Raw genomic sequence first — 237,497 nt, forward strand, 5'->3', positions numbered from 1 at the left:
TAACACCAGAAAGACTAAGTAAGATATATCCCAATTATTCTAATGCTTGCTGGAAATGTAAAAAGGTGAAGGGATCTCTATATCACATTTGGTGGAACTGTGAAATAGCCAAAAAGTATTGGGCTTTAGTAAACATTTGGACACAGAAAATATTAAAAATCAATATTTGCCATACACCTGAGTTGTACCTACTAAATGTATGTAAAGGGAATCTAACTAAATATGACAAAAAACTTCTACTACATATAATAACTACCGCCAGAATTCTTTACGCTAAGTACTGGAAAAATTCTCAAATACCAACCAGAAATGAATTTGTACAGAAAATATTAGAGGCTGCAGAAATGGATAATCTTACTGTTAGATTAAGAGGAGGCAACTTGCAAGAATCAAGAAAGACCTGGAATAAGTTATATCAATGGATAAATAAATTAGATAGTTAAGAAATAAGAATTGTGTCAGATATTACCTAGATGCTCCTTGGGGGTGGGGGTGGGGGGGCAGGGGAAGTAGTGGCGGGATATGATTTTCGAATTGTGTGTAAATGGAATTATGAGATGTTCAATTCGAATGCTTTTCGAATTGTTTGTAAATGGAATTATGAAATGTTCAATAAAACCTACTTTTACTTTCAAAAAAAAAAAAATGTATGCCATAACCCTCCTTACATGGACCCTTCATCCCAACAGTGGCAGGGAAATGTGGGAAGAGGCTGAGGATGCCATGATCTGTCCCTTGGATTTCCAGTCTCGACAATGATCTATGAATAGGACACTTTAAGAATTTTATGCAGCAGTTAATGTTTCAAGGAAAGAAACGACAACCCCTTCTTTGGCTACCATAGGCAGCTTCTGTCGATGAGGATATCAGAGGAGATCTGTGTCTTACAGGAACAACATTGCTCACTGGTGTTTTCACAGCCATTCATTTTTATTTATAAGCTTAACTCTGTAAATATCTAACTAAATTCCTAGCATCTTTGAGTCTGTTTGTTCTTGGGTAGCAGGACTTGGTGCTGGGAGAGTTGCTGCCTGTCAGAGTAGACAGTCCAAGGATAGCTGGGCTGATGGCTTAATTCACTTACAAGGTAGCTGTGTTTGCCCTGGTAACTCACAAATTGTACAGGCCTGATTAGTCGATCCCGGGCAGTCAGCCAGAGCCTCTGGTCTTAATATAATATAAAGGTCTCAGCCAGGGCTTTGAATGTGAGTGGTCAGAAGATAAACGACAGTAAATGAAATTGGGAATGCCAGAACATGACATGTACTCAAGTCCCCAGAATGATGGGGTCGTTGTCTAGTGCTGACCTGCAAGATAATGAATTCCTAAGGATGGTGTTGGGCAGTTAGCCTTCCCAGGCTGCTGCAGAATTAAACCCCGAATAGAAAACCCTGAAGCATGGAGGCGTTTTGCTTGCCAATAAAATGCCTCTTTTTTGTCACAACTTTAAAAGTTTGCCAACATAAGCTGCTGATGTTGCTGAAGCCTCCCCTTGCCTGCTGACAGGGATGTGCAGGTGGATAAAAATAAATCCAAATCTGGTCCATTCTTCAATATAGTTAATCTAACGGCAATATTCTCTGACATTTGCCTTACAGTGAGGCAGCCTGCTTGGTCGATCTAGGCCATTGTTGTCTACTGTGATGTCTCTCCAGGGTCTCAAGCTGAGGTCTTTCACATCACTGACTACCTGATCCTTTTAATTGCAGATGCCAGCGCTTGAACTTGGGACCTTCAGTACAGCAAAGCAGATGCTCTGCCATAGAGCCGGGGCTCACTCACAGTCAGGGGATAAATGTCTAGCAGGGACATTGTCCAAAACCGGTTGGCACAGGCATTGTCCAGCTTGAACAGTTTGCCAGTGTTGCTTTCCATCAAGATTGTCCCAATCAGCATTTCTGTGCACAGCATTTCTAATTTCTATCAGTCACTGCACTAGCTCAATGGCTTGGGCTTCATGGGACAGGGTAAGGATATATAACAACTGGTCCTGTTTTGCATCACTATTTTGTCATCTGGGGTTGTACCAGATTGGAGCCGAATATATCTTCACTCAATTCTTTTATTAGTTCATTTGACCAAAGGACTGAAGCTAAAATTTCAACAATTAGCATAAACGTTTAGTAAATATACAGCACTAGTCATAGGATTGTAAAGCATCAAAATCAGAAACAACATTCCAAGGTAAAATATTCAAAACCTCAATCAATATAAAAGAAGGTTAAAAAAAAGCTTTGCTGTTATTCAGTCGCACAGTCGAGTCCAACTCTTTGCGACCCCATGGACCAAGTCATGCCAGGCCTACCTGTCTTCCACTATCTTCTGAAGTCTGCTCAAATCTGTGTTAGTCACATCAGTAACACTGTCCAGCCATCTTATCTTTTGCCGCCCCCTTCTTCTTTTGCCTTCTGTCTTCCCCAGCATCAGGATCTTCTCCAGTGAGTGCTCCCTTCTCATTTGGTGGCCAAAGTATTTGAGCTTCAGCTTCAGCATCTGACCTTCCAGGGAACAGTCAGGGTTGCTTTCCCTTAGGACTGACTGATTTGATCTTCTTGCAGTCCAAGGGACTCTCAAGATTCTTCTCCAGGACCACAGCTCGACAGCATCTGTTCTTCCGCACTCAGCCTTCCTTATGGTCCAACTCTCACAGCCATATATTACTACTGGGAAATATACCATCGCTTTGACTATACAGACTTTTGTTGGCAGGGTGGTGTCTCTACTTTTTATTATACTGCCTAGGTTCGCCACAGCTGTCCTCCCAAGGGGCAAACATCTTTTAATTTCATGGCTACAGTCACCATCTGCAGTGATCTTGGATCCCAGAAATGTGAAGTCTGTCACTACTTCCATTTCTTCACCTTCTATTTGCCAAGGAGTGATGGGGCCGGATGCCATGATCTTAGTTTTTTTGATGTTGAGTTTCAAGCCTGCTTTTGCACTAAAAGCTAGAAGATCCCTCATAAGCCAAATATATCTTGTGCCTGTTGGTAGGCAGGCAGAACTATTCAGACTGGGGTAGGGGGAGATGGAGTCAGAAGCCCAAGTTTCCCAGTGATAGGCAGGGTGTGTCCCAACCTTGCTAGGGACAAGAAAGCAGTGAACACCTTGTTTGGACTAGCTGGCCTGACAGGGTTGTGAAGAAAAAGCAGAGGGTCAGATGATGTCCTGCCTCTTCACAAAACCTGGTTCTACCTCCTGGTCTTTGAAACTAATTATGTCGTTGTTCCTTAGGAACATCCTATCTATAAACGCTCTATAAAGCTCCATGCAAAAATATATTCTCTTTGTTCTCAGCTTATATTTCATGTGGTGTTTACTTCTAGGTTTGTTCTCCAAGCAGGCGTCTTTGATTTATCACCTCGTCTGCCTAAGCTGATGCAGCCTAATTGTTCTTTTTTTCAATTTTGTCCTTTCCCCCGCCTCTGCAGGTTGCTATGCAAAGAATGTTTTCACCTTATTTACTCTTTGAGGACACTGCTGGTTGACTGTGAAAGGGAAAAAAATGAGAAAAGCTGAGTGACATTTTAAATACATAAATGCCCATCTTGGGATAGGTGATCCCTTTTGGATGCAGATTCAGATAGTGTTTGGATTCACTAGACTGTTTTCAGGTCACATTCTGAGTCTTCACCCTTTTCCTGTAACGTAATGAGTCTTTCACTGTGAACTGAGGGCAGATGGTTGGATGTGTTTAATGGCTTTTGATGGAGACATCTTTTCGTTTCACCTGCTTTCAGTCTGCAAAATGACAGCCAGAATTCAGTCCCCAACTCTCAGATGATCACTACCTCTTTATGCAAAAAAGTCAGAGACATGCTGAAGTCATTTGTAATTCCAGCCTAGTTCTCTGTCCTGGTTCTTTCTGACTGCATTTCATTTATCAAACACTTTGTCATTTGTGGCCTCCACATAATTCTTGGATCTTTCCCAAAAGGAGGCAGCTTGCTCATGGGATTGCTGTCTATTAGTTTAGTTTTTATATAATTAATTGCAAATGAAATCACAAATGAAAATTAGAAAAAGAACAGCTTCCTGAAAGACACAGGCATGAATTCTGCAAGGATGCCTGAGAACAAGGCAAACCCTGGGCATCTTAAAGACTAAAAAAATAATAATGTGTAAGGGTATGAGCTTTCATGAGTCACTGCTCACTGCTTCAGATACACTGCAATGGACTGGAGTATCATCCTATTCCTTTATGAAAGTATAATATAGTAGGTTCAATGTAAGGAAGAGACGAGGTTGCAGTGATCATAGCTCTCTTTATTAGTTATAGCATGGTAACTGCTGAACTAGAAGACCGCAGAACTGTGCCAATGGGGCCAACTATATACATATCAATGTTCCCACGCAGGGGTGCCATTGGCTCATTCAAACCAGCAGGGGGCCCATGATTGGAGCAGGGCAGCAGGGCTTTGGATCCTACTGCCCATTGTTCCCGATTCCCCAAGCTCAGTCCTAAAGGCTCCGATGAGCCAGGCAGGAACACCATTTATACTACATAGCTTTAGTTCATATACACAACAGAAAGCAACCTCCTGAATTATTCCAAGTGTAAGGCTGGCTTTTGAGTTTTTTCAAAAGGGAGAATTTTAGTCAGGTCCTCTATCGCGCTTCAGTCACCAGGGTTGTGAACTTTGCCAGCAACAACTTTGTACTCATTCTACATAAAGAATGAATTATTGGGTAGGGGGTGTGTTTGGAATGAAGACTTAAAAGGGAGGGGAATCGTGCAATACAGAGAAAACAAGCACAACTGACTATGGCAGGCTGTGTACAATGCAACATTTCCTTTTTATACAAATCATCTCAATCTTGGAAGTTTCTGATCCAGGAAAAGCATCCCCTGCCTGGTAAGATTTAAGCTGGAAGGAGTCCACAGCTCCTCAGTGCAGAACTCACCAAGTATTTTTGCAAGTCCCAACACCAGCCTGCCTTCCTTGAGTTCAGCCACTCATTTCCAGGGGCACATTCTTATTTCTTGGTTTGGAAGAAACATTCCTTTCCTATTTCCTTTTAACTCATCACCAAGTTACATTTGAGGGACATATACTAACATTGCCTGAAACATAAGGCTTACCTCCACTTTCTTGGCTGCTTTGCTCTGTTGCCTGTGGAAAGCAATCCTTTCCCCTGCCAATAGAAAGTTATCAAGAACTAACCAGAAAAGGAGCCTGTGAGGGGAACCATTCCTTCCCTTCACAGCTCCTTTAGTGCCAGGTCCAGTACTCAGATGGAAGGGAAGGAAACTAGATAAGCATGAAAGAACTCCTTGGCATTTGATTCTACTTTAATTAGAACAGGGGAGATAACAATAGGAATGCTGCCCAGAGTTAAGAGGATCCAGGCACTCCGACAAAGTCTCCTTGTTGCAAATTATCAGGAAATCAGCCAATCTGTGCACACATTAGATGAGAATTTTTTCATGTGTGTACAGTCCAAGAAAACAATTCTGAGGAATGCTTCCTTACTTCATGGAGACTGCTCCCCTCCAAGTACAATGACTCATTTCTGCCTCATTGCTGTATAGGCCATCTGCTGTATAGCTGAACTGCATAGCCTTTCCCACTGGAAGTCTCTCAATAAGGAAGTCCTGTCATCCAGATTCGGAGGTTGGAAAGGAATGTCTCTGCTTGGGGCTGAACACAAGAACTGAAGGCAAGATTAGATGTTTTAACAGTGCCGTCCTTTGCAGTTTCTTCAGTTGAAGCCCATTGAGGTAACTCTGGATAAGACCTGTTCCCAAAAGGGATCAGTATTTAGGGCCAGTAATCAGAGCATCCTCCTTGCATGTTGGGTCAGACACATTTCCAGGGCAATGGGACCTATCTGACTAGTGCTCGCTTTGGCAGCACATATACTAAAATCGGAATGATACAGAGAAGATTAGCATGGCTCTATCTGTCTAGTATACACCACAATCCTATTTTGGAGCAGCAGTCTGAAAGAACGAGAAAGCTGACAAGTCTTCAGATGAGAAAAATCTTCATTCCCCTAGCAAGACACAGAGGAAAAAATGTAATGACAGGAGTAGCAAAATGAGATGGTAAAACAGTTGCATGCAATGAATCAATAAATCTTTTATACAACCCTACTTGCCTATGAGCTATTGCCTACCTGGAGGTGGAGGTGCACACCAGGGGAAAATGATCTGCGAGCAGTAAGGTGAGCCAGGGGTGCTTTCAGGGAATAAAGGAGATAAAGAAGAAGAGATTGGATTTATACCCCATCCTTTACTCAGAGTCTCAGAGTGGCTTACAATCTCCTTCCCTTTCCCTCTCCTAAACAGACACCCTGTGAGATAGGTTGGGCTGAGAGAAGTCTTGAGAGAACAGCTCTGAGAGAACTGTGGCGGGCCCAAGGTCACCCAGCAGCTTCATGTGGTGGAGTGGGGAAATCAAACCTGGTTCTCCCAGATTAGAGTCAGTGCTTCTAACCACTACATCAAACAGGCTTTCTAAAGAAAACACACAAACCTGAACATGATGAGAAAAAATGGGTCAGACTCCAGTCTGGGGGCAGGTGATGAGAAACAAGTTCAGGGATGAAGTTCCAAGGTCTAAATGAGGGGAAAGTTCCATGATTTTAGCCAAAGAGTGGAGGTCCGGCAAGTCAATGAACCATAAGGATGGGGAAGCAGGCTTTGGTCCAAAACCAACTACAATAGTAGGATGTCTAGAAGGTATTTTTATACACCTTTTCCACATGTCATCTGAGAGAAGCTGCTCTCCAACTTTCTGGAAGAGCTCAAGAAACCTGATTGCTGGTTTTCCAGACTGCCATCCCTAGAACAATGAGATAGAACAAGCTAGCTTTTCATTCAGCTCCCCGTATGTTGTCCCATGTGTTCATTTGATCCCCTTGTCCTCAGAAAAATTGGGAGTAAGACATGACTCATATGACAGACCAATGGTAGCCGAAGACTGGTGTTGAAGTCATCCCACCCTTCCTTTTCTTTCCACTACTCTACCCCCCCCCTTCTCTAAACAGCATTTATGGGATTCTCCTTGGTGTTTTCTAGACATAACCTTTTAGCCTGGATCAGAATTGGATTTGGGAAATGTTCCCTTTTCTTGTTGAGGAAAATAGGGTTAAGCCCTGGCTGGGGAGGGGGGTGTTTACGACTTCTAAAGAATAGAGGCGTGTAGGCTAGGATTTTGTAGGAATGGAAGGTAGTTCAGCTCCTTTTTGTCTTTGCTGCTCTCCTCCTAGGAGGTTTGGACTTCACTGTCTGGACTTTCTCATGGGAGAGGAAGGGTAGGTTTCAGGGCAGTATACATGTTAGGGTTAATAGACAATTCCATTTAACAATGCCAATAACTTCCTTATTTCAGCTCTGAGACTCTTCGGAGTGGAGGGCGGGATATAAATCCAAAATCCAATATCTTCTAATGTCTAATTTCCAAATTGTGGTCGCTAGAAACTGAGAAGAGAATTTCCCTATGCACAAATACCCTGACAAGTATATTTTAATTTTAAGAAGGAACTGACAGGGCATTTGGAGAAGGGTTATCTCCACTGTGTCAAGGGGGGGGGGGGGATTGATTCCTTGTCTCATTCAAACTGTTTTGATAATGAAAACAGGGAGAGAGTATTGTATATTTTATTCTTTAAAGTCCATTCTATCCTTACATATTTCTACTATATAATGATGAAATATTTTTAAAAGAAAGAAAAACAGTGTGGGCTGTGGTAGCAGAGCAATTGCAAAGGCTATTATTAAGGGAGCGATTACATATTATATATATATATATATATATATATATATATATATATATATATATATATATATATATATATATATATATATATTAGACATTGCTGTATACATTAAAGATATGACTCATAGAAGTGAAGTAATTGCTTCTATTAAATATTTAATTTCTCCCTTATCTGATGAAGACTCTTAGTTGGATCCAGACAATTTTTTCCACTAATGGAAGGCACTTCCATCAATGGATCAGAAATTTTCTGCCTCCACCTCCCAGCGATCTCCCTAAAAAGCCCCTCTTGGAGGAAAAGGGACCCTTTGGGGAGAGCTTAGAGGGCTGCAGCAGGAGGAGGGAAGCAGAAAAGTTCTGTTTGGTTGATAGATCCAGTTCTCTGCCTGTGCTATGGAGTGTCTTAATTTTTATTCTTCTGCAATATCAGTTTCATGAAAAATCTGGAGGAGATACTAAGAGCTACTGACTTTTCCAAAATGAGGCCTGTTTCTGGCGCAGCAGAGGGCAACTCTTATTGAATTTCAGTGTAATTGCTTTTCTTTGAGGAATTTTCATTTCTTTAAAAGTCCTCAGGAACAGATATGTTTTCAAATGGTACCCGAAGGCGATTTGTGATAATGTAATAAAAGTGCCAATTGCATCTCTTGAGGGAGGAACTTCCATAGTTTGGGGGCGGTAGCCGTGGCTGGCTCGGGTTTCTCAAGAAGCAGCCACCACCAGTGAACCTCCCTAAACCTGTAAACAGCATTCCAGATCATCTCTATAACTTGTCTGTCTAAGGACAAGAAAGGTCCCTGTGGTGTAGTGGTTAGTGTTGGATTCGGATCTGGGAGGCCTTGATTCAAATCCCCTCTGCCATGCAGCTCACTTCATGATTTTAGGTCACTTTCTCTCTCTCTCTCTCTCACTTTAACCCACCTCTCAGGGTCATTGTGAGGAAAAAAGGGGGGAAGAGACGACCCAATACATTGCTTTGAGCTCAACAGAATTTGACAGAAAGATTTACGGGGTGATGGTTTTGTATACTGATGACATGTCACTTCAGATCTCTGGCTGATCTCTCCCAATAGTTTCACGTAAATGTTTAGAATATGGGAGGAGAAGCAGAAATGTATTACATCCTGGTACCCAAGGTGTGCAGCAGAATTTCCCCAGCTCCACCTTCTGCAACCTACCATCCAGGAAGGACTTCAGCCAACAGCAGACCATGTTACTGGCTTGCAGGCTCTGAGTGTCAGGTGCCAGATGTCAGGCACAGCAGAGTTGCTCAGACCAAGGTCAGGGGTCTGAAAGTTAGGTGAGGCAGGGTTGGTGGCTTAGTGTCTATCGTATACATTGCATCCACATCTAATAGCTTTTTTTGGCTGGTTTTATGGCCCCACACCTTAGAGTAATGCTTGCAACCAGTTACCTAGAAGCAATCCTGCAACTACTTGTCTTTGTTATCAGCAAGCAGCTGGTGTCAAGTCAGAAGGTGTGCACTTTGCCATTTTGTTTGTAGCTCTGTTATCAGCCTCTGTCTGTGGTGCTCTAAGGGTGTAGATGATACTGGTCAGCTGGGAATGGCCAACTGAGATTCACCAGCTGAAACAGGCTGGAGGGGGTTGGTGGCTCTGCATCAGCTGTTGGCTGTGAATCCTGAGAAGCCTGCAGCTCATTTTCATGCTGGTCAGCTTCTGTTAACTCAAGGCTGGCTACATGGGAATCCGCATCTCCTGAGGAGTCCTCACTATTGCTAAGCCCTGGCTGATTCATTAAACCATGCCTTCAAGAACCATCCCAGCCAGGTAGTCCAGAAGGATACTAGTATGGGCAGCAACCAAAGTGCCATACCCACTTCAAAACCCAAACCCAAACTGAAAAGAGTCTAGATAATCAATCTCATCCAGAAATACCTAGAATTGTGAAGCCACCAGTCTTTCAACAATTGTTGCCTTAAAATAAAACAACTTAGACACTGGCCAATAATAACTGCAGTCTACTGCATTTAGTTATGCTACTTCAACTTCTTTTAAAGCCATAGGCACTGAGCAATCTGTTGATCAGATGTTAATAATTTGTGCCATTCATCGAGTCAGTCATTTCTGGCAGATTTAACTAGGCAAGCCAGATGAGGGTCCAGATGACAGGTGCTTGGTTTCATGCCTCCAAGTATTCTATCCACATCCTCAGGCTGAATCGACTCAAAGCCATCCATATGAATATGATGAGTAGAAAGCCCCAGGAATATTCACTGACTCTAATTAATGAGGAGTCCAAGTTGGATCAAATGCAGTCAGTTTGTATCTGCAAAGTGCTTAACAAACTGTCCACTGGTTGCTGCTGAAATATCTGATATTTTCTCTTGGGGGACAAGGCCTCTTACCACTTAAGATAACATTGCTGGATGGCATTGTGTAAACACAATGGTGGTGGAAAAGTGTGTTTTTCTAGCCTCATCTCTGCCACAGAGAGCTGTAGCTTGTATTGGACCGGCTTCAACATCAATCTTTGACCACAATGGTCTAACCATCATCTGTGTCATGTCATAGCCCCAATTTTTCTGAGGACCAGGGAGCCAAGTGAACAAAGGAGGCGACAAACAGGGATATTCCCTAGCAGCTTAAGCCCCCTTCTAGGAGAAGCCTGGCTTTATTGTTTACTAGGGAGTTAGGAGACCTGAAAATTAATGGAGGACAGCTGGAGCATCATTAGTAGAAAATTCACTTAGAATCAAACAGTCCAAACTATACAGTCCATTTATAAACTTATTAAATGGCAGAGATGGTGGTGAAGATTTATTTCCCACTGGATAGCTGAATTGAACTCACTATGCTTATTTTAAGTTTCAGGTAGGTAGCCATGTTAGTCACACTTTAAAGGCTAACAAAATTTTCAAGAGTATAAGCTTTTATAAGGGAGAGAAAGGTGTATATGGTATAGCCTCATCTTATCAGATCTTGAAAGCTGAGCAGAATTGGTACTTGGAATGGAGATCTTTAAGGAAGACTGCAAAAAAAAAAGACAATAGAAAATTACGTCTGCTTTTCACTTGCTTTGAAACTCCCTTGCTGGGGCCACTGTAAGTCATCTGTGACTTGACAGAACGTTACACACCCAAGCCTTTATCAATCAAAGTTTACTTGTTAGTTACATCTGGCTTCAAGCCTGGGTTAACCTCTGCCTTGTATAGAATCAGAAACCCCTCCCAAAGCCATTCAGATAATACAATGACTGGTTGAAGGTGAGCACAAAATATGCAAATTGGGACAACAATTTCTGGTGGGAAGTCCTTTGGTAAGAGAGCATTCATATCTCATCCATATCTGATAATGCTATGCCACTCTCTCCCTTTGATGCTGCAGTTTCCTCATCAACTGGGAAACCGATACCAGACAACAAGGCACCAGAATAACTGTCATAGCAGAAGGCTTCCATGTGCTTCTAAATGTCTGGATTTTTGAGATATCTAAATGAGGCATTGTTTAGGTGAGATGACTAGTCAGATTCTGACTACAGTATATTGTGGCTGAAAGCTGCAGGAGAAAAGAGGTAATAGATTAAATGGGAAGCATCGACTATCTATTGGTCTCTTTTGCACTCATTTCTGTCACAGCTGGAGACAGATTACTGGACTTTGGCATGAGACAACAATGTAGTTGCACACATTCCCCTAGCCCAGGGATGACCAAACTTCCTTAACATAAGAGCCACATAGAATAAATGTCAGATGTTTGATAGCCACAGGATATGAACATCAGATGTTTGAAAGCCACAGGACAGGAAGGAAATAAGGCAAATAGATGGGGGGACAGAGATAGAGGTGGAAAGAAAACAACTATACGTTTAAATGCATTCTCCAAGCTGCCAGCTGGCTTGGCTTGGTGAAGTGATTTAAAGAGAGAAATGCCTTCTCCAAGGTGACTGATAGGGTGGGGGGGGGCTTCAAGAGCCACACGATATGTGTGAAAGAGCCACATGTGGCTCCCAAGCCACAGTTTGGCAACCCTTGCTCTAGCCCAATGAGAGTCACACATGCTGGAAAAGAACTTAAAATAGACTAAGAATTCTAGGTGGTAAAAGGTGACCACAGGTGCTGTCATGGTCTACAAGGGACTGAGTAGGAAAATCCCATTCAGATATGACTATAAATATCTCCAGAGTGGTAATTATAAATTGTTGCATCAATATCTTTCTCAGCATTTTCAGCTCACTACTAAAGCTTTGTGTGTGTGCTATGTTTTTATTATGAGCTCCCAGCAGAAACATATAGATATATTTTTGAAAAGATTCCTAATGAACCTGGCACATCTTAATCAAGTATTGAAAACCTTCAAAATGGATTCATTAGTTCTTTGTGATTTGTGTTCCTCTGGGGGAAAAGCCTGCTCGGTTTTTCAGATGAGGGGAGGAATAATGGTGGAGAGTCCTTGGCCCTTTCCTCTATGGAATGCCTCTCTGCTCCTTCCCCCCTCATATTCCAGCTTCTGATATCATTTGCCAGGTTGTAATTGGCTTGAGCAAGCATGAGGGCAAAAGGAATTGTGTTTTATCAAATCACTGTGCGGCAACTGGGTGTGACAAGGGGTCTAAGAAGGGCCTTTGTGAATCAAGCACCAATTCCTTGGTCTGTGTGCCACCAGGGCTGTGAGCTACAGGAGGGAACTGCAGATAGTTCAGGTACAAACCCTGAATTTCACACAATCCTTTTAGCCCATGGAATTAGGTGTGACCAATCCCATGCTCCTGGCTGAGATAAAGCTGACAGATCTGTAGTGCTTTCTCTCTTTGGGAAGCCAGCTGCAAAGCCTCCATTCTCTCTCTCTCTTTCTCTCTCCAGAATGCAGGCCTTTGTACCTGTCACCAACTTGACTGTCTGTAGCTTGCTGTTCTGCCCAAGGTTCTTGCCAGCTACTGGTTTTCATATGAGGTCAGAGGCTACTTGGCTTTGAACACTGCATCAGGCTATGAATAAGTTGCACTTGCACATAGTTCAGATAGTGAACATGAGTATTTGGTCATTCAATCAGTCATTTATTAATGCTTGAAGACCAACAGCTCGTAAGCATACAAAAGGATTATATTAATATACAGACAATATAGAGAACATAGATATACAATATGGAAAACACAGATACAAAATTTTACAATAGGAAATGATGCTGTTAAGTACCATGGACAAATATTTTGCAACTGCCAGAGTCACATTTGGATAAATATCTGCTAATAATCTAGCTACAACCTCTTGTTTTGTGGTAGAACTCCATTTTTGGATGTAGATTGTAATCCATTCATCACGAGCCGAATTATACTTATTACAATCTGTAAAGAAGTGCCAAATAGTGTCCAAGTCACCAGGTTTACTGAGCATTTGGTGAAGAGCAAACACTGAAGTAATTGTGAAACAGTGAAAATCAATTAAAGCATGATCCCTTAAACACACAAAGAAAGATAGCCAAAGTTACTATTCATGTGTGCACAGCAAATCATAGCAGCACATAAGATAGTGACACAAATTGATTCCCAGAGTGCAGAGTTCACAGAGGACTAGAACCAAAACTAAAGGAATAATGAGTTAGAGGGCAATTCACAGTCCCTGACTAGCTAATGGCAACACTGTCTCAGGCAATAAAAATGAACAAAAAGTGATAAATAGAATCAAACTTCCTTACACCATCACTATACAACTTGCAAAGCACCAGGAAGAACTTGAAATCGCTTATTTGAAGACAGCAAAACTGTCCCAAAGAGATACTGAGAAGAGGATGCTTATCAACAAAGCTCTCCCAAGCTGGTGATGACTGGTGGAAACCAGACCTATTTGGAAAAATCTCTCGAGTTCTCGTCAGCTGTATTCTCTCCTGAATCTCTGTCCCACCTGTTTGTCTGTTTCTCTGATGCTGAACATGTCTTGAACTCTCTAAACTACACAGCCAGGCATCAGAATATCATTAGTTAGTATTCATTTTTCTATTTGATTTTGGTACGTATAACAATCAGGAATCTGGCTTATTTCATTTTTTAAAAAAGCAAATAACAAATGCACATTCCTAAGGCAAAAGTACAAGGAGATGCTCTCCCAAGTGTTGCTCTAGAGTCCAGCCCTTTCTGTCCTCTTTTTCCAGCCTTCCTTGCTTTGGGTGTTTCCAGTCAGTGTCATTGCAAGTGGATGTGTTGGAAGGTTAATTCTGGATGAATGGAGAAAGCAACACAATGAAATGAACTTGAATATTAAGAAAGTCAAGGACACTCAGGATGCTAACATTATGCATCTTTTTCTAACATCTTGATATTTGAAGCTGGAGCCTGAGGGGTTTGAATGCTGTTGCCAAGAATAGCTGAACTGATAGTTTGGCATCCACAGCTCCTCCGTAGCCTTTGCTATAATATTACAGTTGCAACACCCTGCAGCAGAGGAAAAAGTCACATGCAGTAAAAAAGGGAACTCAGATATCATGCTATTTCCCCTGAATTCGGGTTTTAGAGCTGTTTCATTATATAGAGTTATATAGACAACTCCTTATTAGATACTGATCTTCAAGGGCAAAAAGCCCTTCTTTTGAATGAAAGCCAGGGCTGGATCTGGGGGGGGGGGCAGAGGGGGGTGCTTGCCCCGGGGTGCCTACGGGGGGGGGGGAGGGGGGTCGCCAAATTGGGTATGGAGCCCATTGTATTCTATGGGACCATAAAATAGAATGGCCCATGAGGGGGCGCCATTTTTTTGATTTTGCCCTGTAGATCTGGTCCTGATGAAAGCATACTGAGTCAAAGGATACGTGTGCATGTCATTACTGTCCTCTTCATGAAGGCCTTGTTATATAAAACAGATTAATAGAATTTGTAATTGGTTAATTCTATGGATAAAACAGAAGTGAAACACTATGAAGATAAGGCCTGATGCTCTCTCTGCATTTTATTTTCAGGTGTGCAAAACAGGAACAGCCCAATTCCCATCAGGTTTGAATTTTAAAAAGAAACCTGTTTGAGTTTTTGATCAAATTTACAATCATTCATGGATGCTTATCAAATGAATGAACAACTTGTGATGCAGACAGAGGTATGATACAGTAACCCCACATTCATCCATGGAATAAAAACATAGGAAGAGCCATGATGGATCAGAACACTGGACTACCTAGTCTAGAATCCTGTCTCATACAGTGACCAACCAGTTCCTCTGGAAGGCTAACAACAGGGCATAGAGGCCGAGGCCTTCCCCTGATGTTGCCTCCAGGTACTGGGACATAGAATGTGGCTCTGAATGTAGAGGTTCCCTTCAGTCACCGTGGCTAGTACCATTGGTAGACTTATCCTCCATTCATCTAGCTAATCCCGTTTTAAAACTCTATTCCTGTGGCCCATCACAACATCCTCTGGCAGCGAATTCCACATTTTAATCACTCTCTGTGTAAAACAGTATTTCCTTTTGCCCATCTTGAACCTCCTGCCTATCGGCTTAATTGAATGCCCTCAAGTTCTATTATTTTGGGAGAGGGAGCAAAAGTTCTCTTTGTCACCTCTCCACCTCATGCATAATTGTATTAATCTCTTTATGTTCCTCCTTGGTTGGCTCTTTTCTAAACTGAAAAGTCCCGGACTCCTCATAGGGAAGGTGTTTCAATACTACAATCATCTTGGGTGCCCTCCTCTGTACTTTTTTCTAGCTCTGCAATGTGCTTTTTGAGATACAGTGACCAGAACTGTACACAGTATTCCAAATGAGGCTGTACCATAGGCACATACAGGGGCATTACAATATTGGTCATTTTATTCTCAGTCCCTTTCTTAATAAGCCCTAGCATAGAGTTTGCCCCGTTAACCACTGCACCACACTGGGTTGACACTTCCATTGAGCTATCCACTACAGCCTCAAAATCTTTTTCCTTCTCAGTCTCAGCAAGTTCAGACCTCATTAGCCTATATCTGAAGTTGGGATTTTTGGTACAATGTTATCACCTTACACTTACCAAGACTGAACTGCATTTGCCACATCGTGCCCCATTCAGGCCCGGGGCTAGGGGTGTCCGCGCCCCTAGGCCGAACCTTGAATGTCTGCCCCCTCCATTGTTTGTCTTCATGTGCACTTTGCGTGCACCTGGATGACATCACAATGGCATCACTGCCATGTCCCCCAGACTCTTCTGAAGCCTCCTGAGCCTTAGGAGAGTCAGGGGGTAGGCACGTTCAGAGACAGTTGGCTCTGAACACTCTCGCTGCCACACCCACCCCGGATTCTTCTGAAGAGTCAGGGAGGGGGGCCAGGCATGTTCAGAGCCAGTTGGCTCTGAGCGTGCTTGCCACACCCACCTCAGACTCTTCTGAAGCCTCCTGAGGCTCGGGAGGGTTTGGAAGAGTCGGGAGGTGGGCATGCTCAGAGCCAGCCAGCTCTGAGCATGCTTGCTGCCGCACACATCCCCAAACTTTGCAGAGCCTGGAAGGCAGCAGGTGTGGGAAGAGGGGGCACCTCATGGTGCCCCTAGGCCAAGTTGCTCCCAAGGCAGCCACCTACTTGGCCTACTCCCACGTACCGGCCCTGACCCCATTGTGTGAGAGAGAGCGGGGAAGGAGGCAAGAGGCAGAAACAGGAAACAGGAAGCAAAGAGCCACTGAGGGAGCTGGGAAAATGCAAGCAATAGTGTGGCTGCAGTTCTGGAAAAAGAAGGTGAGGAAGTTGCTTGGGAGTGAGATTTGAGCACAGTGCAGGCCAGATACATCTTGTGGGCCACATGTTTGACACCTCTGGTCTACATTGTTGTTCACTTTCTAAAAAAAAAAAAATCCAAAGGGTTAGTGAGTCAGGACTTCTCTTTATAGAAGCCATTCTGATGTTCCCTCAGCAGGCTTTGTCCCTAAATGTGCTTAACACTTCTATCTTTGATTACAGCTTCTATTGATTTGCTTGAGACATTAGGCTGACTGATCTGTAATTTCCTGGTTTCCCTCTGGATCCCTTTTTAAAAATTGTTAGAATGCTACTCTTTAACCTTCTGGCACAGCAGTTGAATTTAGTGATAGGTTACATATATGTGTTAGTAGATTAGCTATCTCACATCTGAGTTCCTTAAGAATTCACCATGTATGCTAGCAGCACCTGCAGAATCACTGGTTTTTAATTTCTCTAATAGGTCTAGAAGTTCATCTCTCATCTCCTCAATTTGATTCAGTTCTTGAGACTCCCTTCCTAAAATTGGAGGATGTGGCATGAGTATATGCCCCACACTTTCCACAGTGAACATAGGAACAAAAAGAATCATTGAACTTCTCTGCCATCTCCCCATCTTCCTTTAGCAATCCCTTTATTCCTTTGTTAGTGTGGCTTTAAATAGCTTCAAAGCATCCTGTAGGGAGCTGACACTTTTGTGTTCCCCCTTCAGCTTCCCTTTTACTATTCCCCTCATTTTTGTAGTTTTCTCTTTTGAAATCAAATGTAACTGTTTCCATTGACCTGAATGCTGAACTTAATAGCACTGTAGTCATTGTGCCCAATTGGTGTAACAACCTTTACATCTCTCCCCTGGTCTTGAGACTCAATCAGAACCAAGTCCAAGATCACTTTCCCTCTGGTTGGCTCTCTGACCACCTGTTCCAGTGCAAGGTCATTTATGTGCATAAGAGGGATCTACCTCACAAAACAAATGAGAACAAAAATTCTTTTTGTAAGCAAACTTTTCCATTTATATTTTAATTCACTCTGTTTGGTTTAATCTGTTTTTTCTCTACTGCAATTTCCTAAACAATGTTATTGGTCAGGTCAGTGGAATAATCAATATAAGCTTGGCAAGAACTTTCTCTTTTATTTTTGTTGAACTTTTGTCTTCCACTTCATTTCAACCTTACATTTACCCTTTGAATATATAAGCAAATCAGAGGTTGAAATCCATCCATGTCCCTGGATAAATAATTGTATGAAGAAGCCTAGAGGAAGACATGCAATCAGCATCTCTTCTGCCCTTGAAATATTTTTGCAGCTTGACAGTATTGTAAATTATCTGCCACATATTTATTAATTCTTTAAATTATATTGTTCATTCATTTATTGAAATCTTTACATTATGTCTTTCCCTGTGGCTCAAGGTGCCTAACAATACATTATTAAAACATCAAGCACTAATAAAATTATTAGGTTTCCCACCTAATAAAACCTAATGAAATGTAATACATTGTTTTAAATCCTATTCAAATTGTCCCTTTTTGGCCAGAAAATGAGCATATATGGCAATAAACAAGGGGGAATCAATGCAAATCAGAGAATGACTACCAACAGATAGCATACAAGTTGCAGTTATCCGATAGCAGAGAACAAGTTTTCAACAATTCAAAGACAGGTTCTTCAGGACCTTGGAAAGCTCCCATAGATAGCAAAAGTTGTTCCAGCGCCAGTCCAAGATCTTGCTAGCTACAATAGTTGTAAAAGGATGGAGCTCTAGCTTGGAACCATAATATTGCACAATTATGCTGTATGCTGATCTTTCACCTAAAAGAACTGACATACCACTCCTGGGTTCAGAATACAGCAATGTGTGAAAAATCTAAGAATTCCTCCATCAGACTCTACATATAGAAAGTTCAAAGGTCATGGAACCTGTGCAGAAGATTTTCTTATTTGAGATCAGAGGGATCGCTATCAGATAGGTTTGGGGACTGAGTCACAACAGAAATTGCCACAGTTCACCTGTGTTGTGATCAGGGAGCAACAATCCATGTCCTCTGCTTCAGAAGGTACTAAAGGCATCCAGTGTGGGGATGGTTGGACTTTTCTTTCACAATGTCAGACTCCTATACTTTTTAATATAATATTTTATTGTTAATATAAAAAGGCAAAGGTGTTTCCAACTCTGGGGTGACGTTGCGTCATGACGTTTTCACTGCAGACTTTTTTATGGGGTGATTTACCATTGCCTTCCCCAATCATCTACACTTTACCTGCATAGATAAAACTATTTAACTCATTGTTACCAGCTCTCATAATCCCACATACCATTTCCTTAGTTTAGGAGTTTCTGTGCACTTCTGATATATTAATCTTGCTGCTGCCAGCCTCTCACAGCAATGAGAAGAGACACTTTATTTAGGACCATAGTCTGCAATGTATTTACTGACTTGTGGGTAGTACTCAATTGTCTCTAGCAAAGAATACTAAATTACCTCCAATATAACTATGATCAGCACTCAGCTTGCATACAGAAATTCCCACATGCTGTCCCTGCCCTCTCCAGTTACAGGATATCAAAGAGAAAGGAGAAATACCATCCTTTGCTTGAGAGACTCTAAAGAGCTGCTGGAAACAAGTAGAGGAAACAAGTCTGAGCTAGGTAGACCAGTGGTCTGACTTAGTATCAGGCAGTTCCACATGAAGTGAACTGGATTTATCTTGCAGCTCTCAGGGACAATGTACCCACCAGTTTTGAAAATAATTTTGCAAACCACTGATTGTGCAGTTTCCTTCTCTTGGCTTGCTAAAAGTGAACCAAGATGTGAAATTGTGAGAAGTGCAACTTGGGGGAAAGGAAGCTCTGCACAAACAACATGTGCTAGCTCCTGGTTGGGGTGGGGGAAGCCCACCAGGCACCTCAGCAGCAACAAATATATTAGCTGGAGTGTCAGAGGAAATTATCACAGTGTCATAGATCTTGGGATAATTTGGAACATCTGTTTCTGAGCCAAGATTAGAACAATGTTTAGTATACCGAAAGGAAGCAATTGAGATTCCAAATCACACAGCATTTAAATCTAATGAGAACCTTTTTGAGAAATCCAATATAATCATAGTCAGGTTTCTTGATTGCAAATGAACGAGCCACGTGGACTTAAGAAATGACCTGAGCAATATCCTAATAAACATTTTCAAATCAATGCATACACCATTAATAAAAACTTGTGTTTCTGTGAATTCAGCAACACAGTGCAGGGTGGGGAGTGAGGAGAGAATGCAGTTGCAGATATTCAACTGACAGGGATGTTTTCCAATCATCAGAGTTTTGTTAGCATTGAACACATGAAGCTGTCTTATACTAAATCAGACCATTGGTTCATCAAGGTCAGGATTTTCTACTCAGATAGGCAGCTGGTCTCCAGGTTCTTAAGCAGGGGTCTTTTGCAACACCTACTGGCAGATTCTTTAACTGGAGATGCCAGGGATTCAATGGGGACCTTCTGCACACAAAACAGATACTTACAACTGAGGGGGGTAGCTCAGTGGTAGAGCATCTCTTACCACTGAAGATCGCTCCAAATTGTCTTTCCAAAGTGGTGTTTAATCGCTGGCTTGAAAGAAGAATTTTCATTAAGTTCTATATTATAATTATAATACAGTTTGCTTGTTATTCTTTTCTTTCTCCTGAACTGGGTCTACTAATTAGAGGGACAAACATTTTGCTTGTACACACAGGCATATTGGCAGACAGCACTGCAGAGTAGAGAGAGACTAAAGCTGAACTACACAAGATACGAAAGAGCCATGATCAGGATGGATTGGCAATCTCTTGACATCTTCAAGTTTATTTAAAAAGCACTCTTGAAATTTCCCTTGAAAAAACTGCACACTTCAGCTGCTATTAGTCCTAGTGTTAAAAAGAAGAAGATGATATTGGATTTATATCCTGCCCTATACTATGGATCCCAGAGTCTCAGAGCAGTCACAATCTCCTTTACCTTCCCCCCACCACAACAGACACCTTGTGAGCAATGTTCCTTCTAAGCTGCAGAGTCTTGTGAGCAAAAATTCTACTTTGTGAGCTACTGGTAGTAAAGTTGTGAGCTATTGCATAAATCAATATGCTCTGGGGCCATTTTTCCTGAGCTAAGGCAAAAAAGTGTGAGCTAGAGGCTAAAAATCTGTGAGCTAGCTCACACTAACTCAGCTTAGAGGAAACACTGGTTGTGAGGTAGGTGGGGCTGAGAGAGATCTTACTGCAGTTGCCCTTTCAACAACAACTCTTATGAGATCTGTGGCTGACGCAAGGCCATTCCAGCAGTTGCTAGTGGAGGAATGGGGAATCAAACCTGGTTCTCCCAGATAAGAGCCCACGCACTTAACCACTTAACCACTGCACTAAACTGGAAACCATCCAGATATATCTAGCACTTTGCCAGTTAGCAACTGATTTACTTTGCAGGTGGGGGAGAGACAGAGTTCCCAGAAAGCAGAATTGCTCCAGGAAACAAGATAGACATAGTATCAGGAAAACTTCCTATGGCCAAAATGGGAAATGTTGGCCATAGAAATGGCACCTGGGATGATCCTGTTTGGCAGGGAAATGCATTAATGATTCTGCCTGGACAATGTGACTGTCAGACAGCAGTAATCTGGGGGAGTCTCTTTACTCCCCTTCCTGCCTCCCAAACTCAAGTAGACAAAACCAAACAATGAGGTGACAGAATAATTGTTAGATTAGAAGGTTTCCACCTTGTCTTAAATGGGAGAAACAGGCCTCGGATTCAGTGGGAGCTCACAGGAGCGCAGCTCCTGAACCTTTCCAACAGTTCCACCTCCTTCTTCCCACCTTGTCCATTGAACAGTAGGTGCAGCTGCATAACAATCCCTGGATGAGTTCCACCACCTTTTTTCCCTACAAAATGACCCCTGAGGAGAAATAAATCTAATTAGTCATCTTTGGATCAGAGAATTTACTTTACTTCTAAGTGAGCAATGGTTCAAATATGGTCTTAATTAGTACACTGCATAACTACCACCTATCCCTACTGAAGTCTCAGTTTCCCATCACCGCTCCTCATACTGCTCACAAACTGAAACCAGAAATAGGACAGCCAAGTACTGTCCAGTCATGTCAGATGAGTCTTGGATGTTGAAACTAATACTTTTTTTCTGTTCTGATCATTTGCAATATTTACAAGTGGATGCGGTTCAGGATGAATCTTGGTTAGTAAATTTGCTAACAGCACATCTATGGTGTCTATAAGCTCCCATCACACCAGCTCATTGACCAGCTAAGACTGTCCATTGCCCTAGAGATTCCCAGTTAAGGTGGCAACAGACACAATGGAAGGGCACTGAACAGTGCCACTTTGCAACTTGATCTCATTAGTCATTAGTACATGGTGGTTCATGGGACACCCAGCCTTTGTTATAGCAGTATTTCAGCTGCAGCCCTGTGTGATGTGGAATCCTTTTTCACCTTGTAATACCAATCTGGTTAGTCTTGAGCTGCACTTTCTTCACTCACTTGTCTGTTTCACCAGTCAAAGTGCTCTGCTTCATCTCTAGGGTACTGGCCTCCATGATTTGTATTTTGATAAAGTGGACTCCTTCCTAGTGCCGTTGTATACACAGCAGCAGCACTCTTAACTTAGTGTCTTCTTGTAGCGCTGGGCATTCTCTTGTACTGAGATGAGAGCCACTTCTCCTAGAATCTTTCAAAGACCTTTGAGCAGCAGCCCACAGCCACTTTAATGCTGTATGCCTGCCCTGCCATGTTCCTGTGAACTCTTCCCCACCTGCTTGCCCTGCTCCTTTGCAAGCCTTTCTTCCATTCCCAGCAACATCCCCTGCTGAGCCACACCAGGAAAGGTTGTGTATATGGCACATAAGACAACAAGCCAGTGGGGAGGGGAAGGTGGATGGGTGACACTGGGGCAGGGACATATGGGTGAGAGAGGTACTGGTGAAGGTTTAATATGAGACCCTATCTGCCCCAGCACCCTCCTCCTCCAAACCTGGAACTGGCCTCAAAGGCCAGGGCTGTCAATGGCATATAAGAGATGTTTACTTGCTCCTTTCTCTAGTTGAATTACCTTGCCCTGGTGTATTTTGCTGTAGTCTAAGTGAAAAATACACAGGGGAAGAGATCTATCTAGAGGTACAGCAATAAATACCTTTTCTATCATTACTTCGGAAAATAAATACACATGATGACAACAGTAGCTGTGATTGATACCTCTGATAAAAGCCATAATGAAAAAAGCCATAATGAAAACTTAATAAAGCAAAATGCATCTGAACCACAACAAAAAAGGAACCTTCCCTTTCGTAGCTCAAGATGAAAATAATTCTACCTCGAAAGATGTGCTCACCCCCAGAGACACTGATGAAAGTGAACTTACTTCTTGAAACTGTAATAAAAACAGAGGCTGTGAGAATCCACTCACTTGTTCGTTGTCTCTGTAATAATCTTGCAAAGAACCCCCTGATAAAAGATGTGATGCTGCATTTCCCTGACATATCAGAGTCCTCATCAAGCTTCCATCCCTTTGTTGTTCCTTTTACATAAGACAGAGTAAGCTAAATAAGACTAAAGAACAGAAGAGAGAGAGAGAATAGTGCCACATGTTTTGATCAAGTGATTCTACAGTTCTAAAAAGATGTTGTCTTTTGCAGAGCCAGCAGTAGCCCGCACAATGTGCTAGGAATTACTCAGGCATTTGAAGCTGCTTTATACCATCAAACCATTGATCCATCTCACAGAGTCACTCACAGAGCTCCTAAATCAGCAGCATGCTATTGCAAAGTAAACAAATGCAGATGAAGGACAAATGTCAGCAGGGTTTAAGATGGGAAGAGACTGAGTTCAGTGGCAGAGCATCTGTGTTGTATGCAGAGAATGTTGGTGCGGGTGTGTGCAGAGTGAGCGGTGTGATATATACAATAGTGAGCCCCAGTAAAAAAGTGAGCCAGACACCTGCAGCTAGTACTAAAACAGTGTATTTACAGAATATATACGTGTTCACTAGTGCAGTAATATACATCAACCTTAGGACCAAAGTGCTCCGCCAGCATGTGACTCCTTGAAGAGAGACCTGTGCACTGGTAGTGCAGTCCATATATAATTCCATCAGCCAATCCTGGCAGTCCACAGTCATGCTGACTCAGCAGGTACTTTCCACCTGTCCTTTACCGGCTAGAACCAGCTTGCTGATAAGGTCACTGTGACCTAGCCTGCCAGCTAGATCACTTGCTGTCATGTTGTAGCTGTCAAACTGTGTAAAGGCAGACTCAATACTAACAGAGAAGTCCCAGAATTAATCCCTGGCACCTGCAATTAAAAGGATCAGGTGGAAGGCAATGGAGAAGACTTCTTTTTGAGACCCTGAAGAGCCAGTGCCAATCAAAACAGACAATACTGATCTTGTTGACCAGCGGTCCCCAACCTTTTTGGCACCAGTTTTGTGGAAGACAATTTTTCCATGAACTGGAGGGGGGGGGGGATGGTTTGGGATGATACAATTGTGCATTTTATTTTGGTGTGGTAGTTAAATGTGCAGACTCTTATCTGGGAGAACCGGGTTTGATTTCCCACTCCTCCACTTGCAGTCGCTGGAGTGGCCTTGGGACAGCCATAGCTCTTGCAGAGTTGTCCTTGAAAAGATAGCTTCTGGGGAGAGCTATCTCAGCCCCACCCACTTCACAGGGTGTCTGTTGTGGGGAAGGAAGATAAAGGAGATTGTGAGCCGCTCTGAGATTCTGAGTGGAGCGCAGGATATAAATGCAATGTCTTCTTATTATTACTACATTGTAATATATAATGATACAATTATACAACTCATGGCCTGGTTGCTAACAGGCCATGGACCGGTACCAGTCCAAGGACCAGGGGTTAGGGACCCCTGTTGTCGCCAATCCTTTGACTCTGTATAAGGCAGCTTCATCCATATGTATTCATAAGAGTGACAGTCGGAGGCAGTGATTTTCAGAAAAAAGGGACTCATAGCAAGATTGTTCCTAATTTCATCTGTGAGTTTTTTGCACATTCAGTACATTGCCCTGTTAAGCAACTTACATCTGAGTGACATCCCTTGGAAGACCTTTTCTACGCTGGCATAAAATGATCAGTGTATTTTTGATCGCACACCAAAATAATATTTGCTGACTTTGATTTTATTAAACTGCAGATTAAGGCAGACTTTTATTGCCTTCAAAGCAAAATACATCACAACTGGAGGTTTTATTATAATTTCTCTCCCCTTGACATTAATTGCATTGAAGCTCATTAAACTACCATAGTGGTATGACAAGCAGGGTTACTTAATTGTGGCAAATCAAGACTCTGAGTGACCAACCATCTTTGTTAGGTGCATCAAAAGGTTGCACGCTTGCTTGTGTCAGCTGAAAAAAAGTTCACAAAAGGTAGAATATGAGAAAGTCTTTCTCTCAGACAAGTTCATCATCTTTGGGATCATGTATTCATTGCCCAAGCCAGTATGTTTGCTCCACTACTCCAAGGGCCTAGTAGAGCATCTGACCTTGAGAAGAACATTGCCAGTAGTACTTGACTTTTGAAGTTGTATCTAATTTCTTCTAGAATGGCAAACCCTCCTCCCTCCCACCTCTAAAACACCACAAAAGTACAAGGAAAATAATCACATGCTGCCAGCTGTGGAATATCAGTAAGATTCTGGTCTATCTTCTTGGTACAGAAATTCTAAATTCAGTTGCTTGTCAAAAGCTGATTAGCTTGGAGCTCTGTTTTCTATTCCTTTGAAAACAACCGTAGGCTCTGTCTTCTCACGTTTTAAAAATCTCTTCCATGGTTTATATTTATTTATTTTTTGTTTCATATCCTGTCCTTCCCACAAACGGGCTCAGGGTGGGATACAGCAATAAAATAACAATTAATATAATTAACAATAGATGAAGATTTCAAAACAACACAACACACAGCTGTCTCTGGCATCCACCAATGTCCCTAAAGGCATAACAACTAACAGCAGAACCCATTCAATGGATGCTAGGATGGTTCTAGAGGACAATTCACCCAAACAATGTGAGGAGGGAAGGCCAAGGTCTCCAAGTGTCTGCCACCTCACTAAAAGCCTGGCAGAACAGGCTTACACACCCTGTGGAATTGCATTATATTCCACAGGGCCCTGATCTTGAATGGGAGTGAGTTCCACCAGGCTGGGACCAGGACAGAAAGCTCTCTGGCCCTAGTTGAGGCTTAGCAGACATCTTTTGGGCTGGAGACTACTAGCAGATGTTGCTCAGCAGAGCACAAAGCTCTTTGGGGCATGTAGGGGAAGAGGTGGTTCCACAGATATGTGGGTCCCAGTCTCATAGGGCTTTAAAGATCAACACCATCAGCTTGAATGGGATTCAGTACTCAGTAGGCAGCCAGTGCAACTGGTGCAGCACTGGCTGAATGTGCACCCGCATAGGCATCACAGTCAGTAGGTGTGCCACTGCAAGGTCAAGGGGCAGGATTCAGCTCAAAGGCCCACACTTTGCTTTTGCTGAATCTGCCAGTGCAGGGAAGGGAAACATTGCCTGGGAGCCTTTGGTGGCCCTGATTGAGTCTAGCAAAGAGCAACCCAAGAAGGCCTTCTGAATAAGCATCACAGCCTGACCTTGAAGTTGCTGCAATCTGCCATGTAACACTCCTTTCTATCCAGTCGGTCTCCTTTAGAGAAGGGCTACAGTCTATTGAATCGAGTTGTTTGGGCAGAGGACAACAATTATCTTAAACTGCAAAGTATTTGTAGTTTAAATATCATAGAATCATAGAGTTGGAAGGGATCTCCAGGGTCATCTAGTCCAACCCCCTGCACAATGAAAGGAAATTCACAAATACCTCCCCCACACTGCCCTCCCTCTCAATATCTGCGTAATTCACAGAATCAGCATTGCTGACAGATGGCCATCTAGCCTCTGTTCAAAACCTCCAAGAAAGGATAAAGGTAAAGGTAGTCCCCTGTGGAAGCACCAGTCATTTCCGACTCTGGGGTGATGTGGCTTTCATATTTACAGGGTGGTTTGCCATTGCCTTCCCCAGTCATCTACACTCCCCCCCCCCCCCAGCAAGCTGGGTACTTATTTTACTGATCTTGGAAGGATGGAAGGCTGAGTCAACCTTGAGCTGGCTACCTGAACCCAGCTTCCACTGGGATTGAACTCAGGTCGTTAGCAGAGTTTAGGACTGCAGTACTGCAGCTTTACTACTCTGCACCACAAGGCTCTTCAACCAAGAAAGGATAAACATATCTTAATAAAATGTGCTAGTCTGCTTCTGGTAACCTACTATTACAGACCAGTTACCTTGGCGAAATGGCAGCTTAGGAGGATGGATAGTATGGTATACCATAGTGTCTTGGTGAAAGGGAAGCTCTAGAGTGACATCACATCCCCACACACCCCTCCCTGATATGAACACTGTCCTCCCCAGGCATTACCCCCTAATTACCAAAGATTTGCCCAGGTGGAGTTTGCAGTCCAAGTTGGTAAAGAACTGCAGTGGCATATTTCATACTTGGCTCTGAGGAATCTTCTGTATTTGAATACCACTGTGTTTAAGGACCAATTTCTGAATGAAGTGTTAGTCATATTTATTTGATACAGTTTTATTAGACCCTTCTTTCAAGAAGTCCAAGGTTCTCCCCTCCTCCATTTTATTTTCATAACAACCCTGTGAGGTAGGTTAACACTCTAACTGCTCTACTATACTATGCTATCTTGAATCCTTTATGAAGGGGAGGTTCAAGCAGCCATTGCAACTCCAGGACAAGTCCAAGTCACTACACACTTAGAGATTTATTCCTTTGACCTTCTGTGAGTAGGTGGCAAAACCCAATTGTTGCCATGTCACAAGAAACTCACTTTAAGGTGACCCTGAGAAAGGACCATGTCTAGCACTAGGTAGGCTGAAGTGGCTGGTCTCAGGTGGCACATTTTTAGAGTACTACTAACAGGTAGTAAGTTGTCATTTATTTGGGCTATTATTATAATATTGCTATGGTGAGATTCCTCTTATATTTTTCTGTGCGAGACAGAAAACTGATTTTGGCCTTCTGGAAGAAGTCCCTACTCATAGCATACTTTACACTGTAATTATCCAGAATTATCCATTTCAAAATTCTAAGTGGCAACCTACAAAGAACTTGCATTGTACTGCTTTCCTTCACAGCCTTCGATTTATTTAGCTGCAAGAGGAAATGGATGTTTTGATTTACTCTTTGGTAAATAGCAAGTGCTTCAATTAAAAGCTATTTTTCTCTCCCTCAAAAGGGCAAGACAAAATGACACATTTTGCCAAGACCAAGTAGGTGAACTGTTTGTTTGAAATCTCCTAGGACTGGGAAGCCCAATTCTACTATCTAAGCTCTTTTGCCAATACAGTCACGTCTGTACTCCTGTGTAGTCACCTTCTGTCCTGGCTTCACCTGAAAGCCTCAATTGTGATAAGTGGATACAAACCTAATATCACTGCTGGAAATTCTCCTTAATACCTCAATTTTGTAGCAACAAAACATTTATTTGAGTCTGAAATACCTGAGGACCTTTGTCAGTAATAAAAGAGGCAAATTTACTTCAGCAGGGAAAAAAATTTAGAGCATAGCTATTTTTTCATCTTGGTCCAAAGTCAAAGATGAAAGGAGGATTCCTTGATGGAGATAATGGAATGGTGTCCACTGCTTGCTCTAGACTTGAGTTTCAGGTGTCACCCTTCTGTTGGTGTTCAAGAGGCTTTTTGGTAGCTCTGTCCCCTTCTATTAACTTTTCCAGTCAACTTCTTTGCCTTTTTTCCCCTTTGTAGATGCAGGCTTCTGCTGAGACAGGTGTTTCAAACCTTTTGATCTTGCTGTTGAGTCAAAGGCATAGAATACCTGATTTATAGGTTCTTTTTTCCTGTTAAATATTTTGGCTTAAAGGGCGTGATTGCTCTGGGCTTCAGTGAACTGTCATTTCCCCCCTTACTCTAAGCTATATGTCTTCTTTAGTGAAGTAGCGTAAAGATGATTGCTTGTGAGGCAGGGAGCTTTTTGGTTGGATCTATGCACCTTGTCCATTTCTCCCATCTGTTTGCTCAGGAAGACCCACCAAGCACTAATTATAGAGTCTGCTTTGAGCCTCCAGATCAATAATCTCAATGTTTAGGTTCCCCCTTCCCCGGTATCTTTGGAGGGCAATGTTTGTGCTGTTGTTATGGTCTTCAACAGATTCTTTAGCATGTGAGCAGGAAGCCAGATAGGGCAAGAGCATCAGGGAGACAAACATGATGTCAGTCCCCTCCAGGAATCACTGAAAACTCTATAGCTTTACATAGAATTCTGGAGATTCCTAGAGAGGTATGATGTGCCAGCTGGCAAGGTGCTATGGGGCCAGACCTTTTTCTGCCTGCAGTGTGCACATGGCAACCCTAATCCTCACTTCAGAGCATTCCTTGAAGGTTTGAAGTTCCATCAGTTTCAAGTGCAGAGTCTTTTGCCCTTCATTAAGAATGTTTCCATCCAGAATGTCACTGGAGATCAGTGAGTTTCCTCTACTCTAGTCAGAAATTCCCCCTTCCCTCAAAGTTTCACTCCAGGAGTTTTCAACAGGAGGACCGATAGGTGGCACAAGGAAGCAGACTGCATTTTCCTATAAAGACTTGGCAAGTGGTACAGAAACAGAAGGACAAATGTGCCCACAAGCTCATTAATTTTCAACAAGGATCAGTATAATTAAACTGGAATTCTGTTCTGCTCTATGCAACAATTCCCTGGTACAATTAATTTGTTAAAAGGTAACTGTGAGGCTTATGTCCCAAGTTAAAGCAATAATGTTCATTTGTATCCCAAGTGATTGAAGTGATGTAATTAATGCCTTAGTATGAATGGAAGAGAGCTGGCTTATTGAACCGAGCTGGCTTGGACTCTGGGCTGCCTAGGAGCAAGTGAGCCTGCAGGGGCTGCTGGCATGGACCTTGGTATTTCAGTGGCAGATGGAACTCCTGCAAATCAACTGGCCACAGTTTCTGCAGTTGCGTGCAAAAGAGTTTGGTTTAAGATGCATAAGCTGCTTCAAATTCAGTAAGTAGTTAGCAATAGGGAGAAACATGAATGACCCCTTCTCCGTTGTTGTAAAACAACTGCAGGGCTCCCCCACCCCTCCCGTAGTTGATTTTTTTTGTTGTGGTGGTGAGCTCTTAGGGAGGTCTTTTTGTACATTCATTTACTATCTAGGATTCTTGTGTTTTCCCTTGCAGGTTTACATTGTGAGAAGATGTATTTGTGCTTTCAGTAGGAAAGTCATCTATCTGTTTTTAATGGGTTAGTGACCTTAGAAAGACTCTGACATGAGTCTGTTATCAGCATGATTTTGCAGTTTCATGGTAACCCTATACTGTTAAGGTATTTATTACTCTGGGTGAGGAGAGTCCTTTTCTGATAGCTCCTTTTCTGTTTTCCACTGCATGTGGAATGTTGCCATTGGTTTACAGATGGAATAAGGGTCATTGATTAATGGAATGGTTTCCCATGAGGATGCACCCAAGCATTTTTTTTAAAAAAAATTGTTAACTGGGTGTTAGGGTTGCCAATCCCCAGGTGGGGGCAGGGGATCCCCCGGTTTGGAGACCCTCCACCCGCTTCAGGGTCGTCAGAAAGCGGGGGGAGGGGAGGGAAATGTCTGCTGGGGACTCGTATTATTCCCTACAGAGATTTATTCCCATAGAAAATCATGGTGAATTGATCTGCAGGTATCCGGGGCTCTGGGGGGGCTGTTTTTTGCGGTAGAGACACCAAATTTTCAGTATAGCATCTAGTGCCTCTCCCCAAAATACCCCCCAAGTTTCAAAAAGATTGGACCAGGGGGTCCAATTCTATGAGCCCCAAAAGAAGGTGCCCCTATCCTTCATTATTTCCTATGGAAGGAAGGAATTGAAAAGGTGTGCCATCCCTTTAAATGTGATGGCCAGAACTCCCTTTGGAGTTCAATTATGCTTGTCACAGCCTTGATCTTGGCTCCACCCCAATGTCTCCTGACTCCACCCCCAAAGTCTCCTGGCTCCACCCCCAAAGTCCCCAGATATTTCTTGAATTGGACTTGGCAACCCTACTGGGTGTCGATTTCCAAGCTTTTGCATTTTGATAGATGCTGCCATGAGGTTTAAAACTTCTTCTGGACATACAGAGTGACTCCTCCATTACAGCTGTGGTGGGGGGGGGGGTGGCCCAGAGACAATATTCTGAGCAGTGATCTCTAGACAAGGTTCTGCTGGAAAACAGGAGCTAAATATAATTCATGCAATTGTATGCATCAGATCGATGGGATTGTGGCAAGATGTCCACATTACGTCTTTCTACTGGATATGAATAAGTGGCTTCCAGTCTGAATTTAAGAGTTCTCAATCCTTTGTTTGAATGGCATGTGTCCATCTTGTGTCCATTATGACCAAGAGGTATGACTAGGTGTATATTTGCACTCGTGTCCACTATTTAAAAATCTCCTGGGATTCATTGGTGCATTATATGGAGACTTCTTTTTGCCTTTGATGGACATTTGAACAATTTTACATCCTTGTTGGCTTGTAGATTTTAAATTTCTAATAATGCATTGCGTGGATCTTCTACCTCTATTGTTAATTATATTATGAATAGTTGCATGGATCCTCTACAATCCTGTATTGTTATTTATATTACAGATAGTTATCATTGTTATTTGTTTTACAAGCCATATTGTATCAATTTAACATTTGTGTTGTTGCTCCCACAGCTGTTACTATCATTTTTAATTTATAGTGTACATTTCATTTTGAGATTTCTTGTGCATTTTTCTTGCTGTTTCTAATCACCCCATTCTTCTATCCTTCCAATTTATTGATTTATTGGTTCTGAAAATCCCACAGACATGCCAACAATGAATCACCATTCCCTGTCACTTGTCTCCAGAATTTGGTATTTGGAAGTATATTGGATAGGAAGGCTCAACTGTGCTACCATAACTAAAATTACTGATAGATTTGCCCTCTATGACTTCAACCATGATGCCACCCCTCTTCAACAGCAAGTCAATTGTGTGAAAAAGTGCTTCCTTTTGTCTTATGTGAACCAGCTGCCAACCAGTTTAACTGGATGAGCAAAATTCTATTGCGAAAAAAGAAAATCCATCTCAGTCTACCATTCTGTCATATGAATACAAGAATGGTAGAATTGCCAGGCATCAAGGGGAGCTGGAGATCTTCTGTCTTTACAACTTATCTCCCATGGAGAAAATGGCTGCTTTGAAGGGTGGACTCTATGGCACTGTGCCATGCTGAGGCCTCTCCCCTCCCCAAATCCCACCCTCTCCTGGATCAACTCCCAAAGTCTCCAGGTATTTTCCAGCTACAGACTTGGCAACCCTATCTATGCTGCATCTGACCAAGACCACATTTAGTTTAGAAGTCAGCATGTTGTCTCTAAGAATGGCCAACCAGATGTCTCTTGAAAGCTCAGAACTGGCTTGGAGGCAACTCCCTCCTCTCAACTGGCAGGTAGGCTTTCTTCTTACTGAGCATCTCTGTATATGGAAAGAGGCTAGAGGCTTCTTGAAAATGGAAGATGACACTACAAGGAATTGATTCAGAGTCTTCCCCTTCCTTCCTTCAACCACCCACACTCTTGCAATGTCAATAGGCCTGAAGATGAGCTTGTTCTTGCCTTTGGAGCATATCTTTTCCCACTTACAGATCATGACATTTCTTGAAGTTTTGTGTGTGTGTGTGGGGGGGATCAATTCATCGAGACCAGTAGTAGTGGCCAAAAATGTGTTTCTTATCCCAGTCTAAGGGTGATGAAACAGAAATGCCTTTAGCCATCCAAAACTACAACTATCTGCAATATCAAGGCTGCTGGTTTGCTTCAGTGTTTAGGCTTGGCTGAAAGTGGTGCCTGTGAGGTAGAGATACAGATTTAAAGTCCCTGAGGCACTTCCATAAGGCATTTCAGCACTTCAGTAATTATAACTGGGAAACAGCAAGTTGAGGCACTTGGTGTATTTAGCCTTTTTCATCTGGCTTCTCTAACTGATTTTTTTTTTTAAAAAAAAAAGCCAGTGACATTTCATATAACTCTTGACAGGCCAGCTGAAGAGGGAAGCAAATCTCTCTGTCCCTTGCTGAAGATGCCTCAGTAAATTTAACATTCTTGGGATGATGGGTCCTTTTATGAATTAAAAACTGGTTAAACAACAGGAAGCAGAGACTAGGAATAAATAGACAGTTCTCACAATGGAAGGAAATGAGCAGGCAGCTCCCAGAAGGATTGGTACTGGGTCTGGTGCTATTTAATTTCTTCATAAATAATCCAGAATTGGGGGGGTGGGGTGAAACATGTAGTGGCCAGGTTTGCAGATGATAATTATTCAAGAAAGTAAAAACCAAGGCAGATTATAAAGAGCTACAGGTGCTTTATACTTTTGATGGGGTTCAGGTAACACTTGCTGACTCAGTTAAGAGCCTTGGGGTTACACTGCATCCAGCATTACTGCTGGAGAGGTGCGTTAATGTGACTGCAAAAAATGCTTTCAGTCTAGCTTGCAAGATGGCCTCCTACCCTGACTTTCCCACTCTGCTGACCTGGATCCATGCCATAGTAACACTGAGACTAGACTACTGCACTACACAAAGGTCTCTCCTTAAAGTCAATTTGGAGACTCCAGTTAGTTCAGAATGCTGCAGCTAGGTTATTATTGGGAGCTAGGCTGAGCATACATGTCATTACAATTCCACAGTTACTCCATTGACTGCCAATCAGTTACCACTCAGGCTCAGTTCAAGGTATTGATTATCACTTACAAGGCCCTCCATGGTCTTGCTTCCTCTTATCTGTGGGACTGCCTCCCTTCCTATGCTCCGCCACAACAACGTCACTCATTGCATCAGGGTCTTTATCAGGTACCATCTTGTAAATGGGCAAAATCAATAATTAGCCGTACTTAGGGTTGCCAAGTCCAAATCAACAAATATCTGGGGACTTTGGGGGTGGAGCCAGGAGATTTTGGGGGTGGAGCCAGGAGACATTGGGGTGGAGCCAGGAGCAAGGATGTGACAAGCATAATTGAACTCCAAAGGGAGTTCTGGCCATCACATTTCAAGGGACCGCACACCTTTTCAATGCCTTCCTTCCGTGGGAAATAATGAAGGATAGGGTCACCTTCTTTGGGAGCTCATAGAATTACACCCCCTGTTCCAAACTTTTTGAAACTTAGGGATTATTTTGGGGAGAGCCACTGGATGCTATGCTGAAAATTTGGTGCCTCTACCTCAAAAGACAGGGCCTACAGAGCCCCAGATACTTGCAGATCAATTCTCCATTATTTCCTATGGGAATAAGTCTCCATAGGGAATCATGAGTACCCAGCAGACATTTCCCTCCCCTCCCCCCACTTTCTGATGACCCTGAAGTGGGGGGGAGGGCCTCCAAACGGGGGGGGATCCCCTGCCCCCACCTGGGGATTGGCAACCATAGCCGTACTCATGCATTCTTTGTTGTGGCCCCCAATTTATGGAATAGCCCCTATAATGAGATTAAGAAGGCTCTCACTCTCCTGGCTTCCTGCAAACTATGCAAAACTGATTTAATCAAGATTACTTTGTACACAGGCAAATAGGGCTGTACTGTAATTAAGAAAATCACATTGATCAAGAGAAAGAAGCTATGACCCACACAGTTCACTGTATTGCTACCTAACACTGTCAGTATGCTTAGGGATGAGCACAACCTGTCTGATAAACTAAAGTTAAATATGAATTTTGGCCAGTTCATGGTTCATGAAGCAAGGATTGTGAACTGAAGAACCACCACAAACTTACATGAATTTTGATACAGTTCATGGTGGGGAGCTCACCATCGCTCAGCCTTTTGGTTTAAATAGTTTGGAGCCATTTAAACCACTGTTTTCTGCTTCCCGTGGCTTCTCATGGAGAGCAGAAAGCCAGGGGACTACTGCTCAACTGTTGGATTTAAATCACTCAAAATCACTTAAGCCCTGCTTTCTGCTCCCTGTGAAAAGCTGCACAGAGAGGAAAGCAGGGGTTTCCAAAAAGTTTCCAGAAAGCAAGGTTTAAATGGCTCACTGCCACTCAGCTGTTTGAAAACTCCTGCTTTCAGCTTCCCGTGAAAAGCTGTGGGGAGCAGAAATGTAAACTTTAAATGACTCACAGATACAAACTGGTTTAATTTGCAAAATGGCATTTTGGTTCATGGTTCAGTTCATGATTCAGCCACAAACTGAACCAAACCACAAAAACGCAGTTTGTGCCCATTGTTAAGTATGCTCCAGGCTAGGTGGTTTCTACACCATTTAATGAATCATGCTTTGTTTCAGTTCTGTTTGAGATTTCTGTTCATCTTCAGATTTCTGTAGTCCAAATCCTATTACAGTGTTAATTGGATGTCCCTACCTGTTGATTGTACTTTACTTAACATTATGCATTCTTCCTTGAATCTCAGTGAAAAAGCAGATCTATAAATAACCTCATCATCACCACCACCATCAGTTGGGCAAGCAGACAATGGCATGGCAGGTGTTCGGTGTCAGTAATGCACATTGGAGTGCCTTATGATGAACATTGGAGCAAAACTTCTAATTATAAATTTCTACTGGAATAGATGAACCACTGATTTGATCCCATTCCTTTCAGGTTTTTGTGTCTGTTCTGACAATGCCTTTCCAAAGATTCTGTACCTTCTAAATAAACTTGAAGTAGTCTGAAAGAACCTAATGTAATGCTTTGACTTCTGCAAAAACTGAGCAAGGAAAGAATACTTGTCATAGAAGCATAGCCCTAGCCTGCTGCTAGCTCACTGAGGTGCCCAAGTCAGAGGGGCTCAACTCGGTCAGGGTGACTATTGATAGACCAAAAGAGTACCCTCAGGGAAAGTTCTCTGACTGGAGCTCAGCTGATTCCTCCTCCAGGTCAGCATCCTTGTGTTTCCTTGCCCTCCTTCAATCTTGCTGGGGAATAGGATGCTGCTTATAAAACTATGCAGGGAAGCAGGAAGCATGAAACTTGGCATTCCACTGGGTGAAAATGTCTGTAATGTAAACAACTCACGGAGAGAGAGAAAAGATGTCTTTTCTTCTGAGTTTCTGAAGGAGAAAAGGTCAGAGGTGTTGAAATGGGTATTTTGTGTCAAGCCAGGACAGTCCAAGTTTGACATTTCAATTAATGTGCTGAGTTAAAAGCATTCAGTGGTTCTAGTTGTCATGAGGAAGTATTTATAAGTGGTAAATTACAGATTACTTCTTTTAAGAACTGTGCCCTATAGAGACTTCACATCTCCCACTAACAGTCAGAGATTTGCTTGCTAGTGAAACAAGCCCCTTATACCCAAGCCTGCTTTATTATTTTTGCCTGCCCTGCTCCGGTGTTTTTATCAGGCACCCAACCCTGACACACAATCATTTAGAAAGCACCTCATAAGCTCCAAAGTTGGTATATCCTCACCTCAAAACCCCATGGGCTGGGAGGGGGTATAGAGGAAAACCCACATGGGCAGTCTGAATTGCAAGTGGATGCAGCACTGGGCAGATATTCACATGCTGCTTGACTGCTCCAGACAAGGTTGTTCACTGTACTGAAGTCACAACTGGAGTGGCTCTGCCCACTGCCCTCCCTGAGCAGTCTTCTGTTTGCTCCCATGCACCTGTTGCTTGTGGGCTGCATAAAAGCCCTGGGCAGGCTGGTTCTGGTCCCTGGGTCTTATGTTTGACACCCCTGCTGTAGACTGTAAACAACATGGATTGCAAGTAAATGTGGAGGCCTAAGGAGAATGCTATTTGTGAATGGCACCAGTAACACAACCAATTTGTTTAGTATAATACTATGTCTCTGGGCAAAATTCCCTGGCAAACCTATTTCTCTGCTTCCATAAAGAGGAAAAAGCTCCCTAAGGAGAGAGAAAGCCCCCCATACTAGAGAACAATCCAGTCCATGCACTGGGAATAGTCAAGTGAGAAAAACAGAACACCAGTTCCTTAGAAATATCAGGAGAGCATTCTGGCAATGGGCGATTCCTTCCGGCAGGATATGAAGGCAAGAAGAGTCCCCAGCTTTCTCTCTTTCTGGGAGTGAGTCACCCTGCCTCAAATCATGTCAAGAGTTCCATAGCTAAGATACATATATGACCCTCACAACTCTGAACTAAACACAAAATCAACTTAAATAAGAAAATAGATAAGAACATGTTTGGTTATTTTATGATTTGCTGTAGTTCAAGGAGTCCCACTGTTGCCACTTAAAAAAAAAACAACCAAATTCAGCTGTTCTGTTTGTGTTTTTTTTACTACCCTTTTTATTGTTTAGTGTAAATTGCATTAACTGTTGATTCAATCCTTGAAGGGGGGAGTGCCTTGGGTTTGCTGTTCTAAGAGGAGGATGTGTTATTTAGGAAGTGTCTGCAGCAGTAAACACAGACTATCCCCCTTTTATCTTCTTGAAGCCTCAGGAGATTATTGCCTAACAATTAATACCCAGTAAAGAGACACTGGCCAACCATTCTGAGTCATCAGTATAACAAAGGAACAGTCAACCACTGTAGATAGGTTACAAAGACTGTAACTCCACAGGGGTAGCCATGTTAGTCTGATGAGACAAAACAAAACAGAAACCCAGTGGCATCACAATATACAAATATTTTCATGCTGACTTTGAACAATGTTTCCTCAAACACCTAGCCAACTTCTCAACCATACTTGAGATTTACTGATGACATTTTATCATCTAGACATACTGAGAGGAAGCTCTTGAGAGATTCCACCAGGACTTCAACAATTTTAGCCCCACCATCAACCTGAGCATGGACCAGTCCACCCAACAGGTATGCTTCTGGAAGCTACTGTGCATACTATGGAATGGATCCAGTCTAAACTTTCTGCCAACAGAAGGGAAGATATAATTTCTGCCAGTCCCTCTTCTTGCTGAGGGTTGCTAACTCTGGGTTGGGAAATTCCTAGCGATTTAGGGGCAAAGCTTGGGGTGGATGGAGCTTGTGGAGGGAGGGAACTCAGAGGGGATGGGATGCCAGAGTCCACCCTCTTAAGCTGTCATTTTCTCCAGGGGAACACATCTCTGGTGTCTGGAAATCAATTGTAATTTTGGGAGAACTCCTGGCTGCACCGGGAGACTGGCAACCCTATCAGATGAATCCTGCTGCAGGCCCCCAATTTTCCTTTCACCAGGGTCCTCTGTCCCACAAGAGCAGTGTTTCAGGGAGAGCGATGGGCAGCAGTGAGAGGGGGTGGGGTGGAATCAAGAAAGTTGTGCTGACAGAGGTGCCTTCCATCTGCAGAAAATTTAGTCTAGATCCAACCCTATGTGCTGGCTGCATAAGCACTAGGCTATATCCCAAATCCACTGGCTGTTGTAACAAAAAGTGGCAACTCAGCAAAGGAACAGCTGGCTTGATACTGTTGCTGCATTTGTGATGAGCAGCAGATTTGTATCTCTATGAGATATAGAGTTGCCAGCCTCCAGGTGGGGCAGGTATACAGCATACAGCATCCACGAAAAACCAGCCTCAAGTATGAAAAGTATTCCAAAATTTATCACAAATAAATATAAAGTATTTAGACAAAAGTGCATGAATCACACCCGACCCAAAGTCCTTTCATTTAAGTCCAAGATCCTTATGCTTTAAAGTGATGGTCCAGGGTAATAGACAAGCCGTGAAGTAAGTCCAACGCTCCCAAACTACTTTCAACAGTAGCCGGTGTAGAGACGACTAGCAGCAAAGCGCAAATCCGCAACAGGGATGCACATATTGCCCTGTTTCACATGAGGCTTCTACAAACTGCATGAATATAATATCAAAAGTCACCAACAAATAAATTTAAAAAGTATAGAAATCTATGTCAAACAAATAACATACCTTCCAAATTATTCAAATCCTTCATACATGGCATAAAGCTCAAAATTTCTGCAGAGTATCAATGGCATCACATGATATTTATGTTCAAGGATGCGTGTTCTAACAGCACGTCTCATATTGCCACAGTAAATTTTCAAACAAGAACATAAAGTAATGTAGCCCTTGGTGGAACAGGTCATGGTGTCATTTAAATGAACCTTAAGACCCGTGCTAGGATGTACAAATTCTTTAAGTTCCAGTGACAATGGGCAAGCTGCACAAACTCCGCATTTATGATGTCCTCCTGAAATTTTTACAAAGGGTTTTCTACTAAAATCAGATCGAACCAAAAAATGGGATAAGTTCCGAGTCCTTCTGTATCCTATTTTGGGAAATTCTCTAGAGCCCGGAAGATCTCTAACTATGAACCAAAATTTTTGGAGGGCATTTTGAATGGAATAGGACAGAGGAGAAAATTGAAACGCACAAGTAAGTCTATTTTCCCTTTCCCTCTCATTACCCCTACTACGTTCTGGCTTGGAGAACATGGTAATTCTAGACATGTTATAGACTCGTTTACATGCTAAAGTAACAACATGCTCAGGGTATCCCCATGATTTAAATTGTGTACAAATACGAGTTCTCTCAGTCTCAAAATCTTTCCAGTTTGTGGAATTCCATTTAGCCCTAATCAACTGAGAAAGAGGAAGACTCCTTTTTAAATGAGTCGAATGACAGCTGTCAAATCTTAAAGGTGAAGAATTGTCAATAGGTTTCCGATATGGTCTGACTGCTAAAGTGTTGTCCCTCATCTTAAAGACAACCGTGTCCAAAAAGGATATAGATTGAATGTTTGCCTCATAACTAAATTGAATAGATGGATGGATGCCATTCATCCATTCCATCCATGGGTATATTATACTGGCATCAGAGACAACGGCCATCACATCATCAATGTGATGATCAATCATCAACAAAACCACATTACAGAAGAAAAAATGGGTTAACTGCTGAATTACAGTAAAATTCTTTCTCTAAATAATCCATAAATAAACAGGCAATACTAGGAGAAAAAGGGCTACCCATAGAAACACCTTTGACTTGTACATAAAACTGATTTTGAAACAAAAAAAAATGTGTTCAAAAATAATATCAATTAGTTCCAAAAGAAAATGTGTGGGGGGAGTTTGTTCTTCCTTCGAATCTAGCACTTTCTCCAACATCAATCTCGCCTCATCATGAGGAATATTAGTGTGTAGAGCATTTACATCAAGAGACACCAAAACAGCCTTTTCTGATGCTTGGAAACCCTCAATTTTGGCTATAAAATCAGTAGTGTCCTTGATGTATGTACAAGACTGAGCCACAAAGGGTTTCAAAAAGAAACCAAAATATTGGCTGATAGGTTCTAAAAGAGAAGCAGACGCAGAAACAATAGGTCTACTTTTTAAATTTATTTGCTGGTGACTTTTGATATTGTATTCATGCAGCTTGTAGAAGCCTCGTGTGAAACAGGGCAATATGTGCATCCCTGTTGCGGATTTGCGCTTTGTTGCTAGTCGTCTCTACACCGGCTACCGTTGAAAGAAGTTTGGGAGTGTTGAACTCTTACTTCACGGCTTGTCTATTACCCTGGACCATCACTTTAAAGCATAAATGAAAGGACTTTGGGTCGGGTGTGATTCATGCACTTTTGTCTAAATACTTTATATTTATTTGTGATAAATTTTGGAATACTTTTCATACTTGAGGCTGGTTTTTTGTGGATGCTGTGTGCTATATACCCGCTTTGCTTTTCCACGTTTCTCTTTGGGTTGCTATAACCTCCAGGTGGGGCCTGCAGGTCTCCTGGAATGACAACTGATTTCCAGATTACAGTTCCCATGGAGAAAATGGCAGCTTTGGTGGGTGTACTCTATGGCACTATAGCATGCTAAGGTCCCTGCATACAAGAAGGAGAAGCAGGGAAAGGCTGAGATAAGAGGCAGAAGCAGGGAAAGAACTGTAGAGGCGGGGAAGATTTCCTTTAAAAAACAGAAACAAAACACCATTGGCTCAAAAAAGGCTTTGCTAACTTTTTCCTTCTCATAAAAACTGGTCCTTCCAACAGTAGCTTTTATTACACTGAAATGGAGCTCATGGGAAGAAAAATGTTTTCAAATTAACTTTTAAAAACATTATCTGATTTATTGGAGCATTTTCATTATCCCTGCATGAAATATGGCTCTGGGAGTTTGAAGTCAGCATATGGGATTAAACTACTCATTTTACTAAGAGGGTTTCCCGCCCCCCTCCAAAAAGCAACTTGCTGTTGTAGTCACATTTCACCTGCAAAGACTTACTGCTCAGGCACTCCACAGTGCTGAGTCAGGCTGTTCTGGTAAATGGAACAGCTGGACAACTTAGTGGCCGTTTGGCACATTAACATTTCTTCCGCTGTACTATTTGTCTCTTTTAACAAGTGCTGGAAGCTGATTTGTGTCCACATTCAAGAAGCACCTAAAACCAGCCAAGGGCCCAAACTGCTCAGGGACACATTCAGGGCCTTGAAACTAGCCCCTACATACACCTTTCCAGTCCAGGATCAGTTGGATCCAAGGGTTTGAAACATGCCCAGTGGTATATTTGACATTTGACAAAATTTGAACAACAACCTGCAGTGTGTAAGTACCTCAAACTGCTTTGGAAAAACTCATCAGACTAGGACAGTGGATAACAAACAGGGGGTTGTTGGCTAAAATGGCACACCCATATCATGTTCCCCTTCTGGTCTACTAGTGTAATTAATAGGGTTGCCAGCTCTGGGTTGGGAAATACCTGGAGATTGGGGGGGGGGGGAGCCTGAGGAGGGTGAGGTTTGGCAGTGGGGCTTCAATGGGATATGATGTCATAGAGGTCACCTTCCAAAGTGGCCATTTTCTCCGTGAACTGGTTTCTGTCTCATGGAGATCAGTTGTACTCCCAGGAGATCTCCAGCCACCACCTAGAGGTTGATAACCCAAAAGGAAGTATATGCCATAGGATGTGATATCATTGCATTATAGAGTAGCTAGACTGCGAGCATTCCAAAGCAGAACAGAAAAGGACCTGATGATCTAATAGAGCTGCTTTGAATTACCATCTGGTAGTTTGGTGTAGTGGTTAATTGTGCAGACTCTTATCTGGGAGAACCAGGTTTGATTCCCCACTCCTCCACTTGTAGATGTTGGAATGGCCTTGGGTCAGCCATAGCTCGTGCAGAGGGCAGCTTCTCTGAGAAATCTCTCAGCCCCACCTACCTCACAGCATGTATGTTGTGGGGGAGGAAAGGAAAAGAGATCTTAAGTGGGAGCATGTTCCACCAGGCTGGGGCACTTTGGGCTGGGAACTACCAGAAGCCACTGGTTAGAAGAGCATAAAACCCACCATAAAGCCCAGGGCTTATATGAGCATAGACAGTTAAATAGTCATAAACAGACCTATCCACCCTGTTTTTGTTAAATCCCCTTTGAAAGCCTGTGGCCATCTCCACATCTTATAGCAATGAACTCCAAACATTAATTACTCATGGGATGAAATCATATTTCTTTGGGATCTGTCTGGAATCTATTCCCAATCAACTGCATTTGGTGATCCCAAGTTGTAGCATTTTAAGCAAAGGAGAAAAAGCCCAAAACCTAGACTGCCAGTCCGATAAGAAGTACTGTCGAAAGGTGCATGCATGCATTCCAAAAAGGGACAGCAGTACAGCTGCAGAGGGGAGGAGAAAGCAGTTTTCCCAGGGTAACTAATGGGCAGAACAGGAAAGAGGAATGGTGACCTGCACTGGCCTCCTGAGGGGAAAGTATCTACTCCATCTCAGGAGTAAGCTGAGAGACTCAGGAATATGGTGGAGCTGGGAGGAGGGGGATAAAATGCTGAAGTGAAGGGAAGAGGGTAGTTTGGTGCTATTGGATGGAAATTGATCAGGTTGTAAACTCTGAGGTTGCCACTCCCTGAGATGACCATACTATCTCTAGGGCAACTGTCTGTTGTTAGTTACTTTGTTGGTCTTAGATTCAAACTTTGTTCTGCTGCTTCAGGCCAACATGGCTATTAGGGTTGCCATTCCCTATGGAGACCAATTCCCATAGAGTATAATGGAGAATTAATCTTCAGATATCTGGGGCTCTAGGGGAGCTGTTTTTTGAAGTAAAGGGGAGAACCGTATCATGTAGATTGTGAATGGAGTGTAAAAGCCAATGAGAGCACTTGCCTAAGCACAGGTTCCTAGTATAAATATGCAGCCTGCTGAAGTTTAAATGAAACACGGGAATAGCTGGAATCGTGTTGCTGCACCTGGCGGATAAGCGGACTGCTGCCTGAAGGAATTTGAATACACGGTACTTCCTGTGAGTAAAAGTCACATCGGACAGACAGCAGGCGTTGGTACCTTTCATCAAATTTGACATCCAAGAATGGGTTTTTTTATTTGGTGGTATGAAATGGACTGTGAAAGACTGAAAAAACTTATAAGGACAGAAGTGTCTTTGGAAGAGGTTATATAAATAAATGGTGTAATGAATATCTAACTAAAGTATATTGTGCACAGCTTTGGTTCTGTGTGTTTAATTATCTGCAAGCTGTGGTTTCCTGTTATGTTTGCTTAATCCCCAGGTGGGGGCAGGGGATCCCCCAGTTTGGAGGCCCTTCCCCTGCTTCAGGGCCATCAGAAAGCGGAGGGAAATGTCTGCTGGGAATTATTATTCCCTATGGAGACCAATTCCCATAAGGTATAATGGAGAATTAATCTTCAGATATCTGGGGCTCTAGGGGAGCTGTTTTTTGAAGTAAAGGCACCCAATTTTCAGCATAGCATCTGATGCCTCTCCTCAAAATACCCGCCAAGTTTCAAAAGGATTGGACAAAGAAGGTGCCCCTATCCTTCATTAGTTCCAATGAAGGAAAGGAAAGGTCCCCTGTGCAAGCACCAGTCATTTCCAACTCTGAGGTGACGTTGCTTTCACAACGTTTTCACAGCAGACTTTTTTACGGGATGGTTTGCCATTGCCTACAGGGATGTGATGGCCAGAACTCTCTTTGAAGTTCAATTATGCTTGTCACAACCTTGCTCCTGGCTCCACCCCCAAAGTCCTCAGATATTTCTTGAATTGGACTTGGCAACCCTAATGGCTACCCACCTGAATCTATATTCAGAGGCATATTTTGTTCAGCTTGGTCCCCTGTCTCCTTACAAATCATGATCACCCTGAGACATGCTGATGCTTCTGTGACATCTACTTCTTTGATCAAGGCTGGGATATCTGCCCAAATCATATAAAATAACAAGTTTCATTTATACAGTGTATTTCAAGTGTTGGGAGCATATTGCCAGCATATTGCCAGGCTAGGTGATAATCCCCAAGAGGCACAGGTTGCAGCTTGCCCAAAGACACCTAGAACATTTTTTTTGCTAAGGTGAGATCTGAAGCTGGACTTCCTGGCTGAGTTCTCTACACCAGTTCTCAGAATAACATTTAATGCTGGTTCTCTGGCCAAGCCACCTATGGGACTGCTTGGAGTAGCACAAGGAACAGGATATTGATACACTGCAGATGATCAGCAGCATAGGAAGCAAACGGCATCATCTTCTGCATCCAAAATGCCACTGGCCAGATTCCAGCTAAGCCCAGCCAGCAACAGCACTAGTCCAGGAGGTGATGTGTGCACTTTTCTTGTGGCAGCAAAATATCTTGAATTAGTCCCTCCAACATTAGTTCTGCTTACATCTCATTAGCAACTTCTAAGTTAGTATCTGAGGATTGTATCCAGGTTGCCAAATTTGCAGAAAGTATCATTTCATCCGCTTTTGAAAGCTCTACTTTCTCTACCATTACTGAGGGGTGGAAATAAAAGCCAGTTTCCTAGCTGGCTCATAGGTCCTGGTTTTACTCCTCTGCCAGGTGGATCTGTATTTGCTGACTTGACACATTCATCTTTTGGGCTAGAAACATCTCAGTTTCTGCAGTTTCCTTATCAGAGGTAAAAATGGAAGCCACATATTTTATCCCCAATGTGTAGGAAAGCAGTGAGGGTATGGACTTGGGGTGGGGAGGAAATTTCTATAAGGAGAAAAACAAGCACTCCAATCAGATTGACAGCCCCTGCATTTGTATTTCACAAAAAAAGAACAATCCACAGAGTGATCAGAGACATCCTGTTTTTTTGTCTAGATTGGCTCTGAGTTACTTGCATCCTCAATGGTGCCAAGGGAGGTAAACATCGCAAGAAACAAGGCAGCCCAGATTGGTGCCCCTTTTGCCTTTTACATTTCATTTAATGAAATGCGACACATCATTTCCTTCATGAAAGGAACCATTCCTCAAAGAAGACAGGAAGCTGTAGGTGATACCATCATTTTGTGCCTTTTGAGTGACTGTCAGAAGGCCCAGGTGTGCTTTCAAGAGGCATTTCTATCCATTACAATATCATTTGATTGAAGAATGGCTGCTAAATTGCCAGAAATCAAGAACTGCCAAAGAATACGACAGGATTTTAAGATAACGGAAGCTTCCAAGCAAGTGCAGTGATTGCGTGCAAAGATACATCAATATACTGTGGGAAATTATCTGCGGTTTAAATGGTCTCCTGAGCCTATGAAAGTCACGACAATGAGCTCAGCCCTGAATGCTCTTCTGCTAGACTGTGAAAAATCAGGTCCAGTCAGACTTGGCTCCTTGAAGCTGAGGACAGAATGAGGCATAAGCAGGACATGAGCAAGACAAAAGCCAGCAGGAGTACATTTTGCATGTTTTTGGTCCAGGGAGAAAATTGGACTTGAAAGCCTTATGAGGGACAGGGAATGCCACTTGATTCATCCTGGCTTTGTAGTGTAAGGAGGCTGCCTTGGCTGGTTACCCACTGGCTCCTTCATTTGGACAGAGCCAGGTGATGCTTCAGGTTGAATCTCTGCAAGATATCCCTCAGATCACTAGTTCTAGACCTGCTGTGGGCATTAACTCCTGACAGATCCCTACCTAAGACTGGAACATAGAAGCAAAGGATGCAAGTAATCTATTCCAATCCCCAGCCCAGAGGCAGGCAATCAGGGAACAGAGGGTCTACAGAAAACTTTCACATTACTCAACTCAGGAAATATTACCAAGCTTCACTCAGGTGGAGAAGACAAATAGGAAGCTTGTTTGCACTTTTGCTGTAAACAGATATTGTTGCAGTATCCTCGAGCTCTGGTTATTATTTTATTGATTTCAATGAACAATAGCAAGTCTAAATATCATTAATTCAAGCTCTCTGGAAAGCATACCCAACCACAAAGAATGAGGTAACATAAATAAATCCAGTTTTGCAGTATTTCAATTGCAAGATGCAGGGGATTCATCTAAGCCTTGGCCAGGTCAGAGCAGCTTCCCTGCCTATTGCTAGGAGGTATTTGCCCTACCAGTTGGTGATAGATACCCACCATCAGGACTGTGTATGTGCCATAAAGAAGTTAAAATCCTGCACCAAAGCAATCCAGATTCTGAGCCAAGAAAATCTGAATTCTAGAGATGCCCCCATAATTAGCATTATCAACCTCATAATGCTTGTCTTCGTCATTTGAAAACAGGAATGCTCAAAACATGCTTGGCTTCCTTCAACTCAGGAACTCAGAACAAAAAACAACTCAGGACTCAGAACAAAAAACAAAAACCCATGACAAAGCCCAGCTGCCTGGTTCCCATCTTTCCCCATGGCAGGGCCAGGACCTGGAACAACAAAAAAGATCAAGCCAAAAAATTACCTCAAAGCATCTTTTTTGTGAATATTTTCCTCCAGGCTCTTCTGGATGGAGTGGAGTGCAACTCAACAAGGGAAGTCATGCAGCTTCATTCCAAGTTGATGCCTTCCTTAGCACACAAACCCAATTACCAATTATAGTACAAGAACATATATGCAGCAAGTATTTGTGACCCAATTTAGAATTGATTTTAAAAGTGAATGTTTTGGGGTGCCTGAAAATGTAATCTGTGATTTGAGCATCTCTAGATGTAATATCAGAAGTGTGAAGATTATGCTGTCAGAGTACCTCACTCAAGCATACTATCATATTGTGTGTCCTTCTTGCCCTGCCAGTCACTTTTCTCACCTTCTCTTTCATCTGGATAACAATGCAGACCAATTACTGTGGGTCACCTGGTCACAGAACGCCCTCTTTCCCAGCAAAAGGGAAAAATTGGAGAGCTGGCAGGGCACTTACAGTGCTGTGAGCTGCTTGTCATTGGCTGCATTTAGCTACCCCTCTGGCTAGTGAGAATTCACCTATTCCACACTGATATCACAATTAGAATGTAGGATCAAGACTGGAGAGACTCAGGTTCAAAACAACATTGCTGCGAATCTCACTGGGTGATCTTGGACTAGTCACTCTCTATTAGGATAGTGTGTGTGTAAAAAAATGCACGTGATGTGGTACATTCCTTTGGCCTTGCTTTGTTTTAAAAGGCAAGTAGACATTTCAGGAAGCCAGATGCTAACATACTCAGAATCTGCTTGGCTCAGCGTTGTGACTTGTTCAGCTCACAACTGAGCCTGTGCAAAGTAATCCTGCCACATAGGAAGGACAGAGAGGTGGGAGAGAAAAAAATGATGTGCATTGCTTGAGTTCCTTGAAGGAGAGTGGGCTGAAAGTGTGGTAGATATGAAGAAAGAAAAACACTTATTGTGCCCTTGCTTAGTTGATTCCTGTTCATTCAGCTCCAGTTATGAGAATGTGGTGCCCCTGCAGGCTCAGTCTGAGTGGCCCTTGACTCAGGAAATTGCTCCTTTAATTGCTTGCACTTTTAATCCCTGCTCACACCTTCCGGCCCCCCTACTAATTGCAGGCCGTTTGTTGCCATTTCCCTTTCCCACCTACAGTTGCACACCCTTCCCAGCCACTGTGTTCACAAGCTGGCTGTTACCAGCTGTGCCCTCTCTTGCAGCATTGCAGTTTGCCATTTGGAACTTTAATCAATGCTTGCCTCTAAAACTCCAGGCAGCCATCTCATAACACCAGGGTAATTGCCTCTCTGAAGACTCTTTCATTCTGCTGTGTACTTAGTGCTATAATTCATTCATTAATCCTGCATACAGATGATTGTCAGGTTTGGGAAACAGCAAGGTGGCATATGTGTTTATGTAAGAGGCCAGTGATAGAAGGCAGGGAACTGATTGCTCAGTGATTGCTTCCAGCCCAGAATTAAGCAATATCAACTGAATCCTCTCTCTATGTATGCTCCATTGAGGTTGTTCTGTTCAACCAATCAATCATTCTGTAAAATTTCAGCTAGAAAAATAGGGCCTTTTTTGTGTTGGCCCTAACCTGGTAGTCCAGCCTACCCAATGCTGCCAGGAAGGCTTTTGTTTTGATGGTTTTTTAGAGACAATATCTCAGCATATATTTTGCAGGTGGGCTATGTAAGAAGCTGGGCCCAAAGGGTTTACAAGAATTCCTATGCTGGCTGTTGGCATTTTTATTGCATTTTTATTGAATTTTTGTGTAGCACCATAACCCACCTCGAGTATTTTTTATGGGAAAAGGTCAACATTCCACAAATACACACACACACACAAAACCTTGGGCCTTGGATGAAAAAGATTGTGGTTGGTAAGGAAATTAGGTGCCAATGGGAAATTGGAAAGCCGATTGTTCAGGCAACCAGCTGCAAAGGAAGACTTGTCCCTTGAACTATTATAGTTGTGTATGGCAGGGAATTTTAATAGTACTGATTGTGTTCCAATTCAAAACATGCCTCTTCTAAAACACTTTGAATCCAGTGTTTCCAAGCAGAATTATTTCTGACATTTGGGAGTGTGTGGAAGCTAGTTTGAAGGTTGTTCTAGCACCGCTATTTTCCTGGGACCGGTAGTGAAGGGAGAGAGTGACTAAGTAATTATGTACTGGCAGGGTGGCTGTCCAGCCAAAACAGGTAGCCAGTCTTTCCACTAAACAGGATAATCTCAATGCTATTTCTTTTTCTGCTTTCTGCCAGTCATTGTACCATATGATTGCTTTTGGAATGCTTTTCTGATTATCCATAAACATAGTACTTTTTCCTGTCACTCTGTTATCTGGGCCAGTGTACATGCTAGGTAGGAAGATTAAATGCTTTGTTATTTGTAACTCTCTGAAAAACACATGTTGTCAAGAACTGGTGCTAAAGTCATTAGTACCTGCAAAGTTTAGTTTTGCAAGGCACTGGAAATCATGAATTTCTCCCTGATAAATGTTTGATAAAAGTATGAGCTGATTAGATTAGTCAAACTGACAGTATTTCAGACATCTAAATATATGAGAAAATTGGAAATCACTTCGTTCATTATGCTGTGTTATATAGATAATGGATCCGATAACTTATTGCAGTTGAAATAAAATGTAGATTAAAAATGATCTCATGGGTTGTATGTGGATTTGTAATTCTGTGGTTTTATTTTGATAATTTTTTTAAAAAAAGGTTTTGCTTGTATCTTGCTGGAAGAAAAGCAGAGCAAGCTGGGCAGGGCTGTGGAGAGCCACCATGGGCCCTGACAAAGATTTAATCTGCCTGCCTTATATGACCCTGATCTAAACCAAATAGCATAACAAAACAAACAAATCACTTACTGGTTTGTAATTACCATGAATTTGTAGTAATAAAAAAATTGGTTGGCCTGTCCATGTTTGTTTGTTTACTTTTTCCCATTTTTCTCCCCAATGGGACACAAATACTGTGCCCTTGCTTCTGTAAAGAAACAAACAAACAAAACTGCTGGGATTCTCTGGTGTGACATTGGTTAGTTCTGTGAGTTGGGTTTATAGCTTTTATGCCACATTGGCATACAGTAGTGCAGCTGGGCATTATTGCAGTGGTCCTGTTAACCTTGCAACCCACCTTCCTCTTGCTTGGTGATTATGTGCTTGACATCAGTCCTGTTGAGCTGGCTTTTGCCACAATGGCACTGGTTTCAGCTGCTGAGCCCTAGAAGGTTGGCACTGGGTTGTGCTACTGGGCATTAGACTGGGTTCTGCTGCTGGGCACCAGTAAATTGCATTAGTTCTGCTGTGCTTGCAGAAATCTCCCACCGCCCTAAGTTGAGATTCTCAGATTTGACCTTAGTTTTATTGGTTGGCACTGCCACAGTGGTACTGGTTCTGCTGGGCACAATGTACTGGCTCTGCTGCTGACCATGAAAACATGCCCCCTCCCCAGTCTCCACATTTCACTGCAGGTATTCTCTGGGACAATCCACTGGGCTTGTTGTAGCCTGCTGTGCTATTTCCCCACTCTTTGGATGCCCATAGAATTGGAACCCCTGGTATAATCTTTTCAAAATTTGGGGGTTCTTCAGGGCAGAGGCTCCACCATCTACACTATGAATTCAGTGCTTTTACCTCAAACCCCCTTCCTCCAGCCCACTGCCATGGGCTATAATGGCCCCATGGGGTATAATTGAGCTGAATATATTTGGGATTCCTGAATATTTCCTGAATCCAAATACAATACCATTATTGGTATTCAGGAATATTCAGAAAGACCAATATTATTCAGGTCCAATAAATCTGAATTTGAATAATACTGAATAATACCCTGCTTACAACAATTCTGTGAGGTAGGTTAAGTTGGGAGTGTGTGACTGTCCCAATATCACCTAGCAAACTTCCAATGGAGCACTGAACCTGAGTTTCTCAGATCCTAATCCAACACTTTTAACACTATACCACAATGGCAGCCATAACTCATCAGAAAATAAAGCCATGAGACTCAAAATTTCCCACTAGCTTCAGGATGATTGTGGGAGTTCCATAGCCAGAACTGAAAAACATGAGAAAATCCTGGGCAAGGTGAGACAAACCTCAACTCAAGTTAAGGGACTCTGTGGCACTGGCAGGCATAATGCAGAAAATAATGCAACATGCTTGATAACTGGCCACTAACCCCAGAATGATGATGGAAGTTACAGTGCCAAAAATGAAGGGAACTGGAACACCCTGAACCAGATTATTTTCATGACAGACAACATGTAATAATAGAGCTTTTGTCATGTGTTTCTAATACTCAGATCCCCCAACCTGCCATGGAATGTTGTTGGGTGACACAACCTCAGACAGACTTATCTCACAAGGCTGTTGTGTGGATAAAATGGAGGACAGAAGAACAATGCAGCTTTGGGTGCACACTGGGAGAAAGACTGGGTATGGTACTTGTTATAAATCTAATTTTAATATGTTTTTTTTAATTGCATCACTTGGCATACAGCAAAGTAGCGTTTACAAAGAGCTATTAGATCTTCCACCAGTGCAATAATGATTAACAATCCAGTGCCTGAACTGAGAGTTGTAGCTTCTGTTCCACATGTATAACCAACAAGATTAATATTTCATTACCATGCATGTATAAGGTGTTAGATTATGGGGAAATATTAACTCTACCTCCCATTTTTGTTCATAATATTAAAAAAAGGTTTGCTACTATACTATTCTTAAGTACATTCTGTCACCAAGCAGAACAGGGATGAGATTAGGGTTACCAGGTGTCCTTTTTGTGTGTGTGTGTGTGTGTCCCTCCTCTTTGGGCTTTACTTAAGGAGCTCTATTTGCAGCTGAAGCCAGAACTGCATTAAAAATAAATGAAAAGACATTAGGGTGGATGCAGCATGATGCTGTCTTCAAGGGCCGTCCAACTGACTTGGGCCCCCAAATTCCCCCCCCCCCCCAGTCTCCTCCTGTTGGAAGTCCTGAAACTGGGTTGGATATTGGCAGAGGCTACAGCCTTTTGTTGTTGTTTTATGTTTTCACACAGCTGTTTTAAAAATGTACAGATGTTACAGATTACTTGTACTGGAAATTTCAATCCCTTATGTATATATTGTAACTCTTTATGTTTTTCTGCAAACCTGGGGATTATCCCAGATCTGCGGAAAATCTACCATAGCCATGAGTGCCCCCCTGATGGATTTTCTGATCTATGCACAATGGGCTGCTCATCATAATAAGATATATAATGATCAAAATGTTTACTGCTTATGTGATGTATCATCTAAGCCATGGTTTAACATACAATTCCCATGCTTTCAGAACACTGTGATGTAGTGGTTAGAACACTGGAGTAGGATTTGGAAGACCTAGGTTTGAGTCCTTACTCTGCCCTGGAAGTAAGTTTGGCAACCACAGCTGTCAGCTGCAGGAAGAAATTCAGGGGTGAAGGCAATCTTGTTGGCATCATAGAAACTCTATCTTTGGCTGAATCCTAGGTTGAATTTGTTGCCCCAGAATGATGATATCACTTTCAGGTTTGCCCTGGAAGTGACACATACTGGTGCAATGCTAATGAGCCCCCCTGTGAAGCAGTGGCAGCTCTGGCCTGTGAAGCAGTGACCGCAAATGGGGGATTGATTCTGGGAAGTCTCCTGCTATTGCAGGAGACCTAGTCCCCTACTTGGAAGCTTGCTGAATGGCATTGAGCCTTTCACACACTCTCAGCCTAACCCACCTCACAGGATTGTTTGGAGGATAAAATGGAGGAGATGGAGCAATGTAAGCTACTTTGGGTTCCTATTGAGGAGAAAAGCAGGGTATAAAAGAAGTCCATAAATAAATAACTTGAATGTAAAAACAGCCTGATTGAACATTGGGAGCCAGGCCTCTTGAAGCCATCTAGTAGCTGTTTTGCCCAACTGCCCACCCGGATGCAAAGAAAGCTGAGCCACAAGACACATCATAGCCAAGGCATCCCAGTACAGAACAGCCATTCCCCCCAGAACTTTGCAGACTACTAAGATCTTTAACAGAGGCCTAGTTCTGTGTGCATCTCTCACTTTCTGAGGTCAGCAGCATCTCTTTGCCTAGTGCCTCTTCTTTCGACTTTCAGTGCAGGTGAAGGAATTCATGGTTTCCTGGGCATGTGGTGGAGGTAAACATATGTGGAAGTGTTTCTTTTCCATGTGAGAAACAATTTTTCTGTTATTATTGCAATTGTATTGCTGTTAATATTTTTCATATTTTACCAGTGGTTACATCATTACATGGTTGAACTGTAACTTGTTAGTCATATGCTGCCTTGGGAACGTTTTGTCAAGAGGCAGTGGAGAAATAATTTAAAAAATTAAGTACATAAATTCAGCAAGCAGCTCATTTCAGCTTCTGAAATATACAGTGCAAAGGGGGAGGGGATTTGCATATCCAAGAGGATGTTTTCAGTGGCAATAACTGGCTGAGTACAGCCAGAAGCTTGCCTGGAATTACACTCTTCTCAATTCTTGACAGTTTATATTCCACGAGAGACCTTATGAAAGCTCAATATCCCTTCATGAGACAATATCAGTCAGTGTGACGATAGTAACTCCATCTCACAGTTTAATACCATAAATTGAATTTCAATGGATTCGGAGTATTATCTTCAGATTTTTATAGCAAAGCTCCCTATTATGCCAACCACAATGCGCTAGCTAATAAAGCAAACACTTCAACAATATTTAAATAGTATGTTGGCTATTTCTTTTATATAGTCTATATAAAGACTATCAGTCTGAGAACCATTTAGTAAACATCGTCACCAACAGTTATGGCCCTGTTCTTTACCATTTGAGGTTTAATGTTGCAAATATGAGACAACTGAAAGTCATTTTAAAAGAAATGTGATGCTATAACTTTGGAACAGCTCATTCTGCAATGGCAACTGGGATGAAAAGAATATTTTTAAACATCATGGTGGGCTGGAACTATGTAATTTTTGAATGTCAGTATGTTATCTTCCATTCAGAAAGAAACGAGGGTCCCCAGAATGATAGTATCAAAAGCTTTCAACCTCGTAGACATGAATAATGACAGAGAAATTCTTCACACAGAGCTGAATGCTGGCAATAGAGTGAGATGCTGTTTAGAGCTGGCTGGTGGAATAGAGATAGGCAGAGTATTAAAAATAAACACTGGATTAAGAAATGTATGGAAACAGGGTGCCAGAGGCCACAAGCAGAGTTGTTTTGTTGTCAGACATGAGTGGTGCTATCGATTGTCCTGTATTTTGTTCAGGTGTTACCTGACAAATACAAAAACATTCAAATTAAAAAACAAACCCTCAGCTGGAACCAGAGATGGTGGATGTTTACTCATGGGGATTATAACTTGATAAGAAGAACCAACTGACATCTCTAAAGATATGCCAGAATAAACTTTGCTAGTCATAAAGGTGCCAATGGATTTCTATCTTACTTTGCTACAACTAATACAGCTTCCCTTTGGAACTGATTACCTCACAGGGTTTTTGCAAGGGTAAGATAGGGAAGTTCTTTGAAGAAGAAGCTTGATAAAAATGTGCAAGACAGAGAAATAGTAAACTATCAGTTTACAGTTCCTGCTCAAAGTATCAAGACTGGTTATGTTTTTATCTGCTCCTTAGCTTGATTAAAATGTCTGAAATTTTGCCAAGTGACAGTTTGCCTTAATGTTTAATGTCATAGTTAAATCTTGATTAAAGGTAACATTGCTTGGCTCCCTTTTTTTCTTTTTCATCAAAATACCATTTAAGTCAAATTAACTAACCCTAAATTAGCTTCATGTTCTTGCAGGGCCAACAAGATAAAAAGCAAACTTATTATTCTCATGTAGGTCTCATTGGAGCAATTGATTTATTTTACACGTGGCTCTGACCTCAAATAAGGTTTGATGAAAATTGGCTTGGTGATTTTGGGAACTTTGTGTATAGGTGAACTCTTCTAATGAGCTCATCTTGCAACATGTTAACTAAGCTATGGATCTGTTTCCTGAGCTGCTTACAGGAAGGGGCTTCTATTAATGCCGGAAACTGGAGGTGAGCAAAGCAATCCCCCACCCTCCAGCCAAGTTTGAACATCTTGCCTGTACCTTTGGTTCAACCAGTTTATTCATTTGTGAGCCAGGAAGAGCAATTGTTAGGGAAGAGTGAGTGTCAGGGTCAAACAAGATACGAGGGACAACTAAATCTCTGTGTTTGCATGGCTGCCCTATTCAAGTAAAAAGCAAGGGTGGTGTCAATTCTTAACATGAAGAGAGTAGAGAATTTTGTAAACCTCACATTTGGTGCTTTTTCAAGTGTCTAGCCCTCATTGTTTTAGAGCTATTTTATATAGATTAAGCACAGAACATGAACATTGTCTGGTATTTACTGTTCCACTAATATCACACAGGCTATGTCTGAAACTCTCTTTTTAGGAGAATCTCATTGATGGAGACAAGATAATGACTCCATGACTTGCCTGCTGTCCTGCCCTTTTGTCTTCCTGTTTCTGACTCTGATTCCTCAAATTGTTCTCTGAAGTCCTGGAGTCATGCCGACCAAGTGACTAGAAGCCTCTCATTAAGCTCTACATGTGGCTAGCACAGACTTGCTCAGACAGTTTGCATGTGGTAATTTTCAGCAACAGTTCTGAGTTCTGGCAAGCACAGACCAGCAGGTGTCAAGCTGACTGCTTATTTATCTGGTATCACTTCTTTGAGCAATGCATGCAGAGTGTTACAGTTAACATCTTTGCCATAAACACTGCCAAGCATCTTGGTGAATACAAGACCCTGAGACCAGACTGTCCTCAAATAAAGATGAAGGGTCACTAGAACAGGCATGGAACTCTACTAACCCAAGCCAGCCATTGAATTCTTCTCACTCTACTTCTGTAATTTCTAACAAAATCCCAATAAAATTGATTTAAACAAAATTACCATCACAAAATCACCTAATGAAAGTGTGAGGGTTATTTACAGTTTAATCATAAGCAGAGTTATTTATTTATTTGATTCATAGCCCACCCTTCCCGCAAAGCAGGCTCAGGATGGGTTCCATCAAAAAGTCATACAGTCGAGCAATTAAAAACAAGTTAAAATTATCATATATACAGCTAAAATTGCAGACTAGTCTTAAAACCAATTACAATCCCTGCCTCAACAGGTGCATCAGATTCTGATTTGCTGGAATAAAGTGTGTGTGGGGAAGGCATAATAGCAAGTGATGCCCAATGGAAGAGCTCTGTTTTATAGGCCCTGTGACCATGGAGCAGGTTCTGCAGGGCCCAGATCTCCAAGGGGAGCTCACTCCAACAGGCAGGAGCCTCTGGCTATATGGTTGTTTTCTTTTAAACCTATGCTAGATAATTCCAAAGTTTCCTGAACCAGGCAAACTATTTAAGTCCTTCCAGTCTGGGTTTAGGCCTGATTATGTGATTGAACAGCCTTGATTACCCTGGTGGATGACTTGCACTGGGAGGTGAACGGAGAGAGTGTGACTGTTGATTCTCCTCTCAGTGGCTTTTGATGCCATTTTCATGGTATCCTGGACCATCTGTCTGGACTGAGATTGGGAGGCACTATTTTGAGGTCAGTTTCAAAAGGTGGTATTTTGGGGACTGCTGCTCAGCCCCTTGATTTTTGATCTGTAGGATCTCACAAGATTCCATCTTGCCCCCTATGTTCTTTAACATCTGCATGAAACTGCTGGTTGAAACCATTTGGAGATTTGGGATGAGTTGTCACTAATATATAGATGACAATCAGCCCTATCTTGCACTTCCAGATGATACCAGGAATGCTGTAGTAACCTTGAAGTGGTACCCAGAGGCAGTTTTGGAATGGATGTGGTGGAATAATAAATTGAAGCTTAATCCTGCCACAACAGAAGTGTGACTTGTGGGTGGAAGGTCTAGCTGGGATTTAAGGTGTTACCCATTCTGGAGACCTGAAGGAACAGGTCTGTAGTTTGGAGGTGTTCCTGGACTCAGGCCTAGTGCTGGATAAGGTGCTGGCAGCCCTGGCCAGGAATGCCTTTTACCAGCTTCAGCTGGTTAGCCAGCTGTGGCCTTTCCTGGGCAGAAAAGATCTGGGCCACTTTCATTAGGACATTTTGTGATGGTTATGTCCAGATTAGATTAATGCACTGCATGTGGCACTGCCCTTGAGTTGTCTGGAAACTTCAATTGGTGCAGAATGCTGCAGCTAGAATGTTGACTGGAGTGGGTCGTAAGGACCAGAGCATTCCAGTCTTGGCCCAGTTTGTTTCTGGGTACAATTCAAGGGGCTTGTTTTCACTTTCAAAGTCCTGTACAATTTGGGGCTAAAATATACCCGAAGGACTGCCTACTCCTTTATGAACTCATGCATCTATTATAGTTATCTTCAGATGCTGTTTCAGATGCCCCTGTCTTCTGAGATTAGGTGGGTGGCAACCCTGGAGAGGACCTTCTTGGTCATAGCCAGGTCTTTTTTTTGTAGCAGGAATTCCTTTGCATATTAGGCCACACACCCCTGATGTAGCCAATCCTCCAAGAGCTTACAGGGCTCTTAGTACAGGGCCTACTGTAAGCTCCGGGAGGATTGGCTACATCAGGGGTATGTGGCCTAATATGCTAAGGAGTTCATGCTACAAAATAATAATAATAATTTTTTATTTCTATCCCGCCCTCCCCGCCGGAGCAGGCTCAGGGCGGCTCACAACATAAAATACACATTACATCCATTATATTATAAAAACATGGTTAAAACAGTTATAAGTTATTAAAATTAACATGACAATATGGCGTTATAACATTAGATTTTTAGTAGAATTCAGAAAATAAAAGCATTTCCAGCAGCATACCTAGCTTTATCACTAATTTTGTCACTAATTGAAGGCCATCTTGAAAAGGTGGGTCTTACAGGCCCTACGGAATCGATCTAAACATCTTAGGGCCCTCACCTCCTCAGGGAGTTGATTCCACAGTAATGGAGCAGTGACAGAGAAGGCCCGATCCCGGGTGGCCTTCAGTCTGGCCTCCCTTGGCCCAGGGATATTCAACTGGTTTCTCCCAGATGACCTCAGTGCCCTCTGGGGCTCATATGGGGAGAGACGGTCCCTCAGGTAGGTAGGTCCTCAGCCATATAGGGCTTTAAAGGTGATAACCAGCACTTTGTAGCGAACTCGGTATGCCACTGGCAGCCAGTGCAGCCCACGCAGCCCCGGCTGTATGTGCTCCCACCTTGGGAGCCCCAGCAACAGCCTAGCCGCCGCATTCTGCACCAGCTGCAGCCGCCGAGTTCGGCACAAGGGCAGCCCCATGTAGAGGGCGTTGCAGTAGTCCAGTCTTGAGGTGACCGTAGCATGGATCACCATTGCTAGGTCACGGCGCTCCAGGAAGGGGGCCAACTGCTTCGCCCGTCGAAGATGAAAGAACGCGGACTTGGCAGCGGCCGCTATCTGTGCCTCCATTGATAATGAAGGCTCCAGAAGAACCCCCAGGCTCTTGACCTTATGTGCCGCTTTAAGCTGCACACCGTCAAGGACCGGCAAGGGGATTTCCCTTCCCAGGGCACCGCGACCCAAGCAAAGGACCTCTGTCTTCGTTGGATTCAACTTCAGCCCGCTCAGTCTGTGCCAACCTGCCACGGCTTGCAAAGCTAAGTCCAGGCTTTCTGGGACGGAGCTAGGCCGGCCATCCATTAGTAGATAGAGCTGGGTGTCATCAGCGTATTGATGGCACCCAAGCCCAAACCTCCGGGCAATCTGGGCAAGGGGGCGCATATAGATGTTAAACAGCATCGGGGAGAGAACTGCCCCTGGTGATAGCACCAAAGTTCTGGGACTCTTCCCTGAGGAAGATTTGTTTGTCCCTTCTATTGCTATCTTCCATCAGTGGGTGAAGACTATTTTTGTTTAATTTGGCATTCCCTCAGTGATCCCTCTATCCTAAGCAGTGTTTAAAATGCTGTTTTTATGTCATGTATGGATATTTAGAAGAAGAAGAAGAAGAAGATATTGGATTTATATCCCGCCCTCCACTCCGAAGAGTCTCAGAGCGGCTCACAATCTCCTTTACCTTCCTCCCCCACAACAGACACCCTGTGAGGTGGGTGGGGCTGGAGAGGGCTCTCACAGCAGCTGCCCTTTCAAGGACAACCTCTGCCAGAGCTATGGCTGACCCAAGGCCATTCCAGCAGGTGCAAGTGGAGGAGCGGGGAATCAAACCCGGTTCTCCCAGATAAGAGTCCGCACACTTAACCACTACACCAAACTGGCTCTCCTTGTTTTTACCTTGTTTTTAATTGTTTTAATGATGTGTTTAATTGTTTTAATGGTGATTTTGATATTTTTAAAATATGATTTTTATCATGTATGTTTAAAATTGTTAGTTGCCTCGGTGGCCCTTGTGAGGGCAGAAAGGTGGGATACAGACTTTGTAGAAAAAGAGTTGGTTGTTATATCCAGCTTATCTCTAACCTAAGGAGTTTCAAAGCAGCTTATAATCACCTTCCCTTTCTCTCCCCCACAACAAGCACCTTGTGAGGTAGGTGGGGCTGAGAGAGTTCTGAGAGAGCTGTGAATGACCCAAGGTCACTCAGCTGGCTTCATGCGAAGGAGTGGGGAATCAAACCCAGTTCTCCAGAATTAGAGTTCACTACTCTTAACTGCTACACCACACTGACTCTCTCTTGTAAATAAATAACTATGGAAAGATGTAATTCTGCCTAGCATTGAACTCTTGGTATACTGTCAAATGACGCAGATCTGGAAATCTACAAGACTGCATGAACTCACAAGCAGAGCAGGCCCTAGACTGTCTGGCACCCTAGGCAAGGCTAACTTCTGGCACCCCCCACCCCTGCACTGAAAACGTCACTGAGTCACATAGGGTGCCCAATTTGGCACCCCCAGAAGCCTAGTGCCCTAGGCAATCACCTAGTTTGCCTAGTGACAGGGCCGGCCCTGCCCACAGGTGGCTTTCCTCAGAATCTTCATCAGGAGTCACATCCAGGTGACTTTAGGTAAACTCTCCACACATATCAGTATATGATTAGAGCATATCAGACCCTACTGTCTCTCAGTACTAGTCACAGGATCAAGTTCCTCAGATTGTCGGTATTCAAAATCTGTAATACAATATGAAACAAGGAAGGTTAATCGGAGGATGAAAGCTAAATTAAAATTGCAAGCATATTACTTGTAATTTTATGAATTCTTTCAGATAAAGAGCCGGGCTATGTGACTTGCCCTTCAATTTAAATTTAAAAATATCCATCATGTTCTGCAATGTAAAAACCAATTCAAAGACTATTTGGCACAACAAGTCTTGACATTTCAGAAGAACTGGAAAATAGAAGTACAAATATTAATACTTCTCCTTTATGAGAAAAGCTTTTTCACTCTTTGCAATGTCCTTTGGGAACCAAGAATTACCCTGGCCTGAAGGAATAGAGCTGATGCTGTTCCCTTCAATTTTTCAACCCTAGCAATGAGGCTATTTAAAAAATTATTTGAAGAAACTGTGCAGTTATGCCTTCCATGTTTGCAAACAATGTTTCTATTAAGAAACCAGTATCTATATGTTTGCATCTATTTTTTAGTTCTCTTTATTTTATTTATTTTTAATTTATTTGGTAGGTTTATATTTCACCCTTTCCCATGTGGGCTCAGGGTGGATTACAGTCTCAATAAATCAGGTAAAATACAACAATAACTTAATAATATGCAATTAAAAACATAACTCATAAAAACAACTTGTTGTGGGAAGAGAAAGGGGGAGGTATTTGTGAGTTTCCTGCATTGTGCGGGGGGGGGTGGACTAGATGACTCTGGAGGTCCCTTCCAACTCTATGATTCTATGACTCAATAATATATACACAGGCAGGCGGGCACAATTTACAGATCATCCATCTAATGTATTACTGCCACTTCCAGCTAATAATGACAGAATATGTGTCTTGTGTCTCCCCCAAGCAACAGGGTTGCAGTCCTACATTTTTTAGTCTTTATATACCTGTGGTCCCTAGAAGCTGCAGAAGAAAAGTAGAGGAGGAAGATGTCACAGGCTGGGCCTTGTCATGATATTCCTTAGTGTCCTGGTAGTTGGGGGCTTGCAGAGAGACATGGAATCTAGTGTTATTGTACCTGTCACATTTTTTGCATGGGATGCGGTGTGGGATGACAGCACTGAACAATGACGTCTCCACTGTGCAGAGATTGGCATTGTCCATGATCAGAGGACTTAAAGGGGTTGGTTGGTTTTGCAGTGACAACATCAGTTTCCTGTGGCAGGTGCTGCACCCTCTTACCAATGTTCCTGTGCATCATCCGCTCCCACCCAAGCTGCACTGCAAATCCTGGTGCAGGTTCCTCAGAGCTTGCTGGGATAGGATCCATCTACACATCAGAAAGTCCTCATGTTTGTTGGGTAACAACACAAGGACTTTTGTGGAGTAGAGTTTTGTTCCCCCCAGAAGCACATCAGCTCTTTCCTGATTGCAGCTAGAGCACAGGGGAAGACAGGGTTATAGCCTCCTGCTTGTTGCTTTTGTGACCTCACATCACACCATGAAGCCACAGATGATGCTTTCATAGGGTGCATTTACACTACACTAAAGAATGCATTTTGCAACTGGATTTTTACTATGTAAAAATTCCACTTGCAAAACGCATTGTTAGGTGTGTAGATGCACCCATAGTTTTTGCTATTTCTTATCTTAGCATCTCCCTTCCCTCTGCCCTTGCAAGAAGCTGCTTCTTACAGTGGAATTACTCCTATGGCAAGATGAGATACCTACAGAGGCCACCTCTCCAGTATATCAGGAATGTTGTGAATGGAATGGCACACCAAAGATAATGCTTTGTAGGCTGTCTTTGTCCAACCTTGGAATTGAAGCTCTGGTTGTAGGGAGTATTGGAATGTGTGGCTATAAATATCAATTGTGGGTAGGGATGCCAGCCTCCAGGTGGAACTTGGGGATCACCCTGGAACTACAGCTCAGCTCTAGACTGCAGAAATCAGTTCCCTCTGGAGAAAATGGATGCTTTGGGGGATGGACACTGCGTGGCATTGTGCCCCACTGAAGTCTCTGTCATCCACCCCCAGGCTCCCTCTCCAAATCTCCAGGAGTTTCACAACCTACACCTGGCAACCCTACCCCCCATCCGCCTCCAGTAACTGGAGGGGGGAGGGAGCTGGTAACCCTAATTGTGGGCCTTCTGCTCACTGTGGTCAAAACTGGGAAGGGAGTGCTGTGGTGTCTTGGGTTTCTTGTATGTCCTATCTATGTAGGATGATGAAATTAAAAATAAGGCCACGGCTGATGGTGCAAAATAAAGTAAAAATATATTTTATTACTTGGTTAAAAGTCCCCCAAATTCCTGACATTTCATGGCGATTAAAATTCATAGGGTTGTGCTGCACTGTGGATAAACTAGACCACTGACTCTAGACAGCATCTGTACCAGAGTGTGAGAACAGAATGAGTCAAGGGATCATCCACAACTTGATGGGAAAGTTTAGTGGGCTGGGCCTGGAGTTCTTGCAGAATTGCAGCTGCTTCCATAACTATGGGGATTAGATCCCCAGGAGGAAATGGCAGTTTTGGAGGGCAGACTATGTGGTATCACAATCCTGCTGAGCTCCTTCCCTTCCTCAGACATTGCACCCAGGAGTTTCCCAGGCCGGAGATGGTAAATCCTAATGAGTAGGCTGGGAATATGTTGGAGGAGGCAGAGAGGGCTCTTGCTCCTTCCTTCTCACCCATCATATTGGATATCGGGGTTCAAAGGTGGCCAATTGACCAGCCTCTGGCTTTTAATAGTGGCCTCCTCGGCAGGTGAGGCTCTTCACAGCAGGGAGAGAAACATGGTTGCTCTCACAACAACCACAGCAACCCCAGGGCCCGGCTGTCGATTTGCAACGGCTGCCTGTGACAAGCCCTCGAAGGGTTAACCTTATCTTTTGTGATTGCGCGGCTCCTGCCCCTTTAATTGCTTTCACTTTCGCCGGAGCGGAAGTTGGAAGAAAGAGCCCCTGTAAAGCAAGGTAGCCAGTGTGGGAGCCTCAATGTCGCGGACCGCCGAGGCGCCTTCTCGCTGAGCCCCTCCGAAGAAAGGCGGGCTGGAGCCGCCGCCGCCGCCGCCGCGATGAGCAAAGAAGCGGAGTGGAAAGACTCGCTGCTCTACTACTACTGCATCAAATTCGCGCTCTCTGCCTATTCCACCCTCTTCTCGGTAGGTGACTCAGGCGCCGCTTCTTCCCCCTTCCGCCCCCCGCCGGCTCTGGGAAGCCTGCGAAGCGCCCTCCTCCCTTTTGGCCGCTTCTCCAAGCATCAGGATTCTCGGGCTGGAAACCGCTCTGCTGCGAGTCAGCGAGAGCTCTGCTTCCAGCCGGCTCGCACAAATGATTGTTATTGTCTCCATTTTGGGAGCGTCACCTCTCTCTCCCATGCTTTTCCCGCCTGAATCGAACGCAGTGAGCCCCGCGCACTGCCAATGACATCGAGCGATGGAACCGAGAGAAACTGTAACCACCCCGCCCGCCCCCCCTCATATTTAGACTCTGCTTGGGAGTGGTGTAGGCTTGTTTAACACCAATTCTGTTTTTTCATTGTCTTGGGTTCGCCTGTTTGTGTTTTCCGTGATTCAGCGATGCGCGCACGCACACGCACGCCCCTTTTGGTTGTGAATGAGCATCTTTGTAGGAACTGATCTTGAGGGGGACTGCTCTCTCTCTCTCTCTCTCTCTCTCGCATCCTTCCAGTTACCGTTTCAGGGAGGCTGATTCTTCTGTAGCTGCCTGAATCAAGGCAGGGAAAAAAGGGAAATAGAAAGTTCTCAAAGGAGGGATGCTCCTCTCGGAGCTCGTGTAACCCAGGGGCCAAGCTGTGAACTGGCTTCTTCCCAACTGGCTCCAGGGCTTCATCATTGCCAGATCTCACCAGGGCTCGGCCTCTGTTTCCGTGGTTGAGGTTGAAGCCTGCAATATAGGAACTGGAAGCAGAAAGAAGCCACCTCTGAGTTGATGCAGAATGTGTTTTCTCACCCATATGGGCTAGTACTGAGTGCTGGTTTAAAAAAAAGCGGCTGAGGAGGTGCCTCCCACCTTCTTCTCTTCCCAGCAGTAGTTGTTGGAAATTTAAGTGAATTCTGTCCCTGCCTTCAGGCAACTGTGGCTGGCTGCTTGACTTCACAGTGGCCTTTTCTCCCTCATCCCCCACTTTAAGATAATGCTACTGGAAAGGATTGCTATTTGTGATAATTCCGGAGGGGTGACTGTGTTAGTCAACTGTTCCAAAATAAAACAACCAAAAATGATTGCCTCTTTGTTGCATCTGAAGATGTAAGCTGTGACTCACAAAAGTGCACACTGGAATAAATGACTTCTTTGTTTATTCTGATATTACTGAGACAATAGTGAAGTACTCAGCTTTTACAAATATATACTATTACTGCAATTGAATTAAGTGCACAGGTGACTTCTTTGAGCAGTTATGACTTGCCCATTTGAATTGAAAGACTAACAGATAGCTCTGCTTATCACATCATAAAACAATGCCATAGTTTGCTTATCTCAGCTATTGTCGGGGGACGTCTTAAGTGTTTGTGTGACCCATTTTCTCCAATGCACATGTTGGTTTGACTAGTATTGTCCTGGACTGAATTGTACTTAAAAGCAGCAATACATCAATTACATTCTTGTGAAAATAAAATCCAGCTATGACTTTCTGACCAACTCTGGGGGAAAATGGGCCCAAAGTTACCTAGATTATTATAAAAGCACAAATATATCTGAAAATAGCCAAATTTGTACCATGCATGGGAAAAGAGTGAAGAACAAGTTGTACAGATGGCCGTGAGAGCAATTAGGCTATCTGCTGTGGGATATGCATGAAGCTGATGGGATGGTGGGAAATGTGGTCAAGTTGCAGCTGATTTACGGTGACCTCATGAGGTTTTCAAGGCAGGATATGTATAGATGTGGTTTGCTACTGCCTGCCTCTGTGTAGCAACTCTGGACTTCCTTGGTGGTCTCCCATCCACCAGGGGTGACCCTGCTTAGTTTCATGAGATCTGATGGTACTGGGCCAGCCAGGGCATGCATGAAGTTAACAGGGTGTATTAAAGGGGTGGCAGTGGGAAGGGAGGCCTTATTTTGAGGAGGCTGAAGGGAGAGAGAGAGTGATGCTATAGAGCCTGCAGCAGGAGAAGAGAAGAGATGGTGAAGGAAATTTGGCCTTTCTACATTTGTTAATTAGGTGTGTTAATAAGGATAATGAAGAGAAAAGTTTTTATACATGCTGGTAACAATGTGGAGAGCCCTGTGATATGCTAACAGTAAATGAAGCTTGCATTTTGCAGTCAAATTTGCACACCCCTGGGTGTTATGGAATGACTCCCCCCAATTCAAGTCTAATTCATTCATGTAAAGAAACAACAGAACTTTAGCTACTGTCATGGTATGGTGGGGTATAGTCTGGCTAATTAAGGAAGGATCAACCCAACATACACAGTCAGACAGAGTTCTGGCTACTACCATAGCTGTCAGTCACCTGTGATTGGCCTTTTTCCAGGCTTCTGCTGATTGGCCTTTTCCCAGGCTTCTCCTGCGAGAGGGCTTCATTCCCTTGGCATGGTACTCTGACTTTCTGGTGGGGTTCTGCCACATGTATGGTAGAGTTGGGAGGTCATGGTGTGATCTCTGTCTGCTGAAGGCATGGTTGAACTTGTTGCATTTCCCTCACAAGGGATGTGGACCAATTAGGGTGGGTCTGCCTTTGGAGAGTGATAGTCAAAAAAATCTTTGCTTCCTGAATAATATGAGTGACTTAACTATTTAGGAGTACACAGAATCCCCTGTTTTCAGGGCAAAACACAGAAGTGCCTATTTTCAGACTTTTCTAAGAATCATGGTGCCTATGCCACAAACTTCAGTGCTCTGGTTTATCAGGTAATGCACCAACAGATTTTATTCCCTATTTAGATACCCAGGTATCTTACATGCATGCATACACGTACATCCAGAGACTTTGAGGCTGGGCACATTCAAAAATGTAAGTAAACACTTTGTATAAGTAGACAATTGGCTGTCTGTTGGAATGGGGTGGCGTCTTTCCTAGACTGTTTCATTGTCAGCTTGGTCACTTGGTACATGTTTGCACTGGTTGTGTGGTAGACTGATAATCTAGTGATAGTTGGATTACTCTTAACTATAGGAATTGTTTTACTGCTCAGTGAATCAAAGTTTGCTTGGAAAAGAGGTATAATTCACAGATTGCACAGGTTTCCAAAAAAGGGAGTGGCAAAAATAAGAAAAGTGATAATGTTCTGAGTTGAGCATGTGTTGCTTTTTGTATTTGGGTATGACAAGTTCTATCTTGTTTCATGGAGCCCTCCTTGGAGCTTCACCCCCTTCCCTTCCTGTCTGTTTATCTGACGGTGATCAGCACTCTAATCAGGTTGTCATATTTTCTTCTCCTGGGTATGCATGAATCAGATAGGTGTCAGCTAAAGCAGTGACTCAGTAAGGGTACCCAATCTACTTGAAGGAAGCAAGCCCCAGGAGAAAGCTAGACTGGGGCATGCTGCTATCATAGTAAGGGAAACCATTCAAACAAGCTAATTCCTTACCCTGCAGAGGCTTCCTAGAACTCTGCTGATTATTTGTTTCAGTTTGACGTTGTGGAGTTGCTGGCTTAGATTGTAAACACCATATTGATCAGCTGAATAATCAATGTCATTGGCCTGTCTGTCAGAGGGTAGCCTCCATAAACTACAGGAGCGATGTTTCCTGCAACAACAAGGCAGTCTTCAGAAGCACACCATTCACTAGAGACAGGGAAATGACTCAGTGGTGGAATGTTGTCCCTGGTTCAGTCCCCAGCATCTCCAGTAAAAAGAAACAGGCAGGAGGTTGTGTGAAAGACTTCTGCTGGAGAAGTAGACAATAGTGACCTCAGCAGACTGATGGGTTGAATTGAGATGTGGAAGCTTCATGTGTTCAGTAAAGCGGCCCTGTGTAATAATTCACATGATAGCTTTAGATGGTCCACTGGACAAGAAGACTTTTGTACTTCCATAAAAGAAAACCAAAAGTTCTTGAGTGAATGCCACAAGTTTTTTCCTTGTTGCTCATAATCATTCTGATTGTGCTTTTGGGCATCATCAAACATTGGAATGTATTTCTTGAGGTATATACTGCATGTAGGAAAGGTTCTGTTCAGATCAGGTTGAATCTTGTTGAGCCTTTGAAGCTGGTTGAAATGGGCTGTACAGGTGATATGTGTGGCCATCATTTCTCTGTGTGGTTGGCTACTTGGGCTAGGGTTCTTTAGCAAGAGTAGGAAATTGTAGGAATATGGTTGCCCGCTGTTTTAAGGTCTAAGAGCATTTGTTTCTTGCTACAGGTATTTAAAGCCTGGGAGTGGTCAAAGGCACAAGCCAGAAGGCAATAGCCAAAGGCTCTTGGCTCACAACCAGTGACCTTGATGGATTGCCCTCAGTAGATCCCAGGTCAACCCTGGAAATTGTGTACATCTTGTTTTTGTTGGTATTTGTTAAGCTGCTCTGGGTCCCCGTTGTTTTATTTATTTATTTATTTTATTTAAGATTTATATCCCGCCCTTCCCACTAGTGGCTTCCCGCAAGTGGCTCCCACAAGTTGTTGAGAATAATGGGACAAGAAGCGTCCTATATAAATACTAATTCAAATCTCTGATATAAACCAATGGTGGTAGGGGTTGTGCATTGCTCTCATTTGGCAGTATAATGCTTTTTTGTTTCCAGTAAGCGCTACTGCAGTTGTCTCAACATTGTTTTGATATCTGTTTATTTATAGATTAAACTTTTAGATTACCCTCCCCTGTGTACACAAGGCTCAGGGCAGTGAACAACAGTAGAACACATCCATAAATTAATAAAACAGATTTGAAACAATGAAATAATACACAATTAAAGCATGACCAGATGGTGATAAAAACATCAGATTGTGCCACTGCCTTGTGGGGGAGGCAGAAAAATGGGGGTGGGGGGTGGGGAAAGTGTCAGATAAGGTGGGACCTGTCTCTGTCCTCAACCAATATACATGATGATACACAGCTGGCCTTGTCCTTCTACTGCTGCCTAAGTGGGCTGGCCTAAAAGCTTCCCTTGCTAGACTGCTCATTTCAGCAGATACACATCAGTCTGTTGCAAAAATTACTGAAGAGCTGGTATGCAGGAAAGTACTGTGCACTCTCTGTATCATTAGATATTTGTATGTATAGGCAATGTTTGGAGAAGCTGCCTGTGTAGAAGTTCTGCCTGTATATCCCCTCAATTTTAGTGTCTTGCTTAAAGGCCATGGCAAATTGTGGGTCAATGAATAATTTTCACCATCCTGAATAATTTTTGACCACCTGCAGACTTGGTCACTACACTATTCACGCCTAGTTCCAGGTCATTTATGAATACATCAAAGAGTACTGGCCCCAATACTGATCCTTGTGGGACCCCACTGCTTACTCCCCTCCATTGTGAGAAGTGTCTATTGATTCCTATACAACTGCCTGTTGATTTCTACTCAGTGCTTCCTGTTATTTAACCACTTTTTAATCCATAAAAGAGCCCATCCTCTTGTCCCATGACCTCTAAGTTTACTCAGGAGCCTTTGGTGGGGTACCATGCCCAAAGCCTTTTGAAAGTCCAAATATATAATTTCTACCCAGTCACAGTTGTCTACATGCTTGTTCAGCTTTCTCAAAGAACTCCAACATGTTGGTGAGGCAGGATTCCCTTTGCAGAAGCCATGCTGATGTTCCCTCAGCAGGCTTGGTCCCTCTAGGTGCCTAACAATTCTGTCTTTGATTACAGTTTCTACTACTTTGCCTGGGACAATAGGCTGACTGATCTGTAATTTTCTGGTTGCCCTCTGGATCCCTTTTTAAAAATTGTTATAACATTTGCTACTCTAGCCTTCTGCACAGCAGCTGAATTTACTGATAGGTTACATATATGTGTTAGTAGATTAGCTATCTCACATCTAAATTCCTTAAGAATAGTTGGGTGTATAGCCATCAATACGTATGGCTTCAGCAGGATGTTGATCGGGAACTGCCAGAAGTTCAAGCTGGGGTTCGGAGAGGTAGAGGGACTAGAGATCAGATTACCAACATTCGCTGGATTATGGAGAAAGCACAGGAGTATCAGAAAAACGTCTATTTCTGTTTCATTGACTACGCTAAAGCCTTTGATAGTGTGGATCACAACAAACTGTGGCAAGTCCTTAAAGAGATGGGAGTACCAGACCACCTCACATGTCTTCTGAGAAACCTGTATAAGGGTCAAGAAGCAACTGTCAGAACGGGATATGGAACAACTGATTGGTTTAGAATAGGAAAAAGAGTTCGACAAGGATGTATGTTGTCACCCTGCTTATTTAATTTATATACATCATGCGGAATGCTGGCCTGGATGAAGCAGAAGCCGGAATTAAGATTGCCGGGAAAAACATCAACAACCTCAGATATGCAGATGACACCACTCTAATGGCAGAAAGTGAGGAGGACCTAAAGAACTTCTTGTTGAGGATGAAAGAGGAGAGCACAAAAGTAGGCTTGAAACTCAACATCAAAAAAACAAAGATCATGGCATCCGCCCCATCACTCCTTGACAAATAGAAGGGGAAGACATGGAAGTAGTGACAGACTTCACATTTCTGGGATCCAAGATCACTACAGATGGTGACCGTAGCCATGAAATTAAAAGACGTTTGCTCCTTCGGAGGACAGCTATGATGAACCTGGGCAGTATAATAAAAAGTAGAGACATCAGTCTGCCAACAAAAGTCCGTATTATCAAAGCAATGGTATTCCCAGTAGTAATGTATGGCTGTAAGAGCTGGACTATAAGGAAGGCCGAGCGCAGAAGAATAGATGCTTTTGAGCTGTGGTGCTGGAGAAGTCCTCATGTAGGGTTGCCAGGTCCCCTTTTTATCACAATGGGGGGATTTGGGGGGCATTCTGGGGGGGGGGGGGAAGTGAACCAGAAGTGACATCATCACATTGATGATGCTGGAGGTGATGTTCTGGTTTTTGGGTAGAATTCCGTTGGTTTTTTGGCTTCAAAACCATAGTGTTTGCCCAAAACCCAGACCATCAGAATGCAATGCCCCCCACTTGATGACATTACCCAGAAGATATCACTCTTTGGGGTAGGGTTTTTCCTGGTGGCCAGCTAGCTGGCAGCGGGCCAAATCTCCCAAAGCAAGGGAACCTCCCCCCATCGGGGGCTGGCAACCCTAAGTGCTGATACCCATGGGCCGCAGAGCTCTGCACTGTGGGGTCACCACTTCGTTTGTCTTGCCCAGGGCTTTTTTTTGTAGAAGGAACTCCTTTGCATATTAGGTCACACACCACTGATATAGCCACTCCTCGAAGAGTTTACAGGGCTGTTAGTACCGGGCCTTCTGTAAGCTCCAGGAGGATTGGCTACATCAGGGGTGTGTGGCCTAATATGCAAAGGAGTTCCTGCTACAAAAAAAGCCCTGGTCTTGCCTTTAATACTCAAATAGCTTTGATAAGAAATTCTCATCTGCCTGGAGTCACTGATGGGGTTTCAATCTGTTGTATTACAGTTAATGGTAATACAATAAAAACAGTGACAATCTTTCTTTCTTCTCCCCGTCTCCCTTGCTTGTTTAGGATGCACTTATATTTTAATTCCTGCTTCTTGAGTGATTTTGAAGTTCATTTCTGTAGTCAGGGGAAGTGTAAAAGTTGAGTTGTTAACTTTTTGGCAGGTTGTTTTAACAATTTTTTTAAAAACTCCATGTCCCTGGAGTTATCTTTCCTGGGCTGTTAGGATTGTCTGACATTTCTGAGACATCCCTTCTGTCACAGAACTGATTTGATGGCTTTCCAAACCTTCTGCAAGATGATTGATTGCATAGAAAATGGCCATATTGTAATTAGGAAAATTGTTACCTTGCGGCAGGCCTGCACAGGCTCACAGAAGTAGCCCATTTGGCTGTTAAGGCTGCTGTGGCTTCTGTTTGCTCTATATAAAAGGAGATCTTTAGACAGTTGCTGTGCAATTATGGAAGGTTTACTGGCAAATTCTATTATGCTGGGTATTGTATAATGGAGTGTGTATAGAGAGACCAGTGTCTTCCAAATTATACATCTGACAGTTGAATGCTAATTGAATTCACATTGTAAAGTTCTACCAATGGAAATCTGAGAGAGGTGGAAAGTTTGTGGGAGATGAGGCATGCAGTCCCTAGCGGCCTAGTCTGAAAGCTGGTACATAACAGCTGTGGCCATTGTTTTCTACCTGGTTTCATTGTGACTGCTAGGATTGCCAGGTCCAACTCAAGAAATATCTGGAGACTTTGGGGGTGGAGCCAGGAGCTAGGGTGTGACAAGCATGATTGAACTCTGAAGGGAGTTCTGGCCATCACATTTAAAGGGACCGCATACCTTTTAAATGCTTTTTTGCCATTGGAAATAAGGAAGGATAGGGGCACCTTCTTTGGGGGGCTCATAGAATTGGACCCCCTGGTCCAATCTTTTGAAACTTGGGGAATGTTTTGAGGAGATGTATCAAATACTATGCTGAAAATTTGATGTCTCTACTTCAAAAAACAGGCCCCCTAGAGCCCCAGGTACCCACAGATCAATTCTCCCCTATGGAAATGGGTCTCCATGGGATATAATGGAGTGCCCAGCTGACATCCTCCTCCCCCCCCCCTGATTTTTGATAACCCTGAAGCGGGGTGTGGGGGAGAGCCTCTGGACTGGGGAATCCCATGCCCCCAGCTGGGGATTGGCAACCCTAATGGTAGTCAAAGTTGACTGATAAAGGGAAATAAAAACCATGGAGGGAGCATGGAAGTGTAGGGGGGGAGTTTATGGATAGAGAGATTTTTGACATGGTGAACTGTTCAAGTGTAATCCATGTAAGCAGTCTGAAAGGGTATAGTTGTTGGAACTCTGTGTCACATGATGTTTTTCTATGTGTAGTTCAGCTGTTAGCATCCATCTTCATGTGGGATGGGGGAGAGGGGTTAATGAACAAAAAAATTGTGGGGAGATAAGTTCTTGCCTGACCTTCTCCTTGTAGTGCTCATTTTCCACTTGTTGGGCATTCTTTTACATAAGGGAGTATTTTAAAATGTGATTTTTTGTACCCCCACACCAGTCTGGTGTGGTCTATTCTACCATCTCCAGATCTTTTCTGACTCATGCATTGTCCCAGTCTAAGAGCTGAACGGAGAGTGTGGTTAAAGTAGTGCTGCCAGCCTCCAAGTGGTGGCTAGAGGACTCTTGGGATTACAGCTGATCTCCAGGTGACAGAGATCAGTCCCTCTGGATAATACAGCAGCTTTGGAAGGTGGACTGTATGGCATTATATCTAACTGAAGTCCCTTCCCAACTTGGAGCAGGCAACCCTAGGTTAAGTCAAGAATGGTACTGTGAATGGCCATCTTTCTGCCGAGAAGGTGGATCAGAAGGCATTCTTCCCCTTCAGTCAGTTTAATTGGTAGAACATGAGATGCTTAATCTTGGAGCCATGAGTTCCTGTAGAGCAAGAAATGACTGCAATACAAGATGTCTGATGCAGTTCATCTTTGGTCAAAACGAATCCCAGAGAGGGGAAGGGAAGAGAGGCTCTTCAATAAGGCAGGGTTGGTTGCTGCTGCTTGGCTGACCTTTTAAGTAATGGAATTAAATTGGTGTCTGGTGAGCAAAGACGTATTTCATGCTTTCAATAATTGCTAACTACAGATACTTTGCTGAGTTGTCTGTCTTGAACTATAAGGTGGCAGATATTTTCTGTGTGATTGAGAAATGTGCATCTTTGTGTGAGCATCTCATAGAGTCCTGCTCCCTGGTATCACCAATTTAGCATAAGCATGCCATGTTTGTGTATCATTGCCAGTTCTATATCCATGATATCTGTGAGTTTCTTTATAAGAATCCCATTTTCCTTTTTGAATAAAAAAGAAGGGGCCTGTTTTTCACCTCCACAGTCAGAGAGGATGAAGTAGTCTGCATAGTTGGTTGATGGGAAAGCTTTGAATGGCCATTGGAGATGTTTTGTCCCCATTGCTCTTTCCCCAAAAGTCTCAGACTCAGCTCTCCTTCCCTTATTCTGCCTTATGAGCTGTATTGATCTTCTTCCCCTTCCCCTAATTATTCTTGAATAAAAATACTTCACCTAGCATTGCTGGCAGAGCTTTCTCCTGGGGGTGTTAGATATTTAGTAATTAAACCATGACCCATTCAGAAATATGGGAAGGTTTCCTGATCAGATCAAAATAACTGCCATTTGGAAGTAGATGGAATTCTAGTGGTCTTAGGTGCCTCCCTGCCTGGTTTTTATTTTGTGGAAGGCAAAAGGAGATGGAGCAGTGAGGGCTTTAGAAGTGATTCATCAGTTATGGCCCATCCAGAACTATTGAAAAAGCTTCCAAATCATAGCAAAACTATTGCTAACATTCAGGAATGGGGAGAAGCCTTCTGAGCAGTCTCTTCTTCTGGGCTTCGCCGTCTGGTTTCAGTTTGTTAGGAGGCAGGAAGGGCTGGTGAGAGAGTGTCAGGAGAGTGCCAGCAGGTATGTCTGTTGTCTTGTTTTTATTGGGCAGAAGGAAGAATTGGGGCAGTGACTTGGCACCAGCTGTGGAAGATAGGTGTGCCATCTAGGGTTGCCAGCTGCAGGCTGGGAAATTCCTGGAGATTTTTTTTGGGGGGTGGAATAGAGTGGGGTTTGGGGAGGGGCTTCAGTGGGCTAAAATGCCATAGATTCCACCTTCCAAGGCAGCCATTTTCTCCAGGGAAACTGATATGTTGCCTGGAGATAAGTTGTAATGTTTGGAGGTCTCCAGCTACCACCTGGAGGCTGGCAACCCTAGTGCCATCCAATCAGCAGAGTTCCCACCAAACAAGATTGTCCCATTAGGTTTTTTTATATGCAGTTTCCCCACCATCTGTAGTTGTTGCATCATTTCACTGGCTTGGGAAAGCTCTCTTGTCTGCCTAACTGTAATGATGATATGCCTTTACCTACTGCACCACACTGTGGATTGGGCCAGAGCAGACAGAACAAATGCAGACATTGCAGAGACATATAAAGAGCACTTTGTAATGTTTCTTTTAGGTCTACAACCTTAATTACAACAAGGTGTTTTGTTATCTAAGGCTTAATACGTGCTAAGTGGGCAGTGCACATGCTGAAAGGCATGGTGGGTGTGGGAGGACTGAGACACAAAGGCTGTGGCTTCTCCACTGCCTCATTAGGTAAGGAGTGCTAACCAGCTCCCAGGTTAGCACTTACAGCTTACCAAAGGGAAACACTTTGCTCATACAATCTGGCACCAGGCAGGGCACAGCAAAAACCTAGCTTTCTCCTGCCCCTTTCCAGAGACTGTGGAAACATTTATTTGATTTTTATCTAATGTGCTTGTGCACTTCAGGGGTAGAGGCTTAAGAAGGCTTCTTGCTGTCTTTCACAAGATGTGTAGATTTTAGTCTAGATGAGAGGTCAGAGATCAGAGTTGAAGGATCTGATCTGTGTGAGAATTATTGATTCTACTTATAGCTTTTGCATTACAGACCTGAACAGATCTGAGATCTGTTCAGGTCTGTAATGCAAAAGCTATAAGTAGATATACTTTCCCCCCAATACAAACCCCTTCACTTAGATACTACAAGCCCCAGAAGAAGGAAGAGACAGGCAGCCTTGCTCATTCATTCATATGGAAAGTAGGCCTGGAGGGTGCTGCCAGGGAAAGAGACACTGCAGTGAGACCCTGCAGGTCTAGTAACAACTGCTGTTGTAATTGCTTGGGAACTAACTCAGGGGCCAACATGCTCTTTATCTTACTACCCAAAATCTCTGTTTTTCTTGTAAAGTTCTTGTCATCTCTTGCACTTTATCTGGTTGCCTCCATCTGTGCTTTTTTCTCTCTGCTCATTCTCCATCTGCTTTTGCTGTCTAACAGTATGTTGGTGAAATCTATGCTTGATGTATATATTTTCTCCCAGCCAAGCTCCATCACAGAAGATCAGCTGGGTTTAGAGAGGTTTTTCTCTTCTCCATTTGAATAATTTATTTCTTTGCTATCAATTCCATTTGTAAATGCGAGCTTTCTTACAGAAGAGGGAGACTTTTAAAAAATACTGCCTGAAATTTGGGGAGGAAGGTGAAAATTACTATTTCAATTCTAGGGGAAGTTAACAACTAGATATTAAATTTCCTTTTGTAATTGAAAGGAGATGACCATGTGACTGATTATCTAATTAGTTTGTATTCTGAGGTTCAACAATCCATTTCAAGTTCTTTAAGCAGCATTCAATCCCACTTCAAATCTTAATTTCTTGCTCTCATACGTTTTACTATTTTTTTCTTCAGTGAGTCCTGAATCTCTAATCATATGCCCACTTTACCTATACCTCCATTCTTTAGATAATTTTCTCATGGGCCTGACTCACATGAATGTATATCATCTGTTTTGGCTAATGACTGACAACTAAATTTGTGAATGGCTATAAAAAATTGAAAAATCTACTGAAAAACATTGTGCTTGAGGTGATACAGCTTTTTAACTGTGGGATGGAAGAATAATAATTGCAGATTTATACCCCATCAGAGACTCAGAGTGGTTTACAATCTCCTTTATCTTCTCCCCCCACAACAGACACCCTGTGAGGCTGAGAGGGCTCTCACAGCAGCTGCCCTTTCAAGGACAACATCTGCGATAGCTATGGCCAACCTAGGGTTGCCAATCCCCGAGTGGGAGCAGGGGATCCCCTGGTTTGGAGGCCCCTCCCTCTTCTTCAGGGTCATCAGAAACAGGGGGGAGGAGGGAAATGTCTGCTGGGCATTATTCCCTATGGAGACCGATTCTCACAGGGAATAATGGAGAATTGATCCATGGGTATCTGGGACTCTGGAGGGGCTGTTTTGGAAGAGGCACCAAATTTTCAACATAGCATCATGTTTCTCTCCTCAAAACACCCCTCAGGTTTCAAAAAGATTGGACCAGGGCATCCAATTCTATGAGCCCCAAAAGAAGGTGCCCCTATCTTGCATCTCTGATGAAGGAAGGCATTTAAAAGGTGTGCAGTCCCTTTAAATGTGATGGCCAGAATTCCCTTCAGAGTTCAATTATGCTTGTCACAACCATACTCCTGGCTCCACTCCCAATGTCTTCTGGCTCCACCCCCAAAGTCCCCAGATATTTCTTGAATTGGACTTGGCAACCCTAGGCTAACCCAAGGCCATTCCAGCAGGTGCAAGTGGATGAGGGGTGAATCAAACCCAGTTCTCCCAAATAAGAGTCCACACACTTAACCACTACACCAAACTCACTTGATGTTGTATTTAGCAGGTATAACAAATTTTGAGTCCAGTGGCACCTTTAAGACCATCAAAAGTTTATTCAAAGTATGAGCTTTTGCGTGCAGGCACACTTCTTCAGACACAATGGAATGGAAGTTAACAGTTCATATATATATTCAGATGCCTCTACCTAGGTGAACAGCATATTAGCATACAATTTAATGAAGATGTTTTGACACATGCAAAGACTAAATAGCAGTAACAAGCTTCAGACCAACATGGCTGCCCATCTGGATCTTCCTTCAGCAAGTAGTGAGCATTTGTGTTTGTTGTCTGATGGTATTTTACTTTCAAAGTATGCTAATCTGCTGTCAGCTGCTGTTGTGCTCTGCTACCCAAGCTCTTCCAAGCTGAAATAACAGTCTGTCTTCTCCTTCCCATCCACTGCAATCATTCAAGAAGGTTTCTTAAATTTCTGCCCTGAACACTGCATGACTTGTTTATTCCACAGATGTCTCTTGGATTTTTGCAAGCAGTTGTTGGGATAGTGACTGCCAGTAAGACTAGCCACTGTTTTTTTGAAATTCCAAGCTGTGTTGCATGGTAGTCATGGGCAAAGTTGGCTGGTAGAGTGGACAGGTCTGGGCTAAAGCAGGGTGGCCCCCCACTATACCTGGACCAAGCCCCACCCCTGAGCATCTTTCTTTGGTAAAAAGTAATTAGTATTTGTTGGATTTAGCAAGTTAGAAACACTTCAGTAATTGTTGAGTTACATGTGTTTTGTTAGTCAACAGGAAGTCACATGTTTTCACTGTAGCCAGTCTATTACCTAGTGAGAAAGCCCAGAAATTTTGTAGGAGGTCTTAGTTAAATCAACTGGAATTTAGTGTTGTGACTGGAAATCAATGTATTGGCTATTATGCATTTTATGGCCTCTCTTCTCATCTTTGTCTAATTTGGAGAAGAGAAGCCATTCCTAGTTTAAATCTTTAGCAGCAAGGATATAGAACTTAGTGTCTGTTATTTTGATTCCAGTATACCCTTCTCTTGCTAGTTTAAGTAAAGCATTCTTACTTTTGAAGCACACACATGGTCTCTGCCTCTTCCTTGTTACTCTGCTCATATTTTAATCTCTGCTAAATAATATTTTCTCTACTAATATTTAGCAGTATTTGAATTTGTTTTGTTGTGTTATTTTATGTTGCTTTGGCTAAATTGTTAAGAGAAGGATACAATAAATGTGTATTTTTAGATACAATAAATGTGTATTTCCCCTGGCCCTGATCTGTGAAAAGTTCCATGGTTAAGTCTTGGTTAGCATTTAACCAGATTGCTTCTCTTGGAGAAAAGTGCTACCTGTTGTTTCTGTAGTACTTTTATTTTATTTAAAGCTGTACCGGTGAAGATCTCACTATAGGAAGTGAGATCTGTCCCATCCACATCATCAGATCACTGGAAGGGATTCCCACATGTCTTCAGCCCACTCTCAGCAGTGGCTTTTACTCCTTTCTGCCTCCTTGCCAGCATAAATAAATGAATTCATTTTCCAGTCAGCCCCCCAAATCTCTCCCTTAGAGAGAACTGAGTCATCCCTTTGAGCCTCTGAGACTCCTCCGATTATTCATGAGGAACACTACCCAAAAACCTAATGGTCCCCAATTTCCACTGATGAAGTGCAAATTGGGTGTCAAAGCTTCTCTGTTCCACCAGCTTACCTTACACCAGTGGGTGAACTCATCCCTTACAAGCTGACAGGATCTGCAGTCTTGGGTCTGCTATAAAGTTTAGCTATAGGTTTAGCTTAATTTTGAGCATTCATGCAGTGCCAATTAAACATTGATCTCAAATTTATCACAGAACAATATATAAATGTGTATTCATGAATTTATTTAGTGTATTTTTAAACCACCCTGGTTAAGACATGGTTCTCTAAGCTGGAGAGGCAGCAGGGTAGGGAGAAGATGGTGGTGTCATTTTCTGAGCTGTGGATAAAGCTTGACAGGTGTGAAACTGACATGAGCTTAGTCCTTGGATCTACTTCCAAGTTAACCACCCATGTGCTGTTGGCACTGGAGCGTTTATAATTCCTAATTGCTCACCGTCTAATTAAAACAAGAAAGTGCATAGTTGGTAAGCATCCAATGGGCATGTATCAAAGGATGAGGGGGGGAAAAACAGCTCAAGGTCTGTGTCTATTTGCTGTGCTTTCTGAGGAGGATGTCATTCATGTCCAGCAGGTCCCTGGTTCCTGGCATTTCCCATTCAGCATCAACAAACATATGTGTATGGTGCCTGGAGTGGAGCTTCTTCAGTTTCTTTAAATATATTTAAGATTAAAATCAACTGATCACACATGTAGATACTCGAGACAGACTACTTTGCTCATGGTGCCTATAATGCTAGTCATCTGAAACATGGTATCAGGGCACTGGACACATCTGGAAATGGCCCTTTGTACATCTCTCATTTCCTATGAGGGACATCTGTAATGTATTTCAGATGAATTATTTACACTAGCCACACAACTGAACCCTCCCCCCAGTAATATGTGGTGTTTCCCACTGCAGGAAGTTCCAAGGTGATGCAAAATGCTGCCATCTTCACCGGCTTTGTTCAAAGCTGGCCAAATATTTCATTTAGCCTCTACCCAATCAGCTAAAATGTTCAGTAGATACTGGTCACTTCTTAAAGTACTTCAAGCACCCTTGGATATATATGTAAGACTTGAGAAAATGCTCATTTTGTATGTCCAAAGAGAGTGTTCACATTTGATGTGGATCACACCAAACCCCCAACTGGGAAAAAAACTTTAAAGCTTCTGCTTTTATTTTTAATTTATTTTGGAAGTTTATATTTTGCCTTTCTCCCATTTAACATGTCACTCAAGGCAACCTCTAGAGTAGTTAAAATACACTAATAAGACATCCAGAATAGCAACAGTCTCAAATGACATTCAAGCAGCAGCAGGAAACCAAATAAACCAATAAGAGCATAACATTAATGACTAGTTGGTAAAATAGTAGATTCAAGGAAAGGCAACACAATCAAGGATAAGCATGGCCAAAAGCCCTGTAGGGGAAAAAAAAAACCTTTAAAAAGGTTTTTGGAAGGCCAGGTATGAAGCAGGGGGGTAAGTGGAGTAGGATTGACATACAACTAAAACTAGCTCAGAAGCAGCTGTAATTGATGGTTGTAGCTACTAACTACATTTTTGAAAAGGGCAGGCAGATCTTTTCTGTCTATAAAGTTACGAAGGGTACTGTGTGCATGATTCTTTTTCCTATACCAATGCCATAAGAAAGGGCTGCAGTCTGAAGAACTGCCTTCATTCATTTGTTGGTTTATTTTGAACATTTCTGTGCCACAAGGCACCTGCCCAGAGTGGCTTGAAATAAAACCTAATAAAATCATAAAATGCCATAAGTCAGTTAAATCACAGCATTAAAAAACCCAGCCAGTACATGAAGCATTCAGCAATGTAAAGGAAGTGTTAACAGTTTCCAAGCTAAAAGCAGACTATAAACATGGTGATAATAGATCAGCCTTTAATTTTAAAGTCTGGATAAAAAGGTACATGTTGGCCTGGAACCTAAAAGAGAATATGGTTAGCAGTGCAGACAGCAAACCTTGTGCCTCAGTATGGCTGGGTTAAGTCCATGTGAAGTTGCAGCTTCAGCGTCAAACCAACCAGTTGTTTAGGGAGCACATGGGAAGAGCTGAGGTTAGGGTTGCCAGGCCTGTGTTGGAAAACACGTGTAGACTTTGGGGGTGAATCTGAGAAGGTGGATTTGGGGAGATGAGGAGCCTCAGCATGGTACAGTGCCATAGAGCCTTCAAAGCAGCCATTTTCTCAAGGGGAGCAGAGCTCTGCCAGCTGGAGGTCAGTTATAAAAGCGGGAGAACTCCAGGCCCTACCTGGCAACCCTAGCTGAGATTGGGGGAGAACCTTTTGATTGACTTCAGCCAGTGTTATGCAATGATTAGAGCATCACACTAGGATCTGGGTGACCCAGGCCTGAATCCTCATTCTGCCATGGAAGCTTGCTGGGTTGTCTTGAGCCAGTCGCACACTCTCAGCTTAACCTAACTTCACAGGGTTGTTGTTAGGATATGCGGAGGAGAGGAGAATGATGCAAGCCACTCTGGGGAGACAGGTATGTTATAAATGATGTAAATAAATAAAACTGCTAAGAACATAATTGTCTTACTGGGTCCATCTAGTTAAGCAGTGTGTTTTAAAAGTAGGCAGCCCTTGGAGGGCTTTAAGCAGGGTGCTGGTTTCGCTGCTGTTTGCCACAAGCACCTTACAGCATGCCTCTGAGCATGGAGGAGCCATTTTAGCAAAGCTATGGAGAGCAGTGTTCCTTCTAAGCAGAGTTAGTGTGATCTTGCTCACACTCACAGTTTTTTTAGTCTTTGGCTTACACATAGCTCTGGAAGGATGGCCCCTGAGCAAACTAATTTATGCAGTAGCCAAATTGCTCACTCACAACTTTAATGCCAGTAGCTCACAAAATAAGAATTTTTGCTCACAAGACTCCGTAGCAGAGGGAGCATTGATTGAAGGGGGGCTAATTTTTAAAAAGCTATTAAAGATAGTGGTTCTGAATGGTGTCTTTTTAAAAATCCTCTTTTGCTGATTTGAAAAAAAACAGTATGTGGGAAAAGTCACAAGAACACACTGTCAGGGGAGTAGTGATTCAGACTGGTAGTAGCTCTCCAGGTTCTCTGGTAGAGAGGTCTTCTCATCTTGCCTGTTAATCTGATACTTTAAAAAAATCCAGGAGGTGCCTGGGATTGAACTAGGAACCTTCTGTAGGCAAAGCAGATGCTCTCTCTATGAACCCTCCTTATATCTAGTAGCTAACTGAAGGTGGTAGGAGAGGCTGAGCCTCTAAGAGGAGATGAGGCAAGATGGAGGACACAAGGGCTATTTGTCTGATTTCCTGAAATTTACAGTGTAAACAAAAAAATTCAGCAATCTCTCGCTCTTACTCATGAGTGTGCACACGCACAATGTCTCTTCCTCTGGGGAGCTGTATTTTCAATATGAGGTGAAAACCAAGGGAATTTTAAATCCCCACTATAGAATCTTGTGAGATCCCTCCAGGGTTTTCTGTGTACTCCTCTGAATGAAGCCATCAGATATCAATAACTCTCTTTAGCAGTTGGTGTAAGTAGCAAAGAGTGTTTCCCAAGACAGAAGCCTGTTGAGATAGATTTCCCAATTTTTTACAATAATGGTTCTGCAGGTTAGAAATTCTTACAGAATGTTTATCTTTGTGCAGCGTGTTAGAACTTAAAATCCATGTTGTTCTTGCTAGAGTGTTCAGTTGGCTCGTTTAGAGGGAAGGAGTGTGCTGCCTGGTTCTTTGTGCATCCAAAATGACATCGCAAAAACATCTGGCAACCATAATGATTCCATGCTCAGCCCCTCTCTTGGCATTCCCCAGTAACCTGAATGACAGGAAAGGTGAAGCCTGCTGTTGCAGTTTCTGAAAGTGCTAGAGGCTTATTTTTATCAGAGGCTTTTATTTATCAGTCTGTGTTGAACAAGGGGGAACAGGCAAAACCCAAGACTGGCAGTGTTTTTTAAAGCAGAATTAGTTTCTCTCACTCTTCTACCACCCCCCTCTTTGTTACCCCCAGTCTGCTTAAAAACAACAACCAAAACCTCTTGCCTCTTGACACGTGATGGAGTAGCCAAAGTTTCTTTGGATTGGATTTGGAGAAGATGGGATTGAAGCAGTCCCTTTTTTGAGTTTTTGCTGCCCTGTAATAGCTGTTCGACCTCTGTTTGCAAATAGTTAGATTTGCACAAAGACAGTACTGATGGAGGTCAGCAATGGGCATACTTCACCACCAGCTGGTTCAGTCCAATTTGCCAGGTGTGTCTAGGGAGCTCTTTTTTGGGGGGTGGGGGGTGGGCTGTTCCTCTGTTCAGTACTTTCCTTCAACTTGTGGCTGCCAGACAAACCTTGGATCTCCTGGCTGTTCTACACACCATACCATAAGATAATTATAATTCCTTCCTAACAGTACGGAGTACCACAATTGGCTTTCTGCACATACATGTTCCCACACAGCCCAGTTTAGTTCTGCTCTTCCTGTCCTTGCTGCTGTGCTCAGCAGGCAGTTGCTTACATAGACAATTAAATCAGTCATAAATACATGCTGTGATTTCTTTCCTTTAAAAACTGCTTTCTGATGCTTATCTCAGAAGTCTGTAGAGATGTCAAAGGCTGCCAGTCTCTTTGGATCAGCTGTGTTCTATGCAGTCACAGTTTCGTGGAAGCCTGATGGAAGCATGTTTGGCAAGCATTGAAGTAATTCTGTGTGGGACCAAATAGGTCTGGTGATCACAGCGTCCCTGGTCAGTGTGTGTGATCGTGCCTGCAATTTTCTGGACCAGCAGCCAACCCTGGCAGTGCAAAAACTGAATCTCCTTATAAAATGCTGGCCAGATGGCTCTGCTAATGGCACAAGTGGCCGTTTCTTGAAAGTTATCCCTTGTGCTACTTCTAGAAGCATCGACAGCTGTTTGTCCAATGATACATTGTTGGTGTGTTTTGTCTTTCAGCCCCCTTGATCCAGCAGATAACTAGTCAGTTATCCCTCCCTCTCAGTTTCCTCACTGCCACAGTTCAGAGATGATGGATGTAAAGTATGTAGGGTTTTGACAGCATGAGACACTTCACAGCAAATTGTCGAGTTCAATTTGATGTATGCAAGTGAGGAAGACCATTTGTCATCCATCAAATTAATTGCTATCGGGAAGAGTACAAGAGCAAATGGTGTAAGTGTGGGAACTGGAGAAGGCTTCCCACAATGGAACATGCTTTCCTTGGGAAAAGTGAGGACAAAGCTACTGAAAGAATTAGAATGCTGCTTCCTAGAGGCAAAGTGTGGCTTCCTATAATCTGTTGTGTCAAGTGTCATCTGAGGCATAGAACCTTCATGTACAGAAGCAGTTTGCCTTTAAATTCAAGGTATGGAGGGTGAACTGAGAAGGCCATTGCCCTGATACTGAGTATTCATTGGCATCTGCCCAGCTGCTGCTGGTGACAGAATGCTGGACAAAATGGCAAAGCAATGCCGGATCACTTGGGTTTGGGTCAAGGTTGACAGAGATGGGTTGGGAGATCATGCAGATGCTAGTATCTTCTGGCAAAATGGGTTCTACTTTGTAGCAGTGCGGAGATAGTGGATTAAGCCAATTTTACCCATATGAAACCAGCATCTCAGGTTTTTAATAGGCAACTTCAGATATGTCATTCTAATGGAGAGACTTTTTATTTTGAAATCAGTTTTTACACTGGGATGACTCCTGTAAATGACAGTCAGTCCCTCAGTGAATAATTTGAAGTATATGATCTCCAAAGACTTGGGAGAAACAACCTCTCCATTTTTTTTTGGTGTTTCTTTAAATAGCATTTTTTTTCATCTGTATGAGAGAGCTGCTAGAGAGCATCTTATATTTCAAGCCCTGGATTACTGTCTCTAAGACAAGCCCTAGCAGTGATGTCCACATTTCTGCTGCCTGAACTCTTTTGAGGATCTCCTCAAATTGCTCCAGCATCTTTCCACACCCTTTTGAGTTTCTAACCAAAATAGTTTTTTTTCTGAAACTTGTTTTTTGTTGTTAAACCTCCAGAGTGTTCCATCATGAGCATAAGGCTTGAGTCTACAAATGCCTGGGAGGCAAGTTTGCAGCTAGGTACTAGTAAAGCAAAGCTGTGAGCCACGGTCTCTTTCTCAATACAAGGGCTACACAGGGGGAATATATAAAGCTGCATTACAGCCAGACTTTCAAGAGACTATACTCTTCCAGTGAGCCATATATCCCCTTTTAATGCTGTATAGTACAGTCCCTCCCTTAGGATTTGGTAACTGGGTGAAAGGTCTGCTACCAAATTCTGTTCTCTCTTTTTAAAATGTGTTTAATCTGCTCTAACAGAGTAACTCAAGTTACATAGATCTCCAAGGGCTTACTTTTCTTTTCTCTCTTCAGCCAAGGGAACATCTGTCCTTTTCTCCTCCAGGAAAAATAAAATAGATGAGTTCACAGCTGAACTTATTGAGCTTGCATGCCCTTCTCAAAGCCTGCAATACCTTGCACTGCACACTGTTCTCCTGATAGAAATTTGCATGAAGTTTGGAGGTTTCTTTGATACCATAATCCAATATAACTGGAATGTGTTCTCTGACCTTCTTTTAGAAAGGGCAGTTCAACTGGACTGTTATCTGGAAGGATGTGTATCCCTGACCTTAGTATGGATAAAAATGGAGAAGGCTGCATTAAAGTTGCTTTGGTCCTCATAAGAGTAAAGAGGCGGACAAATGTCTAAATAGTGTGATTAGATTTGCTGGGGATGTGAGTTGCTCCTTCCTCAGGTCCCATTCCCAATATCTGTTACCTTTTGGAAAACCAGTTATTGTTTTTCTTTATTAAAGCAAGTTGCAGCAACATGTCCATCTTGCTCACATGTATAACAAAATATATTTCCTCATTTTTCCTGTCTTAAAAATGCAAACTTTTGGAGGACCCCTTATCGCAGATGCTTTTTCAGGTGACACAATATTGTTTCTGAAAGTTACTAGAAAACCCACCTTGCTTTGTAGTGTAGAAGGTTGCTCTGTCATTCTCTGCACTTTTCTGTCATTGCCCTCACAATTAATACCTTAGGTGCAGATATAATTGTACATTTCACAGCACTCTCTCCTTTGTAGCCAGTGAATTGCTGTTTTGCATTGCAGATCGCTATATATCGAGTGTATTTAAATAGAGGGACAAAACTGGCAATGAAGATACCACGTCCAGCACCTAAAGCAAAGCAGCAAGATAAGCAAACATCCACTGACAGAACAGGGAGAAACAGATCTATCCTATCCACCTCCCCTTTTTAATATGCCTTCCTTGCATAGAAGCCTCTGTGAGGTGTCTGGTGGCCAGGCCCATAGCAGGAGACTTCCTGCCATGAGCCCTTACTGCCTGCCACCAGTCCATTGGCCTGGGAGAGAAAAATAAATTAAAAAATTATTGTTGGTGCAATGCTGTTATGTCACCTCTAGGGGAAACCTGGAAGTAATGTCTCTCCCAGGGCCAGCCCTAGACTGACTAGCACCCTAAGCAAGGCTAACTTCTAGTACCCCCCCCCCCCCCCGATAATGGCACTGAGTCACATGGGGGTGATTGGTGCCCTAGGCAATTGCCTAGTTTACCTAGTGACAGGGCTAGCCCTGGTCACTCTGCAGTAAGAAATACATTTTTAATAGAGTTTCTGACAGTTCCTGGAGCAGCATGACAAATCTGACTTTTCTCCAGAAATATGTAATAGAAAAAAAATCGTACTGTGTCTATAACATGCAGCTGGACAATGCCACTGCTTTTGGTGTATCCAAATGAAAATAAAAAATATTTAAACTATACTGCAGACCTTGTAGTAAAATTTTTAAATATTTTTACTATGCTTATCAAAAAGAGTTAAGAAATGTAATTATTAATATTAAAACAAAATATGGAAAACCTCATATGCACCATGATAAAATACAGAAATATCATCAAACATACAAGCTGAAGTCCAAGTCAACAGCAGAAAAAAAAGCTCCATAAATGCACTGTGACAGTCCTTTGTTTCAGCTATATGCTAATTCAATGGTAAGCAATTGGAAACCAAGCTTGAATTCTCGAGGGCAATCTCACTGTTGAAGTCTCACAGTGTGGACAAAAATTAACAGCATTCTGAGCTCTATTAGACTGACATGTCACTCAGATATGATTCAGGATTCATTTTTCAGAGTCATAAACTTTGAATTTGAGATCTGGAGCTACAGACTTGTTACAAAGGTTCACACCATTTTCCAACTTGAGGAGTGTGCTTCTAACCCAAGAAAGTTGGTTATAGGATTCTGAAGAATAAAACAGGAATCCTACCTTGATGACACATGTATTGGAATTTTTGTCCTATGCTTTGAGACTTCAACAGTGAAGTTGCCCTCAAGAATTTGACCTTGGTTTCAACTTGTTAATCCAAAAGATCTCCTGGAGCAAGACTATTTTAGAAATATCTGAAATATTATATGAGTGAGCAGCATATTTAAATATTACACAAAAGCTCAGATCATCAGATGTGTGCCCTTCTCTGATAAAATGGCACACCATTGGAGCTTCCATATTTTGATTTTTAATCTGAGACCTGTGTTTCAAAATTCTGGTTTTCACACTTCTCATGCTTGTCCCCATGTAAATTTTCCCACAAGGACATTTAACCAAAAACACAACTCTTTTACTTCTGCAATTGGGGAGATGTTTGAATTTTATTACAAATCCATCCTTAGAATTTATAAATTCCTTACCCTACATGGAAAATTTACATGCTATGCACTCTCACATGAAAAATGTCCACAGGTAGCCTTCTCTTGATCTCCAAATCTATTGCATAAATTGGTGTCCAGTTTTATCACATAATCTCTGTGCACCTTCTTTTCCTGGATTTACAAGTTGAACACCTGCGAACCTGAAGGTTTGAACCTTAACTTGGATTCCCTCCCTTTTCTGTAAATGGCTTTGTAAGTGCTTGTGTTTAGTAACTGTATGATAGGACGTGAATTGCAATGCTGTACTTTTAAAAGTAGTGTAAAAAAAATAGCTAACAGTTGTATGTAAATTGTTAATTGATGGTTGAGCCTTATAGAGCAGCTAGCCAAGACATAGTGTGAGAAACTAACCCTGGCTGAAACTGACAAGACAGACAAGGTGCCTGAAGGAAATTGACTAAGTTGGGATCTGCAGGTTTAAATAGAAAGGCCATGGGTAAGCCCATGAATAGAACACAGTTGAAACTTTTGTAAAATTCTCATGTTTGTTAGAAATTTACACATTTTATTTGACAGTTCCAGAAAAGAGGAAAATGTGGTTCTAATGCACATAAAGCGATTTGAGGAAAATTTTCATAAACGGACTGAAATCTGAAGAGTATGTTGTTGCTGATCTGTTGGGGTAGGGTTCCAAGTCCAATTCAAGAAATATCTGGGGACTTTGGGGGTGAAGCCTGGAGACATTGGGGGCGGAGCCAGAAACAAGGGTGTGACAAGCATAATTGAACTCCAAGGGAGTTCTGGCCATCACATTTAAAGGGACAGCACACCTTTTAAAATGTCTTCCTTCCATAGAAAATAATGAAGGATAGGGGCACCTTCTTTTGGGGCTCATAGAATTGGACTCCCTGGTACAATCATTTTGAAACTTGGGGGGTACTTTGGGGAGAAGCACTAGATACTATACTGAAAATTTGGTGCCTCTATCTCAAAAAACAGCCCCCCCAGAGCCCCCCAAACCTCCAGATCAATTCCCCATTATACCCTATGAGAATCTCCACATAGGGAATAATGAAGTGCTCAGCAGACGTTTCCCTCCCCCCCCCCCATTTCTGGTGACTCTGAAGTGAGGGATTGGCTTCTCTACTCACGAGTTGCTGCCAGCTTCTCCAAAGTAACACAGACACACCATCCCAAGAGGAAGCCTTTCAATTGGAGACTGAAGCCTCTGGAGGGAGAAAGGCACATGGTCCTCTGGGGGCGGGGCTTCCCCCCGCCAGCCAGCTGACTGGGGGCGGGAAGGAGCCTGGGAAAGCGGAAGAACTCCCGCTGGGTCCTGGGGATTGGCAAGCCTATATTGGGGTGATACTCGTTGGTCTGCACTGTTTGCACAAGGAAATTGCAATTTGTCTACCACTGCATGGTAGTATTAGAGACTTTACATATACAAGTGGAGGAGTGTGCCCTTTAAATTTGTTGTTAAGGAGAAAATATGATTTATGTATCAAATTGAAATATTCATGGAAAGAGTTGAGAAAGTATGTTAAGAAAAATGTGTTATAAATTTGAACTGCTGTATGGAATAATTGAAGTTGAGATGTTGCACACAGAGGTTTGGTTTCTCTCCAATTGCCAGCTGGTAACCACAGGTGTTTGTCTGTGTGTGCATGCATGCATGGAGGATTGCTATTCCCTCCCTTCCTTGCTTGCTCACCCTCTGGTTTAGCCAGGTATTTGATCTCTGCATGGTTGAAAAGCTAGGCCAGTGAATAAGCAGCTTTGTCACAGCCTGAAACCTTTAAAAAGGGGTGGTGGTGGAGATTTAACTCTATTATTTAACTCTTAACAACTAAAGAACATGGAGGTAACAGGAATATATATCAGAACAAAGCCACTGGAGTTGTAAAACAGGTTTGGATGTGTTATTTCAGGGCATTTCCTTGTAGGATTGTCAACCTCCGGGTGCAACCTGAAGATCTCCTGGAATTACAACTGATTTCCAGACTACAGAGATCAGTTCACCTGGAAAAAATGGCTGATTTGAAAGTTGGACTGTATGGCATCCTGCCCCTTGAGGTCTGTCACCTCCCTAGGCTCTGACCCTAAATCTCCAACCTGATTTCCTTTCATATAAAGGTGTATTAAATGTGCTGTGAGCAGTGGAGAGACAGAGTCTGTTATCTTACTAGATGTGAGTCTCACTGAAGAAGTGTTTAAATGGTTGTGGAGTAAAATAAGAGGGGACAATAGCTTTAGGGGCTCCCCTCTTCAAAATACAGCAGAAAGAAGATCAAGTAAGCCAGGACTTGTTGCCAGTGAAGATCTGTGAGATACCACTTCATGGCTGTATTCAATGGCAGTGACAACACAGGAGGAGAACAAATAAAATGAGAATTCAGAAATACCTTCAGCATAGCTCGGGCTGCCAGACCCCTGCCTTGTGCTTGAAACAGCAGCAAGATTTTTTTTTTTTTAAAGGCCCTTGGGCTGATGAAGTGATAGAAGTTTCAAGTTTCCCTTAGAACTAACATCAGCCATGTCTATGGTAAAACTATAGAGTTTCTGGTGATTCCTAGGGAGCTGTGATGTTCTGCTGTGGCTGATGTCTATCTGCCTCCCCCCCCCCCAGCAGTCTCCCACTGGTTGCCTAGCACACCCTGTCAGCTCTAGGTCCAAGCAAGAGAGAGCCAAACTATTCACAAGTGAAGAGCGTCCAGTCACATTGAGAAATGCTTGTGTGATACAGATGATGTTCACCCATGTATTGTTGAACAGTGAGAGGAAGAAGCAGCAGCATGAAGAGAAAAAGCGCAGAAGAAAGCAACCACATGATAGTATAAGGGGCATCAAGAACTTACAAAAAGTAGACAAAGGCATTGTCTAATAAGACAAAGGGCACGTTGGCTTCTGTGCTAGTCTGCAGGCAATTACAAGAAACTTGTTCTGAATCGCTGTTAGACCTAACCATGCTGTGACAACCAGAGGAAATTTGGGTTTAAATGCTTCTTAGCATTAAAGAAAGCAAAGTAGAGGAAGGGAATTTAGATGAGAAAGAAGAGAGATTATTTTCCTTTTGGTTGAAAGAAAGGCCTGGAACTTGAAGATGTTTTGTTATTGGCTTGCCTTTGGCAGGCTAAGTTGTCAAGATGTAGGTGTGATCAGTGGAAAGTTTATAAGAAGAAGAAGAAGATATTGGATTTAACTCTGGGGCCATGTGCCCCTGTATCTCACCCCTAACAATAGCCTGGCTTTTACATTTCAAGTGAAATGAAGTTTTTGGACCATTTCAGGAGTTTAAGGGCCACCCTGAGCCCATTTGTGGAGTAGGATGGAATATAAATAAATAAATTTTCAAAGGCAGTCCCATGGGAAGTGTATTACAGTAATTTAACCTGGGCATGGTCAGATCTTGACTAGGAAGGCCTCTCCTGCACAAAAGTTTTAGATACCTCCAAGACTTTGGTTTGGATGGCACAAGATATGAGGATTTGAGAGCTTCCTGTGGCAATGGAATCCATAATTCTGAGTTCAGAAAGGGCTAGAAAGTTATTTTTAGATTAATTGCAAGCTGCAAGGTGGTGGTGGGGGGGGAGCAGGTGCAGTAATGTCAGACTAGAAGTCACTCAACAGGTTTGCAGAAGGGGCTAAAATTAGGTTGCCAACCTCCAGGTGGTGGCTGGTGATCCGGGATACATCTAATCTCCTGGCAACAGATCAGTTCACCTGGAGAAAATGGCCATTTTGGAAGGTGGATTTGGTGGAATTATATTCCATTGAAGTCCCTACCCTTCCCAAACTCCACGCTCCTCAGGCTCCACCCCTAAAATCTCCCAAGCAGTGCTCCCTCCAAACTGTGGAGTCTTGTGAGCAAAAATTGAACTTTATGAGCTACTGGCATTAAAGTTGTGAGTGAGCAACTTGGCCACTGCATGAATTAATTTGCTCTGGGGCTGTTTTTCCTGAGCTGAGACAAAAATGTGTGAACCGGAAGCTAAAAAACCATGAGCTAACTCACACTCAGCTTAGAGGGAACATTGCTCCCAAGTATTTCCCAACCCAGAGCTGGCAACCCTAGCTAAAACAGGGTTCTCTTACAGAAGAAGAACGCATTTTTTTTTTTACACAGGTGATTTGAGATTTGGCTGAGGGGGGGATTAGGGCAGACAGGATCTTTTGTCTAGGTGAAATATGACAAGAACAGCTGCATGTTGCCATCAGAATTGAGGAAAAAGTTGACTAAAAACAGTGCTGTCCTTTTGGTGATAGAAGTGGAAGCATGAAATATCCAGAAACAAGCCAGGGGATGTTTATCACAGCAGAAAACTGGGCCATCATCCGCCTTGCTTTTGAGAACGCAGGCAGAGATGCAGGAGGAGCAACGTTGATATGCCAGGCATGAGAGTAGCAACAGTAGTCTTCCCATAACTAATTAACTGTCCTTTGTTCCTTCCAGTTTGAAAGTTTCACTTCATTAACCTTCTGTTTCATCCTTCTATAAATCTTGTTTCTAGCTTCAGTGGAACAATGAACATATTTTTTCCCCCTGAGCTTAGCTTTGTTGCTCCAGTATGTTATGCAAATCAGGGAATGAAAGCCCAGACCCTGAAAGCGTCTGATGTTGATCAAAGCATAAGCTTGCCTGGACTTTCCAACCTCCACCCCCCTCCCATCCATGGGATCTAATGTGAGTGAGGCCTTCCTCTGAGCTCTGCTATCTGGCTCAATTTTTGTGAAAGAAATTCTGGTGGATTCTGCTCTGTGCATAAAACTCTACCTTACTTCTAGGAGTGCCAAGTGTGGGGTGGGAAATTTCTAGAGCTTTGGGGGTGGAGCTTGGGAAGGGTGGATTTTCAGGAGGGGAGGGACCTCAGTGTGGTATAATGCTGCTGAGTTTACCCGCTAAAGTAGCCATTTCCTCCAGCGAAACTGACTCCTGTACTCTGGAGCAATACTTCCTCTAAGCTGTGGAGTCTTGTGAGCAAAAATTCTATTTTGTGAGCTAATGGTATTAAAGTTATGAGCTACTGCATAAATTAGTTTGCTCAGGGACCATTTCTCCTGAGCTGAGACAAAAATGTGTGAACTGGAGGCTAAAAAAATTGAGCTAGCTCACACTAACTCAGCTTAGAGGGAACACTGCTCTGGAGGACAGTTGTAATTCCTGGAGTTCTTCAGGCCCCACCTGGAGGTTGTCAACTCTACTTCCTTCCTTCTTGTCACCTTAAATAACATCCCAAATCTTCCACCAGTAACACCTTGCCTTCCCTTTGTCTTGTAGTAAATTTCTTCCTGCTTTTCTTCCTGCTTTGAACACTAAAGTACAGGAGCTGATTTTGTTTTCAGTTGTCTCTCTAACCTCATTGTTACTGCCACCTCTTGATACCTGATTGAGGTCTTTCAGTAATCAGGCTTGTCTTGTAAGTAGGGTTCCCAACAGATCTGGGAGAAATGTCCTGTCCTTTTAATAGAGGCTTAATGTATGAAAATGGGAAACTGAAGCTTTTCATGGCATTGAAAGTAAATAACATCACCTGGTAAGTAGCATTCCATTACGCCTCTGTTAAAGGGACTGGCCACTGCTGGCAACCCAAGCTGTGTAAGTAATGGCATATGCTCCATAAACTATTTTCCTTCCCAATTAAATACCACAATTTTTCAGTCACTGTAATGTTTTCTCCTAGTACCCCAGGCTTGTCTGTCCTGCCCACATTCACCAGTGAACAAACATGATGCTGTTGGAAGCTATGAGCAGAAAAGCTTGGCAGGGTGCATGCATGCATCAAGAGACACTCCTCACGCACCACATGTTTCCTAATGCCTTTCTCCTAACTTCCTCCCCCTTCTCTGTGTATTTCCCCCATTTTTCTCTGTGATTGAGTCAATGTAAGAATCAGGTGAAGACTGGGCATTTAACTTACAGGGATGTTTCCCAGTGGGCCACTGCTCTAGAGAGCTGCTGGTGGCTGTGATAGAGTTGCCAGGTCCCTTGAAGATGACAGCAGGGGAATGGGGGGACATTCCGGAAGCTGGAAGTATCCTTGTGTGATGTCCCCACATCACCGGAAGTGATGTCGTGCGATGTGCCTGCATCATCTGGAAGTGACATAGGTACATTGGTGACATTGGGGGCAATGCCCTGGTTTTTGGGCAAAACTCTATGGTAAAATCAGCCATTTTGCCCAAAAAACAGAGTGTTGCCTCCTGATGTCACCAACGTGCCTGTGTCACTTCCAGGTGATGCAGGCACATCACATTTTATTTCCAACAATGTTGCTGTTGGGGTGGGGAGTTTTCTCCTGTCAGCCAGCTGGCCAGCAACGAGCAAGAGCCTGCGAAAACAGGAGGTCCTCTGCCCTCAACTGGAATGAGAACAGGAAAACACCGTGATACAGTAACGAATATGATGAATCACAAATATAACAAATTTAACCAAATTTAAATAAATAATATTGACATACAACATACACTTCATGTTTTCACAGGGTAAGATAGTTCTTTACAAAGTATCCTATACAACTCAGCACGTATTTCCTTATATGAAAATCAATTCAATCAATAAAGTGCTTAGTGCAAAAAAGTGCTTGTATATTGAAGTGTCATTTTTTTGAGTTCCAAAGTCTGTTTTCAGAAGACTCTACCAAATCCACCTCTGACAGAGCCCGGAGCCGGCTGGTGGTTTGCTGTGCCATTTCAAATCTCTTTGTCAAAGAGGGGTGTGTATATTGATGCTGTTTAAATATGTCTATGATGGGTGACCATCGAATAATCACCCAAAAGTAAAATATTCTTTCTGTGCAGGTGACCAGTTTTCCAAAGCTTGCTCATGTCATGGCCACCTCTCTCCCTCACCCCACCTCTTTGCAGATCATAGGCTTGGTGATCCTCTGTGTCGGCATTTATGCGGAGGTGGAAAGACAGAAGCATCGGACCTTGGAAGGCCTCTTCCTTGCTCCAGCCGTGATCCTCCTCCTGTTGGGCACAACTATGTTTGCAGTTTCCTTTATTGGAATGGTGGGATCCCTCCGAGACAACAGGACACTGCTGAAAACTGTAAGGCTGTTTGTTTAATTCTCTTCTTTTGTCCCTTCTCGGTCTATATGCGCTATTAGTTTCCACCAGTTTAAGTGTTTCTGCTTCCTCCAAAGAACCTTGGAGTTGTAGTTTGAGATGCCAGAAAATTAGAAGCCTATCTCCTTTTCTTCTGCAGAAATGACTGTTTCAGCAGCTGAAACCTGCAGTGTAGAGATAGAGGCTGCATTCAGATGTTGTGAAAAAACCATAATTTGTTCACAGCCCAAACAGGCCTGAAATCCTTGAGCTTGCACACTGTCTGCCTAACACAATTATTGATATGCTAGGGATGATTAGGAAAGGAATAGAAACATTTTAAAAGCCAAGATAGTAATATTTATTTATGGTTTGACTCCCTCTGAAATACAATGTAGAGCTGGAAAAGGCATAGAAAAAGGCTGCCAAGGGACTGGAGCGGCTTCCCAGTGAGGAGAGGCGAAGGGGTTTGGGGCTTGTTAGTTTAGGCAGGGGTGTTGAACTCATTTCTTACAGGGGCTGGATCTGACATAAATGAGACCTGGCCAGGCCAGTGTGGACCTATTTAAGATTAGGTAGCAGAGATGAAGGACATAGGGACATAGAAAAACATGACTAAAGATTTTTTTAAAAAACGAACTTGAAATAAAACATGCTTAAAACATTAGCACTTGTTGGTCTTAAAGGTGCTTTCTTTGTATTTTTCCCCTGAAATCCTGGTCCTCAAAGGATCTGGGCAAAGGAAGCTCTGGCTCTTTCCCTCCCTCCCCAGGGGACCAGAAGGGGGAGGAACCTCAACCAATGGAGAAAATCAAGGTTTTGCTCTGTAGCTCCTGTGCAATTGAGCAAGCCTTGCAAAGCAAGTTGAGATGCAGAAAGAAGCAAGAGAGAGGGAGAAGGAAGCAGACAAGAGCCAGTTGCTTGGGGGCCTGATAGGAGCCCTCTGGGGGCCTGATTTGGCCCCTGGGCCACATGTTTGACACCCCTGGTTTAGAGAAAAGACTGCTAAGAGGGGATATGGTAGAGGTCTGTAAAAGATGGAAGAAAGAGTATTTTTCTCTCTCCCCAAATAGAATTCTAATGGGCAGTAGATTCAGGATAGACAAAGGAAGCATTCACTCTCAATGCATAATTAACTTGCAGAAATCACTGCCACCGAATGCAGTGATGACCACTAGCATAGCACAGAAAGAGATTAGGCAAATGCATGGATCATAGGTCCATGATCAGTAGCCATAATGGCTAAGTGAAACAGGTAATAAACCTCTGAACAGCAGTTGCTGGGGATTCTCTGTCCCCTGGTTGTTCATCTTCTGGGGCATCTTGGGGAACAGGGTGCTGGATAAAGTGAACCATTGATCTGATCTAGCAGTGTTTCTTTATGGGAGAAAGGCGGATGCTCAGTGGTAGGGTATCTGCTTTGCATACAGGAGGTCTCAAGCTTAATCCCTGCCATCTTCCATTAAAATGATAAGGAAGTAGATTATGTGACAAACTCCATCCAAGACCTTGGAGAAGTCCTGTCAGTCAGAGTAGAGGATGTTGACCTTGGTAGACTAGTGGTCTAACTCAAGGCAGTTTCATGTGTTCTTATATTTTCCATGGATAAATGGAGCTGGAGTGAAGACTTCCAAGTCTAAGAAGTCTTTGATCTAGCCACAGTTTGTTGTGATATTTAAATCTGTGTGCCTTATTTGTGAGCAAGAAATTTGTCAAAGTGCCCGAATTTTAGGCTTCAGAACAAGTTGTGGTTTAGAACTTCAGAATCCAGGAAGTCCTCATGCCCTGACCTACATGTGAGGAGGAAGAAGGAGGAAGGACTCTGTGAGGTTTAGGATTTCAGGCTCATTCACATAATGAGCAAATAGCAGTGTGTTCATAATATCTGAATACAGCCACAAAATGTAAGTTGCCAGACAAATGGTCCTTAAAGTATTGTGGTTGACTTTGATGCACAGGTCTTGGTTTTGAATAGTTACTGCTTGGTAGAATGAAAATGAAGACAAAGGTAACTGGTATTGCATTCCATTGAGTTGGGAGGGATATGTGTCTGTGTGTGTGGAATTAAGGATGCTCTTATTTCTACTAGCCAAATCCTACTATCTGAGGTATAATGTCCCAATCCTTTAGGAATGACATAAACAAATTGTAACAAATTCAGAGGCAGGTAAACATGATGGACGGGTGTCTGGAGGAAATGAGTCCTATGAGGAAAGATAGAAGGAATTGTGTACATTTACTCCAGACAAGAGACTCAGGAGGAAAACTGACAATCTTGCACTGCCTGAAGGGTTGTTGCAAAGAAGAGGTCAAAGACTTGTGCTTGGCTTCTCCAGGGGGCTTAATTTACTGGAGAATGGTTTTTCTTAAGGAACAGTAGAATAAACTTTTTAACAGTGGGAGCAGTTTGACATTGGAAGTAGTTCCATGGAGAGGGGAGGATTTAGGGATGCTAGCCTCCAGGTGGGACCTGAGGATCTGCTGGAATTACAGCCCATCTCTAGACAACAAAGATCAGTTTCACTGGAGGAAAATGGATGCTTTGGAGGGTGGACTCTGTGGCATTGTTTCCCAGATTCCATCTCTAAATCTCCATGAGTTTCCCAACCTGGATCTGGCAACCCTACCCCCACTATCCACCACCGGTGGCCAGGGGAGGAGAGCTGGCAACACCATGGAGGGTCTTTGTAGCCTTTTCAAGCAAAGGATGGGCAGACCAGCCATTTGTCAAGGATGTTTTAGCTTTGGGTTTCCAGCCATGAGCAGAGGGTTGGACTAAATCAATGGTACCTAACCTGGGGGCTGGGGACCCCTGGGGAGCTGTGGAGTTATTGTAAGAGGTCTGCAAATCTGTATGCACACTTAGCATTGCCATTTTGATCTTTTTTATCATGTATTTTTTCAGTCAACAGATGCTGTAGTACTGGGGTATTTGAAACTGTTTGGTGTTAAAAGGGGGTCCTCATACTCAAAACAGTTGGGAACCACTGGACTTGGATGATTTATAGGTCTCCATCCAGCTCAGCAGTTCTAGGCACCATAAGTGTAAAGCTGAGAAGCAGATTCCACTAGAATTTAAAACATGACATAGATTGAATGGCAAGATTGCAGTGGGGACAGTTGCCTCTCCATGCACTCTATTGCCTTTTCCACTGGTGGCATTCCATACGTTTCGGGTGGATAAGAATTGGGTTTTTTTTTAAAAAAAATTGTTGATGTCTCAACTATAATAAGATTCCTTTAAAAACAGTTTAAAATGAAATCTAAACTTTAATATCTTAAACTGAATTTCTGACTGATTTATGAAAAGCTGCTTATCCTATCTGAAGAAGTGAGCAGTGACTCACGAAAGCTCATATCCTATCACAGATTTTGTTAATCTTTAAGGTGCTGCTGAACTCTTACTCTTTTCTGCTGCTTATCTTTGTAAAGGAAAAAAAACCTGGGAAATATCACATAGTTGCCATATTATGTGGAGGATGAGAAAGCAGCAGGGCACCCTAAGTGTCATTCGCTGGTCCATTCAAGTGACCTTTTACTCCCGTTTTATGCGTAGGAATGACCTGATCTCTGCAACAGGCTCAGTAGTCTGATGAATTATAAATGTGTATTACTCTGCCTACCAATCAAAGAACACAAAACATTTACCTTCTATTTCATGCAAAGTGCTGGTCTGCCCAGTAGTTGCTACCAGTCATTGCTTCTCACTGAGTTCTTTGTAGGGAGTGGCAGACCAGTTATAAAGGGCAGAAAGCAGGAAGGTATATTTGTGCAGAACACAGAAAGAAGCCTTGGGAAGGATCCAGACTAATTTCCACAAGCATATGGATTCCCATGCATGGAGCACAGTTTTCCTGCCTTCATTCTCTGGCAGCTGCCCAAAAGTTACACAACATGAAAACAAAGACAGTTGTATCCTACAGAAGAATGTATTTGTTCTGCATTGGCATAAGTTGCTTAACACATAAAGCTGCCTTCTACTGAATCAGGTCATAGGTTCAAAGTTAGTACTATCTAGTCAGACTAATGGTGGCTCTCTTCCTAGTCCTTTCAACTGGAGATGTCAGGGATTGTACCTGGAACTCTACCACTGAGCCACAGCCCCTCCAAAGGAAACATGGGAGCATGCACCATTGCCATTTGCCCCGTCTAGAGGTCACTTATAATTCTGGAAGAACTCCAAGCTCCACCTGGAGGTTTGCAGTCTTATTGAGAACCATACCTCACACCCATGGTGGAAGATTTCCTACAAACAGTTTGGTAGAGAACAGTTCCAAACTGAGACCAGAACTGCTGAGGCATTATACCCTACTGAGGTCCTACACCTTCCTTAAAGTCCAGCCTCCCAGGCTCCACCCTCAAATTTCCAGGTATATCTTATCTGAAACATAGTGGGCAAGTAAATGTGAACTGTCCTCTGCCTTCCCTTCTGGGTCTTTGCGGTTTGGAAAGCCACTTTGGTTCCATGTAGACATTTTCTGAGTGCCAAAATTGGAGGATCTTAAAGTATTACTATTACTGACAGACAAGCCCAGTAAAGGAATTCCAGCCAATTCCAACTGCATATGATGTCTGTGCAGATGAAACTTCCTGTATCGTGCTGGGCTGGGGATGACAGCTTCACGACAGCTTGGTTAACACACCGACAGTTGCTCAGTGATGTTCTATTCTCTTTCAATAATTGTTCCCGTTTCCTGATGGATGAACTGTGATACTTCAGAGAGAGGCCTTTTTCTCCAGAATACATTGAATATGATGGTGTAATAAAGCCAGGTTATTATTATTATTACTCAGTCTCATTAACTGGTGTCTGGATCCAAGGGGGTTCTTGATGAAAGTCGGCACAGATTCTTCCTTAGTTGCTTTCAAAGACCTGTGGGCATAACCTGAACAACATATAATGTTGAACTGTGCACCTTCCAAAGCAGTCAGGTTGCCAGGTCTTACTTTTTTGCCAGTGGTGGAAATCAATGGGCCTTTCTGGGAGCTTCTGCTGTGTGCATGAAGTGATGTCACCCAGATGTGATGCCATTGTGCCATTGATGTTGTGTAGTGATGTTCTAGTTTTTGAACACAATTCTATGGTTTGAGCCCAATTTTTCCATAGAGTTTTGCCCAAAACCCAGAATGTCAGCAGCATGATGGTGGCTCTTCCAGGTGACATCATCACACCATGTTTTGAGGCTGGCTGATGACAGGGAGGAGCCTGCAAAAGCAGGGGAACTCCTGCTCAGACGGGGGGGGGGCTGGCAACCCTACAAAGCAACCATTTTCTCCAGGGGAATTGATCTCTGTCAGCTGGAGATCAGTTTTATTTCTGGGAGATCTCCAGTCACCACCTGGAAGTTTGCTACCCTAGGCACAGAACATGGGGATGTGGTTTGCAAAGGAGAATTAGTAGGATGGCTATTCTTTAACTCATGGACTTCCTCCAGCTGCTTTTCATCCAGCTTGGGTTTCCAGACAAACTTCAAGTGTACCTGTGGGGCTGCATAAGAAAACTGGCAGGCAGAGAACTGAGCCTTCTATCCCTCATTTCTCCCTTCTAGATCAACCCCCAGCCCTGTCCTTTTTAAGTGACAAAGTTGCAGCCAGGCTTTCTTGCCTTACTCTTGCTGCCTAACTTCGCACTTTCTTATGTGCTAAAAGAAGTCATTATATTACTATGCTTTTAGTTGCTGAAATTGCTGCTTTTCCTTGTCTTGCATTCTTGATCCTGAATCAAGGTGGACATGCCATTTCTACTGAGCTACCTCTGCAGCAGAACAAGAAGAAACTATCCAAAGAAGACTGCCTTTATTCTTAGAGAATGACACCAGGCTGCCTTTTGAGGATCCTGCCAAGAAATATAAAGATGCTCATTAAGATCCCTTTGTTTAATTGTATACAATTCTTCTTTAAATCTTGCACACCTTCATTCAGTAGGGAGTTGTTCTAAAAGTAACTCATGTGAATGTGTTGCCTTTGAACTGTGTGGTATGTACATCATATTGACTGTATTGTACAAAGTGACAATAGGAGTTACGAATTCATCTTAATATGTGTATTGTACACTTGGAAATGAGGAATAAGCTCAAAACATGCCAAGCCATTTTCTAAGCCAGTCTTTTGTAGCCTAGTTTGGATATACATAATTTCTGCAGTGCTGCTTTATGCCAAATTGTGCAGTTTTGTATAGATTTTTCCTGGGACCAGCTGAAATTGTTTTGGGGGATGGGGGTATCTAGCTGGATATTTTAGACCCAAGCAGTGGTGCATATCAGGGTGTACTGTGCAATAGGTAACCCTGTACTGGAACAGGAGTTGGGTTTTTTTTTAAGAAACAAAAACCAACTGGTTCCTGGAGCAACTAGCAACATAATTTAAAAATGATGAAAACTTGCAGTATGTGAGAAACCATTTTTCTTAAGCAGCAAACAGCTAAGGAATTAAGTACAAACTAGACAGTGTTCCCTGAATTCTGAGCTATAGGTATCCTGGATGGGATGGGTAAACTGCTTTTCAGAGCTGTGATTGGCTGCAGAGGTAGTTAGCATCCTAAGCAGCTTCAGTACCAGATGGGAGACAGGAGGGAGAACTTTTCATTCTGTACTTTTCATTCTCTTGGTGTTTATGATGGTTCTAGATTTATCAGGTTTAGTGCCATAGAACTGTGCTGGTGCTATGGCCTGAAGGACCTAGCCCAATTTCAGAGATTGCTAAGAAAGTTGTGATGCTGGGGCAAGCAATGACATACCACCTCTGAATGTCTCTTGCTTTGAGAATATGGGGTTGACATAAGTTAGCTGTGACTATGACAAAAAAGGGGGGGAGGGGGCCCTGAGCTCCCCTCATTTCTGTATTGCCACTGGGGCTGGTGGTGTTATTGCAGCTTGGCACCAGCATATCACCTTATGCCACCACAAAAGGGCCTTGGTCATAGACCTAAGCCATCCAAAAGCAGGACTATATCTGGACTGCAAATCCAATTGGTTTCATAGTATGGTTGCCAACCTCCATGTAGGACCTGGAGATCCCATGGAATTACAGTTGATCACCTGGCTGTACAGATACTAGAACTCCCTCCCCCCACCCCCCACACACACATTTCCTGGAGTAAATGGCAGATTTGGAAGGAGGTTTCTGTGGCATTATATCCTACTGAGTTCTTCATCTCCCCTAAAGTCCACCCTCAAATTTCCAGGTATTTCTGTGCTTGGAGTTTGCAGCATGATTTCATGGGGCTGCAGAAACAGCTGGTTTCACATAAGAGGTCACATACAGTGCTGAAAGAGAGGGCCTTGAAAGATGTGTAGTTTGAAGCATTTTTATTCAGGTCCATGCCCTGTTAGAGTCAATGGATCTCAATAGGATGAAGCTATCATTTACTACTCTGGCCCTGTATAACTGAAGTCAGGAGGTAAATCAAATCCATTTCAGGCTGTAGCTGGGTCTAGAATGCATAATTCTACCAAGCAAGCAATTTCTCCCAAACAACAGCCTGAATCTTTCTCCAAACATACTAACTTAAAAAAAAAACACACACACCAGGGAAACATTTAGGGTTGCCAACCACCAGGTGGGGCCTAGATACACCCCAGAATTATGGTTGATCTCCAGACTACAGAGATCACTTCCCCTGGAGAAAATGGCTGCCTTGGAGGGTAGGCTCTATGACACTGTACCCTGCTGAGGTCCCTCCCCTCCCCAAACTCTGTTGTCCTCAGGCTCCACCCCCAAATTTCCAGGAATTTCTGAACACAGAGCTGGCAACCCTAAATTTCAAGCGCTCTTTCATGTAGCTCTGTTATACCCGGTTTGCTACCAGCTTGGCTTCCTTTGGGCTGGATCAAAGGCGAAGGGTAGAACTGTGCATTATGCTGGCAGGTGGAGGGCCTAGGGTTACCAGTTTCCAGGTGGTGCCTGGAGACCTTCTATTACAGTTGATCTCCAGGCAACTAAGAGCGGTTCCCCTGGAGCAAAAGGCTCTTTTGAAGGGTGGACTTTATGCCATCATACCCCGCTGAGGTCCCTCGCCACCCCAAACCCTGCTCTCCTGAGGCTTCATCCTACCATAAATCTCCTGATATTTCCCAACTCGGAGCTAACAACCCTTGCCTCGCCCAGATGAGGGGAGGGGCAGCTTGTGGCCCTTTCCTCTGCTTTCTTTGGGTTTCCCGCAGATTTGGAGCACTCTTTAGGAAGAAAAAACAGCCAGGGAAGTGTCTGGCAGGTAATATTTGAATTCTATCTTTTCCTTACAAAGGTTCCTTTAGTATTTTCATGCAGAGTAGTTCCTGCTAGAGTCTGATGCAGAGCCAAGCATGTTCCCCCAGCCCTTAAGCCACTGGAATGGCTTATTGCAAGAACATGAAAGCACAGGTGGTGTCCCCAGGATATTTATTAGTTCATTAAGCTCAGGAATTTTGGAGTGACTTCAGTGTGCTCATAATTTGTTTGATTTTTAGCTTGAGCATTTGGCTCACTTTTTGCATTGTGAGTTAATTTGCTTTGCAGGTGATAAGCAATAAGGCCTCAAAATCAGGGCCTCCTCCTTGCTTCCAGTTCATTTTTATGCTGGCAGTTACAGGCTTGCAGCATCTGATCACAGCAGATGGAGAGCAGTATCCATTTCATGTCAGGGATGCGATAAACATGCAGTCAAATCAAGCCAGGGAATAAAAGATGTGGGTAGTAAAACGACTCTTCCTCATTGAACATATGAAGCTGCCTTCTACTGAATCAGACCCTTGGTCCATCAAAGTCAGTATCGTCTTCTCAGACTGGCAGCGGCTCTCCAGGGTCTCAAGCGGAGGTTTTTCACACCTTTTTGCCTGGACCCTTTTTTGGAGATGCCGGGGATTGAACCTGGGACCTTCTGCTTCCCAAGCAGATGCTCTACCACTGAGCCACCGTCCCACCGTCCCACCGTCCCACCCCATTGTCGTAATGTGTGAGCGCAGTGGGTCAATGAGAGAACTGGGAAGAATTGTACCATAATTCTAGGTATGATTTCATTTATGACTTCAATGGGACATGCTTGCCTTCTCAATAGTTGAATTGGCAAAGGTTGGTTGATTTCCCTGTCTGTGTGATGTAGGATTAAAAATGGAATACCAGTTCAGCTTGCAGATTAATTGTGGCAAGCTTGCAGAGAAGCCAGTTCTGCTTCTTACCATCTTAGGTCCAGTGTGTTGTGAGCCGTTGGTTCCACGCAGTTAACAGGACAGTGGCCAGGGTTGGAAAACAGGGCTGGAAAATGATGTTCTGGGGAATCCCAGAAATATACAGAGTTTGTGAATGAGAAGTTCAGTAATGTTAGAAAAGGTTCCCTGCAAGAAGCTAGCTGATTGTTTTTGATCTTCCTATGCAATGCACAGTGCTGGAGCACAGATAAGGCAAGAGTGAGGCTCAACATATTGATATAGAAGGCCTACAAAAATGGAAGAACCTAGAATCCTGACACATCTGGCTTCCTAAGCAAGGAAATGTGAAACATGTTCTCTTTATGGAGCTCTAGGTGATATGGAATAACTGTATTGGAGAGTATAGAGCTCCAGGGGAGGATATGATCTTTTGTTGTTTTGTGTACTTATATGTGCATGTGTGAGTGTGTGTGCATACCTGGAGGTCATGACAACCTCTGGTGACTGATCCCTACTGGGGGCCTGGAGGATATTCAGAGAAGTGGCTGAATAAAGCCTGCCTCTGCCTCCTGCCATCCCAAGGAGGTCTCCTGTACAAGTATTTGCCAGAGTCAGCCCTGCTTAGCTTCTGAGATCTCACAAGGCTTGCCGGGATTATCCAGGTCAGCGGGAAGGATATGATCTTGTGGCAGGTGCAGTCTTCCCCTTCCTACCAGGCAAGACTAGGGTGGGTTGAAGACTAGGGTTAGACTGAAATCAAGCATGCTTTGTAAGGTGGGAGGAATCAACACATAGTTCTCATATCATTCTTTCAGTATGGCCGTTGGCTTGCTCCATCCTTTCTAAAAACAATACAAACACATGTAAAAATGTTTTTTCCCCTTATTTTTCATACACAAGGGAAAGGTGTATGTGTGAATTCAGTAATTCATGTTGGACTTGTGACTGTAGCTCCACAGCTTATCATCCCCAAATCATGGCCATTAATGGCTTTTTCGCCTGCTTAGTCCCACATGCGACAAGAATACCCTTCTGCCATCTACACAGGAAACAAAGTTAGTATCTATCCAAAATGACTAACATCAATTGAGGCAACAGCCAGAAGCTGGGGAGCGGGGAGTATCATTTCAGTCTTCTAGGTTGCTTTGCTGCTGGCCAGAAAGCCACAGTTCTTTAACCAAAGAATGCCAGAGAGTAACTTTAAAGGGAAACTGCTGGATTAGAGTTTATCAGGGGTTTCCCATTATCCAGCTAGGACTCAGTTGTCAAGTCAAGTTCAAGTCAGCCTTTATTGGCATAAAATATATAGATGTATATATCAGAGCAAATTGGTTTAAATAAAAGATAAAATGGAACGGTTGCATACATATACATCAGGAAAAGCATAAACATAAACTATTTCTATGAGATCCTCTGACGTGCCTTTAAAACAGAATAAAGAAATTTAGCCACTTTCTCAGTGACACTAGATGAAGTATCTTTCAAAAGATTATAGACCTTAAGGGCATCAGAACAATCAACCATGCTAACTAAAAGAGGATGTAAATACTTGTGATGAAGTTCTGTATGCAAATTACAATAAAGAAGAATATGAGTAACTGACTCCACACATTTTTGCTTACAGAGACAGTATCTGACTGATTAGGCTGTCTTGTTAAATCTGCTATAAAAAATGGCACAGGGCATGGCATTGCATCTGGCAAGGGAAAAAGCTCTACGCTGCTGTGGCACATGCAAGACGGATAGATATGAGGCCATTTTCCCAATACTAAGAGAACTCAAAACTCAGTGGGGGACAAGTTTTCTTAGCCGGACTGTATAGGTCTTGGCGCTTAATATCTAGCAACCTGTTTTTAATTTGTTGGACTGCGGTGGTGAAGGACAGCATGGATAATAGTTCTAGGGATAAACCCATTGCTTTTATTTTTCTCTCAATTTGTGCTGACCAATTTGACAAATTAAATTCAGAGAGCATTTGAGAGATATAGATCCCCGGTTCAGAGTTGTAGTGCAAGCGTAGCCAGAATTTGAAGGTCATGAGCCATGCACTAGTAACCATTAAAGACATGCCAGTTTCTAAGCAGATAACTGCATATGGGACACATTTTGGCATGCCCAGAATTTTACACAAGAACTTGGACTGGATATGTTCGATAGCACCTTCATAAGATCCAATCCAGATAGGGATGCCATACAGCAAGTTGTGAATCACTTTGGCTTTGAATATTTTTATGGCAGTTGGCACAAATTGGTTACCTCTGCCATAAAAAAGCGAGCTATGGCAGATGTACTGATGTTAGCTATCTTCACTGCATACTTGCGATGGGTAGATCAAGTCACATTATATTGAAAATGAACACCTAAGTATTTAAAAAAACTTGACTTGCTCTATCTCTTTACCATCAATAACCCATTTGTAAAGTCTCCACTTTTTTGAGAAAACTAAGATTTTGGACTACTCATAATTGAGCTGGAGCTTATTACTAGTAAAATACAGAACACGATGGGACAATAGACGTCTTAAACCCACTCTAGAGCAGGACAACAGCACCGTATAGTCGGCATAAAGTAACAAGGGTACATGTAGTGCACCAAGTTTTGAACTATAGCACTCAGGACCAGACAACTGAATAGCCAGGTCATTAAGGAAGAGATTGAATAAAAAGGGAGCCAAAATGCAACCCTGTTTGACACCCTTATTGGCAGCAATCTTCGATGTTAGGTTGCCTGCTAATGAGCATTTGATCTGGCAGGTGGTAGAAGTGTGTAATCTCTTAATAAGCATAAGGAGTCTTTTATCCAGAGGAGGTCTCTGTCAACTGAATCAAATGTGCCTTTTAAATCTAAAAAAGCAACAAATAATTTCTGGTTATTATGCACAATTGACTAGATGGGATAGGGTAATGCAGTGGTCTAAAGTGGTCTTCCCTTTGCAGAAGCCCAACTGTTCAGGGCCTAGAATTTTTTCCTGCTACATCCAGAGATTGTGCTTGACTAATAGATGTTTGGAGTAAAGCTTGCCAATGATGGAGAGTAGGCTAATCGGCCTGTAATTGGCAGGGTTAGTGTGATCACCTTGTATAGTGGGACAACTATTGCATTCAACCATGCCAAGGGAATTATGCCAGTTTGATCTACAATTGTAAACAGAGATGCAAGGGGGGAAGCCCACCAGTCTGGGTCTAATTTTAAGATTTCGGAGGAAATGGCATCCGGGCCAGGAGCCTTTCCTAATTTCAGTTGTGTAATTAATTCGGTTTTTTTCCTCTGGAGGGACAGGAGACCAGTCAGGTAAATTGGCTAGAGGAAAATCAGATGGTTCAGCACAAGTTAGATCTTGATGGAACAGAACTGAGAAGTGCTGAAACCAAACATAAGAGGAAATGGCAGACATAGATGGGTCATCGGGCCGGAATGCACCTGAGACTATGGCCCAGAACTTCTTAGAATTTTTTAAGGTAGTAGCATGGTATAGCTCTTCCCATTGAGTTTTAATATAAGTGTGCCTCTTTTTTGTGATAAGGTGGTGCAACTGGGACTCAGTTATGATGAGGGTGCCTCTCCCACTATAAGTGCTAAATTAGCTTCATTACTGCTCCAGTCACTTTTGATCCACTGGCCTGAATAAACATGAAGTTTCTGAAGGACAGGGAAATGTTGTACAGATACTTTCTGGAGCATACTGTGCAGATACTTTCCGTAACCAGCTTTGCTGCTGCTGGCAACAGTTGTAAGAAGTAAGGTGGATTACTGGGGGCAGCAACAGTTGTAAGAAGCGAGGCAGATTACTGGAGACGGCCTTCGCCAGTACTTGGCATGGTTCGAAGCCCATTCACATGGTGCTACCATTTGAAGTCAAATACAAAATGTGCTTGTGCATAATATGAATCCCCATTTAAATATCATATTTTCTTGACATGTACATGGGAGAAAGATTTCAAGATTTAGATTTCACAGAAATAAAACAAATGTCTAGCCCTTGAAAGGGGCAGGGCAATGCTTGCTGAATCTAAGAAGCTAGGGGGACACTGAACTGGACTTTCAGTAGAAAGAAATGAGCAATGCAGAGTCCTTTTTCAGAACTTGCAAAACCAGAATAAAGTATGAAAGGCAAAACAGCATGCTTAGTTAATTTTATAATTTATATAGAATTTTAATTTTTAATAAGGTTGGAATGCATGTGGTCCTGGATATCTAGGAGTCTCTGGAGCCAGTGTGGTCAGAGCAGCTGACTATGAGCAGGAGGCCTGACTTCAGATGTGCCTTAAACCTTACTGGGAGACACTGAGCCAGTCACTCTCTTCCTGCTCAACCCACTCACGAAACTTGCTGCTGTAAAGGTAAAATGGAAGTGTGTGTGTGTGTGTGGGGGGGATCATATATTCCACGCTGCTGTCCTTGAAGAAGAGAGTTGGTTTTAAAAAGTTTGTTTATTCTTGCTTATTGAGGCAGGTGACTTTCAGAATGGTGGGTTGCCCTGTTATCTGCTGTTGGAAAGCAATCCAAGTTTCCGAGCCAAAGACCTACCCAATAGACCACACTATGAATAGACTTCTATTGCCTTTGATGCAGGATAAGATGCAGGGCTGCAAAAACAAAGAACCTGCCTCTTCTTCCAATTATGGTGTTTTGTTCTACAGTCAGACATTTTTGAACACCCGATAATCTTCCTTAGGCATTGTTACCCTTAGGGTGATGAAGAAAAGAGAGAGCTCATGTATGGGAAGCTGTTGATCCTTTTCAGGGTGGCACCTTCAGAAGGCTTGACTCTGATTATCAAAGCTGTCACAATGGAGCCTATAGGGAGCGGCAGTCCTGTAGATACATGGGTCCTAGTCCATGAAGAGCCTTGTACGTGGTGACCAGTAACTTGAATTAAACCCAAGAACCAACAGAGAGACTGTGGAATAGGAGAAAATATGCATAAGACTTTCTGCAGGTCGAGCACATGCTTAGTTGTACCCTGGTGTAATATGGGCCTAGGCTACCAGGCTCTGGCATCCTCAGCATATATAGCTGCTTTTCAGGGCTGGCAGCCCATTTTAAGTGAGAGTTCTAGTAGGGTTACTAGCTCCAGGTTGGGAAATACCTGGAGATTTGGGGGTGGAGCTGGAGGGTGGGTTTGGGGAGAGGAGGGACTTCAGTGGTCTATAGTGCCATAGATTTCCTCCAGCTGAATTGATCTCTGTTGCCTGGAGATCAGTTGTAACAGTGGGAGATCTCCAGCTACCACCTGGAGCTTCACAACCTGGAAGCAACCCTAAATGCTGAGCCCATACAAAGTTCTGCAGGTTAGTTTTTTTCTCTTGCCAACCTCAGGGGTCAGTGAGTGTGTTCAGGGGAGTTTCCTCTGGGGGGGTGGGTCTATCTTACAAAACAGGCCTAGTCTAATGGTCTGAGAGCTTCAGGTGGGTACCCATGTTGGTCTGAAGCAGCAGAACAAAGTTCAAGTCTAGTGACACCTTTGAGACCAACAAAATTTTATTCAAGGTGTGAGCTTTCATGTGCATGTACACTGTGAACACTCTGAAGAAGTGTGCATGCACATTAAAGCTTGTGCCTTAAATAAGACTTTGTTAGTCTTAAAGGTGCCGCTGGATTGGAACTTTGTTCTGTTTAAGAGCTGTTCTGTGCCTCAGACTCTTTAACATGAGTCACAGCACTCTTATGAAAAGTTATTTCCCTGGGTTCCTTGACAGAGTCATGGTTTTCAAGCTAGTGGGATGATGTCTGGAGTATACCTAGCCCCCATCCTCCCTAGTGTCTTCAGAAGGAGCATTTGAATGAGGCACCAGTGCATGACCTGGTCTGCACACCAGATGCGTTCTGCTGAACTTTCTTCTGCTTTCAAATGACAGATCCTATTATGTAAGACCTGGACATTTTGTGTGTTTGTTCAAGGTCAGTGCTCTGCTGAACACAATTCCATGCCTCTCAACAAGATCCTAGTCCTTGCTTCCAGATTGTGAAACCTGATGGCTGTCGATAAACGTAATGAATTGTTTGGAAGAGGAAATCAATGCCGGTTTCCCCTTCCATTGCAGGGTGTTTGATGTGGTGAAGATACTTCGAGGAAAGCTTTAGAAATTAATTCTTCTTGGCCAACCCAATTTAAACCATACAAGGGAGAATAGATTCAGGTGGGTAGCTGTGTTGATCTGAAGCAGCAGAACAAAGTTTGAGTCCAGTGGCACTTTGTTGGTCTTAAAGGTGACACTGGACTCAAAAAAGGGAGGGAATAGTCACATGAACCATTTTGAATGTTTTTCTTCCCCAAGATTGCCTTCTATCAAGAATGAAAGGGGGTGGGATGGATGTTCCCCTTTTAAAGGGGAAAAAGACTTTTTGAACAGGACCCCTACTCAAATGAAAAAGATGTGCACCATATGGGAGAACCTACATGACCTAATTAAGCCTGTTTCTTTCTAAGGTTCAAACAGAGGAATAGGGTTGCCAGACAGCTGTTGGCACCAAGTGGGAGACTGGGGGCAGGGGGATACCATTTTATGAACACCGTGATGCAATTTCTAGGGTGAACGTGCAAGTGACATCATGCTGCTCTAGGATTCAGTGGAAACTTTTATGGTTTTTCTGAGTTTCCCTTAGAATGAGGTCACACTGTTGATGCAATGGCAGTTTTTCTCACTCTAGTCTCCTAGGTGGTGGTGGTGGTGGTGGTGTTGGGGTCTGAGGACTGCTGGCATTAACTTTAGAGAGGAAGAGCTATGAGTCCATCCCTTGGAAGTTCTAACCAGTAGCTAGCACTAAATGCTATATGGTTATGAGTACACTTGGACTAGCTGCCTTTTGGCTATAGTGAAGGGGAAGGTGCTTGAATACTTAGGGGCCATTCTGGAACTCTCAAGTGGAGCAGTTTCCATGGTGGAAACTGCTGCCCCAGTCTGGTAAGTGCTCTCAAAATTGTTTGCAAACAAATCTGCAAGGCAACCTAAAGAGACCAATTGACTCAACCAAAAAAAGGAGGAGAGGGTTTGAACAAGGTAGCTTTGAAATCTGCATGTGTTTTTTGTTTTTGTTTTGCCATATTTTCACTATCCCTTCAGTTTCACTGTGATTTTTCTCCTGGCTTGTTGAAAAAAAGGGAAGGAGTGAGGTGGGGTGTTTGCCTCTGCCACCTTTGGAAAAAAAATACCTGGGCCACTCAGATCACAAATAGGCCAAAAAAGTGCCCTGGGTTGTACCCTTGGTAGGAGATAATTGAGCTGGGAGCCTATAGATTGCTGTTGCTCCAGTGGTGCAATCTCACTGCCAGTGTGAACCTGGAAGCAATGCTGTCATGTTGGGATGATGTTCTAGGATTCCACTTGAAACTCTATGGTAAAACCACAGATTTACAGTGGAATTCTGGAGCGTCACTTGGCACAAGTGCCAGTTTGGTGTAGTGGTTAAGTGTGCGGACTCTTATCTGGGAGAACCGGGTTTGATTCCCCACTCCTCCACTTGCACCTGCTAGCATGGCCTTGGGTCAGCCATAGCTCTGGCAGAGGTTGTCCTTGAAAGGGCAGCTGCTGTGAGAGCCCTCTCCAGCCCCACCCACCTCACAGGGTGTCTGTTGTGGGGGAGGAAGGTAAAGGAGATTGTGAGCCGCTCTGAGACTCTTCGTAGTGGAGGGCGGGATATAAATCCAATATCATCGTCATCTTCTTCTTCACAATGATGTCATTTGCAGGTTCATACCTGCAGTGGTGTGATGGTGATTTCTCCTCGTTTCCTCCCCGCCCTGCCCTACCAAGCAATGGCAGGGGATGGGGGCTGGCCATCTGGATTAAGTCTCTCACTGGAGTGAAAGACCGGGCAGCCCTACGCCAGTGCCAGAATTTTTGGCTTCAAGAGCTGGCAAGCCTAGTAAGCCTTGAGAAGGCTGGGCAAAACCTTTCTTTTTAGAGGGAAAGAGATATAATACAAAGAGACCGACATCTTGTGATTCTGTCTTTCATAGGACAGAAAAGGCATATCCACCAGTCATACAAATGTCTGTATTTGCATAATTTGATCTTTCATTTCAAGTTTAACAACCAGAAGAAAGCAGAGAAGGAACTTAAAAGCCACAGAAAGGTCTCTTCTCCAGACTTGGCACATGCCCCAGCATTTGTAAGCATTGTAATAGTGTTTTGGGCAATCAGGCATCAGGCAGGGTGTCAACTGTAAGGACAAGAAGGCAGCCTTGCACAGTTTTTAAATAGATGAGGTACTCTTGCCTTCTACGCTTGAGAAGATATAGTTTTAGTTGGAGTGTGGCTAGGTTGACTTACTGGTTGCAGGAGGGGGGCTGTCCAGTGATGTCATGACGTTGCCATCGATGCAGTGATGTCACCAAGTAGGGACAGTGTTCTAGAGTGTTGCCCTACATGGTGATGTCAACAGTGATTGCAATCCCCTGCTTTATCCATATGGCATATTCTGTATGAGTGAGAATCAACACCAGCCCCCATCCAGGGTTCAATTACTGCTTTCTGTCCCAGGATTCAATTACTGCTTTCTGTCCATGGACAGGAGTTCTGCTGCATAATGATAACTGAGAGAAGGGAGGTAAAAAGGTAAAGGTAGTTCCCTGTTCAAGCACCAGTCGTTACCAACTCTGGAGTGACGTTGCATCATGACATTTTCACAGCAGACTTTTTACAGGGTGGTTTGCCATTGCCTTCCCCAGTCATCTACATTTTCTCCCCAGGAAGCTGGGCACTCATGTTACCGACCTCAGAAGGATGGAAGGTTGAGTCAACCTTGAGCCGGCTATCTAAACCCAGCTTCTGTCGGGATCGAACTCGGGTTGTGAGCAGGGAGTTTGAACTGCAGTATTGCAACTTTACCACTCTATGCCACAGCGCTGCTGAGAAAGGAGGTAGTAACCCATTAATATAACTAAGAGCTTGACAGCTACTATCTCTCAGCTATCATTATGCAGCAGGATTCCTGTCCATGGACAGAGAGTGGTTACAGTAATTGAAACCCTGGGATTAGTTCTTGGATGAAAGTTATTTCTCCATAGTCCCCTAGATGATCACCTAGGTTCATGCAATGGTCAGGCCAGTCCTGCTAATGCAAAAATACTTTGGGTAGGCATGGGTGGGTGTGGTTTGATCTCTGCCATCTGGAGGTTAGTTGTGATATCCAGACCTTGCCTGGTGATTGGCAACAATGGTTTCCCAGGAGAAAATTGTCAGTTTGAAGTCTATGGCATAGTACCTGTCTGAGGTCACACCCTTTCTCAAACCCCAAACTCTCCAGGCTCCACCCCTCAAATCTCCAGGAATTTCTCAACCTGGAGCTAGCAACCCTATATCCTTCTGAGCCAACCATCCTGGGGTGAGGCTGAGGCGAGGAGGGAGAGAGGGAGTGACAGGAAAGAGGCAGGAAAGACAGCAAAAGTGGGACAACTATTCCCTCTAAGGAAACACTCCCGTAGGTGCCAAGCTCCCTGGCTATTTCAGCAACCTTTGGAGGCTGTGTGTGCTGGGAGGTCATGTGGACCATTGATATGGCAGCAGAGGTCTGTTGCTGGTGGCAGCCATGATGCCTTTTTTGAGGCTGCAGTAGAGCAGCAGGTCTTTCTGAGACCGGTTGACAGAAAAGACAGAGAGACACATCAGAGATGTATCTGCCTCTGAGGTGAGACTATTTTGGCAGTTTGTTCAACATTTATGGGCCTGCAGTAGGTGGGGGCATAGTTGGTACCCCACAGCCAACCAATGAGGGATTCTGGGATTTGCCACCGCGAAAGGGGAATTATATTTAAGATGAATGGGGGGGGGCTGGACCAAAGAATTCCAGCATCACTGTCAGGAGCCAGTGCCTGGCCCCGACTCATTCCAGCCATGGCTACCTGAGCTGAGGATGGCTGGATACCTGACTCACCCATGTGAGGAAGGCCAAGAGAGGGAGGCCTCTGGGACCTATGCAGATCACTTCAACACAGCTGAGAACAAGGCTGGGAGCCAGGCAGGCAGTGGCAGGTAGGGGCATGGTCAGGAAACAAGGGCAAGCCCGGACTTGGCAAAGGCCAAGATGTAGGGTTGCCAGCTCTAGGTTAGGAAACACTTGAAGGGGGCAGAACCTGAGGAGGGGAGGAATTTCAATGTGATGTAATACCATAGAGTCCTCCTTTTAAAGCAGCCATTTTCTCTCCAGGCAAACTGATCTCTGTTGCCTGGAGATCAGTTGTAGTAGCAGGAAACCACCAACTACAACATGGAGTCTGATGACCGTACCAAGATGGGAGAAGCTAGGAGGCAGCCCTAAGCCACTTGGGGAAGGAGCACGTCAGGGAGACAAGAAGCAGGGAAGGATTCCCTTTCGTTTTATAGCCTCCCAGGTGGATGGGGATTGGATACAAGTCAGGTGGGGGTGGGACCAGGGAATCCCATAAAAGGAGAGAGAAGGCCAGAGTGAGCCAGTCCAGGGATGGTAGAGGGCTTTGATGTCAGAACCTCTTCTCCTCCTAATTCTGAGGTAGGAGTGAGGGCTTCCTCCTCACTCCTTTTTCATTGGGGGAAACAATGGAGCAGGGAGCCCACCCTGGGGATGGCAGTCCCACAGTTGCTATGTGGAGGCAGGCAACAGCAAAGGATCTGTCAGTCTCTTGCCTTGAAAACTTTACAGGGTTGCCGTAAGTCGGCTGCAATTTAATGGCACTTTACACACATACATGGAACTGCAAATCCTCTGGAAATGTCTAAACTTCTCAATGAATTTTAATTCTCACTGGAGGATCTCCCTGAAGTACTCCCTGTAAGTGGTGGCACTTACATCTGCAACAGAATGTCCCAAGAATTGTTTGACCCTACTGCTTTTTCTTCATAACTTTGCTTTGTGCCTTTTGAATGATCCAGGCACACCTACTGAGGAGACAGGACAGAATGACCTAGTGCTGACGGCTTAGATCAGTGACTCATGTAGAGACACAGCAGGGGTCTTGTGCTGTTTGTTCAAATCTAGTTTGGCATTTATGTCATTCAAATGGGGTGGGGGTGTTCTGCATCCAGAAGCTTCCTACCCTACTAATTGTGAATGCAATAATTTGCAGTGACTCCCTCTTCTGCCTCCCCCCCCCCCCTCACCCTTGTGCCTTGCTACTGGAAAGCACAATGGAGCTTCATTCCCGCTTCCAGCTGCCTTTTCATTCTGCTTATGATCTCTAGTTCTCTCACTGTCTTCTTTGTTCTTCTACACGTTGCTTCATCTCTGATGGCAAAACTCGCATATTACATGCAAAAAACAGTAAAAGGAAAGGGTTTTTTGTTGTTGTTGTAAATGCCTTAGGACTGGAGGCTGCAATGGCGGAGAGGCTGATTAACCATTTATCAGCTGACTGCTTTACAGAGTTCCAGGTCACATGTTCACAGGGATTTTGAATGCAAAAACAATTGGTGAGGAAAAGGTTGAGCACCCGCACATCACTGCTTTATTTAAAAGTGCAACCTCCTAAAACTAGTTTTCATTTTAAACAGCTGGATTTTCAGTTAGGGTTCCAGGTCTGACTCAGGAAATATCTGGGGATTTTGGAAGTGGAGCCAGGGGACTTTGGGGGTGGAGCCAGAAGCAAGGTTGTGACAAGCACGATTGAACTCTGAAGGGAGTTCTGGCTATCACATTTAAAGGGACCAAGCTCCTTTTAAATGTCTTCCCTCCATTGGGAATAATAGAGGATGGGTGCACTGCACCTTCTTTTGGAGCTCGTAGAATTGGACTGCCTAGGCCAATCTTTTTTAAACTGGGGGGGGGGGGTGAGGAGAGGCACCAGATGCTATGCTGAAAATCTGGTGCTTTCATCTCAAAAAACAGCCCCTCCAGAGCCCCAGATACCCACAGATTGATTCTCCATTAAAACCTATGGGAAATGGTCTCCATAGGGTATAATGGAGTGTCCAGAGGACATCTCCACACTTTCTGCTAACCCTGAAATTGGGGAAGGGCCTCCAAACCAGGAGATCCCTGCCCCCAACTGCGGATTGGAAACCCCACTTTTAGTAGATATGTGTAGTTTATCCCTGAGGATTGCTTGCAAGCTGGTGGTAAGCGGATGGTAATGGAGCCATCTTGGGCAAGGCTACCAGATCCTGGCAGCAATTCTTGAGGTTTCTAAAGCTGCCTTTGTGGATCCTTTTGCTTCAAGGTTAGTATTACTCATTTTAAGGGCCCCCAATTTTTCTGAGCCCAGTGGGCATCACCAAAATGGCTGCCACAGAAGAAGAGACCAATCACAAAATGGCTGGTGGGGGGTGTGGTTAAAAAGGTTGGACATTTCCAAGCCAAGTATCCTCCTTTAATGGAGACAGCTGCTTCTGAATAGGTGTTCCCTGCAGATACAAAGTTGATGTCTCCTGGCATCTTCTGAAGTACCTCCTGCTCTGGTGAGGTGGAAGAATGACAGTATTGACTCTTGACTTAGGAAAGGGGGTGGGGGGGGGGAGAAGCAAGTGGGCATCAGGAAGCAACATTTGAGGATGGCACACATTTGTGCTGAGTTGGGGATTACTGGTCTACTGTGACTGGCAGCAGCTCTCCAGAGTCTCACATCACCTGATACTTTTACCTGCAGATATTGCAGACAGAGCTGAGGAAGTTCTGCATGGCAGGCACTGCCACTGAGCCACAGCACCCTCCTTTCCATTGCCCAGACTGGACTGGGTTGAGTCTACATGATGGAACTGCCATCACTAAAGGGAACACAAGAAGACCCCCGGCCATAACTGTGTGTGGAGGGTGGGCATGGTTGAAGTACCCATGGGAGAAACGGGTGAGCAGCTGGAACATCTCTTATGATAGAATAGCGAGTGATTGCTAAATGGAAGACGTGCAGGGGAAAAGTCCAAACTTCTGCAGAATTGTGCTAGTAGAATAAATAGTTTCTAAAGAGCAATAAATCACCCCCCCCCCCCAAGGAACAGGAAAGCACAAAGAGTGCCCTTGTTCCAGTTCAAACCAGCTGACCCTTCCAGCTTTTGGGAGTGCTCTTGCTCTGCTTACAGAACTGGTTCTGAACACTATTGATTTGGCCTGGATGCTAATTGGCTTTCCAGAAAAGTACCATCCTACTTGTTAACGCTGTCCCTGTTCTCAGTCCTTTTAAGTATGTGTCCCATGATGCTGTCTTTTGGACAGAGGGGTTAACCTTGATGGCCTTTTGTTCTTTTGCGCGCACACACATATCTCAAAAAATTCTTCAGCAACAGCTCTGGCTTGTCAAACAATAAAATAAGGATTTTGCCTCTCAGCCAAATGACTGTATCAAGTCAGCTTCTGTGATCTGGAGAAGGAGCAAATGAAGCTGTCTGTTTGATTTGCAGTTGTCTTGTATAAACAAAAGCCCCTTTCAGGCTGTGCTGCCAACTCGTGGAGAGAGGAGGGAGATCACTCCTGACTTCCATGGGAATGCAGCAGAGCCCACCCTTTCCTCCAGGGGAACATAACATAAGAGAAGCCATGTTGGATCAGGCCAATGGCCCATCCAGTCCAACACTTTGTATCACACAGTGGCCTATATATATATAGGGTTATATATGGAGACTGGTAACCCTAAAGGGAAGGACTCTGTTGCTCAGAGGCAGAGCATGGGCATTGCATACAGAAAACCACAGATCCAGTTTCTCAGATCTCCAAGAGTCTCATGTAGCAGGAATTGGGCAAATCCCTGTTGTGCCTGGATCAGCAGGCAGTGATGATCTAGCCAGGTCAAATGGCATAAGGCAACTTCTTGTGTTTGAGTAACACCATTGCTCTGTCACGCCCACGACTAGTGATGCTACTGAAGTCTAAATGTCATAATTTTGAGAATACTCATTTTATTGCAAAGCGAGCCTTTTTCACATCCATTCCCAAAAGGGAACAAGATGTATTCTCAGTCCATGTGCCCATTGATGTACATGAGCAGTTGCCATTCATCAGGCTTGGTATCCGAGACTGGCCTGTGGGCCGCTGCTCTGGGAGAGTGTTCAAACGTTCATTTATTTAACGGCCTCTACAAATGGGCCCTAGTTGCTGAAATTGACTTGGGCTTTTTGTAAATGGAAATGTAATTTTACAGAGCAGTGTAATACTTTAATTCCTGCAATCAAATAATCTCAAGGCCAGGAAAGTCACACAGACCTATATCACAGTAATGTGAGATGTACAAAAGAAACTGCACATAAATGTGTGTTTGTGTGGGGGGGGGGGGAATGCTATTTATTCCAACCATTTAGAAACAGCAAAAAAAATATTTTGGAATAATAGATCAAACAATTGTTTAAAAATGTGACAATCCAATTATGATGCAAATCTGGCATGCAATCAGAAACCAGTTTGTAGAAGGAATCATTTTGTAAAAGTGCTTTTGTAATCTTAAGAACCCCAACTTTTGCAATGGGCTGCCATCCCCAGCCTTTCTCCGCCCCCCTTCTCTGTCATCAGTGTGAGAAGAAACATGGGTGGGATTGCCGGCTGGGAAATACCTGAGGAGGGTGGAGTTTGAGGAGAGTTCAGGACTTCAGTGGGGCATAATGCCATAGCATCTACCTTGCAAAGTGGCCATGTTCTGCAGGTAAAATGATCTCTGTTGCTTAATATAATAAAAAAGGGAATCACAGTTAATGAGGCAAGCAATGAAAGAAACAACTACTGTGATATGCTGGCTAGCAACGTTTAATAAAACCATTTAAAACCTTCATATCTTTTTATACTTCATATTGTAACAACCTCCTGGAGGTTGGCAGCTCTACCATGGGGGGAAAAGCCAACTTAAAACTGATTTTTTTTCTTATGTTTTTGGAGATGTGGCTCATAACTGGTGACCAAATTATTATTCGAGCCACGGGGAGTTTGCTGATCACTCCCCAGGACTGTCTCCTCCAACTGCAAGCAGCTCTCTGAGGCTGCCTGAGGCATTAAACCTGGGCCTTTCTGCATGCAAAAGATGCACTCTACTATTGACCTGTGAGATCTAGTTAGATATACACTCAGAACTGTTGTGAGAATTTATAGCCGTAAGGGCAAGCATGATTCATCGCTGTGCTCTCCCCCATACAAAAACCACACACTCTTTGACACTGGTTATCGATAGCATGACCACACAAGAAGAGATGAATTATCTGCTAGATGGGAGTGAAGTTACAGTGGACAGCCCCCAAATATAGCATGCTTGCTGAATGTGAAATCCACTTTCTTTTGGCAAAACCTCACAAATGAAATGTTGGGTTTTGATTTTGCTGGAGATTCATTCTGTTCCAATCAGTTTTTTTTTAAAGATAGCTCTCCAGGAGGAAACAGTTCGCCTGACATGATATAAATTTGATCTTTGCAACTGAATTTATTGCAGTTCTGTTTACCCTTTTATCCTTGTTAATGGGGTACAAGGAAGGGAAATGCTGTGAGTGACACAGAGTTTATCATGTCCCCTATAAATGTATTATGCAGCTAACCAGTGAAGTTAAGATTGCCACACTGAACATTTCAGTTTTTGAATGCCATGCATTTGATTTATTTAAACCAATATTATGGACACATATGCATGAGATGAACAAGGTTATGCCAGTTTTGAATGAATCCCATTGAAATATTAATGCCAATTCATAATAAAAATCCAGAGAACATGGTTAAACTCAACAGTGAAGCCAAAAATACTTGTTTTTAACACCTCATTTTTGTCTGTTCATTCAAAATTTGCTTGGCATTGGGCAAAAGAATAAACTCACTTTGGCAGAGTTCCTGAAGGTACCAGCTGTAGCTTACTGAAAATCATATTTCTACTAAAGCAGGAGAATCATGTGGTTCCTAGGAAGGGGCTGTTCACAAGTGAAAGGCTGCAGCTTCCCTAAGCACAAATCTGCCCCTGTGTCTCAACTTTCCAGTGGCATCTCTTCTGTCTGTGTCTGCAAAGTAGATCTGGAGGACGATGGAGACAGATGAACAGGTCAGAAAGACACATTGAAACATGGGACGTTAGTTTAGAAGATGGTCCAATTTGCTTCTGTCTCTTTGGATGGACTATATTTCTGTTGTGAATCTGAATTGCTTGTATTCCTTGTGTTCCTAGGTTGCTTCCATTCAAAGATTTTTCCCCAGTTTGACATCCAAACTGGAACAGGAACTCTCTCTCTCTCACACACACACACACACACACACACTCATTCTCTCTCTCTCTCATATACACACAATGTTGTCCTCTAACTTTCTAAGTTTTTCCCTGTTTTGCTGTGATTTTTCCAAAATCTGGTTTGGTAAATCTTTTTTGAAAGATTACGCTCAGGCGCCTTCATACCCTGACGTATGACAATATTGGCACTGGCAATACTGCCAATACATTGGCCTACATTGGCAATATTGTCCTTCCCTCAGCCCTCTTCCCCATTTGCTGCCATTTCGCTACTACTTCCAGATGGCTTTTGGGAGGCTGTTTTAAAAATTGGCCAAATTTGCTTAATGTAAGAGCCACATAGAATAAACATCAGATTTTTGGGGGGAGGAAGGAAGGAAGAAGCATAGATGGGGGAGAGAGAAGTCAAAAGAAAGCAATTTTTAACTTTAAATGCATTTTCCAAGCTACCAGCTGACTTGGCTTAGAGAGTTGATTTAAAGAGAGAAATGCCTTTTCCAAGCTGACTGACAGGACAGTGGGGGCGTTGAGAGCCACACAATATGTGTGAAAGAGTCACATGCAACTCCTGGGCTGCAGTTTGGCCACCCCTGCTGGATCACTATAGTGCAGGGGTGGCCAACAGTAGCTCTCCAGATGTTTTTTGCCTACAACTCCCATCAGCCCCAGCCATTGGCCATGCTGGCTGGGGCTAATGGGAGTTGTAGGCCAAAAACATCTGGAGAGCTACCGTTGGCCACCCCTGCTATAGTGCAATAACATAACTATCTACTGCTGTGACCTGCTAGCTTCCAGTTTCTAGCCCTTTTCATTGCAGAAATATAAGGGATATGCATTTCCCCTTCTCTCTCTACAACAAAAGGGTAAAGACTTAAAAAATGAAAGCTGAGAATTCATAGGGACCAATATATCTTCATCATGGCAATTCATTTATTTATCATTTAGATTTATGGATCGCCCAATCCCTGAGTACTCAGGGCTCTAAGCGATAAACAGTAAAAATCTATATAGTAATAAAATACTTCTATTTAAATATATTTGTTAAAAACAATTCTTGAATGATGCTAATACATCAGATTTCCAACTGTCATCACCATGCGAGAGGTGGGGGAAAGCAGGGGGAAAGGGGAGCGGGGAGATGCCAGCCAAGATAGTTCTAGTTGCTGTCCTCAACCAAAAGCCTGATGGCTGGCTGGCTGCCTGGCTGGGTGGGTAGGTAGGTAGATAGATAGATAGAAATGTTATTGACATCTATCTATCATCTATCTATTGCCTTTTTAAAAAAAAGAGTGGGGGTGGTTGGTGATGGCTGGAGGCAGCTGAGGGAAGGGATGCAACAGGGAAAACTGCCAAATGCATGCTCTGTTGCCACGGCAAATGGCTCTGCATTCACAGTAGCAATGAGAGCTTCATGGAAAATCATTGCCGTATGGAAGCAGCCGTACTCTTCATTTAAGAGATGTTTATGTACAGGAAGGGAACCTCTCAGATCATCATACCCTTTGTCTGAAGTTTCAAATGCCCAATTGTGGAAGGGATAAGATGGTTTGTGGACACAGTAATGTTTGTACTGTTGTATCGTTAACTGAGGCTGAGCTGATCCAATTTCTCCAGTCTCTTTTTCTAGGTTGGGATTGGGGTGAGATTTGCTGTCTTATAAATAAATCATAGTGATTTATCTAAATAAAATATTGTGCTTGGATAGAGCATCAGACAGACAAGGCAATTAGTAGGCAGATGATAAAACAGGAAGTGCTCTGCAGAGACACCAAAGGCTGCTCATCCGCTCAGCGCTCCGGCTTCTCACTGTTTTATCTGCGCATTGGAAATAATGCTGTCATATTGTTTGTTCAAAGGAAGTTTGAAGGCCCTTTGCTGGATAAGAATAAATAGCATTTCAAAGAAGCAGCTTGATAAAATTATCTTTCAGAAAAGGAACTTTCTATATATGAGTGCTTCTCTGAGTCAGGAAAACACCCTATCTGATCATTTACGTGAAAATAATTTCCTGATTGGTTTTCCTTTGCTATTTTTGGTAAAGTTTTATGGCTTTAATGTTATAACTGCCGGTAAGATTCTCTGTCCTCTTCAATAACTTCTGTTCCAGCTCTCCATCATATGGAGGCAGGGAGGGCTTGTCTGAGGAGGACTTTGGAATTCCTCCAGTGCTCAACACAAGATTATTTGTCTTGCTTTTGTGTTTGGCCTGGGGATGATAGTGAGGCTTTGACCCTAAAACTTGAGCTAACTCTGTGGTCCGGAGTCAGAAAAGGCACTGCTGGGAACCAAGGGCTGCCAGCCTCCAGGTGCGGCTTGGAGATATCCCACTTTTACAACTGATCTCCAGCTGGTAGAGATCAACTCCCCTGGAGAAAATGGCTGCTTTGAAGAGTGGACTCTATGGCATTGTACCTTGCTGAGGCCCCTCCCCAAACCCCGCCCTCTCCTGGATCCATCCCCAAAGTCTCCAGGTATTTTCCAACCCAGACCTGGCATTCTGTGAGTTTCCTGCATTGTTCAGTGGGTTGGACTAGATGACCCTGGAGGTACCTTCCAACTCTTTGATTCTATGATTCTAACCCTATGGGAATCCCAGGAATTAAAGCGCACTCTTTTAACAGAATTTCAGTTCAGTGCACTGAGAAGTGAAAGGGACAGACTTTTAAAGTTCTGGAAAGGGCAAATGGGAACTTGCTTGTGCCAATTTGGGGAGTAGCTGGGCTGCCTAGAACCTGGGATACCAAACAAATGACCACTGGGGATTCCAGTAGAAGAAATGCAGGTGTTTGTGCCTTTCTCCTCTTGGTACATTGATTCTACAAAGAGGATTTTTTCAAACTAACAGTGGATTTTCTTTCTTGCTTTGTGACTTAAGGTGCTGCAAAGCTCTTTTGTTCTCATAAAGGACTGTTTATTCTATCCACTGGGATCCTGTTCCAGAAAAATCATGTGTTGTTTTTTAAGTCTCTGCTTTCAGTTGTCTTGGCAGGACCCAGATTTCTGAAGCTAATTTTGTAGACATGCCTGGGAGACAGTGCGGGTGCTCCTCCACGGGTGGGGGAGCCATATATGGTGTGTTTTGTCACTTGTGGCTCTCCCTTGAGCTCATGAGATTGAGTATGCTTGATCCTGCCGTAATTGTGTCATGACTTCCTAGACTGACTTGTTTTTGATTGCAGCATTCTCAGGTTCTTACATTGGGAAGAAAAACTGGCAGGCAATTTATTGTTCAAGCTGGTGGAACTTTTCAAATGGAAGAAAGGCTCAAGTTGCTGCTTAGCCTGTTGGATCTGAGAAAGTGGGACATCCACTATGTATCATGCACCCTATCTTTCCCCCATGTTTGTTTCAATTACACACCCACTTGCAGGGGGAGTCCACCATGACAAAGAGGCTATAGGTCATATTAAGGGGGCAGTTTTGTGAGCAGAACTCTATGGTAGAAATAGCTTCTTACCATAGCATTCTGCCCTGAAACCAGAGCACTCCGTCCCGTCCCCCCACCAACATTAGTGATGGAGACGGTGGCATGTGACATTTATTTTCAGTTTCTTGCCTGTTCAGGGGGTAATTTCACTCAGTTCACGATAGCCCTGAACAAACTGGGGACTAGAAGCCCTAGATTGCTAGTGTGCTAACTGGGATTTTTTCACTGACATCACAACAAACTTCAGCTAGTACTAATCACAGTTAATAAGCCAGGTATAAACAGTAGTATCAATGCCAATTTAATACTTAGCAACTAGCCATGATTTATTGTGCAACCTGCAGTTTGATTTAATGCAAACCAGAATTTAATCACATTTTTATTTATATACTGTGTTTTAGCATGACATCTGCATGCAGCCACTTCTTCCCATCTGCCTGTAATCTGGATAGAGAAGTTCTCTATAGGGAATAATATCACTTTCATTCCAGTTGGTAATGGTTGCACCTGAAAGCATATTTCCCATGGAAACAATTAACAGGTTTATTGTGGCAGAATAAACATAGAGAGACTTTTCTTCATCAAAGCAAGGTTTTTTCCATCAAGAAAAAAAAATGTCATTCTCCGTTGGAGGAAAGTTTTCTCTACTGAAGGATGATTTAGCAGAAGAGAATCATAGGATCCAGTTTAGTGCTAGGAAGTCATAGGATCTAACTCTCCATGTTTATATTTAACTGCTGATCAGCTTCACCGGATGCCCCCAAGTTATTCAAATATTCTCTCTCTGTTTACTTTTCCACACCATGCATCATTATGTACCCCTTGATCATTTTGATTGGCCCTTTTCAAACCTTGCAACAATCTTTTTAATATCACTGGAGCATTTATTTATGCAGACTTTCCCTTCTTAGCAACCCAAATACAGCCCCCTCCCCCAAAAGGCACAGAGAGATTTGGTGAAATGTTTTTTCCTCATTGACATAAGCCTCTGAGATAATGGCAGATGATCTTAGTAAAGCAGCTGGATTTCTCTTCCCATGTGGAAATCCTACTGTTTTCTACATTTAAGATGGGATTTAGTTGAATGTAGTTTTTTAAAAAATAAAAAAAATAAAAGTTGTTTCCATTGTCACTTTCCTTGTGAGGGGCGGAACTCAAGTAGTAAATGTGCATCAAGGGGGTACTCCAGTCAGCATTTCCTGTTCCACCCAGACCTTTCTTAAAATTGAAATTGACAGGCATCTTGCCCACCTGCTGTTTTCAAAGGCTGCTTCCATGAAAGCACTTTAAAGGTGGTCCTGCAAAGTCAAGTGTAGCAGCGGAAAGCCAGAGTGAGCGGCAGGTTCCTTGCATATCAAATCTATACCTATAGGTCATATTAACAAGTCAGTGGGCTCAAACAGAGACAGGTTTCAGTCTGGGCGGGTATTCAGAATGAAAGATGCAAGAGCCACATTGTTTCTGCCATCCTTATCCGTGGAGACTGGTTTTTCCACATCACTGTTGTTGCACATTCAACATTTTCCTTTTCTCCATAGAAATTAATAGCAGCTAGTGGAGCTAAATTTGTCCAAGTTCCTGGGGTGAGGGAATTAGGCTTTATTTTAGTTTCAGAGGGTAGCCAAGTTTGTCTGCAGTAGAACAGTTAGATTTGAGTCCAGTAGCTCCTTAGAGGCCAACAAGAGTTTTTGGATATAAGCTTTTGAGAGTCAAGTTCCCTTCTTCAGACACTCTGGGGTGTTCAAATCATTTGTTATGAGGACCAGATCTGACATAAATGAGACCTTGTACAGCTGGGCCATGTGTGTCATAAAATGTAATACCAGGTAGTGGACATATAAACTTTATAATGGACACACAGACCATTAAAGATTTTTTAAAAACAAAATAAAAATATGCTTAAAAGAGTAGCACTCTTGGGGTGCGGTCACACCTCACATTAAAAGTGGGTGTGTAGCACTCAAATTTGAACAGTTGAATATTGATTCGATGCAGGGCCATTCAGACGAGCATCCAAGAATGCGACTCATTTTGTTGTTGAGCGTTCAGACATCCAATACTATCATGCTCTTTTCTTGGAGCATGCGTGATCAGGTGGTGATTTCTGGGAGGGGAGGGGGTCCATTGAACATGCGCCCAACTGTTTGGAGGTGGGAAATCAAACGTTACTTCAGGGGGGGGGGGGAGTTTCCAGAAATCCTCCACATTGAAAAAAAAGAGACTTTTTCCTGTTCTAAATAGTGGGATAGCATTCCCCCCCCCACTCCGATCCTGTGTTGATTGGAGAAGCAGAAGCGTCACCTCAGATTCCCAGATGATCTGGCAATGTGCATGTCTGCTGGGGCTTAAAAAGAAAAAAGGTGAGAGGCAGTATCGCGTGTGATCTGTCCAAACAGGAAAAAGCCCATCTTGTGCAGCTTTTTTGAAAAAGGACCGGACTTTATGTGCTGTCAAATTAATGCGCCATAGATGCGTAGCAAGCCGGGATGACACTGGAATACGCTCGATTGCCAGATGTGGATGTCTGAACGAACACATTTAATCCGTCAGCGAGACGGAGCTGTATCGCCACTAATGGTACGTCTGGCTGCACCCTTGGAATATTTTGTTTATTTAACAGTTTCTGATAACTGACACCTCTTGCTCTGAATAATTGCATCAAATGTGGAGACAATGTCTGTGCTGTAGCAATTTTGAGCGTGTTGTTCAGGTGTGTGTCTGTAAGTTGCAAACTTTTGATTTATTAACATTCATTACAGAAATCTCATGGTCAATGCTTTGAGCTTAAGACCCAGGGGAAAACACGAAATGGCTGGGCATCATGAGATTTTGTACATAAGTTGCTTCATGTGCTGGTCAGCCAATTGAGAAAATAGAGCAGGGGTGGCCAACGGTAGCTCTCCAGATGTTTTTTGCCTACAGCTCCCATCAGCCCCAGCCATTGGCCATGCTGGCTTGGGCTGATGGAAGTTGTGGGCAAAAAACATCTGGAGAGCTACCGCTGGCCACCCCTGAAATAGAGGCTTTGCTCTGTAACTACTGTGCGATTAAGCAAGCCTGGCATACCAAGCTGCCACGCAGAAGGAAGCAAGAGAAAAAGAAGGAAACAGATGACAGTGAGTTGCTCGTGGGCCTGATAGGAGCCCTCTGGGGGGCTGATCCAGCCTTTGGGCCACACATTTGACACCCCTGCCATAGAGGTTCTATACCATAGCTTGCCTGCTTTGTCCCAGTTGAACTCAAGAAAAGCCACTGAAAAATGAATCCAAATCTTCTGTATCTCTATATTTTCATGTTTTTCTTCCTGATCATACTAGAATATGATGGAGCTCTGCTTATACAAGTAGAAGATTATAACACTGTTTAAGAACCCTGGTGGAATTCAAAAAACAAAAGCCATATATTTATATAACCAGCCAAAAGAATACAACACAATGTGCAAGCTTTTGAGTTTTCCGGAACTGTTTACCAGTCTGGATGTTAAAGGGAGAGGCAGATTGCCCCTGAGTGAGGTCCACTTGCCAAAATGATCCTTCCAAATGAGTATCTTTGTGGCAGCAAGATCAAACAGGAGTCCAACAGCACCTTAAAGACTTCCAATAGTCATTCCAACAAAAGCTTTCTTGACTCAATGCCTCAGATAACATTAGAGTTTATATTTCATTGTCAAGATGGTGATACATTTGCTTAAAGGTTTGGGCAGCCCCAAAAGGGAGTAAATATGTGGCTTATCGATAACCCTTTCCCCAGTATGCAGTAGAACAGGTTTCAGTCTGGGCAGGTATTCAGAATGAAAGATGCAAGAGCCACATTGTTTCTGCCCTCCTAATCCGTGGAGACTGGTTTTTCCCACATCACTGTTGTTGCACATTCAACATTTTCCATGGGAAAATTCATTTCTAAATACTAGTGCTGAATCCATGTGCAGTTCACATTTCCTCTTTGCAATGATGTCTGGCAACTGAGAAGTAGGATTAAGGCTGTCTTGCTGGGAAAGTGTCCCTTTGCTTGTGACTCTACCGATGTAACATTTCTGTTGGCAAGCTAATAGCTCAGTCTTTTGTCCAGGTGCTGGCATGTTACTGACAATGATGCAGTGACGGTGTATCTAGCTGGTCCCATGTGCTCTCTCTGCTGAGGAAAGAGATGCGTGAAGGAGAGCATAGCAACTGCATTGGAGCTGATAGCCAGTGTTTTTGCTGATGTAGTGTTATGTCAGTGCCTGGGTATGGGCTGCAGGGGTTAGGATACCAACTAATTCTCCTTACTCCCCTAAGGTCAAAGGGTGCTTTGCTGCATTTTTGTAAGTCTGACTCATCTTTGCCCATTTCCTTAAGAAGAAGATGATGAAGATGATATTGAATTTATATCCCGCCCTCCACTCCGAATCTCATAGTCTCAGAGCAGCTCACAATCTCCTTTATCGTCCTCCCCCACAACAAACACCCTGTGAGGTGGGTGGGGCTGAGAGGACTCTCACAGCAGCTGCCCTTTCAAGGACTACCTCTGCCAGAGCTATGGCTGACCCAAGGCCATTCTAGCAGGTGCAAGTGGAGGAGTGGGGAATCAACCCGTTCTCCCAGATAAGAGTCCGCAAACTTAACCACTACACCAAACTGGCTCTCTTGCCAAACCTCCCCTTGAGTTCTGAGCCTACTGGTGCCTAAATATACCCCAGTGCTGAGCCGCCCCCCCCCCCCCAAAAAAAAAGATATCCTCATTAAGGAGAAGTCAGGAAGCTGCTCATTGGAGGGAGGGTCTGCCCCCTTTTATGCAGGAGCCTTCTTTACTCTAGGGTTGCCAGCCTCAAGGTGGGACCTGGAGTTTCCCCAGAATTACCACTGATCTCCAGACTTCAGAGAACTGTTCTCTGGAAGAAAAGGTAACTTCAAAGAGTAGACACTACAGCAGGAGTCTGCAACATGGTGTCTGTGAGTGCCATGGCCCCTGCTGACAGCTTTCCTGGCACACACCAAGTGCTTGTAGAAAGTGTATGGGGCCAGTTGGGCTTCTGTCCAGCAAGGCGTCTGACCCCTGGAGGTTCAGTTGGTTGTGCAAATTTTGTAGAACATTGCTTTGGCAGCAGCTGCCACCACAGCATGACAATCTTCACTGTGTGATTGAAGGTAGGCTGTGGCAGCCATTTTGTGACTGGCTCTGCCTCCTGCAGCAGGTATTTTCTGACTGTGCTAGAGTTGACAGACCCTTGGTTCAGCCAGGGGATCCCCTGGTCTGCAGGGCTCCAGTTTGCCGCCTCCCAGCTGACTGGTGGGGGAAACTCCACCCCCAAACAGAGACACTGTGGCATGACGTCCCTGATGTGATGTTGTCACTTAGAAGTTATGTCATTGTGTTACCTGTGTCACTCTGTGTTTGGGGTAAATTCTGTGGCTTTGTAGCAAAAAACCCATAGAGTTTTTGCCCAAAACCTAGAGCATCACATATGATGGTGGCAATGTGATGACATCTCCTTGTGCTCCATGCACACCAGAAGACTCCTGAAAGTGCTGGTAGGACCTGGCAACCCTAGGCTGCTCCCACCATGCTATGTTAAAATTCAAGTGGTGCCCATAGGCACAAAAAGGTTGGGATCCCTACTCTACAGTGCACCATGGAGACTAGGAAAATCAGCGTGACACTACATCCACAAGGAGCTTCCACCCTTCCCAGGCACGACCACCAAATCTCCAGGAATTTCCCAATCTAGAGCTGGCAACCTTAGTTCACATATAATGGCCAACAGTTTGCCAATATGTGAACCTATCTAGGGCCACCGGGGGCTCATGAAGTCCCCCATTGTGCAGCCAGCAAATGAATTTTTTCTGTTGTTTTGGCACATCACACTTACTGTCATATTCACACTTGCTAACTATAGTTTGTGCTTTTCTGTTTTGTAGACAAGGAAAAAAACTCCAGAGTTGTTTTGTTGTTGTTCATTCGCACAGTCAAGTCTGACTCTTCGCGACCCCATGGACAAAGTCACGCCAGGCCCTCCTGTCTTCCACCATCCTCTGAAGTCTGCTCAAATTCGTGTTTGTTATATCAGTAACACTGTCCAGCAATCTCATCTTTTGCTGCCCCCTTCTTCTTTTGCCTTCTGTCTTTCCTAGCATCAGGATCTTCTCCAGGGAGTGCTCCCTTCTCATTTGGTGGCCAAAGTATTTGAGCTTCAGCTTCAGCATCTGGCCTTCCAGTGAACAGTCTGGGTTGATTTCCCTTAGGACTGACTGATTTGATCTTCTTGCAGTCCAAGGGACTCTCAAGAGTCTTCTCCAGCACCACATCTCAAAAGCATCTATTCTTCTGTGCTCGGCCTTCCTTATGGTCCAGCTGTCACAGCCATACATTACTACTGGGAATACCATCGCTTAGACTATACGAACTTTTGTTGGCAGGGTGATGTTAAGTTACCCAATTTGGAAGTCACACAATTTGTGATTAGACTGAATACTTCCTAAACCATAAGATAACAACGTAAGAAGCCATGCTGGATCAGGCCAATGGCCCATCCAGTCCAACATTCTGTGTCACACAATGGCCAAAATCCAGGTGTCATCAGGAGGTCCAACAATGGAGTCAAAACTCCAGAATTGCACCAGGAATACAGAGTATCACTGCCACAGACATAGAGTTCTATCTATACCATGTGGTATATACCAGTGGTTCCTCTATACCACTGATGGACATAAGAGAGTCTTCAATTTCAGGATGTCTTCATTCTCGGTATAGCACATATAGGGAGTCAAGAGACAGAAGAAATGTTTTGAGTTCAAAGATTTTCTGGCTCATTCTTGTCCTGAACATACCATGATCTGAGTATAGCCAATAGACAAAAACAGGCCCCCTGGGAAATGGCTGCTGTTTCCTGGGTTGTGATTCATTATGCTTGCTTCCCATTTAGTCTTGTAGCAAGTTCTAATGTAGAAATTACCAGTATATCCAGAAATGTTTGACATCCCCCTCAGAAATGTGGCTACTTTGATTAAACCCTTTTTTTCTGTAGCTGTTTTAGTGAAATTGAAACTTCTAAATCCACTTCATTTTTTATTTAGGCACCATTCATTGCCAGCGCTGCTAAATTTTCTACCCTTATTGTATCGTTTCTGGTAAACCTTCATGAGTTAATGAAACCAATCACAAGCAGTTAAACATCCCCGTTGGGTTGTTTGGAAGGCAGGATTAATTTTGGTCTCAGATCTGGAATGGGGTGTGATTTATTATTGTTGACAGTGAGACCGAGGAACTTCCTAAGGATGGCTGACTGGGGTGAGTTTTTAATTGAATAAGAGATGAGGGATTTATTTCCACTGTGAGCTTGTTAATTGGTAGCTGAACCCTTTATTAACTGTCTTGTTCATTTTGAACTTTAGCAAAATTTCTTTCCTTTCCTTATAAGGTGCTATAATGATCAGGCTCTTGGGCTACATGAATCCACTGAGAAGTTCCCCTGAATTTGGCCCTTTCTACTAACTTGAAGATATTATCTAATGAAAGGAATCTTGTTAGAAGAGGCTGTGAGAATGCTTGGTGATTCTATGAGTATAGGTAGGACAGACTTGCAATTCAGCCTTAGGAATAAAAAGAAGTCTTGTGGTATCTTAAAGAGATTTATTGTGGCAGAAGCATTTGTAGGCCATAGCTTGCTTCATCAGATGCATGCGTGACCTCAGTTTGTGTATCAAACTATATCCAATAATGAAAGGCTAGCTCTAGTCAGTGCCAGCTGATATTAATATAGAGTTCTACAAACCCAAGGGAGTCCTCAGTTTTGTAGAAGAAAAATTGGCTTGAGGGAGGGGAGACTAAACTGAGGCTGAAAAGCTTTACTTATGATGTCTGCACATTCAACAGACATCACAGCAAAATGCTAGAGTTCAAATAGTATTGAGGATTCTAACAACCTAAAATGGCAAGCAAAACCTGATGACAACCGCAAGAGGTGAGGAGGAGAACCAGAGCTAGAGATTGTGGGGAAGGAAGCAAAAGCCAGCAATGGGAAGAAAGACGCTTCAGCCAGCAGCTCAGGGAACAGATATGTGTTTGATACCTGAAGTCATACTTCATGCGTCTCACAAAGTGGGGTGTTGTCCATGAAAGCTGTTGCCACAAAACAGAACAAAAAACACCCTCTTAGTCTTGAAGGTGCAACTCTTTTGCTTCTACAACATACTAATTCAGTTTCCCCTCTAAAATCCTGCAGCCTTAGGAGCATATGGTCCCTTTATCCAGCATAAGTGAGGTTCCCTCATAGAAATGTGTTGCAAATTGACTTCAAACCACAGCTTCAGTCTCTGATTTACTAGAGAGCCATGGTTTGTGAAAGCCTTGAGTTGTATCATTGCCCCCTGACTACCTCCAAGAGGGGTGGGAACAAGGCATTCTGGGGCTGCCCTTCTATATGTAAACCCTGGTTTCCTTCTAAACCAAGTATAGAAGGCAGCTGGAGTCAAATTACAGTTGTGATCTTTACCTAAACAGGTATGATTTCAATCCTCTGCTGTTCTTTGTCCATCTCAAGGGGACTTTGCTAATAATTAGCACTGGATTTCAGCTTGTGATTAAATACTTGCCCGAGAAATAGCAATGCAGGGCAGAAACAGCATTTGGCACTTGAGTGCTCTGGTTTCACAGTTTTGTTAAAAAGGTTTCTCTCCTTTCGTTCCACAGCAAGGTGAGAAATTGAAGTTATGAGAGAGACTCATGTTAACCCGTAACTGAACTTGGGAGTGCTCTGCATTCCAAGATTGGGTTTATGCTAATGCCCACATGGTTTGAGGAAAGTTAAATAGTCTTTCTCAGGTGAGAAGAGAGGCAAGGCTATGCCTGTGAGCTTCCTAGAGGCAGCTGGCAGGCCACTGTGTGAACAGAATTCTGGATCTAATGGGTCTTTGATAGGGTTGCCAGTCTCCAGGTGAAGCCTGGAGCTCTCCTGCTTTTACAACTGATCTCCAGCTGGCAGAGATCACCTCCCCTGGAGAGAATGGCTGCTTTAAAAGGTGGACTCTTTGGCACTGTATCATGCTGAGGCCCCTCCCCTCCCAAACCCCACCCTCTCCTGGATCCACCCCAAAAGTCTCCAGATATTTTCCAACACAAACCTGGCAACTCTAGTCTTTGGTCCGATCCAGCATGGCACTTCTTATGCTCTTGTGTTACAAGTGTGAAGCAAACAGCACTTTGAAGATTAATGAAAGATGTCATGAAGGAGCGGGGGAACCTGTTAGTCAAAAGGAAAAAAAGTCAAAATTCTCTTTGCAATTGTGCATACCTGAAGTCCTGTCTAATGACAATGCACCTCAGCTCATGCATTTGGTATGATCCTGCTTTTCTGCTGCTGTTTCTCTTATTAAGATTGTGGTGGTGAGAACAAAGAGATGAGGTTAATTTATCTGTCTGTGCCTAGCTGGTATTTCAGAGAGAGATTGTCTCTTTTGTCATTGTCTATGAACAAAGCCAGAGAATGCAATTAGCTGCAAACTTATTTATTCATGATTTCTGTATCCATGTGATGAAACACAATCCCAATCTCTCCTTTCCTCCCGTCCCCCTGTCTTTTCTGCACAGTTCTTCTGGGTTCTCTTGGTGATCTTCATCACAGAGTTGCTGCTGCTGCTTGTTGAAATAATCTTTGAAAAACAGGTAAGTCACACTTTGCTCCTTGAGAGCAATTTCTATGTGTATTTTAGCCCATTTCAGAGAGACTAGAGACCAGTTTCGTTGTGGACTGTGAATCTGAAAGACTGGCTGAGCAGAAGATTATACAAGGAATATTGGGTCTCATGCCAATTTAAGAGCCGGGCCTGAGTAATTGGCCAAGTGATTGAATACTGAAATCGCTTCTCCCCACCTCCTCTGTCTTTCAGTCTGAAATTTATATCTGTCCCATGAACTTATGGAACTCAGAGGAATCATTAATAAATGTCCGAGGTACTGATATTACATCTGCACATGGGCCGGACCTGCCTGTCCCACATTGGTCTTGTCAGCCACCAGCGAGCCTGCAGCAAACGTGGACTATTGCACCCTTCTTAAATCTTCGTTCGCGAAGCCAAGCCGAGAGAGAGACATGGGCAGGAAGTATTGTTGTACGGACAGAAATGCATAGGAATTCTCAATGTGTACAGCATGGCTTACAACACTGCTGGAGAATTCCATTTTTTATCTAAAAGGGGACCAGGCAGGCTACCATCTCTTGTGGCTGTACAGATGCATTTCAGACCGCAGGATATTTTTAAATGCAGGATTTCTTGGCAATTTATGTCTCCACCAGTTTGCTTGGTGCAAAAGTGAATAGCATTTGCCCCTGGGAGGCAATACTGCACATCTTATATACAGGAACCTATTTTTCCTGAACAGGAAAGGACCAAAAGAATGTAGCTGGGTGTTATCATTTGCAGCTCAGAGGAAGACCACTATTGCAATGCAGCCTCTGCCTCCCCTAGCCGCCTAAGGCTGGGAATGGCATCCAGGAGAATGTTGTGGTTCTGTTTCCAGCAATGGGAAAGAACCAGGCAAAACCATTGTGGCTGCACTCACAACATCTCTAAGGTCCAAAAGGGTATACTGCTGAATACAGAAAGGATATCTGCCTGTATGAAAATTTAATGCTGGAGGGAGTTGCCGTTAAATCGTGTGTGTGTGTGTTACGTGCCATCAAATCACAACCCTCTTATGGCAACCCCACCAGCAAGGGACTTTCAAGGCAAGTGAGAAATAGAGGTGGATTGCCATTGCCTTCCTCTGCAGAGTCTTCCTTGGTGGTCTCCCATCCAAGTACCATCCATGCTTAGCTTCCAAGATCTGATGAGATTGGGCTATAGTATGCTGCCTCCCCTCCCCTCCCTCCCTACCTCCCCATTAAATCATATTAGCAGCATAAACATGGATGAACAGTGAGGTAGAGTGGGGTGGCTGGGTTGAATCATTTTTAAGAAGGAGGAGAAGTACCCTATATTTTAAATTATTTACTTTGCTATACATTTGCATAACTCAGAAAGGGTGCCACTGGAGTCACTTGGCTGCCTTTTCTAGCTTTATGCAGCTGGAACATGGAGAAAGGTGAAGCAGATTGGCTTCATTCCATAATCCTCAATGCCAGGGATGACTGTGTTGTGGGTTGAAGGCAACTAACTTTTCAGCGGGAGGAAAGAAGGAGGTTTCCCCTTTGACCACTAAAAAAAGCTACACTGGGGATCCTAGAACCTACATGGACAAAAGTGGGAAAGGGGCTGTAATAAGGAGGGGAGTTGAGCAAGATTGTGTAGGAAAGGGTGGTAGATTCATACCTATGTGCAACAAGACCTGCTTCAAGAGGAACTGTCTTACCCTTTTTGGTGTCTCGTTCATTTCATCACTTCATCTGACATCCACCCAAGTGAGAACAAGGAAGAGGCAATACTTGGTGTCCTGTAGCAAAATGCCAACAAGATATTCCTAAGGCTGGTTGACATTTTCATACCTTCTTGAAAGATGAAACCACCGTAGCATCACTTATTGGATAAAAGAACAAAAACTCTGGAAGTAGAACTGATAGTATGATAAAGAATTTCAGTTTGTGATGAGACTTGTGGCACCCAACTCTGACTCTGTTCACTATGATGACTACTGGCCATTGTTTGTAAGTCCAAGTTGGAGTTGTCCACAGACACACATTTTTGGTTTAAAACAATTTTATTGGTAACATATGGTAATAAATCTATAGCTTACATCTTTAAAAAAAACTTCTTTTATCTACCCCATATAATACTGACTGACTGACTGACCCCATATAATACTTTCTACCCACCCCTCCCCCCGTTACTTGACCCCCGCCAGTGTTATTTACCTAAAATGCAAATATTTAAAGGTACCCTTAACTATTAAAACAAAAATTTATATTCTTCTTCTTTTTAAAACTTAATCATTATCAAAGATTGTCCAATGTCCTTTTATTTTCCACTCCCTTTCTACATATCTTCTAAACTTTTTCCATTCCGTCTTAAAAACTTCTAAATCATAGTCTCTTAATATTCTTGTTAATTTATCCATTTCACTCCATGTCATAACTTTTATAATCCAATCCCATTTCTCTGGTATTTTTTCTTGCTTCCACAACTGAGCATACATTGATGCAGCTAATGCCTTTTACTCAAAGACAATGCCTTCAGCAGAAACTGTGCCCAGATTGATAGAGTTTTGACTATCTATGCACGGAATGAAGAAATCTCACAGTTTTATGGTCATGGCTGTGCTTTGTAAATCTGCATTTGCCTGCTACTTTTTGGTCGTTTTTGCTAAAGACAAGGCAGAACCTTTTTTTTGTCTCCTCATATGCATTGCTCGAGCATCACACAATGCTTTTGAATACACATTGATCTATAAAAGAATTGCTTGAGCTGGTTAATTAAGCTGTCTACTATTACAATTCCTGACTGTGCTGTTCTTTCCACTAACTAGAAGTCCTCAAGTTGGTAGCCATGCTAGAATATCTTGAAGCATAACTGATGGCCATAATGACTACAGAGGATCCCACTGATACTTGTTTTAGTGGGATATGGGTGGGATCCATAGGAAAAAATGGCTGAAGAATTTAGATCATTTTCATCATGTCAGTGGGAATGATTTGTATACTAGGGAAATCATGTAATTCCAAAAGAATCCTGATACTGCCAACACTAAAGGGAGTGTCTTTAGGCACTTTGTACAAATAAAAGCAATATGGGGTTGTCAAGGATGTAGGAGTGTAACATCTCTCAAGTTATCTGCAATAACCCTCCAAAGGCATCAATATTCCCTAGGGAAGTGTCCAAGAAGTCCAAGGAATAGCTCACAGTAACCATTATTCCAGCCTTATCATCAGCTGTTGCTTTAACAGCTCTCCATCGATTATTTGTCAGTCATTGATGGTTGAGCATTATTGTTTCACACAATGGCAGTGCATTCATCTCAGGGGAATTCCAGTACTTCAGTTGCAACGTTATCTAAACTGTCTGCATTGCATTTTGCAGACCAATGAGCAAGCTGAGCTAATGTTACAGTCCACAAAAGATGCAGTGAAGATGAGTATTGCAGAAGACTAGCCAGCAACTGGCAGAATTCCTGTTTACTCAACATGTTGGTCCATGATGGAATTACAGCCCAAGTGGGCTCCTTAGTTCTTCTCAGTTCATGCCTAAACTATGTTAACCATGACCTTGCAACTCAAGAAAAAGCAGGGATTGGACTTTATTTTGGTATTCGTTACTCTGGGATCATGCATTTCACAGAAGGCTGGGTTTGCTGAAAAAGTTGGCGTCCGACCACCTACAGTTCTAGGAGTCTCAGCTTCTGCCTCCTATACAGTCTGGACTGATTTGGAGTTGTCATATTTACCAGCTGCATGAACATTTTTCTGTTGGTGATACTTAATTGGAGGAGTCTTCAATTAACAGTCCTCCAGCACCAGATGTGGACTTGCTTGAGGAAAGCCAAGTATTTGTACCACCTCCTGAGAGTGATCATGCCACAGATTCCACAGATGGATAGCTGAAATAATCCACTTCAGATTTCAGGAGTGGGTTTATAGCAGCTTTGCAGCTAGTTTCAGCTTGATGAGTCAATGGAGTAAAAATGCTTTCAGTTTCAGTTAGTTTGCTGCAGTCATCGTTTGAATTTGGGAATGTGCCTGGCCCCCAAATCAGTATAAACCCAGGTAAGCTTTTTGTTTATACCTTTCCAGATTTTATACTTGATCACAGAAGGTTCTACAGTTGGGCTGTTCTCACGATATTAGCTGTTCAGTGTAGTGGTTATGAGTAGGGGTGTGCATTTGGTTCAGCCGAACCGAATCAACTGCCGAATCACCCTTGATTCGGCTGTATATGGAATCGCATACCGCCGAATCCAATTGGGGCCCATTATGCGGGAGCCGAGTATGGCTCCCCATATACTTCCTTATAGATATTCAGAAGTATACGGAATTCAATTCAAAAGGCGGGAAAAGGGCTTCTGCAGCCTCAGGGGAGCTGCTTGCCTCCTTTCCCGCCTTTGGTAGCCTTTTCCCGCCTCTCCCATAGCCTCCCTGGGATCGGGGGGGGGGAGGGGGAAGAGGAGCCCCAGCAGCCAATCCAAAGCATGCATTGCAAATGCATGCTTTGCAGGGCTATTGTGTAGCTGATCCCCCAGCCATCAGCAACATTGTTGTTCTTTTGATCTTTTGCTTACTTGGGTATCCAAGTAAGCACTGTTGTCCAGCCAATCACAGAGCAGTGCTATTTTTTGAAACTGCTCTCTGTAGGGCCAGAGAACCTTTTTAAGGAGTCTGCCTGGCTGGACTCCTCCATTGCTGCTGTGTTGGTGTGTGTTGGTGTGAGAGAGAGATTGTGCTGTGCTGGCCCTTGGCCTCAGCTGCTGCTGCTCTCTCTCAGCCTTACCAGACTTGCCTGGATTAGAGAAGACATCTAAGGTAAGACAGTCTTGGGGTTCTTGTTTTTATTTTAGTTGGTAAAAGGACTTTTTAAGACTCAAAGTCCCTTTACTTAGGCTCCTTAGAAAGCTTGAGAGTCATGGAGTAAAAGGACAGGTCCTCTTGTGGATCAAAAACTGGCTGAGTAATAGGAAGCAGAGAGTGAGTATAAATGGGCAGTCTTCGCAGTGGAGGACGGTAAGCAGTGGGGTGCCGCAGGGCTTGGTACTGGGTCCCATGCTCTTTAACTTGTTCATAAATGATTTAGAGTTGGGAGTGAGCAGTGAAGTGGCCAAGTTTGCGGATGACACTAAATTGTTCAGGATGGTGAGAACCAGAGGATTGTGAGGAACTCCAAAGGGATCTGTTGAGGCTGGGTGAGTGGGTGTCAACGTGGCAGATGCGGTTCAATGTGGCCAAGTGCAAAGTAATGCACATTGGGGCCAAGAATCCCAGCTACAAATACAAGTTGATGGGGTGTGAACTGGCAGAGACTGACCAAGAGAGAGATCTTGGGGTCGTGGTAGATAACTCACTGAAAATGTCAAGACAGTGTGCGTTTGCAATAAAAAAGGCCAACGCCATGCTGGGAATTATTAGGAAGGGAATTGAAAACAAATCAGCCAGTATCATAATGCCCCTGTATAAATCGATGGTGCGGTCTCATTTGGAGTACTGTGTGCAGTTCTGGTCGCCGCACCTCAAAAAGGATATTATAGCATTGGAGAAAGTCCAGAGAAGGGCAACTAGAATGATTAAAGGGCTGGAGCACTTTCCCTATGAAGAAAGGTTGAAACGCTTGGGACTCTTTAGCTTGGAGAAACGTCGACTGCGGGGTGACATGATAGAGGTTTACAAGATAATGCATGGGATGGAGAAAGTAGAGAAAGAAGTACTTTTCTCCCTTTCTCACAATACAAGAACTCGTGGGCATTCGATGAAATTGCTGAGCAGACAGGTTAAAACGGATAAAAGGAAGTACTTCTTCACCCAAAGGGTGATTAACATGTGGAATTCACTGCCACAGGAGGTGGTGGCGGCCACAAGTTGGCCACCTTCAAGAGGGGTTTAGATAGAAATATGGAGCACAGGTCCATCGGTGGCTATTAGCCACAGTGTATGTGTGTATATAAAATTTTTTGCCACTGTGTGACACAGAGTGTTGGACTTGATGGGCCGTTGGCCTGATCCAACATGGCTTCTCTTATGTTCTTATGTTCTTACTTATCCAGATTTGGGTAGTGGGTAGCTTATTTGGGGTTAGGGTTAGGGGGTTCTGCTGGGGAAGGGGGCCTGGGGTGGGTTTTTTTTTTTTTGCCAATTTGCCCATATCTTACTTTAGTGAGAGGACTTTTAAAAGTGCAGTGTCTTTCTACCTTGAGTAGATTGTGTTTTGTGTGGCAGGGTTCTTAGAGTAGATAGATGTATATAGTGCATTTGGGTCCTATAGAGATTCTCTGGTGTGAAGTTAGGTTTGGCTTTGGGTGCCCCAGGAATTGGACTCCCTGGCCCAATCTTTTTGGGACTTGGGGGGTTTGTAGGGGAGAGTCCCCTGCAGGGCACCTGCAAATTTGGGGGCTCTCCCTCAAACCCCCTCCCCTCCAGGCGGCTTCAAATATACCCTATTTGCCATTGATTTCAATGGCGCATAGGGTATAATGGGGCCATATATTCGGAAATAGCCATGCATCTACCGTATATGCGGCTATTCTGACTATGGAATTCAGAAATATACGTGATTACGTATTCCCCCCCCCCCCCCGTATATTTCCGAATCCGTGTACTACCGATTTTTTTTTTTTTTTGCACATCCCTAGTTATGAGCAGGGAACTCTAATCTGGAGAATGGGATTTGATTCCTCACTCCTCCACATGAAGCCAGCTGGGTGACCTTGGGTCAGTCACAGTTCTCTCAGAGCTCTCTCAGCCCCACCAACCTCACAGGGAGTCTGTTGTGGGGAGAGGAAGGGAAGGAGACTGTAAGCCACTCTGAAACTCCAAGTTAAGGGCAGAATATAAATCCAAACCTCCTCCTCCTTTTCCCTAGGCATGCTGTCAGTTTACCCTCCAAAAAGAGAGTCATTATGTAAAGCAGAAATGGACATGACATTTAAAATGCAACACTTCTTAATTCTCTCAGTAAATTGAAATCTGCTAACAGTGGAAGTGTCAGCTTTCCCATTTTAACTTGGGGGATCTGACATTCTAATCTCAGGTAATTTCACCAGGTGCCAGATCTGTAAGAGAATTAAATAATGCAAAGCAAACTAACAATTTTGTTTAAATAATTGCATTCTTAGCTGTAAATGCCAGGTTAATTCTAATTAAATGTGTGTAGCTTTCTTCTTGAGAGTTGACAATACTTTGGGAGGAGGGATGATGTTGCATGAGCCAGTAGCAGTCCATAAAAGACTTGGACAGTAAGATGGCACAGGGATAGGTAGGGCTGCCAACCTTGGGTGGGGAAATTCCTGGAGATATGAGGGTGAAGCCTGAAAAAGCAGAGTTTTGGGAGAGAAGGTACCTCAGTGGGATATAATGTCATATAGTCCACCCTATGAAATTGTCATTTTCCCCAGGGGAATTGATCTCTGGAGGTCAATTGTAATTCTGTAGCATCTCCAGGCCCTACCTGGAGTTTGCCAACACTGAGGATATGTGAGGAGCAGTTCTGGCATATGTGGGTCAGAAAGATGCCCCACTGTCATGTCCTACTCCTGTGAGGCAGGGCAAATGATATCTTCATGAGGCCAAGTGAGCAGGCAATGCCAAGGGGCCTCAAGGGCTGAGGAAAGATAGTGGACACTTAGAAACTAGTAGCCCTTTTGGGAACATTTTGAAGAAGGCAATTACTCTTCTGGAAAAGAATTTAGTCTTGAATTCAAAAACTTTGATAAAGCCTGAATGGTGAAAATGAGGCTTAAGGTTTCTAGAAAAGCCTGTTTGCGTCTTTGAAACACTTTAAAAATTCATGTTACTTGGAAGTATTCATGGACTGAAGTTCTCCAAATGGCACAGTGGACAGAGGTCTGGTCAGTTTGCCTTTCACCTTGGGAGAGTCGGGATAAATGCTGGTGAAGAGAGAAGAGAGTGGGGCTTTACCCTTTAAGCATTTTAAATTGCGGACTGTTTACCCTTCTCTTTCCTGTTCTGTGTCTGTATAGATTGTGATTGTTATCTAAGTATTTTCTAAGTTGGATACATAGTATTTAGTATTGTGTTGGAATTTTATAAAGTGTTATTGACAAAAGTGCATAGTGGTCTTTCCTCCCTTGCTTTTATCTTTCCTGTGCAACTCACTCTGGTTGCCAGCATTCTAGCAGCAGGAATGTGGCGCAGGGAACCAGTTGGAGTAATGTGGCCCCAAAGGGTGTGGCTGAACAGTGTGTGGGATGGGTCCAAGCCAGCTGCATGAGTCTGGCCAGATGGTCATTGATTGGGTCAGGGCTGGCTGGTAGGTTTGGGGGCAGCCTTATCATTGGAAGGAGTTCCCTTAGGTTGGCAGAGATGGGGAGGGCAGGGTTGGTTCAGACCCCTTTGGGAGGCAGCTCTTAGGAGTGGCCGTGATTAAGAGCCGGAAGGACAGAAAAGGACCCCGAGAGGTCTAGGCAGAGCCCAATAGCATGCGACAGGCAAAGGAACTAGGCAGCCAGTTGCAGGGAGTGGAGCAACTGCCCTGTGAGGGAGACATGTGGAAACACCCAGCCTCAGCAGAATATAGCACCATTTCTGTAAACCAACCTCTGTGTGACTGTTCTTTGGAAAAGGAGGTATGGAGAGATACCTACTCTCTAGCCTGCTAAACTCTCCAAGCCTGACAGCTCCCTCTACCAGGGCTGGCCTGGACCCAACAGCCACAGAGAGAGGGGGAAAAAAAAATGACATCATGCCTCTGTAAGAATTGCCAGAAACTCTATGGTAAACCCAGTTCTCTCTAGGAATCAGGCTGGTAGGCTTGGCGGCAGCTAATCTGGCTGTTCCTAAAGAGGGGTGTGACCATTTATGTATTTTTTAAATAGTGACATCATGCCATTGCTGAGCACTACTCCTTCATGTCCCAGTGGACTCCCCCTCCCCCCGCAGTCTCCTACTGGTTTCTGGGCTGGGCTGGTAACTCTAAATTAGATCCTGGCCAGAACACATCCCAGGGAAATTGCCACTATTGTTGGTGCCATGATAAAAGCCAAACTTCTGTTAAAACAGGGACAGAGATGTCACCTGTTAAACCAGCATGATTTATGTTTTTTCTGTTTGTGTATCTGTGTTGGTTTTGCTTTAAAAATAAACAGAAGCCATGTGACACCCCAGAAGCTAAGGCATTTCTGTTCTTCCATCACATTCCTTGGACTAGAAAGAACAAATTACATCAAGGTTAAAGAGCCACAAAAATGCATTAAATAGAAGGTGAGATGTAACTGCTTTAAGTGAATGATTTTTTAAAAAATCCAAACAAATTCCCTGGTTGTGCCTTAGTATGTTAGAGATGGATCCTTTAATAAACTTCAGCACCAGAAGTTTGAAGTTTCATACTGCCCACTCCCATTTTTTTCATGTTTTCCCCCTTCCCGTCACTTTCTTTGTTATTCTTTGGCTTATCCAACCTCCGTAATTTTCCTGTCAGAATTAATTAGGCAATGTAGATGTGTGTGTGGGGGGGAGAAACAACCCAAACCTGTTTCCCTCATTAATATTTCTCAGTGTTTGTGCCTGGTGGACTTTGTCAGGAGACAAACTGCAGATGTCTTAGGGAGGAGGGCCTCCCTGATCCAGCAGGCGAGGTTCAGCTGAGCTCTGAGGGGAGCGGGAGCCTTCTGAAACATCTGTTAAATACATTTTATATTCTGCTACAGCTTAATTTGAACCATCCAATGAGTCAAACCCTGAGGATATGAGCTCTAGGAATTGTAGTGTGTGTGTGTGTGGGGGGGGGGTGATTGCACCCATCTTTCCTCCCCCCCACCCTCTTTTTCATCAACCAAAGACATGGGCATAATTAAATGATCAAAAGCGCCTGCTTAAAATTGAAAAGCAATGTTCACTCCTCTTGCAAAGAGTTCGTTCCACCTTGCAGTTTTGCTTCTCTATTTGTAGATCTGCTTTTTTAAAATGGGGGGAGGATGAGAGAGTCAATGCTTTCTTTGCTTCTGTACTTTAAAAGATGGAGAAGGGACATAGCTCAGTGGCTGAGCACCAGCTTTGCAAATCTCATCATTGCAGAGGCCATCTTACCAATGGGGCAACCTAGGCAATTTCCTTGGCCCTTGCACTGGAGGTGAATGTTTCTCCTGAGGTGAATCTCTCTCCCTAGCCACCATAAAGATTCCAGTGAAGAAAGCCAAATGCCACCTGAGAAGTGCATGGTTTCAAGAAGTATATGGGTTCAAGCCAGAAGACCCTCTGAAATTCCTTACAACTTCACCTGAAACTCAAGTTGGGCATCAGGGCCATGCTTGGGGCGGTACAGGTTGACGGGCTTCGGACTTTTCTTAGATCTGCTCCTACAATCCCTTGGAACAATCCAGAGCTTTTGATCAGTTGCATATTAGATCTGCTTTTCGTTGCCCTGCTCTGCTTCATGCCCTCTGCTCAAGTTCCCTTCAGAATGGTTCAGCACTTCACTGCCCAGAACAAGAACTCTTTTGTTGTGTCTCTTGAGGCTTGCAATTAGGGTAGAATGGTTATTTAAGGTACCAGGAAAGTTTCTGATGGATGGGCCACTGCCCTGGAGGGCTGCTGGCAACTGGGAATGAGACAGCTCCACCGGCTCTGTGGAATTCACTTGGCTCACATCCTCCAACAGCAACAATGATCACTTGTTGCTCATCAATGTATCTTCCCACATGGCCTCCAGAGGCAATAGGTGAACTGAGGCAGTTGACCTGGATCTTAGCTCAGTGACCCCTGCAGTGTTGTCTCACAGTCCTGCAGGCTGCTTAGTTTGGTTTGTTCTTGGGCTGTTTAAAATTTCCTGTCTACCCCGCTTGCAACTCTAAAGCTGGCTCAGTGTGCCAATGATGTTGACAGTTCATAGAACGTGTGCCTCTGAAGAAAGCAAATTAGCAAGTAGAGTTTTCAAATTCTATAACTGTGTTTCTGTATTAGTTTAAATATTATCTTCCTCCCACTATCTCTTAAAAATCTAAAGAAACAAGCTCTGAATTAAATTGCAATTATTTCAAGTGTTAATCTTTTGAAAGGCACTACTGAGGGCATTTTAGCATCTGATTTTTGACAGCACAGAATCTGAAACTGTTATGAAGACAAAGGTCCCCTACTTTGCAAAAGTGTTGGAAGAGAACTTTGTTGACATGGTATCTCTTATTGAAGAGTACATGTTTCTTTCCAGATGAATGCAGTCTTCCATGCCAGTGTTCAAGATGGTATAAGGCACTATTACGATGACTTGGACTTCAAAAATATTTTGGACTTTGTGCAGCAGAAGGTGAGTTCTTGCTCTCTAAGTAGAATTTGGGAGGGATGGAGCTCCTGAATATTGTGGCTGGCCCTGGAATCCGATAACTGTGGAATGGATTCTGTAATCTATTTCAGGTCATGAAGTGGCTTCTGTCCATCAAGATTGTTTAAACTCTGAGTAGCATAAACAGAATCAGTGGTTTCGAGAGAGACATAAAATCCTCTCCAGTTTCTGCTCCTTCCTTCCTTTTGTAGTTCAAGGGGTTGGTAGGGTTTTTAAATTTTTTTTTTGAAAGCCTCCCAATCACCCATGCTTTTTGAAGCTTCAAATGACTACTGTGCTCAGAACTTGCCTCTGAAGCTATGTATTGTGTTTAGTTTTGTTATATCATTAAGTACCACTTATAGTGTTTGATTTGTCTGATCTTTGAAACTTTCTGGGAAGCTCAGGCATCTGAGATGCAAACAAGTTCTTCTTCTTCTTCTTCTTCTTCTTCTTCTTCTTCTTCTTCTTCTTCTTCTTCTTCTTCTTCTTCTTCTTCTTCTTCTTCTTCTTCTTCTCCTCCTCCTCCTCCTCCTCCTCCTCTTCCTTCTTCGTGTCATATTAATATAAATAGGATAACTGAATGCCAAAGAGGGTAAGGCTTCTGTATCTTTAGTAACTATGTTGATGATGGAACAGCTGGGTAATTTTAAACTCTGGATTTAATAGTTTTATCTCTCCCCACCCCACCCCTGATGCTAGTGAATGTCACTTCACTTCAAATATAAAACACAGAATTCATATTCAACTATAACTTCTATGATCTATTTGAACTGCAAAGGTTGTGGGTCTGTCTTCTAAAAAGATTTAAACCCAGGCTTGTTTTGTGAATTAAATGTGGGGAAAATTGGGAATTCCTTTTCACGTCTTCTTGGAAGTAAGTCTTAGGGTGTGTTCACACTATACTAAATAATGCATTTTGCAACTGGATTTTGACTGTGTAAGAATAACAAAAATCCAGTTGCAAAACACATTATTTAGTGTAGTATGAACACCCCCAGTGTGTTCAATGGAGCTTATCCTACTGTAGGAGTTTCTGCCTTAGTCTCTTTTATTCCCTCCACCAACACCTTCTTACCATCCAGTATCTATGACTAAAAAAGCACCCTGGGTTCCTTGCTGTGGGTGTAGAAAGTGAAAGTGGCATGGTCCATTGATTGCTAAATGGACTAACAATGAGCACTTCCCACCATTTCTCCCACTAGCAGAATGGGGAAAATAAATGGAATATGATTACCCCTAAAGTAAATTGTATTGAAAGGGCAGGGAAGGATATACTGAAAATGATGCTTCCCCCGTATATCAGAGAGGGAATAGAGTGCAATAAACTAAGGAAGCGTAAGAAAAATTGATTGCTATGGGTGGAAATACTAACTTAATCTTGGGAACATACTACTGTTGCAAATTCTAGAGCAAGGGTGGCCAGACTGCAGCTTGGGAGCACATGTGGCTCTTTCGCACATATTGTATGGCTCTTGAAGCCCCACTGCCCCATTGGCTGGCTTGGATAAGTCATTTGTCTCTATTTTCCTTCCTTCCTTCCTCTCTCAAACATCTGATGTTCATGTCTTGGGGCTCTCAAAACATCTGATGTTTATTCTATGTGGCTCTTACATTTTGACCACCCCTGTTCTAGATAGGGTGACCATAATGTCTGAAGGCCAGCCAGGGACACGGGGGGGGGGGGGGGGGTGCGCACGCGCGAGCCGCCGGAAACAGGAAGTGACGTCACTTCCGGTGACGTCACTTCCGGTGATGTCATGCCACCACCGAAAACAGGAAGTGGCATCACTTCCTGTGACATCATTTCCCCCGCGTCACCTGCCGGAAACAGGAAGTGACTTCACAGCACTTCCTGTGACGTCCCAAAATCCCCCAAATATCACCGCCGGAAACAATTTTGCTCTCAAATCCTGTATATACTTCATCAGTATATGGGATAAGGCACTTTCTCAACTGTGCTGCATAATGCAGCCTATTTATTTTGTCCTGTTGGCTCTGTTGGCTCTATCTGCGCCACCTTCATCACTTTCGGGGTGTGGATCCCCCAGTGGGGTGGTCTCCCGACTCCCTCCGCTGACTGTTTCTGATAGCCCCTGCGCCCCCTCTTTCATTTGATATGTGTCCCGTGCGGGTGCCACCCTCCCGCCGGGAGATGCCGCAAAATGAGCCCCCTTGAGGCTTATGGCGGCAGGGCTCGGGGGAAGCGAGCTAGACTGCTGTTCTTTTGAGGGGTTATAGAGTGTTTCGAGCCCGTCCCTGTGGCATCGGTCCCATCGTTGTGGGACCCAGGGGCCGGCGCAGCGGCACGCCGAAGCAGCCTGTCACTAATAACACCGGTCAAGATGCAGGACAGGAACCTGGAAGTGACCGACAGGCTGCTTCAGCGTGCTGCTGCGCCGGCCCCCTGGGCCCCACAACGATGGGACCGATGCCACAGGACGGGCTCGAAACACTCTATAACCCCTCAAAAGAACAGCAGTCTAGCTCGCTTCCCCCGAGCCCTGCCGCCATAAGCCTCAAGGGGGCTCATTTTGCGGCATCTCCCGGCGGGAGGGTGGCACCCGCACGGGACACATATCAAATGAAAGAGGGGCGCAGGGCTATCAGAAACAGCCGGCGGAGGGAGTCAGGAGACCACTCCACTGGGGGATCCACACCCGAAAGTGATGAAGGTGGCGCAGATAGAGCCAACAGAGCCAACAGGACAAAATAAATAGGCTGCATTATGCAGCACAGTTGAGAAAGTGCCTTATCCCATATACTGATGAAGTAAATACAGGATCTGAGAACAAAATTGCACTAGAAGACACAAACACAAAGCTCCCTTACACTGAATCAGTGCTTGGGTCCACCAAAGTCAGTATTGTCACATAAGAGAAGCCCTGTTGGATCAGGCCAGTGGCCCCTCCAGTCCAACACTCTGCGTCACATAATAACATAAGAGAAGCCCTGTTGGATCAGGCCAGTGGCCCATCCAGTCCAACACTCTGCGTCACATAACAACATAAGAGAAGCCCTGTTGGATCAGGCCAGTGGCCCATCCAGTCCAACACTCTGCGTCACATAACAACATAAGAGAAGCCCTGTTGGATCAGGCCAGTGGCCCATCCAGTCCAACACTCTGCATCACATAACAACATAAGAGAAGCCCTGTTGGATCAGGCCAGTGGCCCATCCAGTCCAACACTCTGCATCACATAACAACATGAGAGAAGCCCTGTTGGATCAGGCCAGTGGCCCATCCAGTCCAACACTCTGCGTCACATAAGAACATAAGAGAAGCCCTGTTGGATCAGGCCAGTGGCCCATCCAGTCCAACACTCTGTGTCACATAAGAACATAAGAGAAGCCCTGTTGGATCAGGCCAGTGGCCCATCCAGTCCAACACTCTGCATCACATAACAACATAAGAGAAGCCCTGTTGGATCAGGCCAGTGGGCCCATCCAGTCCAACACTCTGCATCACATAACAACATAAGGAGGGAGGGAGGGAAGGAAGGAAGGAAGGGAGAAAGGGAGGGAGGGAAGAAGGGAAGAAAGGAAGAAGGAGGGAGGGAGGGAAGGAAGGAAGGAAGGAAGGAAGAAGGAAGGAAGGAAGGAAGGAAGGGAGGAAGGAGGGAGGGAGGGAGGAAGGAAGGGAGGGAAGGAAGGAAGGAAGGAAGGAAGGAAGGAAGGAAGGAAGGAAGGAAGGAAGGAAGGAAGGGGAGGGAGGGAGGGAAGGAAGGAAGGGGGGAGGGAAGGAAGGAAGGAAGGAAGGAAGGGGGAGGGAGGGAAGGAAGGAAGGAAGGAAGGCAAGGGAGGGAGGGAAGGAAGGAAGAAAGGAAGGGAGGGAGGAGGGAGGGAAGGAAGGAAGGCCGCCCCCCGCCCCCCCCCCCCGCTTTCGGCCCCCTTACCTTATTCCAGGGCGGCGGAGTCCAGCGGCGGCGGCGGGGAGTCCTCCGGCGGCGGCGTCGCGGCGAGGGAGGGAGGGAGCTGCCGGCGCTGGCCTCCAGGGACCAGCGCCGGCTGCTCCGCGGCTTCCCCGCGGCCTCCGCTGCTCCCTGGAGGCCCTCCAGAGACTCTGGAGGGCCTGCAGGGACCAGCGGAGGCCGCGGGGAAGCCTTCGCTGGCCGGCGCTGGTCCCGGAAGGCCTTCCAGAGGCTCTGGAAGGCCTTCCGGGACCAGCGCCGGGTGCCCCGCGGCTTCCCCGCGGCCTCCGCTGGTCCCTGCAGGCCCTCCAGAGACTCTGGAGGGCCTACAGGGACCAGCGGAGGCCGCGGGGAAGCCTTCGCTGGCCGGCGCTGGTCCCCGAAGGCCTTCCAGAGCCTCTGGAAGGCCTTCCGGGACCAGCGCCGGGTGCCCCGCGGCTTCCCCGCGGCCTCCGCTGGTCCCTGCAGGCCCTCCAGAGACTCTGGAGGGCCTGCAGGGACCAGCGGAGGCCGCGGGGAAGCCTTCGCTGGCCGGCGCTGGTCCCGGAAGGCCTTCCAGAGGCTCTGGAAGGCCTTCCGGGACCAGCGCCGGGTGCCCCGCGGCTTCCCCGCGGCCTCCGCTGGTCCCTGCAGGCCCTCCAGAGACTCTGGAGGGCCTACAGGGACCAGCGGAGGCCGCGGGGAAGCCTTCGCTGGCCGGCGCTGGTCCCCGAAGGCCTTCCAGAGCCTCTGGAAGGCCTTCCGGGACCAGCGCCGGGTGCCCCGCGGCTTCCCCGCGGCCTCCGCTGGTCCCTGCAGGCCCTCCAGAGACTCTGGAGGGCCTACAGGGACCAGCGAAGGCCGCGGGGAAGCCTTCGCTGGCCGGCGCTGGTCCCCGAAGGCCTTCCAGAGCCTCTGGAAGGCCTTCCGGGACCAGCGCCGGGTGCCCCGCGGCTTCCCCGCGGCCTCCGCTGGTCCCTGCAGGCCCTCCAGAGACTCTGGAGGGCCTGCAGGGACCAGCGGAGGCCGCGGGGAAGCCTTCGCTGGCCGGCGCTGGTCCCGGAAGGCCTTCCAGAGGCTCTGGAAGGCCTTCCGGGACCAGCGCCGGGTGCCCCGCGGCTTCCCCGCGGCCTCCAATGGTCCCTGCAGGCCCTCCAGAGACTCTGGAGGGCCTACAGGGACCAGCGGAGGCCGCGGGGAAGCCTTCGCTGGCCGGCGCTGGTCCCCGAAGGCCTTCCAGAGCCTCTGGAAGGCCTTCCGGGACCAGCGCCGGGTGCCCCGCGGCTTCCCCGCGGCCTCCGCTGGTCCCTGCAGGCCCTCCAGAGACTCTGGAGGGCCTGCAGGGACCAGCGGAGGCCGCGGGGAAGCCTTCGCTGGCCGGCGCTGGTCCCCGAAGGCCTTCCAGAGGCTCTGGAAGGCCTTCCGGGACCAGCGCCGGGTGCCCCGCGGCTTCCCCGCGGCCTCCAATGGTCCCTGCAGGCCCTCCAGAGAGTCTGGAGGGCCTACAGGGACCAGCGGAGGCCGCGGGGAAGCCTTCGCTGGCCGGCGCTGGTCCCCGAAGGCCTTCCAGAGCCTCTGGAAGGCCTTCCGGGACCAGCGCCGGGTGCCCCGCGGCTTCCCCGCGGCCTCCGCTGGTCCCTGCAGGCCCTCCAGAGACTCTGGAGGGCCTGCAGGGACCAGCGGAGGCCGCGGGGAAGCCTTCGCTGGCCGGCGCTGGTCCCGGAAGGCCTTCCAGAGGCTCTGGAAGGCCTTCCGGGACCAGCGCCGGGTGCCCCGCGGCTTCCCCGCGGCCTCCGCTGGTCCCTGCAGGCCCTCCAGAGACTCTGGAGGGCCTACAGGGACCAGCGGAGGCCGCGGGGAAGCCTTCGCTGGCCGGCGCTGGTCCCCGAAGGCCTTCCAGAGCCTCTGGAAGGCCTTCCGGGACCAGCGCCGGGTGCCCCGCGGCTTCCCCGCGGCCTCCGCTGGTCCCTGCAGGCCCTCCAGAGACTCTGGAGGGCCTACAGGGACCAGCGAAGGCCGCGGGGAAGCCTTCGCTGGCCGGCGCTGGTCCCCGAAGGCCTTCCAGAGCCTCTGGAAGGCCTTCCGGGACCAGCGCCGGGTGCCCCGCGGCTTCCCCGCGGCCTCCGCTGGTCCCTGCAGGCCCTCCAGAGACTCTGGAGGGCCTGCAGGGACCAGCGGAGGCCGCGGGGAAGCCTTCGCTGGCCGGCGCTGGTCCCGGAAGGCCTTCCAGAGGCTCTGGAAGGCCTTCCGGGACCAGCGCCGGGTGCCCCGCGGCTTCCCCGCGGCCTCCAATGGTCCCTGCAGGCCCTCCAGAGACTCTGGAGGGCCTACAGGGACCAGCGGAGGCCGCGGGGAAGCCTTCGCTGGCCGGCGCTGGTCCCCGAAGGCCTTCCAGAGCCTCTGGAAGGCCTTCCGGGACCAGCGCCGGGTGCCCCGCGGCTTCCCCGCGGCCTCCGCTGGTCCCTGCAGGCCCTCCAGAGACTCTGGAGGGCCTGCAGGGACCAGCGGAGGCCGCGGGGAAGCCTTCGCTGGCCGGCGCTGGTCCCGGAAGGCCTTCCAGAGGCTCTGGAAGGCCTTCCGGGACCAGCGCCGGGTGCCCCGCGGCTTCCCCGCGGCCTCCAATGGTCCCTGCAGGCCCTCCAGAGACTCTGGAGGGCCTGCAGGGACCAGCGGAGGCCGCGGGGAAGCCTTCGCTGGCCGGCGCTGGTCCCCGAAGGCCTTCCAGAGCCTCTGGAAGGCCTTCCGGGACCAGCGCCGGGTGCCCCGCGGCTTCCCCGCGGCCTCCAATGGTCCCTGCAGGCCCTCCAGAGACTCTGGAGGGCCTACAGGGACCAGCGGAGGCCGCGGGGAAGCCTTCGCTGGCCGGCGCTGGTCCCCGAAGGCCTTCCAGAGGCTCTGGAAGGCCTTCGGGGACCAGCGCCGGGTGCCCCGCGGCCTCTCCGCGGCCTCCGCTGGTCGCTGGAGGCCCTCCAGAGTCTCTGGAGGGCTTCCAGCGACCAGCGGAGGCCACGGAGAGGCCTCCACCACTGCCGCCGGGCCCCGCGCGCGGGCGGGGAAGGCGGGAAGTGAGGGAGGGAGCGTCCCTGCGCGTGCGCAGGGGCCCTGCGCAGGCGCAGGGACGCTCCCTCCCTCACTCCCCGCCTTCCCCGCCCGCGCCCGCGGCCCACCGGCTCCTGGGCTGCCTAAACCGGGACCTTTAATGGTCCCGGTATAGGCAGCCCGGGATCCGGGATTGGGTGGCCAGATCCGGGAATGTCCCGGGAGACCGGGACGGTCTGGCCACCCTAGTTCTAGAGTATAATCTGGAAATGTAGAAGGAAACAAGGGAGGCAATGTGTGTTTGAGTGTCTCCTTTGTAGTTATGAGGAACTTTAATTACCTTCACATTGATTGGATAAATTCATGTTCCAGCCATGACCAAATTTCCAGATCCCATAAATTACTCCACCACAGAACAATTCATTAATGAGCTAAGATGCCCCTAGACTTCACCTTGAGTGGTTCTTCAGACTTGGTGGGTAAAATATGCATTGCTGGCCCAGCTGGGAGTGGACACCTCTGTGCAATAAAGTTCAGCAGTTAATATAAATGTAAAGTTGCCCCATATGGTCACATTGATCTCAGAAAAACAAACCTCAAAAATAAGAGGACTGGTCAAAACTCATCCACTAGGCTGTTTATAGAGTGGAAGCCACAAGAGAGAAAGCAGCACCCCAGACTGTTGCTATATGGAGCTGTCAGGATCAATCGTGCCATCAGCAGGGCCTTTTGGAAGAATCTGAATTGGTGTTTAGGCTCATATGTGGAGTAACTATTCTCCAGCTATGTTGGCCCAAGGTTGTTAACAGATTCTGGTCACTTGGAATATATTCAGCCAATTATTTTTAGTAATTGGTGGCCACTTTTGTGTCCAAATGCAATTCAAAATGGTTGGTTTTAGCCTTTAAAGCCCTTTCTGGTCAGGAACCAGCATAGCTGAAGGGCTGTTTCTCTCCATATGAGCCCCAGTAAAGTCAAGTCAATGAGTAAAGAAAATGGAGGCCAGAAACAAATCTTAGTGTGCAGTAGCACCTATATTACAGATTTGACTCCCAGAGAATGTGAGAAAGCATACATTTTTTTTACACAATTCTGGATGTGGTAAAAAACATTTCAGAATAACCTTTGGCTCATAATTATTAAGATGTCTGGAGTCTGTGCTTTGATAGTTTCTGATTTTATCATTTTACTGTTGTTCGTATTGTCCTGTATTTTCTGTGGTCATATATTATATGTGGCAATTTTTTGATTGCCATTGTAAACCAGCTTGAGTATCAGAAAGGAAGTCTTGACATTTTGAAAAGCAAAAATAAAAACCAAATGATGTTGAAACAGGATGCTGGACTAGAAAGGCCTTTAGCCTGATCCATACGGGCTCTTCACAGGCGCTGCAGCTCTCTACCTGGCTGGTGATCCGGAAAGTTTGCAAAACATTCACTTCTCTTTTTGATATTGTGAGATGAAATCTCCTAATAGCAGGTGCTTCGATGACACATGTGAGTTACTGAGGGCTAGAAAATAACATGCTGTGCCTTGGATTCTTTTGATATGCTTTTAAAACGAATGCCAACACTCAGTCAGCTGAATGAGATAGAACAGCAGAGAGGTAGGGAACCTTGCGGATTAATTACAGGGCACCAGGCTGGTCTCGCTACTGACTGGGAAGACATAAAAAGAGCTCTGATAAAATTGGCAAGTGGGGGGTATTTCTTAATTCAGTCTGGAAGGAGAAACAATTGGGAGAATTAGAGAGTTAGAAATTTTTAATTGATCTTCATAAACTGTGCCAGCTTGTGTTTAATAGCTATGGAACACCCTAACCCCTTGGTGAGCTCCCACACCTTTTCCTCTTCTTTTTACAATCCACATTCAGATCAGCATAATCTACTTGAATAGAGCCTTTTATCTGTGGAATTGACATCACTTTACAAGCAAACCATATTTCCCGCCCCCCTCTCTAATGTGTAAGACAACCCAAGGTTATTATTTTATTATCAGTAAGGACTCTATGACTTCTAACCTGATTCTGAATTGGAATTGACTTCTATGTTGAGGAATTGATTTTTACAGGGTTGTGTAAAAATGATATGAAAAGATAATATTTAACTGCAATTCTTGAATGGGTATTCATTTCTACAGATGAGACATTGTAAAAAAAAAGACTGCCAGATAGTAGAGGCAGTAGTCTTTCTTGCAGTTTTGACTTCAGCCTGAATCAAGGGGAGTTTACCTGTTGAATGCTTTCTCCAAGGAGAACGCTCCCAGCTCAGTGGCGTGGTCAAACTGACTCCATTTCTGTGGCAATATTGATTCTTTAGCATAGCTAACATCAAGCAGGCCAGTTTCCTTTAAAAAAAAATAAGAAACATTTATATTTTCATAGGCAGCCCTGCATCAGGTCTTGGAGAGATGCTGCTTTCGCTATGGCCCTGAGTACCACTTTATCCATTACAGAGTCCTTGTGTTTCTTGCATGACATCACAAGAACATAAGAGAAGCCATGTTGGATCAGGCCAGTGGCCCATCCAGTCCACTCTGTGTCACACTGGCCAAAAAAACCCAAGTGCCATCAGGAAGTCCACCAGTGGGGCTAGAAGCTGAACTGGTCCCCGCCCCCCACACCAAGCACCAAGAATACAGAGCAGCACTGCCCCAAACAGCGAATTCCAACAATACGCTGTGGCTAATAGCCACTGATGGGCCTCTGCTCCATATGTTTATCCAATCCCCTCTTGAAGCTGTCTATGCTTATAGCCGCCACCTCCTCCTGTGGCAGTGACTTTGGGTCAGATGTTTGATGGGATTTTTATGTTTCTCAGCCTCACTTGAGCCCATTTATCTTCATAGCCAGATGGCACCAGCAGAAACAGGGGCTGCCTTACCTTCTGCACTGTTTTCCATACAGCATCCCATGGAACTGCTATTGGCTCTATTGCAAAGCTTACATGCAGCCATGTGAGTAACATATTTTCCAAAAAGGGGAAATGGCATATGTGAATTTGGAAGGTGCAAACCCCCCATCAGACAACTGATTCAAAGTCCCCGAGTTGTTGCACAGCAAACACAAGGACTTCACAAGATGTAAAGAAGCCATAGGGTTGCCAGTGTGAAATCTTGTTCTCTACGGAACTGCTGGACCTGCGTCTAGCTGTTCTACTGCCGAGGAACATGGCTACGCTCTGGAACATAATCTGTGAGTGACCCTCTATAGATCTTTTCATGTTATAATGAGGAGCAAATACTCCCAGTTGCTTGCGAAGGAGCTCAACAGATTTATTTATATATTATATGATTTGGTCCTAGAGACCTTAATGTCAGCCATTCCAGGAGCCATCTTACAATACCAACTGGTTCTTTTTCCAGACTTGACCAGGAGGTGAATGGCTTCTTCTCCAAACATTAACTCTTTCATAACAGTATCATCCTTTGTAACTCTTTATCACATTTCATACATTAGTGGGGACCAAAATAGCAGCCTGGTAGATCCCCACAAGTCGGGTTCACAAATTTGGGGGTGGTGCATGGAGACAGTCGAATTTTGGGAGGATGTGAAGTCACTTCTGGGTGATAGTCTTGGCTGACTTCCCTATTACTATGGTCTTTATAGAGTCTCAACAAAATTCCTAGAGCACCATTATGTGTAGGCCATTTTTTTCCTCCTGCCTCTTAATTCCTGAGGGTAGGAAATGCTGGGAGCAGAGGCCTGCTACAAGGTAGTATCTGCCGTCCAGTGTGAGTTGCTGATCTTTGTGAAGTGAGCACCTTCCTGGACAAATGTAACAGAAAGCTGTCCTAGGGAAAGGAATATTAGATCATCATATGAGTTTTGTTCATTTATTGTGACAATTGGGGCTGTTTTTATATGTGGTTCCCCCACCCCATGTCCAGGTTGGCTGTAGTTTCCATCAAATGTTGCAGGATTAACACAAGAGCACTGCAAGACACTGATAGTTGTGAAAACACAAATATCTGCATTCTGGACAGGAGGACATGCCTCTGTCATTGGCATTGCAATCTCTTGATTGCCTGCAGAAATGATGGATTTTTCAAGCAGATTGAATTATGACCCTGAAAATTGGAGAATTGGAGTAGCATGAATAATTTTGCATATCATTAGCCTGCATGGATTAATCCCTGCCCTGTGGAGTGAGACAGAGAGAAAGCTTGCTCAGAATTTTACATTTCTCAAGAAATATTTCCTTTCTGCAGCCTGGTAAGGCTCTACTAATGAGACTCAAGGGTGTAAGTTCTTGCATATTGCATAGTTCTTGAAAACTGCACCAGGTGAATGGTATTAACAGGCGTGCCATATGATGAGGCAGGTCACAGGAAAATTGTAGGAGAAAAGTGTAGGGAAAAAACCACAACATTAACAGATTAAAATGCTTAGTGACTTTGTGAATCAAGTACCTGGAGCAAGTACTTTTTAGATGTCTCAAAAGGACTTTGAGACAAGGAAATCTTGATTCAATCCAGGGCCGGCTTCAGGGCTTCTGGTGCCCAAGGCAAGGCCCCTTCACTCACACCCTTCCTCCCCTCATCCTTGCCTCCAGCCAGGGCAAACACCACCACTGTAGTGTGGCACAACTCCTGGCATCAGAGTGCATGTGCTGTCCAGCTGCCATCACTCAGCCTCCCAGGTCTGCACTTTCAGAAGCTTCCAAAAGCGGTGGTGGCTGGACAGCACATGCACTCTGAGGCACAGGAGCTGTGCTGCATTCACCTATTTCCCTCACTGATGAGGCAAGGGTTTGGGGGGAGGGCCCAAATTGGTGCCCCCCTGGACTGCACCTTAAGCAGTCGCCTAGGGCTACCTAATGGATGGGCCGGCCCTGATTCAAGCACTATTATGACAGCACTAGTTTATTGCAAGTGTTGGTTGGGATGGGGGGCAGGAAAGCTGCTGCGATGCCCCAGTCTGCATAGGAGACAGAGGTGAGGGCTGACTTACCATTGTCATCAGTGAATATCAGAAATAGCTAAACATTGCAGAAATAATTTCTTGGATCTAAAATAGTTCATATAAACCCCTGACAGTTGGATCCCAAAATCAAGATGATTAAAATCACCAAGGAAAGGCTAATTTAAATAAAGTTACCCATTTTGTAATTCATGCAATTCCTGAATATTAATGGTTGTTATAGCAACTAAAACATATCTGCTTGCCTCTAAATAAAGCCTTCATAACATAGCTAGGAGTGCAGCACAAAAGAATGCATGAAGTTTCAGATGAATTAGATCTGTTTAGAGAGATAAGAACATAAGAGAAGCCATGTTGGATCAGGCCAATGGCCCATCCAGTCCCCAACACTCTGTATCACACAGTGATATACACACAGTGTATCACATAGTGGCCAATATATAAGGAAGCAGCAGGGGTGGGACCTGTTTCTATATGGATTTCTGAATACCTTTGAGGTTCACTTGCTTGAAGACAAGAACCATAAGGCACCTCTTGTAGTGGATACTACAAATGTCAAGCACTTTCCAGAAGCAAAGCTGATTTATTTACTTGAGCATTTATGTCCAGAAAAATGAAGCTGCTTTATACAGAGTCAAGCCTTTGCTCTACCAAGGTCAGTATTGTCCACTCTGACTGGCAGAAGCTCTCCAGGATCTTAGGGAGAGGTTTTTTACATCACCTGTTAGTAGGGTTATGAACCTCCTGATAGGACCTGGATGAGGTAGCTAATTCTGGCTTGGGAGATTCCTGGAGATTTGGGGGTGGAGTCAGCAGAGGGACTTCTGTTTCTCCTGGACTCTGTTGTATACCATAGAGTCTGCCATTTTCTCCAGGGGAACTGATCTCTGTTATCTGGTGATCAGTTGGAACTCTGGGAGAATTCCAATCCCCACCTGAAGGCTGGCAACCCTAGGTTTAAAGTTCTCCCAGAATTACATCTGATCTCCGGACAACAGAGATAAGTTCTCCTGGAGGAAATGGGACCTGGTGGATTTTATGGCATCACATTCCTGCTGAGCTTTCTTCCCTTTCCAGGAACTATCCCCCCCTCCCCAATCTCCACAAATTTCCCAAGCCATTTTTGACAATCCTACCTATTACTTATCCATGTAAGTATGTTTGATGGTGGGCAAGCACCATCAAACATACTTACAAACCAGCAAGTGCAAAGTACTAAATGAGCTCAATTTAATCTACACAATCAACCGAATGAATGAACTACACAGTCTTAAATCTTAAAGCTCCAGAGGACACCAGTCTCCAGTCTCAAGGAATTCCAAAGGCAGAGCAGGCCTCCAGCCAGCCAAGGTCAACCAGTTTTTACTTAGAAAGAGCACAGAACAGAGGCAGCAGCCTTGCACAGCTTTCCAAATGTCTATACCCTTTTCTGGCAGGTTGTTCTGTAACATGGGGCAGGGGGGAATCAGAGCAAATAAAACACTCGTCACAGCTGAGGTGTAGGCTCCTCTTGAGACAGATGGTGCTTCAAATACATGGGTCCCAAATAGGGTTTTCAACTCTGAGTTAGGAAATTCCAGGAGATTTAGGTGTGGGCCCTGGGGAGGGAAGAACTTGGGAAGGAGAGGAACTGCACTGGAGTATTATGTAGGGTTCCCAGACCCCCGGTCCAGCCAGTCTTCTGGGCTGCAGCTGACCAGCAGGGAAAACCCCATCCCTAAACAGGAACGTCACCTGGAAGTGACATCATTGTATTGCTGATGTCATGCAATGATGCTCTGGGTTTGGGGCAAACTCTGTGGTTTTGCAGCAAAAAACAAGAGCATTGCATGTGATGTCAGTTACGTGGTGATGTCACTTTTGGTGATATCATTGCACTGCATGATGGAGTCCAGGATCCTCCTGTCGGCAACAAGGTAGGACCTGGAAATCCTAGTATAAAGTCATAAAGTCTACTGCCAAAGCAGCCAATAAAACTGGTTTATGTAGTCTGGAGATGAATTGTAATTCTGGGACAATGCCAGGCCCCCACCCGGACATTGGCAACCCTAGTCCCATAGCATAAGGAGACCGTGTGATGGATTTGAGGTGAAATGAAGGGTGGTGGTGAGGAAAGAAGAGAGAGCTGACCCAAACAGGCACAAGACTTTCTCTCTTCTGCAAGTCAGAGTGAATGGGGAAAATATTTTTATTCTCTAACACAGCTCCCAAACCTTCATAAAACATGCAGTAGCACTCCAAATGCCTTGGCCTGGCCCTAGAATGGTCTTCTCCAAAGAATGCCATCTGTCTCTTTCTCTCCTCATTGCAAATGTATTTCCCTTCCTGGTTCCCAAAGAGCAGGAAACAGCTTCAGCTCCAGAATATTCTGCTCTAGTAATTTATCACAGCCAAGGAAGAGATGGGATTAGATGGTGCCTGTAGAGGCTGATCAAAAGCGCTAAGGAATCACTGGAAATCACATGCTTTCTTCTTCTGCCTTGCTACATCAGATGTGTTGAGTTCACTTGAGTTGGCCTAGCTCTTACTCTTTGCCTCAAAAACTCCAGGGGCTGTCTTTCCAAAAATTAATGTATTTACCCAAAATAAGGCAATGCTGAATGTAAGATGATCTCTCTCCCCTGAAAAAAAAATTGGTTATACAAAAAAGTTGTTTTTTACTGTGCATAACTATAACTGTAAGTGAATTTAGGACTGCCATGGTTTTTTTTTTTTTTAAATCTCCATGTCTGTCTTTTAGGTAAATAGGGATTAACTTGTTCTGCAAGATAAGATCTTTGTAAAGTGTGTTGCAATCAATCCCAGATCAGGCTAAGAGGCAAAATGCATTGTACTAGAGGGGGAGGATCAAGGACTGCCTTTATGAGGACAAAACAGATTTTAGTAACAGGAGAAAGTCCCAGTGTTCCAAGTATTTTCAGGGTATTCATGCAAGAGGAGACGGCTCAAAGCTGGGAGGTGCTAGAGGTCTGCTGTTTCAAAGGCTGCTTTTACAAAGGCAGGTCCTCCAAGCTTCTTGTTGGGGCCTCCTGTTTTTGACGATTATGCACATGACTCAAGTGACTCTCCTTTCTTTTTGCAGTTTTCCTGCTGTGGAGGTGACGAATTCACAGACTGGAATGTTAATCCATACCATGCATGCAACAGCAGTGGCCCTCTGGCTTGCGGAGTGCCCTACACATGCTGCAGGAAGGTGAGATGAAAGGACTTCGCATAGTTGCTGCTAGATGGTAGAGATGGTTGCTCTTGGACCACTCTTAGGAATCTAGTTCTATCTGTAATGGTGCAACTCTAGGTTAAATGTTGGCAATATCGAAAGTGGACTACTGCCACGTGCTGTATGTGGGGTTGTCCTTGAAGAGTGACCAGAAGCCATAGTTGCTTGACTTAGGGCATCAGGGCCTTCTCATTTCAGGCTTGGTCCAGAAACACTGGCTTCCAATTTGTTTCTGGGCCTTATTCAACTTGTTGGTGTTGACCTTTAAAGCCCTTTACAGCTTGGGGCTAGCATACCTTAAGAACTGCCTACTCCCATATGACTCTACCTGTCCACTCCAGTCATCTTCAGAGATCCTGCTTTGGGTGCTCTTGTCATCTGCAGTGAGATGGGTGGCAACAAAAGTAAGTGCCTTCTTGGTCATGGCACCAAAACTCAGGAGCTCTCTTCCTCTATCATTGTCCTCTGGTGAAGACATTTTTGTTTGTGTGGCATTCTCTCCCTAACTCATTGGCGCTCCTCCTTGTTCATGTGTCCAGTCTTTGTGTCTTTATGTTTTATTTAATTGTTTTCAATATATATGGATATAGGTATCTGTGTTTTAATATCATTTTGATTGTTTGCTGCCTTGGGGATCCTATGTTGAGTGCAAAGGGAGCATACAAATGTTTTCAATAAATAAAGGACCAAACACCTCTAACTGATGTAGTCAGTAGTTTAGTCAGGGTTACCAGCTCTGGGTTGGGAAATAACTGGAGATTTTGCAGGTGCAGCTTGAGGAGAGTGGGGTTTGGAGAGGGGAGGAGTCAATGAAGTATAATGCCATTGAGTTTACCTTCCAAAGCAGCCATTGTTGCCAGGTGAACTGATCTCTGTTGCCTGGAAATCAGAAAGATTTCCAGCCAACATCTAGAGGTTGGTAACCCTAAGTTTAGTTGCAGCATTTCACTTCTGGCTGTACTTGGGGTGTACTGAGTTCATATTCAGTGCTGTTCCAGTCAGAGAGCTATTAGGGATATATTCCTTTAAAATATTGTGTTCTTAACAGAGTAGCCCATTGCCTTAGAGACCAAAGCTTCTCCTCCCTGAAGAGCGAGACCATGCTCCTTTGAGCATCACCTCCTGCCCCGAGAATGGACATTTCCCACAAAACAGAGGATGTATTTCAGTGCTTCAGGCAATCCTAGTGCATGGCCCAGGCTAACCTGATCTTGTCAGATCTACAAAGCTAAGCAAGATCAGCCACAGCTAGTACTTGGGTGAGAGACCACCAGCAAAGTCCAGGGTCACTACACAGAGGTAGGCAATGAAGTCTCTTGCCTTGAAAATCCCATGAGGGGTCACCCTAAGTTGGCTGCAATTTGATGACTCTTTAAACACGCACACACAGAGTACATTCCATGACATCACTTCTGGTTTCCACAGGAAATTATGTCAGTGTAGCAATATGATGCTGTGCATACTCCCATTCCCCCCACTCCATTTTCTCCAACTTTGCCTAATACTACCAAGAAAAGCCCTGCTTGCTGGGAAGTCTCCCACTCTGATCACAAGAGAAGCTGGATTCAGGCATGATGGAAACCTTAGACTGGGATAATTCCATACAGGATTGTAATGTAGTAAGAATTTGTATGGCAATTTAAGGAATGTTTGTGAGGAGGTCTACAAAGTAAATCCTTGGGATTTAACAAACCTAGGACATCTTACAAAGTACCTGCGTGCTGCACACAGATCCTGGGGCATATACAAATGAGATATGCTACTGAGCTCCTGCACCCTTTTTCCTACAAAATGACCCCCGCAAAGTACATACAACTTACGTACAGTGAACGGGAGAGGAAGTATCAATGCTGTTTGATCACTTCTTAGCAGATGGGTCTTTCACGTTATGGCGCCCACTTCCAGCAAGGTTCATCTGGCTCCTCCTTTTCACCCATGCCTTTACATTTTAATATTAACACAAATAGTTTCTTTCTTTTAATATGTCTTTAAGCATCCTCTTAAGCCTGGAAGGGTTGAGAGTGTGGGATACAGCAACTTGCGCAGAGCAGAGAAACCGCACATTTTCTCTGAGCATTGTTATAAGATCCCTTCAAGGCCACAGAAGGCGCTGCCTTGAAGTGTCAGACTGACAGATAACAATTTCCCAAATGTTGAGAAATATCCCATTTAAACTGGAAAGTTCTCCAACTCTTTGTGTGACTAACAATACCTTGAAAGAAGAACTTTTGGGAGAACTTATGTTTTAGTTCTCAAATTCTGTTTTTACCTGGAGCGCACTGAAAAGTGCTCTGGCACTTTAATAGCTCTGAGCTTTTTGTTTCTTGATGACTCATGAAGATGTGAAATGTTTCCTTTTTATTTTGACGTTTCTCCTCACTGCAAGTTCTGATGTTTGGATTGTGCCTTCATAACATTTTTTCCCCCTGTTCTTGCGCATAGTCAAGGGTGGGCAAACTCTGCTCATAGTTTAATGTTGGAAAAACAAGGAGAAAAGGGAGTACCTTTGTCCAGTTTTCAGGTACTGTCCAATGCAATTTAAAAGGCAGAGTATAAGGTGGCACTGTTGAGTGCAACTTTCCATATTATTTTGACTTCATAGGAAAGAGCATTTCACATTTGAGGCACTGATGTCCAACACTGAGTGATTATTGTGAAGAATAGCTTTTCTAATTAGTTTTGGAATAATTTTGTTAAGTTTTTATGTTCAGAATCTAGACTACTTCCCTGCGGTAAAGGGAGGTGTCTATATGATGTCTTGTCTAATCAGTGCATGACTCTTCTGGCTCCTGTTTTTTACTTTAGAGAAAATATAAACCTCATTTTCTGCAGTTTATTTGATAAACTATAGTGGGGCTGTGGATGTTTTCCTGCCACTGCCACATGGAAAGAAGGCAAAGCTAAACTTCAAATTTCTTCCACTTTTCAGCTCTTTGAAGTTTTTCCCTCCTCCATTTTTTCCCAAGCCACACCATAACACTCTAGCACAGCTGAGAGAAAGGCAGAAGTTCCTTAAAGAGTTTAAAGTGGAGCTGGTTAGGAGCTGTGGAAAAGGGGGGAAGAAGGAGAAGAGTTGTTTTTTATACCCCACTTTTCTCTACCTTAAGTGGTCTCAAAGTGGTTTATAATCTCCTTGCCTTTCTCTCCCCACAACAGGCACCTTGTGAGGTAGGCAGGGCTGAGAGAACTGTGACTGGCCCAAGGTCACCCAGCTGGCTTCAGGTAGAGGAGTGGGGAATCAAACCCAGTTCTCCAGTTAGGATCTTCCACTCTTAACCACTATGCTGTGCTGGTGGTGAGGCAGCAACAGGGCAAGAGATGGAAACAGGGTATGTGAACACGATTTCCACATCACTTGCTGCTGCTGTGGCTTTGGTGGGTTGTGTTTTAATACCCTGATCTAGGAGCAGCCCTAGCATGTACTTGTGGTGGTCCACATCCTGTACAAATGCTTTTAACCAATTTGCAATTGCTTGTTGTAGTTCCCCATCTAATTGCTGAACATCTCACCTATAGGGCTGGGCTGTTTCTCAGAATGCACAGCTGTCACAGTGCCTTCCCCATGTTATGAAATGATTAGAGCTTTGTTTTGCATGTTATCTGCATGCCCCCCACCCCCCAGTATATAAGCCATCAATAGACATGGCATCCCACAGCAGGAAAGATGGGATGCAGTGTGTGAGAGGCTTGACAAAACCCAGTTGTAATGATCAATAAACTGCAGTGTCCCCAAGAGCTGCTGCTGTGTGTTTTCAGAGCTGACTAAAACTCTGCAGGCTTGAATCAAGTCCCAAGGTGGGGGTTAGCAATACAAAAGGTGACGTTTGTCACCTCCCTGTAGGAGCTGGCCAAGCTGTGCCATTGCTTTTGAATCTTCAGGATTCTTATCCTCCGAGTGCTGCAGGGTGCCAAGCTGCCACTTCAAAGGCGCACAAGGGGAGGCTTTAAATCACAATCTCAATGTTCTCCCTAAGTCGCTCTGCAAATACATGTGATCAATACCGCACAATTGCTGCGTGCAGTTCAGTAGGACCCTTGCAGGCAAAAGGAACCAAGTACTTTGCAAAAGAGTACTTTGCAAAAGTGCAGGGGGAGGGGTGGGTCTTTCTCCTCCCAAGCAGACCACTGCTGACAAAGTCATTGTTGTGGCCCCTGAATTGCAAACTCCCATAATTCTGTTCATTTTCCAATCAGGTTCTTTTGATTCTTCTTCCATTTTTGCTGAAACAGTTTGTGGCCTACAGGTGATGGCACAAGATGGAAATGGAGGCCCTTCCAAATTTTGCTTCCCCCCACCCCCACCCCCCATAATAGCTTGAAATGGGAACCTGGGGAGCTGAGGGCATGTCTCTCTACTATGTCTCTTTGCACTTGAGTGGTGTCCTTCCTACAGCACAGGTTACAAAACCAACACAGATGAAGTCAACTGAAGAATGGTGAATGTTGTGGGACAGTTTGGGTTCCCTTTGGGGAGAAAAGTGAGACACGAATGAACTAAATAATAAGTAAGTTGCCAGAGGAAATTTCACTGACAAAGCAGGAAGAATATTGTACCTGCTACACCACACTGGCAATCAGGCTGATAGACTGCTAGCCTGCGGGGAACCTGAGTTCAAATCCCCTCTCTGCATGGAGCTCACAAAATAATTCACTCTTGTTTAACCTAACCTGCCTCATAGGGTTATTGTGAGGACAAAATGAGACAGGGAGAGCCACATATGCTGTACTGAGCTGCTTGGAGAAAGTCCTAGATAAGTATTATCTTCAAGAATCTGCTTAAAACCACTGGTTTCATGTCCCATCTTATCTTGGTGAGGTCTTAAAGAGCATAAACATTTAGTAGCCAGCATTTTACTAATGCTTACCACTTATACACCATCATAATCATCATCCCCATGTTACTGATAAAAGAAACAGGCTGAAAGAGGCTTGCATAAGGCCTTTGGGGAAGAAGGTGATTGAAGCAAAACTCCTTGGCCTGCAGCTGATATGCTTGCATGTTAGATTTCTGCAAACAAGTTGTCAAGGCTTTGCTACTGTATGAAGAAATGTATTGTAAGGCTGAACTGAGCTGTTGGGCTGGGCAGCCAAGTTGCACCCACAGGGCAAGGATTCCCCAGTTTTCATTACCGCTGCAAATGCAGAGGCATTCACGCAATGGAGCATCCAGCAGGAGTTTTCTGCCCACTTTCCTCCAGCAGCCAACATTTTCCCTGGATTTCCCCCTGCCACACCACCTGAGCTTTTTAGGGCTTCAGCTGCATGGTGGAAGAATGGTGACTGCACAGGGGTGATAGAAGGAAATGTGGATGAATGTTAATGCACTTGGGCTGCAGTCTTCCTGAAGTTTTAGCGCCATCTGTGAATGCTTTAATTATGTATTAAGTGAATTGTTTTATTATTATTAATTTTTTTATTGTTTACTGCTCTGAGCCCTGTGTACTCAGGGGAAGGCATGCTATAAATGTAAATATATAATAAATAAAAGATTGAAGCTAGGCAGTTTTGAGAGACAGCATGCTGAAGATAGAGAAAACCTGGAAACTGGATGTCGGGAGGACATTGTAATGTGGATGGTCCAAAAAAACCAACAGCATTTCACTTTGGGACCAAAAATGAAGAATAGTGTCCATGTAGAAGCAGTCAGATACATGTAATTGTTCCCTCTTTTCTATCATACATATATAACCTCCTCCATGGCTACATTGCTTGCCCTAGATCGTGAATCCATTGCTTGCCCTAGATCGTGAAAAAGCCACACCACTGCTTTTTCCTTCTGTGGAGATGCTGCCTTCTCTTTCTTCCTCTGTTCACTCATATTTCAGTGTAATCCAAACCTTTCTATATGCTGGGAAGATGCAGAGGATGGTGGGCTTCTCAGCACTTTCAAGGTGGGCTTCCCCATCCTGTTCAGAATTGACTGAACAATTGACTGTGAATTGTCATTCACAAAGAAAATAGAACAATCCAAACACAACTAGTATAACCTGGCAGCTTTATGAGCTAGACCAGGAGTGGGAACAGAGCTTTGCCCATCTCAGCTGAGCTCCCTGGAAATAGTAGCAATTAGTTTACAGCTGAGAAGCTAATTTGTGCAGACATTCTCCAGATATGGCTAGCCGTTGTTACTGGTGACCCTTCTAGTTTCTCAGAGCAGGAGAAAGGTTTGGCTTTCAGGGTGGGTTTGACGGCTTGCATTGCCATTGCTGCAAAGGTGGAGATGAGAATTCAAACAGAAACATCTGCTACATATTTCAGTTTGAGAGAACAAATAATTGGAACAAGTCCCTTTATTAGGACACACTCATTGAAGCACTCACACTGTATAACCTCCCAGCTAGACTGCTGTAACAAGTCAGTTTGGTGTAGTGGTTAAGTGCATGGACTCTTATCTGGGAGAACTGGGTTTGATTCCCCACTCTTCCACTTGCAGGTGCTGGAATAGCCTTGGGTTAGTCATAGCTCTCGCAGAGTTGTCCTTGAAAGGGCAGCTTCTGGGAGAGTTCTCTCAGCCCCACTCACCTCACAGGGCGTCTGTTGTGGGGGAGGAAGGTAAAAGAGATTGTGAGCCGCTCTGAGACTCTGAGATTCAGAGTGGAGGGTGGGATATAAATCCGATATCTTTTTTTTTTTCTTTTTCCATAGGGTTGCCCTTGATGGTGACTTGAATGCTGCAGCAGGTCCAGAATTCAGCAGCATGTCTTCTAGTACAGGGGGGCTGAGAATGTTTTATGCAAACAACACAACTATTTAAAGATTGTGCTGCTTCTAGTTTGTTTCTGGAAACAAGTCAGGCTGCGTTTGGAGGCTTGTGAGGATTGTACTATGTGAGATTTAGTGGTTAGTTATTTTTTATTTTTACCATGTGTGTTTTGACTTATTGTTTTAGGATAGCGGTGATTATTTATTGTTGTTTGACTTGTATTTTGGCTTCTGGTAGCCACCTTTGAAGAAGTGGGTTTTAAATGCTTAAATACATACAGTTGGAATCCAGCTTCTGCTTTTTCATCTTTTTTTTTTTTTGCAAAGAGAAGCATTAAAAACAGAGTACCAATTCCTGGACTTGCTCCAAATCAACATTAAGACAAAATCTATGCTTCTTGCAGTCTGAATGGAGCATCCTGCTGATCTCTTTTGAAGACTTCATGCATTGCTTACTTGGGAGGAGGTGGCTGTGTTAAGTCTGCCTGAGAAAGTGAAAGGGACATCATCTGAAAGGCAATTTTGTACCACTTAACAGCTGGCACTCAGTCATTTAGAGTAATGTTAGCAAAGTTTTAAAAATTATAGTGTGGAGATGCTTGGTTATTTATTTCTGAGTTGTTATGTGTTAATTAAGTTCGTTCCCCATTTTGGATTCATATCATACAAAGAAGAGATGTAATGCTATAGGGATCTCAGCAGAATACTAACTTTTGCAAATTTACTTCTGTGCAACTATTTCAAACAGATGTGCAGAAGATATCAGGCAGAGATAGACAGTGAAGTTAAAATGATCCTGGAATTGAGCAAGCCAACTGGCCCATGCAGCATCAGCAATATGATGTGCAGAGAACAAAGATGCACACATGAGTTACAAGTTCCCCTCTGAAACTGAGTTTCTAGGTGCCTGGGATAGGTTTAAGGCCATGGCACATGCCCAGCTTGTCATGCTGTTTTTAAAGAGGAGGCTGCAAAGATTAGCTGCTCCTGCTTCTAGCTGGTGGCAGGAGATGCAGAGACGACTAGCGCCTCCTCTGAAAGACAGTCCCAGAGGTGACTGCTTCAGCTTACCTTGTAGGAAAGCTGGCCTTTTGCCCCAATACATTTTAGCAAGGGTGATGTGTAAGGGACATAGCCAGAAATTGGGTTAATCTTTATGTATGATATGACTTTGCATCTTAACCACCCAATCTTCTTTCATTACATGAGTGGAAGAATCAGATCCAGATACTTAAGGGTAAAATCTCTGAGTAGGGAGCCATCAATGACATTTTTATCCCACGCTTCCTTCAAGAACATAGATTAGGTTGGAGGGAACCATACAAACTGTCTAGTCCAACCCCCTGTTCAATGCGGGATCAGCCTAAAGCATCCCTGACAAGTATTCATCCAGGTGCTGCTTGAAGATTGCCAATGAGGGAGAGTTCACCACCTTAGGCAGTCGATTCCATTGCTGAGCAATTCTTACTGTAAAAAGAGAGATAAGTTTTCCTAAAATTCAGTTGGTGCCTTTCCACATGTAATTTAAACCCATTATTGCAAATCCTCTCCTCCACTACCAACAGGAATAGCTTCCTGCCCCTCCTTTAAGTGACAGACTTTCAAATGCTCAAAAGAGCAATCATCTCCCCCCTCTCCCCGCCCTTCAATGCCCTCTTCTCTAGACTGAACCTTCTCAAGTCCCTCAGCCTTTCTTCATAGGGCTTGGTCTCCAGGCCCCATCTCATCCTCATTGCTCTCTTCTATACACACTCCATTCTGTCCACATCCTTTGTGTATTGGACTCCAGAAGAGCACACAATACTCCAGATGTGGCCTGACCAGTATGGTGTACAGTGGGACTATAACATCTTGTGACCTGGATGTTATGACTCTATTGATATACTCCAGGACTGCATTAGCCTTTTTTTGCCACTGCATTGTGCTGACTGCTTATATTTAGCTTACAGTCCATCTGTACCCTACGATCTTGTTCGTACACACTGCTCTCCAGAAGTGTATCCCCATTCAGTGTATATGCTTCTCATTTTTGTTACTCAGATGTAGAACCGTGCACTTATCCTTGCTGAACTTCATCTTATTCACATCCACCCACTTTTCCAGTGTGTTCAGATCTTGAATTCTATCTCGTATTCTCTAGTGTGTACACTACTCCTCCCAATTTGGTGTCATCCAAAAATTAAATGACAAGTCCATTCGCACCCTCATCCAGATCATCATTAAAATGTCAAAAAGTACAGAGCCCTGCAACATCTCACTGGATACTTCCCTCCAATCAGATGAAATGCCACTGACAACTGCTCTTTGGCTGTGGTTCTCCAACCAGTTCCCTATCCACCTAACTAACTTAAGAGTCCAGTCTGCATTCCTCCAGTTTACCTATCAGAACATCATGGAGAACCCTGTCAAAAGCCTTACTGAAATCTAGGTAAACAATGTAGACGGCACTCCCATGATCCAGTTAGTTCGTCACTCTATTAAAGAAGGGAATGAAGTTCCCTTCTGGCAGGATCTGGATAAATCTGTGCTGACTTCCTTGTATCATCAAGTTGTCCTTCAGATGCTCAAAGACTGACCCCTTTGAAAGCTGTTCCAGTACCAGATAGATTTCAGACTCACTGGCCCGTATTTTCCTGGGTCAACTTTCCTCCCTTTTTTGAAGTTTAGGATAACATATCACCCTCTTCCAGCCTTGTGGCAAATTTCCTGTCCTCTCAGAGGTCTTGAAGATGATGGACAAAGGCTCTATAAGCTCTCTAAAAAGTTCTTTGAGCACTCTCTGCACACCATCTGGCCTGGGGAATTTGCACTCATCCAATGTAGCCAGGTGCTTCTCAACAACTGCTCTTTCCATTGCAACTAGCAAGTTACACATTGTGCCTTATTGACTACCATCTCTAGATAAGCCTGTTCTCTTCTTCAGGGGGAAAAACAAGGCAAAATAAGCACTGAGCCTTTCTGCTTTCTCTCTGTCCTTTATCAGAGTTTCTCAATTTTCACTCCAGTGAAGCTTTTCTCATTGTAGTGAGCCTCCCTACCCTATCCCTAGATAACCTGAGCTCACTCTGAACTTTGACCCCTCTGGCGGCCAAGCAACCATCAGATATTCTTCTTTAGAGATGTCCTTTCCTCCATTTCTTGAACATTTTCTTCCTTAGGTCATCATGGAGTTCTTTGTTCATCCACGCTGGCTTCTTGGATCTCCTACCATGTTTCCATTTTGTTGGAATAGTGAAAATTTGAGCTTGCAAAAGTTCTTGTTTTAAGAGAGCCCACCGTTTACTTGCTCCTTTCCTTTCCAGCATTCTTGCCCATGGCATGACTTTCATCTTGCCTCTGAATTCATCAAAGTCTACTCTACTGAAATCTAACAACACATCTGGCTACAAACTTCCTTCACCTCCCAGCGAAGAGGACATGGTCACTTTCCTCTAAGCACCACCTCTACTCCATCTACCAACACTTGCCTGTTGGTTAATATTGTCAAGTATAGAGATGCCCCTTGTAGCTTTCTCCACCATTTGGCCAGGTGGGTAAGGAAGTTGTATGACTCTGGATGCTTATCAGAGAATTTGTCTCCCAGCACATACATGAGGTTCCCTTCCACCATTTTATCCTCACTCCCACCCTTTGAGATAGGAGGGGGTGAGACATTGTGAATGGCTCATGATCATTATAGACCTTTGACTCCAAAATCCTTCAATATAACCTGATCCAAACATTTCTCATCTCTCTGCCTGGATTTTTTAAAGGAATAGATCTGCTGATGTCATCCCTCTGACAGTGTTAAAAATATGGATGAGGGATCTTGTAAATTGCTAGAGCTCTTGAGTGCTCCATTCTGCCTGCTGGCAAACTGAAGAACTTCACAGAACTACACTAACAGAGGACAAATTTATAGCTGCTAGTTCAGCCCAGACTATTTTGGGGGTGGCCTTCTCCAGGAGGCATCTCAAAATGGAGAGCTGTTAATACATCGCTTAATGAGGCATGCTCACCTGAAGGCATCTTACTGGCACTAGAGAGAAAAAGCAGCATATTTACAGAACACAGTAGGTGCACCTGTTACAAACAGCACAGTCCAACAGTTTTCCTTCTGTTTATCTGAGATCTCTAGCAAATTGTTTGCATCTCAAAATAACAGTAATTCAACCTTTTGCAATAATGGCTGGATGACAAGCCCCCACTCCACTCTAAAAGTGTTCCAGTCTAGACCAGTCCCTTAGGACAGAGTTGGACTTGTCTAGAGCACTCCAGTGTAGACCTTAGCACAATTATAACCCTGGCTTAGTGGTATCTTTTCAGAGTTGTGGTATGGCTACAACGCTGGCTCTTTGGTTGGGGATGACGAATGACCATGGTTGTTAGGAAGCTATCACTGCCAATCCTTCTTTAGTTTTGTACTTGTCAGATGGCACAGAAGGGAGTTCCTGTTATGAGATCAACCACTCTGCTGCCTAGCAAGTTTACAACCTGAGATGGCACAATGATTTGTTATTGCAGTTCCCCACTTTGGGTCTTGGAGAACTTTAAGACCTATGCAGAGGCTTCATCATTCAGGGTGAATCAAGAGGGCCAAGGTACCCATAGGGCTCTCCTGCAGGCCCTCTCAGAGGTCCAGAGAGGCTCAGGATACTTCCAAATGTTGAATTCCCAATCAATAAAACAAAAATGGGAATCCATGAAAACAAAATGAGACATCAAATAGAGAGAGACAAAATAATTAACTAAACAAAAAGTGTTTTATAAAATCACCTGTCCTATTTGCATAAATTTGCAGATCTGAGCAAAGAAAGTGTGTCACAGTTTGGTCCAAAAGGGCTGGATATAAACAAGTTGTGAAACTTTTCCATTGCCAAACAAATGAACAAGATTGTCTAAATTTGAAGCCAATTTTGTGCCTGAAGCCTAGGCCCAATGTCCTCCTGCTAGGGTCATCATATGGCCACTGGGAAGAAAAAAATTAAAAATCACTCTCAGTGATGGTGTGACATCCCTTCTCTGAAAACCCAGTAATGTGTTACTTCTCTCTAAGAATTGCCAGAAACATTATGGTAAAAAATCATCTACATAGGACTAGCATCACTTCTAGAGAACACACAGATTCCTAGAGAAGCATGACATCACTTCTGGGTTTTCCTGGAAGTGATGTCATGTCATTAGTGACAGCCTGCCCCCTGTCCTCATCCCTCTGGCTTCCTGCTAGTTGCCAGGTCTAATTGCTAGGGTTGGCAACCTTGCTTCCTGACTCCCTTCTGATTATGGTTGCCCAGCACTGGTGACCCCTGGGAGAACAAGGGAGGATGGAATTCTGATGACCAGCATTATGCCAATACAGCAACATCAATTCCAGAGTGAATCGCCATATTAGGGCAATGCTCTAGGATTCACTCAATGTTATAGCTTTTACCCAATGCAGTGATGTCACTTCCAGGTTTGTGCCTGAATTGATGTCACTGTATCAGTGTTACACCAATTTCTCCTCTAATTTTGTGTTTGCTGCTCCACAGAACAGTGGCTGGATTGGTGAGACTGAGGGCAGAGATCCATGGCCTTACATGTTCTGCAGGTTGTACAGTCAACTAGGTGTTGTCTGCTAGCCAGAGGAAGCATAGTCTAATAGGTGAGGTCTTTTCCTTTTCTATGCATCTAGGAAGGTTGAGCTTTATGGGCACTTCCATCTTCTGTGGATGAACATCCAGTTACGATGGTCCCCCTGAGAGGCTAATAGATCCAGATAGTTTCCCAGCATCTCATCACATGTATTTCTGTCAAAACTTTAGTTGACCTCTAGAACAGGGAGGGGGTCCTGGTGGTGAATATAGTTGTTCTTCAGTATGGCCTCCCACTGACTAAAGCTTCTTTTGCTCTAGGGTATACTTATAGAGCTTGAGATAATGAAAGAATGGGGATGATGAAGAGAGCATCAGAAGGGGAAATCTTGGGACAAATACGACAGAACACAGTAGAGAGCTCATTTTAGAGCTTATTCTCTGGTGATCTTTCTTAGCATTTGAAATAAATTGCAGTCTTGGAACAGTTCATTTAACTTTTTATAGCAATTATCCGACGATTGTGTGCATTGCACTTTTATACACCATGAGTCAAGTAGTTTAATTTCAATTAGTTCCAAAAAATAGTGATCTAAACACAACAGTATGACTATGTGATGAGCAATTTATTCTGAAATTATATAACGTTCTTTGAGAAAGAAATGCTTAAAAGTTTAACATGAATTTTGGCCACAGTACATCTTGAACCATTAATGATCTGTCCTTTGAGATGGCTTCTGATTCAAAGATGTTGTGTATGGAAGAGAGCCAAACATCAAGAAAGCTACCAGCCACCATGGAGTAATGGTTAGTTAGACAATAATAGGAGAGACCCAGATTCAGATCCCCACTCTATATTCGAAGCTTGCTGGGTGACCTTGGGACTGTCACTGTCTCCCAGCGTAACCTGACAGGTATTGTTGTTGTTGTTGCAAGGATAAAATTGAGATGGAGTGAATGATGCTGTGAGGCACTTTGGGTTCCCACTCGTGAGAAACCAGGGTACAAATAAATTAATTAATTAAAAAAAAACAATGGAGGAATTTCCCTGGTGGGTGAATTTAGGATATTTTTGTGTATATGAGAGAACACATCTTCCTGACGAGTTTGGCATAAGAAATGCTTTTGGTGCAATTTGTTTGAAGTTAATCCATGAATCTCTTGGATCAATGCTTTTTTAGTTGCCTCTTTCTGTACTCATTGGTTCCTCCTAGGGGCAATTTCCAGTACTAAGAGGTTAGAGAATAATTCCTCCCTTTCCCTGCAGTGTTCATAATTTTATAAATGTCCTAGCACATTGCCATCTCCTCTCCCTATGGCAGCCTTTGGTGTTTAATGTTATTCGTAATCTGCTAGTATGTCATTGGTAGCAGTCACCTGGAAGCAGCCTGTGGCTTCCCCCACTTGAGAACCATAAAATGTACCATTTAATTTGGGTCTTTCAATCTGCACTTCCCTGGCTCGCCTCCAGGCTAACTGGATTGGAAGGCTCCTGCCTAACATTTAATCCACACAAGACTTTGTGATTGCTTCACATGTGTATTCATTATACCCAAGAGCATTTCAATCCATTTCTTATAGTGGACAGGAAAAAAGAGAGACTTCTCTTCAGAATGCCTCACCATCAGTAAAACTGGCATTTTTGTTCTGCTTGACACTGTTATAAAAGAGTTAGCTGACAGAAACAGCAATGTATCAGCTGAAAGGGATTCATCTACCTGCTCAGGGTTTTGTGTGTGTTTGTTTGTTGAGGGCCTGTCAGTAAATTCAGTTTTCTGTTGGCTGTGCTTGTGTTCTGTAACTGCAGCTCAAGAATCAAAAGGAATGCAAGATTGTGGAAAGAGGCCGCAAGACACTATTCACAGAAACAGAAAAATGAGAAGTAAAGCAGGGAGGAGAAAGGCAAACTCTTATACTCAGACATAAATGAACTAATTACTATGAATTTGTCTGTTAAAAAGTATCAGTTTTCAGCACTTAGAATCTGCTGTTCCAACATTATTATGTTGGTCTTCAGTTGTCAAAGACAGACAAGTGCATGCCCAGGTATTTGGATGACCTACCAGCATGTTGTGTTAACTATCTAGGATCAACACATCTGGGAGGGCCAATCTCTGTATTCAGTTGAAGAGACAGGAGCACCTTTCCCCCAGCTTATTCTGGAAAGCATTCCTGAAAGCAGTGGGACTGACCTCAATTACACATGCCTTGGTACATAGATAGGGTAGCAGTGGCCCTGGATTGCCAAATGTACAGTATATACCACCAATTGCAGGTAATCTTCCACCCCCTGTCATGACACTTTTCTTTTGCAGCTAAGGAAAAAACAGCCCCATGCAGCAGAGAGAGCAAACAAAATTCCTAAACCAAACTGGAATCCAAGGAATGTTCATTACTCTAGGTTAGCCAACCTCCAGGTGGAATCTGGAGATCTCCCAGAATCGCCACTGATCTCCAGAGAACAGTCCCCCTGGAGAAAATAACTGTTTTGGACTCTGTGGCATTATATCCTTGCTGAAGTCCCTTCCTGCTCCAAACTTTGCCCTTCCTAGGCTCCATCCCCAATTCTAGGAATTTCTCAACTCAGAGCTGACAACCCTGTCTTCTATGTCTGCATCCAGCCTTGTCCTGAACTTCTGAATAATTTCTCATTGGGTCCCAGTGAGAAATGAGAACTATAAATGATAACTGGTGATAGCCGAGTCAGTAGGCACGGACATGGGTACCTCCTTGCAAAGTCCCATTTTTTGCTTTTGAGCCACAGTGCAGCAGTAAGCCATTGCCTTATGCCCAAGACTTGGTTACAGTCAGATGAGGCTATTGTAACACCTCCTCCACCCCCACACACACTGGAGCTGAACTCTGAAGACAGGTCAGTAACTACTGCAGTTGCCAGTCTCTGTTGGGCCTGTAGATCTCCTGGAATCATAACTCATCTTCAGACTACAGAGATCAGTTTCCATGAAAAGGGCTACTTTCGAGGGTAGGCTATATGGTATTATACCCTGCTGAGGTCCCTCCTCTCCTCAAAACCTGCCCTCCCTAAGACTCCACCCTCAAATCTCCCCACTACAACCTGTGCAGAATTTGGCATGATTGGGTGGGGGGAGGGTTGCCTTTCTGGTCCATGGCCAGGCAGAGAGATGGTAAACATCCCTAGCCTTAACCCCCCCCCCCCCGCCTCCTTGTAGATAGCTTTCTGGACATCAGTAAAAAGAGTTCTTTTCCAGGGGGGCCTTCAAAGGGGTCTAACTACCTTCCCATGCTCAAGTGAGCTCTTTTTATACCAGGTTTTAAATTGTGATGCATTCTGCTTTGGTTTAAATGCAGCTGGGTTCTTCAATCTTTGCTGCCAGTACACTTGGAAGGATGTTGTGATTGTTTCTTGCTGGTTGGCTTAATTTTGCGTTGTTAACATTATGGTTTGAAATCAGTTGACTGTTGAAAGATACTTTGAATGCTTTAAAATACATGATAAAAGGCATAGATTTGTATAAAGAAATGGAAGTGGATGTGTTCTCTAGGCTGCAGTCTGGGAGCCAAAACAGTATTTTTCCCCCCAGCCTCACAACTCAATTCACTCACAAATGATTGAACTCCATAATAAAGTTGGAGCCTTCATGCAATAAAGACTTCATAGCAATGCAGCACATGCTTTCCTGGTGCAAAAGAATATGGAAGGACCCATAATTTTTTATTCTTCACATGATAAACATCTGAATCCCCAAAAGAAGGGACAGTGCAAGCCATGAGATTTTACTTGCTGAAATCAGGACTGGTCCAAAAAGGACATAAAAAGATTTCCACATGGTGAGAAGCATCTGACAGGCCACAGAAACCATGGGAGGTTCCAGTAGCCTGAGAGCAGGACTGACGTGTCCCAGTAGGCCAAGTAGACAGCCACCTAGGGCACTACCTGGCTTCAAGGGCTGGCAGCTGGTGGGCAGGCAGTGGCAGGGAAAGGGCACGGCGGTGGCAGGGCAGTGGGTGCCCTCAGAGCTGGACTCCAGGCTCCTCTGAACACATGTACCACCCCGCTGACTATGCTCAGTCTTCCTGAGCCTGTGTTTGCACCCGGGAAGGCTGAGCAGGGGCAGCATGGTGGCAGGTGCACTTGGAGCCACTTAGTGCTGCACCACCTCCTGCTGCCGCGCTCACCCTCGCCGCCATGGGGACGGAGGGGTGGGGCTGGGAGCCTAGGCAATGAAACCCTGCCACCAGCCCTGCCTGAGAGTCCTGGTCCAGTTATTTTGCCGGACCCAGTGCATTGCCTAACTTCAGTGGCTCAGTTCTGTTTCACCCTTCATTAGATTTGTGGGATACTATTGTCTGTCTGCATGTTCTCTTCTTTTGCAGCTGAATGTGCCAAATCCCATTAAATTCTACTTTTATATTCTCCAGGCTTCTGATTCTTGACTGCCATTCCTTGTACATCTCTCAGATTGTGTTCAGTTGTCTGGAACACAGGCAACACCAGAACTGGACAGAAATGCATCAGCCTTGGGAGAGGGTGATAGCAAACACAGACTGGGCCAGAGTGCTTAGAGTATCAGACTTAGGGTAGCAAGCAGAAGCTGAGGGGGGTTGTTGGCAATAGAGAGGCAGATATGACTCCATGCAATGCTGCAGTATCATTCCTGGCTGAAAACCAGAAGTGATGTCACTGTGGGATGATTATGGCACTTCCAGTGTTTGGCCAGAAATAATATTGCTGAAGGGTTGCCAGCTCTTGGTTGGAGAATACTTGGAGATTTGTTGGGGGGAGGAGTCTGAGGAGGGTGGTGTTTGGGGAGGGACTTTAGTGGGTACGAGGCCATAGAGTCCACCCTCCAAAGCATCCATTTTCTCCAAGGGAACTAAGCTCTATAATCTGAAGATCAATTGTAATACCAGGAGATCTTCAGGCCCTACCTGGAGGTTGGCAACCCTATGTTCCATGGTGCCTACCCACCCCCTCTGCTAACTTTACTGGCAGTGGCCAATGGGTCATAGTGGGGTGGGTGTTTGGCAACCCTAGTCAAATTAGGATCCCGGACGGTCAGGTTTGAATTCCTACTCTGCCACGGAAGCTTGCTGGGTGACTTTGGACCAGTCACTCTTCTAGCTCACCTCACAGGGTGGTTGTGGAGCTAAAAACAGAAAAGAGGAGGGGATGATGTTGTAAGCTGCAGTGGGCTTCACTGAGGAGAGGAGTTGGTTATAAAATATCTGAATTAATAAATGGACTGTGACCCTGAACCTGCATGCTCTTTCTCCCCACCCCCATACACACAGCACTGGAGCACCACTTGCAGACAGTGTTCCCTCTAAGCTGAGTTAGTGTGAGCTAACTCATAGTTTTTTAGCCTCCATCTCACACATATTTGCCTTAGCTCAGGAAGGATGGCCCCAGAGCAAACTAATTTATGCAGTAGCTCACAGTTTAAGTGCCAGTAGCTCATGAAGTAGAATTTTTGCTCACAAGACTCCATAGCTTAGAGGGATCACTGCTTGCAGACTTGCAAAACATCTGCAACTTAGGCCTCCTACTGTCTGGTACAACACACATGGTACAGTGAGAATAACAACTACAAAGGGAAAATAGAACTGCAGCTTGCCTTCACAAGACTTGAGTTCTCTGGTGGCTTCAACATTCCCCTTCAGCGAAGGCCTCAGCCAGTGGTGGTGTCAGCATAAACTGTGTACTTAGTTCTGACTCCCAACACACAAGTCAGAAAAAGCAGATGGTAGCTCAGCAGGTGCACTTTATTAAAATCCTTTATTACTGGTTTGCTGGTTGTTGTTTTTTTGCAGTGTGGCAAAAAGTCTAAGAAACAAGCTGGAGAGTCCTGTCTGCTTTCATATATCTTGCAGCTTTTTTTTTTTTTTTAAAGTCACACCCATCCATGTACTGTTATTAAGTTTGGAACAATTTTTCTTCTCTCATCAGGTCCCTGGTGAGGTCATCAATACACTATGTGGATACAGGACTCTAAATAAAGAGGTAACAAACGTTTTCAAGTATATCTAGGGGCTGAATTGAACACCAGGCAGGCAGAAGTACTGGGATCCCCATTCACCACCAGACATCTGCAAAGAGATCAAGGGAGACAAGGGCATTGGCAAGAGAGAAGTGAGAAAGGAAAGAAAGAAGCAGATTGGAGAGTTTTCCTGTACAACCAAAATGAAACAAGCAGAAATCTCAGAGGAGCACTGCTACGGGCTTTTCAGTCGCATTTGCTCCTGGATTGCTTTTTGTGGGAAAGATCTATCTAGTGTTCACTCTATGATCTTTAATGACCCCCAAACTGAGGTTGAAAGAGCATTTGAAGTTTGGTTCTGCTTGTTGCTGAATGCTAGTGACCCTCCAGGGCTGAGGTGCACACTGGGAAATTTCCTGGTAAGTCTACAGGCATGTCCACCCCTGGTTCATGGCCTCTGCAGAGCTGTTTTTAAGAATGGGAATTAATTCAGTACTTGTTTTGTTTTCTAAAGATGAGGATGAATCTTGGAGGTTTTAAGCTGACACAGTAAACACAAGCAGAATTAATGTGAAACACACTTGGCAACCTTTGTGTTAAAGGAACCTGTTAGGCAAGGGAGAGGAGTGTCATCCACACATTTTGAGACAATCTTTTTACAGCCAGTTATTTTTAAAAGAAAAAATGTTAAGTGCCAGATTTAACATGCCAAATACAAGTGGTGTGTCATGCAGACCCCTCTACGCATGGAAATAAAATACATTACATGAATGGCATTGTGGGCGTGCAACTCTAAATGGCAAATATGGAAGTCGGCTGTCATTTACTGATGTTCTTTTTACAATGAAGGATGAAAAAAGAGGGCATGTTGGACTCTGCTGAAACAGCTCTAAATGCTAAAGAAATGTTGATGATAATGATATATGCTTTTCAGCACACCTTACTAAGAAGTCCTTGTAGATGATGATGATGATTTACAAAATTTCACCTTTCTGCCCTTTAAAACAAAGTCAGGGAGACTAGATCTTACAGTGGCTATTAACATGACACCTCCATGTTTGGATAAAGCTGACCCCTGAATAGTAAGTCCTGAGGGCCAAAGAGGGGAGGGCTGTTTTGTTCATGCCATGCTTGTAAGCTTCCAGAAGCATCTAGCCAGCCACTAAAATATTGGACTGGAGGAACCCTTAATCTGATCCAGGATGGCTGCTGTTAAGGCATGTCAGTTAAAGAGGTGTTTCAGACCCCTTGAGACAATCACACAGAAGGATTCTCATTACCAGTTTCTGTGTAGCTGTGATAGTATTGTGGCATGATAGCTGAGTGGAACCTCCATGTTCAGAGATGGTATATCTCTGATTAATAAGTGCTGGGATAGTTTTAAAGAATCCATTTAAAACACAACAATGATGTTGACCACAGCATTTGAGGGTACAGAGTACATCACATACAGAGCACGCCTAAGCTGGTCCACTCAGTAATAAACTCCATAAGAGGTTTCCCCCCCCCCCTTCCCTAATGGATAGTTTCAGGTTGAGCTCCTTGATTGATGTGCTCAGAATTCCACCAACAAATTAGACCTTGGCCCATTCTGCCTAATTGAATTTTGCCAGAATAAACTAGCAGTTCTGCTCACCAGGATAATACATTCTTCTCTGAGTGAAGGGAATTTTCAGAGAACATTGAAAGATGTTCTTGTAAATCCATTCCATTATTGAAAGACACAGTTATCAGAAAGAAAGATCCTGCCAAGTACAGTCTGTCTCAGATCACAGAGATTAAGCAGGTGACAGTGGAGCAACATCAGAGATTCCTGGGTGGTTTGTCTGCACTTGAGCCATTTCAGTCAGGCTTGAGGCCTGATTTTCAGACTGAGATAGCTTTGGTTGTGCAGATGAATGGCCAGTTTACAATGAAATAGAGGAAATGCTATCAATGTTGTTGAACTTGCCAGTGGTATTTGATACCTGGCACCATCTGATATCAGTGGAGCATTTGGAGAATGGAGTGGGGGATATGGAGGTTAGCCTCCAAAGGTGTCAGTCTTCTCTGTCAGACATATGCAAAAAGTTTCCATTTGAGAGGCTGAATCAACAGTAATGGAATTGAAATACAGTGTTCCTCAGGCTTCTGCCCTCTCACCGAGCCCCCAAATGAGAACTTTGTAGTTCTGGAGTTGGGTGCCATTAATTATGCTGATGACACCCAGCTATACCAGTCATTCCAGAAGTATTTCTCTGAGCTTTGAATCAGTGCCTCAGTGCTGTAAATCAAGAGGATGCAGATAAACAAGCTGAATCTAAATCCAGATTAAATTGATGTGATTTTGATTAAGGAAGATGTTTTGGATAGGATTGACTTGCGAGTGTCAAGCACTGAGATGGGTAGTCATAGTTCTGGGCTGAGGTCTCCACAGCACCTTGACAGATGGGGTCTGACCATGATTAGTCAGTCACGTGCACATCTGGTGGTGGCTTTGGACTCAGCCTTGTCAGTGGAAGAATAGATTAGAGCTGTTTCTAGGGATGCTTCCTTTTATCTTATCAGAAAGCTCACTACTGGATTCACCTAATGTAGCCTCCCTGAGCTGGGTTTCTGTGACGTCTAGACCAGATTACTCCACTGCCACCCTAACTTTGAGAAATGAACTGCCAGGGAGCAAAAGGCAGAAAGCCCTGTCCCTGCCACTTTCAAGGAAGTCAGTTTGATATAGTGGTTAAGTGTGCGGACTCTTATCTGGGAGAACCAGGTTTCATTCCCCACTCCTCCACTTGCAGCTGCTTGAATGGCCTTTGGTCAGCCATAGCTCTCACAGAGCTGTCCTTGAAAGGGCAGCTTCTATGAGAACTCTTTTAGACGCCTGCCTCACAGGGTGTCTGTTGTGGGGGCAGTCACACTGAGACTCTGATCCAGAAAGAAGAGCAGGGGATAAATCTACAGTCTTCTTCAGTCAGTTCTCCAGCCAAGCCACCCAGGCAGCTGCTTGAGGTAATGCAGTGAGGGTTGCACCAATACACCACAGACTCTTGGCTCACTGCTAGCATGAGAGATGACTGGCATCACCTTCTGAGCCCTCAACTGTGGGCTGGGTCCAAAATGGAATTATTGATGTCTGTATTTCTAGGCCAGTTCTTCCCATTTCGCTTTGCTTGGATCTGGGCAGAGCTGGCACAGTTCCAGAAGTGGATAGGTATAACTTGCTTGGGAGGTGATGAATTCCTTGACCGGGCCCTGCAAGGGAGGCTTGTAAATTTTTAATATTTGAGAGACCGTGTGGATGAAAGTAGGGATATTGATGGACAGGCATGCATTTACAGGCTGATTTGGTCCTGCAATACCTTTTCTGGTTTTCTGAAGTTCTCTGAGACCTCTAATGTAGTTTGCAAGATGAATTTGTGAGGTGTGTTGTGGGTCTGGACTCACACTATTATTTATTCCACTATTATTCTATTTGCAGAGGCTGGAACTGGTGGACATCATCTATGTGCGTGGCTGCATCCATGCAGTGGGCTTGTGGTTAAAAGACAATTTTGAGGCTACTTTTGGGATGGTTTGCTCTTTGCTTCTTCCTCAGGTATGTGGATTATTTTGCTCTCTGCATGCTTTTCATCCTTTCTTTGCTAAGACAAAGAGACAATATTATAATTAGATCAACTTTCTACAACCCTTTCCAGATTAGTCAGTCTTATTCTCTTCACTGTCTGCTGGGCTCCGATAGTTCTGTTGTGGACCAGAGTTACTTGTGGGACCTGCAGATCTCCTGAAATTACAACTGATCTCCAGACTACAGAGATCAATTCCCCTGGAGAAAATGGGTTGTTTAGAGGGTAGAACCAGTTTGGTGTAGTGGTTAAGTTTGTGGACTCTTATCTCTCCCCATATGAACCCCAGAGAGCGCTGAGGTCAGCTGGAAAGAACCAGCTGAATATCCCTGGGCCAAGGGAGGCCAAATTGAAGACTACTCGGGAACGGGCCTTCTCTATTGCAGCCCCACTACTGTGGATCCAACTCCCGGAGGAAGTACGGGCCCTGCGGTGTTTGGACCAATTCCGCAGGGCCTGCAAGACCTTTCTCTTTAAAATGGTCTTCACTTAATGCTGAGCCAAGATAGATTCGCTGAAGATGTTTTTAGCCACTGAATTTTATAGAAGATCTGAGTTATAGCACCATAATGTTAATTTAATATAAGTCGATTTAAATGATGGTTTTATTTAAGTGTAATTATTGTGTAGTATGGTTTTACTGTGTATAGTATTTATGTGTTGTGAGCCGCCCTGAGCCTGCTTTGGCGAGGAGGGCGGGATATAAATAAAAAGTTATTATTGTTATCTGGGAGAACTGGGTTTGATTCCCCACTCCTCCACCTGCAGCTAGAGTGACCTTGGGTCAGTCAGAACTCTGTGAGAGTTGATCTCTCGAGCAATTTCTGTCAGAGCCCTCTCAGCCTCACCTACCTCACAGGGTGGCTATTGTGGGGAGGGGAAGGGAAAGGAGTATGTAAGCTGCCCCTTGGTAGTGAGGGCGGGTTATAATCTCTTCTATACCCTGTTGAGGTCTCTCCTAGGATTGCCAGCAGAAGGTTAGTAACTGGTCACATGAAGCTGCTTTATAGTGAATCACATCATTGGTCTAGCAAAGTTAGTGCTGTCTTTTTCAGACTGGCAACAGAATCCTAGTCAGAGGTCTTTCACATCACCTACCACTGGATTCTTTTCACTGGAGATGTCAGAGGCTGAACCTAGGACTTAATACATGCCAAGCAGACATTCTGCCATTGTCCCACAGCCCCTCCCCTAATTTCTAGTATGTGTACATGTAGTACTTCTTGCATATCTTTGGGATGAACAAAGTGGCCAGGTGCCTTCTGCACAAGAAAATGGGCAGATATTTTCACATACATTAATTTTGGTTTCCAGCAACACGTCTTTTAGAAGCATTTTCATTTACATAGATAATCGATTGCCCAGTGCTGATGCATACTTTGCGTAATTAGCCATTCACTTACCAAATGATTTCTCTTATTACAATTCAACAGGCAGTTGCTCTAGATTCTCTGTCTCTGGTGCAGACATTAGTAGTGGTCCTGTCATCTTAAATGACAGTCTAATCTTGCCATCACTCATTTCCAAACTTTTTCCCACATCAGAAACCACTTTTTGTCTTTAACTCTGGGGGAAATAAAGTTCCAGTAAATTTATTTACTTGTCTTGCCAGGCTTTGGATCTTAAATTCACACAAGACTTTAGTGTTTTCAGAGTTGTTTCTCAGTTAATCTTTTAAGGCTTCACTGTGCTGGTCAGTTAGGTCCCTGAATTACTTGTACATCTGATATTTGATGGTTTGTGCACTGTCAAGCAGTTGCCACATTCTGCACAAGATGTATCAGACACCACTAAAGAGATTCAGCTTCATATTTATATCTCTTACTCCAAAGAGTTTAGGAATGGTATGCATAATTAGGGTTATTGTATTTAGAGAGCATTCTTAAACAGGTATACTCTGATTCCTACTTAGATGTATTCCATGGGATTTTACTCTTAGGAAAGCATTCTTATGATTGTACTGTAATTTGCTCACAATAGCCCAACAAAGCAGGTTAGGTAAAGAGAAAGTGCCTTTCCCAAAACTTAATGACATAAGCAGAGTTTACTTATTTATTTTAAAGGGATTTTTTAAACCTTGTCCTTCCTGTAAGTTTAAGGTGGCTTCTTAAACATATTGATATTAAAACAACACAACAATCAAATCATTAATAGCATCACCACAGTCACAACTAAACAACAAAACCAGTTCCTTCAGAGATTCCAAGAGATTTGCATAATCCATAAGATAACATTGGTGCTATGGCAGCAAAGGTATGGGAATGAGTTGAGGAAGGTTGCACAAGTTGCAGGGAGGGCATTGGCCCAGCTATTACGAGCATATTTCCATAAAGGTAAAGGTAGTCCCCTGTGCAAGCACCAGTTGTTTTCGACTCTGGGATGACGTTGCTTTCACAATGTTTTCATGGCAGACTTTTTATGGGGTGGTTTGCCATTGCCTTCCCCAGTCATGTACACTTTCTCCCCAGCAAGCTGGGTACTCATTTTACCAACCTTGGAAGGATGGACGGCTGAGTTGACCTGGGCATATTTCCATAGGGGTTCATAAAGGAAGAGGTGGCCCTTCATATATAAGGTTCACAGACTGTGATAGCCTTTAATGTTAAGAAGCAGTTATCTTGTATTGAGCCCAGAACTGTGTAGGCAGCCAGTAGGTATCTGCTGAAAAACTGGAGTGTATTCAAAGGGGTAAGAAGGCATGCTGCCACATTTTGCTGTAGTTGAAGATTCTGAATTGTCTTCAAGGGCAGCCCCATGTATAACATGTTACAGCAATCCAGCATAGAAACCTGGATCAGCAAGGACAAATCAGGCAAGGCTAGAAGGGAGGATATTCTGCACACCAGATGAAGATTAAAAATACATTCCTAGTAATTGCACCAAACTTCTCTGTTTACATCCAAAATTACACCACAGTCTTTTCACTTGGTCAGCTAAAGAGAGTTTTATCTCAAATCAGTCCCTCCCAGAAAATCAGATGTTCAGACCAGCTGTCAAGCATGTGGTTTCAATGATGAGTCGAGTTTGATACAAAACTATGTTTATTGATAGACTGATACTTTCAGTGTAACAGATTCTTGAGAGTGATGCTAAAGATACATTGATACAATACTTTTAAGGCTTACTTCAAAAGGATTCCAAAAGGTGGGGGCGAGGGATGCGCTCTCACACATAAACTATCATAAATGTCTACCTTCTCATGGCGTTATCATGACTCTGTCCTTGCTTTCCCCAGATGTGTTACACTCCCTAACAGGAATGTATGGGAAGGTACTGATTACTCTTTCTCAAGTTAGTTTCGTTTCTCTCTACTTCTACTTTGCAAGCAATAAAGTAAGAAGGGGGAAGGGGAAAGAATAACAGAGCTAACAGACCTTGGACCTTCATGATATTTCACAGACCAGCTTTATGGAGGACCCTAAAACAATCAATTACCAATGGAATTTTGCCATGCTTGCCACCAGCATCACCCCTACTTTGTCTGGCTTCTATTTCAGTTTATCCCCTCGACTACCACATCTAGACACATCTGCTTCTGGGCACGCAGTTAATGAATTATATAGTGAAGTCATCAGCACAGTGAATGATACCCAGCTACAAAGCTCTGTGTGATTTCATTTAGTGACCTGGAATAAATATCAAAGAGGATTTGATTCAGAGAAGCCCCAGTACCTTGTCTAGTCTGGCTCTCTACATCCACGTCTCTGCAGTGCAAAATAATCTTGTCATTGTTATATTTGGTGATGACGCAAAAGAAATTCAGCAGCAGGTGTGTAAATATAGTTTATTAACCATACCATTCTATTTTTGTGTTGCAAGGATTTTGACAGAAAGTTATATAAGTTTCCAGCTTTGCAGTTATCTCCCAAATAAGGTAAGGAAAAAGATCTGGAATAAATAAATGGGATCAGTTAAGGACGGGCCGGTGGCTTGCAAGCATTTGAAGGCTGGCTTCTGAAGGAACATGCTCATTCTTTCCAATATGCCAGGGGTGGCCAGCGGTAGCTCTCCAGATGTTTTTGCCTACAACTCCCATCAGCCCCAACCATCAGCCATGCTAGCTGGGGCTGATGGGAGTTGTTGGCAAAAAACATCTGGAGAGCTACCGTTGGCCACCCCTGCAATATGCTATAAAATTCAGTGTGAAAGAATAGGTCAAGTCTTCCTAGTGTAAAAAGCTCCAGGTTTTTAATCAGGTTTTTCATATTATAATTAGATGCCTCCTTTACTTCCAATAGAGTTCTCAGTGAAATTACCACTGGTTATTGGAGCTGCCAAGGTTAATCAGTTCAATTTCCCCTTATTTCGTAGCTGCAATTCACTGCTCTATCAACTGCAAGCTGATGGTTCGTCAGAGATGCATGAAAGGGCATTCGTCACAGAAATGCCAAGAAATGGTTATTGTGGAGTGGGTTGTAGGACCAGTGCAAACAGAGGATGCACCTTCTTATCCCCTAAAGCAATGATTCCATCCCATGATTTTATTTTATTTTTTAAAAACAAGCTTTTAAATTTATAACTTGACAATTTTCCTCTGACGCTTCCCTCTCACCAGACTATTTTTGTTACAAAAGAAAAGCAGCAAAAGCTGACCCCTCCCTGATATCTCAACCCACCTGACCTGACCATCCAAGATTGCCACCGACTCAAGGATTTTTCAAGAGTTTCATCAACCTTACTGTATTTAATATCTCATTTTGCTGCTACGTTGGAGACTCTGAGAGGCATGGCTGGCAGGGCAACCCCTTCTCTGGGATAGCCTGATCTCTCCATTCTATCCTATGGGTCCATAGGATAGAATGGAGAGATCAAGTCACTGCTGGGCCCAACCCCAGAGGAGGGATTTAAAATTTAAAACCCCTTTTCTTGGGTTGCACCGGAGCGATGGCCCGATCTCTCAATTCTATCCCGTATATGTGTGTGCAAGCGTGCATGCACCTGGAAGTCTTGTCAGTGACTGACCTCTACTGGGGCCTGGAAGATATTCAGAGAGGTGCTTGAGTAGAGCCTGTCCTCCCAACTTTATTATTTCAAGGAGGTCTCCCATCCAAATACTTGCCAGAGTTGGCCCTGCTCAGCTTCCAAGATCTGACAAGATCAGATGTGCCTGGGTTATCCAGGTCAGGGAGCAATTTCAAGTTTTGTGCTTTTAATTTTTCCCACAATTCATCTGTTGTTGAAAATTGGTTATCAGTGTGTGTATTTATTTTATTTTGTGATAGGGATAGGGAGGGAAGGGTTGGAGGTGGGGTGGCTCTGTATGTCAGAGAGGGTATACAGTCCAATAAGACTAAGGTTAGAGAATTAGATTCCCTTCTAGAAATGCTTTGGGTCGAAATAGAGGGCCCAAAAGGAAATTTAACTATGAAAGTTTGTTATCGCCCACAGATGATCAAAAGACAGAGGACGATTATAATATGAGGGAAGGATTAAAGATAGTGGCTGAACATAAAAACTGTTTCGTAATAGGTGATTTTAACTACCCGTAGATTGATTGGGTCAATATGTGTTCAGGTCGAGAGAAAGAGATTGAGTTTCTAGACGCCCTCAATCACTGTGCTATGGAGCAGATGGTCACAGAACCTACCAGGGGTGAGGCGATCCTGTATTTGGTCCTAAGTAATGCCCAAGACTTGGTGAGAGATATAAAAGTGATTGCACCACTTGGGAGCAGTGACCATATTGTTATTGATTTCACCATTTGTATAAATAGGAAGTTGCCCCCAAAACCAGCACAACCACGTTTAACTTTAAAAGGGGTAAATTCTCTGAGATGAGGAGGCATGTGAAGAGGAAACTGAAAGGAAAGGTAAATATAGTCAAAACCCTTTGGGAAGCTTGGAAGCTATTTAAAACTACAGTCCTAGAAGCTCAGATAAAATATATACCACAAGTTAGGAAAGGCACAAACAGGCATAAGAAAAGGCCTGCATGGTTAACAAACAAAGTAATGGAAGCTGTAAAAGGTAAGAAGGACTCCTTTAAGTGGTGGAAAGCTAGTCCAAGTGAGATTAATAAAAGGGAACACAGGCTGTGGCAAATCAAATGCAAGATTGTGATCAGGCAGGCAAAAAGGGACTATGAGGAGCATATTGCAAAAAATATAAAGACCAACAATAAATCTTTCTTCAAATATATTAGAAGCAGGAAGCCAGCCAGTGAGGCAGTGGGGCCCTTGGATGACCAAGGGGTAAAAGGATTACTGAAAGAGGATAGCGAAATGGCTGAGAAACTGAATGCATTTTTTGCCTCCGTCTTCACCGTGGAAGATGAGAAGTGTTTGCCCACTCCAGAACCACTAATTTTGGAAGGAATGTTGAAAGACCTGAGTCAGATTGAGGTGACAAGAGAGGAGGTCCTACAACTGATTGATGAATTAAAAACTAATAAGTCACCAGGTCCGAATAGCATACATCCAAGCGTTCTGAAAGAACTCAAAGTTGAGCTTGTGAATCTCCTGACAAAAATATGTAATCTTTCATTGAAATCTGCCTCCGTTCCTGAGGACTGAAAGGTAGCAAATGTCACCCCCATCTTTAAAACGGGTTCCAGAGGAGATCCGGGAAATTACAGGCCAGTCAGTCTGACTTCAATACTGGGAAAGTTGGTAGAAACCATTATCAAGGACAGAATGAGTAGGCACATTGATGAACACGAGTTATTGAGGAAGACTCAGGATGGGTTCTGTAAGGGAAGATCTTGCCTCACTAGCCTGTTACAGTTCTTTGATGGGGTGAACAAACATGTGGACAAAGGAGACCCAATAGATGTTGTTTACCTTGACTTCCAGAAAGCTTTTGATAAAGTTCCTCATCAAAGCTCCTTAGTAAGCTCGAGAGTCATGGAGTAAAAGGACAGCTCCTCTTGTGGATCCAAAACTGGCTAATTAATAGGAAGCAGAGAGTGAGTATAAATGGGCAGTCTTCGCAGTGGAGGACAGTAAGCAGTGAGGTGCCACAGGACTCAGTACTGGGTCCCATTCTCTTTAACTTGTTCTTTAATGATTTGGAGTTGGGAGTAAGCAGTGAAGTGGCCAAGTTTGCAGATGATACTAAATTGTTCAGGTTGGTGAGAACCAGAGAGGATTGTGAGGCACTCCAAAGTGATCTGTTGAGGCTGGGTGAGTGGGCGTCAACGTGGCAGATGAGGTTCAGTGTGGCCAAGTGCAAAGTAATGTACATTGGGGCCAAGAATCCCAGCTACAAATACAAGTTGATGGGTTGTGAACTGGCAGAGACTGACCAAGAGAGAGATCTTGGGGTCGTAGTAGATAACTCACTGAAAATGTCAAGACAGTGTGCGATTGCAATAAAAAAAGGCCAACGCCATGCTGGGAATTATTAGGAAGGGAACTGAAAATAAATCAGCCAGTATCATAATGTCCCCATTTAAATCGATGGTACGGTCTCATTTGGAATACCATGTACAATTCTGGTCACCGCACCTCAAAAAATACATTATAGCATTGGAAAAAGTCCAGAAAAGGGCAACTAGAATGATTAAAGGTTTGGAACACTTTCCCTACGAAGAAAGGTTAAAACGCTTGGGGCTCTTTAGCTTGGAGGAACGTCGACTGCGGGGTGACATGATAGAGGTTTACAAGATTATGCATGGGATGGAGAAAGTAGAGAAAGAAGTACTTTTCTCCCTTTCTCACAATACAAGAACTTGTGGGCATTCGATGAAATTGCTGAGCAGACAGGTTAAAATGGATAAAAGGAAGTACTTCTTCACCCAAAGGGTGATTAACATGTGGAATTCACTGCCACAGGAGGTGGTGGTGGCTACAAGCATAGTCAGCTTCAAGAGGGGATTGGAGCAGAAGTCCATCAGTGGCTCCATTAAAATATGGAGCAGAGGTCCATCAGTGGCTATTAGCCACAGTATGTGTGTGTGTGTGTACACACACACATATATATATATTGACCTCTGTGTGACACAGAGTGTTGGACTGGATGGGCCATTGACTTGATCCAACATTGCTTCTCTTATGTTCTTATGAATTTATAGTCTGCCCTTTCCCAAGATGGGCTCAGGGCGGATCACAACACCATAAAACAGTTAAAATTACACCATAAAACAGTTAGGAATTAAACAGTTAAAACCATTAAATAAGTATGGGGGTGCAAGTAGTTAGCCTTGCCTACAGTGCCAAATAGTCGAGGTCTGGTCCTGCTTCCTGGACAATAAAGTTCAGTTGCCTGTCCACTCTTTTCCTGCCAACAGCATTATAGTCCACCTTGTCCTCAGGTGCTGTAGAAGGGGTTTTCTTCACTCACTTTCTTCTGTCAATATTCTTATATTCCTTAACCCTTTTGTTTCTTCTCTCCCTTTCTTTCTATCTCCAGGCTTGCAGGCTCTCCTTAAGCCCTCTGTGAGTTTTTTTCTACAGCTTCCATTTTCATCTGAACCTTCTGTTAAATACTGAGTTTGATACACAAGGAGACTCTCTGCATGGTGATCAACCTTTATTAGTGATTACAGCATGACAAGCATGAGATTTAGACTAAAGAATGGAGCCAACTGGGCCAACTATATACAGTTCATGTTTCCTGCGCTAATGCGCCATTGGACTGTTTGAACCAGCAAGGGGACTCATGATTGGTCCAAGGAAGCAAGGATTTGGATCCCGCTTCCCATTGTTTCTGTGTCCCAAGCTTGGTCCTCAAGGCTCCAATGAGCCTGGCAGAAACTAGCATAATCTCACACACAACTCCGCTTCACAGACATAACACCTTCAACTTCCAGCTACACAACCTGCTGTCACTATTCTGTCCCCTTTCTTCAGCCGCACCACCCCCAGGACTCTGCCCTTTATTTATTTAGAGATTCAAACCCTGCTTTTCCCCCAATGGCAACCCAAAGCGGTTTGCAACACCATTCCAGTTCCAGGATTCTTTCAGCAGCCATAACATTGCCTGCCTTCATGTAACGAGGGTATACCTGTAATATTTCCTATTTTCCATCTGACAGAAGTACAGCTATACTTTCCCTGTAGAGAATGACGCCTCTGGATTCTTCCACCCTATCTTTAAATAGCACATCTTTTAGAAAGAAAACTCCAACGTAAATTTCAAGGAACTTGTTATTGTTTTGAATTTACATTTCTAAGCAACACTCAAAGTGACTTCCACTTTAAAAAATGTAAAATGTATAAAACAGCCAAATTAAACCATCACAATGAAAAACACTCTACATAAACCTGCAACAATTAAAACACTAGATAACTAGCAGTGGCAACCTAAATATTGTACTCAACCAGCTTCAAATACTTGCATCAGGCTATAAGGAACTACCACCTACCTGAGGAAAATGATCTAAGCGCAGGCCAAGCAAACTTCAGTTGCACCTTCATTTCTTAGATCACCTGTGCCAAAGAACAGGACCTGAGGCAGACACTTCTTGGTATATCTCAGGAAAAAGGGAAGCAGTTTAGGGATGCCAGCCTCCGCATAGGACCTGGGGACCCCCTGGAATTACAGCTTCTCTCCAGATGACAGAGATCAGTTGCACTAGAGAAAATTGATGCTTTGGAGGATAGACTCTATGTCATTGTACCCCACTTAGGTCCTTGTTCTCCCCAGGCTCCATTCCCAAATTTCCAGGTGTTTCCCAACCTAAATTTTGGCAACTCTACCCCCCCCCTCCACTGGTGATTAGGGGAGGCTTTACCCCCCACATTGGTGATTAGGAAGGACCTGGCGACCATAGGAAGCAAGGGGAGCCAGTTTGGTATAGTGGTTAAGTGCATGGACTCTTATCTGGGAGAATGGGTTTGATTCCCCACTCCTCCATATGCACCTGCTGATGTGACCTTGAGTCAGTCACAAGTTCTCTCAGAGCTGTTCTGCTCAAGAGCAGTTCTGGGAGAGCTCTGTCAGCCCTACAGGGTGTCTGTTGTGGGGAGGAGAAGAGAAAAGAGATTGTAAGCTGCTCTAAGACTCCTTCAGGTAGTGAAGGGCAGAGTATGAATTCAATCTCCTCCTCCTCCCCCTCCTCTTCTTTTTTATTTACTTATTTATTTCTCCTCCTCCTCCTCCTCCTCCTGTACACAGGTATCTGAATGATTTTCAGTACTTGTAGGCAGAAGGCACAATGGCAAATTTGAGTACAACTACTTAACTCATGTAATGTTCAGGAATCATTTGGAGTTCTTTTGAAATTGAAATTTTGGAGGAACAGCATAGATGGGTGAAAGTAAAATGGGTGGAAATTTGAGGGAAAACTGATCCTGGTCATCTGGAGAACAACTATAATAGTGGGAGGTCTCTAGGTATGTCCTTGTGGACGAGCATATATTTAAGGCTAAATTTGTAACTTAGCTATTTTATAGTGTTCCCATTTAGGACAGTGCATTTAATCAGGCTTGGGTTTTTATTTCCTGCTTCAAACAGAAAAGCCAGTGTTATTCTAAAATCATCTTCACCCATCCATAACAGAGCCATCACAAAGAGGTCCCAGTTTACTTCCCACAATTAGAAAGGATTCTCTTACACATTTATTTCCTATCTTGAAATATTTATTGCTTCAATCGTTGTTCCCCCTTAATTAAATTCATACAGCTGTTAACTCTATACACTTGTTATCCCTTGTTATTCCGCATATCTTGAAATATCCACATCATGTTATATGCTGATTTGCAGTTTAGCCTCTGTCTATAAGTTTGACTGGTTTTCTTTAATTTTATTGTATCAAAGTGTGCATGCACAGAAGCTCATACCTTGAATAAGACTTCGTTAGTCTTAAAGGTGCCACTGGACTCTTTTTTCTATTGCTTCAGACCAACATGGCTACTCACCTAGATCTAGAGGCATCATATGTATTCCCTAAATAAGTAAATCTGAAGAGAAGGTATTATAGCCCCAACTCTTCTCTGACTGGCTCTGTAGGCTGGAACAGGTTGCAGTCCCTTGAGTGCAGGATGGTGCTGTGATTTACATCAGTCCTATGTTGGTTGACTTGCATATGGCTGTGGTTGGGCCAAGGCACTAGTTCCTTTCTGGCTCCACTAGTTCCTTTTTGGCTCCCAGGGTTCTGTGTCTTGTGAGTCCCCCAGCTCATTACAAAAAGAAAGCATCAGTTTTGGGGAAATCAGTCTATGCTATTTTCTGGGGAGCCCAGGACTTCCTCAGACGTTATCAGGAATGCTCCAGTGCGAAGATCCATAATGGCTGCAAAAGCTTTTTGTGCATCACTAACAACCTTCTCCCTGCAACAAAATAAAAACAGTTCTGTGCAGTAAACTGAAGGGATGCCCCTCTTTCTGCACACACAGGTTGTGTCAGAGATGTGCAGGTATTCTTTGGCAGGTGAGGAAATGTGCATAGAGTCCTTTAAAGGTTGAAAGTTTAAACGCCACTGGGCCAGAGCAGAAGACTAAGGAGTAATTGGAGATGGTTAGGGTTTGAACGGAATATCCTGAAGCAAAGAACATTATTGCTGTCGCCAAGGTTGAAAGGCCCTTGTGATTAAGCAGAACACTTTTTACCTTGTCAGTGAGCGCTAATGATTTCTCCACCTCAGAGCCCTTAACTGCTGCTAATAAATGAAGGCATGACAGCCAGTCTCTGAAGTTGCTCTTCTCTTTATATTGCAATGTGGTATTCAGTTGGTCCAATGCCACTGCTAACAAGGCACGATTTAATGAGAACACCTCCTGCATGCTCAGGTTGGAAGTCATAGATCACACAGTTCACCACAAAAGGGTTACAGAGTATATGTAACCCCTTTTTATCTACAGCATGACGACTAAGCCTCAGAAGTGGGTTGCTGCTATTCGGCCTCTCCAGCCAGTCTCAAGCAGTTATTAATATGTGCAGTCCTTTGGGTAGATATTTGAATGTGATATTCGTTCATTATTTTTTAAAACGTTTGAAATTAGTCTTTTACTCTGAACAAGATTATTTGAACACACAGACCAGATGCTTAATGAGGCTGCTATTCAATTCGAGGAACTTTAAGCCTTGTTCAGACAACAATTCTAAGGGTAGGGAAATCAATGGATGCAGAAGAGAGCTGGATTGTACCCCAGCTGGATTGTACCCACACACCACAGGCCCCATTCCCAACATCCACACATGGATTTATACCTCTGCTGGGCAGAGGTCCTTAACTCAGTGGTAGCACATCTGCTTGGCATGCAGAAAGTTGCAGGTTTGCATGAACATATGAGCATACCTTATACTGAATCAGAATGACAGTGACTTTTCTCAAGGAGAGGACTTTGGGGATTGAACCTGGCACTTTCTGCATGCCAAGCAGATGCTGTACCACTGAGCCATGCCCCTCTGGTATCGCCAATTAAAAGCATCAGGAAGCAGGTGAGATGGAAGACCTTTGCCTGAGACCATGGGGAGCCATTGACAGTCTGAGTGGACAATATTGAACTTGAAGAACCAATGATATGATTCAATACAAAGCAGCTTTATATGTATGTGTGACCTTACATGTTTTTGACTCTGTATATTTGATCTGAACTCTGCAAAATCAGGATGCATCCATGCATACAGTTCTGACGTACATAGACTCAATAGGCTGAAGACTGGCATGGTAAGAGCTGTGATCCTTCCTATCTCCTATTGTTGTCAATACAAGGCTTTGACTGATCATATAAGCCATAATAGTTAGTTAAATCTGCATAGATCTGAATGTAAATAGAGTAAGTGGTCTGGAGACCAGAAAGCCAATCCCATCTATGCTTTTAGATGATACATCCTTTAGTTGGCATCAGCTACCCACACATTTTTGTAAGCAGGTATATCAAAAATTAGTCAAAATGTTCATTAAAATACCCAGACTTGTTACTTGGGAATACTTTTTTAATCAATCAAAAGAGTCTTAGTCAATTAATATTAACTAATTGCTTAAATGACCCAGTTGTATATAATCTGACACCCCCTCCCCCAGTAAAAAGATAAGGAAGAAGTAAGGAATGAGGGCAGTGATAAAGTAATGTTAACGTGATGACATCACATTACATGTGTGTGTTTTTTTCAATTATACTTTCATTTCTGGCCCTACTGTGGTCAGCCCTGTCCTTCCTGCTATATGCAGTAGGGCAAATTCAAATGGGATGCTAGTTGATCCTTAACTGCCCCTTTGCTGGAAACTGCTCACTTTTCTTCAGTGTAGCTGAGGGCTTGCCTTGTCACAGCTTTGAAATACTGTGCAATGTTTTTAGCTGGCCAGGACAGTTCAGACTTGGGGCAGATGTGATGTTGGGAGCCCTGCCATGAATCCTATAAAAAGCCATTTAAGAACTCTTGGAGATTCTCCTAGCATAGACCTCATGCAAGAATTCTCATATGTGGCTCCTCCTTGCTTTTCCCACTTGTTCCCACAGCAAGGGCAGCTAAGCAGAGAGTCTGCTTCTGATTCAGGTGACAAAAGCAAAATGACATTAGTATCATACAAAAGGAAGTATTTCTTTAGCTAACGTCAAGAACTGGAGAAGAAAATGATAAACACAGCATCAGAGTTGCCTTCTGCATTTCAATGCTTGCAAAGGAGAATGAGGCTGTGGGTGGAGAGGGCTTCCTTTCCAGGAGCCTGCTGCAAATCACCCCAGCTGATCCTGCCCTTGACAGTTCTGATGGCAGCAGAAGTGAATGCAACACACCCACAGGGCTGAATCTCCCAATGCTTTTGCATAACTCCCATCCATGATTTCAGAGAGTCGCCTTTGTCAGAAGAAAGTCCCTGGAGAGTGGAGTTTTCTCTCACTCAGCTTCAGGAAATGAACAGCTGGCCAGAGATCTCCAGCGGCAGGGCAATTGCACACCTCCACTAATGAACAAAAGCAGCTGTTGCTTCCCTGGTCTTTTAATTAGCTGCAAAACATCATTTAGTCAGATTCACAGCTTTCTGCCTTGGAAAAGCTCCCATGTCTGAAATAGGAACATTACCTGCTGGAATCTGTCTCTCTGTCCTTCCCATGGGGACTTTTGCCACAACTGTAAGTTGCTCTGTGGTTAGAAAAGTGGGGCTGGCCAGCCTTGGCCAGAGAGCTGTTCCCAGCAGGAATATGCATCACATCTGCTGGCTGTTAAACTGAGAGCAAGAGAAAGTTTTTGCAAAAGTGTTGGAAGTATGATAAGATCCATTCTGGCTTACAACATGAATCCTCTTTTTTAATACAAAAGCCATAGGATACCTCTTATTAAGACTAATTGAAATAGCACAAAACATTTGGGAGGTGTTCAAGAGCTCTAGAGCTTTTCATCGGACTGGATTGTCTTTAACAGGGTGTGGGGGAGATGAGATGTTTCAAGCCCTGCTCTTCAGGCCTCTTTTCTGCATCTCGTGTAGAAATATCCTGCAGACTAGAATAGATTAGGTGGTACTGGGTGGAACTTGTATTGAGTGGTGCCTTTAGCTTTTCTGGTAAGAAGGAAAAATGGTGGGCTCTGTTCCTCTAACACCAAATGGAACTCATATTTTGCAAGTGTCAAGAGCAGAGGACAAACAAGGTAGTCATTGTGTTAATATCCCACTGTTATCTCTCATCTGTTTGGCCAGTTTGCAGGTTTCTGCAGTGTTTTTAATTTAAAAGCTCAGATCTTATTTGGCCAGAGATTATAAAACGGGACAAAAGAAATGATGAGTGCTGGGAACAGTAATGCCTCTTCATGCCTCTCCCTGCTACACCCACATGCAGGCTCATGAACAGAAATCACCTGGTTGTCCTGGAGCAGCCCAGCTGTGTCACAAAGTAGCTGAAGTCATGACCAAAGTCCTTTGTAGACATGACACTTCCAAACTTTGACTGAACATGTGGAAAGGGACAGTGGGCATGAGCGTCCTTTTTCCTTCTCACATAGGTATTGTGCTGATGAGCCAGCAGTTGCCTGCACCCTTGCCAACTCCCTCTCTGTGCATGTTCAGTTAAAGTGCAGAGGGGTCATGTCTACAAAGGACTTTGGTCAATGCAGGGATGTCAAACACATTTGTTATGAGGGCCGGATCTGACATAAATGAGACCTTGTCGAGCCAGGCCATGTGTGTCATAAAATGTAATGCCAGGTAGCAGAGATTTAAACTTTATAACGGACACAAACACAATTATTTTTTTTTTAAAAAATGTAAAATAAAACATGCTTAAAGTATTAGCACTCTTGCAGGTTGTGACCTGTATCAAAGCAAGTTCTCTCCCCCCCTTCCACTTCCTCCTCAAGAGAGGAGCATCAATCAATGAGGAAACTAGAGGCTTTGCTCTGTAGCTTCTGTGCAATTGAGAAATCCTGGCAAAGCAAGCTGTGACACAGAAAGAAGCAAGAGAGGGAGAAGGAAGCAGACTTGCTTGTAGACCTGATAGGAGCCCTCTGGGGGCCAGATCTGGCCCCCAGGCCACATATTTGACACCCCTGGCTTAATAGCTATTTGTGACACAGCAGGGCTGCTTCAGGACAACCAGATGATTTCTGCTCATGAGCTTGCAGGTGGGTGTGACATAGAGAAATTCTCCTTCCTGCTTTGGAAAAAAATCTGGCCACATCTTTTTTCCCCAGAGGAGAGGCAGGAGCGACCTTATCTATGGGCAGACTGGGCAGTTGACTAGGGTCCACACTGTGGTGTGTGTGTGTGTGTGGAGGGGATTCTGTGGCCAGTGGCAGTGATAGAACATGGTGGTAGAAAAGAGAGTCAAGTCAACATACATGTTGGAAAGGAAAGGAAGATGTTCATATTGAGCCAATAAGACAGAGGGCAGCTAATCCAAATGTTCCCTTCAAAAAAGCCCTGGATCTTCTTCGTGGTCTCTGTGCATTCACACATATGGGTAATCCGCAGGATTGGCCCTGACCTCGGAGAATTCAAAGCAATCTTGATCGTAGATCTGGCGCGCCTCCCACTCGTCCTGGGGAGGAGGCACCTACTGCGCATGCCTGGACGAGAGGGAGGTGCTTAGCCACTCAGTTTCTTCCTTACCGCCGACCGGATCGCACCTCCCTCGTTGATCTCCAACTTCTTCACTGCAATCTTCACAATCCACCTTTTCTTCACTTCAATCCTTCATCTTCTACACTTCTCCTGGTATCGTATATATATATATAAAAAAAAAACCTCTCTTTACTATTTTTCCGGACCTTTCCTCCCTCCCCCCCCCCGGGCGGATGGAAGGAAGGGACAAAATAACATTTAAACGCTGCACCCGCTGCTCCTCCAAAATCCCTTCGTCCGACGGTCACTCTCTTTGCCTGTTTTGCCTGGGAGAGACTCATCGTACGGACTCCTGCGCGCACTGCAGCCAATTTGGAAAACAGGCCCGCAAGAATCGCGCCGCGAGGCTCAGGAGCCATCTTATGGAAGCCTCCCTCCGACCGACCATGCCGCATGGCGGACAACAACAACTCGCGCCATCTTCCCCACTTCTCGCGGGAGAGACGCAGTCGGCAGCTTCCGTGGCTCAAGGTCCCTGCAAGCCTAAGTCCGGCAAGCACACCAAGAAGTCGGATGACACCAAAAAGCGCCACCGCTCCGATTCCGCCCACGCGGACCCGACGGGCAATGCCAGCTCAAAGAAGTCTAAGACCGGACATCGACCCTCAGACCAAACCGGACAACACTCGAGTTCGAACCCGACCACGAGCTCGACCGCAACCAAACCAAAGGCATCGAACCCGACCGCGGGCGGCTCCGGCTCGATCCCGAAAACTCCGGCATCGAAGTCGACGACAACACCGCCGATTACACCACTAGAAATCGTGCGCATCTCATCCAAGTCTCCATCGATTCCGAACTCTCCACCGGATCAGATACTGGAGACCCACTCTCCTATATCCGTTAGGAGCCACCGTCCTCTCTACCCCCGTCAATTCACAGACCTCTCGCAGCCGCTAAATGCCCATTCGCTGACCAGAGAACCCTCGACCCCGAGAGTTCTCCCAACCAGACCAAGGTCCCGCAGTCGCCGACGGTCCCACAGCCGCCGCAGGGAGAGATACTACTACTACTCCCCGTCGAGGTCCAGGTCTCCGTCTCCACGGGACCGAAGAAGACACCGACGATCGCCCTCCTCCGACGCCTACCACGCGGACCCGAGGGACCGCCACTACCGCAGCTATCACGAATCTCCTCGGTACCGAGATCGCATCGACAGACGGAGTCGATACCGTGACATATCCCCGCGCAGACACCACCCTGATTTAGAGAGACCTCTTCGGCACCGTGACGACCCCATGCGTCTCAGCGCCGAACCGAAACTCCCTTCACCACTCGGATCCGTACACGTTGCTCCCAACAAACAGCCAGCACCCCTCCAACCCCAGCCTGAACCGCACCAAGGAACCAATGACGACTCCGAGGCGGAACTCTCCGACTCCGACCACTCTTCGGGTTCGGACCTACAATCTCCGGACTCCGATATAGCCAAGCCAGCAGACCTATCACCGTCAGAGGGTCCAAAGTCCTACCTCGACCTCGTTTCGAATATGGCAAATTCACTAAACCTCAAACTCAACACCGACGCGCCCAGAGTCTCGGACGTCGTATTCGACCTAGTGCATGCGGATCTTCCATCGAGCTCCTCCCTCCCCATGCTCCCCGTCCTCCTTGAAACGCTCAAGGAAGCATGGGACAAGCCGGCATCGGTACCACCAACATCCAAGAGGGTTGAAGCCCTTTACAAAATACACGCACCTGACTCGAAGTTTCTATTCACCCACCCGGCTCCGAACTCGATCATCGTCCACTCCTCCTCGAAGTCGAAACAAACGAGACACCCAGTGCCTCCAGAACGGGAAGGCAAGAAGCTCGACACTATCGGGAGGAAGATATACTCCCTCACAACGGCCACGACTAAGATACACAATTACATGGCGTGCTTCTCAGCATACGCCTATAACTTGACTACCTTCCTCAACACGTTGATCCCCTCTCTGCCTGAGACATCCCAGAAACCAGCGACCAATGCCCTGCAGGAGCTGGCCAGAGTGAGCAAGCAGCAGATCAATACAGCTCGTCACACTGCACAGTGTTCATCCAGAACCTTGGCCTCAGCCATAGCCCTACGCAGACATGCGTGGCTTAGATCCTCATCCCTCCAACCTGACATCAAGTACAAGGTTGAGGATCTACCTTTCGATGGCCTTGGTTTATTTAACGCGACCACGGATGACATTCTCACATCAGTAGACGATGGCAGGAAGAGGGCAAAACGACTGGGAGTCTCTCAACACCAAGCCCAATTCAATAGACAGAGGAATTGGAGGCCCAGCCACTACAAGGGAACCAGGTCTCCAAGACAGCAGGAACCATGGAGACGTAAACCACCACAGTCCAAACCCTCCTTTCAACACAGGTCACGCCCTCAAACAACTAAGAAACCTGCAGCTACCTCCAAGCCGTCTCTTTGACCACCCTGCCCCGAGCCGTCCAGTTTCCCCCCATCAGCCAAACCCTTACACACACACTCGACTGCAACCATTCTACCCTGCCTGGAGGGCCATAACATCGGATTCCTGGGTCCTCGCCGTCATACAAAGGGGCTACCTAATAGAGTTCACATCCACTCCGAAACACCACAGATTCCTCACCACACCTCCGTCCACACCCCTGCAGGCGGAAATCGCATCTTTGCTGGACAAGGGCGCGATAGAACCAGTTCCACCTCAATACCATCGCACCGGATTTTATTCCCGCTACTTCCTGGTGCCGAAAAAGGGCGGAGGACTCCGCCCCATCCTCGACCTCCGCAAACTCAACCTGCACATAACCTACAAGAAATTCCGTATGATCACACTCCAGGCAATTCTTCCGCTCATCCCAGAACAATCATGGATGGCGTCCATAGACCTTCAGGATGCCTATTTCCACATTACAATCAATCATCACCACAGAAGGTTTCTCAGGTTCGCCATCGGGGAACAGCACTTCCAGTTCTGTTCCCTCCCATTCGGCCTCTCCACAGCCCCAAGGGTCTTCACCAAGTGTATGGCAGTGGTAGCCGCCACACTACGTCAGCAACAGATATCAATTTATCCGTACATAGACGACTGGCTGATCGTCGCCCATTCAAAAGAACAACTGCAACTGGACGTCTCCACTACCCTCTCTCTCCTGGCCACCCTAGGCCTCCAAGTCAACCTATCAAAGTCCAAACTAATTCCTACCCAGAGAATTCAGTTCATAGGAGCAGACATCTCCACAGTCTCTCAAACAGCTTCCCTACCTCAGCGCTCCCAAACAGCTCTCACATTTCAGAGAATGCTAGGCCTCATGGCAGCAACCACCGCAGTCCTATGTTTCGCAAAGCTGCACATGTGACCCCTGCAAATGTGGTTCGTCAGGACCTTCCATCCTCACACACAGCACCAGTCCACAGTACTCACCCTTCCACTACACATCGTCACATCCCTCAAATGGTGGACAATGGAACATCACCTCCACAGGGGCATGCCGTTCAAACAGCTACCCCCCTCGGTGATTGTCACCACAGATGCCTCCAAGTGGGGATGGGGAGCCCACTTGGGAACCCTCACGGTGCAGGGCCAATGGTCAGAGTACGAACGCTCTCTCCACATAAACTGCCTAGAGCTCCTCGCAGTGCACAAGGCTCTACGCTCCTTCCTTCCATCGCTGAGGCACCAGCATGTCCAGGTCACCTCCGACAACATCGCCACGGTCTTCTACATCAACAGGCAGGGAGGCACCGCCTCCATCAGACTCTGCAAGAGGGCCCTGGCGTTGTGGCATTGGAGCATAAGCCAGGGCATCTTCCTCACGGCTGTTCACCTACCAGGAGCCGAAAACACCCAGGCAGATGCCCTGAGCCGCCGCTCGACCAACAACCACGAGTGGTCCATCAACAGCCGGTACATCCGACAGATCTTCAGCATCTTCGGAACCCCGAAAATAGATGTCTTTGCTTCACCGTCAAATGCCCAGTGCACCCACTTCTACATGAGAGGTCCTCCATCCCAACTCTCCAAGGGGGATGCTTTCCTCCAAACTTGGAAGGGAGCACTCCACTACCTCTTTCCTCCCGTTCCACTCATCACCAGAGTTCTACAGAAGATTCAGCTGGACCGCACGGATTGCATCCTAATAACCCCGTGGTGGCCGCGCCAACCCTGGTTTACAACCTTGCTGCTTCTGTCCAACAATACATTCCTCCAACTTCCTCAAGCACAGGACCTCCTCTCCCAACAGGACGGCAGGGTCCTTCATCACAATCCGGCATCATTCAAATTGACAGCCTGGAGGATCAGTTTCTAGAGTTTCCCCCTGATGTCCGCCAGGTCCTAGTGAACTCCAGAAAGCCATCCACCAGAAAATCCTATCTGCTTAAGTGGAAGCGCTTCTCTCACTATGCCTCCCAACACAACTTCGACCCTGGCTGCGCCACCATACCCCAGGTGCTAGCTTACACCCTAACACTCTCTAGGGCGGGACTCTCATACTCTTCGCTAAAGGTACACCTGGCAGCCATCTCTGCCTTTCACCCCCGCATCGGGGGCACGACAGTTTTTTCTCACCATGCTACCAGAGCCTTCCTCAAGGGCATCATTCGCCTACACCCACCAATCAAACAAATTCTTCCTACCTGGAGTCTTTCTCTCGTCCTAAGCCAGCTCATGAAACCACCCTTTGAGCCCATGGCTTCTATTCCACTACACCTGCTATCATGGAAGACAGCGTTACTCACGGCTCTCACCACAGGTAAGAGGGCCAGCGACATCTGTGCACTCAGGGCGGACCCACCATATACGATCTTTCATAACAGCACGGTGGTCCTCCGACCCGACCCGACCTTCCTGCCAAAGGTCGTCTCTCCCTTTCATCTGGGAAGACAATCAACCATACCAGCCTTCTTCCAGCACCCCGCGGATGCAGGACAAAGGGCGCTCCACAACTTGGACGCACGTAGGGCCCTAGCTTTCTACATAGACAGAACCCGCCAATTCCGTAAGGACCCAAGACTCTTTGTCACCTACGCCGCCCACAATAAGGGCAGCAAAATATCTACTCAGAGACTTTCCAAGTGGCTTGTTGCCGCCATTGAACTCTGCTACCAACTGGCGAAACAACCAGTCCCTCAACACATACGAGCTCACTCGACCAGAGCCGTCGCTACCTCGTTGGCCTTCATGAAAGGCATCCCTATAGAGGACATCTGCGCCGCCGCCGTCTGGTCCTCTACATCTACCTTCGCCTCGCACTACGCTCTTGACGTCCGTGCCAGGCGTGATGCCTCCTTCGGACAAGCAGTGCTGCGCTCCATCTTCGATTAACTACTGTGAGTACCATGCTCATTACGTTTTTTGTTCTAACCATACATATTCTTACAGATCCAGCACCCACCTCCGAAAGAATAGCTCGCTAATCACCCATATGTGTGAATGCACAGAGACCACGAAGAAGATGGACAGGTTTCTTACCTGTAACTGGTGATCTTCGAGTGGTCATCTGTGCAATCACACAGACCCACCCAGCCTTCCCCGCTGCTGGACGCTCATCTAGCACATTTGTTTCCACCTGTCCGGCGGCGGGAAGAAACTGAGTGGCTAAGCACCTCCCTCTCGTCCAGGCATGCGCAGTAGGTGCCTCCTCCCCAGGACGAGTGGGAGGCGCGCCAGATCTACGATCAAGATTGCTTTGAATTCTCCGAGGTCAGGGCCAATCCTGCGGATTACCCATATGTGTGATTGCACAGATGACCACTCGAAGATCACCAGTTACAGGTAAGAAACCTGTCCTTCTGTTTCCTGCCTGCACTCCTGCAACCAACAGGAGAAAAATAATATTTTTTTAAAAAAAACATTGTCAATAATGACATGACACCAGTCCACTCTAGGAATCACCAGAAATTCTGTGGTTTTACTGTAGAGTTTTTGGCAATTCCTAGAGAGGCATGTGACATCATGCTGCCTCTGACAGTGCCTTCTACGTCTCTGTGCCCCTAGAACTCCCACTGGTTGTAAGAGGCTGGTAGAGGTATTAGACTGGAGAAAGTTCTCCTTTTATCCCACTGAGGGGAAACTTGCCTGGTCAGTGTAACATTTAGCTATGCATCTGGTCTAGAAGGCAAAGTGCCACATCCTGGACTTGCCCATCTTGGAAGAATGGCATTGTTAGTTCAACTGAGATCCCCACACAAAGCTTGGCCCTTTTCCTCAAAACAAGGTTGTGTTTGTGACAAGACTGAGAAAATGTCACTGTCCTATGGATGCCTGACAAATGTCCCTGTGCTATTTATTTATTTGGGACATTTGTACACTGCCTTTTCAGAGTCCTGCCAAGGTGGCTGCCAGCATCAAAAAGATAAAATGCTAGAAACATAAAATCTTTAAAAGCTGGCATAATATGCAGGGCAAAAAAGCATTTAGCAGCCTAAACGAGCCTCGTAATAGTCCTCAAATTGGAAGTAGATTATAAAAGCATAAAGATCAAATCCTTTGTATGTGCAAGGAATCACCGTCCCATCTGTCCCCACAAACACACACATGCACACCCACTATGGCATGTTGGTTGCTGAAGGCTCTATCCACACCTGCTCATAGTGTACCAATTTATTTTCAAGTTGACTGTCTTCCACTAATCTAAAATCTGGGAGAGGGGGCTATTATTTTGGATTGTGCTATATGTGAACAGCATAACTGTCCAACTGTGTAGCGACAGTTCAAAATACACCTCAGCAGCTACAAGATGTGAGATGGCAGGGTGTTCCTTTAATGTTCGTTCTCATATCTTGGCTCTATACCCCTCTCAGAGAGGAACCCGATGACAATGCTAAGAACCTACATGGTCAAAATGTTAACAAGCCATCCCCAAAAGGAAAAATAGGCATAAACAAGGAACAGGATCAGAAAATAGGAAATGCCCTTGGTAACCAAGGACAACAGGAACAGAAGAAATGCCATTATAAGCCTTAATGAGAGAGATATATTAATACATCAAACACATAACTGTGCCTCTCCACATTCTGCAGAAAGAGAGATGGGCTGCAGAGAGTTGCCCGGCAGCTTCTGCTTCATCTGCTTGGGTGCCTCCAAGCCTTCTCTAGTCCTGGCAACCCCCTCATATTTCCAACTTGTTCACATTGACTTCTAATCTTGAAAGAAAACTTTTGGGAAACCAGTAAAGGTTGCTAAGTGACAGTGAAGCACTCAGCAGCCGTATCATTTATAGGAACAAAGTGTTTTAAAAGAAGGAAATGAATGGTTTCAGGACCTCATAAATCTCAAAACTGCCCACTGAGTAAACAAACACATTATTCACACTAAGTAAAAAGGGGAAAAAAGATATTGATGTTTTGCCAGAATATGCCAACCTGAACCTCCTTGGAATGTTAACATATTTACGTTAACTACATGACTCAGAGACAGCGCTAATAACTTACTTTGCATAAGCCAGAATCCCAGCAGCTGTCGGGCAAGAATATTCTAGGTGCTTTATAAATACTGGATAATTAAAAAGGAAATCTAGCCTTTTGATCTTTATATATCATTAATTTAGTTGCAAGGCCCTGTTTACTTTGATGTTAAGAAAACAGGAAATTAAATGTTTTAAAATAAAGCTTTTTTCTTTGTTTTTTGCCTGTCATTTAAAAAAAATCAATTCCAAACAGGAGACAGGGTTTAAGTGGTACTATTTATCATGCTGGGAGAAGTCCATATGGATTACGTTGTCAGATAACCATGCAGAGCAATGGGCTGCTGAGTAACCAGATCATCCTGGTAAGAATTACTGAATTTGACTCAAAAGTCTTTGTACTGTACCCCTTAAGCAGACGGGCTGTCCCTTTTATTTCAGCAGAGGGAACATGCCCACTGACTGATAAAAACCAGTCAGTGAATTTATTGCATATCCCATTGTTCCTTTGGACTTGGATCAGAGGCTTTACATATTGCTTTCACAATTTATAATGGACACATTTAAGGTGTCTACTCTCTGCTAGGTGGTCCCAGCAAACAAACAACTCTGATTTTGATCTTGTCCTGTTCTCTAAGACAGGAGCCAGGCTGCCTGTTATAGAGTCAAACAGTGTCAGAATTCAGAGCAAGAGAGTGACAGAGCCAGTCTAAGAAAGTCTATTTGCATAACTGAAAGTACACATATAATGTTACCGATAATGAGCATGTTGATTAGTAAGCCACAAATTGATCTGCAGGCCAAACTCTGGTGATTGTGAGTCCTTTATAAAAGGTAAAGGTCGTCCCCTGTGCAAGCACTAGCCATTTCCGACTCTGAGGTGACATCGCATCACAACATTTTCATGGCAGACTTTTTATGGAGTGGTTTGCCATTGCCCTCCCCAGTCATCTACACTTTCCCCCCAGCAAGCTGTGTACTCATTTTACCAACCTCGGAAGTATGGAAGGCTGAGTCAATCTTCAACCAGCTAACTGAACCGAGAATCGAACTCAGGTTGTGAGCAGAGCTTGGACTGCAGTACTGCAGCTTACCACTCTGCACCACAGGGCTTTGGAGTCCTTTATTACAAAGTGGCAAACATAAAGACTCAAAAGGAACAACAAATATACACAGGAGCACCTTGTGCAATTCTTAGTACACTAGCTTAAATCTTTGTGTAGTACATATTTCAATTGTTGGCAACTGTTTCCCTTTCCCTTTGGTTTGCTACAAATCTTTCCTTGCCATTCCCTTCATATACTGGTTGTTTTAGCATCACCTAACCTTCCAATATGCCTTAACTTTAGAGTTCTCATATCTTGAAAAAAGAGAGTTCCACACTTCTCTTCCTTAGGACTTCTGCTGAAGCTCAGCTATGAGAGATCCTTCCTTGTTACTCTGGCCTTTGTTGCTTTGCAGGTTGACTCTCTCTTTCTCTAATCCCTCCCCATCCCTGAGATATTTGGGTCTTTTCCTACACTGCCTCCATTGTAAGAACATAAGAGAAGCCATGTTGGATCAGGCCAATGGCCCATCCAGTCCAACACTCCATGTCACACAGTGGCCAAAAAACCCAAGTGCTGTCAAGAGGTCCCTTTGACTCCCACCTTATTGTTTGAGACTTACTTTCCTTCACATTGGTCTGATGAAGTCTGCTTAGAGCATACGAAAGCTTACATTCTGAATAAAACTTCGTTGGTCAAAGGTGCAGCTTGTCTACTGCTTTATTCTATTGCTTCAGATCAGCACGGCTGCCCACTTGGATCTATTTCCTTCATATTGTATATTAAAAGCAAGTGAACCGGATCTCTGGTTAGCAGAGAACATAAGGCAGATATTGCATTCAGATAATGCATCAAGGACCCATCAATCTCATCAGCACACCCTTTGCCACAAGACATTCTTCTGCCAGTGGTCTGTCCTCGCCTCATAATCTGTGCCCATAGCTGGGTCAGCTGATGCCTCTGTTCTGTTTCCTGCCTTAGCCTATGTTTGAATTTGACCTCGAACCCCCCCCCCCTTCTCCTTCAGTCATCTCCAATTTCACTAAAATTGGTTCATAAATTACTGCCTCCTGGACACACATCTCTCCCCACCCCCTTCTGCCCCTCTTAATTCCTAAATTGCCCCCTTTTCATCTAGCTGAGGACAGCATAAGCATTCTCAAGCTTTCTTGCTCTTTGGAACTGGTCTCTTAGCCAGGGAGCTAATCCCCCTGCTTCGATGTGGTATATGATTTCTCTTTAATAATCTTTGTTTTTCAGTTCTGTCTTGGTTTTTTGTATTCCTTCCAAGTTTGTAGCAGCAGTTCATCTCCTAGCTGCAGATCCTGCTTACTGATATCTGGGCCACTGCTCTAGTTTTCAGCCAGTGTTACCCTCTAAGCAAGGAATGAGGGGCTACAAAGAGGCAAGTTTCTGGGGCTGTGCTAGTGTAGGTTTGAGCTCTACTTGGAAAGGGAGCTGTGTTCACGCAGACGTGTGTGCAGGGTAAACATGTCCTTTGCTTCATGCAGTGACACATCCCTGCTGCCAAGGTAATGCAACTGCCTCACTTCTATTCATCCTCCTTCACATCTCCTCTGACCATTGACACCTGTGTGACTCCTGATACTGAGCAGGATGAACCACAGCTTCTGCCTGGTCAGACTATCTGCTATGGTTCAAATAATGCAGTCTCTCTGCTGTGACTCCCCGATCCTAGTCCAACATTTTAACCACTGCACCCTGCCACTCTCGTATGTGTCATCAGCACACTGAAGACACTTTATGCTAAATCTCCATGGTAGTTTCATGCAGATGCATGGGAGAAAAGATGGAGTTCTGCAGGACAGTGTTAACATAGGGCCCTTGAGGTCAAGCAGCAGTTCCCCAGCAACACTTTTGGAAACGGACTGGCAAGATGAAACGAGCCATCCAAGTGTGGTGGCCCTGATGCCCATTTCAACTAGCTGATCTAGGACAGGGTTTCCCAAACTTTTCCCCTCCGTCGCCCGGTTCCTTCCCTTTGGCCCGGGCAGAGGACGCTTAGGAAACGATACAGAGACTGCGCGCTGGTCAGGAGCTTTCTCCACCCTGTCTGATGTTTTCGAACATCAGAGAGGGATGGGGAAGGGCTTCTGGCCAGCACGCAGTCTCAGTATCGCTCCCTGATCCTCCTCCAAGCGGAGGAGGATCAGGGAGCGATACAGACACTGCACGCTGGCCAAGAGCTTTCCCTGTCCTCTCTGATGTTCCGAACACTCTTGGAGTGCTACAGGTGGTGGCAGGATGGGGGGCAGGGGCTGGAGCGCAGCGCAACATAACGTGGCATGTAGTGCCGAAAATAAATAGGAGAGGGGGCTGTCAGGCCGCCCCTGGTGATCCAGTACTGAGGCTTCCATGGCCCGGTAATGGGCTGCAGCCCTGCAAATGGGAAACGCTGATCTAGGAGAATACTACAGTTAGTGTTGCCAGCCCCCCGCTGGGAGCCCCTCCCACTGGTTCAAGTCTATCAGGAACCAGGGAAAATTACCCCCCAAACTGTCAAGAAACCTAAAATAAATGTAATGTGCCTACATCACCCAGAAGTGATGTAGGCTCATCGATGATGTTGGGGGTGTTGCCCTGGTTTTTGGACAAAACTCTATGGTAAGCTAATTCTATCATAGAGTTTTGTCCACAAACCAAAGCATTGCCCCAATGTCCCTGACATGCCTATGTCATTTCCAGGTGATGTAGGCACATTGCCTTTATTTCTGTCTTCTTTTCTCCCCACTCTGTAAGTGTACCCCCCATCTGTTCATCCAAGGGACCTAGCAACACTAACTATAACTGATACTTGAAAAAGTTTTCAAGGCAATTTACAAGCTTTCATTCAAGCTGCAGCCAGTAACACTAATATCCAACTAGGAAACTCAGCAAAACAAATGCAGCAGCAATTTGGTGACGCCGAAAGATATTTACTTTTAAAGCTGTTAAAAACAAACTGGGTAGACTCAAGCCTGGTGCTTAAAAGATAATAATAATGTTGATGCCAAGTGGATTGATCTCCTTAGGATCGGAGTTCCAAATAAAGAGTGCTGTGACAAAAAATGCCCTCTTCTTGGTAGCCACCTGCCTAGCTCCCAAAAATCACAAAGAAGATCCTTGGAAAATGTTAAATCAGATAGGAGATGTGTTGGGATATTTGGTTAATATAGCAGAGTTTGCCCAGTCACAGAAGCGTAATATTGCATGCACTAAATAAATCTCCCAAGAAGTATGCTGCAAAAGTAAAAGTTACATTTATTCAAATAGATTCAGTTCACATTCAGGTTGCTGTCAAAAGGAGAGAGAGAAGTCTCATCTAAAGAGTACTCTCCCTATCCCAAGTAACCAGATAACCCAGCATCATCTGTATAGAAGTATACTGGCATTGTTTCTACCGATGAGACTTGTGGAGACATGTGGCTCTAGGAAGAGCCATGCAGAGAATTAGGGAGAACAAAGATTAGGGGAGAGGGGTCAGTGGGCAGCTCTCAAGTTAAGATAAAGAGAGAGACATCTCATTCAAGGAGATACCACTTATACACTCTTATAGTGGTGTAGTGTAGTGTGCCCATGCTGAGTCACTCCAACAAGATGGTCCTTCAGTTAGGGATGCCAGCCTCCAGGTGGAAGCTGAGGATCTGCTGGAATTACAGTTCATCTCCAGACTCCTCTGGAGAAAATGGATGTTTCAGAGGGTGAACTCTATGGAATTCTATCCCACTGAAGTCCCTATCCTCTCCAGGTTCCATCCCCAAATCTCCAGGAGTTTCCCAACTTGGATCTGGCAGCCTTACTTCAGTTACTTGGTCCTAGACAATCTGGGGTTTTATAGGTTCCAACCAATACCTTGGATTACACCCCAAAACAAAATAATGGTTATTGAAACATAGTAATTGCAGATCCAGGTTAGTGGATGTGTTGGTCTGAAGCAATAGAATGAAGTTAGAATAATTACAATTCATTGTTCAGAGGTGGGGCAGGGGAATCTAATGGAACACATCACCAGATGTTTAAGAATGGCTTGTGTCCTTTAATGAACCCTCAGACTAAAGTTCATCCCAAAAGCATCTGCTTGGGGAGATCCACTGGAGCTCCCAAGTATTTGATAAATGGCTGGATCAAGGCAACAATGTCACTTTACAATGTCACTGTTGTAGTCACTCTACTATGGACTGAATTTTATGTTTCCCTTGGCTGCCTTTTTCTGAGACTCAAATCAATTGTTGGCATTTCCCACTCAAGCCCTGAAGTGCAGAGGGGCTTTTGCAGGAGGAAAAAAATTCCCAGCTGGCCATCTGCAAAGTCCCCCAGGGCTTAGAGAAAATGCGATGAGCAATAAACTGCTCACCTGGTCAGCCAAAGAGGTTTGCAGCAGGCATAAAACAAAGCAGAAAACACTAAAAAGTCTTCATGACATGGGAAAGATCTGGCCACAGAAAGATCTGCTTTATCAGAACTGACCCCCTCAGGGAAGGAGTTGCTGCTCAGGCCTGCTAAGAAACTATAGGACCTTGCTATACATTATGTTTTGCTCACCTCATCCCTGGGACTACCACAAGCACATCTGAACAGTGTTGGAACTCAGTTCCCAGGCATAGAAAGGCATGTCTGACTTGCAAGGACAGGTGTCTAGATCCTTTCCTTTCCCAGCACTGTTTTCTTGACCAGGACGGGCCCCAGGGGAGCCTCTTTTTGTCACACTTGGGAAACTTACCTGTAGCCATTATTCATGTAAACTTCCCCAGTGAGGCAAACAGTGACTGGGTAATTTCAGTTTGGAAAAACAGTAACTGGCAGATGGAAGCTCTTTTTCCTGTGTGCTGCAGTCACCAATCTAAATCTAGTCTACACACTTTGGAGCTGAGTTCTGTTTTTGTGTGTGTGTGTGTGTATTGTGTGTCTGCGTGCCTGGAAGTCATGGTGACTTCTAGTGACACCTAGTGGGGCTAAGCCATTTCAGAGAGATGGCTTTGTATTGCTGCCTCTGTTTGCCTGACCTGGTATTCCTTGGAAGTTTCCCTCCCAAGTACTTGCCAGGGTTGGCCCTGCTTAGCTTCTGAGGTCTGCCAAGTCCTTGGAGTGGAGTCCTGAGCATGGAAGGAAGTCATGGCACACGTCTTTATGGTGAATTCAGAAAGGAAGCAAGGAAAACGTAATCTATGCCCCCCCCCCTTGGCATCCTGTCCCTTTATCACATTGTCTGGTTGGAGTAGTGCCAAGATAGTTCCAGTCCTTGTAATAAGACCTACAAGTAAATGTCAAAATGGGAAAAATCACAGCTACCCAGGACTGTTTCACTTCGCAAAAGCAAGGAAGTGGCTGAAGCCTATTCATGCGCACTGCAGTTGCAATCAGAATGCAACCCTTATGTGCCTGGGAATTACAGAACTCGCAGCATATGTGGCATACAGGGTCCTCATGGCAACCACAAGGGTTTTGTATTGTGTGAAATCAGCCCATCTCAAGAAGGCCCACATTGTCGAGGGGAATGGAACCTGGACACAATGCAATTGAAGCAAGTCACAAAGGGACAATCACTGCCTCATTCTCTGGTCTAGTTCTTAGTATACTCAATAACCTGAGGAAGATGGTGGGCTACTCAGCATCTTTTTTTTTTTTTACTTGTAAGAAGTGCTTCTTTTGTGCAAAAGGAAATGTTCCCTTGCTTTGAGAAGCAATAAAAATGGAATTCACATTAGGAGTCTTTTGCTCCTGGAAATGTGATGTCCTTGGTGACTAGCTTATTGAATCCATCTATATCTCTGACAGCTTGTTATGGTTTTCTTAAGTAAAGTGTAGGTGGGCGGTGGAGTGCAGAAAAAGGAGAGCCAGTTGTTGCATTCAAAATAGCTGGACTCAAAATTCCCAGATTTGACTCTGCATTGTGTGTCAGACTGCAAATTTACAGAATCATTCAAATGTAACCAAAAAATTTTACTGCTTACATTTGAACAATGTTGTTAGCAACCAAGACCCAGGATTTGCTCTTGAATTCCTACCAATATTGATAAATCTGGAACATGTTGATATGCTGGGTTCTTTTAGAATAAATATACTTAATTACTTTAAGCCCAAACAGCAGGGAGATGTGTTTGCACTTGGTAGGCACTGATGCCCCTCCCCTGTGTCACTTTTACCTCTCTGTAGAGGTTAGTTTGGTTTCCTGCAAGGTATAGGCAGACTGGCTCCATTTGATGCACCAATTTATTCAGTGGCGTATTTATTTGCTTCATTTATACCCTGCTTGGGACCCAAAGTGACTTCTTTTGTTCTCTGCTACATTTTATCCCAACAGCAACCTTGTAGGGTAGATCAGGCTGAGAGAGTGTGACTGACCCAAGGTCACCCAGCAAGCTTCCATGGCAGAGCAGAGATTCAGATCTGGGTCTTCCAGATCCTATTCCATCATTCTGACCACTACACCATACTGGGTTTTGCATAGCTGGAACAACTCTTGCTCTTAGTATTAGCTGCATTTTACATTGCATAATGGGGCTATGGGACTACATGAGCACATGAAGCTGCCTGATACTGAATCAGACCACCAAGGTCCATATTGTCTACTCAGCCTGGCAGCAGCTCTCCGGGGTTTCAGTCCTTCACATCACTTCAAGGTCCTTTCAACTGAAGATGTCAGGGATTGAACGTGAGACCTTCAGCATGCCAAGCAGATGCTCTACCACTGAGCCATGCCCCCTCCCCTGCATGAACCCTTATCCTGATTATCCTTATCCAGGCTTATTTATTTTTCAGGGGGCAACTGTGAAGTTAACGTTTTATATTAATCGCTTCTCCATCTTTTTGCTCAGAAATTGCCTACAGAGAACTTGATTAATATTTTTTCCATCATGTGTATGAATGTTATGTTAACGCAGATGTTAATTGATGGAGTATTAATGCTCTTCTCTTAGTTAGCAGTTCACTGGATGTCTAATTTCTGATTGCTTATTTCCCCAAGTGTGCAGATTGCCAGGCCTATTATCTGCTAATTGTACAGCCCATTGCCTGATTGGTGCTTTCTCTCTTCCGGTTAATAGACGAATTGTAGTCTAATTGACAGGATGTTCAAAACATTCATATAAACTCTCATCTGCCTGTTCACATTTGCCATTTGTAAGGCTCTTTAGTAGCCTGATAAGTACCAAACAAAGTTATTAGCATCATTTTCCCATAATGCTAACCTACAGTAATGCTTTAATCTTGACTTTAACAAATACTGGGCAAACCACATGGTTATTTCCACATTTATACTAATAACCAGATGAGTCAATCTAATTTGGAAAGTGTCTGCTCAGGTGCACTCACACAACAGCCCTTTGTTTGTTTGGAAAACATTCACGCCGCCTCTCCAGAGATCTACTTGAGGAAACTTGCTAATGAAAATCTAAAGTCAACAATATGAGAATTATGAATATTAAAACAAGCCATAAGAACAAGTTTGGGGCATAAAACAACATTTGGCAGCCATTAGAAACCCGATTGGGCTAAATCACACTGAAGTATTCCACAACATTAATATGTCAACAGTTTGCGATGTGAGGCTATGAAATTAGTTCCATGGAGAAGACACATGATGCAATTATCTGCTCTGATTCCGAAACTCATTGCACCAGGACTGGGCGCTTAAGAGAACAGCACACATGCTGGAAGCTGTGTTAGCATGGGGTGCTATCACACTGGGAAATTGACACGATATTATCTTGTTACCAAAAAACCCACTTGAGTTTGGTCTGTTTCAGAGGGATCAGACACCAGCGTTGAAGTGGCAGGATCCCAGCAGTGTCCGTGGTTGCCAATTCAGACTGCTAGCATGGCTCAACCATGGACCCACATCAGAAAGGGTTTTTTTTTTAAAGTCCCCTATGTGTGTCTCAAGCAGAGAAGCATACAAGCACTCCTTGGAAGGGGGTTGCGGGGGGGAACCCTGAATGCATCAGAAGCAGCTTGGTGTGATCGCACTGCTTTTCCGCTTATGAGTTGTGCCTGGGCTTTCAGACGGCCAGCGAATATGTGACCTTAAATGTGATTTGGGGGTAACTATCAGGAAGATCCAGGTGGCTTTTTAATCTGGATAGGATGCATCTGGAGATGGGGTAAGAATGGGTGCAGGCTCAGAGGGCAGATGTGTGATCGTGCACATTTAATCCCAATGGGAGGCGTGGCTAAGTTAGGCCAAATCTCTTGTGTGAAAGCACCCATGGTGTCACATTCTAGAAATCACAATCTTTCCATGAAGATCGTTTCATGCAAGTGCTGAGGAGGGGCAGCAATGGGAGACAGGGACGTAGCAGCAGATCAGTACCTGGACTGGGATGCTTGTCTTAGACCCAACATTGAAGCTTTTCCCCCCTTCCCCATTTCTTTCATTCTTGGACCCCCTTCATAAGACTTCATGACCTCCCTCTTCAAGTAAAGACATTTTGACATCTGATGATCATGGAACTTTAGAATCCAATCTAGTTATGCCACTGTGGGTGAATCAGTACTGAAGACAGTCCAGCAGTTCAGCTACCTGGGGTGCATCATCTCCTCAGATGCCAAGATCGATAAGGAGATTGACAACAGGCTGGCAAAAGCAAACCGTGCATTTGGCCGACTGCACAAAAGAGTGTGGAGCAACAAGCATCTGAAAAAAGGCACAAAGATCAATGTTTACAAAGCGGTTGTGATGACAACCCTCATCTATGGCTCCGAATCGTGGGTTTTATACCGTCATCACCTGCGACTCCTTGAGCGCTTTCATCAGCGCTGCCTACGCACCATCCTCAACATCCACTGGAGTGACTTTGTGACCAACACTGAAGTCCTCAAGAGGGCGGAGGTTACAAGCATCGAAGCACTGCTGTTGAAGACGCAGCTGCGCTGGGCAGGGCATATTTCTAGGATGGAAAACCACCGCCTTCCCAAGATTGCTCTGTATGGCGAACTTTCCACCGGCCATCGAAATAGAGGGGCACCAAAGAAGAGGTACAAGGACTCCTTGAAGAAATCCCTTGGCACCTGTCGCATCAACCATCACCAGTGGTCTGACCTAGCCTCAGATCGCAAAGCATGGAGGCACACCATCCACCAGGCTGTCTCTTCCTTTGAGAACGCACGCATAGCTGGTCTTGAGGACAAAAGGAGATTGAGGAAGAATCGCACTGCTACAGCACCAACCCCAAATCAGACTTTTCCCTGCAGCCACTGTGGCCGGATCTGCCTGTCCCGCATTGGTCTTGTCAGCCACCAGCGAGCCTGCAGCAGACGTGGACTACTGCACCCTTCTTAAATCTTCGTTCGCGAAGTCAAGCCGAGAGAGAGAGTTATGCCATAAGGGAATAACTCTTCAGTATTGGAAATCTCCATGCCCTTTCCTACAAAGGGACCCAAACATATATGCACCCAGGGTTGCCTGAAGAAGAGCTAGGTTTGAATCCAGCTGTACCTTAGAGGCCAACAAGATTTGCAGAGTATAAGTTTTGGAGAGTCAAAACTCTCTTTGCCAGACACACTGACTGTTGAAAATTCATGCCCCCCAAATCTTGTTGGTTTCTAAGGTGCCCCTGGACTCATATCTAGCTCTTCTACTGCAGACCAACACAGCTCCCCTATCTTCATAGAAACTATCTTCATGGATGGCTTAGAGAAAAATGTCTTGCCTCTTTAATAGAGCCTCTGTGTTGGGAAATGGGTGGGGAAGAGCTTTTCATGTCATTGAGGTAAAGAATGCCACCCCGTAAACCTCTATTAAAAAGGGCAGGACATTTTCTTGTAGGCCTGCTGGCAACCCTAATATTCACCAACATAAAGGAAAGAAATAGTTTTTCCTAAAGGGGATATTTACATCTGTCTGGGGAAAATGGCTGTATTTGTTTTGAACTGAAGACCATGAGCGAAGGTATTATTGAGAGTCAGTTCAATGTAGTGGTTAAGGGTGGTGGACTCTAATCTGGAGTTTGATTCCCCACTTTTCCTCCACATGAAGCCTGCTGGGTGATTTGGGTCAGTCACAATTCTCTCAGGCCTCTCTTAGCTCCAACAACCTTGCAGGGTGTCTGTTGTGTGAAGAAGAAAGGAAGGTAATTGTGGGCTGCTCCGAGACTCCTTCAGGTAGTGATGAGTGGGGTATAAAAACCAACTTATTATTATTCTATATATTGGATAATCTTGGTTACAAATCCTCTCCCCATGTCCTCTTTTCTGCTTTATTTTTGTTGGCCTCTCTGTTTTTCTTTCTAAAATACTTTGTTAATAGTTTATTGACCTAGCATCAGTGGAGGCTGCCTTTGTGAATGGATTTTTGTGTGTGGGGGGGTGGCATTAATGAAATTATCTGCATTATTTACTGTCTGGTAATAAAGACAATGCTGGTTCAGGTAGCCAGCTCCAGGTTGACTCAGCCTTCCATCCTTCCGAGGTCGGTAAAATGAGTACCCAACTTGCTGGGGGGAAAGTGTAGATGACTGGGGAAGGCAATGGCAAACCACCCTGTAAAAAGTCTGCCGTGAAAACGTTGTGAGAGAAAGTCACCCCAGAGTCGAAAGGACTGGTGCATGCACAGGGGACTGCCTTTACCTTTTTGTATAAAGACAATGGGATATAAATCCATTTTGCAGTTCAGCAAGAAAGGCACAACTGGGCAAATTGGGAACCATGATTCACCAGTGATAAGGCACAGAAAGCAGCAACCATCCTGGAAAAAAAGAAACAGCTGAAGAATATGATGTAAGCAGCCACAGGATTGTACCTTTCTGGTCAGCACTATTAAACATGAAGCTAGGCAGCCAGACACCAGTGACATCTCAGTTGCTGTATATTTCTGCCATTGGCAGAGAAAAACAGCCTTAGTCTGAAGATAGTCAATGGCTTTTATGAAACTGAAAGGCTGTATGATACAATCAAGGTGGACAGTTTATCCTGTCATATTGATCATTCAGGCTATGCAGGTTTTTGAAGCACCTCTAAAACCTGCACAGCCTATTTGACCACAATAAATAGCTTTTATATTACTGATGTCTTATGAATTTTTACTGTGAATGTATTTTTATCCGGTGCAATTTTAATGTTTAGATGTATTTTATTGTCAAATGTTTTATTGTTTCATTGTAGAGTGCTCTGAGACTGCATAGGAGAGGGAACAGTTTTAAAATGTAATAAATAAATTATCAGTGGATAGCGGGGGAGGGGGGGCAGGGTGAAACTTTGCATATCAGAAGCAAAACTAGTAACACATGTAACAAAATATGACTCCTCAGCCATCATTTTCAAGCTCCTGTTGAACTTGGTCCAGATTGCTTCTGTATAAAGGAACTGTAATTTGAGTGATCAAGGAGTTAATGCAAAAGAAACAATTTCCTTGATTTCACCCAAATGCCTGCTGTTCTCCAAGAGCCTTGGATGGTGTTGATTAATGTTGCTACTGTTAGAATTTATCATTAGCATCTGCTCTAACAGCTTTTATCTGATTATTTTTGAGAATGGAGTGCATTGTCTGTTCTAATATATGGCTCACAACTGCTGCATTGAGAGCATTAATAAGGAAACTATCTAGTGGAATCAAAAGCTATAAATAGGTGCACTTCACAAATGAAGTAGCACTTGGGGCATGTATTTGTAACATTCTATGAGAAACATTTCTGGCATGACCTGGGAAGATGTTGGCTCAGTTTTCAGATTATGGTGGTGGTGTCGCTTTCTAGGGATGGGCATGAATTGGAAAATCCCAGTTTGGGTTTTGGGCTCAGGTGGTTCCCGAACCAGGCAAAAAATGCCAGAACTGAACTGGCCATTTCAAGGACCCTTTCTTGCCCCGCTATTAGGTTTAAATAGCTGGCACCCATTTCAGTACCCTGTTTCACTGCCTGCCCCCCCCCGAAATAGCTTGCAGCCATTTAACCCTAATGACTGATGGGCAGACCCTGCCCTGCTGTTAGATGCCAGCCATTTTAGTGCTGTTTCCCTCCCCCCCCCCCACTTTCAAGCAGGGGAAAGTGAAACCCACCACTGAAATGGTTGCAAGTGCACCTGTCCGCTGTTAAGGTGAAATGGCTGGCAGCCAATTCAGTGCTTTGTTTTCCTCCCTGCCCCCTGCATTGAGGTGGGAAGAAGCAAAAGGAAGCACTGAAGTGGCTGCCAGCCATTTAAACATAACAAGTTGACTGTGGACCCACGCTGCTCAGCTGTTAGATTGAAATGGCCTGAACAGCTGGACTGAATTGGACAAAAATCCAAGAAATGTTCGGGGAAGGCGCCTTCCTTGAATATCAGTTCAGGGTCTCCAAGCCAAGCCAAATTCATGATAAATCTTGGGTCGTGAACTGGTTTGTGGCCATCCTAGTTGCTGTCCCTAGGATCCCAAACCATATTTGCTGCTGCCCCATCAGTTCACCACTTGTCTCATTAGCTGCCCACATGGTTTGGACTGATTATTGCAACATCCCAAATACTAGGGCTGCCAACAGAGTTCTTTGCAGAAAATTTCCTATCCCCTTTTACAGAGGCTTAATGTGTGGAAATAGGCAGATGAAGCTTTTCATGGCATAGAAGTAAATACTCCCCCACCCCATTAAATCTCTGTTAATGGTACAGGACCTTTTTCTCTAGGCTTGTTGGTAACCTTACAGGAAACTGAATTTTCACAAGATTCCCACACCTATTCCTGTCATCTTCAGTCCTGTCATGGGTCAAAATATGGCTGCTACTAGCGGCAAGCCTTCTTAAGGATAGCATATTGTCACTTCATGTATTTTATTTTCCCCAACAGGATTGGCAGTTTTGCAGTGGAATCCTAAACATGCATACTCAGACGTGAAATCCTAAACATGCATGCTCAGACGTAAATCCCATTGAGTTCAATGAGGTTTACTCCCCAGAAAATGTATGGCTCTACAAGCGCCTGTTTTAGGGTTCTAGCTGCTTCCAGTAGGCTGTGCTGAAGCAAACATAAGGGCAGTATTTATCTCCTGTATTTGCTCCAATCCAAAGGAAACAAAATGCATAAGGCTCGCTGCCCTGAAAACTTCTCACCGCGCTCAGGAAAGTGGAAAATGTACAGCATTAAAGACAGTCATAAACAGAACTATAATTGGAATTGCTTCTCTGGTTTTATATTATAAATTGAGCTTCATAATTTATTGTCTGACAGTTATTGAACAAAATGAGCAATTTTTTTTAAAAAAAATCCTGTCCTACGAGTAGAATTTTTTACAGTGCAAAAGCTTGATTTGAAGAAAATTTATCATGGATCTTGTAGAAAGTTCTTTTAAGGAAATGAAGACTGGAAATGCCTATTTTTAAGAGATGTCCTTTTCTTTCAGCCTAACCTACCTCACAGGGTTGTGAGGATAAAATGACATACCATGTATACCACCCTGAGTTCTTTGGATAAAGAACAGCATAACAATATATTAAATAAATAAAAATGTCTGTGTCTCATTCTCCCATCTCTGATTCTACTCTCCCCTCTGTGCCCCACACATTTCCTGTGCTCCTTTCTGCTGTTCTCTCTGCCTTCAGGTTCTTTAATGCTTTTGCATGTATCTCTGTATGGCGGGACTCACAAATGGCCGCTCTGCCTGCCTGCGTTGTGTTAGAAATTAATTGTGTTTAAAAATCAGCAGTCAGGGATAAGTGCAGTCCATTGGCACAAACTCAAGTCAAGAGAGAACCTGCCTGGCCCAGCTAGCCAGGTGGGTGGAGCTGGATACCTGTTCTGCTCCTGTGCCAAAAGCAGGCACCTTGATGAAACAAATGGAATCTATAGTGCCACTAGTACTTAAAGCCCAGAGTTATTATTTTTAATGTGCCTGTCTGATTCTAAGAGCATGAAATATGAACTTTGCTGTGGCCAGCCAAAAGATATGGCACATGGAAATCATGCGAATGGCAGGGAATCCTACTCAATAAAGGCAGTACGAAAATGGCTCTTATAGAAGAGTACAAATGGCAACTAAATAGTAAATAAATGGGATAAACTTTCAGTCTCTGGGGGTGGCTAATATCCTCACAGCAACCTGTCAGTTCTGCAAGTGGTAAAGTACTTGTTGTAGCCAGGAAGAATAGAAAAAGTGGGACCATTAAAAAAGTAAAATAACCCGGCAAAACAGGGAAGAGGGGGGCTGGAAAGCCCCAGAAAAGAAAGAAATGATGTCTCTTGGCATCTAAATTAATAGCCTCCTGATCTAATCTCCTCAGTAGATTGAAATCCTTCTTTCTGATTTCTGGAACAAGAGCTGGTTACCATCTCTTTCTCCCCTGGCTTTTATTGTTACAGTAGCCATCCAACTTTCCTGGTGTAATTTCCAGGTCCACCCCAAGGAGCAGTTTTTCTAACAGAAGCCATTAGAACTAAGTTTGACTCTAATACCCACTTCTGCTAAGAATGTCCTTTTCCAATAATGGCCTTTTTCAAGAGTATCCAAAGTGTTTGTTTGCCCTCATCTTCTGGGACTGGATCACTGGCAGCAAACCCAAAACTGATAGAGGAAATATTAATGGCCATAAACTTCCCCTGCCAATCCTTCTTCCATTCTGATCGCACTCAAAGCTGCAGCTCTTGTGACCAGATAGTTACACCAGCAATGCTGCTGATGGGAAAACCCTGGTTGATCTTTAGAAAACATTGTCATTGTTAAATTCTGTACTCTCCCTTTTAACATGGGGAGGGTGCATGGCTCAGTGGTTAGAGCATCTACTTGGCATGCAGAAGGACCAGAGTCCAGTTAAAAGGATCATGTAATAGGTGAAGATTCCACCTGAGATACTGGATACTTCTAGTTTGAGTGGGCAGTACTAGACCGACGGTCTGGTTCAGTATAAGACAGAGTCATGCGTTAACTCAGACCTACATATCTCCTTTTCTTTCAGGCCATCGGGTTGGTGATGGCCTGGCTTTACTGGCAGAAGCTCAACGAGATTCATTCCAGGTTGGATACAGTTGATTTCAAGCGCCTGGACATGAGTGACTTCAACTTTGCCGCTGTGGACCTGACAGGCGCTGGCTGGTGCTGGTGCCTGCCCCGAGAAGGTGGCTACATTCCAGTCCAAGATAAAGAGGAGAATGTGGCTGATGATGCCATCTGCCAAAGCAAAGTATGACATTCTTGGGTTCTCTGAATAAGTGGGCTCTGCAAGAGAAGTTGGAGCCCGAAGCATTCAAAGATAGCACTACGTGAAGGACAAGACACGAGGGACGTAAGTTAATGACATGTAGCATGAATTACATATCTGTGTGGTCTTTATCACAAAAGGTGCTTGTGACCATACACAGCCTTCAGGTGTGTATGTCTGCGTGTGACTGTGTCTAATTCAGGTCCAGTTTGGGTCCTGAGAGAGCATTTCCCTGATCCAGGAGGTTCCAATTTTTTGTATGTCTCTTTTTCCTGAAAAAAAAAATAAATTTGAATTTTGTGGGGAAAAAATGATGTTTTGTATGTTGTTATCTGGTAGTATTGCCTGATTTGTTACATGGAAGAGATTTTAGGACTAATAAAGGGAAGGGAAGATTTTGAGGACCTACATGAAGCATTAAGATGTCTTTTCTCTCACTATTTTTTTATCTTTACCCTTTTTAAAATCTCGTTCCTCCACTAAGGAACTCAGGGCAATGTTCATGGCCCTCACATCCAGCTTATATCCCACACCTATCCTGGTTATACAAAGAGAGTGTTAGTGAACCAAGCTTTGCCAGTAAGTTTCATGGTTGAGGTAGTGCTTGAATCTGGATCTCTTAGGTTTTAATCCAGCACTCTTTTCACGACACTGTATGGCAGTGGTGTGCTGCTATGGCTTACTGATATACCACTGAGGCAAAAGCAGGCTTTCAAGAGATGAGAAAAAAACACCCAAACTTTTGTAGGTTCAGATAGTAGGTTGGCCTTTTGGGGCGTGCCTCTTTGCAGATTCATCATGCTGCTGGTTCAGCACCATTATTAAAATTCTTCTTCTGTGCAATATAGGGCTGAAACATTCATGTGGAGACTGGAAAAGGAGATGGGGAGAAACTCTTCTTTTCCTATAAGGCAAATGAAACATCAACCATTCTTGCTTAAAGGGTCTAAATCCTCCTCATTCTCTGCACCCCTGTCTTCAGAGGTGAAGTGGATGGCAACCAGCAACAGGGCTTTTTCAGTGGTGGGGCCTCATCTGTGCAATTCCCTGCTCCTTGAAGCTCTTCTGGCACCTTCCCTGACTCTTTTTTAGGCCAAAACCTTTGCTTTTACCTAGGCTTTTTATTAACGGGTTGAGCTTTTAGTATTGTTTTTACAGTCTGCTTCTAGCCTGAGAACTGTTTATCGAGAATCATTTCAGGCTGCTAAATGTTTTGTGTGGTTTTTATGCTCTGATTGGGTTTTTAATAGTTTGTTAATTTTTTGTTTTAATGTCGTTTTATGGTTTTATCTTGTTTGACTTTGTAAGCAACCTCAAAAAATCTCTGGAGAGGCAGCATGTAAGTGTTCTAACTAAATTAAATATTACTTTGTAGTCCTTGGAGGACTGTATAAGCCAGTAGCTCTGAAACTCCTTTTCCTGAAGTGCTCATGATCTTTATTTCTACTGACTTCGGGAATGGTTGTTGCATGATCCTCTCCCAACATTTCCAGCCCCTTTGGAGATGTTCTGGATGCTGGTCTAATGGGTGAATAGTTTTCACATGGCTCGGGGAGATCTGGATTCCTCCCATGTATGCTTTGCTTGAACTAGCCTCCATCCCCCCCACCTGGCCATAAAAACTCCCATTATTACAACTGCCTACATCAAAGGGTTGTTGTGTGGGCAAACACAGTAAAGTACAGTGCATATTTAAAGGCTGCATCCATTATATATAACTTCCAGAATACTAGGGATTTTTAAAAGGATTTTGACACACATGCTTCCCCCAACTTTAGAAAGCTGATTCTCTCCTGCTCCCCCCTTTAAACAAAAAAAGAGACCTTTTAAGATACCCTCATTTTTATTTATGATTTTTCAACTGATATTTCTGGAGGCCTTTTTCCCCTTGGACGTTTCCACTTTGTCTAGTTTGACGGCTCTTCTGCCAGTGCCGAATCTTGTCAGGCTGAAACAGCCGCATTCGCAGAGCTTTGATGCTGTTTATTTCCATCCCGGTTCCTTGATGTTTAATGCATGTTTCAGAGCAGCATAAATCATTCAGTGATTATTTCACACCTTACTAAATGATATATCTCTATAGAAGTGATCTCACAATGTAGATCTTAAGTTAAGGCTGTTCAGAGAACACAGAGACAACAGGCCAAGAGTGGTTTGTTGAACACAGGGGATGGACTTGGACTTCATCTCAAATTAGCCCAGGTGTAGATTCACCAGACAGCCCTGGACAATTTAGTATCTTGCCTCCGTTTTCACATGTGAAATGAAACTAACAGTAAGCGAGTGGCAAAAACCCTATAAAATAATTCTGTTGAAAGTCCACATATCCATACTGCCATTGGGTTTACTGCATTAGATTTCCATAGAATTGCTTTCTTCTACAATGCAGCCCTTAGGGAAATGAATCATCCAAAGTCAGTAGCAAGCTTTGGATGTTTCCAGCATGCATAATTAACTCACATTCTCGAGACCCATATGTTTATTATTTATTTATTCATTTATACCCCACCTTCTCCCCAGTGAGGACCCAACACAGCTTACCTCAGGTGTCTCCAACCTTCCCCCCAATATTTATAATTTATTCAATTCATATACAATTTACAAAAAGAAAGCCTGTAATTCCATACATAAATCTAAAAATATAAAACGGAGATCAAAGGTAGTTCTATAACAATCATTTAACAATTCTAGTTTCTCTTTGATTATATCCCAATCATTTACACAATAATTTCTTATTTCTGCTTCCTAGTAACCATTTATATAGTTTGTTCCACTTTTGTTCAGCTAATTGTTGTGATTTCCCACTCAACTGGACTGTCAATATATCTAACTCTGCAACATTTAACAGCTTCGCTAAAAATTCATCCATGCTTGGAGGGTTTTTTTTTTGTCTCCAACTCCTAGCATAAGCTATCCTTGCTACTGTTGTCGTATCGATCATTAAGTGCCAATTCTCTTTGTTCACATCCGTACGTATTATACCTAATAAGAACAGTTCTGGTTTAAAAGGTATTGCCACTTTCAACATTCTTTGGAGCATTTCATGGATTTTCATCCAGAATGCTTCTGCATTTCTACATTCCCACCAGCTATGCCTGGTTACTCCTCACATTTCCAACATTTTGGAGAAATTTTTGGGTACATCTTAGCTAACTTCACTGGTGTAATGTACCATCTATGAAACATTTTTTAAAGGTTTTCTTTAAAGTTTACTGATTTCGTGCTCTTATGATTCACACTCCATAGCTTTATCCACTGATCCAGACCAATGCTATATCCTAAATTTTTAGACCACTCTGTCATCGTCACCATTTCTTCTTCCATTTTCCTCTGCAAGAGATATGTATAAGATTTCTTTATAAATTTCTCCCCCATATCCAATAATATTTTATCAAAACCGAAATTTCTTGAATGGAAACCAATCATTTTGCCTTCACTAAACCCCGATTTCACCTGCAAGGTCAACCACCAATCTAGTTTTATGTTCTGAGATTCTAGTTCTGATTCAGTTTTCAAGGTATCATCTTCCTTTAATAATTTTTGATACCTAAATATTTTAGTTTTTGTTATTAACTGTGGTTGAACAGATGCTTCAGTGGAAAAGATCCACCTTGGAGTTTTGGTGTATGTTTCTCTCTATTTTTTCCCATACCTCACTTAGTGACTTACATATCAGATGGTTTTTAAAATATTTATATCCCTGGATCTTATACCACATATGCGCATGCCAACCAGTCTTAAGATTGTGCCCTTCAATCGCTAAGATTCTATGGTTCTCAAAATTCACCCACTCACGTAACCACACCAAAGCATTAGCTGTATAATATAGGTTCTAGTCTGGCAGGGCCACCCGCCATTTTCCTTTAAGTCTGTCAATATTTTCTGCCTAACTCTGGGCTTCTTTCCACGCCATATAAAGGACATTATCACTTTATTCAGCTTTTGATAGAACACTTTCTTTGGCATTATAGTCACAGTTTGGAATAAGAACATTAATTTTGGCAATATAAACATCTTAATTGCAGCAGTTCTCCCCATGAACAACAATTGCATATTTCTCCATTTATTTATTTGTACCTTTGTTTCTTTCAAAACTTTCATATGATTGTCATCCTGAAGGGAGCTGCATCGATGTGTCAAATAAACGCCTAGATATTTTACTCTTTTTTTCACATTTACTTTTTCAACTAGTTTCTCAATCATGGGGGTCATCATTTTTTTGGTTAACATTTTTGTCTTCTGTTTATTTACTTTTAAGCCTGCCATCTGTCCATCTTCCTTTAATTCTGACAATAAAAATTCCATAGATTCCAGTGGGCTCTGCAAAATCAACACAATATCGTCTGCAAAGACCTGTAGTTTATATTCCTCTCCCTTCACTTTCAGCCCTTGAATTGCTTTGTTATTTCTAATATTATTATTTAATACTTCCAATGAAAGAATAAATAAAAGTGGTGATGAGGACAACCCTGTCTTGTTCCCTTTGAAAGCTCTATGTCCTCTGTCTGATCCTGTTTACTATCACTTTCGCCTTTTGTGTACTATACAGTATATTGTCTGAATCATCCTGATAAATTTCCCCCAAAATTCCATTATTTTCAATTGTTCCTTCATAAATTTCCAATTTAAGTTGTCAAATGCCTTTTCAGCGTCAAGGAACACCAGTGTCATCTGTTTGTCTGGATTTGCCTCAAAGTATTCTAGTACATTTAAAATAATTCTGACATTGTTTCTCAATTGCCTTTTGGGGAGAAACCCTGTCTGGTCATAGTGTATAATGTCTCCTAGAATCTTTTTCAATCTTGTTGCCAGGATAGTTGCATATATTTTATAGTCTACATTGAGGAACGATATAGGCCTATAATTTCTGATTTCTTTCAACTCATCACTTTCTTTGGGGATCAGCATTATATTTGCCTCTTGCCATGTTTCTGGTATCTCTGCCTGCTCCCAGATATGTTCTTCTAACTTCTTAAAAGGAAGGGAGAGACATTCTTCAAAGGTGAGGTAATATTCAGCTGGCAGGCCATCTGGCTATCTTCTCCCCAGTGAGGACCCAACACAGCTTACCTCAGGTGTCTCCAACCTTTTTGAGCCTGTGGACATCTTTGGAGCTCAGACACACAGCAGGGGATGCAAGCACAAAATGGCTGCCACAGGAGGTAGGGCAACCACACAGAGGAAGACTGAGTTCAGGGCAGAAGATGGGCAATTTTAAAAATACACTGGAAAAGAGGAGTAAGAGGGAAGAAGAAGACTGCAGATTTATACCCCGCCCTTCTCTCTGAATCAGAGACTCAGAGTGGCTTGCAATCTCCTATATCTTCTCCCCCCACAACAGACACCCTGTGAGGTGGGTGGGGCTGAGAGGGCTCTCACAGCAGCTGCCCTTTCAAGGACAGCTCCTGCAATAGCTATGGCTAACCCAAGGCCATTCCAGCAGCTGTAAGTGGAAGAGTGGGGGATCAAATGCAGTTCTCCCAGATAAGAGTCCGCACACTTAACCATTACACTAAACTGGCTCTCTCAGTGTTGGAATAAATCCAAAACTGATGTGGCAGCTGTCGCTGAAGTAGTGTTTTTCAAATCTGCATAGCCAATTGGATCTCCACTAGTCAATCAAAAAACCTCACCTGACCATACTCACTTTCTAAAAACCCTTGGTGGGCACCAGGAAAGGTGATGTTGGGCACCAGTGGACACCACACTTGGGACACTTGGCTTGCATCATTCTCATTACCTCCATTTTATCCTCACAACCCTGTGAAGTAGGTTAGGTGGAGAGCATAAGATTGGCTCAAGGTTACCCAGCAAGCTTCCATGGCAGAGTGGGGGTCCAAACAGGAGTTCTCAGATCCTAGTCCAACGCTCTAACTTACCAATGTATTAGTGTACTGCAACATGGACTACATCTCCCATGAGGCAGTGTGACTGAGTGTAGTGTGCATGCACATATCACCACTGAGGAGGAGTTACTGCTGTGGACTTCTTCCATATTTCTTCCCAAGGAAAAATTCAGAATGATCCCAATGCCATGGAGTTAGGTTACCCACAATCTGCAATGAATTTCGGTTGTCTTCTTTTCCAAGTTGAGAATTGTAACCTTTCCATAAGCTAGTGGTTATTTCAACCCACAGCAGCTTTTGATTCCAAGATGTCCTGTAGTTGTCGTAACCAGCTTTTTTGTGGCAATTTCACATCTGCTCCACAGGACAACATTATAGCTGCAGCTGCATTTTCTGATTCCATTTCCCCACCTTTTCTTTGTTCCTTGGGGCACTGAAGGGAGAGAAGGGTTCAGCAGATACATGCCTGATAAATGTAAAGTAAAGGCTAAATACAGACTGGGAGAAACATGTTGAAATGAATGGTGCTTGTGGAGAGTTCATGTGTATGTCCACAGAATTTAGTTCCCCTCACCATTTCTGTTCAAAACAGGCCCCTAACCATGATCAATTTCATCTCCATTGGAACTGGGAGGAGAAACTGTATCTTCCATTGCCTCTTGAACAAGGATTTTTTCTCCTGCCTGTCTTAAATCTGAGAGGCAGGATTTCTTGGGTGAAGGATGCACACCCCCACCCCCAAATAACATCCCTATTAGGAGGGAGAATTAAAAAAAATACAGGTGGGAAAGTGTTACACATTGAAACCAATGTAAATATCACCCAACTGCTATAGCAACCCCAAATATGTGACATAACAATATTAAAGAATCAGAACAAAAATTTTTAATAAAAGGAATGAGCCAAACCTGAACCCAAATAAAATTTCTATTTCTCTCTAGAGGGAAACCCTTTCACCACATAGCCACAGAAACAGGAAAAGAGCCTTTTGTAAATATACAGATGTAATGTAAAAGGACTTCTGCAATCTTGCCAGTTCCCATTTGGAAGGTGGGTGATGCTAACACTTTTGTTCCACTAGTAAGTCTGAGGAAATGGTTTCTTTTGCCAGTCTTATATTATCAGGGAGACAGTGATAGTGGGTTGGATCTAACCAGCTTCTCTGCTTGTGCAAAAAGGAGGAGGGTTAGGGTACCCACCAAAAAGCCTATGCTGTGGGTCATATAGCAAGCATAAACAAAAGCCATGTGGGACAAAGAGGGACTGTAAAAAGAGGGGAACTGGGCAAGACTAAGTGAAAATGTTTGTGAGATCCAACCCCATACCCTTATATATTATTCATGTGCAGATTAGCAGTCCTGGGGCTTTTTTTGAGCAGGAATGCACAGGAATGAAGTTCTGACTGTCTTGGCATCAGGGGGTGTGGCCAAAGACCGCCGGAACTACACTCCCATTTTAATTCTAGGATTTTGATGTAACAATTGTAATTTTTAAATGTTTTAATATCTTAGAGAATCGTTGGCTTTTAATTTATGTATGTTTTATAGATATTTTTATGCTTGTTAACACTTTGTATATTAGGTAAGGATGCAGATTAAGAAATTGATAAATAAATAAATTTATTATTGTGTGTATTTCACTTGTTGTTGGCCTTTTGGTAAAATGTTCTCTTAGAACTGTATAGGGTCTCTCCCACTCTTAGAGCAAGTGCATGAAGGAAAGTAAGAAATCTGATTTTTGAACTGTTGGCTGGCCCTGCAAGAAGGTAGGCCCTCAATTCTCCCTCAACTTTCCTGTGGTTTGCATTTCAGCTGTAAAGGGAGATTTCTATTTTATCTGCATTCGTAGTGCTTCCATAGAGCAGAATTCAGGGGCAGAAAGGTAAATCTTTCAAACAGGCAAATCTCTGCTCCTTGTGTCAAAGGCCAGCTTCAGGAGTTTTAGGATGGTGAGACTCTATTGTCAGTTTTACCACCCCTCGTAGGCAGGCAGGCAGGCAGGCAGACAGACAGACAGACAGACTGACAGATAGAGGTTAATGGTCATTCCCATCCTCTCTCTAAGGAAGCAGCATAAATGAGCATGGAGAAGGTGGTAAATGGCTGCTCAGAGTAGATGGAGTGAGGATTAAGCAATGCAAATACCTCTCCCCCAATCTTCCTCATCTTTTCTAGCCCAGCAAATGGACTGACTAGGTTTTGCAGCATCAGCTTCTCTCCACTCACTCCTTCTACCTGCTTGCCTATCCACACACCCTCAGTCCAAGAAGATTCCCACTCCATCAGTTCTTTCTCACTGTGGCAAAACTCTGCAGGCTTTCTGACCTCAGCTGTTCATTCTCAGTACCCTCCTCTTGTCTCCTTTGCAGCAAGACAAAAGGAAAAGGTTGGATCTGAAACTGATTGCAAAGTCCTGCAGCAGAAGCATGCTTTGGATCTGCAAATGGTATATTACACCATCCCTTTCTCTTCATTCCATTCCCACCTGATGGGAACTTTAAGCCTGAAAGGTCCCTGAAAGAAAAACGAGTCACATGGGTGTTCAATTGCAAAGTGGAAATGGGATCAGGAAATAATGTCCTGCATTTAATGATCAGTTACAGAGTTGATTGAACTAACAGTGCAGGGAGAGGCAAACAGGAGGTCTGCCACCCACCATTTCATCTGCACAATGGAATGCATTTCAGAAAGCATTTGCAAACATTTTAAACTCTCCCTCCCAGGTAGAAGCCTGGGCTGGAATTTGGAGTTAGCAACTTACGCTTGGTGGGGAACGAGTGATATTTACAACAGGTAGAGTTTCTCTTGGAAATGATAGTAATGTGTTCATTGAAGTGAAGAAAAACTGAAATATTCATTGAAGTATTATAGTGAAGAAAAATTCCCAGATGTTGATTATAATACTTTATATAGCATGTGTGATTTTGGCCAATTATCACATTGTGTTGTTGTTTTTCTGTGACTAACCCACTTGATTAGAATTCTGACCAGGGTGTTTGATCTACTGAAAAAGCTGTGTTACAGTTTTTGTTTGCTGTTACTAAAGCTGTATTGCATTGTTTGTTTGCTGTCACCAGGGTCTGGAATACTCTTGGTTAGGGTTACCAACTGTCTTGGAGAAAAATATCTTGTCACTTTAATAAAGGCTTAATGGAATGTTATTTACCCCCTGATGTCCTGAAAACTTTCAGCTGCCCATTTCCACACTTTAAGCCTCTGTTATAAGGAAAGAGTCCCCCCCCCCAAAAAAAGCAGTTGACAGCTCTGTATGTAGCAGCATTATAGAAGCTCAAAATGAAAACACACACACAAACACGAGGAAACTTTCTAGAGCACTTCAGCTGTCCTTTATGGCATAAGGAAATCAGATAGCCCCACTTGGCCGAAGCTCACCAGGGTTGGCCACAGATAGTACTTAGATGGGAGCCCACCAGGGAAGGCTGGGGCTGCTGTGTGGAGGAAGGCAATGGTAAGCCACCTCTGTTCATCCTGGAACACCATATGGATAAGGTTACCGTAAGTCAGTTGCAACTTGATGGTACATTCTTCTTAGGAGCAGCTTGGTTTATATAAACAAGTAAGAATGAATGGAAGCAAAACTGTATAAGAAAATCTACATCTTCACAATCTGGGAGATAACTTGATATCAGATATCCATCCCCATTCAGCTATACCTCCATGTGCATAGATGGGGTAAAGAGGTCAAATAGTGTCCCCTGGGACCATTCCAATTGGCAAAATGGTATGCATCATAGCCCCAATTGAGATTGGGCTTCTGTGCATCAGGGAATTGAATTCTGACTGATAAAATCACAGCACACAAATGATTGAAAGGCCTCGGACCCAAACAGGGCCTGAGGACTTCATAAAGTGAAAACAGGCTACAAGTCCTTTCATGTGGGCTGATATGTGGATTACTGTTATAGAATGGAGTCATTTTGGTATTGTTTGGGCCCATAACGCATCAGTAACATCTGTAGAAAGTCTTATTGAGACTATGAAGTGTGCCTTTAGCACACAAAAGCTTACATTCTCAGTAAAACTTTGTTGGTCTTAAAGGTGCTACTGGACTCCAACTTTGTTCTGTTGCTTCAGACCAACACGGCTGCCCACCTGGATCTAGCTGTAGAAAGTAACCTCACCCATCTGTCCCACATGGTCCCTGTATATAGAAGTTAGTGATTCAGCATAAGACTAGACCATGTCATGTCAGTAGTCTATAAATACACCCTACCATATTTGGAGGCAGTCATAATTTACTGTAGAATGAACTTCATAGCACTACCATAAAAAAAGGCTCTTTGGAGTGAATTAAATGGGAGAAAGAACAGGCCTAGAAAATCACTAACAAGTTGCAAGTTTCTGCTGGGAAAACAATTAGAGAATGCTTCATAGGAATAAGCACACAGAAGGTTAGAACATTCATCACAGGGCCCTTCAAATTAGCCCTTCATGTGTTGGAAACAACAATTGAAGGATGACTAATGAAGTCTGTGGATTTCTGGAGAGCTTATTTGTGCAGAAGAATAACTGCCAGAAGGAACAGGAGAGTTCTAATGCATCCTGTGCCTGTTACGGCCATCAGCACAAGATCATAGAATCACAGAGTGGGAAGGGGCCATACAGGCCATCTAGTCCAACCCCTTGCTCAGTGCAGGATCAGCCTACAGCAGTGGCCCCCAACCTTTTTGACACCATGGACTGGTTTTGTGGAAGACAATTTTTCCATGTACCAGTGAGGGTGCTGGGGGTTTTGCTGTTCCAGGATGCCCCCACCTCATCCCTAGCCACCCATGGGGGTCTTTAAATGAGTAGATGAAGGTCTCTACCTCACTCCACGGCCCTGGGGTTGGGGACCCCTGGTCTACAGCATCCCTGACAAGTGTTTGTGCAGCCACTACTTAAAGACTGTCAGTGGAGAGTTTACCATCAGTTTGGTGTAGTGCTTATGTGCGTAGATTCTTATCTGGGAGAACTGGGTTTGATTCCCCAGACCTCCACTTGCAGCTGCTGGAATGGCCTTGGGTCAGCCATAGCTCTCACAGAGTTGTCCTTCAAAGGGCAGTTTCTGTGAGAGCTCTCTCAGCCCCACCTACCTCACAAGGTGTTTGTTGTATGGGAGGAAGGTAAAGGAGATTGTGTCCACTCTGAGATTCAGAGTGAAGGGTGGGATATAAATCCAATTCTTCTCCTCCTCTTCCTCCTCCCTTGTAGCTGATTCCACTGTTGAACAACTCTTACTGTAAAAATGTTTTTCCTAATATCCAGCTGGTACCTTCCTGCTCTTAATTTAAACCCATTATTGCAAGTCCTATCCTCTGCTGTCAACAAGAGCATCTCCTTGCCCTCCTCTAAGTGACAGCCCTTCAAATACTTAAAGAGAGCAATCATGTCCTCCCTCAACTTCCTCTTCTCCAGATTGAACATTCCCAGGTCCCTTAGCCTTTCCTCATTGGGTTTGATCGCCAGGCCCTTGGTCGTCCTCATCACTCTCCTCTACACTCATTCCAATCTGTCCATATCCTTTGTGAAGTAAGGCCTCCAGAACTGCACACAATACTCCAGATGTGGCTGGGCCAATGCAGTGTAGAGTGGGACTATGACATCTTGTTATTTGGATGTTATGTCTCTGTTGATACACACCAAGATTGCATTAGCCTTTTTGGTCACCAGATCACACTGCCAGCTCATATTTAACTTATAGTCCACCTGTACCCCTGATGACCAGGAAACCTGGAAAAAGGAAAAAAAACAAAACAAAACCTTCCAAGTCTGGTATTTGAAAACACTGGCCCCAGATATTCCTGGATATACCCAGGAATATTTAGAAGTGGAATAGCAGTGTTGAGCCAGATTCTCTCATGTGTATCCACATCCCAAGTATGACCCCCAAATACTGATAAGGTATTTTTCAGTTATATTTTTGAGCTGGATTTATCTGAGCACTTATCTCTGGTAAGCAAGCGTTTCAGTAGACATGGCTTTTCTTTGCCTCCTCTGGCCTTCCTATGACAAGGCTGCCCATTGTGTGGTGCAGCAAGGAGAACAATGGACCAGGCACGCAGGTGCTGGGTTTCTTAAGCAGACAGAGCTGGATACATTTCTGTTGAATAGTATGCTGGTTTTTGTTTGAGGGTGAAGACCCAAGCAGTCCATTTAGGGTGAGAAGCACCTCTCTCTTTTGCTCAGGTCCCTTCTGCTTTATTTGGGCATCAGGAAGGGCTGTGTTCCTGGGCTGATACAGAATACATATAGCCCTGCCCTTTAGTGGAAAGTTTCAAGTAGAAAAAATGTTTTCAGCACATACAGTTGACAAGGATGAATGGGGACTGCTGTTTTTATCTTTCTCTTTATGTTTCCTCCGTTACCTTTTTTTATCACATTAAAAGAATGAGGAAAGGAAGCTTCTCTTTTCTCCTACCCATATATTTCAAGCATGTGTCCCATCTTCGGTCTGCCAGTTTCCAGAAGTAACCTATATGCATTTATAAAATGTATTAACTACTGCATCTCCATTAAAAAATGTTTGAGGTGGTGCACCCTGACTCCCAATAATCTAAACAGCACACACAAAAAAGGCTTTGGAAAAAAAATGTTATGCACTCTGCAATTCTCTGCATGGTGAGATTTACCTGCGCTGGTTTTCTGTGAAGGTGTAAACACTGGAAGACTTACTGCGTGTTTTTAATAATATCTACTATATTTATGCAAATAGAAGCAGAGCACAGAGGGAGGCAAGGAGGAACTCTGGACAAGGCAAGTCAATTGATCCACTACTGGCTGGGGTGATGGGAGTTGTAGGCAAAAAACATCTGGAGAGCCAACGTTCCCTACCCCTGCACTAGCCCATATATGTGAGGGAGAGGGGGGAGAGAGTGGGGGGGGGGGGAAGAGACACACACCGGTTTTCAGAGGAAGCGTCGGGGGTGGGGGGAGAGCTCCAATGCCAGAACAAGCCTAGTGGGGAATCAGTCTTAGTTGCTGACCTAAGAGTAGCAGTTCTCTTACAAAGGAATTTCAAAGGGAGATTAGAAAGAAAGACTGAAGAATTGCAACTAACAACACAGCTCAATACAATGCATCCTCCTGGACTGAATTGAGATATAACTTTCCTGTCTCATTACCAATGCTGATTTCTCCACGCTTACTACCCCTCTGCATATCACACCTAACCCAATCATGCCAGCTATTGTCATTCACCTGCTATTGTTATTCAGCATCTGAAATAACTCCAATTATAAGGACAGATGGACTCACTTTCTAGCTGTACCCGAAGAAGTGAGCAGTGACTCATGAAATCTATACACTGCCACAAATTTTGTTAGTCTATAAAGTGCTACTGGTCTGTCCTTTTCTATTTCAATAGAGCCTTTAAATTCTGCCTTTCTACCCACATTAGGGCCAAACAAAATGGGGAAAAGACACCTTGTATGCTGCCCCAAGCTCCTTAGAGGAAGAATAAGACAAAAAATATACCAGATATATAGGAATCTATTCCATATGGTGCATATGCATGATGCATATGGTGCAAATGCAGACACCCATTAGGTTATAACTTCTGGACCATATTCAAGAGTAATCCACACAGAGTGCACAACAGCTATCCAGCCTAGGGATAACCCATGGATGTGTAACAGTGGCCAAGTTATTGAAAGGTTGCAGCTAATGGACCAGATGCAATTGATGGAATGTATACCTACCACAGATCTGTCAAGAAATATGCAACCCAATCTAGAAAAGTAAATCCGTTTCCTCCACAGCACCAGAAATGCTATTTGCTTTTGGGGGATCATGCAACTGGATCCAGAAGATACTGACCCTAACTGAGCTTCCATTCCACATGGGTCTGCTTAGAGGTGGCTGATTTTAAAAAAATGATCCATGAAACTGACAATAAGGAATGCTTGGATGTGGATACCTTCTCTTGCTTTGCAAGTGCGATGTTGCTCAGAGAAGACTGTGTGGTTGTAGCACCATCTCGTGGCCGAAAAGTGCACATGCTGATGGAGTGGTGGGGGAAAGTACCATCAAGTCACAGCTGAGTTTTGGTGACCCCGTAGGGTTTTCAAGGCAAGAGACATTCAGAGGTGGTTTGCCATGCCTTCTTCTATACTAGGACCCTGAGCTATCCAGGCCAGGGAGAAGTTATTAAAGCATTTTGTAAAATTGCAACAGCTGCTGTTGCATTTTGTATTGTAAGACTATTTCTTTATCTCATGCCAGGCAAGAGAGTGGCTTTACACCTCCTGCCAGAGACTCTTTTGGTAACCTCTAGCATTGAAAAGTCATTGTAGAAATAGCAGGTCAGAGATGGATCGTAAGATAATCATTCCAACACCATCCAGTAAGGATAAGTTTTTAAGATTACTTTCTTGAAGGTAAAGTGAAATCTGATGGGGCCATTGCCATGGTAAGAACAGCTGCATGACAGGAAGAATGTTTTAAGATATATAATATTCCCCTTCCATGAAGCCACATCATAAGAAACATTGCTCTGATCATTGTGGGTTGAAACCACCTCATGCAGCTCTTCTGGGCACCAAAACATTTACTGATGGACAAAGTTATTGTGGTACAAAGTGAAGTGGCAACCCCTTTTTTCCTGTCAAGTAATTCTTCTTATAGCAGTTAATGGGATTGCCCAAGCACAGCATACCTCTGCTTGAGAATCAGTTTGGTGTGGTGGTTAAGTGCACGGACTCTTATCTGGGAGAACCAGGTTTGATTCCCCACTCCTCCACTAGCAGCTGCTGGAATGGCCTTAGTCAGCCATAGTTCTCATAGGAGTTGTCCTTGAAAGGGCAGCTGCTGGGAGAGCTCTCTCAGCCCCACCTACATCACAGGGTGTCTGTTGTGGGGGGAGGGGAGGCAGAAAAAGATTGTGACTACTCTGAGATTCTAAGATTCAGAGTATAGGGTGGGATATAAATCCAATATCATCATCATCTTCTTATGTTGCCACTGTATATGGTGGCAATCCAATGAAGCTGGGCTGCATGTTGCACCTCATTGTGCCTCAAAGGCCATTGACCTCAGACTGTATCCAACAGACATGCATTGAGCAGATGCTTAGTGCAAAAATGTTTTGCTTCCAACTGCCATTTGCAAAATGCTAGAGAAAACTAGAACTTGGGAAAAGTCTGCAAATTTCCCAGAAGACTCATTACTGTAACTCACATGTAATAGGTAAGACCATGAGGCCTACTCATATGTAAATTTGCACAGGATTGCATCTTTATTATGAAGGTCCCATCAAACTGTGTGTTCAGTGTACAGGTTAGCTGGATCTGCATGGTTGTTAGAAAACAATTGCTGTTTGGAGCACTAACAAGTGGAAATGTCCTATGGACATATGGCGCTTCCATATATTGAGTCAGTCCATTGGGTCATCTAGTTTACAACAATGTTTATTTATTTCATTAGATTTGTATCCCGCCCTCCCCTTATGGGCTCAATCTCCTCTTACTAGAAGCAGCTTTCTGGAATCTTAGCAAAAAATGGTCCAGCCCTGCTATCTCAAATCTAGAGATTCTGAGTTTTAACAGACTTGGGTTATTTTTCTGACAATCCTTAAACTGTGACTTTAAAAAAAAACCTCTTGGTGTCCATAATTAGCAACACAACTCATTCTCCTCAATACTGTGTTCAGAAAAATCATTATACTTAGGCTCTGTGATGTGAATTTAAAACATATCACATTAGAGAATCCATTTCATATTGACACTGTTGTTACCAATATGCTTTCACAATGCCCCTCAAGTCATAGAAATGTGAACCCAGGAACATCAATAATCCACCCACCACCACCTAAACTTAATAAATGGTAAGGACATTGTTCCAGTGATCCCTGAATCACAGCATCCAAAAAATATCAAGCCTGTGGCACTTCAAAACAAAATATCCCCAATGTCTACAGACTCTATGGAATTGGGGAGGAAGGGGTGAACTTGGCTGGACTGCTTACTGAAGGACCAATAGATTGAGTTTTGATCCAATGAGTGCACCAGAGGCTGGGGCAGATTTGATAATGAAATCCAATCCAATACGATTTCCTTATCATTACCAACAGAAACCTCAACTTCATTTTTGCAACTGTGGAAGAAAGACTTCTGCCACAACAAGGCACAATTCCTGCACATTCCACCCTGCACATATCTCCCACCACCCTCTGTTTGACCCCCTACAATGTGTGGGAACAATGTGCTGGCTTTAAAATGCCTGCCCCTTCCTGAACAGGCAGTAGTCATGTCTCCCAAATAACTTTAAGCATGCACTGGACATTCAAAATGAATCCCACATGCTTGTAAGCTCTCACCATTCAGCAGTGACAGCAGCAGGACCCACAGATTTCTTTTTGAGTGAACATAAGGCACTTTGCTCCAATTATTGTGACTGCTGGCTGAACCCTTTCACAGTCCTTTCTTTGCAGCATCAGAGTCGAGAGCAAGGAGCAGGTCACATAGCAGCTGGAGGCATGAATTCCTGGAATTATAGAATATTTCTACATTTTCCACCCCACCCCATAAACAGCAGAAACACCACTAATAGCTGTGTCTGAGGTGAGGGAAAAACACATTACTGGTAGCAGACATAGTTACACTCTCTCTCAATCAGTCACATGACAATCCCTGCTGTTTATCAAGACAAATGAATAACCTGATGGAGATGCTCTCCATTAGGGTCCCTTTAGCATTCCACAAGCACAGAAGGGGGTCTTAAGCAGGTGGAGAAGTGAGCATTTCTCAACTCCCACTGCAACACAAGTCACAAAATCAGGAGGAAAAGCAGAAGCAAGCCCTGGGAAACAATCATTTGTCTCCACAGAGCTTCTGTACCTCCCAAGAGTACACAGTTGGCAGCCATGCAACAGGTGAGACTATACCCAGCATGGAAGTACAGAGAAGAGTTGCACCTGTTGCCCCTCCTGCCATTTAGCTGATGTTGTCCCTTATAGTTCTGCCTGCACCGCTGATGACCTGGTTCCTGTTTGTTTGTTTGGTTGGTTGATTTATAGCCCGCCCTTCCCACGAACAGGCTCAGCTGCCTGAACACTTTCTTCCATCAATGTGGCAGCTGAGAAAGATTCTTTCAAGAATTCCAACTTTATTTTCAAGACTGGACTTAACAGAGCACGACTGTGACATGGCAACTTTTGGTTAAGCTACTTTTCAGCTGAGTATTGCAACATGGTGTGCAGAGATAAGCAGGTATTCCTCTCTGTCCCCATGCCTGGAGCAGCTTCTTCTCTGCACATCAGGCTGCTCCTTATAGCAAAAGTTCCAGCTCAGTTTGAGCACAGACTCCCAAAGGAGTGTTGAGGAAGTGTGTTGAGGAAGTCTGCCATGCTATTCTGTGCTTCAAAGCGCTTCTCCCTTTGCTGCTCTCTGTCAATGTCTGGCAGCTAATCAGCAGAGCTATTGACAGCTGTGGTGCAGATGTATTGACATTGTGTGTTGGAAGGATAAATAGAGTCGGAAAACAGAAGGGGACAGATTGGCCCCAATACAGTGCCTGTGGATAGAGAATCAGGTTCCCCAAACTGAAATCCCTGATAGGTCAGGCAGCTGCAAAGGAAGAAAGCAAGAAGGCTGCTGGGAATTTCAGCAGGGCTGTGAAAATGCAGGTGACCAGGTGGGATGGGATCTCTTGTTTTCCAACCATGCCAGAGGAAGAAGAAGAAGAAGAAGATATTGGATTTATATCCCGCCCTCCACTCCGAAGAGTCTCAGAGCGGCTCACAATCTCCTTTACCTTCCTCCCCCACAACAGACACCCTGCGAGGTGGGTGGGGCTGGAGAGGACTCTCACAGCAGCTGCCCTTTCAAGGACAACCTCTGCCAGAGCTATGGCTGACCCAAGGCCATTCCAGCAGGTGCAAGTGGAGGAGTGGGGAATCAAACCCGGTTCTCCCAGATAAGAGTCCGCACATTTAACCACTACACCAAACTGGCTCTCCTGAGTTAGGGGAGCCAAATCTCTCTCTGCCCTACATATCACCCTCATGCTTCAGTTGTTTCTCGCCATTGAGGTTCTGATAAGGGAAGCCAGCTGGGCTGAGAAAAAATGCTGAAAGAAGAGGAGAGCAGCAAGGTGTAGGAGGGCTTAGTTCCCCTTGCCTACACATTCCATTCTTTCTCTCACCTGCCTGAATTTGGGAGGAAGATTCCCTAAAACTTTCATTCCAACTGGGGGGAATTGAACCCAGACATGTGTTTCCAATGAAGACATCTATCTGATTACATTCCTAATACTTAACTCCCAACATTAAAGAATCCAGCTTGAGTAGAGATGGGCATGAACCAGCTCACAAACCTAACATGATGAATTTTAGCCAATTCATGATTCACAAACTGAAGTTCATGCTTGCCCAACCCACACAAACTTTCCATGAATTTTTCAGTGGTTTGTGGTGGTTCATGAATGGATACATTTTCCAGATGTTCTGTTTCTGCTCAATCAAAATGTTTACCAAACTTCAAAGCAATGGGGGGGATGGAATTCTCCAGCCACAGAAACACCAATAGGGGACCTCCAAAGCTTAACAGGCACTGCTGGCTGCCAATAACAGAATTCCCATTTTGCTGTATGGGATCAGAACACTAAATATTCCCGCAGCTCAACTCCACACCCTCTCTTCTGTTGAGTGTTGGCAGTTAGGCAGAGAGGCAGGGAACTTGTTAAAAGCAGGGAATCATCAGGGGTCTTGGAGCCTCCTTTCCCTGATCTGTTCTTGCTGCTCTCCAAAGAGGCTAGAGAGTTGTTAGCACTGCCCAGACACCAGCAGTTGCTAACACTCTTTGGAGAGGGGGACTTTGACAACTACCTCATAGCACAACACCTACCCTGTGGAACAACATTCACCTCAGCAAACATCTGCCTGTACAAGCAAGCACCTGTTTGACAACCCTTTTCCATTGCATTTGTACAATTCACCAGAAATTTCACCTAGGGGTGGGCTGTGACCAGAGGATCTATGTGTTTGGGCCTGATGGGGGCTGGGAGCATTGTGGGCATGCCTCACTGGGTTCCAGGGGTCTCTGCCAAGTTACAATGGGATTGATTTGGGGAGCCCTCATTGAAACTCTGGGGATGTCTGTCTTTCTGTCCTTCAGAATCTGGCTTTGGGGGCTGCAAGCATAGGGGGGATGCTTGCCTTGC

The 237,497-nt window shown here is 44.1% G+C and overlaps 1 protein-coding gene and 1 pseudogene across 1 annotated transcript; both read left to right on the forward strand.

The window, feature by feature from the left end:
• The first annotated feature begins 5,839 nt into the window (after window positions 1-5,839).
• On the forward strand, window positions 5,840-5,901 carry LOC132580817 (U6 spliceosomal RNA; annotated as a pseudogene).
• A 55,911-nt stretch (window positions 5,902-61,812) lies between these two features.
• On the forward strand, window positions 61,813-218,805 carry LOC132580418 (tetraspanin-15-like). Its single transcript, XM_060251207.1, has 8 exons — window positions 61,813-62,191; window positions 92,459-92,644; window positions 130,848-130,922; window positions 142,052-142,147; window positions 157,095-157,205; window positions 175,413-175,466; window positions 178,901-179,017; window positions 218,252-218,805. The coding sequence occupies exons 1-8, from the start codon at window positions 62,105-62,107 to the stop codon at window positions 218,480-218,482; spliced, it is 957 nt and encodes a 318-aa protein (XP_060107190.1). The 5' UTR covers window positions 61,813-62,104; the 3' UTR covers window positions 218,483-218,805.
• The last annotated feature ends 18,692 nt before the right edge of the window (window positions 218,806-237,497 follow it).

The sequence above is a fragment of the Heteronotia binoei genome, chromosome 12 (assembly GCF_032191835.1).
Source record: "Heteronotia binoei isolate CCM8104 ecotype False Entrance Well chromosome 12, APGP_CSIRO_Hbin_v1, whole genome shotgun sequence".
Classification (NCBI taxonomy): domain Eukaryota; kingdom Metazoa; phylum Chordata; class Lepidosauria; order Squamata; family Gekkonidae; genus Heteronotia; species Heteronotia binoei.

Excerpts from the sequence above, each read along its gene's own strand:
- LOC132580418 (XM_060251207.1), top strand. The coding sequence starts at position 62,105 with ATGAGCAAAGAAGCGGAGTGGAAAGACTCGCTGCTCTACTACTACTGC. Across the intron at positions 142,148-157,094 it reads TGGACTTTGTGCAGCAGAAG|TTTTCCTGCTGTGGAGGTGA; the intron begins GTGAGTTCTTGC and ends TTCTTTTTGCAG. Across the intron at positions 179,018-218,251 it reads GCTCTTTGCTTCTTCCTCAG|GCCATCGGGTTGGTGATGGC; the intron begins GTATGTGGATTA and ends CTTTTCTTTCAG.